The sequence below is a fragment of the Clavelina lepadiformis genome, chromosome 5, assembly GCF_947623445.1.
Source record: "Clavelina lepadiformis chromosome 5, kaClaLepa1.1, whole genome shotgun sequence".
Lineage (NCBI taxonomy): Eukaryota > Metazoa > Chordata > Ascidiacea > Aplousobranchia > Clavelinidae > Clavelina > Clavelina lepadiformis.
In genome coordinates, this window is record NC_135244.1 from 14835148 (window position 1) to 15116635 (window position 281488).

Genomic DNA, 281488 nt, shown 5'->3' on the forward strand with positions numbered 1-281488 from the left:
CGTAGACGTTCCTGTAAATACTAACGTAATATAATGAGGACACTATACGTTATTACGCAATTTAATGGGCCAAACTCCCATCGGTTGAAACTTTCGTGATTTCAATGGGTTGAATCGTCCCGGTTTGAATCGCCCGGGGTTTAATTGTTCGTGGGTTCAATCAATCAGGCATTTTTTTCGTTAAAAATCAACCCAGTTGTTACTAACACGCGGCAATGGACGGGAAAAAAGTGACAAAACTCTAAAAGGCTTACAATGTGCTAAAAAATAATTAAGGTAATTATTGCTGGTTAGAACTAGCACCGCCACTAAACCAATAATTAGTTAAATCCACAAAAAGATATGTTGAAAAAAAGCGAAATTAAGCAGACGAACAGGTGGTGTGTTCAACTAACAGGTAAATGAAAATTGCTTCAATGCTGTACATCAGTGGATGGGAAAAGAAAACCCACCTGGGCAAGAGTCGAGTTCTCGTGACCATATCAATAAAGAAGGGCGTTGTTGATTAGCCCGAGTTTGTACAGCAAAAATGTACACCAACGATAATCTTTAGAAGATATGATGACAATACTGCTCGTTGCAAGATGGAATTTTCTGTGGTACATCGACAGTGATGTACGGAAAAAGATGCCGATGCTGTCCGATAAATGGTAGTGTTGAAAGGAAACCCTTTTATTCCGAAGCTGAAGACTCGAGTGGTGGTGAAGTTTCAATCCAGTAACTGGTTCCAGTCTTTAATCTTGAAAGTCTGTAAAATACAGTCTGTGATAATTGCTGTGAATATCCAAAATAGTTATGAAGTGAATGTTGAAAACTTACAAGTTACTTAATAAACAAACAGACTGACGTCTAATTTTCGAAGTCCGATTCAAAGTTTTCCTGTACCATCATCTTATGAAAGTGCTTTATCAAGAAGTAAAGGTTGAATCGTCCGTGGGTTGAATAGACCTGGAACCGTTTCTTGCAGTCCCAAAGCCCGAGCGTGTGCAATTGCGTGTGGTTGCAATTCCGTTTGAGTGCAATTCCTTGTGGGTGCAATTCCATGTGGGTACATTTCGGTTTGGAGGCGGGGAAGTGATCCATTTATGACCTGCAAGCCAGGCTTCTAATTCAGAAGCCTGGGTCGGGATTACAGAGGTCATGGGTTCTGTAGATTGAAGCCTGGCTCGAGATTACAGAGGTCATGGGTTCTGTAGATTGAAGCTACAGAGGTCATGGGTTCTGTAGATTGAAGCCTGGCTCGAGATTACAGAGGTCATGGCTCGTATAAAATGAAGCCTGGGTCGGGATTACAGAGGTCATGGGTTCTGTAGTTGAAGCCTGGGTCGGGATTACAGAAGTCGTGGGTTCTGTAGATTGAAGCTACAGAAGTCGTGGGTTCTGTAGATTGAAGCCTGGGTCGGGATTACAGAAGTCGTGGGTTCTGTAGATTGAAGCCTGGGTCGGGATTACAGAGGTCATGGGTTCTGTAGATTGAAGCCTGGGTCGGGATTACAGAGGTCATGGCTCGTATAAAATGAAGCCTGGGTCGGGATTACAGAGGTCATGGGTTCTGTAGTTGAAGCCTGGGTCGGGATTACAGAAGTCGTGGGTTCTGTAGATTGAAGCTACAGAAGTCGTGGGTTCTGTAGATTGAAGCCTGGGTCGGGATTACAGAAGTCGTGGGTTCTGTAGATTGAAGCCTGGGTCGGGATTACAGAGGTCATGGGTTCTGTAGATTGAAGCCTGGGTCGGGATTACAGAGGTCATGGCTCGTATAAAATGAAGCCTGGCTCGAGATTACAGAGGTCATGGGTTCTGTAGATTGAAGCCTGGGTCGAGATTACAGAGGTCATGGCTCGTATAAAATGAAGCCTGGGTCGGGATTACAGAGGTCATGGGTTCTGTAGATTGAAGCCTGGGTCGGGATTACAGAAGTCATGGCTCGTATAAAATGAAGCCTGGGACGACATTACAGAAGTCATGGCCGGTATAAATTGAAGCCTGAGTATAGATTGGAAGGGTCATGCCTCGTATGAATCGAAGCCTGGGTCGAGATTACAGAGTTCATGGGTTCTGTAGATTGAAGCCTGGTTCGAGATTGGAAGGGTCATGGCTCATATAAAATGAAGCCTGGGTCGACATTACAGAAGTCATGGCTCGTATAAAATGAAGCCTGGGTCGGGATTACAGAGGTCATGGGTTCTGTAGTTGAAGCCTGGGTCGGGATTACAGAAGTCGTGGGTTCTGTAGATTGAAGCTACAGAAGTCATGGGTTCTGTAGATTGAAGCCTGGGTCGGGATTACAGAAGTCGTGGGTTCTGTAGATTGAAGCCTGGGTCGGGATTACAGAGGTCATGGGTTCTGTAGATTGAAGCCTGGGTCGGGATTACAGAGGTCATGGGCTCTGTAGATTGAAGCCTGGGTCGAGATTACAGAGGTCATGGGTTCTGTAGATTGAAGCCTGGGTCGATATCAGAAAAGGGTAAATAGGTTGAATCAGAAGGCAGGAAGGTTAGCCCAGTCGAGCTCTTTTGCTTTTTTTTAGAACTAGGCTAGCAGAATGCGGAAGCTGATTAATGTTAAAGAAATTACTGTGTCAGTGTGTAGGCCTATTGAATTATTTTAAGTCATGTGTTTTGACTGCATTGAAAGTTAGGCTAGGCCTGTATCAGGTTAAATTTATTATTAAGCAATCGTAAAAAGGAATATTATAGGTTGTAGCTTATAGTAGTCTACCAGTACATACTGGTAAAGTAAAGTATAGTAGTCTACCAGTACATACCAGTACATAAATAAACAAATATTTATCATAAAATTCAAAACTATTAAACAATCCGATTTTAAATAGATGGAGTTAAAAGAGAATTTCTCTTCAGTGTTTTGGGGCAAGAAAGAAGAGATTTTTGAAAAAATTGAAAGCTCACATGGAAAAAATTGTTTTTTATGCAATCTAGAAATATATGAAAATTTTCATTCTTCCAATGAGAACATTTCGAATCATTTTCTAAAAAAGCATTTCAAATTCGCGGTGGAATTTGAAGTAAAAGGTAGAAAGGGTAAGTGTTCAAGTATTACTAAATTTCAAATTGTGTTGATAATGTTAAGTTGGGCATTGTTAGATTATAAAATTATATGTTTGTATTTGTTAAGGTTTTTCTCTTCCTTGCCGCAAGCAAGAATGCCTAGACAGAAAAAGTGAAACCAGCCTTTTTAGGCATGACCTCTTTATTGTCGATCAAACCTTTAGTAAAAAAAGCTGTGAACTTTCCAGTCATAGGCTACATAGCCTAACCCATGACTTCTGTAATGTCGACCCAGGCTTCATTTTATATGAGCCATGACCCTTCCAATCTCGAACCAGGCTTCAATCTACAGAACCCATGAACTCTGTAATCTCGACCCAGGCTTCGATTCATACGAGGCATGACCCTTCCAATCTATACTCAGGCTTCAATTTATACCGGCCATGACTTCTGTAATGTCGTCCCAGGCTTCATTTTATACGAGCCATGACTTCTGTAATCCCGACCCAGGCTTCAATCTACAGAACCCATGACCTCTGTAATCCCGACCCAGGCTTCATTTTATACGAGCCATGACCTCTGTAATCTCGACCCAGGCTTCAATCTACAGAACCCATGACCTCTGTAATCTCGAGCCAGGCTTCATTTTATACGAGCCATGACCTCTGTAATCCCGACCCAGGCTTCAATCTACAGAACCCATGACCTCTGTAATCCCGACCCAGGCTTCAATCTACAGAACCCACGACTTCTGTAATCCCGACCCAGGCTTCAATCTACAGAACCCACGACTTCTGTAGCTTCAATCTACAGAACCCACGACTTCTGTAATCCCGACCCAGGCTTCAACTACAGAACCCATGACCTCTGTAATCCCGACCCAGGCTTCATTTTATACGAGCCATGACCTCTGTAATCTCGAGCCAGGCTTCAATCTACAGAACCCACGACTTCTGTAGCTTCAATCTACAGAACCCATGACCTCTGTAATCTCGAGCCAGGCTTCAATCTACAGAACCCATGACCTCTGTAATCCCGACCCAGGCTTCTGAATTAGAAGCCTGGCTTGCAGGTCATAAATGGATCACTTCCCCTATTGTCGGTTTGGGTGCAATTAAGGGGTCTAGCATACAAGTGCACAACCAGATGACGTCATAATTTGAGTAGCTGAGGTCTAGAAAACAAAAGCATCCTGCGGTTGTGCACTTATTTTCTAGACCCCAATTAAGTTGGGTGCAATTACGTTAGGTGCAATCAGTATGGAAGCAAAGAACAGTCCGAAAACTGGCAATATAAAAAATGATCCTGTAGGGCGTAGGCTATGTATCCCTCGACCTCTAGGCCTATTGGCTATAGCTGGTGCCCGAGCCTGCGAGCATAGAAACAATCGTCGAGTTGAAATGGTGCAAAGACACTCCAGCTAGACTAACTCAGTCGGAGCCGGAGGATAAGAATTATGATACCATACCAAAAAGTGCAAAGTAGATGACTGATTTGTATACAATAGTAGACCCAACTCAACTATAGCCTATATAAATGTGACATCATTTGGTTACAAGTGCACTTGTGCACTGGACCAATTAGACCTAAATGCCTAATCACTGTATTCGTTTGTTTTAAGTCCTGAACTTACTACAATTTCAGAAGTTAGGTTAACAAGTGCAATTGTATTGAAACTGAGTGGCCTAAGAGCTGGAAACTGCCAAAATTTATAGCTGCAATGCTAAATCGTATACGGAAGACGTTCCGAGATACAGAGGTAATTTAATTAATAGAGGCAGTTAGCCTACTAAGCTGGGTTTACTCCATTCAAGAGATTAAAATTGCAAAACATGACCAGAAAATCAAACCAATTTTAACACAAGTATTATATTACCTGTTGGACTTCAGCAGCCTATTGGTTGCAGTAAAATGCTTAATTATGTAAATTCTGAATCAGATCAGATCTGAATCAGGTTTATGTTTTCAGTTTTTATATCTAACATGAACTATCAGGCTTCACTTTTTTTTAGCATCAGTCTCCTGGACAACATCGACAGCCATCTAATTCCCAGCGACGTGAGAATGAAAGCAGCCCTGAGCACACGGTTTTTAATAACTTTTTTTTAGATTATACAGTTCCTTATACATTCAACATCTATATAATATAGCATTTTTTCAGAGATAATATTTTGAATGTGCTTTAATTCTTGCAGGGATTTATATGCCCTATTTGTATGGTCAACCAAAAATCAGCCGAGGAGTTACAGAGACATTTTGATGTTGCTCATTCAACTCCAGATCAGCCTGACTCTACTTTAAAGCCACAAACAAATGGTTATTAATATGCTAATGTCTTTGCAGCTGAATAATTTGTTTGTACTCGGTATTGTTTTAAAGTACAGGTACTTGTGAGCAGAACTGTTTTTATAAGACTTTGATGACATGTTTCAGTTTTATTTTGTATACAACAACATTTGTACTTAACTAAATAATTATTTGTTTGGGCAGATGTTATAAGTGACAGTACACATGTGCAGGAGCACTCTCCACAGCACATAAAAACGGAAGCCTCTCCTCCAAGAAGCAATGGCATTGGTGGTGTGAATAATGCAGAGGAAACAGGAAATGAAAACTATGCTACATCCACTAGGTAGTAGTATGTGTGAATGAATTCTACGTATTTTGGTTGGGATTTCAGTTTTTGTGTGGTCATTTAAACAAAACTATTATATAGTAACAGCAACAATCCAACTCTGGTAGCTGAAATAGAAGACCTGCAGGCATCACTCAAAGAAGAAAAGTGGTACACCTCAGAACTAAAGAAGGAAATAGCATCAATACAAAATGAAAAAGTCAATATTTCAGCTGGTAATATCAATTTGATGCTGTCAGATTTTTGTTTTTTTACATGAAAAACATAATGCAAGGGAAAAAGTAGAGCTGCAACTGTGAGCATTTTACATGACTGATAGTGATATAATACGTTAAAAATTAGTAAAATACGTTAAGAATTAAGATATATTAGTAACAAGAACCAGTTCTCGTTACTTCATTTACAAGTGTGAATTATAAATAGGCCTTACATGCTGCATGTTATTGCAAAATATATTATAAATTTTTCCAGATTATGAAACTTTACAAGCACAATTGCAAATTGCTACAGCAACAAATGAAGAGCTTGCTAGACAAAAGGAACTATTAGAGAAGAAAGCTATGAACTTGGCTCAAACTATTGCAGGTACAGGATAATATCAAATTGAAGGAAACAATGGAATTTATATTTTATATTCCAGTCGTTGTATAACTTCTCACATTTTTTTTGCCCTGATTAAGCTAATTTGCAAGAGTTAAAGTAACGTTCGATGGCAAATAAAGTTAATTTACGCAAGAAAACATATTTTTCTCTGTCAGTACAGCTGGCGAGAAAATTGTAAACTGAAGAAAACAATTTTTTATTTCTTTTTTTCTAATGCATCTTTCAAAAAGAATTTTGATGTTAAAAACACAGTAATACACAATGTGACAATAACAATCATATTCTGCCATTTGGTAAACAGTTGATATTGCAGGTGTTAAAGCAGAGAATGATGAATTGGAAAGCCAGAAAGTAGCGGTGGAAGAAAGATGCCAGAACCAAAGTATTGAACTTGAAAAGGCAGCTGCTTGGGTTAGAGACCTTGAATCTCAACTGGTATGAGAAAATATGATCATGTTTTAAATAACGAACATTGTGATGTTTCTTATTCTAATGAATGAGGAGTAAGTACTGGTACTTAATATAAGGTGTGTCTTTATGTTGCAAATTTAGTTAAAATTTTTGCAGCCACCAGGCCACACAGTTGAATCTATTGTGAAGGAAAAGGTACCTGGTTATCATACAGTATTGTTGATGCTTATGGCTAAACACTTGGTTTTGCCATATTTTTTTTGTTTTTGCAAAGCCTTAATTTAGCCATTTTCATATTATAGATTGTGCACGAGGTATTCACATTTCGTAAGAGCTTTATGAGAGCAATCTGTAATAATCACTTTACAAAGTTTGCATTTTGTAAATTGCATTAAATTTATTTTATGATTTTTTGGAAATGGGATGTTAATTGGTATTCAGACATGTTAACCTAATTATTGATGATTTCATGTAAAGTTGATCAGATTTGATTTGTTTATTTAACTGCAGTTTTCTAGCATTTGTGTGACTGTCGAATCTGTTGGATTTAGTCTGTGAGTCTAACAGTATGTTATAATAACAAGTGGTATGGGTGAAGTTCAGGAAACATTTTTAAGCTCTTGATTGATGCGTATTAATGGTTAAGAACTGATTACATATGGTATAAGCAGCTGATTCAGCTTACCGTTCTTCTAAATACCCAGTGGTCAGAACTACCCATCATGCGGTGCCGCTAGTGTTTCACAGTGTTCAAACGTTGTAAGTACTAGCACATCACATATAGAAACTGTACTGTTTTGGTACAGCTTGTACAAGTACTTCTGACTTACAATGTTTATGTCATCTTCCAAATGGTTCTTTTTACAATATTTGCAGTTTATTTATAATGATATTCAGTTTAAGAGTTCAGAACTGTACTTCTATACAACAGTGTACAGCTACTAAACGTTCCAACATATTATATGTCCAACAACAGTATGTTATCATATAATGAAAGATGCAACGAGACAAATGCTTGCAAGTAATATTTGATATATGATACTGTATTTGATATATCATACTGTATCCATCAAGCAGCACAATTTTTTTGTGCAATTTCTCATCTGCAAAATATAGATTTGCGACCCTTTTTTACACTTTGAATACAATAGCTCTTCACTATTGTAATGTGATACGATCATTTAAAAGCAATGTTATTTAAAGAATGGAATGGCATTAATAATAATTCTCAAACTTAGTGCATGTTGTTGGTTCATATACTGGATGATCTTAAATCAAATGACTGTCCCTCCATAGAGTACATGCATTACGCACAGTATATATATACAATATTCTATGCAGTATCACCGGGATATAAATTCATATATTCTCTATAACGTTGATATTCTAGATAACGATGATATAGATATTTTCTATCTATAAAATGTTACATTCTCTAAAGGTTAATCTTATTTATGTCTTGTAATTATTGTGAGGCTTCGGAGTTCTGAGTCTGACATTTAAAAAATCATTGCAGAAGCAGCAAATTGATAAAATGTTGTTGACTTCTTTAGTTAAGTAGCAACATATTTAGAGCAATCTGTTTTTATATTTATTTTATTGAGCCTGTAAATTTTTTAAGTTGATTTTTTATCTTCAAGTAAAATACTGTGAGATATTTTTTTTCTGAAGTTCTTAATCCATGACTGACCCTATCCAACACAAATTATCAAGGAATGAATTTCCTCCTATCTAATTTATTGAATAGTAGTTTTTTATCTCATAAAATTTAGGCCTACTGTTTGAAACTTACCATACTGCATACTTACAAAGGAAGTCTTGAAACTAACCTTCCATAACTGTAACTTAAACTCTGGTTAATCCGAAGTGATAATTACGACTTGGATGTGAATTGTGTTCAAATGGTGTGTCCATAAACTAAAAGGGAAGAATTACTGCTAATGAATTGGGTGTAAGATGTGTAGTGTGCAATTTGTGCATATTTAACTTAATGTGTGTTGGCATGACATTAACATGGTCCTAAAGGTCAAATATCTTTTAAAAAAGACGGAAAATGTGCTTGACATTAATACAGGAGCGGTCACTGGACTGTATTGTCTTTGGCTTGTATGAGTGCTTTTGTTGCATACTGTATATTGTTTGTTAAATGCTGTATCATTTGTGTGATTTTTTTTTTTAATTTTTAAATCTCTCTCTTAAAGATACTTTGGTGACAAAACAGTTCTGATTAACAAGATTTCACTGTAATAAGATTTGGAATGTCATAGAATATTTTTAATTTCAATATGCATGAAGCAAATTCGAGTATATCAGTAAAGAATTTTTATAATTTTGACCTGATAATTAAGCATGTGATTTCTGTATTAATTGTGTGTTTTCAAATATTCTAGCAAAGTTGTAATACTAAGTATATAAGGTGTATAGTGCAATGAAGTAATCTTTATTAGGTCTACCTATCCCAGCATTGCATAACACTCGACGTGTTTGCTCTCATAATTTATGCTGGTATTTTGAACCTGCAGTTGCAACGTCCTGGAGTAGATGATGTGATGGTTCTCAAAAAAGAACTAGTCTCTGTTCAGACTTTGATGGATCAGATGACCCAGGAAAGTGAGAAAAAGAGCAAAGAAGTTGAAAATGATCGCCAACATCTTCAGAATCTTCTTGATGAAGCTAAGCAACAAGCAGAGGTTGTGCAAAGGGAGTTTGATCTATTCAGAGTGAGTTCCTACCTCTTTTCTCACTATTTTGATATGTTTTTAAACACGATCTTACCACTTTAATGTTTTAGGCTGAAAATGCGAGGCTAAAAGTAGAGAATAAGCAGACTGCTGCTGAAAAGGATGAATCAACAAAATTGCTGCAACAGGAAAAGGATGACTTAAACAAGTTATATTCACAAAAAGAAAACACGAAACAAGTAACTAGACTGCTTCAATGGTAAAGATATCCAGTTGTTGTTCAGTGATTTTTAACATCTAGTTGGTTGCAGGAGGAGATTGTGAATCTACTGTCATCACTGGAAAAGGAGCAAGGTTACTCACACTCGCTGAGCTATGAAATAAATCAACTACAAGAGGAAAAGTCATTATTAAAAAATGATGTTGCCAGGTTTAAAAAAACTGTTTTATTGTCAGTATATCCTGCATTGCTAGGATGAAGTATTGTAGTATTGATATTTTGCATTCAAAGATAATTTACCCATGGCGAACACTGTTTAACAGAGCACTCCTGGGAATGGCAAAACCTGCTATAATAAGTGATTTTTCTTTCATGCGATGAGAGCTCTTTTTCACTATGAAAGTTAGTGTGTAAAAGGAAAGTCGCACAAGTAAAGAGATTTACTGAACATTCCTGCTACTATTCAGTGTTCAAGAAAAAACAATTGGTCAAATTTTGACTATTGAATTTGCTTTTGGTTGTGTGATCAGGCTTCAACAGCAGGTTGCACTTTTCGAGCTAAACCGGTGTCGCCTTGTGTCAAGTTGCTCTAATAAGTGATGGGCCTGTTTGAGTAAGCAAAAAATTTATAATGCGAAAATCATCACTTCTTCCATAACAGCCGAAACTGCTGTAATGAGTGCTTTGCTCTACCACTGTATTGCGTGGTTATATGAACTGATGCTCTATCAAGCAGGTTTTGCTATCTTGTAATATATTTAGTAAAAATGTGTTGTAATGTGCCAAAGAATGTTGTCAAAGAGTATGTGAACAATTTTTTACATGTTAGGCTTTCTGAAGAGCTTGAGAATTCTAAGAAGTTGTGTGAAGATGAGCAAAGCCGATTTAGTCATCTTAACAATGAATATCTGTTGATTGAAGCTGCTAAATCAGATGCAGAAGCTAAATTACTTGAATCTACCAAAAAGATTGAAAAGTATGATAAAACAAAATTTACTTATTAAAATATTTCGTAGGTTTCAAGCAAAACGTATTTTGTAATGTTCACTTTTTTATTATGTTAGAAATGTTAAATAAAGTGGTTTTAATAAGATCTCGTACATCATTGTTTGTTTTATGAGAAGGCTCTGTGAGGAATATGAAAGGGCAATTACCGAGAAGGAAGCTCGATTGGACGCAGTGTACATGGAAAAAGATGAATTGGAATCACAGCTTAATGAAAACAAAGCTACTGTTGAACATATGAAACAGGAAAAAAATAACTTGGAACGAAGATTTGACGAAATAAAGTATGTGAAAATGAGGTTTTAAATTCTGTTATGTCTATGGATGCAATATCATTAACTCGTATCGTTAACTCAACTAAAGTGAGTGGCATGTGCAAACACACGTTGGTGTTAAATCAAACAATAGTTGTCAGTAAGTAATGCAAAGAAGGATTTTTTCAATAATGTTTAGTGGTTAAGCAATTAGTGGTGTAACAATAAACCAAGGTTTTGCAATGATTATGACCTACACTCTGGCAATGATGACATCACTATGTTAAGATGATATGCATGACACTGGTGTTTGGATCAAGTATGGATAGAATGTATGTTGGCGACAAGAAAAAGGAACATTCATTAAAGCATGCTTAAGTCCTTAACAAGAATAGCTTACTTAAATAAGCATAAAGTGAGGGGCAAGTCCAGTGGTTGTCAGTAAATATACTGGTGAAACGATTTGTGTATTAATATGTAGTGGCTAAGCAGTTATTGCCATAAATAAGTGGCAAAAAATTCAAATTGATTGTTTAAACATAACGAGCATGGCAATTCTTATTACGTCATGAATAGAACGTTTCCTGTGACAGGCAAGTAAAGACAATAAGACATTATTAAAAATCCTTTCATGAGTATATTTACTGACAACTACTCTTCGATTTAAGACCAACTTGTTTTGGAACTTCCCCCTCACTAACTTAAATTACATTGGCTGTAGCTGTAGTTGTACTGGTAATGAAGGTAGATGCCAAGCTACAGTTGACTGATTTCTGTCTTGGTTGTTGGCGCTAGCCTAGCCTGGTTCCAGTAACTGTCGTAAGGACATGACTATTTCACTAGTGCATGTACTTTCACCTGGGACATTTCCATGCTGGAAATACACATCATCTGCAACTAATTGCGTTTCTGTTGAATCGTTTTTCCATCCAAAAACTTTGACACCCTACCACTCTGCAGCTGTATTTGCATCAAACGCCAAGCATGTTGATTTAACACTGTGATGTCATAATAACCGTCACCATCATTAGTAGCAAATTTGCCACACATGTTCGGCAATTATAGTATACTTACTGACAACTAATTCTTCTCTTAAGACTCTTGACTTGTTTTTGAACTTGCCTTTCACCTTAAAATTTCAGATAATTTAATGTAACCTAAAATTGATCCCCAACAAAATGTCTAATTAGTAATATTATGTATATAGCAACTTCACATACCATACACAAACTTTGGATAACTCAAATTATTTCAATGTTATCTTCAATTTTGAGTTGGGTACTGTGGTTATATTGGTTTTATAGTTTGATCTGAAATATTAATGTCAAAATTTAAATTTTTCCAAAGGCTAGTAGTCAATATACTTTTATGGTTACAGAGCAATGAGCAAGCAAGTCGAGTCAGAGAGCAGTTCGGTTCAGCATGATCTTCATTTTGAGATAGCCCAATTAAAAATGAAATTAGAAACATTTGAAGCTGACAATATTCAAGTAATTGCTGTAAAGTCTTTGCTCGATTGATTGTTGTATGTTTATAAGCATTTGTTTCATAATATGCCAACATGATCGTACTTATTAGTACACAAGTTATGTATATGGTAGTGAATTAAATCTCTTGGGGCTATAATTTTTTTTGTGAATTTTTTACTAGCTATTGGGGGGAAAAAAAACACTGGAAGATAATGTGGAGAAAATGAAAAATGACCACAATGATGAGAGGAATAATATTCAAAGCAAGGTGTTGGAGTTGCAGCAGGAGTTAGTTGTGCTAAAAATGCAGGTATTGATTTTTTAAATGACTCCAAAGTTCTAGCATTTCTTCTGATTGAAACTGATATCTGACCCAAGCTCGTTTGTTTCTAGAGTAACCAAATTAATGAACAAAAGAATCAAATGGAAAGAAATCTGATTGAAGCTCATTCAAAGCTTGAAGATGCACGTAAAACATTTGAGGAAACTCAAGAAAAAAATCATGTATTAAATACCAATTTTGCTGTGAAATCACAGGAAATGGAATCATTGAAGGTATTTTTGCAGAAGTAGTGGGCAGAAAATTATTATTTTTAAACCAAACAAAAGACAAAATGATTTATTTTAGGAAAAATTAATCATGGCTTCCAACAAACTTGATGAGGAAATTGCAAGACGGGAATCATCAACAGAGGAAGCGGCTAAGTAAGATTTGCTTTTGTGGATGAATAATCACTATTTGCATATACTGTATATTGTTATGTAAGCTGGTAATTGCAAAGCTTGTACATTGTACAGGCTTGAAGATTAAACCTTTTTGTTGTATCATTAGTTCATTACACATCACAATGTTTCCCCAGATTACGAGAAGAACGAACTGTCCTAATGGCACAGATGGAAGCTGGTGAGGGTGAAGCTGTTGCAAGAGCACAAATTGCTGAGGAAAATGATTCTTTAAGAATGCAGAAAGAAGAAGCTCTGCAAAAACTACGAAGTGAATCAAGGTGTATTTTTTATTGTGCCTGGTTTTTCAAAAGTTAAAACATTTTGTACACCTGAAATGGAGTTTTCTAAATACTGCCATAGTTAGCAAAATTGGATAACAATAGGTGTTTCGTTATATTTCCAACAGAAATCTGTTTTCCTTTTTTTACGTATATAATCTTGCACTCTTCAGTGAACATGAACTCGCCATGCAAAGTATAAATGCAAAGTTAGCAGAAGTAAACGCAAGTTTGGTGTCAATTCAAGAAAAATATGAATCTTCCCAACAATTGGTTATAAAAATTAAAGATGATCTCACAGCTGAAAAAGAAAAAAGCATGCAGTTGGAGGCTGATTTCAAAGTAAATTAAAGTAGATTTTGGCCATAAATAATTAAATAAGCAATAAAAATGAATGAAAATTAGATTAGATATTAAAATATAAATAAGTAATTGTGTAAATAGTCATGATAAAGGTAGAAGATTTAAATATCAAAATTGTTCTATTTTTCATTTTCATAAGAGTGGACTTTATTATTAACGTGTTTTGGTAATTAATGTTTGTGGATAGGTCAAGGCAGAGCTCTTATTGACAACGCAAGCTGCTAGCGCCACTCAGCGAGCTGATATGGAAAGTCACTTAAACTCTGTCAAGTGGTCTCTTGAGGAAAAGACCAAAGAACTGGAGAAACGAAATGCTGATCTGACATCTTTGCAGAGTGCAATGGATGATCTCAAGGTAAGAATTACTTTCATACAGCAGTACATGCTTTATTTAATTTTTATGGAGTTATGATTTTGTTTGGTTATATGCATTTGCTGTTCATGCATCACTTTTTTTCGTACTTACGTATTTTCATCCTTGATTAGACTCAAGTGAATCAGCAGAGACAGGATTATCATTTGGAGCTTGCTAACTTGAAGAGCAACTTCGATAAGATGGAAAGAGAAAAGCAGGATGCCCATGAAGATGTATCAAGACTCAGGATTGATCTGGAAGACGCTAAGCGAGCTCATCAGGAAGACAATGAAAGAAGAAATGAAGCAATGAAAGCTACAGAAACTAAACATGCAGAAAAGTAAGTTGTACTCAACTTATGTAGAGAATGTTACAAATTCTGTGTTAATTCGTTGCGTTTTTTTCTGAACAAAAATCTTACTGGTTTCTTACTACTTTTTAAAAATTTAAAATATTTCCAAAATTAGCTTTGTTTTTACAGTTTCTATATTTTTAAGATTTTTTTGCTTTTCTCATACAGAATTGCAAGCTTGAACTCAATTTTAAAGGATGTTAAAGATGATTTACAGGTTAAGACAAAAGAACATTCAGAGCAAATATCAATGCGAGAAGCTATTGAAAAAAACCTTGATGAAGTTAGTATGACTGCATATAGTTTGATGTGATCTATTGCTCTTTCAAAATGCTGCTAAAAAGCTCCAATACCATTTTGTCCAATACAGTCGACTCCGCTTAATTCGGACACTTTGGTTCCGCTCAATTTTGGCCGAATTAAGCGGAGAAACGGCTTTGTCCGAATTAAGCGGAAAATCAGTTGTTCGTTTCATGGTCATTCGTAAAGGCAGAAAACGCATTTAAAATACTGTACTGTTGCGTAATAAATGAATTGCAGCTGCGCTATACTGCAGTAATTGGCACTGATCACATAAAACGTCTTCGTTTACTTTAGTGAGCAATTTCACTTTTTGTGCTAAACTTTTCTGTACCATTCTGTTCTACAAGATGGACGCAATTGTACCGAAGTAAAAGCGACTATGAAGCTGACATGGCCTTATATGAGTTCATTGTCGATTGTTACTGCATCGATCGTCATTGTTTCACCATAATCACTCATAATGCAATCGCATCTTGTGTTAAAACGAACGAAGTACTGTTTATTGTGTCATAAACTCATAACCTAACAATGGAATTGCGAACCTGTGTCCGAATTAAGCGGAGAATTGTCCGAATTAACGGGAGTTTTTTACGTTCAATTTTTACTTTTGTTCCGTTCCCGAGCATTTTGGCCGAATAAAGCGGTTGTCCGGGTTATCCGGTGTCCGAATTAAGCGGATTCGACTACTTACAACCTATGTACCACTCATAAATTACGCTATGAAACGAAAAATTTTATGATAATTATATAAATACTAAACTACTCGGTATTTTGACTTAATACAGACAAAGAAACAAGCGGCAAATCTAGAAGAAACATGCAACACCACCAAACTTGAACTTGACGAAATTTTAGAAGAGTTAACCAAAGTCAAAGAAGCATTTGAAGCCTCCCAACTTGCTCATCAAAATGAGGTGGAAGAACGAAAAAAGGAGAGCTCACAATTTGAAGAGCGGCAAAAAGATTTGGAAGTAAAGATGAATCGAGACTCTGATCAATACAATGAAGAAATCAATAAGTTAAAAGAAGAAGCAAAGGTAACTATATCATCCAGGACATATGGGCTTGTTATCTTTTGTGGTAAAGGATTTAAATTATTTCTTACCAGTATATTTTTGAATGTATTGCTTCCTTATTATGATTAAAGCAATAAGTTAGTTTATATTGGTAAGAGATGTTTTTTGATTGGATTAGTTTGAATAAAATTAAGATTTGCGAGAATCTGATTTAAAACGTTTCACTCTAGCTGCATGTTTTAGAACCAGGCAAACGTTTTGGAAAATGAGCGCCTGCTTAAAACCAAGTCAGAAGAAGCTCTAAAGTCTGCTGAATCTTGCATATTATCTCATCAGGAGGATATTTCTGCCAAAGAAAAATTACTGAATAAGATGCGATCAGAAAGAAATGAAATTGAACAGCGGTAAACGAAATGATACTTCGTTAGCTGCTTTTTTGTGTAAGTGATTTTCGGAAGTTTTTAATTTTTTTTAACTTCCAGGTTGAACTCTGAGATTTCAGATCACCATCAGAAAATTGTGATGCTGGAAGAAAGTCTCGTTTTAAGTCGTAGTGAAACGGAAAAGAAGGTGTCTGAAGTAAATCAGAAATCTGAGGTGGCAAGATCTACCCAAGATGAATTAGATGTAAGTCATGCAATATGTTATAGCTACAATGGAACCATCATTTTGTCCATTCTTACAGATCTTTTGAAAGGGGCCAGTTTCCTCACATTTTGGTTTTATTTTATTTTTAACTCTTTTTCAGCCTGTTTTGAAAATCTTGTTTAGTTTATTATGTTTTCAAGTCACTCAATGTAAACATTTGTAATATTATATTCCTTCCTTGGTTTTTTTGCTTCGCCGTTGTCTATTTTAGATAGTTGTATGTGACAAGTTAAAAGTTATTTCTTTGTGTTCACTTTTTCAGAGAGTTAAATCAGAGCTCGAGAGCATGACCACCCATCTGACAGAAACTGAAGTTGACCTTGAAAACTCCAAAACAGAGTTGAATGAAGTTAGGCTAATATCTCAACAACTGAAAAATAGTAAAACAGACTTGGAAGAGAAAAGTGCAGTTCTTGAAAGAGTCAACGAAGATCACATTAAAAAGATCAATGACATGGAGGTATTGGCAATTTATACGTGACTACATGACTAACCAAAATAGTACTTTTCTACGAACTATATACGAGTAACCTCTTTCTGGGCGTTGTAAACGTTGCAGATAAAAAAGAGGCATATTTTTGTCTGACATGAGTTTTGCAATTAGGTTGGTCAACACTCGCTCAATCAGTGCCTGTTACTAAAGGTTAATGTTGTAACTTGTTATTACTAGGAACAACTTTCAAGCAGCTGTGAAGACAATGTAAAACTAAATGGTGATATTACAAATATTAAAGAGAAGCTCAGACTAACTGAAGATGAGGCCATGTCAAGAAAAATTGAATGGGATGAAAAATCTAGTGAATTTGAAACTGAAGTAATATTTTTAAACAAAATTGCACAATATCATTTAAAAAGTTGCAGGTGTGCGATTCCTGAATTTTTTTATTGTACCAGTGTACCTATTTAGGTAAGGGTGTTGCAAGAAAGCTTGAAATCAATGAAAACTGACTTGGATGCAGAAAAACATCAAAGACAAGAAGATAATTTCCGAAAAGAGGATGAAATGAAAAGATTACTGGAAGAATGGAGCTCTCAAGAATCTTTATGGACAAGTGAAAAGTACCTTTGTAGTTGATTCATTGCATTCTATTCCATACTCTATATGCACTTTGAAGTGGTCAACAACAAAACGATTTTGAAGTAGATGCCAAGTTTTATTTTGTTACTGTTTATAGGGATGCATTCCTTGAAAAAGTTGATTCCTTAGAAGCGGCACAAAGCTTATTACTGGGCCATAAAGTGGAGCTTCAGAAGTCGATTAACGCGCTTCAAACTTCTCTGGAAAACGAGAAGAAAACAGCTTTTGAAGCTCAAGAGAAAGCAAAGGCGAATTCCAATCTACAAGAACTTAAGATCACCGATTTAAAAACGCAAATAGTAAGTGGAAATAACTTCTGTTTTTTCTAATTCTTAGTATGTCTGTTAATTGCAAAACATCACATTTTTGTGAATAATAAATATGGTGTAGCCCTCTACCATAGTTGGGTTAGCAGCCGCTTGTCAGAGAAAGAGAAACTATATAACCGCTTTGCTTTGTTGAAACTTAATTTTATCTTACGTCGAAATCGTTTTAATTGGTGCCACTTTTGCCCAAGGCGATTAAGTTGTAGATGAATTTAGATTTTTAGTATGATGACGTGTGTAATACGCTGTTTAGCTATTTAAGTTTTTAAATAAAATAATAATGAAATCATAAGTGGAGAAATGGTCACCATCGATAACTATGATCAAATGAAGTTATTGTCAAAACATCTTTCTCATATCCGGGAGTCTAACCAGAAGAACCAACGATATATGTTTCCTTTATCAACAATCCAAGCTTCGGCGTGTTGTTATAGCAGAAAACCGTTTGGTTTATTTAGGAAAAGAAGAACAACGAATTAGAAGAAAGTGCGGCTGAAAAGGTTGTAAGTGAATCAAGGTTACAACTTGAAATTGGTGCTCTCACGGAAAATTTGAACAGCACAAGATCTGAATGGGTTGCAACTACTCAGCGTGTTGATGCTACAACCAGGGAAAATGATGACTTAAGAGGACAACTTGTCGTTCTCAACGTAAGTTTTTGTGAAATTTTGTCAAGTTCCAAAATAAGCCAGGTGCACTACATTTACTTGATATTGCTTTTTATGAAAAGTTAGGTCGAACAACTGCAATTCAGATGCAACTTGGTATTAAAGCGGTTGAAGACCAGTAATTATTTTTCTTTTAAACCTCAATAGGCGACAGTGCAAAACAATGCAGACGAACGTCGGACGCTGTTGGAAAGATGTCTGAATGCTGAACAACAAGTCGAGCAAATGACCAGTCGGTTTAACGAACTTCGCCGAAAATTGGACGACGCTCACTCCGCCATGCACGAACTTGGAAGGGAAAATCAGGCGTTGCAGGTAGTTGTAAAAGCGACTTCACATTATTTTGGTGCAAATGAAATTACATATTGTTGTAAGTCATATATCACCATCTACTTAACACGCAAACTAAACTGTGAACAGGTCAAACACACAACGACTATATCGAGGCAATGGGCCGATGATAAAAATATCAACCAATGCAAGGCTTGTAGTCGTAACTTTTCTCTTACTGTACGAAAACATCATTGTCGGCATTGCGGTGATATCTTCTGTGCGGAGTGTTCCTCCCGCAACGCAACCGTGGCTTCGTCCAAGAATCCTGTTCGTGTCTGCGAAAGGTGCTACGACGACCTGCTGGTCGCCGGTTAAATGTACGCCGGTCCGCTAGTGTGCTATGGAAAGCCATTCTAAACCAAGTCAAGGTCTTACACATAAACAAAGTCAACTCGGCAGTTCAGTGGGGAAGTTCTTTAACTTTCAGCTGAATGAATCAGTTATATTACTTCGAGATATCCGAAGTAGGTTAAGTTGGCGACAAATAACCTAGATTCGCAAATAACCCTAATACCCCTGGTTTCACCTTGGCTAGCCAACTAGGTTATCATAAAGATCATAACCTTTTTGGACTCCCTGCTTATTTTAGTTGCTTTAAATTCTTCATTTTTCTTTCTTCCATTGGTGTACATGAATTTTTATCACCCCTTCAGTTACAGGGTTGCGACTACCACGACTCAGGTTCTTAAATAGCGTTATACACTGGAGTCCACTTCAAAGTCTTACGGTGAAGAGACATTTAATTATGGAACGCAAAATTAACGCTCGACTTTTCAAGCCTATATCAACCCACTATTATATTTGCATTGTAGTGGGTGCGTTTTCAAGCAATTTGGATATAGTTAATGACGTGGGAACCAGAAAAACACTTCGAATTAATCGAAATTTTGAGTTAAAACTTGTATTTATAGTTGGTTACATGTATTACATGCATTTCAATTTGGTTTGCGTTGTCTTGGCCAAAGTCCAGAAAGAATGGATATTTAAAATTACCATGTTGGGTTTTGCATGCGTGGCCGCCATGAATGAAGACATAATTTTTTGTTTTGCGCAAGATCTTTGCTTTTTGTCCAGATTGGCTTTCCATGGCCCTACACTTCGAAAGTAGTGTTTGTATAGTACATGTAAAATCACTTTAAATTTTCATTTGCAGTTTCGCCAAAGTACTCTTCGAATAGGCATGTTTTACCGTCACTTTGCTTAACTTTCATAAAATCTACTTCTTAATATACACCCAACTAACAACGCACCTGAAATGCACTGATCGTATATGCTTCATGTTTTGTTGTATCACACATCCATCTAAATTATATATAGTACTGATATGTACTCTATTGAATGTCCCTAACGTGTTAGAGTCTAACACGTTGAAGATTGCTTGGCTTGCCTATTACCTGTTCGTGTATACAAATCCTGAGACATTTAAGCGAGAATCCATGTTTTATATTTTTTGATAGTTTTATTGATATTTTGCATGGTGTTCTATTGGTTTCTAAACACACCGACAGTTCTTTCGTCGATTTCAAGTTCGCTTTGCTTCTCCAGGAAGCCAATTGAAACCAAAATGTGCATTTAGTGGAGTCTTAATGTTGATTGTCCCAGCTTTGCGAGTTACCAGTACCGCCGTGTGCAATATTGTGTGTAATTTTTGTTGTCAATCGTATGTATTCATCTATTTAATTTGCAGTCATTCTTATACATTTTGATTTGGCGTGACTCATCAATAAATGCATTATCTTTCTTACATTTAGATTACTGTTTACTTTTGAGAACAAATTTCAGCTGCTATGCTAGGCTAGTTGATATGACGAAAGTTTGAAGAGCGCAGTTGCATTTAGTTGGGGTTAAAATAGTGGTACAGTTTAAAAGTCTTTGCTGACCTGTTGGAGAAATTAAAAAAATCTCTGTCTCGAAAGAAATGACCTGGGTAGTACTCTAAAAATTATCAATTTAAAAAAATTATGTGTCAGAAGTGGGATTCGAACCCACGCCTCCATTCGGAGACCAGAACACCCAATCACCGCGAAGCGGCGAAGAACTAGTCGTTCTTGAGTCTGGCGCCTTAGACCACTCGGCCATCCTGACTTGCTTTAACCGATGTTGTGATTGGCATTATATTACGTTTTGTCGTTTATTTCACATCTGTTATTTCGCCGCAGTTATTTTTCTGAGTTATATTTAATCTTTTGGAGAATGCGTTTTGTAGATACTGTGATTTTTACAAATACAGATCAATTTATGTGTAAGTTGCAAAATATGAAAAACTAAAATTATGTGTTTTGTAATTTAGGTTTGTTGGCCTTGCTGACGCTGACAAGTTTTACCTCATTTTTTCATTCTATAGTAAAGACTATAGAGTCTGTATTGTTGTAATGTACGTTTTTGCCTTCCAGGCCTTGCCACATTTGCCTGACTTATTTGTGGCAAATATCATCTTTATTCCTTGTATGTTTGCGACCACCTGCGTCAGCACATTTAAGACGAAAAATAAAATGAATGAATAAATGAACTGTATACGCTTATTTGCAGTGTTTTCCAGTTTGTAAAAATTTAAAGCTTTTAAAAAACGTGGTGTGACAGTACGCTGTAATAACCGATAAATTTGATGTTATGAGATACCCTTAACAATACTGTATATACTAAAATATACGCACACCTTTTATTCACCACACTTCAAACACCAAGCTTTTGGCTAGGAGCAAATGAACTCACACATCTTAAAACTATCGTGCTGGCGTTCAATGGAGTGTAACGTTTCTGACGTAATGTCGACGTGTAGCAAATATCACGTGACCCGGTGTGGTTCCTGGCTCTATTTCATTTCATTTTCTTCAAGCGTTCTGTGCTTAAATGTAGTTCCGATTATATTTTGCGCGAAATAGCATTGTCAGTTGATTTTTGTGTTTAATATTTAGGAACAGGGTATCTCAGCTTAAGGTAATACTGTAGTTAAAGTTAAGAAAAGCTTCTACATTGTGCTTGTTGACTTGTATCGTCAATATATATTCCTGTACTGCTTCACCAGTTCAAGAAGCAACAACATTTTGACATTACTTTAAATTCCGCTATTTGATCAAGGTGATTCCGTAAAAGATCGTTCACCATGGGTGGTAAGTAAGAAAATGTGGTGTAGTGTTCAATTTTTAACTGAGAATAATACAGTTAAGCTAATTTTTGTGAAACTTTGTGTCTCTCCACTAATGATTTCTTGTCGAAAACTGCAATACTTTCCAGTTTGGTAATATTTGATTTTGTGAGCATGAAAGTAAAAGATGTATAGTTGGGGTTGAATATTTCTTGTCTTGGTTTTATTGAAAGTGACTTCAGTGATATTATCCATTTATCATATTTTTTATACATGTTTACAAAGACCAGACCAGTGTTTGTGTAGTATGTTTATTTCACAATATTTTATAACTTGCTTGACTAATATCGGTTTAATTTGTAGTGAAGTTTTTGGAGATAATCAGGCCGTTTTGTGCAGTTTTACCTGAAATTGAGAAACCACAAAGAAAGGTTGGTGTGTAAAAATAAATGTACCAATACCAGTTGGTCAGTTGTTACATTACATATTTTAAGTTTACATGTTTTTATTACAAAGCACTTAACTTTAACTCTGTGGTGGTGTTCGGCCATCGTGGATACTGTGGCAAACACACATATAAGACATAGGCTAGCAATGTTCATGTTGATTTATCATAAACAAGTAGGAAAATTTTATTTGTTTGAATGTCAGTTTACGATGTAAATAAATAAACAAAAAACAAGTTCCAGTGCCTCCAGTCACACTAAAGTTTGTGTCTCTACCCGCACAGTTTCTTCTCAGAAACTGTAAATACTTTCCAGTCTCGGTGTATGATAATTACACCAAATATTTATTCTTTAACATTTTGAGTTGAACTTGATGGGGATGATGTCAGGTTAGATAAAATTGATGAAGATGAAGAAAGAAATTGCTTTATTAAATATAAGCAAATATGACAATAATTTACGTATGCGGATATCAAATAGTGAACTTTTATTTTTTGTTTATAGCTGTCATTCAATTACCGATTCTTAAACTAATTAAGTTCTTTCTTTTAGATTCAATTTCGTGAAAAAGTATTATGGACTGCGATTACATTATTCATCTTTTTAGTTTGCTGTCAGGTAAGTAAAGTTTCATGCTCTAATATTATGTAAAAATACTTGTTTGGATAATTCGTCTCACACACTCTAGTTTTATAACTTTTTTGTTTATTAACATATATTAGATTCCCTTGTTTGGCATCATGTCAAGTGATTCAGCTGATCCTTTTTATTGGATGAGAGTAATTATGGCATCCAACAGAGGAACGCTCATGGAACTTGGTATCACACCAATCGTTACATCTGGTCTTATAATGCAGCTCCTGGCTGGTGCCAAGCTTATTGAAGTTGGTGATACTCCAAAAGACAGGTATACTTTTAAAATATTCCAGGTGCATTACTTGGAAAGTCAAGTTTTGAGTAGTTTTGTAGAATTGAGTTGATTCTTATTTCAACATTAACACAGGTAGCAATGTCAAAATTTACTGCTTGTTTCAAGCAAACAGGCACAGTATCATAGTTTTGTGGGCATTATACAAATTAAGCGTGTATGCTTAACTAGAGAAATGCAAAAATTTTGAACTTGCGTGAGTGACTCGCCTATTTCTATTTTACCTAATCTTGTTTAACAAAAACTGGCAATAATTTCCATAAATTGTTGGCCACTAGTAAAAAATTGGTGTACGACTGTACGTTGTTTTATCCAGCTTAATACAAACCATTTAAGCAAAACGTTTCACTTTGGAAATGGCTTACCATTTTTGAACTTAAATAGTTCCAAAAATCAGAATTTTTTTGCAGATTGTATCATGACAATATTACCTAGCATAATTGGACTGTAACTGACAAAATGACACAAAATATAAAATGTAAACAATTTTTTAAAGAAAACGGTGCGATTGTGATGCAGCACTGCATTTAATGTTAATAGGATAATTGAAAGTAGTTGTATAAAGTAAGATTTCACACCCAGCTTTTCTGTCGTGGTAGTCCGGTATCTACGGTACAGTATGTTTTTAAGTTAATTTCAAGTCTAAAACAGGCCTATTTGAATTTAAATTTTTTTAATCTATATCTAATTAGGCTACCTTGGTCCAGCAACTCTTAACCTCATCCATTATTAAGGCAAAATAATCATGTGGTTCATTTGTTTGTTGTAGGCTTATATACAATAGGCCTACTCCAGTAGACTACAGCCTGTGTTTGAATGGTTTTCATTGAAAACTAACTTCATTTGCCATCAAATTGCTGGACAAAGCATTTTTCGCACATGCGCTTCATTGCTTCGCCTTACTTAAGTACCTTTGCTTCGCCTTAAAAACAGCTTTTAAAATTTGTGAATTAGAGGAATCCCCATATTTGGAAATCTAGGTTTTTTAAGCTTCGCAGACCCAAAGAATTTCAAAACCTGACACCTATGATATCACTTGGCTGTTTTCAACTCAAAGCTTGGATAACTTGATCTATCAACTATTTTCAGTTGAACATCATGTTGATAAATTGAACATCATATTCACAAAAATTAATGATCTCAATCTACAAATGGTGCTATATTTACTTTGAATGTAATTTTGTAGAGCCCTGTTCAATGGAGCGCAAAAATTGTTCGGTATGGCAATTGCTGTTGGTCAAGCTGTTGTCTATGTGATGACTGGAATGTATGGTGAGCCATCTGACATGGGTGCTGGAATCTGTCTTCTGATTATCATTCAGGTAATCTCAGCTACTTATACCTTACAAATAAAAAATGCACTCCATTTTTATTGTCTTTCATTTTGCAGTTGTTTGTGGCCAGTTTGATTGTTTTGTTGCTTGATGAGCTTCTGCAGAAAGGATATGGTCTGGGGTCTGGTATTTCACTTTTTATTGCCACCAATATTTGTGAAACAATTGTGTGGAAATCATTCAGCCCAGCCACGGTTAACACTGGAAAAGGTATAAGCATAACATAATTTGCACTGTGGAAAATCCTCTACTATATTTTAGCTGATAGCAGAATATTGGAATGATTAACTTTTTTAAAAGAAAAGAATTTGCTTATCTCGACAGGTACTGAGTTTGAAGGTGCAATTATTGCTCTCTTCCACCTGCTTGCCACTAGATCTGACAAAGTTCGAGCCCTCCATGAAGCTTTCTATCGTCAGAATCTTCCGAACCTGCTTAATTTGATGGCTACCATCTTTGTCTTTGCTGTCGTCATCTACTTCCAGGTACTTGTCATTTGTATATTTAACGTGAACTTACTAATGGTGGAGTGTTTTACCTTGAATTAACTTGAAACAACATTTGACCACCAGGGTTTCCGTGTTGATTTGCCAATAAAATCTGCTCGCTACAGAGGACAACAAAGCAGTTATCCAATCAAGCTCTTTTACACTTCCAACATCCCAATCATTTTGCAATCTGCTCTTGTTTCCAACTTGTATGTAATATCCCAAATGCTTGCACTTCGATTCCGTGGAAATTTCTTGATCAGCCTGCTCGGTGTCTGGGCGGTGAGCAACAAGACCTGCACCAATAGATTAGATTTGTTTAGAAATTTTTCTTGATGTTCATCTTTCATAGGATGTTGAAGGTGGAGGCCCTGCTCGTTCTTATCCTATTGGTGGTCTTTGTTATTACTTATCACCACCAGAATCGTTTACTGGCATGCTCCATGACCCAATCCATGCAATTATTTATGTGATATTTATGCTGGGATCGTGTGCATTCTTTTCAAAGGTGATTATCGGTTATAAATACTAGAAATGCTGAAATAGAAATGAAATACTGCTTATCATCCTGCTTGACCATCAACGGAAGTAAATATTTGCTTTTTTCCAACTACATGAAAAAACATGCGACTAAACAATAAAATTTCTTTTTAGACTTGGATTGAAGTGTCTGGGTCTGCTGCCAAAGATGTCGCTAAGCAGTTGAAGGAGCAGCAGATGGTGATGCGTGGTCATCGTGAAAAATCAATGATTCATGAACTTAACAGGTAACATATTTTTGTAAACGAATTAGTTATTGAGGTGTTTTGTTTGTCTGATGTGTCGTAATTTTAACAGATACATACCAACTGCAGCAGCCTTCGGAGGTCTTTGCATCGGGGCACTTTCAGTTATGGCTGATTTCATTGGTGCAATCGGCTCTGGCACCGGGATCTTATTGGCTGTCACTATCATCTACCAATATTTTGAAATATTTGTCAAAGAGCAAGCTGAAGTTGGAGGCATGAGCACACTGCTCTTTTAAGCAAAAAACAGATCTCATTTCTGACTATTGCACATGCTTTATAGAGCAATGTGCATACCAAAGGTGGATTTTTCCACATACTATCGATATTTTTATTGACGTTTGTAAAGATGCCATCAACGGTGTTTATTGGTAAGGTTTAGAAGTTGACCAAATTCAAAAGGACCTTTTGCAATGAGAATAAAATCTGTAATGCTGTTGCCATTAGTTGTTGAAAAGTTTAAATTATACCTTGAGGGTGGGCCAAGTGCTGTATGCTTTACTGTATTGCATACAATTAAAGTATTTTAAGTTTGGTTTTATAATATCTAACTTGTATTTATTGCTGTTAGCTAATACTACGTGAAAATGGTGTTTGAGGCAAGTTATTGTTGATAATGAATTATATTTGCGAGTGATCCATAATTTCATGCAAGTTGTGTTGGTGTGTAGATTATTTGGTTTGGTACACTCATGGCAACCTTGATTTGTGAAAGTCCTTGTGCAATTGCGGCAGCTACTAACTGCCTTAATTGTAAATGTACTATTTGAACATTTTGGAATAAAATGAAGACCAACAAGATTGGAAAATAATTTCACACTGTTAAGAGGTGGTCATAGAAATAGTTTCATAGTATTTCATTAATCACCAAACGTACATAATTTGTATGTATTTTTGTTCACAGACAAACTGAAATAGTTCAAAACCTAAATAAACAAAGCTAAACACATGCGACGCCGTGAAACTTGACCTACTAATTGTAACATTGTTGGGTTTCAGACTACACAAATGTCAAAATAACATCACCATTAATTATTGGTAGAATAAATTTCATTTGTGAATCAAAGTATGTAACATGCTACACGAAATTTATAAAATATCTAAATAATCAAAATTTCAGTGAATATAAGTATAGAAAACAATTGAACTTACTAATAGAAAACACAAATAATACATATTAAACATGATTCAAAGGTAATACAACACAGGGCCTGATGCATGAGTTTAAACTACAAATAAACTATTTTCCAAGCTCATTTGCCATACTAATCCGGGGGTTCAGACATTACACTTGGACAAATGGATGGATAAATAATACAGCAAGTATTACAGTGAGACCACCGGTTCGGCGACTGAAGTGTAATGTAATAAAAGTTTGTGTATTCATCATAGATAATATTAAATTGATTACTTGCTATAATGCATTATTTGCAAATTGTGTTTCATATTTTCCATTAAGTCAACATCTACTTCAGTTACGCTTGAAAGAACTTGATTTTGAAAAACCAATGTATAAAAGCCTATTTTTAAGCAGGGTTACAATTGCACGCAGTCTACGAAAAGTATAAAAACAGAAATAACTGCTATACAAACATATTTAATGAACCGTACCCACAACACTTCATTGGAACATCTATGTAGCATAAATAATAAATGCAGGTGAGCTGAAAGACATTATTATACAAAACTTCTTCACAAGTCCTTATTTATTAACTTTGCATAAAAAGTATCATAAGTAAAAGTAAATCCAAATTTCAGGGCACCAAATTTAGCCAAGAGCAGCGACAATAAGAATGGATTGAAGTGGTACACAGCAAAATTGCTACCATGGCTTTGTGGGGGCTCTTCTCGAATGTACTTCCTGCACTCGGTGGCTGTCATCCTGTAAATATAACTACCAAAATGTTACGTCAGTCACTGGGTATACAAACTCAAATAACAATCAATGTTTGAAGTTTAAACATTTTTATTAATTAAGATCTAAAAAGCAAAGCATTTTTATACATCGTCTTCATAATCATCTTCTGTTTCTTCCTCTTCACTTCCCCAATCCCCTTCATCATCCTCATCCTCTTCGTCCTCCTCCTCATCAACATCATCGTCATCTTCTGATTCAACTTCAGTTCTGTTGCACCATAAAATGTTTTTAAATTAATGTACTAATGGTGTAATGTAGTTAGTTGAAATTGATTCATAATCCAATTCGTAATTATTTTGCCTCTTTTTCGCTTTCCCTTTTGCACGAGGTTTCGGTGTTGGCAGCCCGGATTGTTGTGTTTCATCAGAAAGAGTGATATCACCCAGATTTTTGGCCACATCCATTCTTTTTTGCATGGATGATTGTGGTCGTAAAGTGTTCCGAAACATCTAATTAATGGCCAAAGTGAAAATGCATATAAACCTTTATTACAACACAAACTGCACTTTAATGCTCTGGTTGCAGCTCCAGCAATATGAAACGAACAAACCTCTATGTGTTCTTCTTCATCTAGATTTATAAATTCACTGTAAGCCGTAGTATACACTTCAAGGGCTTTTGCATGAAACAGCATTTCAATCTTTACAAACTCTGACAAAATGTTCTGCATTAAGAGAAAAAAACAAGACAATTACGCATTATTTGCAGCAGAAGAAATTTGCGATTTCTGCGCAAATGTAAGATCTTTGATGCAATGGCTACTGACTTTATTTACTTACACAAAATATACAGGAAAATATAATGTCCATCAACTATACAACCTTTAAATCTTGGATCTTTTTTACTTCAAATCTATCAACAGTTTCCTCCAGAGTACGCGTAGTTCTAGCAACATCAAGTGTTCTCTTTTGCAATTCTGCTTCGGCTAAAGTCTTTAATAAAGTAAGGTTCAAACGTATGTTACTAACATATGGTATATGTTATGCTACAGGTAACATGTGAGTGGTGTGATCCTAATGATTGTAAAAACTTAAATAAAAGAATTTCAAATGCATAGTTGATAAATAAATTATAAAAAAACATACGTAACAAAACAACAGTCTATTTGTAAAAAAAGTTGTGGTGGCTTACAATAGCATGACGGTCACTTGGTGATTTGTGGTGAACATTTTCAACTCTTTGTTGTTGTTTAAGCTCCCGATTTCTTGCCTTAAAGGATTTGTTTAGATCATCCTGCAAACAATAAAATGTAAAAACAGTTAACATACACCAAAATTAAAAAATCGAAAACAAGAACAAGAAAATAAAAAAAAAATCTATCAAACACACACTGCATTTTCTTTTTCAGCCAAGTAATAACAAAAGAATAGCTTCAATTGAATAGAAAAAACCCGTACTTGAGTATGCTTGCACTCAGAACCATATGTTGAAAGTGGATCAACTACTTTTCTTTCCAATCTTTCAAGCTGCACATACGATAGATAAGTTTGGCATCAGATATTATTAAGGAATATACAATAAGAGTATCAAATCCCATGGTGGTACAGTAGTTTTTAAATTACCAAAAAGCTAACAAAGCACATTAAATTAAATGTACAATAAAGTTACCTATCTTCCATCAAACATGGATGTGGGACTGATATATATACATTAAAGACTACACTCTAAAATTCCAGAAAATATACATTAATTGTAGGCGAAAATAAATCCTGAATATAAGTTAAAACCATCCAACCAGCGACTCACGAAGCTCCTTCAAGTGGCCAGCAAAAAAATTCCAATTTTTTACAAAATTCTGGTCAATCAAATATAACATAAATATGCATGATAAGCAAATTGAAAAGAGGTACTGAGACAAGCGAGACACCAATTCGGCTTGTAAAAGCTGGGTCTTGGTAAGCTAACAGCATGAGGAGATTGATATTGTTTTAGCAACGGTATTAAGTTAACTACCCATTGCCGTTATATTATCAAAGGCTGTGATTATGCTAATAAAACTCTTACGAAATTCTAAGCTAAAGTTAATTTTTTGCAACTAATTTAATAGTCGTGACCAAACATCAGACATATTACTAGTAATTAAACTAAACACAAAAAAATTCTCGCGATATTTTGTGCTCTTGTCAAATATCTGTTGTGTTTTGCATGTGATCTGTATAAATTAATTACTATCAGCCCACAATTCAAACAAATGTTCGATGTATTTTTGCTGAAAATTCCTAAAAATTTTTATAACCATCCACTGACATGTATTAGTATTGGTACTAGTAAATAAACCAAATCGAGCAAAAAAATGGTGGAGATAAATTGTTCGGGGATGGAAAAATGTTATGGATTTGTAATGACTCATAACACTCCAAATGGCACAGACTAGTAGTTGTTGTAATAGTGGATACAAATGATAATTATTAAGTGACAATGATGGAACAAAACTCGCAGCCATTATGACATTCGGCAGACTGGCTGGTCCACACTGTGCGAGGGGTTGAGCTTGCCAAATGTATGATAATTGATAAATATTTGTCAAAAATTTGAATGCAGCTTTGGAAAAGTGACTACATATTAAAATGCAACATAGCCGGGTACTCTATTTATAATTAAACTAACTTCTGCTTGTCTGTAGTCTTGAATTGCTGAAATGTGCTCAGCAAATTTTGTTAAACTTTTATTTAGAGGTCCAGTTTCAACATTTGCATAATCAAGGCAAGTCTACAAGAGATAAATAACATTAAGGTCATATCATAAATTAGCACACAGAAACTATATTCTCAGTCACTACAGTTATTGCAATGCAATTATTGCATCCTTCCTGTCTCACTACTGCTGTTGTTAGAATTTATATGATGAATTATTATAACTTATTTCATTACTTTTATAAATAATATTAGTACATCGCGATATATACATTAATTTTTAAAAACTAATAAAAGCATAGCATACGGCTATACAGACACCACATACCTTTGCAAGTGCGTCATATTTATCACGCAGCCGACCAGTTTTGCGACATATACCACCCATTTCATTGCACATTAGGCCAAAATATTTCTGCACTTTTTGCACAGATTCTTCCATAAACTTGGATTGAGCTTCCCTTTAAAATAATCGTACGACGATGAAATTTTACAAAATCCATGGAAAAACTCCAGTGGAAGTAGGGTTACGAACATTATAAGAATATTGTATTGTGGAATGTATAATGTATTGTAAGATATACATCTGTTATCTGAGTCAAGTATACTATAAGTAAGGGAAGTACAAAGTCAAACACAAATGTATGCATGAATATTGACCATTTTTGTTATTCCCACAAATTCAAATCTATCTTGCAATTTTAGCAGACTTGGCAAATGTTTTAATAGTTGGCACAGAGTAAGAAATCAACAGTAAAATATTTAAGGTTCTGATTGCATGATGGATCCATAACGACAGTGAATTTTGAGTGATTTTAAACAAATGAAAAACAGACAGAACTTTTTCAATCACCAACAAGGTGACAAGTTTAAACATGACTCTTCTGCTTACTGAAGTAGATTGATTACCGATAAGTGAAATATTTCTAAAATGCAAAAATGAATTGATGAAGTAGGCCTACCTCGCTCTAGCTTCTGGTGTAAGTGGTCCTCTGGAAAAGTTCATTCTAAGTGAAGTAGATTTAACGCAAATAAATTTTACGGAAGTAACTTTGGTATTTATGAACAGAATCCCCTATAAAAACTCAATCTAATGAAAACAATCGAAACTTTTTTAAATCGGTTCGAAAGCTGGGTCCTTGTCAAATTATATGATTTACAGTTGATCATTTTTTTCAAACCTTTTCAAGCCATGAATACAAAAAATTAGTGTCATTTTTTTATAGATCGTTTTTATTGTTCCAAATAAACTTTAAATTACAAATTTATCATATTTTGTGACCACATGTAAGAGTTTTTGTTGATGCATTTTAAGATCTGCACAATAAAAGTAAAAGCCTTTCAACTTTTCACAGCATTAAATATGTTTTTCCACTGCTGACTTTTCTACTAGCAAAATTATTCAAAAATGATAAAGGCATAATTCACTAAATTTTAGAATGATCGTCCCACTAGGACAGTGGTGCCTTGAGGTGTATAGTGCGTGTCAGCTCTGAAACAACTATCACGTTTAAGGGAATAAAGACAAAACATTAGTACAGACAATATTTCATGTTCCCTGGATGCCAGTTTGTTTATTACTCAGTGGATAGTGCCCTGCAGTAATTCAGCTGCGCATGAACGGTAGAAAGCATGACAGAAACATAAGTATGACTTAGCACTGAATTAAAATAAACAAACAATGCGAGTTAAGTTGTTTGAATGTAGATTTCTCTTTTTCTTTCTTTGTGCTGGCGATATTTATTCTTGCTATAATACATTTATTTGACAGGGAGTGTGCACCATAATTACTGTGATTGTTAATCCTGTTGATCAGCAGCTCACTTTTTCAAGTCTCCTTTATTGATACGACAACGTTTTTACAACTTCAAGAACAACTTTTAGCTTGGTACTCTAATTTTTTGAGCCTTTTCATGAAGTAAATACAGCAAGGTAAAATTGAGGCTTCAGTGCACGCTGTCACAACAAAAACTGTGTCTCTATATGCACAGTCAATAGTTTATGCCACACTATTAAATTATTAAAACATTAAATTATTTTCCAACGTAATGTCTATTTAAAAAAACGGAGCTGGTTCTAAAGCAGTTGGCTCTCCTGCTTATCTGTGTCACTGCCTCTGTCACCAGATAAAACTAAAGGGATTTTCACTGTTTTTGCAATCTTTGTATGCATATTTCTTGTGACATATTTTGACACGATTCTATTACGCCACACCATTAAGGCTGAAGCTGATATTTACGCCATTGGCTTAACAATATATGCTCCTTTGCCACACCAGAGATCTCCAGCATATATACTTTCCATATGTAAGGTCCTGGTGAGTGGTGAACAGTTTCAAATTTGGGCAATGGCACAAATTAAAATAAAAAAAACAAAAAGGTTGGGAAGGGCTATTTGCACAAAAAACAAGCTCGGTAAACCGGGACTCGAGCAGTGAAAAATCACGGCACAGTTTAAGTCTTGAAACATGCAATAAAATACTGAAATATTACTATAGTATAACTGTCTGATTCGTGACGGCATAGGCCATCCTATAATCATACAAAATTTTAAGCATTATATATCATGATGTAAATTCATAAAATCATATTAATTGCAGTATTTTAAGCAAATATTTTCCAAACAAGAGATTTTTCCGAACTACAAGCTGTGACATGAGAGCCGCAATTCACTTAATTGGGACCCATATGGGCTAGTTCAATATTATACAGTATTTAAGCTGCAAGCTTGATTCAGGTTTAGCCGAGTACCATAGACGGTACTTATTAAGCTACAAGATTTTTTACCACTGCACGTTTCGCTGTTTGTAATACACTGGACCATTCCGTTTTATCGCTTATTATCGCACACTTAAACTAAGTATGTCTAGTAAGCTATTTGAGACTGACCTACAGATTATTGTGCTGACTGATGACATAAGCTAAGGCAGTAAGATAAAACAAACCCCAGCTGGCCTATAATTTTGCCCTATTCAAGAGTAAGCAAGGTGATTCGATTTCTAATCAAGCTTGGAGTCTTCTAACAAGAAAAGAGTAAAAAAGTAAAAAAAGCTTGGAATGACACCAGGGGTAACCTAAATATTTAACAGTAAAATCAGTCAAGCGTACCTGTCACATAGAAATACTGTAATTTTGTTGCCAGTGCATGTGGGTGGTGTGCAGAAAGTCAGAAGTTTTTTAAACGCCATGTCAACGGACCCCGTTTATTACATGACATAATGCCTTTGTATTTTCTTTTTAGCACTGTTACACAAAATTAATTTTAACGTATTTTCAGCTCTTTTCCAAAACTCAGATCAACACAATAATCTCAGGGTGGTATAAAATTTTGTAAAGCTATACATGTTTAACTCTGTTTTAATGACATTTTTGATTAAATGTGACTACCAACAAATTTATGAAAATGTTAAATCTAGATTTTGCGATGAATTTTTGTGGACTTGACCGGGGTACCGACTAAACAGGATATTGTGAGCAGTCATGACCGATCAAAATATTTGTGGTAGACAGGATTGCGTGTAATGAAAATCCATACAGGTTGGACGAGACTAAACAATTTTATTCTTGCAGCAACACTTTTAAGAAGGCGAAGTACTGTTTTATGGCACAAGATCATCGAAGGATAAAATATTTTCATGTTAAAAATGCCCTTGTAAGTAAATGATAGGTGATAATGTGCTAATTGTCGTTATTTGCCTTATTCCTACGGAATTCTCGTGAAGATCTGATGATGATATTATTATGTTATTTGTGTTTTATTTCGTTTGCTTAACAATAAACGCTGTACTATATTTTGGCCGTGTCTTGTATACGCAAAACATTATTACATCCGAATTACGTCACTCGTACTACCGCGCTCAACGCTATTAGTTCTGGCATAGTCAGTCTGACATGGACAGCCTGGTATTAACAGTCTACCGACTGCAGCTTTATTCTGTGCTCTGAGGAACAGTAACCGTTTCGTCGAGAACCAATAATAAATAATTTTCAAGACATTGACAGTTTGGTTTTGGTACTGTGATGCTTGACTAGGTTATCAGGGGTTAATGAACACGCTATCAATGGAGTCAGATTAGAGAACAATCGATCAAGCAAAAATTAACAGCTTTCAACACCAACAACACGCCAAAGCAGTTTGCACACTGGTGATCTCAAGAACAGCACCTTAGCCATTTATGAGATGTTGTGCTAATTGTCATAAAATGCTCTTATCCCTACGGAATTCTTGTGCAGATCTGATGTCATTATCCAGTGTGCAAGCTAAGCGTGTTGTTGGGGTTGAGGGCTGTTGTTAATAATTGCTTGATCGATTGTTCGCTAATCTGACTCCATTGATAGCGCGTTCATTAACCCCTGATAACCTAGTTATGCATCACAGTAACAAAACGAAACTGTCAATGTCTTGAATAATTATTTATTATTGGTATTCAACGAAACGGTTGCTGTTTCCAGATCACGGAATAAAGCTGCATTAGACTGTAAATAACAGACTGTGATTTCTTGACTGACAATATCAGAACTCACACATTGAGGGCTGGAGTACGCATGACGTAATTCGGAAGTAATCAAAACCGGGTCGCGTATATTAAACATGACCAAAATATACCACAGCACTTGTTGTTAAACACACGAAATAGAACACTATTAATATTGTAGTATCATCAGATCTGCACGAAAATTCCGAAGCAATAAGGGCTAATTATGGCAATTAGCACAATATTCACAACGAACAGCTGCACAGAAGACGAAAGCGTTTTTGAGTGAACTTCTTGCTTCTGGAAACACCCAATTAAGTCAAAGAAACTATGACGAACGATCATCCAACGACAAAATCAAATGTCGCTAAAAAAATGGACAATACCTCCCACACCTCAGAAAGTGGTCAGGAGCAAATAGATGAGCGACTGGGACATCCCGACATCCTTCGCGAGATGGAAACGTTCCTCCGGCCCCAGACCTTTCTGACTCTGATCACGAAAAACCAGACGGTGACTCAATTGAACTCATTAGTGACGGAATGCACGATTCCCGTAGCATTGACGAGGAAGCGAGCAGTTCTCCAAACAACTCAGGTGGACAGGAACGCCGTATTTCCAAAACCGTAAGCTTTCGTTCAAATTCTTACAATTCTACCCCTCAAAATAGTGCACCTAAACCAATTTTACAATCCGGCGTTAAGCTCTTATCCCCTAGCTTTTGTTTTAAACATTTATTTGTACAAGACAAAATCACTAATAGCTATGAGACAGGTCAAACAAAATTATAGCTTTTTAGGATGAACCGATTTGGTTCAGACCGATGTCCAAGTTCTTGTTTCTGCTTATTGCCGTATCATAATCGTTGGTTAAATTGTCGTTTGTTTAACCGTCTTGGGTCAATCGTCCGTGGTTGAATCGACCGATCTTATGACCGATGAATCTTATTTGCATTAATCAGCACTACTTAACTGTCTTTCTATTGTTAGGAGATACAGCATGGGTTAACATTAACACCAAAGACGTGCAAATTCAATGTACTGCTTAATTAAATCATGGTAATGCTTGGGCGGTGTTACAGTTTTATCCATAAAGAAGTGACTATTTAGTACGGCTGAACGGTGAACAGGCCTGCGTAGCTGCGCTCTGCAAGCGTTCTCTTGGACCGTGTCTGATTTTAGCTCTAGTTTTGTTGCAGCATAGCCTGAACTTAATTGGCGTTCACCACTGATGTTGGTCTTGACTGGCTGGAAGAAAAGTGTGCTGCGGTCACACTTACGTTGGTTTGTGACAGCGCCAAGGCTAATATCGAAATTGCGCGTGTTTTTTCTGATAAAAATTTTCATACTACTTGCGTTAGCAATGGTCGCGATGGCAATGTCAAATTTAAAATTGCTTGATCGTGTTTGAAACTTTTCCTCTAATAGGAGAAAGATATCGTCTTCATAATGTAGCAGACAAGCAAGAACAAATAACGAAGATAGAAGCATTTTTGGATGAAATCTTGGGTAAGCATATGAGACATATCTTGTATCACAACTTAATTTAAGAGCTTAAGATTGAATTCGGGTAAAGTTTCGTATCTTTCCTGAGGATGGAACATGAAATATTTCTGTAAATTTTGATAAGCATTTCGGAATAAAATAGAAAATATCGTTTAATTGTTGCTTGCTCATGTCCCTGTTCATTTTTTCTAAAGTAATTTGCAACAAGTTTCGACCAATCTGCAAGTGATCGCAAAGAGTTAGCAGAATGATTTCTGACCTGATTAAAGCAGTCAACCAGTCATCGAGCACTTGATAACGTTGGGCCCGTCCTAAACTGATCGGCAAAGATCAATCAATCGATTACCACAAACAATTGTCGCCGGCAGCAGGATATCGCGAGTGATAGCCTACTGCCCTACTAAGAACAGTTTGTAGTCCAGTATCGACAACCGTTAGCCTCTTTGATCGACTACAACCACTACGACCAGTTGCATACCGAGTCGAAAATATGGTGAGCAGGAGGTCTATGTAAGTCGTATAATCTAGTGTAGGGTGTCCTACCTTTTTGGTCAAAGGGCCACATGCGATTTGCGAATGATTGCGCGGGCCACTTGAGTGTTTACTGCTAATTTCTAATTAAAACTCACGCACCAAAATTGTAATGTTAGAAATACGTATTATCCTCTTTTACAATTATAAGAACAATAAACATACCAAGATATAGTAAAGTCAACAAAGATTTTACTACAGGTCAACATTTCAATGTGAAGTTTAGCGCTGTTTTTCTCTAACAAGTTTGGCAATATTCGGTGAGATGGACGATGTAGCAATGGGAAGCGAGTTTTCCATATGGCTGTCAGAAAGTAGTAAACAAACAATAATTTCTCGGAATGTAAGTTCGCCATAAAATACGTAGGCGATTCAGTTGATAACTTATAAGTCATTTTGAAAAATACTGCGCGGGCCACTCAGAACATTCCGGCCGCGGGCAACGGGTTGGACACCCTTGAACTATAAGTGTGACTAATGTCTTAAAAGAGAAACCTGACCTTTTTCAGAGAGTACAGGGAACAGCGAACACTATGAACAGTCAGCCAATACCCTGAGAACTTAAAGTTTAAAACAAACAAGTAATCAAAAAGATCAACTTAAATTTTGTTTGTAAGGTTACTGTAATTTGTGTTAAATTATGCTTTAATAATGTGTTTATAATTTGGGTTTGGTGACCGTGCTGACGCTAATATCTTTTTTACATTCTCTGATTGGTTCGTAGTGCACGTTTTTGGCCTCGAGACCTTGTCACATTTTCCCGTCCAATTTGTGGAAATTATTGTCGATAACTACTAATATGTTTGCGACGACCTGCGTCAGCACAATTTTTTCGTCCTCTTCATTGAAGACGAAAAATAAAAATGAATGAATTTGTAATGAAATGGTTGTATGTCGTACCTTATCCTGTAAGGGCGACCACTTCAATACAATGTTTGTCTGTTGAATGTTTATTGTCCTCGATGATAAATGAGCCTCAAGGTCGTTGTTCTGCTTTTCTTAATCTTTGAATTAATTGTACACCTTGACAACTGTATATTCTGATTATATTGAAGCTTCTTTGCACGATTACATTTAAATAAAACATTGACACAGCAGCTACAGCACAAGGCTGCTGTAGCTGCCAATATGTTGCAGTTATTAACTTAACACACGAATTGATTGAATGACTCACGTATTATAGGCATGCACAATCGTTATGTCACGTTTCATGAAAGCGATTTCCGTAAACAAAAAGTATAATATCTCCTTATCGTTTTCTGGTTCATCCGCTCTCCTTGCACGTTAGCATTCCGGTGATGTCATAATTGCAGTAGCAGTTTCATAATAGCGTGGTTCCAACCGCTACAGGCCTAATTACTCCAATAGCTACCTTTAAAAACGTGCTTTGTTGAAAAAATCGTCCACGTCTGTGATAAGGTGAGCGTAAGTCACTTAGCAAAATCGGTACTATCAAAAGAATAGCCTACATTACTGAATGTTGTAGACTACAGAACTAAACCGCTATAAAAAAAATTCGATTCAAAATTGATGTAACCTAATCCGAGATATCGATCCGCCATTTTAAGCAATTCAAATAAAATGTGATTTTTCAAAATTATTTTCGTTTGTCTCACTCTCAAGTGGTGGTTTTAAATTCGACCAAACCTCAGGGCTTCTTTGAGTCATTTTCTAGAGTTCAGTGGAGATCAAGACGCACACCTTGCAAGTATAAAGTAGGATTTTTTGGTGTAGTGAATATCTATCTCCGTCTGAGTATATAAGCATTGGAGTTTTTAGACCTTCAACGCAATCATTATCTTCGGACACAGGTTCGCAATTCCTATAGTTAGGTTATGACACAATAAACAGTGCTTCGTCCGTTTTAACACGCAATTGCATTATGAGTGATTATGGTGAAACAATGACGATCGATGCAGTAACAATCGACAATGAACTCATATAAGGCCGTGCCAGCTTCATAGTCGCTTTTACTTCGGTACAATTGCGTCCATCTTGTAAAACAGAATGGTACAGAAAAGTTTTGCAGAAAAAGTGAAATTGCTCACTAAAGTAAACGAAGAAAAAAATAAAGACGCTTTCTTGACAGTTAGGCAGTTAGCTGGGTTGGTGGGGATATCAAAATACAGTATACAGATATACGGCATTTGTTGAATCGTTTGGTATCGAAATACTGTACAATACAACTAACCTGAAGGTATAACTCTTGTGCTTTTTGTGCGATCAGTGCCAATTACTGCAGTATAGCGCAGCTGCAATTCATTTATTACGCAACACAACAGTATTTTAAATGCGTTGTCTGCCTTTACGCATGACCATGAAACGAACAATTAATTTTCCGCTTAATTCGGACAAAGCCGTTTCTCCGCTTAATTCGACCAAAAGTGAGCGGAACCAAAGTGTCCGAATTAAGCGGAGTCGACTGTATTTTCACAAATAAAATAAAACTTTTAATGTTTTGATATGGGGATTTCCCATAGTTGATCACCAATTTTCTGACACAGTTTTCACAATTGCACGTTTCCAGACAGGTTTAGGCAAAGGATGTCCGACCTTTTATTATAGTGGGCCACATTGTCACTTGAAATAATTCAATGGGCCGCAGAACCCATTAAATTTCCACTAGGGTACCCAAGTATTAAACTCGTGCTTTAATTCTTCCGAGTATTATAGTTATATACAATCCTGTTGCTCCCATACTAGGCTATACTATTACTGTGCCCCTAAAAGCTGATTGGTTCATGGTACACATTTTAATTAAGCTAAGATTCAAAGTTCAAAATACTACTTTGGCAATCAAGCAATTTGGCAATTAAGTGGGTTGTAAACCTTATTACCTACCTGACTACTGGAAAGTTTGCTTTCAGTGCGCCAGATGAATGCGCAAAAAATGATATGCCAAAAATTTGCTCCAATTCAACGTGATACTTTTGATATAGAGTATAGAGCAAAACGGCAAATCTGCATTTGCTATGTCAAAGAATTGGTGCAGAAGTAAACTTACTGCAATGGAGAAATCCGCCGATCATACAAACTTTCCAGTATGGAGTTTGCTTCCAATGCGCCACAATTTGTAGAGCCAAAATTGGCACCACGCTAACTTTATACATATACTATAGAATATAGGGCAACACGGTTATTCTGTGCAGGAAAACTGGCACAGAAGCCAACTGTATATGCTGAAGAAAACTTGGCGTTTGGTTGTAATTAATTATTGATTGTTCATTAATCTGACTCCGTTGATATGAATGTTCGTTCCTGATACAAGACCAGAAAATTGCACGGCGTTTGTTGGTGAACATTCGAAATAGAACACTAATAACATTACAGTATCATCAGATCTGCATAAGAATTTCATAGGAATAAAGTCTAATTATGACAATTAGTATACAGTCTAGCCCTTGGGCTTCTGAAAAAAAGTATGCTCGCAGTAGAAATACATGTGACAGCACTATAAGTATCATGTAAAATAGTATGTTTCTGTGTATAGATTACTAATGGTTTCTCTGAATTGTGAAAGTGTAGGTATTATAGGTATGTTAAAGATAGAAGTAAAACTTCAAAAAGTATATCATCATGAATTTCATTTAAGAGTAACAAAAGGAATCGAATATTTTTTGGGTGGACTGAGATGTTGCTCGTTTCCTGAATGGTTTGTCACTAGTTGCAAATGTGACCTAGTTAGTTTAAGGTGAAGATTGCTTGGCGAGCTACATCTTTAAAAGAGTTGTAGGTGGTTTCATTGTGGGCCGACGCTCTTTCAAGAAGGCTTTGTTGTCCACTTGCTTGCATGGTGTTCTCAATGGAGAGAAGTAGAGAGTCTCATAAATGTGGTTTATAGATTCTGCAAGCCAAGTTTGTCAACAGAACAATGACCTGTTCTTCCACATTGCCCAACATGCAAAAATATGTTTTCGCTCCTCGAAATTGTTTTATAACAATCTTAGGATGAAGCGTTTTCTCGTATTTATGCCTATAATAGCTGCCATTTTATGGTGTAAACTCTGACACTTTTGAAACGCCATATTCACCCGTTTTGTTGGGCCCTTTTCAGCAATTTCTATAGTTCCTACATCCGCCTATTAGCCTGCATATGTTTTCTTATTGCTGTTCAGACGACAAGTTGTCGCGAACGAGGAAGTGGGACAAACAAAAATACTAAAAACGAAAAAAGGCATGTGACCCAGAAAAATCGCTTCTTGAGGGGGACTAATATAAGTTAAAAGTAGAAAATTAATTACGGTTTAAAAAAACAAAAATTAAAAGAAAAGTAGGTCTGAATAAAGAAAGAAAGTTTGAAAGTAAAGCAAGAGTATCGGATACTGTATGATTTCTACGGTATAATGCGTTGCTTTTTAAGTATGTCGCCTTCTCGGAACCTGATGCCCCTTGATGAATCCAGAATATCCAGATGGCTGATACGCCACTGCTTATAGAGTAGTTTAAATTGGGAAAATCAGTGCTGATCTATGTGCACTGTAGGCTATAAAAGATGTCTCAACGCAAGATGTGTAGATTGAACACGGCTTGCTGGAAATCAGGTTGACTCGTTGGCAGGGTATGTGATACTCCTAATTACAGATCTTGGATCATCAACATAGTCTTCGTCATCTCCTTCAAAATCTGAACTACACTAAGCTGCAGCCATTGATGTCACTGAATTAAATGGTGTTGACACATGAGTGGTAATATTCTACTGCAGCTTACATATAGTAAAGCAAAAGTAAAGGCTCTCCGGCCGATTTGACTTTTTCGATTTGAATTTGTCGCCAACGCACTGCTTTATTTAAGATCACCAGTGTGCCAACTCAACTGCACATACACTGGTTGATAGAACTTACTAGAAGAGATGCTTTCACTATCACTGCAAAAACTGGAATGCACTCAGAGCGAACACATCGTGCACTGTGGTAACAGTTTATGGAATCCAGAAGTAATAGAAATGAGACGCCTATACTAAACAGGCCCAAAATATGGCACAACGTTTTTTGGTAAACATACAAAATAGAAAGCTAATAACATTACGATATCATCACATCTTCACACATGAAAAAAAAATTATCTCTTTGCACGCATGATTTCTCTTCGAAAACTGCCATGTTTTCCTGTCGGGCATGGAAAGCTACAGTAATCCTATGTTACACACTCTTTGTTCTTTACGATCCAGATTAAAAACTTCCTGTTTTGAATGGGAAATCCCTATACAACCAGATGAAACAATATCCATTATATGCACAAATAATTTTAATCCTCCTTGAACTTGGCAAACTTTACAATCTGGGCTACAACTACAACATTGTGAAAGCGCTGGTTTTATTGATATAGACAGAGTAATTGAAAAAGATACATAACAGTATCATAAATCCTATACATATATGCCACAGAAAAGTAAATGGCTTAAATCAGTTTAGCATTGATATGTAATTTTAGGCTATTTTATTGTTTCATGCATTAATTTGCATATATTTTTGTGAGAAATTGTATTTGTTTACCTGTGAATCATAGTTTCTCAAACGAAACGGCTTTACAGGAAATAGATTCACTCACCGACTTCTTGTTGATGTTACAATAGCAGCATCTACTATAATGAAATTTGTACTTTTAATCATGTTAATTCACTGATTTTCACATTGAGACTTCATGAGTTTTAGCTTATACACTGTATTTGGACTGTATATATAGAATTGATGCATTATTTCAAGCTATTGATTAAAAACATTAACATTTAAATCAGGATGGGATGCTGCCTATTTATGTTATGTAAATTTCTTCCTGTATGAAAAATTGACAATCAACATTGCAATGTTTGTTTTGTTAAGAAGCACCTTTAGCTGTCATTAGTGCCACTAATGTACTCTGGTTACCTGTTGTGGCAAATAGGTATTGCAAGAAAGTTTAAGAAATCTTTTTGCAAATTGTGTTTTTGCGTAGCTAGAGCTTAGAGCAGATTATAATATTGCTTTTTACATCTGCAAGCAGATTTACCGAATGCTGAATTGGTGGCACAATAAATTATTTTATCATTTAATATTATTGTAGTTAATATATATGCTAAAATTATGTAAAATGTCCATGTAAATTAAATTGCCAATTCCCCACAAAAATGTGCCTTTAGTTATCGACTTGTTTTGCTTAATATCCAATTAACACAAGAATTAAGTTAATATGAATGGTGTGTTCACTATTGTACTTTTGTGTAAATGCATTTTTTTTTCTTTATCAGCATTAAACCGTGTGTCATTATTTGTAATGTTATATAGCTCAACATGGCAAATGAAATTGCAGATAAAAAGAAGCACATTGTCATTGTTGGTGGAGGCCCTGTAAGTTGGTTCATTTAGAATTAATGTTTATAACAGCTATGGAGCATTATGTACAAGCATACCTTTGCAAATTTCGTTACGATTGTGACTATAAGTCATTATTGCAGATAAAGTTGTATGATGTGTGAATTGCTTTGATTTCAAGTTATACATTTGTTTATGCAACAGAACAATTATTTCCTGATAGTTGTGATATGTTTTGATTGATGTGTTTAACCCATTGACCTAATTTTACGTCACTATGACATCACATTATTTAAAAACTGCTATTAAACTACAGCTGTTTCTAGAGCACACATTATTAAGCCATGGCCAACTTCACACCACCAAAATTACTTTTTTAGCTTTAATAGTTGATAAAAACAATCTTTTGTTGAAGTAAATATTCTATTTGACTGCCTTGTAGTGATTTTTAGAAGCAAATCAAAGTTCAATTTTTTTAACTTTTTGTCACGATTTCATGGAATGACCCTGCATAAGCTGTGATGCGATAGAGATAATTTTTGAGCAATTGTAAATGCATGCTGTGATATTTTTATATGCAGGTTGGCGCATTAAATGCCTGCTATCTTTCAAGACGTGGCTTTAAAGTGGACTTGTACGAAGGCAGAAATGGTTTGTCTTTTGTGTCAGTGTGAGCCTTGTCATGACACCACTAGGGAACAAAGAGTGTTCTCGTGTAGTTTGTAAATTAGATGTGTTTGTAGGTATCTTCTTAGAAAATTATTTGTATCTGTAAAAACTAACATTTTAAGTTGAATTATTATGTAAACATCTTCTTTTAATACAGATATAAGACAAGAGGAGAATGCCACAGGAAGAAGTATTAATCTTGCTTTGTCCTGTAGAGGTATAGCTGCCTTAAACCATGTTGGCTTGGATAAAAGGGTAGGTTATATTCCAAGAAAACGTTTTGTAACACTAGAAGAGCAAAGTGCGTCAATTGATGCATTTGAGGTGTTCAATTTATTGTATTTATTCTATTTATTGCCAAACTTCAACAACTTTTACCAAAACTTATTGCGAGAAGTAATTTCTGTAACTCTAAATTTCTGTGACTTTTGGGAGTTTTATAATTAATTTATTTTATAATTTAACATAGCATCAAATTTAACATCACAATTGCAACTTTGTAAACAAAAGAAAACCCTATAAAAACTGCTAAGCCTTGTAATAAAATTGCAACTCCAAAGTACCAAAACAGAACCATAGTTTCATGAAACATTCCAGGCTGCAATATATGCGCGAGAAGCATTATACAACGCTTTTCAGGGTGCGTTGATTGAATACAATCAACAACTTGGCGATATAATCTTTGTAAAATATGGTGATGTTCTACTGATAGGTAAAATAATCTTTTCTTTTTATGACAACTGGTTAGTTTTTGTTTTCCTTTTTAATCAATGCTTAATTTTTTTGATCATCTGTACTTGTGTTGTATGCATGTGATTTCAATATAAAGCACTTCATTTTATTAAGGTAATGGCACTTGGAATTCCAATGAAGGCGAGAATGATACATCTTCCCAATGGGGAATTGTATTCTGTACCATATGGGAAGACAGGACAGGTGCATATTTTCCAACAGAAACTACAAAACCACTATGAATTGAAGTCATTATGGTTTAATGTTGTCTTTGTTGTGGCTTATTATACCATTATTTTTCAGCATTTGCTCTCTATAGATCGCTTGCAATTAAACAAGGACCTTCTGACAGGTATCAATTAATTGACCAGCATTCCTTCAGAAAAAAACTGTATATTTTGTATTTAATAATAGTTATTGCATAGTATTGTTAAAGAAGTAGTTTAAGATTTATTTCAATGTGTTTTATTAGTTGCTTCCTCTCAGCCAAATGTATCAATCCACTTCAACACAAAATTAATCAACTGTGACATAAAGAAGGCCAAAGCTACATTTTCCAAGTAACTGGCACATTTTGATGGAAAATTGTAACAGCAAATAGCAAATTTGTTAGTTTGTGTAAATAAGCTCACAACAATCATGGACTTAAATTTCTGTAGAATTTTCACGCCCTGAGGCAATTTGTTTTACTTGGTGTTTGGTCTAAAATTTAAGTAATGTGAATTGTGTTTTTCAAAAAAAAATTTTTTACAAAATATATAAGTGTACAATGAGCACTTGCTAGGTAATGTGTTTATGTTAAAGATTGATCATATGTTCGATTTGGCTGACTTTCATGTTTTTGTCTGTTAATTATACTCTTTTTTGTAAGTTTAATATCTGTAATCTGTGATACATAACAAGAAATTATCTTTAGAAAAGATGGCACTGAAATTAGAACAACTTCTGACGCAATATTTGGCTGTGATGGTGCCTTTTCCGCTGTCAGGCGGCAAATGCAACGAGGTGTTTTTAACTACAGTCAGGAATACATTCAACATGGCTACAAAGAACTAACAATACCATCCACAAAGAACGGAGAGGTTTGTTGTTTAAACAATGACTTACATAACTGGTTAACGCAACAAAACATTTAATGCCATTGCCTGCTTAATCACGTGTATGTTGCTTCTGCTTCTAAATTAATATCAGTTGAGCAATTTTGTTTTAGTTTGCTATGGCAACAAATTACTTACATATTTGGCCAAGACACGAATTTATGATGATTGGATTGCCTAATCAGGTAAAGTTTTCACTGCTATATTTTTGTCTCATAACAGTATTAATAACATTTTAAAACTCAACCGCAGTCTTTCATGTTTTAGGACAAGTCATTCACAGTTACACTGTTCATGCCATTCACAAAATTTAATGCCCTGACAAAAGGGGATGAAGTAGTGGAATTTTTCAAAGAAGTTTTTCCTGACAGCTTGCCTTTAATCGGAGAGTAAGTGTTGCCTTTAATGTCTTGCTTATTAAAAACCTTCGTAGCTAAGTATAAAACTGTAGCAAGAATTAATGCTGTCTTTTACTGTTTTATGCTGTAAAAATTCTTGAACTGTATATATAATGTTTTGTTCAGGGAATTGCTTCGTGAAGATTTTTTTAAGTTGCCTGCCTTAAGTCTCGTAAGTGTCAAGGTAAGATGTAGTTCAAAATAATAAAAGGTAATCGTGTTTACAATATATTTTTTTTCAATTCATAACCATGCTGTTATTAACGTATAAGATAGACTGTACACTGTACAGTGTACAGACTGTATGGTAACAAGTACCCGAATTTGGATTCTACTACACAAAACACACCCTTTTTCTTAATTGTCAACTTTTTATAGTGCTCACCATATCACTGTGGTAATACTGTTGTTCTCTTTGGTGATGCTGCACATGCTGTTGTACCATTCTTCGGACAAGGCTTGAATGGGGTACAATGTTTGATTGCAATGTTTATGTATAATTGCTATCTGGTACTAGAAGTGCTGTGTGTATAGCGAGCTGCTTTATTAGATCTACCATTAAGTCATTATTTTTTGTAGAGCCTTGAAGACGTTTTGGTCTTTGATGGAATCATGGAAGAGCATGAAAATGATTTTGGTAAGAAAATAATTGCAGGCAACTGTACGGGCAAGGATAATTTCAATAACATTTCTCTTTTACAGATAAAGTACTCCCAGAATACACAAAAGTTAGATGTAAAGATGGCCAGGCTCTTGCTGATTTGTCAAAGCAAAACTACATTGAAGTAACTACTTGACATTTGCACTTGTTGAAATTGAAAACCCTTAAGATTGAAATGAACCATACTGCCAATATTACTCAGGATTTAGGAGAACATTTTTATTGATGTAGTTAAGGGTACAATAAAGGAAAACTGCAATCACTGCAATAAATATTGCTTGTTGCCTGACGTTTATATAAATTTAGAACTTTTTGATGTTATTTTCAGATGAGATCTAGTGTGGTGTCCTTGTGGTTTCTTTTCCGGAAAAAAGTTGATAATATTCTCACAACCGTGCTTCCATCTATGTTTGTCCCCAAATACAGTATGGTGAGTTTGCTTGTTTTGTACATTGAAGATGTATGTTGATAAATCATAAATCGTTTCGTTTTAGCTCAATGCAGACAAAAAGTGGAATCTTGTTCACTTGAATTTGCTAACCGAGACTGGATTGCATACAAAGCAATAGGAAAAATTCGAGACTGGAAAAATATGAATATACTCAGACATAACTTAACAAAACACTACCTTGACGAAATGTCCATGGTTGGTCAATGCAGCCCAGCATGATTCAACCCACTGACAATTAAACCTAGGAAGTTTAAGTGATCTGTGTTGAGTCGTCCTTGGGTTGAATCGACCTGGAACCCAAAAAGCATGCATCCGTAATACTGCAGTACTGTACATATGGTTAGGTTTTGACGAAAGTTGTCTGGGCAGTACCCATTTTCGTTTTTCACATATTCGGCAACTTTCCAACTGCAGGAAAGTTTGGTTATTCGCTTTAACTTTTAATTGTTAAACTTTATGGAATATTTTGAACCTATTTGGTAATACTTTTTTGTATCTTATCATAATTATCTCACCCAGGTTGCTTTCACTCGTACACCCTACCACCAGGTGATCTTGCAGTCAAAGCGTAATGACAAGGTAGGTTGAGTAATATGCTAAATTTCAACTATTTTTAAGTCATGCTCCTTGTGAAATATGGTAACTGATATTAGTTGAGACATATTAACCATGATCATGGAGTACTAAATAAAATAATGTACAGTATATTACTATATATATATAAATAATTTTTGTACACTACAATGACAACAAGTGTATTTTTAAATGATATCTTTATAGCCCAGGTCGGCCTTGCCAAGCGCAGGGCCCCATGCCGATTTTTAGTAATTCAATGTAAAACGAATAATAATCTTAACCAAATACCAACTTTTGCTAATCAGCTTCCATCAAAGCTTTGCTTCGTGATATATTTTCATCAAAACATCACCAGAACAAATTGAGAAATAACACTGTGATTTGTGCAAAATAAAAGCTGAATTGTTATTTTTGTTTCGGTCGAAAGCAGCGCGGGGCCCAACGCAGTCGCATCGCTTGCATTGGCCTAAGGCCGGCGCTGTCTATGGCCAAGGTAAGTAAATATATTCACGTTCTCTGCTGTCCTTTGCGACTGAGGGTGTACCGAATCATGCTTTTTTGAATTCGGTACGAAACCAAGTTTTTCAAAAATGTAGCCGAATTATTTCGGCCGTAATCATGCAATCTACTGTCGCAAGTATTTATATGGCAAAGGTGAACGTAACATTACTTATACACCGCGGCTTATATGATTAAAGAAATACAATGGTTGAATGAAAGCACATACTGTAGTCTGTACATAGTTGTGATTATAACCACGGAAAGGTATGTAAATGATATGTATTACTTTGATTTTCTGTTACGTGCAACAATAATCATATACGCTGTTACAGTTTTCTTTTCGTGAAGGAATTTTCATGCCGTTTTTTAAGAATATCTTATAATTCCGTTTTAATCAATATTATCAGCTGTAAAATATGCACAATATTCTGCAGATATAGGCTATCAATGGTGTTAAGAATTTCTAAAAAATTTTCCCGATTGGGTTTTATGCCGAAGCAGAAGTATAGTTCTCAATCAGGGGATTGAGTCCGCACGAAATAATTTTTCGATCTATTAATCGCATTCAGGCTAACGTGTTATTATTGTCATGCTGGCTTATTCTTTTCTTTAATTGCGGTAAATTTTCTGCTTTTTTAGCTTTATTTGGTGTTAAACATTTAATCATTGCGACACGTTTCTTAATCATTATCGAAATGGTAAGAATCGTTCAGCAGGTCATTTGTTGAATAAATTTTAACCGCAGATACCCGCTGAACGAATCGCGTATTTTTGCCTATGCTATGATTAACCTATTACACAGGAACTATCAGCGCACAAATCAAGATTTATCGACATTTTCGGACAATTTTAGAGCTTGAATTAAATTAGACAATAAAATTTAAATAAATCTATGAAATCACCAAGACGTTTTTGCTGAGATTCTCAATACAGAGTTTGGATTATTCCAGCGTTGGAATTATGGTAGATACTAGATACCCGAACACACATCCACGCCAATGTGTTAATAATTACTGGTATAATAGTTCGCACTTCATGAAATGAAAATGTTCATATCTTAAGCTAGCTAAGCTCGTTGAAATATATTTAAAACGTTCGCTAGAAATTTGTATAAAATACTGTTATCATCATCTGAAACCTGTCAGCTGCAGTAAAGGCTGGTTTAGGTATCAATGTTGTATCTTTTTGTTTAGATCATCAATACTGCGCTGCTCGTGTTCGCTCTTCTTATGCTTGGAGCATGCTTGTGTCTTTTCATCTCATATAAAGATGGCAGTGTTACTGATTCCAAAACTGAGCTGTGAGTTTTTGCAATCCTGTATTGTTGCGTCAGAAAGACTATGATTGCTGATTAAACATCATGAACTGCTGCAATAATAATATACTTAGTATTAAATTAAATTACTGTGGGTGTCACGTTTGCTTTATTAAATGTTTTGCATAACAGTTTGCTGTATATTTTGTACGTGCAATTATATTTCATGATATGCAACTTGGCTGTATTATGTTATTACTTATACAGTTACACTGTATATACATTTATTAATCATGAAGGGTGAATAAACAGTATGTGGGCATCTGACTGTCAACGCATAAAACAAAAATTGCAGGGTTGACTTAGCCTTTTAATGTTGTTTGCTAATAGATACCGTTGTTGTTAATAACAACAGATAAATATTTATGTATTGCCCTAAATCCTTTACGTGTTACAGTAAAGTAATCTCGCACTCCGTCATTTGTCAGAGGCACTTAAGTATTTGGCGCTTTGTGGCAGCTCCGTTTAAATATTTTGGATTCTTTAGAAGAAGTCAATTATTGAATTTCGCCATGTAAGTTAACAAACGTACAATACTTCAGTGGTGCGCTCATAGAAGACGTAGATTAACTTGTTAAAAGAACTTCACTCTATAGTTCTAGGGTGCTGTTATATCTAAAACTGTGGCTAGAGATTGCAACGAATATACATTTAAGAGAAGCCGTTAATTTGAAATTCTGTTCACGTTTTAACACAAGATAATTAAGGAAGCCATATCCTGAAAAATCGCCGTTTTACAAGTTCGTTGCAAGAATTCGTTCTCACCAAGTCAAACTGTGTTTAGAACTGATTTTCTAACTCTCTTGCAATTACGCTTTGTCTCCGTCTACGAAGTATTTGAAAAGAATTGTATCTCTTTCAGCAACACCTAGTTTTTTAACAGTCAACTCAGGTGTAGTGTTCGTATTGACTACGTTTACAATATCGGGTTATTATCCCAGACAGTCGAATTAATGAAACAATTGGAAATTAATATGTGTTTATCTAACCAATGTTCAAGTCATTCTTTGGACAAATTCTTTCGACACTAATTCTTTCGACACTAATCAGCAACAATCATGCCTTAAAGTGAGATTCGTCAGTATCGAAGAATAGCCGTGATACAGCATCAAACTTCACAGTCCCATCTCGCTCAACTAAAGGAATATCAGACGCAAAGCTAGCATGTTATATAGATGGATGTTATTGCAATATGTCAAGTAGTGCAGTACACACCTCGAAGTGTCACAATATATCGCTTCTCTAAACTGCTTGCAAACAATTTATAACGGCTTCGCTTCGTCTTGCTTATATGCTTATTCATTCATTATATTTTTCGTCTTCAATGTGGAAAATCATTGCGAGAAAACACGAAAAATTGTGCTGACGCAGATGGTCGCAAACATATTAGCAGTTTATGACAATAATTTCCACAAATTGGACAGGCAATTGTAACAATGTCTCGAAGACAAAAACGTGCATTATGGACCAACAAGAGAATGTAAAAAAGTTATTAGCGTAAGCACGGTCACCAAACCCAAATTACAAAACAGATTTAATATAAAACAAAAGTTGCACTGATAATTTGCAAGGACATAAGGATTGTGTCACCGTCAAGATAGAACCGACCTTGTGTGTCTGGATGGAAGAAGAAAAACCCGCTAAAATGAACTTCATCCATGGGACCGGAGTCTCGTTCAGGTGACCTGTGTACACGATAAGAATCTTTTACACAGGTCAGTTGTGAGAGGAAGTAGAAGATGGTCAGCTACGTCACTCATATTCAGCCAGATAGTTTAATCAGTTTGTTTGAATGTGCATACTTCGACAGTGATGTAAGTACCAGGAAGAGATGAACATATCTGATGCCCGGTTGGATATTGGAGCAAGTAATCTTGAAAATCCATTTTTCACTGTTGGGTATTCTTTGCCAAGGTATGAATAATTCTCTTGTTTCAATCCAAAATGTTTCTGTTTGTGTTCTAAGAAACAATATTTACTACGCAGGAGAGAGTACTGGACTTTAATTTCAAAACAGCGGTAATTTAGCGAACAATCCACAAAAAGAAAAAAATAGAAGTAGGGTGGCGTAAAGTGGGCTTGTGACGATTACGTCACGAGTCACGAGTTGTTTTGAGCTGTTTGGAATTTAATTTAGAATCCTATAATTCAGTTGTTTATCAAATTTGCGTTTTCCTTAATGACGTCAGATAATTTCCTCGCTTGAACTGGTGTGTCACATATAAATACTGATGTAATGTTTTCAATCTTCCCTTTTCGTGTGATCGATTTCACTGGTTACTACAGCGCTATGTAACATTCAGCAAGCTTTGCCCGAAGGCGAAAGCCTTTGTGTTATAATAAATAAAATGGGACTTTATTATTTAGCAATTTATATAGACAGAAATTAAACAAATAGCAGAAGCAAACCGTTCGAGAAATGACAACCATCTCATCGAGTCAGAAGAAAAACTATCTATCAATTCAACCATCAGCGAATTATTAAATGTCATAAATTGGTGCCCGATCAGTTCGAAATTGCTGAGTTAGTTGCATATTGAGCGAGAAAGACTGTTACCAGCTATCTATGAAGTTTTGATGATCAAGTTTCAACAGCAAGATCAGCCAACTACGAACGCTAGTCAACGAGGAAGCTTTCCAGACATTCTATTTCCAATATAAGCAACGAGATTAATTCGGAAAATACAGAACTAATGACATTGATACCTGGTTGATGTGATGAAGTTTTGATCGCCTAACCAACGTGTTATACATCTCCAAGAGCATGAGCGAACTATTGTATATATTTTTTTACGCATCAAGAAACAAAGTCCACTGGACATCGCCACACGGCGCATCTCTCTACCGCAAACAAGGCTTGCTACAGCCGCGGAACGACACACGCAGACGTGATCGCTCATTTTTTTTACCTTCGACACGCAAAGGAAACGCGACACTTCTGTAAGCTTATGTCTCATGTTTTGTATTTCAAGTGAAACGGTGTATCGATATTTGTTATATTTACCGAGCTCTGTCATTGTACTGTACTAAATTCTTGTTTTAATAACTGTGATGAATATTATAACCACAGACATAATTTTGTCGAGTAAAGGTTGCCTTCAATTTCATTTCAGGCAAGCTTTACTCTGGGTAGGAAGGCTATGTGACGATTACGTCACGAGTCACGAGTTGTTTTGAGCTGTTTGGAATTTAATTTAGAATCCTATAATTCAGTTGTTTATCAAATTTGCGTTTTCCTTAATGACGTCAGATAATTTCCTCGCTTGAACTGGTGTGTCACATATAAATACTGATGTAATGTTTTCAATCTTCCCTTTTCGTGTGATCGATTTCACTGGTTACTACAGCGCTATGTAACATTCAGTAAGCTTTGCCCGAAGGCAAAAGCCTTTGTGTTATAATAAATAAAATGGGAACTTTATAAGTTAGTAATTTGTATAGACAGGATCAAGCAACTAACAGCATAGTCACGCAAATTTGAGAAATGAGAACTCATCAATCGAAGCAGAAGCAAAACAAGTCACCAACCATCAATCGTCCTCGCTCATATTCAAACAATTACCGCCAGCATATGCGGTCTTTATGACAGACATGTTCCCTGTGTAATACCTCACACGAGTAGTGCACAAGCGAACTATTAAATGTCATAGGCTAACACACAAAATCGATTTGTCATAGATACGCAAAGTGCAATAGACAGCAAAAACAATCGTGTAAAAAAACACACTCACAAGTCACAATAATGTGAACAAAACGGAGAAAAAAGTGCAAGTTAATAAACTTATGAGAATGTGAACGTAAATAAGTGTTTATTAGTAAGATCTGACCACAATGATTACAAATGCTATTTCTAGTATTTATCTAGGGCTAGGCTATGCATTAAAAAAGTCGTCATAACAACAGAGTAAATTTTGTTGCCTAAATTTATGGATCAAAGTACTCGTGTTTAGGCAAAACAAACTCTCAATTGGCAACAGTGTACTATTATTTCTTTGTGATTTGTTATCCTGTACTAACCAGAAAAGCTGTGTATGTTATTATGGGTTGACGACCAAAGTGACTCGTTATTATTGCTATAACCCCGCCTAATTTGGACCTTCATCTGTCTAGTATACAAATTGCTGTTTCATGATATTGTTCCAGTCTTTAGTGGAGTTGGAATATAATATGATATCAGTAAAATGAACATTTATATGAACAAAATTTGTCGAGTTAAATGCAAGTTTAATAATATCAGAATTCTAGCTACAGAAGATTTCACAACCGATAGGTACGATACTCATCGAATATTTCCAGAATAACTCAAGCTATAACCACGTAACCATGAACTATAAGTGCAACTCAAAACCAACTGAAGTACTCCAATAGGTTACAACATTTGATTACTACAACCAACTACATTTGGTTATACTTTTATAATGGGTAAATGGGGATTTGAAATCAGCAATATGACAAACAACAGAAGCACGGGGAGCTGACATGAGTGATATGATACTCAACAGCTGATCACTGTAGGTGCATTGGGGAATTGAAACAAGCTTTTCTCAAAAAACATATTCATAAGTGCAATCACAAGCTGGAAAACACATTACAAAAAATGGTGGAATATTGTTGGAAAAAGCCATCCAAACCACTGCAAATCATATCCCGTTTGACGTGCCCTTGAACTAGGCCTATGTTTTATCCCCGACCTGGCCGAATTCAACGAACGAACGAGACAGCGCGCCATCAAATCGGAAATCTCGGTCTAGATAACTAGATTATATGTACTTACAAGTGGCGCATAAGTGTTTGGTACATTGTGGCAACTGCGTTTGAACATTACTAATTTTGTGTTTAATCACTGATTTCACCAAAAAAGTTACCAAATGGTCAGTAGACCTACTTTACTTAGCGCCAATTCTTTTACGAGCTAAATTTCTGCGAAGTGTAGTTTACCGTTCACATCATAATTTTTGTACGCTAACGCTAACGCTAACGCTAACGCTAACGCTAACGCTAACGCTAACGCTAACGCTAACGCTAACGTTTTCCGATACAAAATTTTCAGCAAAGATTTACAATCGATTTTTGATTTTTTTGTGCTTTTGTAAAATTGTTGATTGCTATAGTAATGAAACTATATTTTTAGCACAGCCACACACAAACACACAATAGTTTTGGGCGTTATACGAACGTTCTTTTATCTGAAGCTTGTAGAATCCTATGCAGTTATGCTGCCGCGCTGTCGCTACTTACTTCGTATTCCCGAAATATCATTTTCCCAAGGTGTAATGTGTAATGGTATGTCTATGATGTGCCATGTGGGTTTTGCTTTTTGGTTATGCCCAGCGCTCTCACTTTTAGGGATTTAGTTCCAAATTGGAACTTTTAGCCCCTTTTAGGGACAAGTTTAGGGATTTTGATGATCTAGGGATTTTTGGGGATTTTTGAAATTGTTGATAGGTAGTCCTATAAAGTACTTATTCAGACTTCACTTTTAGCATGTAAACAAGGTTAATTTGTTTGTCATTTGTATATATAGGTCTATATATGTACCCCTACTAGCCATCTTTGAGGTAATGTGATAAGTAGGGCGATTATTTTTTGACTTGTCAAAAAAAGTTAAAAATTTGTCAAATTTACAGCGTTAGGTCAAAAATTGTCGAAATTGTTTAAAAAGTCAAAATTTTTTACCAAGTCAAAGTCATTGTCGTGGTGTCATAGAGGTTGAACTGTAGGTGAACTTGTCATTTTACATTGTACACCTTGTAGCCTAGGCCTACTTTATACTGTTGTAAATGGCCCATTGTCTACTTACATATTAGTTTAGAGCAGTGGTTCCCAAACTTTTTCAGCTTGTGGCACACTAGAAAAATTAGAAAACGCTCGCGGCACACTTACAAGAGAAGAAATGTTGCTTTAAAAAATTACCCTGCTCTATATCGACAATGCCATAGTTGGTTTCATCGTCACATGTTCTTATTTCTCAGCTATTGAAGCAGCTAGAAAGCTTTTAAGTCGCATATGCTTGTTTGCATGCCTTATTTTAAATATTTATACAGTTCTTTTCCAAAATTCCAAAGAGATTCGCGGCACACCTGAGAATCTGTGGCGGCACACTAGTTTGCCGGGGCACACAGTTTGGGAATCACTGGTTTAGAGTGTTGAGACAAATGTATTGAACAGTTTTTGCTGTGTCTTAGTTGCAGTGTTTTTGGCAGTGATTTGTAATTAGCTTATTTCCCTTTTCAGAATAGGCTAGGTCTGTGTTCAGATTTTTGACCTTCTTTACTATAATGAATTTTAACTTTTTGTACAATAATGCGTAATTGAGTAATACGTCAAAATTTGTCAAAAAAAGTTTTTAATGTCAAAATTTTCAATTTTTAGGTCAAAAACTTTCGTTTTTTTAAGTCAAAAAATAATTGCCGTAATGATAACATACAAGTATAACGCACTAATTAAATTATTTATGGTTTAGGGATTTTTCATGCCATCTAGGGATTTTTTGGCATAGCTTTAGGGATTTTCTGGTTTTCATTTGTGAGAGCCCTGGTTATGCCTGCAGTCCAGCCCAGGACTAAGCCTAGCCTTTAGCCTAGTGTGTGAGTTGTTGGTGCTTCAATGTGAATGGGCCATGTCACGTCTGCAGTTTGTAGAAAACGAAAGCTTTCCTGTGGCCATTTGTTTTCACCGGTTACAGAACTACCAAAACGCAAATTAGGTGAACGGCTGCCGCGTGGTTGCCGAAATCAGAAAACGCTAATTTGTTAGATAGGCTAATAAAGTAGCGTGTGTGTTGTACGATATAAGCTAGCAAGAAATTGGTTGGTGGGAAGTCTGAAAATGTGGCAGCTGCACGCACGAGATTCATCAAAGTGTATGCCAAATTTTCTTTATTTCCACGCCGATTTATAATTAACAAACAATGATAATGAGGTTGTTTACATGGCAAATTACAATCAATAAACAAAGAATTGGGGCTTCGGCTTCTTCTTCACACCATCACACAAAGTTGTTGTGTATGCACGCTCAACTTCTCAGCGAAAACTGTCATACTCTCCGGTGGGGGACCGGCTGTTATTTAGATTTAGGGTTACTGTACCAGACTGCAGAGTATGGTAAGAGCACACCGAAGATTTTTTTTTAAAACAATTTACACCAGGGCAAACCGGTGACTGCAAAAACAAAAACGGAAAGAGGAGACAGTAACTCTTGCTACAACTTGTACTACAAAATTAGTGTTTAAAATCGGTAGCATATCTCCAAACAAACAAAATAAAGGGGAAACACTTTTTTTTATCCCCAATTTCTATCGTATAGACTTCACCTTGCCTGCGTAAACACCGAGCAGTTTTTGGCCACAAGTTACAGTGCACACCGGGATTTTGCTTCTGCACATAGGAGATTTCAACAAAAGCTGACATACTCTGCACTCCGAGTACCGTATTGGCACTTGGCAAAGGCATTGTCAGCCAGTTATCGAATTTCGAAAATCCTACTTTAGTAAACAGCTAGCCATTTGAATAATTCGTTTTTTCTTACTTCGGTAAACGGTGGCCGATGAAGTAGACACTTATTTTACTGGTGCCCTTTACCAAAGTAGGAAAATAGGAATTTGGTGAACAGCAATTATAACGCTAGTCAGTGAATAGAAATGTATGCTATTTTCAACTAAGAGCCACATACTAATTTTCCAAAGTGTAACTATACTATAACTAATCCCTTCTGACCCAAAGTCCCACTTCTATTGATTAAATTACTAAACTAGCCTGTAAATTGAAATAAACGTTATTTTTCAACTAAAAATCACATTCTTTTCCAAAGTCCAAATTAATTTAAAACTAATTCCGACCAAATCTCTCACCTCTGATTACTAGGCCTGAATTAAATCAAAAATAATTTGGAAATTGTCGACCCACTTTGATTCCTTTTCAAATTGCAAACGTTCTAGGCATCAGATTTTAACGATTTTGTTTAGGTAAATATCATATGAATTTCTTAACACAAATAAAGAAAAAATATTGAAAACATGTTGCCTAGTTCGTATTTTACAGTATTTTGAGTTCCACATAATGATGGACTTATTATTAGAACATTACTATTTTAACTTTGTGTGGCCGACACTGCACACAAATTTTGAATCGTTTATTACTTGAAAACTATATGTCGTAAACTGATCGGATTTTTACAGGTTAGTAGCAAAAACGTCTGGCTTCCTGTATACATCATAATTGTAAAACTAAAGAAAGTGCATTAAGTGTAAATTAAGTATTTCTACAAGCGATATATTTCTAGAAGTTTTTCTTTTAACGCTGCGCTCTCACTGTGCTTAACTGCCTAAAAAACCTGTTGATCAGGAGAAAAGAACAGTTAGCCGAGTTAGTTTTATGTGAATAATTAAATGAAAATGATACGCTTAAAAGCTCTTCATGGTGGCAGCAGAGAGCAAAATTATGAAAATATGACAATATCTCAAAAATTACAAAACTTTATAAAACAAACATGGACAGATAGCTTAACATTTTTTAGGAAAAGTCACCAAATTTCAAGTTTCTTCAGCAATCAGTGCAACTACAGTCGAATCCGGTTAATTGCATAGTCAATATGCGTTTATGCGAAAGTGCAAATTCCACTTATTTTCTTACTTGACGTGCGAAGCTGGTCACGTGTAAAGACGTTAACACGCAAAACACTAACGTTTATGGTGTATTGCGATCATCCATTCATTCAAGCACGCAAAAGATGAAAACATGTTTACTTGCATTTGTGTTTTTAAACGAACCAATGTGGCCATGTCCGCCCCTTCAAACTGTAGTAGTTGGCGAATTGTATGAAGTAGGCCTACATGCAGAATTTCTTTATTTTTTGGTGTTGTCACAGCGATTGCGTCAGCAGAGCTTTCTTTATTGTTGTCGTCTTTTTCAACTTGTTTGTTTCGTAAAAATTCTTCACATATTACGGCATCATCTTAACTCAACGCTTTCTTTACGCAACGCTTAACTGAAACTAAAACAGTGCGAATGTTAATGTGTGCGTATTGACAGCCATGTGTTAATGCTTAAATTGAGCATTGTTGGTTTCATTGTTTCGTAACAAAGCGCAGTACAAGTCACAAAGCTTGCGCATTGCATGTGCGCTCCCAGTGCGCGTTGTTTTCAATTTTATCTTTTAAAAAATTTTGAATAATCGAATAAATCACCTTCATTTTTATTCAATTAAGCGGATTATGCAATAAACCGTTATGCGATAAACCGAAGTATTATCTTTACAAATGGTAGGCTATGGTTTGGGACTTGCGCCCTTTATGCGATAAAACGAATTATGCGATTATCCAGAATACAATTAACCGGATTTGACTGTATACACCATGTTTTTCTGTAACTGTCTATAGGGTCTATTTAGGTCTATAGATAGGGTTAAACAATAGTATTATCCAGATATCAGTCACATGGGCAACCTCATTGTGCAGTGAAGACCAATCATTAAAATACTATGGGTGCCCAGTGGGCATTCATTCTGCTCAATGTTGGACCCCCAATTCAAAATTTGGTTGCCATGGCACTGAGACATCCATCAATATCCAAAACTGATTTAGTTAAGATTGTGGTAACTTACAAGGTATGAAACGTTTAGAATCGAAATTCTAGATTTGCCATCTTTTTTCTAGAAACCAGTAGGATTCTACTTTGGCATCGTTATGTTCTGTTACAATATATGTATTCATTTACATTATTCTGTTTGTATATACTGTATATTGTTTTGTGTGTAATATTGTAACAATTACTTATTGACTATAAAGCAATACAAAGGTTTTAGTGATATCTCAACTGTCAACATTTGTATACTCCTATTGGCTATGTTTTACAGCAATACTTCCAATTGCTAAGACAGTGTAATATGCTAGTTAGAAAATTGTTATTACCTGGCTGCAGTTGCTGATAAGGTAAGGAATGTTTCATTTATGTTTAGTTCATAGTTCGCCGCTTACCAGTATATGTCATTTATTCCGCAAATATGTTTTTGCTATATTTTGAATAGGTTCTTGTGTATTAATTTGTTTTCATTTCAAGGGTCAAAGGCAATGCTGGTAAATCACTCACTATGTAAAAATCATTTTTTGACCAAAAACGAAAACCAGAGATAAGTTAGTGTTAAAAAGACATTATTTCAAAGCAGGCTTCATATAATCTGAGATACACTGTGGTCGGTGTCATAGTTGGTAAAATGTGGAGTGCCGATTTTTAGGCTACGTAATGAAAAAATACCAAGGGCAGATGATACCTACATTATTAAGTGTGATTATGATAATGCATTCATTGGCATATTCCCTTTCAACTCTCTCTTTGAGTTGTGATTATTTGTTTTGTAATGTTGATTATTTATCGTGTTTTTTGTTTGAGTACAGATGTAAGTTTTGCATGAATGCAATTCCAACCAGCAAAAGATATTTGTTAGGTAAAGTTACTGGCTCAGTGGTGCACGATGACATATTATATATTTTGTTAATTATTTAAAAAACAAGCCAATTTCAACTGAGCTTCTATAAAAAGAGAAACTTGGTATCATGTTAAATCGATTTGTAGCATCACTAACGCAAGCAATTACAAGCAAGTGATGTTTAAGCATAAGGGGGTGTCTGATATGCCATTACATACAGTATAGAGGTACGAGCCTGTAATGAATTTAATTTGGGTGGGAAAGTGATGTGCAGTAGTTATATGCAGAATGTTTGGCAGTATTTTGTCCAGTGCATTTGGAAACAACAATAATAACAGACAGCAGTAAAGATGAGAAAGAAAAAAATGTCAAGCAAGTTAAAGCAACTGTGTTCACACAAGACTTTTTGTCAGAGGCGCTTGGTACACAATAATAGTGAGTATGGTTGCTTTGCATAATATTGTTTTTGTTTTGTTCGTTGAGTATAATTTATGCAGCACATGATGCATGTAGTTTAGTGTAGACCTTAAATTTATTTCACAGTGTCTTTGTAGTTATGTCCTATCCTTGTTTTCGGAAAAGAAATGAAATGTTCTGAGAATTTATGCATAGCCAGCCTAAATCATGTGTGATAAATTGTGTAATGAGTACAGCATGTAGCAGTAAAGTGTATGTTGGTAGTTTTTTTTTTATACATAATGGTAGACTACCAATTACGCTTGTAAGTTAGTGCTAAGACGTCTGCAGTAGGTTATCATTAAAAATTACACCAGGTATGTTTCAATTTTAAAAGTATAAAAAATCAATGTTGTCGATTACGGTAAATACTTAAGGTTTTCAGCTTTGACCTGTTAAGTATTGAATGTGTCTATTCATTCCACTTCCATGTTGTCATTAGCATAGTACATTTCAGAATGTCAAATCAAATGTGAAAATTTGTTCTAAATATATGTGTACAGTGAGACCTCGTTAATCCGGACCCCGATGAACCGGAATCCCCGCTATCCGACACAAAACTGCCGGGAACGGATTTCTTCCTATGCATTTTACCCCTTTAATCCGGAAACCCCGCTGTCCGTCTCCGACACAAAAGTTTTGGAACAAATGTGCTAAATCAATAGCAATAAAATTCGATAAACCGGATTATTAACAGTTAAGCGAAAATGATTCACGATTGTCCTAATACACTATGTACACTGGGTAGTTAGTTGACGAAACAATAGCCGATTATCTACGCATAATAACGTTGCGGTCTTTATTGATTCAAAAGTACAGTACTACACAGCATTGCGCTTTGTAAAAAAATTTAGAAACGAAAAAATAAATTGTTCATCAACAGTAACAAACAACGCTTCCGCGGTCGCAAAAAAATACGTACAGTAGGCTACATCGGTTGAGTCCGGCGATCTATTGAAGACATACTGCTGCAACTCAATCGTGCTATCAACTTTTGATATATTAGAAAGAACAACAAAGATTAGAAACAGGTCAAAGAAAGTTCAAGACTGCTGGTCCCGCCGGAATGCTTCGCCATGCAAGAGCAGTTTTCAAACCGATTTGCGGCCGCATGTTCGTCACTTCTGGCTTAGAGCATTCGTCTTTAATACGGTGGTTCTGGGGTTCGACACTGGGTCGGATCATACAATAAATATAATTTTATTTTAGTTGCTGTCCAGCCAGAAACTCGGTACTTAGAATTGGAGTAAGGTGCACACTGCGTTTTGAACACGGTACTGCATTTGCAAGATTGATTGATTTTTTACTTTCCGATAATCCGGATACCCTGATAAACCGACATTTTTTGACGAAACGAAGTGGTCCGGATTAACGAGGTCTCACTGTATATATATATATATATATAATGTTTTAATCATAAAATAGGGTAGAACCCCAGAAAGTCTACCATCCATGGGATCGTTACCAAATGGTGGTATTAGCCGTTAATGGGATGGTCTTGGATGTGGATTTCACACCAGAGCATGACATCATACGAGTATATAATACTGCACGTGTTTTGCGATCCTGTTTTTTATAAGTAATAATTCAATTTGTATTACATGTCGTTACGTAAAATGCCTCATAAATGCTATAAATGATTATCTAATTCTGACAACATTGGTTGAACAAGTTTTTGATCAATACTTGTTTTAATGCAACAGTTAAAATTTCACTTATAATGCCTAATAAGCACAATTTTTTACTTGGTTGAAAGTTCATTTAACTTTGTCTCATGTGACTCATTATTGTCTTTCTGCAATTACAATGAGAAATATTGAAAAAGAAGAAGTTTTCACAGCAGATTCATTCACAGTATGAATATGAAATTACCTAACGGCTAACCTATGTTTGGGCACACATAAGTAATGGCTAGAAGACAGTCCTACACGTTATCGCAGTGAAGCTGCAGTTGGATGGCTTTTGGTTACAATTTAACAGTCATTACGTAACCTCTTTTAGATTTTTACAAAATAGAAGACTAATGGTCATATTAGGCTAGGTTCAGTTAGTGGTTTCGTTCAAGCTATATGGTGGTTGTAGCCTGGATGTGTAAGAGAAACAGAAATCAGAAATCAGAATGCTATACATTGCAATAGAAAATATTTCGTATCGTGTTTAAGTGGTCATAATACTGGGGTTGTCTTTACACGAGATTTTACTGTTTTCCAAATGAAAGGTTACAGTCACTAGCACTGAAAGTGGCTGTGCGGAGTTTTTTTGTTTTTAAGCAATGCATCAGTGGGAATGAAGTTAATCTTTTCCAGCATATTAGATACATTTGTTTTACTTTCCTTTGTCTGGACAAAACAAAAGCTTGACATAAGGTGGTATTATTAGTTGTAACCGGTAAAAATTTCCAATATGTTTAAAACACAACCAGTGAACCAGCCGAAAAATTGTAATACAAGATCGATTATGCTTTCAACATCCGCATTTAATAGACGAATGAATTAATCGTATAGTTAATTGCCAAAATGTATTTGCATTAAATTAAATTTTTGAAAACGTCATATTCAAAAAATGCTTAGCTTGATGACAATCAATACGATTAACTCGTATTGTTTGTACCAGAATATTCTAGTAAGGACATTCTCAATTTAAAGTCTTTGTACTTGTACTCTACTGCGATCAAACTTAATTGAAATATTTGTATTTGTACCTTTGGCCACATACATATAAAAACCATCAATTCAAATCTATGTGTTGCTGTAGCTTATATTATTTACATTGAAATTTTAGACCTTCAGTTTAATGGTGCTCAGCTTAATTCATTTATTGAGCCGTACCTGATTTATGAGGAAAAAGAACACTATTTTGTCAACAATATGAGTAGGTCACCACCTCCAAGCTCTCGATCATGGTATCCTCCACCAGGTTAGTGTCTTAAACTCTCATGTTTTTACACATCCAATAATTGCACGTGCTATTGTATGTAACAAAATATGATGTTTTTATCCAATAAATAGAAACGTCCTTTTTTTGGATTTTAGTAAAAAATGATAGTCTAGTTTTTGATGGCTTAGCTCAGGTAAGAACAGCAGTTTTTTTTATAAAGGTTAAGGTTAAGTTATGTGAAACCACACATATATATTATCACCGTGTAACACGATTTTTGTTCCTGGGTTCTAATTGATATTTCCTGATCTCTCTCACCTAGAAACTTCCAAAAATCAATATAGTTCATTCCAAACATTGATTTTGTGGTTAGGAGAGTAATTTTTTGAATTTGCTGGTATGTGCAATATTGTGCATGGTTATACTGATTTACCCTATAGGAAATGGATATTTACCAAACTGTCTTTGATCGCTGTAAGTCCATTTTTAATCGCTTGGCATCGACTAAGAAGTTATATTCTATCAATGTATTTACTAAATATTCTGACGCGTTAGTCGTAGGCTATCGATTGCTTTTTCGCAAAGCAAATTACAGCCAACTTTTGGCTATTTTTCTGTCTGGCAAAGGGTTAATTCTGAGTTTGCATAATAACAGGCAACGAATTAGAATTTTTGTTATTAAAATCAAATCACAAAGCACAGGCATTTGGTACATGGAAATTTGCACATAAATGTATTAACTGTATCCGAATCAATACCATCATTAAATGTTAAATGCAAAACTAAATAAATATTTCAGGTTAAAACAGTTCAAGTATAAAATCAGTTAAAAATGGGATGTTTTGCGAGAATTTCTTTTGTACTCTACATCACTTTCCCGCATCAAGGCCCAGACATAATCTCCCATCATGCTTTCATTATATTGCCCTTGGTATCTCCTTTCAAAATCTTTTATGTCTTGATGGAATCGCTCCCCTTGTTCTTCTGAATAAGCTCCCATATTGTCTTCAAACTCGTCCAAGTGAGCATCAAGCATATGTACTTTCATGGACATTCTGCACCCCATGTTTCCATACGACTTTACCAAATTGGCAACGAGTTCGGCATAGTTATCTTCCTTGTTATTGCCCAAGAACCCATTCACCACATCTGCAAAGCTATCCCAAGCCTTCTTTTCAACATCATTAAGCATTTGGATAAAATCATTCGACTTGAGAATCTTTTTAATTTGTGGGCCAATAAATACACCAGCTTTTACTTTAGCTTCTGATAGTTCAGGAAACAAGTTCTTGAGAAACTGGAATGCGTCACCACCTTTATCCAATGCTTTCACAAATTGCTTTATAAGCCCAAGTTTTATGTGAAGGGGAGGCATAAGCACTTTGTTTGGGTTAATCAACCGAGTTTGCTTTACGTTTTTCTCTCCAACAACAAATTCGTTTCGTTTTGGCCATATTTGCTTTTTGTAGTGTTCTGTGGTAGCCCTACTATCCCAAAGGCAAAGGTGGAAAGGATACTTGGTGAACCCCCCTTGCATACCCATCAAAAACGCTACCATTTTAAAGTCCCCAATTACTTCCCAGTTATATTGATCGTACTTTATTCTATACAACACCTCAAAAATCAACCCTGCAAACAGAAGTATCTATAAAATGGCAAATATTGCAGAGTATATTAACATTTAAAAGTGATTAACATCCATCTTGGATGCTCTTTAGCCATATCTTTGATATCTTTTCTCAAAAATATTGCGATTTTAGAATTTCAGTCTCTAAACCACAAAAACAAAGTTTATATGAAATAAAGTTGATTTTCGACACTTACTTGTCCTAAGCAATAGGGAAAAATCGATTAGAACCTGGGAACAAAAAAATTTTTTTTTTGTTACATTGTGTTATATGTCTGTACATATGACCTTTAGTGATTGTCAGCCTCAGCTCAGGAACATAACCGGGCGTGCGGTGTGACATCATATTGCATTATCTCATCACATAACTTGCCCATGCACAAAGCAGATCGTGTGAAGTTTTGCGATCACTAGGGCCCGCAAAAGTCAATAAAGTCAAAAATTTTTAAGGACCTCGTCTGACCACGAATCAAAGAATAAAGTTGTTTTCAGCACCTAGGGGATTGTTTCTAAGAAGTTTATAGGTCAAAATAAAGTCAAAATTTACAATAAAGTCAAAATTTTCAATAAAGTCAAAATTTGTCAAATTATGGCTTTTGACAAAGATTTTGTGTTTCTTGAGAGTAATTTTTGTAAAAATCCTCGTGGAAGCATTGTAAATCAGGAACTGCGACACAATTAAACCATATTAACCCATAAAAGCAGGAAATAAGTCACAATGCCCACTTGGATCAGCAGTAACTTTTATCGCAAATTGTCCATTGTTTATTCATTGTTACGTTTTTAAATAATTCTTATAAAACACTTCCTCTTCATAAACGTGGTCTTTTCGAAGATCAACAGTTTGGATTTTAGGAATAGCCTACTGACATTCTGTAATACAAAAATGCCTAAGCAAGCTAAATTGTCTTCAGCAAAAGTTAGACAGATTTGTCGAGATTTTTCTGGTGAATTTAATGCAACTCCCGGGGGTGATTTAAGGTGCAATTTTTGCGAGGTTTATAGTGAAGTGCGATAAAAAGTATTTTGTTGAAAGCCACAGGAAAAGTAAACGCCATCAAAATATTACGTTTGGGTCTGAAATCGACAAAATATTATGTTTGGGTAACTGGAGGAAGAACTGTGGCCTCTACAAATAAGCAATTTCGTTAGGTCAAAATAAAGTCAAAATTTGATAAAAATAAAGTCAAAAAATTTTTTTTTAGGTCAAAATAAAAATGGCCCTAGCGATCACTGATGATAGATGATTTTGTCTGCAATTTAGTCACTTTAATTGCAATGTATATGATTGGCATTTATCGTGCACAGAAAGTCTTTAGGGGGATTTAAAGATTTGACTTTCAAGACCTTAGTCAAGGTCTGCGATCTACATGAGTTATGTATATTAAGGTTAATGTACTTTTAACTATAGGATCTACTGTTGGACCAGCCCCGATGCCATCATCGTCTGATAGAAGATCTCCAGGTTGTGTATAATAGCACTTTAGTGTAGTTGCTTACAGCCGCCCCTTTCCTTTACAGTAAACTGAATCGCTAATAAAAAAGTTATGAGTGAGCAAATCTTCCCTTTTGCTCTTTGTAGGCACTCCTGCTGCGTTGGTCTCAAGTTTCAAATTAATTTTTTTTAGTCAATCATATTTATCGTTTTTATTTATCATGTTTAACACAGGATATGACAGACCTCCACCAGAATGGTACAGATGGTATGAACAGTACAGAAATCGGAGCCCACCCCGAGGTGGCTCTCCTCATGCTGGACACAGTCCTAAACGTAGCAGCTCACCACGAAGAGGTTATTCTCCATCAAGGCCACCGAGTGCTCATTCCGAAAGAACTTCATCACAGAGAATGCCTTCTCCACACATTGATCGACATGGTAACAGCAGAAGATCTCCAAGTCCAAGACAGGAAAGACCACCAAGTCCGCGTGGTGATCGGTCTGGAAGGCCGTCAAGCCCAACACGTGGTTCAAGTCCTCGAAGAGACAGACCACCTAGTCCCAGGAGAGATAGACCACTAAGTCCCAGAAGAGACAGACCACCGAGTCCACGAAGGGATAGACCTCCAAGTCCAAGAAGAGACAGACCCAGAAGTCCCTATTATGGGTGGAAACCTCCTAGGTCTCCTCCTCGCTCATACCCTGCTCCAGACTGGGGAAGACGCAGCAGGAGTCCCCCACCACATTGGGCTAGGAGAAGCCCTCCTAGATATGGACCGCTAAGAGGAAGAAGCCCCCCAAGATCATGGGGTCCTCCTTCGGAGTGGGATCGATATCGAGGTCCACCTCCCCCTCGATCCCCACCAAGATGGGGCCCATCAGGTCCTCCAACTGCTCCTTACTGGGATCGGCGGTGGCCTGAACCCCCTCCTTCACAAGTCATTGGTACATTAATATTTCTTTTTAGATGTTTTTCTTTTACAAATTTTATGATCTTGCTAATGTCATGAGCTAACACAAGTGCACGACTAAGACTAAATCAGTAAATATTGGCTACCAATAGTCAACTAATATTTCGTTGCTGTCAGAAATAGAAGGTTTAAGTGTTTGAACCATTTCTATAAACTTTCAGGCCCATCATTTTCCTCAAGGACCCATGCACCTCCTGCTCAAAGATCATCATCGAGAAAAGGTTCATCTAAGTCAATGTGAAAACTGAAAATACTGAAATGTTTTAATTTTCTAAAAGAATGTAAATGCAAATAACTATCATATCTCTCAGTTTTCATTTGCACAGAAAAATGTATTTTACCACAAAATGCATGATCGGTTTCTGCTCAAGAAATGTTTCTGTGTCTGAAATGATAATAATTAATTTTTTTAACGCTGTGAAATCAGTTTCAATTGTTGGTCTTAGCTAAGGTTGTCAACCGAGATTAAGAGTATCCCCAACTTCAAATAGATTTGTTAAAATATGAACAAATGTAGTTAAAGGCTAACTGCCATAAAACCAGGTTTTGTGTGTTACTTCACTAAACTTATTATATTAATACAGCATCTCCTGGTCCGGTCCCAGAGCCTTTTAAACCTGATTTGAACAAGGTAAGGACCTTGTCAAACATTCTTTAAATGTTTTCTACTTTCTGTTTTCTCGATGTAACATAAATACATTGTGTATTAATGCAGGCTGATGAGAATATAGTGCCACCTGGTGATGAAAAAGATGAAGAAATTGATAGTTTTGATCTTCCTGACTATGACCCAGATGTTCCACTTGGTAAAATATTTATTTAATAAAATACAAATTTTTGTTTAAGTAAGTGTTAACAGCACAAAAGTTGTACATGTTTATTTTAACACTTGGTTTCCTAACATTCTAGGAAAGTTTCCACTATTGTATAGAATAGATGGTATGTAATTGTTCGATATAAAATGAAATTTATGTTGTATTTGATGTTTACATATAGTGCTTTTTCAATGACGCCTTACAAACACATTTAGGTCAGAAATACGTGATTGCTGTTTCTGGATTTTTCTGCAAAATTTGCCACAAGTTCTACAACTCTGAGTCATCAGCAAAAATTACCCACTGCAAATCCAGGAATCATTACGATAAATTTTCTGTCAGTATAGAATTCAGATGCAAATTTGCTTTACATTGAATTCAATTTTAAACTGTGCTTGAATGCTGTCAAATATTATAGATTCAATATATTTTGCTTCGTTTGTAGAAATGGCTTGCAGATAAACAAGTTGCATCACTTGTTCAAAAACGTTCAGCAACATCAAACTCATCTGGTCAAGAAAACAAAGATGATGATGAACCTCCATCTAAGCAGGCCAGACTATGTAGTTCGGAAACTGAAAAGGTTGAAAGTCAACAATCTGGTAAGTAACTGTTTATTGAATAAGTCCCTACAGGGATGTCTTCCATAAAAAAGCAGTAGAGAAAATGAATTAATCAAACGTTTTTTTTGGGAATACTTTATTTCTGTCAAATTAATGCAATGTCAACAAAGCTGACAAAACAAATCTCTTGTTTTTTTCTGGGAAAAAATGTAACTAAGTTTTATTTAATACCCTGAAAACGGCTAATTAGCAGCTAAAACGTTTTCAGTGTTCACTGTTGCAACATGGCCACACTTATAGCATAAACCTTTCAAAGCTCTACCAATGATAAGTCATGCTCATGCTAGCATTTAACTGTATTCATTAACAAAGACATAGGTAACATCTGCTGAGTTATTGTGTGCAGGTATGTATGACCCTTCCCAGCCAACTACAGCTGATGTGTCTATGAAAGAGGAATCAGTGAATGGCATGGAAAATAACCAGTCCCAGTTGGATACAACAACAGACAAAACCATAGAAGTGGAGGTAAACAGTTGTCATAAATTCAGTAAAATCATTTTGTTTTCCTTAGTTTGTTTAAGAACATGTTGAAAGAATTTTTTGTTGTTTGACTTCTAGGAAACAGATGATGTCTCAGATAAGCAAGGTAATTTGAGCCAGACCAGTGAATACAACTCCGATAGTGAAACACTTATAACCAATGAAACAAAGAAAGACAATGATGGTAACGATTGTTACATAATTTCCTGATTGTCATTATGATCAATTGTAATTAATTAATCTTGCAAACCGTTAACTTCATAAATTGCTTTTTAGGTTTTATTGAGGCGACGTTGTACAATTTACGAAAGATGAAGGTCAATCAGCTGAAAGCAAATCTTGAAAAACGTGGTTTAAAATCGACGGGATTGAAAACCTTGCTTTTAAAACGGTTGGAGAAAGTAAGTTGCTCATCGATATATGTCATGGTTCATATTTACCAAACAATTCTACTAACAGTCACTGCTATTTAGTATTTAATTGCAAGTGTTTGGTAGTATATTGCTCATTTTGTACTATTTAACTGGATCGTGAAGTATTGGAGTTGTGTCAGTTTAAGTTTATGTTTTGCCCTTGTGTATTGTTTCTTCTGTGAAGAAATTGATCAAGAAACTTGCTAAGTAGCTGCTGCATTGTGTTACCCGTGAAAAGATTGACTGGGGATGTGGCTATGCAGCATATATCACTTTACTGGAACTTATCAACAATAAACTAATATTCCTGTCATAATTTCATTATAAATTTTTCGACATGTTTTCCATTTATGGCAGGTGCTCTTGGAGGAACAAGCCGAACAGTCGGAGCAGAATAAAGAGGAAGAGCAAAAACAAAATGAGAATCAAGAGACAGGTGGTGGTGGGTAGTGTTTTGCCTCTCAGATTTTTACTCTTGTCAGGATTGAAGAAAGATAGATCAGGCAAAGCTCATAAGTTTTTTTTATACAAATACTGTCAGGCCACTAGGTCATCTGTTTGAGAAGTTTGTTTGAAACATTTGACTCACATAAGGGAATGGCACTTTTGGTGTGCAACAATGACTTTTCTTACCCATTGTATGTTGTACTAACTGCAGAGAGTGAGTATCATGGTTACATCGAAATGTACATTAGATGCTGTGATTGTTTTGCAGGAAAGTTGATAATGTTATTCTTAAAAACTTCAGAAAAATTTGCAGAAATCACAAAAATAAGACATGTGATTAACTTTTGGTGTACCAATCTTCATGAAAAGATAAACAATGAATACCAGTTTGTTATTATTGTGGCAAGAGTTATTGAATTAGTATAAGATAACCAGCAGATAATGGCAGACCCTACATTTGTTTTTTTTTGATGCACACTTGAGAAGTGCCTTCACCTTATTTTGGCCAAATTGCAAACACTTTCATAACAGATGAAAAGAATGAGTGTTCAGGAAAGCACAAATGCATTAGCATTATCAAAGTTGGCAAAGACACATATCACAACACTTAATCTTTTAACAGCTCGAAGAATAAATGTCAAGAACCTTGTCTAGACTACAAGCAATAGGTGACTCGCAATTTTCCGAAATAAACAGCAAGTTATTTTGGGTGCAAGAGTGTAACTGATAGTAGGGTAGTGTTTTGTTGAGATCCATAGTGTAATTCTGACAATTGTAATTAGGTATATCAGGTTACTACATGTCAATAAACATGGATCTCTTATCTAAAAACATTTAGCAAATCCTAAATAACCATAGTACCATACGTATTATGATTACACCCATATTGAATTTTTTATACCAGTTGCATAAAAGTGACCATAACTTGACCACTTCAAAATGAACAAAGCCAATTAAGTCGCGGCAGCACTAAAATGTGAAATTTATCGCATTTCTAATTAAAAAAAGGCTGATTTCAACAGATGTTGCGGTGGAGCAGGAGGACGCTAATTGCAAGCAATATATACTGAAATTGCTAGAATCTGATGTTGAACCCAATAATAGAAAACGTCAATGGTTGACTGAAAAGGAACTGGAAAAAGAACTCCTTCAGGTTCGTAGTAAAATGTTTTCCAAATCTTTTCTACTTGGGTTGCAACGAAAATGCATAGGTTGCTTGGACCACATGGCTTATAGAAACGAAAATTTCATGAACCAAGCACTCGAGGTTGTTCTTGTCTTAACGCCAATGCCAGAATAGTCGGAATCCGGCGATAAGAAATCTTTTTGTTGATTACTTCAATGCTATTACCCAAAGTTATTACAGTACATACCACATTGACATTTTAAAATATATTTTGAATAGTTGGATGGTGTACAAGAGGTAAATGGTGCCATGAGCGAACGCAAACGAGTATTCAACGGTCGAAGAACTAATGTGGATTGGACAATTAAAGTGCTTTACAAAGGAAGTCTTCCTGAAGATGGTCTTGAATTCTGGCTGCCCTCACATCAGCAATTGGCATTTAATGCTGTGCTCAATGAAAAAAAATAGCATATCACAAACTATTCAACACTGCCAGCTTTGAAAAAACACATTTATTTGAATTTAATGTACCTGCTTGAATATTAATGAATCAAGCCATTTATGGTGGTCTTGTTTTAGCTTGCATATATTTTTGAAGGCAATCTTTTGGTTACATTTTACTAACGGAGATGAAATTTTTTAATCTACGAGTAATTTTAAATTCAACGTTAGTAGCATTATTTTTGGACAAGCATCATTCATGCCTGGCTGCAATCCCTTAATTATAGAAATGGACAATCATTTAATTGACCATTTACCTGGTCTGTAATTACATTTGATTGACTATCGTCATATCCTCCCAAATTACAGGTTAACACGCCTAAAGAATAAATCATAGCAAGTGCATGATATGCTAGTTTTTAATAGGTCTAAAGGCAAGTGAACAGTGATAAATATACACCTGTATGCACTACAGGATAACAAGAGCTAGTTTTGATTAATATATTTGTTCATAGTACGCATTTCATATATGAAGATGTAATAAAATCCAGAATATACACAATAATTGAACTATCCACAAACATACAGTATTGTGGAGAAGCTGATATAATTCATTACAATTTCAGGTCCATCACTTTTAAGTGGAAAAAGAAAGTTCAATTATGTTCCTTTTTGTCACAGAAACAACCAAGTGTTCATGAGAATCATTCAAAATCACAGTACATAGTATACTTACATTGCTAGAATTAATGTCACTGCTAAAAATATTTAACAACACTAACACTACACATCTCAACTCTCAAAGAAACAATTATTGTAGCTACATCCAAGCACAATGTAGCGTTAAACACAAATGCTAGGCTACATAACATGACAATTCTCTTTAACAAGCAAATGTACACAATTTTGAAAAACTTGCAATTAGCGTCACTATACAGTAACTCAAACATAAGTTAATGTTACAGTATAATGAGCGTAACATGATATGCTATAAATCTGGAAAAGTATGATAGTTCCAACAAAAATGTCTACAAAATAACTTTGTCATAAACGACAGCAAAGTGTGTATGTTATTGATTAACAGTGCAAAAAATATATAGTTAAATCATGAATGAAAATTCAAACAAAGCAGAAGAGTTTATCCAAACATTTGTGTATGACACGCCTATTAGTACACAAAGGAAATACCCAGTTTATCAAAACACATAGGTAGGTTAACAAAGGCTGCATTTACTGAAGAAGTACGAGCAGAAACACTTGAAGTAAGAATATTGCGAAGACTGAACAAAAACGGATTGAAATGATAAAGTATCTTACTTGAGCTCAGAAAAATTAACAACACATTATGGTCCCAAATAGGGTATATGTAAATAATTTAAGAAATTTCCTGGCGAGGCCAAAACAGCATAATATCCCATTATTTTGTTTATGTATAGTCATTGTAAAATTTATTTCAGTGAAGAACTCTCTCCATTAGAACCATTTGATTGTTGTTCAAGGTGTCCACATGTATTTTTGCCATCAAATTTATTCATATTTGGTTGACTGTGATTATTCCTATTGGAGATAGCCTGGAGTTTTATGTCATGGTGTTGAACTGCATCTGGCACTACCACATTGTCGAGTGGCACTAGGTCGGCAAGTTTGTGCAAGGATGAAACTAGTTTAAGCTTTCTGCTAAACTTTGAACTTATAAATGGTCGAAAGAACCCTAGAAAGAGTCGAATATACCACGATGGATGGACTACAACTAACTGTTTCAAATTCTTTCGCAAACGGCGGTGAATCATCTGGTAGCATTTTTTCAGCCACTTCAGAGCAGGAAAATTTTTTCGGTGGCAACCACCGTTAAAAAATATTATCATATAATCTTCAGCAACCAAAAGTTCCAGGGTACTAACAATATAAAGGAAGAGATTATCCATAATGTATTGGTACTCTGTCTGTTCTGCACTTGGTAGATAACATGCAGAAAAGACAACAATAGCATTGAGCCCTTCGCCATAATAACCGCCATGAGAAAGGACCTGTCTGTAGGGTGATACTGCGCTTAAATCCAGTTTATAGTTTTGCTCACCAATAACAACAGTTTTCCAAATAGAAGGGTTGTGGTTAATGGTTACAGGTTCTTCAGTAGATGGTTGAATAACGGGAGTGTCATTGTCCCATTCTAGATCTACTCCAGAATTACATTGAGGAGAAGATGGTACGGAGGAGGGCATATCACTTGGTGTCAACAATTCTTCAGGTGTAGCAATCCCATCCAAGTCTGATTCAGACAAGTCTCCTTCACTAACCCTGGCATTTTCATTAGACAAGTCAACTGGTAACTTTCTTCTTGTTGTAGCTGCTTTGTTAAAAAACTCAGGATCTTCCTGAGTTTGAATTCTTTGAAAGCTACGTCCCGGTTGTCCAGATAAAGCTACCAAGTCATCTTCCTCCCATTGATCTTCAAATGTTATATCTCCGGAAGTGTTTGAGTCAGCAAAAGATTCACCATTTTCGACAAAAGCACTATCATCAGTAGCTTTATCCATAATTAATAAATATACTGATTCTACATTATCTTTTGGCCATGGATATACAGCTTCAAAGTAAATGGAAATTAATATTTACTACAAACTCGTCAGACATAAATTTCATTTTGCTTAACTTGAACTCTACAAATAACTTTAACAGTCCAGATGAATCACCTAACAAAAGCAAGTAATTCTAACTCAAAGTTCCTTTTTAAGATTGATTTGATGAATGATTAACTTGACATGTTTTTGTGGTTCCCAAAACATAAAAATGCCCAATATCTCAAAATTCAGCAAAATCTCAATGTGTGCAGGTGCCACACTTTCCACTACCAAGGGCGACAGAAATAGTATATATGCTGGTGGTTTAGGGTTCAAATCCTGTTAATGTTGGGGTATTTTTTTAAATTTATTTTTCAGGCAATTTAGCCATGAAAGATGAAGATTTGAGTCTGAAACTGAGTGGATTAGATTTGACACCTACTCCGCCTTGGCCTGAATGGAAAGGAGTTAATTAAGGTGTAATAGCCGAGAAAAGAAGTTCTGACGTATTTCCACCGGTAATAATTCCTCAATAGGTTACTCGATCCCAATATGGGAGTGCAAAAATAAAGGAGACTCTAAATTCCTCCCTTGGTGATCACTGTTCTAAGACTTAGCCTACCACCTCACGAAAGTATATGTATAGGCTAGGTTAAACGTCAACACACTACACAACGTTTGCCAACCTCAGCAAAACGGGCTGTCCAGCTCAAAGTCTTTATATTAACCTCTACGAAGTGACTATTTCGCCGTATGTAGGACACGTAGCCTGTTGTTAAAGATAGGCGATTAGGTTAGGAAAACGGGTATGCAAAAATTTTATTTTAGCTATTTAAGTTTTTATTGAAGGTAGATTTAGGTTAGGTCTACGTTAACAAAAACACGCAATTCTTTCTGGGGAAATAGTGGCAGTCTATAACCTCTATGGTCTATTCCAACGGTTCCCAAACTTTTTTGAGCGCGACTCAAATCCGAGTTTGGTGAACATCTCGTGTCCCAAGCTTCAAATAGCATGTTTTAACACGAAAAAATAACAATTGTATGGATGATTTTTAGCTAAGTTCGTTTGCAATGTCAACAGTCTATGCTATTTCCAGGTCCTACGCTACAGACAGACACAGACAAGCAGTGGTAATTTGACCCACTCACTATGGAACAATGTATATTATTACAAACATAGATTTGCATCGCCTAGGCACGACCCATTTTTGACCTTCGTGACGCATCTCTGGGAACCACTGGTCTATTCTATGCTGGGGATTTTTATGGTCTTTGGTCCAGCTAGTTATAGATATTTTATATATAGGATGTCTATGGCTATAATTCAGCTAGCTGCCGCATGCGCAATAGTTTAGTGGCCGTGCTGGTTGTTACCAGCAATTATTACCTTGATTATTTTTTGCGAACGTTTTAAGCCTTTTCGGATTTGCCACCTTTTCCCGTTAATTTGCGCATGTTAATAACAACTAGCTTGATATTTTTCGTGTCCCGCCCGCGCTCTTGACGAAAAATATGATTGACTAGGTCCTTCATTAATTCTATTTTTCGTCTTCAGTGTGGGGGACGAAGAATTGCACTGATGCAGGTGGTCGCAAAAATATTAACAGATATGATGATATTTACCACAAATTAGACGGGAAAATGTCGCAAGGCCTCGAGGGCAAAAACGTGCGTTTCGGTAGTAGGCCTATTAAGTGTGGTGACATTCCGCCGGTGAAATTCCTTCGTTTACACTAGTTTGCTTTGCGCTTAATCACGCCTCCTTAATTGCCTTAATTGCTTCTCCGCCTTATATGTGCTGGTCCCATCGATAGAACGTCATTCCAGTAGTAAGCGCAGTGTCGGTGGGTCGGCTGTTCAATAGTATGAGTTCAGATATATATAAGTGTTATATATCTTTCATGTTTTGCCTAACTGATTCTATTTGTTTTTAGGACTGTTCGGTTTTGTTTTAATAAAACCTAAGTTACTTGAATTAGTGTTTGAGTTTCGAGGTCATAACATTAAGTGAATGCAAGAATATTTTTTTAACGTCAGCACGGTCACCAAATCTAAACTACAAAAAACATAATTTAAACACATAAATATAAAAGAAAAGTTAAGCTGATAGTTTCGTAGGACATAAGCGTTGTGTTACCGTCGAGATGGAACCGACCCGTGTCTCTAGATGAAAGACGAAATATCTAGCTTAAATGAACTCCATTCAAGGGACCGGAGTCCCGTTCAGGTCGCCTGTGGATTGAAGCCTAAAGGCTTAAAACATGCAAGAATAATGAAACCAAATGAAAAAGTTGAATAAAGGTTAACACGACCACTAAACTCAACATACAATAAATACGTTAAAAAATGACAGCGGCAAAACAATGCTCACAAATAGGCCTACATGTAACAAGTTATATTAAGTTGGATACTGAGACAGTGTGGTAACTAGGCTACAAATAAGCTGATAAAACAGACTTGTAAAATTAATGTGTTAATAACAGTTAATGACACTGACATGGTAATCAGAAGAACGACTGTTATAGTAGTACAGCAGCCTACTGTTTTCAAATAACATCCTGTTATTTTTTACTGCTCAGTAATTGTAAAACTGCTGTTGGTAGTGTATAACTCTAGACTGCTGTTCATGACTTAATGAACAACAGACCGCGATTGCTTGAGTAGCACCCTGCTGCTAGTTGCCGCAAAAAGCTAAGCTTGTTTAAATCAAGGGTGTTTAAGGTAGGTAAATATAACTTCAACTATTCTCGCCAACACAATCAATCTTTCAATATATTCTTTTCTAAAAAACCAGTTTACACTTTTCTCAGAAAAAATCGACATTAACTGCTCACCTTGCTGAAAAACTAAACTGTTACTGACAAAGTCACGAAGAGCAACCGGGTGTTACTGTGCTAATTGTCATAATTAGTCCTTATTCCTACGGAATTCTCATGCAGATCTGATGATATTATAATGTTATCAGCGCTTTATTTAGTGTGTTTAACAACAAGCGCTGTACTATATTTTGGCCGTGTCTAGTATAGGCCTACAAGACCCTGTTTTGATTACTTCCGAATTACGTCATTCGTACTACAGCGCTTAACGCGTCAGTTCTGATATGGACCGTTTGTTAGTTTTAGTCTACCGAATGCAGTTTTATTCTGTGCTCTGGAAACAGTAACCGTTTCGTTGAGAACCAATACTAAATAATTATTCAAGACATTGACAGTTTGGTTTTGGCACTGTGATGCTTAACTGGCTATCAGGGGTTAATTAATGCGCTATCAATGGAGTCAGATTAGCGAACAAACGATCAAGCAATAATTATATATAATGTAATGGTTCCAGGTCGATTCAACCCATGGACGATTCAACCCCGGACGATTCAACCCACGGACGATTCAACCCAGGACGATTCAACCCAGGACGATTCAACCCAGGACGATTCAACCCACACGGACGATTCAACCCGCGGACGATTCAACCCGCGGACCTTTCAACCCGCGGACGATTCAACCCCGGACGATTCAACCCGCGGACGATTCAACCCACGGACGATTCAACCTAGGACGATTCAACCCACGGACCTTTCACGTACTATTGGCTTAGGTTATCACCAAGTTACTTTGTAGCCAATATTATGTAAGCTAAATAAAGCTAATATATAGGCCTAAGCTAATATAAAGCTTTTTGTTTTTCCTTTTTTTTCTTTTACCACTTCTTGTTAGCATTGGTTGTACATCAAAACACTTATTGTTTTCTGCTTTCCAGTAAAACCTTGAATATTGTTATTTTGCCCTATACAGTACTTTGCGTACATTTCTGTCTACGCCTGCTATTATTTTTTGTATTTACCCGTGTAGATCGGTTATTAATTATTATATAAAATGTTCTCCTTTTAGCATTAAGTTAACATTTTTGAAGTTTTTGAAAAGACAAAATGCTTTCGACCCACGTACGTAAATGTGTGTATTTATTTTTTTGCATGTAACTTACACAAATTACAGATATTTTTATAGTTATATAAAATTTATATAAAATTACAAGTTTAATAGATTTTGACCTAAAAGAAACAATTGACTTTATATTGGCCTAATAACTTCTATACATACTACACGTCGCACAAGACTGAAATTTGTTTTGTGATAGCATTCTGAGCAGGTTAAAAAAAATTGACCATATTGACTTTTTTTGCGTGCAATCTTCATTCCAATCAACAAACAGTTGTTTCTAAGGTTTGAATTTTAATCAACGTGTAGGCTTTATTTATTTTTCGCTAAGCAGGCCTACTAGCTACAACACGGTACATAAACTTGTTTTTATTTCAACACAAGATGTGTATTGGTATAGTGGTAAAAGCGGCATCCGTGCCTGATAACGAACTGCGTAGACGTTTTTGTAAATGGGTTAAATCGCCCGTGGGTTGAATCGTCCTGGGTTGAATGGTCCGCGGGTTGAATCGTCCGTGGGTTGAATCGTCCGCGGGTTGAATCGTCCGGGGTTGAATCGTCCGGGGTTGAATCGTCCGTGGGTTGAATCGTCCGCGGGTTGAATCGTCCGCGGGTTGAATGGTCCGCGGGTTGAATCGTCCGTGGGTTGAATCGTCCGCGGGTTGAATGGTCCGCGGGTTGAATCGTCCGTGGGTTGAATCGTCCGGGGTTGAATCGTCCGTGGGTTGAATCGTCCGACCACCCAGTAATAAATAACAACATTTCACAGCCCCAACAATACGCCCAGTTAGCATATTACATCACAAACAGAAGTATGTCAGTCACTGAGCAGCAAGCAACAGCATGGTGCTATAGGAAAACAGTATACTGCAGCACCCGTTCTTTTGGTTACGGCAATGTTCCCTCTAAGCTGCGCGCGTGCGCAAATGCGCACTGCTGACACGGTCTCTGCGCACAGAAAATCTGTGCTGCGCACAAGAAAAGAAATCCAAGCTGAATTGAAAATAAAATAAACGCATAATAATGGCTACAGTGCGCACGTGGCACGTCTGATGTTGCTCACAGTGGCCCAAGGGACCGCTCAGGGAATTAGTATGTTTGCTCAGACTCGTGAAAAATTAGAGGGAACATTGGTTACGACCCCGCCTCCGCATGCAGCCCCAAGTTTAATAGAAATGACAAGTTATGCGGACGCTCGTTGTCACGTGATTACTGTAAACAAAAAAGTCAGAATTATTTCGGACCAAATAATGGTTCCAAATGTATTCTGTCAATTTTGTGCGGGCCAATTAGGTAGTTTTAGAATAAACTACTTGTAATGAAAAGTGGTATAATGGTACCTTAGCCTGTAAGGTTTGCCCGCTTCCTTACAAAGTCTGTTTCCTTGTGTATATCTTAACAGTGAACTTTGATAGACTTCAGCAATAATGACACAGGAATGATAACTGTATAATCTGATTATATTTGAAGCTTCTTTGAACGAATACATCAAGATAGAACATTGTAACAGCAACAGCATAAAGACATGTTGCGGCGTTGAACGTAAAAACCAAAAGGACTGAATGAATCAAAATGCACGCACAAGGGAACAATCGATTACGTCACGCAGTGTTATGCTTCACTGATTCCATAGATGAGAATTCTATGTCGTACACAATTTTATATTACATTAAGTGATATATTTATCACATACTCATATCAGTTGTTTTTAGTATTCTATAACGATAGACGTTATTTGTTGTTATTCTCGTCCCCGGGGTACCTCTAAATGCTTTGGGATCCCTGGTTTTTCTAGGTTCATTGGTTTTCCTAGGCTCATCGGCCATTTATCTGGATTCAAGTATAACTTATTTAGTTTACATACAATTTCAAGCATATTACTATAGAAGACTACGCAACACTGTTCAATGTAGCCTATGTTTTTGTTTACAGTGATATTTTTACTCCCATAACATTGCATGGTCCTAGGCAAGCCTTAGGTACTACAATTATTTTTTGCTTATCTTTTGTTTGCCTACATTTCTTCCGAAGTATTTTTTTCCTTTGGGCCAAAGAAAGTCAGTTAGTTTAATTCGTTTGCGCTGCATGTGGTGAACCTTACAAAGTGATTGTACCACTGGCGGCGTTTATTTAACAGCAAACAGCGGGTAACGACAGTATGTTTGAATACAAGGCTAAGTCTAAGTTGGTTTGAGATTCGAGATCTGCAGTAGTTCACTTATGTTCTCCAGTAACAGGATCCAGTGCTGAGAGATGATAATATCATATCATTTTCCTATTTAGGCTTTCATATTGCAATTTTTAAGAGAACTAAACTAGGTCTATACCCTCTTTCAGACGGTTTGAAAAGTTCTACAAAAGATAATAGGGGTATATAGGCCTAGTCATGGTTGCCATCGGTCTGGACTCAAAAATAAGGACGATTAGGAAACAAAAGAAGAATACTACCATAAACAGTGCACAGCAGAAGAAGGCAATCAATGTTTCCAAAAAAAATTTTGGTCCAACATGGTATACTAAAGGTGTCAAAATGCTGAAAAGACCAAAATAGGAACCTCTGCCCTGAAAATAAGACATAAATAAGGACGTTTCTTAGAAAGAATGAAAAAGTATTTTCTAAGATACAGACCTTCAAAATAAGGGTAAATCTAGAAATAAGGACGGTATGGCAACCCTGCCTATAGTGTAGATGTGCACGACCAGATGTCGCAACAATTTGAGCAGCTTAGGTCTAGTATGCAAAGGCATCCTGTGGTTGTGCACTTGTATACTAGACCCAGATAATACAGGCTACGCGGTTGCTAGGCTATTTTTTGTATTTTGGCTATAATATTTATGCTAGGCTTAAGTCTAAGTCTGGTGTAGAAAACAAGAAAATGCAGAAGAGTCTTGAAAGTGTTTTGTTAACTTCAGAAACTTACATTGTTTTTCAGTTAATTTTTGGTCGCTTGAAATAGGCTATCACAACTTGATAACGGTTGGTACCAAATATTTATAACAAAGATGGCATCAATACTGGTAAGTTTAAATCCTTAAGCTATTGTTTTGGTTCGTCTAGGTTATTTCTTTTTTTATACTGGTAGCTTAGACTACCAGTTATTCACATTCATGTTTTTATGCCTTGCACATTGTATGCGAGTTATGGGTTATGTGTCTGTAAATTATTGTAAAATCTTCAAATGCTATTAGCATCTTATGATGGCTTTCTACTTCCAGAAAGGTTTTATGTATGTATATAGTAATTATGTAGTAAGTATCATATATATTTTTATATTTTGTTCATTGCACTTTAACAAGTAATTGAATAAGTCTGTGGATTTCTGTTTCATTCAGTTATCACGATAGACAAGATATACGTACAGTTGTACTTTGTACCCAAACTGCAGGGTATGCCCATTTTTAGCAAGATATTGGATGCACCAAACAAGCAAAAATGACAAATACGGTGCGCAAAAATGCTCTGATGCAATAGTAGTGCACAGCTAGGTGCACGATTGCACAGTGATGTAAATAATTTGACAGATTTTATCTTTAAATCCATTGACATTTAAGTGTACAGAAGTTCTTTCCAAATTGTTAAATGCAAAATAACGTACCTTAAGTGCGCCACTGAAGCTTATGAAAAGAAGTATTGAGTCATAGTGGAAAGTGTGGCACCTGCACGCATGAGGTTCATCAACGTAAACGCCAGACTTTATCTTCACGCCGATATTTAATAGAGTCATTTCATTATAATAGGAATAAAAATTTCATCTTTTGGAACCACCCTATTTTTTATATGCTTAAATGATTCTATTCTAGTTTTTAAGATGATAGGTGTAAATTTAACGAAAATCAGATTAGCAGTTTTCGAGTTATGGGCAAAAACTGTTTTGCTCAGTGGGTGGATTCAAATGATGTGAGCAACAAACAGACTGTAATATCTCGAGATCCGCTCATTATATTTGGATAATTTTTTGATCTACCCCCATGTTTTCAGGGGTGGGCCTTCTATTTATCCACACGAAAATGAGCTACAACCTTTTCTTTTTGAGATACAAATTTTTGACTGCTTAACTTTAAACGACAATAAAAAGTCTTGTTATTTAACTTTGTGGTTCCAAAACAACTTCTTTTTAGTATTTGCAGTTTTAATTATTATTTATCACATTTCAAAAGCTGCTTTAAAATAACTTGTTACGGATACGATATCGCTTGCTTTCAATAACTACTTATAACATCTTAGCTACTTGACACCCTCAGTTTCAACTCTTTAATATTACAAGCTACATTCGGTAAAAAATGCATCAGGTGTTGTTTTTTGAAATGAACAAATTGTATAAATTTGACATTGTTGATATTAGAAAAGCATAATTTCGTCCAAAGGATGTAGTTGCAGGAATTTCAAAGACAAGAAGTATCGTTGAAATGTCCATAACACATCTGTCTTCTCTCTGAGGAGAGAAGAAAAAGTGCCAAGGCTTACAAGGATACGTAAAGTTTCCAGTTATTTCTAACTCGAAAACCGCTAATCCGATTTTTGTCAAATTTTCACCATTCATCTTAGAAAATTGAATAGACTCATTTAAAATGGGGTGGTTCCAACCAACGTTCATATTATAATGAATTGATCCAATACATAAACAAAGAAGAACTGTTTGTTTGAATGCCAATTTGTAATTAAATAAACAAAGAATTGAGGCTTCAGTGCACGTCATCACGCAAACATTTATGTCTCTGCACGCACGATTTCTCATTGAAAACTGCTGTACTTTCCAGTCGGGGTATTGAGTGTGTCTATGCCACTCTGCAGTCTGGCTTTATACATATATCACTACTCTACCTGGTATTAATACACATATATATATCATTGGGCTATCGTAATAATACCGTCTTTCGACTTGCATGTCTGAATTTAAATGCAATATATTTTACTATAAATATGGGCAATTCAGAATACCGAATTCGGAGGACACACATTCTAAACTATTCAAATCCAAAATGCCAATTGAAACCGAATAATAAGATTCGGTTTTAAAAGTATGAGAGCGCAATCGAGCAAGTGAAAAACTTTTTGCTTTGATTGTGTTTTTGTTGTAAATAATAAATTGTTCTTGTTTTGCTGTTTGGTAATTTGCTAGAATAAAAAAATTCAGAATAGGATTCGGTAATCTGGTGTCAAACCTGAATTTGGTTTAGGTATTCAGAATAAGTCTAGAATAGTAAATTATTCTGAATTGCCCATCCCTAACTTCAAAGGCATTAACTGGCAAAATGTTATATAACAGGAGGATCCAACCCTTGAACGCCAATTCAAAGGTCACAGAGATACCATTACGAGCTGTGATTTTAATCCAAACATGAAGCAATTAGGTATATAACTTATATATATATATATATATATATAGCTTTAGATTATAACTGTAAACTGATATTAAATCAATTACAGTTTACTTTTTACAAATAAGAAATAAAACAAGATTTGTTGGGAATTTAAGCTTGAAAGTAGACTTTGTGCTAAACTTTTTTTTAAGATGATTTTTATAGGCATCTGTTTTATCATTTTTATATCACTGCAAACTGTTTACGAATACAGTACAATAGATATTAATTTCACTTATTTCAGTTGTAATGGTGACAAATATTTTTATAGCCACCGGCTCAATGGATTCTTGCTTAATGGTGTGGAATTTCAAACCAAATATGCGCTCATATAGATTTGTTGGACACAAGGTGCTGGAAAAAATTGTGCTATGCATTTTTATTTCCTTCTGTGTTACTTTCAACGGCTTTAACTTGTCGTAATCATTTTAGTGTAATTCTATTCATTTGTGATTTTACATGCATATGGTTATGTTACCATTCATTTTTATCTGTCTATGTGGATTTTTCATCAAACATCTGCTCAATGATGTAGTAATTAGAATGTTCAGAACTTAGTAACGCAACATTATCTCGACCAAGCTCAGAAAAAGCATTAACGGCTCGTACACCAGAAAGTATACATGCTTAAACTCAATAGCCCACGGTAAAGTAGTGAGGAATCACCACGATATGTCATATGACAAACTGTCCTCAATTATGTTCAAATAAATGAATATATACACCATCTCATTTAAAACAACACTGGTGAGTTGCTTCATTGCTTTAAAAATTTCTCGTATAAAGAAGAATCACATTATTCCAGATTTCATTACTTCGAAAGTCTCACCATTCGACACAGTGAACTGATAACAAAGTAGTTTGGATTAACAGGATCCCACTGTATATTAAATTTATGTTTTTTTCTTCAGGATGCAGTATTGTCTGTTCAATTTTCACCATCAGGACATTTAGTGGCTTCTGCTTCCAGAGATAAGACAGTGAGACTCTGGATTCCAAGCGTGTAAGTAAACTACTTCATATCTTTGTTATTGTTTATAGAAATTATCTAATTGAAACAAAAAATCTCCACCATACAGCAAAGGAGAATCTACTGTTTTCAAAGCTCACACAGCAACTGTTCGAAGTGTAAATTTCTCAAGTGATGGTGTGAATCTTCTCACAGCGTCTGATGACAAAACAATCAAACTGTGGTCTGTTCATCGGCAAAAATTTCAGTTTTCTCTTACTCAGCATATGAATTGGGTTAGATGTGCAAGGTAAGTACCCATACAACTGTACAGTTTTAATGATCATTGATTACTTGGAATTTTATGTGAATCTGTATTTTATTGACGCTTTTTGGTTTTAAAGGTTTTCTCCTGACAACCGCCTAATTGTTTCTGGAAGCGATGATAAAACTGTAAAGTTATGGGACAGGTAATTCTTAATTTACATCACTTGCTTTGGAAAACTTATTGATTAATTGGTTTGGTTTACTTCTATGACAAGCACGTTTTTATTTATAGAATGAATGCTGTTTATGTAGAACACATTTTTCCGATTGTCCACTTTACATTACCATCTTAAAGATGACCAAAAATTTGTCTGGGCCATTTTTTGGTTATTATGACCAAATTTACTCAAAAAATATAGCGGCAATGCTGGTGGCTAAACCTTAATATAATTTTGAAAATTTTTTGATTGCAATATGCTGATGTGGTTTATGCATTGTAGTACAGTATCACGTAATAGATTCATTCCATTTATAATCAACCAGGCCCTGTAACCACTAGTCATAGATTTTGATGGTTTGGATATATGTTGTAGAGCTTCAAAAAATTTGAAATTAAAAAAAAAATTTTAAACAGCATAAGCCGTTTTCGAGTGATTGCGATTTGAAATTTCCACCACTTGAGGGATATAAAAAGTCCCTAAAACATCTCCTTCTTGTAATAAATTAGGGTTTTTAAATGAAGATCAGAGGTCAAGTTGATGATACCATTACGAAAACAGTAATAATCTCCAAAACAAAATTTTTGAAGTTTTTTGTAGTATAGTTCAGGTATTTTCATATTTTCCAAAAATGGTGAACTTATTTTTTGAGCTTAAAGAGAAAAATGAGTTCATGACCATGGGTGACAATTGAAGGGAAACTGACTTATAAATGGAGAGCTTTGCGGTCTTAGAAAGCTCACACTTTATGACAAACGAATGTTGAAACTCACGCATGACTGCACTTGCTCTACTAATTCGGCTGTCTAATTCACTCGTAAATCGCACTCCCAGATACTTGAACTTCTCTTGCTGTTTCAGTGGTTCTCCGAACACTTGCAGTAAGCACTGATCAGGGATTCTTGTGAGGCACGTTTGGTATACTGCTAAGCGAAGTGTTACCCGTCATTAAACAATTTTAAATATAACAAAATATAACAACTCTCTCTTGCGTGCATTGTGCTTCCTTATAAGACTCTTGAAAGTTATTGTAGAAATAGTTCAAATCCAAAGCCGTGCTTATCTTTCCAATTTCTTGCATGTTTGGTATTTCGTTTGAAAAATCTTAACGTTTTCATTTGTAGAAATAGCAAGGAATGTGTACATACCTTCTTCCAGCACGGCGGGTTTATAAATCATGCAGAGTTCCATCCAAGTGGGACATGTATTGCTGCTGCTGGCACTGATGCCACTGTAAAAATTTGGGACATAAGAACTAACAAGCTACTTCAGCATTATCAAGGTCAATGTTTAGCATTCTCAGCAAATAATCCAATTAAAGCAGTTGTAGAATAGCTGTTGGTTTTCAAGGCTCCTAAACTAGAGAAATGTGTGTAAAGGAAAGTTTACATCTAAATTGTTTGTAGTCCACAACGGTCCTGTTAATCAGCTTACCTTTCACCCCACTGGCAACTACTTGATCACTGCTTCCAATGATTGCACGTTAAAGATCTTGGATCTGCTTGAAGGACGTCTTTTCTTCACATTACATGGGCATCAGGCACGTTAATGAGATTGTGAACAGTGGTTGAGACATGCATACTGTGCGCAGTTATTGAAAGTCTTACTCATGTCTAAGTCTTCGCTATATTGCGCGACTGACATTGATTATTTTTATAGGAACCAGTCACTGCAACAAATTTCTCAAGGAATGGTGAATTCTTTGCATCAGGTGGCGCTGATGAGCAGGTAAGAAATGACTGTTCACTCCACAAATACAGAAAAAATAAAGTGTTTAAATAGTTGTTCGGCTGTTAATAATCTCATTTTGCTCGGCATGCTTCAAGTTTCTACCTATGGTAACTCGGATTATATAGCTTGGGAGTCGTATTAAAATATGTTTCTACAATAACTCTATTTTGACGTCAAGTGAAAATCGTAAAACGTGATACACGTTTGTCTCCGTTATTACTATAAACAGAATCAATAATAAGATAAACAACAACAAAATAATAGTATAATAACCGAAGTCAATAGGTCTAACTGTTCAATATCTACTTCCTAAGGTTATCGTTTGGAAAACCAATTTTGATCAAGTTGATGTCACCGAGCGCTTGACGGCCCAATCGCACCAACAAAACTTCCCGCAAAAATCAGTTGAAGAAGTGATTCCAGAACCGGCCCCAAAACCTATTTTGACAAACGGGTACGGCCGCACGGTGACCCCTACTACACGGAGAAAAGTTGACATGAGGAGTGAGCCCCGTAACGTACCTGGTTCTGCGCCTACCGACTTAGTTGACGTTGGTCCTGCCTTATTCTCTGAACCAACTGTAAGTTCAAGATTAGAATGCATGGCCAATTAAATAGCGTTAGTTAAAAAATTTTCAATCTTTTATATTATCGATATAGTTGTTTCTTGGCATATTCCTATTCTGCAAAACGTGCGCCGGGTTAATTTCAAATTTAAAAGGAAGGCATCCAATACAGCCTCCACTTTCGTTTTCAGAATCGATTAGAAGGCCCGCGATTAACCCCAGCTGACCAAGCCTCTCGGGCACGCCGCCAATTGGCAGACCGGTCTCAGCACCTAACCCCGACCAGGGACGCTCCCAACAGCCAGAACGTGACCGCAGACCCAGATATGTCCAGGTTTGCCACCAGCATAACTGCGCCGCTAGAAGAACGCAGCATCCCACCAAAACTCGCTCAGACTCTTGAACAAATTGTTGGTCAACTGGATATGCTAACACAGGTGAGTTAACGGCTTAAATTGTTGAACTTGATGATTGGGGTTTATCAGGTTGAATGGAATGGGTAACAAGTAAGTACATTGCCGTGCTACAGGTTTTCTTGGATCGAAATGTTTTTTATATGTTTTGCACAAAACGTTTTTGGTGGTCGCTTATCCAACAAAATGACTGGACGGAAATTTAAGATCTTAACCTTGATGTAAATAAACTTTCTGTCTATTTTTGTGTTGGTCTTGGCTCTTTTATATAAAGGTATAATGGTGTATATGTCACAGTATATGTGTAGAACGTGTACCCCTTCTGAGCCAGTTGTAAAAATAATTACAGCTGGTTTTCAACGGACATGGGCGATCGTCGTCCGACGCTTTCACGCATTTCGTTATTTTCTTTAGATACAATTAAGGAAAATTAATATTTTAATGAAATAGGATTAGGCTTTAATAAGCTGCGGAAGAACGTTAGTAAATAGCATGCATGCTTAATTTACTTAAACTCGTGCTGACATTTAGCATTTCTTTCTTATATGCCAAAAACGTCTTCAAACTGGCGCAGACCGCTTTTAACCGGAATTAGTTGAAGCACGATTCATGCAACAAAGCAACGCATGCTTGTATTTAAAATGCTCATTGCAGAGTAGAAATTTGTCTTTTCCGGTCATAGCGGTTATTGTGACTGATAAACTGCGCACGTTCTTGGGTAGTTCTTGCTATCACCAACAGAAAATTTGCCTTAAATGCAAATAATTTAAATATAATTTTTTAGTTTTAAGTTTTAAGCATTGTGTGTATGGTAGTAAGATCATGTGGAAACGAACAAAACGTGACAAAATCATAACTATGCACATACACTCGACAATAAGGAGTTTATTTTTTATTTAAGGAATTTCGAAATTCTTGTTGGTGTGTTTTGTCGCTGAATGTGTTGACACATTTTACCTTACTTTCTACCCTGACATTCTACCTTTAGTGCTGTACTTTACCAAGTATTTTTTCTGTATGTGGGCTATGTGGTATTTAAAACAATTCATACTGAATTAAATTCTTGTAACACGGTTCAATGCCAGTTAAATTTCTGCTCACGCTGTATCAAAAAGAAATCTTTTTGTCTGTCGTCTCTATTGACGTCATTTATCAACTGAGGAAACATTTAAAGTAAACTTTTATTTGTCAGACCATGTCCATTCTGGAACAGCGCGTCAGCATGACCGAGGATAAGCTGAAGGAGTGTTTGGGGAACCAACAGAGAATACCTCCTCAAGACAGGTCGACTGATTAAATCCTTTTGCGATGAACAATACTGCATTGAGTGCTGGTGTGCTGCTGATTTTTTCCATCAAAGCATCTGCCCGATACGTGATATGTCGGGTTTGTTTTGCAACTTGGACTTCTGTCAAATGACGTGAAACTCAGCGTTGTACCATACGGTATTAGACACTCTTCTCTATGGTGATACGTTCACTTTTTTGTGCTCGGATGTCGTTGCTCAGGCTAGCCTTTGTATTCCTCTGGCTGGCCTTAGCATTTAAGTTTCGCTCGCCGTTTTCCACTTGGTGGTTTCGGCAAAATATTGTCTAAATTAGACAACCCAAAACTTTCTCTCCAAAGCGTTTGTGTTGGTTGAAAACATAAGCTATATGTCATTATTTCCTTGTTAAGTTATCGAATACAATTTACCAAAAAGTGACAAAGTTGGATACATGAAAAATGACTTACAATTTGGTGACTTTTTAGACAATACTTTTCTAATAAGTTAAATGATTTCCTTAAACGTTGCTGTGTGGTGCTTTTTAATCTTCAATGTGCATTTTTCGCTATGCTGGCTTTGACACTGGAACTACATTAACTTCGCTGCTATTTGTAATATATTTCTGTTTAGTACTTAATTTTAACTTTTTATAGTACGTTGTCTCCGGTGTTTCATATTTCGCTTTGTCCAAACTATAACGTTTAGTGTGCACTCGATTTGTTTTATATTGTTCATATCATAAGTCAATGTCAGTAGCTCGATTTTATATCTGTAGAAAGTTGATAATAAAACAGATATTTTTGTAACTTAGAAAAGGATCAGTGTGCCCGTTTTGTTCAATACTTTGACCAACAAAAAAGCGTATGTTTTAGCTTTCTTTTATTACTTCTTATGGTAATTGTTTATTTTATATCCAGCAGATTTGTTAAACCGGGGTGTCACGAAAATCGCTTTTCCTTGAAACTAGACCCACCTTCTTGAATCACCTAAATATTTGGGATTTCAAAATCGTGTCGAATTAAACACGCAGGTACAAGTTATACGCTCAGTAAAGAGATCGGATGATATTACGCGAGCTATAATGTTTACTTTTTCTATAAGCGATTGTATGAATTCGTTCTGGAATGTTCGCTTGCATAAGTTTTGTTAACGTCCGGTTATGGACAAACGTGCGTTGTCACATTTCTGTAAAGCGCTATAAAGAATGCCATCAATTTTTTTTTAACTGGCGCCATCACCTTATCAAACGTTTTGTACCCTGCACAAATAAGCTGACTTGTTTTCTCCAGCAATACGTGACATACGGCCATAAATTTAATACACTGTTACCACATTGTAACTTTATTTCAAGATAACGCATAATAGTGCATGTTGCGTATACAGTGGAAGCCTTTTTTGCTTAACCGACTAAAATTAGAGTGCAGTAATGCGCCAGCCATCGCCATCAAATCTCGTTTATTGCGTTTCTCCCGCGGCTGCTATCTGTCTGACCTAACAACTAGCCATGTGTGTTATTACCTAAAATAGATTGTTACGCCCACCGGCTTGTACAATGCAGTCGCGATCCTACATTGTGACGACACCGGCCAACCTACGCTGTAAGACAATCGGCGAATAAAATAGTTTCTGACGCAGACCTCGGTTCCGGATTTGTGAATGACGAGATTTTTGCAGCGAGCCACGCCTGTTACAAGTTCACCAGAGTGCAAAGTTGTGATTCGTGCAGCATAATGTTACCACATGTGTTGCAAGGTTGTAAGTTGCTAGTCTGCCTTATTAATAAACAAGCCATACCTTGTGTGATGCAGAGGGACGGTTTTAGTTGTATTGTTTGTTTGCTTTGTTTATTTTTTGCTGTTAACTGTGCGTAGCCTAAGTTACGATGCTAATCGTTACAGTAAAATAAATTATAAATCAAACATCTCTGATTATAGAATTGAGAATCGTACGATTTGATGATTGGTTTTCAATGTTATGGACCAACGTTATACGCCTATAATTTTTTTGTTTAAACCATAACTAGTACATTTAAGCTGTACACAAACGAATTTCAAATGGAGTTTGAAACAATAACAAAGCTTATAGTTATCCCCAACGTACAACACAAACTTACAGCAATGAGATAAAGTTGTGGTTCAAAAGTTCATGTTGTTTGATATTTTAAGGTTTTGCGACAGCATCCTTGTCCTTACATTGAACCCAAAATTTTAAGGACGCCACTAACAACGTGGCAACTCATGCATACATATATGGTTTAAAGATTGCAAATGGTTTCTAGTGTTTGTTGCACTTCAACCTTTTTTGCCTTCCTGAGGCATTTAATAGATTAAAGTTTTAAAGCCGACATACACCTAGAAAAGTATTGTGATTAGTTCAGAAAGTTTCTGACGTTTAAGGAAGCATTGGAGAAAATTGCTGTAAATAATTTCGGGAACGTTTTTTATGAAACCTTGCTGTGCCGCTGTGCTGCTTGCCGCATGTTTTTACACGCTGTCTCCAAACTCCGTATTGTTCCATGTATTGTTTCTATATATCGTCCCATAGCGCAGTTGGATCCTATAGAAAGAGTTTTCACATGCAGGGAAATCGATAACCAAACGTTTCATACGCGTGATATGACGTTTTCACGAAACAGGAGGTATTTCGTTGATTTTACATTTCACGCATTTCTGTATGTAAATGTAAGGTTTAGAAAGCACACGAAAACAAAAGTTTATTGTCATTTCACGCCATGTTTTGACCAAACAATTATGAAAAATTGAGTTGTTGCTGCACATTCACTTTTGAAACATAGACAGCTTTTAATGATCTTTGGCCAATACTAATATAATTTATATCGTAATGAAACTGATAGATTGTGAGCGAAGTGCATGTTTTGCAAAAAGAAACCTTAACGGTTATGATGTGTAATTATAAGGGATGTCTGATACCTTCGAGTTAAAATTTGGGACAAGGCGTAAAGAACAAGCCAAGAAACGCCAATTTCACCACAAAATTAGGTTATGGCTAAGGCGAGACAAGTGTCTATGATTCATTGTATATCTTGTCGCTATATACCACTCATCTGTTGATCTTATTCTAAATTTAGCCAACTTGAAGCTATTGTCATCCTGAAGATTTTGTCCGGTATTTTTCATATTATACTGTAATTCGCTTATTTTGTAAGTATAACTAATGTCTGGAGTCTAGACCCATAGCTGCCCACGCAATTTGTGTATGGACGATTCGATAATTACAAATAACCACTAAGTGATGATAAAGAGCAAAAAAAGAAGCATTCCCACTGTAGCTAAATTGGCTTTTGGTATGGTTCTTCTTCAACAAGAAAGCTTCTTTACTTTAGTTTGAGAAGTCCCTTACTTCAAAATCATTTCCTGAATCATAGCAGTATCAGGTAATACATGCATTGGTTCTGACTAAAATTAACTAAAACATTCTAGTGGTACAGTCGATTTGCCATTGCAGTACTTCTAGGAGCTTTTTATTTCTTACGCTTGGTCACAGTAAATATGATAAAAATATTTTAGAGTTTCTTGACGTATCAAGCTACGAGCTAGTTTTAACTTTATTTGTTTTAAACAAAAATACACCGTAATATAACGAATTCGATCGTTAAGTATAATTAAATTGTATCAATAAAATATAAAAGTGTATGTATATATGAACATGTGCGTACGTCAGCAAGGCAATATGAAAGAGAAAATTTAGAAAACGGGAAGGGTCATAGGAAATGCTTGCGGTCGTTGTTACTTCTACTACCAATAAAGTTTTAGTTACAAGTCTGTGTATACAGAGGAGTTGTATACAACTTCTACTAGCAAACCTACTCCGCAAACATAACTAGTTTGGGTTGTTGAGCGATCAAATAGTTAGAGGCCTATCAGCCTGCGTCCAAACGCTAATAAATGCTGCGTTCCGCAAATACTGAGATACTAGGGTAGGGCAGTGTGTGTTGACAACTTTTTTCAGTGGTTCGATCTGCAAAAGCAACGAACTTACAAGATACTTCCGGAACCCCTCCGTGAGTAGTTAAGTAGTTTTCCTTTGAGGACATTCGCGAAAACCAACCACTCTTATCTCTACGTTTCTGCACTCTTTGGTTTATTTCCATTGCCGCTGGGCAAGCTTGTCATTGTTTGAGCCTTTTTTCTCTTCCTGACGTGAAGCCGCGCAAAACAAATAAAAGAAACAAAAGACGTGTTTCTTTTATTTTATCTGTCTAGAGCGCTTATTCAGTGCGCTGCGAAGAGCGAGCAAACAAAACCGTGCGCGAACCGCCGTTTCATTCAGAAATGTGATTGCTTTGGTCGAGGTGGTTGGTTGTGAAAGGACATTAAAACTGTGTTTTTTAGTTGGAAGATAAGTCGGTTGAACAATGAAATATGGCAGGTTAACGTTACACAATGTATTTTATCACTGATTTTTGTATTTTAGATATCTGTTGCAATATAAGTGCAAATAATTAACGCAAAGTTGCTACGCTTTTGTCGACTTTCAAGAAAAACTTCTGTTAAACCTAACTCTTGACAAGTATTTACTGCTGTAACGATGAAAATTTCCATGGACTCGATCAACTACATTAGCATTGATGACCTACGCGACAACCTTTACCGCGAAGAAGATGTCCTACTCTTAGACTGCCGTTCAAACGACGAATACAGGAATGGACATATTGGTGGCTCGCACAATATCGTGCTTCCCCAACTCATGATGAGACGCCTCAAGGCCAACAAGCTTTCGCTGAAAAGCTTGGTGCCACCAAACTTCAGGCAAGAAAAGGAGGCCTTTTTGAAGAAGTGCATGACATACCAAGTGGTCCTGTACGACAGCTTTACCACTGACTTGAACAACAACGATACCTCAATGCTAGGCCTACTTTACAACAGAATGAAGAACGAAAACTGCACTGTAGTGGTGTTAAAAGGTGAGAGCAGATACCAGCATTAAAGGATTACTTAGTGTTGGGTAATTGATAACACTTAACAATAATAATTTCGGTCGCGTTGGCAAGTTTGTGTTAGGAAACGGATGTGACATACCACACGTAGAAGTATCCACGAGCTATTACGCTCATAATATTATAACATGATGTTTTGACGCGATGGCGCACACGCTTTGTTTCTTGGTGCATAGCTGGGTGTTATTTTAATATCTTTCATCGTCCGTTTCTAATCAAAATGGGAAATTAGCAGTCTGCACGTGACATGACTTGCTAGAAATTCGGAATTTTTAAATGCGTCGTCTTTCAATATTGCACAATGATGTCAATTGGCGTAAAAGCGTCAAGAATGTTTCACGTTTTACTCGAAAAAGGTAATCGGAGCGGTAGACAATATTTTACAATCTTGAAAGTGTCATAATAAACCTATCAATGTTAAAAGTAGTTTTGTCAACTTCGGTTTCAGCGCGGCGTAAAGTATTTTATCGTTTTGTGCCTGAAGCTCAGCGTTGTAAGAGCCCTTTCCCTGCGTTCCGGTGATTCATCGCCTAACAGCGAGTCATTTTCTCTTTACTTTTGTTCCGGCCATGTTTACATAGATTTACGATCGACGGGTGCTCTGTCAAGCCTTCTCACGCGAGCTCGCTACGGTCCACTACATTTTGTACAAAGATTTTGGCTCCGAAACGGTAATATACACCCCTCGCGGTTTTAAGAAATTTGCTGTACGGTTCGCTGAATTACACGGTTTAATAAACACAGCTTAAAGACCGTGTCCCTTGGCAGTTTAGGGGATAATAAGTGTGAAGCTTGCACACTTATTCAGTGTATTTGGCAATGGTGTATCGCTTTTTCGAACAATGGAAGCCTTTACGTTGGCAAAGGTCAATAATAAAAATCGACTGGCTTTTGGGATAATTAAATTCCCTCATTTCACGCAGGAAATCGGACAGCTGTTCCATCCTGCTCTGATAATAATTGACTGCGCTTTGGTTTTCCATTTCGTTCACACCGGAAAATGGGTCTGTGAGTAATCTTAGTGCGATAACCAAGGCATGGTAAACACTTGTCAACGTGGCGCGAATGCCACCTAAAATTAAACGATTGTCTCAGACAAAATTCCAGCCCTGCCAGCAAATGACTGCGGAAAGCAATCGGAATCTGTATAGCGCTTACAGCAAGTTATCTCACTCACTCAGCGAGGAGATTACGGTTAAATTGGTCCCATGTTGTGTTAACGCTGCTCTCTAACGGAGGTTCAAATTTCACCACAAAGACAACTGATATAGATTCGAGGCATATTCGTGCGTTATTCGCGTAGCTGGTAAACAAGCCGTCAGCGATAACGCGGGCGTTGTCATCACCCAGGAAATACGGTTTTCGCAAATTGACCTCAGACTCGTACGCGTAGACATACTGTATAACAGTGACGATAGTTTTTTGTATCGAGCCGTGCAAGTTATTTACCTCTTTGCCCTGTTGTCACTAGAACATATTTTGACGTTTTTTTTTCATGTTTAGGAGGATATTCCAAATTTGAAGCTGTACATCCCGACTTCTGTGTGAAAGTAGGAAGCGCCCTATCAAGTGATGCAGATGATGAAGATGGCGGAAGCGATGAGTCCGCGGCTTCTTCTCCACGAGGAGGCAGATGCTCTCCGGTTTCTCCTCTCAACCTGGCACCTTCTATTCTCGGACTTGGCGCCCTCCGCATCTCATGCGACAACAACAACGAAGAGGAGGAATCGGACAACATAGACTTCCGTCTTCCGCGAAGCCGCCAGAACAACGCTTCTTGTGATAACCATCGTCATCATATTACCTGCGGTCGTCATGGTGATCGATTCAACAGCGAAGGCGAGTCAGATGATCCCAACAGCGCCACCAGCCTTTCTTCCTCCGAGAGCCTTGCTTCCTTGTCTCTTAAACCGGTTCCGGCCCAATGTTCGTGCTGCTCCTGTGGAAAGTCGACCCGTGTTCCTCCGCCAAATATGACCTGCCCATCGCCTTCAGTTTATGGAGGCCCTGTGGGACCTGCTGAGATTTTGCCCAGACTCTTTTTGGGGTGCGCCAAAGATGCTTCAAGCGCCGAAACCCTTGCTCGTTTCAACATAACCTACATCTTGAACGTAACGCCCAACCTCCCAAATGTCTTTGAATCCGACAGCTCTTACAAGTATAAGCAGATCCCAATCACCGATCACTGGAGCCAGAACTTGTCTCAATTCTTTCCGGAGGCCATTTCCTTTATCGGTAAGTGTCATTTTCTTAATAAGTGTTGAAACTAAGTATATATTTCAGTGTAACGACGGGCTCCATCGTTAAGTTGTTTATCAGATTTTGTGAAATTTGTGGTTCGACGGGTTTTACGCTTTTAAACCGACGGGATAATTGCTTGCTGGTGTACAATTATAATCTTTCTTGGCGTCGAATATTCGCAAAACTTCTGTGTCTACGTCACCACATCAAGTCGCACATGTGCGTTGATGATTGTGGCCGAACAATGATCGCGCTTGTGACGACATGATAAGGCAGTCGTTTCGCCTCATTCGATTCGATCAACGTTTTGATTTTAGCTTTTAATTCTCAATTCAAGAGATGGTGAACAATAACACCGCCAAAAGTTTTCCGTGACAACGTCGATAATGAAAAAGGTAATAGAAAAGAACTGAAGTCCGATGAAAGGAAGTGAAAAGCGCCGATTACGTTGTATTTTTTCATAACAACGCCTCGAGATACACTGCTTTCTTTGCCGTAATTAAACTAGTAAAAAGGCCTGACACAAAGACGTTGCGGAACTAGTTTTACGTTACGAAATTTCCGTGCTTGTCTAAGTTCCAGTCACCTCAGCCAAGTAACTCGAGCGTGAATAGTCACTCCCTATTTTCGTGCTTTTTTGCGCGGGACGTGACATAAAATAGCAGTTAACGGTTGTAAGTTTTAAATGACTAAGAAAACTCGGTTTTGTTCCATCATATGACTAATACGCGTCACCGCCGTTGCGCTGGACTGTTTCTGTTTAATTCGGCTTGAGCGCAAGGGAGAATTTCAGCTCTTCAAATATTAACTTAGAAATCGGCCAAAATATGTTATCAACCGATTATGGAGACTTTGATTAAAACACCAACTACGGGCGTTGTTGATCAAAATTCAGTAATAATACACCGCGAAGATCGTCATTATTAATATGTATAACTCGAACATAATATTTCTTCCGATAATTAAAATAGTTTTCAAATAGTCGCAGTTGTCGACACCGTCATTTATGTACTTGAATTGATCGCTGGGGAATTTCATACGCTACTTCGATAATAACTTTGGTTCTTAATCCGGTTCACTTGGCGAAACCACGTGGCGATTTTGATTGAATCTGTCGATTTACCTTCTCTGTTTTGTGTCGTGTCTAACCGTTCCTGACGCGGATTTGAAGCCAAGCTATGCTAGTTGTTAACAGTGTCTGTATTAAAACAGAGTTTGATTATGGTTTTTAGCCCTAAATCGTTTAAACGGTGGAAAAACAATAGACTCCTTGTTCGATTTTGCTGTGGTAGCCTCTTTGAGTGACGGGGACCAATTTGGCGCACAGATTAAGTTATGCGTAAATCTAGGTTGTTGTTTATACGCTTCGAGGCTCGTGACATTAATTCCTTCTTAATAACTTTCAAGCCCTGTGGGCCGTATTGCGTCAGTAAGATTTGGTTCGTTTTCAATATGTGTCCATTTAGAGACTGAACTATTACGTTCTGTCTTGCCTCCCAAAGGATTATAAGGCCACGAACTACGCGGGATGCATTCACTCAAACGAACATCAACTTCCGTGCTATTTTAGATCTTAGTATTGCGTCATATCACTTTCATTGCATTACGCCGTTGCAACTGGTCAATCCCTAATTACATAAGCCTTTTTACCAAACCTTCACGCCTAGAAATTTCTAGAAGAGCTATTATGAGAATTTTAAAAACTGTGCCCTAAAAATAGCCCGTTTGTGTTTTCGGCTCCTTAGACTACTGCCCTTTGAATGCTTTGTTAAAATTTCTTTCTTTTTTTTTTCAGTTGTTGTCAAACATGCAGTGCACGCTTTCAACAGCTATTTAATGGTAGATTTTGCTAGAATCTAGGCAGATGTGTAGTTTTTTCAAGTGCAAACAATAGGCTGATATGTTTGGGCTAGAAACGGCAGCCATTGATTTTTAGTTTGAAATCGAAGCGTTGTCAATTAGTTTCTCACGACTATTGTTCCTAAGTTTCTCCGGATTGGTGAAACTAACAACAAACAAAGCTCACGCAACCTTTTTTGCTAAAACGCCGCCATTCAGACTGGCTCGAAATGGAGCTGTTTCCCGAACTGCCAAATATGAGCATTGTACGATGTCATACGCCGAAGATTAGGAAACATTGCTCAGTTATGCATTTGTGTTATCGCTCTTGACAAAAAAGTTAAAAAGGCCAGATGCATTTCGAAGAAGGGCGTGCTAAAATTGGAACATATTTGCATTATCACGACTTCCAAGCGTTTTTGAACAATGCAAAGAGCCCATACATGAAATATCGTCATGCGCATAGCTAGGCGGAAGTTCATGGCAATAGATGCTTATCGTCTTTTGTGCCCCCGGTAATTTATAGTTTTAACAACATAAAATACGCGTATAGCAAAGACAGCTTTACAGCCTGACATCGCGTGAGACTGAACTCAAATGCTCGTCGCTCGCAGCTATTTTTTGCTCAACTTGAATGATCGGTTCTTTTTTGAAACGCAAGTGCTGTGACAGTATATGCACGAGACTTATAAACAAGTTTTGTCTAATAACGGTGCGTTACGCGATCCAGACCGGTGTTTATTTCCGTTGGGAATTAGACTACGTCAGTGTCTCGCTTTACTTACAAAGAAAACAATTTTGGCTTAAATGAAGTGTTTTTCGTCCGATGGAGCCTGATGCAGTGCACTAAATAAGCAGTTTTTATTTTTTCAACCACATTTAAAATTTCTTGATCTGTTCTATGTTATTTACGTGGACCTTTTGTTTTCACAGACGAAGCAAGGTCGAAAAACTGCGGGGTTCTTGTCCATTGCTTAGCTGGCATTAGTCGATCAGTGACTGTTACCGTCGCCTACTTGATGCAAAAACTTAAATGGTCGTTAAACGACGCTTACGACTTCGTTAAACAACGAAAGAACAACGTTTCACCCAACTTCAACTTCATGGGACAGCTGCTTGACTTCGAAAAGACCCTCGGGCTCGGCGATTACTCTTCGCCGGACGACGGGACCGTTTCATCGGCCAACAGCTCATCGTCACCATCTCCGCCTACTTTGTTTTTTACTTCTCCGCCGCCTCCAACTCCCACCCTGACTCTTCCGATCAGGAAGAAGAGTGCTAAAAAGGAGCGAACCGCTTTTATTCTGCCTACTCCAGTTGCGTAATCAGGAACTGTACGAAGGTCTTAAGGGCCAAGATTCCAAACGCCTGACAAGCGACGTAGATAAAGTGGTCGTATTGGGTGACAAGTTTAGAAGTAACCCCTTCGGCTTGTTATTAGGGAAAAGAGAACTGCGTTCCTAATTCAAAGGGGCTGTCAAATTTAGCTTATACACGAACTTTGTTGCTGATCCGAGCTGTAGTGCATTCAACGGCAACCTGGTGATACTTCCACGTGTAATGGAATTGAACACGCACTAATGTTCCACATTTAAGCTGAAATAACTTTTCCAAGGCCTTGTGCTCTGGTATGTGTATACCATCTAGTTAGTTATTAATTGTTTTACAACGAGCGACTTTTCGTAATATATTGTAGACGAACAAATTGTCGCAGATACGACATATGGATAGAATGAATTTATACCATAAAATGAATTTCACGTTTTGTTGACTTTTCGACTCTACAAAGTTATTTTTGTTGTGTTTCACGAGTCGAGTGCTGAAGTTTTTGCGCATTTTACTTTAAACGTGTACCGTGCTGACCTTATCAAATGGCTGTGAAATTTTGCGTTGCCTTATCGCTGCAATTCCCTCGAACAATAAATTATTCAATTGAAACACACGTTTTGTGGTATATAGAGACAGGATGTTGTAGAAACAGAAAAGCTTGTAATCGCTTCGTGGTGGAAAGTTTTTAGAAATTTCTTAATCAGATTTCCAATGAAATTTGTGGCCATTCCGCGGACTTTCGAACTCCCAGACTGCTGCGCAAATCAGAGAAAAGCTGTCCTTTAAAAAGCGCTTAAAACTATGTGATATATAATCCGATTAAGTTCATTAATCCTTTCTAAGTTTACGATACAACATGAAGCAAACTGGTAAAGGTGGAACTAAGTTCGCTATGACAGCCAGGTTGGCTACAGTTTTGCCTTCAGGATATGACCGCGCTGTAAATAGGAGATAGAACGGAGACAAACAGCATTATTAATCGCTGCTGGATATCCGTGTATGACAGGGCCATTTGTCATTATTATTTGATCAGATTTAATGAGAAATGGTTACGTGACTTGGTCGCCCACTCGACGTAATGTTCAACAGAATGTTTTTCTTCAAAAAACAACGATAACGGTTTTACGTTTCAAATTACCGATGTTTTGTGATAATTATTATTCTATATATTTGTACAAAAGTGCGGGTCGTTTAATCTGTTACTTTTACGTGAGCTGAACAAAGCCTTTGGTGTGATAGTATATGCGAACATTAAATCATGATCAAGTCTAAATAATAACAGTTAACTGGGACCAACCTATATGTAGCTTATAAACGTTACGCCCAACATTAAAAGCTGCCTTTGTTTTACATGGTCGTAAAACCAATCCAGCCTCGTTAAAAAATAACATGCGATTATACAAACACGCTTATACATTAATGTGGGCTATAAACGACCATTACAAAAACCAATATATTTAGAAAGTCCGTTAGTTTAATTACAAAGAAACCCTTTCATCTTAGGTACACCCCGCATTTCATATTGTATCCTCCCATCGACTTCGTGATAAAATTTTGATGAGTTCATTACACGCAACTCTTTGAAGACGCTATATACAACGTAAACTGTGAGAGCGTATGTTGTTGATGATGGCTTCGCTGTTATGAAACATACTTAAGTAATCTTCAAATTACGTAGTCTTCTAATCTTTACTGATGTATCGACATCCTCCTTGACGCATCGGAACGCAACAGAAAACAACGACAATATGACGCTATTGAACACGTAAATGAAAATAAGTCACTCTTTCGTCATTTTTCTTAAACCTGCTGCCTTGAAAACATCTACGAAAAAGCTGTTTGAATAAAATATACAACCGTTTAGCTGAGTGAATAATGTTTTTGTACAAAATCTAAATTTTTTGTTTTCCAAAAAAGAAAACAGATGATATAATTTCTGGCAGCAAGGCTTTTTCGACACTGGAAATTATAGCAAACAAACCGCATATCTCCCATCAGTTAATTCCTTATGTACTGTATATGAGTTGTTTTATGTCGATAATGTGTGACCGCTTGTAAATCAAGGCATTGCGAGGTTATGTTTAATTAAACTACGAAGTACAGCGGAAAAAGTGTTGACCACGAAACCGAAGCTATGATGTTACTTTTTTTATTTAACTCATAAACCATGCATTGCAAACAACTGAATCAGCAACGGCACTCCAGTGTCGAGAACTACTTCTTATAATGCTAACACCGCGATGTGGTCGAATTAAACGAGTTACAACATGGCAAATCAAATAAAGACCTCCTTTACGTTGAGTTGGAAAACTACAGCCTTGTTCCGCTCTTTAATTTCACCAGGAAAAACGTGACAGAGAGTATTTAGTTTTCCATGTCCTGCTTTAATCAACCACTTTAATTAATTCACAGCTATGCTTTGAGGGCGACTTTCCTCGCCTTAAATGTACACACTGTTGTAGAACGCAAGTATGTAATGCTTGGTTTATTATAAGTGGTATTGCATTAAATACTGGTCTCAACTTGTCGGATATTTCATAAAGAATTAGCAGACATAAAATTTTAGCACCGTCGCCAACTAACGTGCTTTAAGATGAGATACAGTAACAATTTAGCAAATTAACGCTTGTACTTAAGTTCACCCTGTACTTTATAATAGTCATTTTATATAAAACGGTTTATTTCTTCATCATTTTACATTACGTCAATTAATTTGTCCATGTTTTGCCTTGTCATTGCTCTCCTATGGTGAGTAAAAGAGTCTGTTGGTAATTAAATCGTGTGTTAAGTGAATCCTGTTGAATATCCTGATGAATTTTGTTTATTCCAGGATAAATATAACGATGATATATTTTTGTATAATTACAACAACAAAGTGTTTGCCAATTGGTAAAATGACAACATGACATCATTTTTCAAAAATGGCATAATCGCATCGCAAACTGCGGCACACGCCTGGCCTGGCAGGCTTTTGTATTTTTCAAGATTCATAAAGTTTTCAGGAAATTTTAATATTGTTAATCTTTTCCGGTTTAGTTGGAACCAAAAATGTCGGTTGCCCGGCAACCAGGGTTTTTTTTAAGGTTTGGTTTGGGTGACCGCTAAGTAGTTTTAAGAGACCGCAAGTATTTCATTTAAATACCAAAAAATAGCCTGTAGTTGCAAGTCCAAATTTTGGGAAACCGCTGGAGAAATTTGGGGGACCGAAACGGTCCCCCAAAACACCTTAAAAAAAACACTGCCGGCAACCACAAATTTTTCGGAAAATTCGACGTAATCTGTTTTCTTTGTTTATGTCAACGAACTTGGCATGATAGATTTAAAGTAAACGCATCCACTAATATATACAGAACGATTGTATATATGAGCGCATACGCGCGAGATCCGTTCTCATTTCTTTACGAATTATTTTTACAGCTCATGGCATTTAAACAATTTTCTTTAAGTTGGTGTGTCTAAATGAAAAACTAACTGTCAGTTTTAAGCTATATAGCAGAATTTTATTTTATGTAATGAATTCTTGGGCTTGCTTCATACAGTCGTTTCGACTACTTTCTTTCTAAAAAATAAATCACTTTGTCAACTTCGAAAGGAAAAAAACTTGTTAACTTTACATTATAAAACGCGTTTTCAAACTCGAAGAAAGCAATACGAAATATATCTATATCGTTCTTAATTAGACAAAATATCCTTAAGAAATATTATTGAATAGATTGCGAAATATGGTTAGATATTATCAGCTTGTTTAATATTGGTATCCACATTCTTGACATGTGTCATACAACAGTTATACGGGAATTCATACATCCGCTTCCGTCGAAAAACGGTCGAGACATATTTTATACTGATTATAAATATGCTACGAATATACCGTGACCTTGTGTCGCCAGAGGGGCCGTAGGTAATTTTATCTGTCCTTTTTATTCAACATATCATAAACAAATAGCAATGACAGTGGGGTGCCAGTATTGGATTGCCGGTTAATCAGGCATACCATTGCTCTCCTCGCGTGACAAGACCAAATGCTCTTGTTGAAGTTCAAAAGCTGTAGACCTTATCCATTGCAATAACACCACATGTCCGCCGGCTATTTACATAATCGCCTGATGACGAAGCATAAAGAATGATTTGGTGCCACAGCTAAAGTAACTCTAATTGGATAATAGCATTTCACGTGTTTTATTCACGCGCGTGTGTGTGTGTATGTCTGTACGTGTAACCATGAAAATATTCTTCCTCGACCGTTGACAACAAACACTGGAGAAGTGATTAAACGCTCAGTCATCTATGTCCGCCAACGGAGATTTTTGTTTCATAAATTGCTCAACTGATAAAACTTTTCGAAGAAAAGATAAACCTGTATAGTGCACAAGAAAAAGGATTTTATTTAAAAAGAAATTTGCTTTTTTCTGTGGTCGGCTTCTTCATTTTTTGAAACATGTAACGTCGGTTCTTATTCGATTAGACTTCTGAGATCACGCCATAATTTATTCATACCATTTTTGGAGATAGCGAAAAAATTTGTAATGGTTACGTAAATTTGCAGTCATGACGTCTGTTATACCTTCAAGATTATAGCTTATAAAGCGATGGAAATATGCAGGTTGAAAATTTAAAGATGAAATCCTTTTTAATATTTCTTTTTGCGAGAGATTTTTAATCTTTTTGCTGATTAATAGAAGAATTATTCGGGATGTTACGTTAATTTCCTTGGTTTAAGATACAAACAAAAAAGCATATCCATTCTAGGTCATCACCTAGCCACTGACGTCATTGTATTTCCATGACAACATGTTTTTTCCGCCTTTGATTGGCCTACATTTTAAGCAGAAAAGGACTGGAATTATTTTTACGTAACCATAGTCATGTCATAAAAAAACAGCTCAAGGTTCCTCAACGCCTTATTGTGCAAGGAAGTGTTTAGGTTTACTATTTGTACACTTGTAAATTTGTTTTCGTAATCTTGCTATGACCTTACAGCAATTACAATAACCAAAGGTTCTTTCCTACAAAGCTTATCTTCATCAACGCAAAATCTGAACTTTTTTAGCATGTAGCTTTCTTTTTTCTTGGTCGTGAACTTTTGATGGCAATATATTTTATATTACCATGTCAAAGCTGCTGTGATGCCGTGGTGTCGTGATGTTGAGAAGAGATTACAAAAATAGGCGTTAACCCTGAAGTGCTGATGTATAGGGTTTAAAAACAAAATACTATCTCAGAATTTGCAAATCATGAAAAAAATATAAAGCAATCGATTGTGTTGTGAATATTTTCAAATAAGGAATAATACGCACACTTTCACTTTTTGCCCGTGTTTATCGACAAAACGAAAACCCTAGATAAGAATGTTACAAAACGTTCAATCCATAGCTACGGGATAGTAAGAGGTATTATAATGGTGGACAGTCATGAAATAAGTTCCCGTGACAGCCATTATTCTGCTCTTGATACCAAACTTTGATAAGAAACCGAGATCCTCCACTTCTGTAAACATCGGTGAAATTTTCGTTACTTGACGACCTTTCCCCAAGCATTTTATGACGATGATAATTATCGGGGATCAACTTGTGAATCAACCTTTTCAGCAGCTGTTATTCTTCCATGTGGCTTTCAGCAAAAAAATGTTGTATATAGTTTTTCGCATGGATTTCAAAACAATTTTCGAATGCAGTGGTCGCACTTTTACTTGCATATCTGTCAATAAGTAATTTTTGCATAAATGTTTTTAAAACCCTTGCCATAAAAAGTTTTCTCAAATTTGGACAAAACATTATAAAAACCTTTTTACAAAATATGCGAATTACAAATAGGCTATAAACTACTTTTAATTATAAGCCCACGACTATTAGGAGCAAAAATAACAAGAGTTCATGAATTTGGTTAATTTTTATGCCTTATTTATTGGGTTACATATTGCTTAAATATACTTTTTTGTATTGAATGAATGTTTATTTATTTTTGACTGATGTTTTAAATATAGAGAAATATGACGTTTAAAATGTTTTCCAAGAATTTTGTGAAACGCAACTTGAAATTTTGGAAGCTTTGCGAAAACTTTAAAATATACTGTACTTTGATATAAAAGCAAGATGGTCGGACTACTTGGCAAAATTTACACACCTGAACAACTTGTTTTTTTTTTGAAAAAATGCTAGGCTATAATATGTAGATTTTTGAGTGATCTTTTGATGTATAGAGAAATCTTTGGTCGTTTGGCAAACTGATGTGCACTGATACAGCTAATCAGTATAGTTTCTAAAAGGTTTCTATAGCTAGTAGAATGGAGGGCGTTTTTTCTTTTGGTAAGAATGTTTATAAGTTTGGATCAAATTTTGTTGATAAGGACTCTAAAATGCCTGCCCTTTATTATGCGATTGGCTTTTTTAGATAATGGCTAATATCCCGTCTGTTGCGTGAGAGCTATCGGAAAAAGCGATCTGTTCTAACACGCGATTGACCTATTATTTTCAATAGTATAAACACTTCGTGCAGTACGTGATGGCAGAAGCCACTAGAACTAGACTAGTGACTAGAATACTAGATGAATCCACGACTTCAATCCATTCGAGTACTGTGCGAAGCCAGCGTTTTTTTAATACGTATGTTTATAAAATTGACATCGATTGAGTTTGCTATAACTTCAACACCGATGCGAGTGAAAATAAAAAAGATTATTAGATTGAAGTGGCTCGGTTCTCCCTAACGTAACCTCTATAATGATAATGACCGCGTTCAAACATATACGCTTGCACGATCTTGTACTTGATGTGAGTTTAATCCGAAATTTATGAGTTGCTTGTTTGTTTTGTGAATGATGAAAAGTTTCTTGCATACGGGGGAATTTCTGTGACGAAATGAAAATGAGTGATTTCATCTTGTAAACGTATATGCCCATCATACGTAAGCATACATCAAAAAGCGGGAAACTGACATATCCTTCTTCTAACATCGGTTACGTTATAGTGAATCATTATTATTGTTGAACATCAACTATACGCTTTTTCCGAAAATTATGATAATTGCATGTTGTGTGATTTGTAACATCATCTAAAAACTTCGGGCTTTTCGCAGCCTGGGGCTTGCTAAATGCTTGTATATATAACAACCATTGACTACAAGGTGGTAAATGAGTTTTTAATTTTGCTTGCCGGTCGATGCACTACAGATATAATCGAAAAAACACTTACAAATTTTCCAAAAAATCCATAAAAACATGCATCCCAAGATTGGTTTATTATTTTAAGGTGAGGTATTCCGGTTGGTTATGATGCATTGATGTGTTGGGAAATTCCTGTATTCAGTGGCTCCCACGCCGGTTGTGAAAATGTAATTGGATGTGTGTTTAAACTTTAAACATCAACCTTTACAAACGACAGGCATTTTGTATCAGCCCATGCAGTACATAACGTCAAACAGAGTAAGAGATAATGCTGAGTTCTTTCAACTTAGCTTTGCAACACCAATAAAATGAACAAATATATTTACATTATGCTTTTCTTTAACATATACTTATATATTTATTGTATTTCATTTATATCACTCTTTGAAATTCAGCATAAAAAGTCTCGGCCATTTAGCTATACAAAAATGTTTCTAAGGGGCTGATATTAGCAGATTACGTTTCTGCATTCCTTCCTGTTGGTAAGAGCATGAATACCAATTAGATTAATTTATAACCAATTTGGGTTTATCATAATTGACAGTTAAGAGATCCTTCCTACCCAGCAACAGTAAGTTTACTTCTTACACAAGTGCATATATGGTAGCATGTGCCTTTACCGTGTAATGTTTGTTGATGAATTCAACCTAACGTTGATATATTTCCGTAAGCCGCTTAGACACGATCGTGGCCCACTTTCGTCATTGTGCGCTGAAAGAGCAGGCAAGATTTTTCACCAGTTTCATGGTTAATTTACTTTATAATTTCATCGCCGGTCTGACAAGTGCACACAAACACTAGACTGATTCGGCATTCTCGAGAAAAAATGCCACGCTTTATTACTTATGAGTCATTGCACAAGTTTCAAACTGTTTTTTTTATTTTAAAGAATGGATTTATGATTTAATTTTCAAACCTAAAAAACAGTGATAGCAAGTATCAAAAGTACTGGTTCTTGACATCTCGTTCAATGTTACGACTATGTAGAAAGTATGCCTCTTTTAAACATGGTTATCAGTTCTATGTCAATTCGCTTCTTCTTCGTGTATTTTTGGTTATATTGCCGCTGTTGTTTACCGCAAGAATACTCAACATTGCTATTTATATCTTCCATTCCCGAGTTTGACGGAAGTGACGATTAACTTCCTTTTTTCACGTGTTGCCGGTTTTTAACGCGTTTAATTTTACAAAAAGAAGTGACAGGTAGCGTAAACAAAGTAATGATACAATACATGATATACGTTAACTCCATAGGCACGCAGCGTCAACATAATGTGTACAACAAATTGCAAAAAGGGTTTGGCCTGCGTAACAACAACCACTCCACAGCTTCCACGTGATAATTAGGAGACGAAATTCCATTCTGGATCGGTTAGAACAGCCACTTTTAAACCTATTTTAACGATTTTGGCGATTTATTTTTAACGAACTTATTTGCATAAGGAAAGTCGCGGCTTATATGTTGGTTGAATGCATAGGCGTAGAATGATAAACTTCGAAGTTTAGACGATGTTTGCAGCTCAGAAGGCGCCTATACCAGTCGCAAACTCCAACTGCGTCAACAACTTGGAATTCATAACATTTCTTTCAATGGATCTCCTACTGCTATATGACGTCATGACGTATGCAGTAGATTGCGAGCAAGTTACGTCACAGGAAATCCAAAAATAGTCTTCACAGAGTTCGCCTCCACGACTACTGTTATCATCTCTCTTTAATAAAAAGAGTTTAAGAAATAAACATTGCATAAAGCTATAGCTGAGGTGTAGAATGAACCAACCAATCGGCATTCGACTGATGACAGCCAAGAATCGATTCTCCTATAGGTAAAAGTCTTCATTTTAGTCGTGATAAGAAAAATCCGCATATATACGTCGTTTAAACTCCAACGTAGTTTTTCAAAGTCTTTCAGAAACATGTGCCTCATTACATCATGTCGAACCATATATAAAATGGTATAATTGAGTTTAATTGCGTGGCATAAACAGATCAATCTTTGACTTCCCCCTTAATTAAGGAAATATAAAAAGACATTGGGCTAGTTTTTCTGCTGCTCAATTGATGGTTAATATTTTAAATAACCGAGTAATCTGGTTAAGTGTTGGGTAATGCGGATGACCAAAGTCCCAGGCCCTTCCGTAGTAAACGATAAGACGTGTTTTTTGCAGCAGTTTATTATTATCAATATAGCTTACAACAGGGCTGAAAAATATTGGGGGAATTCAAGATCAACTTAGTATTATAAGTTATAACCTCGTCGTTCTCACGCTTTTGCGATATTGTCAGAGTGCGGCCTAATACAAATAGTAGGTTGCCCTGTCTTAGCTGGTGTTTCCAGATTACCTTATTTTTAGCCTATTTCGAATAGGTGTCTCGATTTTCTTCCCCCCTGCCGAGTCACGCAAGCAATAACACGCTATACCGACATGGCTTTGTGAAAATAAATGGTTCTTTATTTGGCACACGCGATGGTACAAACAAAAAGGTCAACGTATTAAGTCTAACCCCTTGGGATTCCAAAGACGTACAGTATTGTTCAATATAGTTTCAAATAACTTTCCTGGTGTTCCACACTGAACTGGCAATTTCTCACACGTAAGGTCAATGTTTTGAGAATCTCTTATTCTAATAATACTAGAAAAACATTAGATTTACTCATGTGTACTCGAAAGAAACTCTTTTCCGGTTTTGGGAAATAAAATATTCACATGATGATTATTCTTCGCATTCTTAACGAAAATTTCTTTTGTTGCTATATATAATTAATCCACAGGTGAAGGTTGGGGAAACACACAGTATTGTAAGGTGTAGGATCGACCGTACATTTTCAAAAGCGTGTAAGGTTTATAATGGATCTTTACAATTTTGCGCAACAAGCACAGTAAAGGAGCTGAAAAGTATCCTAAGATTGGCTCGTCCAATGAGATTTTGACTTCAACGAGTTGGTATTACGTGTGACGTCACTGGAACTAGAAAAACAACTTAGATCGTTCAGGCAAGGTTTGGTTTGTTTTGCGTCATAATTTAATTTGTTAAAGCTCACACCTCAAACGTCAGGCATTATTTCTCCATGGAATTAGTCACTGTTGCACTGAAGCGATAACTCCAATTGTTACCAAGCTTGTCTTGTTGCAAGTTGAGCTTCTTTCATTTGATCAGAGACTTACTAGGCTTACTTTCCAAGCATCGATGCGCGAAAGTTCAGGCAACCATTGACGTCACAATAGCCATAATGAATAGGATGACGTACCTAACTACCTATACACGATTAGGAGTTGAACTTTCAAAACACGGTTGCTCTTTCAAAATCAAATAAAGCAACCTGCTTTTTTAAAGTTTGTGTCAAGCTTAATCTTTGCAAAATACCTTGCCGCGGGTAACTATAACATCATCCTTTTAAAAGTTGACCTACCTTTGTTACTTCAAAACAAGATATTTAAACAAAATCAAAACAAACGCTTTAAGATGTCTATTAAATAGAAAGAAAGATACGTTTCTAATAGGGCGATTTTCTCCTATAAAACGCCTTAATTCAATTGAGCTTCCGTATTCGATTGAACATGAAATGTGTGGGAAATTATTCGGCGAGGCACAGAGGGTGTTTCTGTAGAAATTTCTCCATTGAAAAAATTAACTGCTGGTTTTCGCAACAGAACAGGATATGCCGGAGCCAAATTTGATTTTTTAATTTCCCATTGCGCCCAATTAGTTTACGTCATTGTTGTTTGTTTGTCTGCCAAGCTTTGAAAAATATTATAACATCGTAGTATTTGGTACTATAAAAGACTCACGTTTAAATCCATTAAATAAAATTTAATAGCGCAAAACATGACATATGTAAGCAGATGAATAGCATTAAAAATGTAAAGCAAAGTAGCTTATAATATCCAAAAACGGGTTTACTTTATTGAATAGCGTAATCGCTATTTTTAAACTGCGCGGTGTTGATTTTACTCGGCAAAAACGATTGATTATAGTTTTTGAAGGCTTATTCATTTGTAATTGTTGAAGTTAAGTGGGCGGAGAAAGTCTGGTTGGATTTTAGTCAAACATTATCTAGCCCAAGCCGAAAACCGTCAAATTCGTTTGCTTTATGATTTTATAAAGCTTTAGGCCAAGAATAAAAGTTCTTTATTCGATAAATACGAGCCAAACGAGCACTATAAAATGTCTTGGAACAACGGTTGCCGCCATCCAGCATGTCCGTTTTGCTTTTATAAACATTGTATTGTCTTTCCATAGATATTGATATTGCCTTTCCAACACAAATTGATAAAAAGACAACCACAGTAAAATGAAATAACAGCGTATCACCACATCCTGTGATTTTTAGTGCTCATATGAATCACTATACAAATGCTCATACCTATAGCATTTGCATTAAACACCCTTAAAAATAATACGTTATTGACATAGCTTGATTCATCATCCACTGCGAAGGAGTCACTTTCAGCAGGAAATTTCTAAGGTTCATATAGCAGGCCTTTCTGTTAAAATTTTATGTTTTGTTTTTTGAAAAATCTAAGGTGTTTGTGTGTGCAACATTCTGATCTAAGGTTAATGCAAAATGATTTTCTCAAGTGAGTTAGCAATTTACTGCTCATTCGCACCAGTTTTCACGTAGACCTACATCGCCACCTACCAGTGACTCTAAAACTATTTAGGAAAAAGAGCAATGAAAATGATAGTATAATATTGTTATTTTAAAGCTGACTCATAAGTTAAAGAATACAAAAATCGGTGGCGCAGACAAATTGCCTACGAATTAGACCAGTAGGGTATTATCCAATGGTCAGACCTAACATTCAGATGCGATTTTGAATTAAGAAACATTACGCCGTGGTGAAATGTAATTCGTTTGTTTGTCTGTTTCCTTTCATTTAGAATTCTGACAAGAAGGTCAACGTAAAAAGATGAGATTCATAAACTAACAGCAAATCTGCGGTGATGAATCATCTAAATTCTAAACTGTGATGTCAAGACAACTAAACCGTGATTTCAAGAATCCAGCTTAAGTATCATAGTGCCTAATAGCGACTATTATTATATTCTCATCGCTACGCTGAGTAGCGGTAACGTGCTACTTACAAACTTTGTTTTTGCTCAACTCGTTTAGTTCCCTGATAACCTGTTTTTATTCATTCCACTTTTTTGCGTTCTTCAGGCACATATGTCAGCTTTCCAAAAATTTCGTTAATCTAAAGTTTAAGCTGAAACTTAATGAACTACAATTTCAGTGTCATAGAATCAACAAATCACCAACCTTGCCTGACGGTTCCATGTCAACTCAACCGCGGTTCACTTAACCATGAAAAACAATTAACAAAATTATGTACTAACACCGACGTATGCAACTGTTGCATGATACATAAGTGTCTTAGTCAGGTCTGTAGCTCCTTCCATGGTGAACCGCCACATCAGAGTCACTCTTGAGCGTTGGTTTATATATTTACATTTCAAAACTGTACACAAAAAACGCGTTGACTTGTGATAATAACTCGCAGTAAATTGGATAACACTAACAGTTTCAACTTTAAGGATCTACTCGCGACACAAAACGCAAACTGCCTGATGTTTTGAAAAACACTCCAGAAGGAAACAACAGAAATTCGATACAATTACTGGAGGAAGCCAGCAGCATTTTTGGTCCACGCAAAAATGCAACAAAAACTAATCACAATAATACAAAAGTACAAAACGAAAAACGAGTAAATCATGTACGAAATAAACCATTTAAGTAGGAAATAGAATGGAAAAGAAATAAAAACACAGGAAAAAACACAGGAAAAGAAATAAAAACAAACAAAACTGACCAATCGACAAACGACACAAAATAATGCGCAAACACAAAAACAAAAATGTCGAAATCCAACAATTGCCCAAACACAAATTAAAAAAAAATTTAAAAATAAATATAGCAACAATAAAGTCACATTTATTACACAGCTCTCCGAAAAACTTTCACCAGTTACTACAAAATAAAAGCGATCGCTGGACAGTTATAGCAAGAAAGACGACTCAACCCAGGACGATCAAACGCTTTAACTAACTCTGAACTTTCCGATTGAGCTCTTAACCGCATAAAAATATACCAGCAATATATCTCAGTAAATCATAAAAAACCATTGCAGGCAATATTAATGATTAAGATACAAAGAATTTCCACAACAAAATAAGCAGAAAATAATGTTTATAAATAATCGCCACCTCTAGCACGACAGGCTGTTTTTTCTGTCTTTCGTTTATCTATTGTTTCTTTGACAAAGCAAATCTTTGTGATCGTCCTCGTTTCTGCAAAGCAAAATTACATTCACTTGTATTAAGTTACGTTAATGTTAAATCATAATAACTAATTAATTACATCTGAAACCGTGAAGCGTGAGCACGTAACACTGTCTTTACTCATTGTTTGAGTGTGTAAGCACGCAAAGTTTTGTGTGTAGCATACTCCGTACAAATAATGTGGTCAAATTACAAAAGGGATCTCCTGCTACAACTCCTTATTTTTCAAAACTTCTTATTACTGTCAATGAAGCAGTGCTGCAGCCAAGTCATTTTTTAAGACTCGAGTCAAATGAAATCATTTGGGAAGTTGACTTAAGTCAAGTCGAGTGAAATTACTAATTGGATCAAGTCAAGTCAAGTCAAGTCAAGTCAAGTCAAGTCAAGTCAAGTCAAGTCAAGTCAAGTCAAGTCAAGTCAAGTCAAATCATTTCAAGCATTGACTCGAGTCAAGTCAAGTAACATAAAAATGTGACTCGAGTCAAGTGATTGACTCAAGTTATTACAACACTGCCATCAAGGACGATACAACGTCACGCTAAACACATTTGAGAGAACTTCCAACTAAGGAAATACTCACACATTTCAGGCAAACTAAGCGTAGTCCACATTTCATATAAACAACAGGATTATTCTGCAATAAAATAAAAATCGAATGGTCGCGAGAAGTTTTAGTTAAATCATATGAGCGAATGGGTTCCACGACATATGACCGCGGGAAAATGACCGCGAACAAACTCACCGGGGACAACTGAACGTGACGTAAATTGACCGCGAACAAACTGACTGTGATGTAAATTGACCGCGAACAAACTAACCGGGAACAGACTTACCGGAATGAAAATTGACCGGGAGGTAAATTGACCGTGCAAGTGCTGAATTATTGTGTTTAAGTTGATGGTAGTATATGATATGTAAAGTAAATATTTGTTTGTAACTATTTCCTTTGTTTTTAACAAAATTTTTTTTTATTTCAATACACATTGAAACATTTATTGAAACTAACAGAAATATTTCCGGAAATACGATAAATACGAGTAACAACATTAAAAGACGTTCACTGCAAAACACATATGACACTACATAATAAGGGCACTAAAATTTACACAAACTGTTATTTGACAAATAAGGAAGTTTATTGCGCAAATTTATATTTATATTTATATATTATAATTACGGATTTATAGCCTCAGGATATTGCTAGAAAAATAACTACCCAACATAGGCCATTAGGCTAATGTACTTGCGACATTTGCAGACGCAAAGACTACGGGCAAACGATGGTGTGGTAACCTTTTCAAGAGGTTGTCAACTACGAACTTGCGATGAAGCTGGTCTGGATCAACAATGCGCCACAACAAGGTTGCTTGTTAACGATTAGGCTATTCTGCATTTGGATAAATGCAGGTGTGTGTTACGTAATAAAGTAGGCCTACTTGATGCTAAACGTTTCTAGCTAGCAATAAAATTTAAATGCTTTTTTATTTCAGTTCTGGGGAGACCTGTTCAAAATGCTGTAAAGGAAGACTATGCAACAGATTTAACAATGCGTCAACAGCATTTTCTCAAGTTCATCTCAGCCTATTCTTGCTTACTCTTGTGAGCGGAATTTTACCAATGATAATGATTTAATTCATGAGAATCATCTTTTAACTTGGTGTTGCTATAGCAACATGCTCCTGCATGTTGCTATACCGAGCTTGCTGCTTATTGTTGTTATAATAACAACACGCAATTAAAATTGGAAACACGGTAATTGTCTCCGTCTTCCTTTCATAACTAACGTCTTACACAGTTTTAATTAAAAGCCTGTTTTATACAGACAAAGGCAATGCGGTTGACATTTTTGTGATGTAAACCGAAATCAAACATACTAAAGGAACCGGGTACATATATACATTATCTATAAACCTATATTCCGGACCGAAATAATCCAATTAGGTACACAAGAAATATTATCATAGCATCGCAAAATTTAAAACTGTGAGAAACTCTGAGAAATTCTAATATGTCACGGTTTGCAAAATCTTCAACGATGGTTTGAAGTCGCGCATCCAGATCCTTGTATTTTCTCCTTTTGGCAGGAGGCCCTTGGGCACAGAGCGCCTCAATCTTGTTTTTGTTTATGTTCTGCAATTTCCTCAAAGCTTCTATAAATTTCCAAATGGTTGGGTGTTGCATTGATAACATCTTGTTTATTAGATTGTGGTAACCTTCAACTTTGTTGTTGGTTCTGGCGTCGGGTACGAGTCAGGTATTTCTAAATCTGTGCAGTTCCGTGGATTTGCAGGTGCTGCAGCAGTCCTAAGTCGTGTTCGTTGTATTGTTCTTTTCAGATTTTTTTCCACAATATGCGCTCTGACGGCACCTGGCAATCCCACTGTCGCGTCAGATATGATATTTGCTGGTGTGGACGTATCGTTAGCGTTGCCAGCGCGTTCCTTGACGACCGTAAGTAGTTTGGCCACTTGAACATGTCTCTCTTCTTGTAGGTAACTGTGTTCGTGCAACTCTTTCGTGACTAAGCCATCTACAGTATGGAGACGAGCCTTACAAGAACTCTTGTAGTAATTGCTGCATCTCCAGAATGTAGTTTTCCCGTCTGAACTTTGTCCATCTCTCCAGAAAATGTAATGGTTGTAAACTAATTTTTTCTTACCTCTCTCTGAGATTACTTCTGCCATTTTCAGACCTTAAAAATCAGTTTTATACTAAAAGTGTCGGCATCTAGTCTGCAAAAGTATCTCAATCACGTGGCTAGGCATTACACCGGGTTTACTGGCAACTCACTTAAACAACACAAAGTCGTAAATCTACAAAACAAGATCACTTGATTCCTGTCTGTTCAATCTGCTGATTCTGCTCATCTGCTGTCTCACTCTCCAGTCTCCACCTGCTGGGCTTCTCCAACTCTTTTTGCAATTTACAATTATTAGTATAACCATAACCAAGACTTAAAACTAGGGGAGTCCTGACGTACAGCTTCAATCTGACAATTTACTTAACTAAAGTGTCCATTGTTATTGCAATGAGTCCATTGTTACAACATGAGATAGGCTACAACGCATTGTTTCATAATCTCATCAAACAACTCGTCTAGACCGGGAAAATGCATGTAACAATAGGAAATCTATGAATAAAGGTGAAAAACCCGTAGGGTCACCCTACACCCTACAAGGGGCCAAAAAACTCTACGAGTGGCAACCTTGACTGCAATACACATACTAAATTGGATAGTGACTAGATAGCGACCAGATAGTGAATTAGAATTTTGACCTTTTGACGGCCAATTTGTCGCCGGTTAATTTGATCGCCGGCCAATTTATCGACGGTTAATTTCATCGCCGGCCAATTTACGTCACGGTTAATTTGATCGCCGGCCAATTTGTTGCCGGTCAGTTGTCCACTACCAGTTGTCGCCGGTGAGTTTGTTCACGGTCACTTCTCGTGATCCCCTGTAAACTTGTTTTCTGGATAAGGACCACGAATGGTGAAAAACCATCCTGTGCTTCGAGCTGGTCAGATCAATAATTATAATATAATCAATTGTTTTACTTGGGCCTAAAATTTAAGTCAACATTTACAAAAACATTTGGTGCATGGAATCTAATCAAATTTTCGGTTTAGTTAGCATGATAAATCTTAATCTTCTGAGAACTTGATAAACATTTAATATAATTTATATTTTGCAAAAAATTTTTGCGTGGTTGTTAGTTAGCATTTGCCTGTGTAAATTTAGTGGTTATTAAAGTAAAGTTAATTTATCAAAGCAATAAATAGGTATATATTGGTTGATGATTAAAATATTAGGGAAACTCGTTTTTATCAAGATGTTTGTTGAGTACTAGCACTGATGCGTTTTATTAACCGCCCTAAAGCAAAATCATGACCAAGCATTAGACTTAGAGGAACGAAGGAGTTGGCTTGGTAATGACAGTATTAGTGTAAACGTTTATAGGCCTAAGTTTGAAGTTAATAAACTGTTACATTTTGTGTTCAAAAGCTAGGGGTATGACAATGCGATATTGCCAAAAAGTGCAATGAGTAGTACAGAATGTTGAGACTGAACTGTTTTACTTTGTTTCGGAAATGTAAAGAAAATAATAACTGAATAAAGTGAAGTTTGTCGAGAGTAGAGTGTACGAAATTTTGCCAAAAATGTATACTTTTTAAATTTATTTTTAAAGTAATTTTATTGAGTTTTTGCAGGTAATAATAATAATAATATAAATAAGTTGGCAGGAAATTTTTGCATTCAAGCACGAAAACCAGCTGGCACCTGAGTGATTAGCAGCCTATGAGTGCACTGTTAGATATTTTGCGCACCTAAGATCTTGACCAAAAAATCAAAAAGCCAGTTTAGCCTATGCTAAACTCTGCAGTTAGGGTGAAAAGTGTGGCAGCTGGTTACAGGAGATTCTTCAACGTGCACTGCATTCTTCATACCAATTTACAATAAACAAACAAAAAAAGCAGTTTGTTTGAACGCCAATTTATAATTAATAAACAAAGAATTGAGGCTTCAGTGCATGCAATCACGCCAAACTTTGCCTCTTTTGCGCGCATAATTTCTCGCTGAAAAATAATGTAATTTCCCGTTGGGTTTACCGACAGAATTTTATTAGTTCCACTGCATCAAACACATAAGAAACTGAATTTTAACTATAGGCCTATAGGATGAGCCCATAGTGGAAAGTGTGGCACCTGCACACATGTGATTCACCAACATATACACCAAATACTCATTATGCCGAATTATAATAAATATAGAAAAACCGGTTATTTGAATGCCAATTTATAGTAAATAAACAAAGAGTCGAGGCTACAGTGCACATCAACATGCCTAGCCTAGCCCCGCAGTTTTCCATGAGAAATAGTGCGTTCCAACATGCAAGTTTTCGGGTAATATAAATGTTATCTTTTTTTGCTTTTAGAAACATAATTATAGAAAAATGTTTATGACAAGGTCTGAATACGATCGAGGTGTCAACACTTTTTCACCGGAGGGAAGAATCTTTCAAGTAGAATATGCGATTGAAGCAATTAAATTGGGTTCTACCGCTATGGGTATACAGACATCAGAGGGAGTCGTCCTAGCTGTTGAAAAAAGAATCACTTCGCCGTTAATTGAACCTGCTAGTATTGAAAAAATATTTGAAATTGATAGGCATGTCGGTATGTATTGTTTTTAACCGTCCTTTTACTAATTATATAACTTTTCTATTTTGTGTAATATTTTAATTTAAATGTATTTAAATTTGAAAAAGATACGCAGTTTTAATGCCAAGATAGTTTCTTGCTTACTTGTGATTTTTTTGGAATATACTAGAGACCTAAGTTTACACATATTGTAAAAATTAAATTCATTTTTATTATTTTAGGCTGTGCCATGAGTGGGTTAATAGCTGACTCTAAAACTATGATAGACAAGGCAAGGGTTGAAGCCCAGGTATGGAAATTTTATCTCTAAAGTTCAAGCTTACAGCTTAAGTGGATGAAGTATTCTTATGTAATTATTTTTATGGTTGTTAGAATCATTGGTTTACTTATGATGAAAGAATGAATGTTGAGAGCATCACGAAATCAGTTTCAAATCTTGCACTTCAGTTTGGAGAAGAAGATTCTGAACCAGGTGCAATGGTAAGTATTTACAGCTCATGACAGTTTTTGAAGCGCAAAGGATATGAGTAGCACATTACTGTTGACACGTTTAGCATAATTTAATTTTAGTGTATTAAATAAAAAGCTCTATGTAGTATTTAACTTACAAGATGCTTCACAGTTTCTTACATTTTTCAAACAATTTTATCATTTATCAGTTTCACTCGATTCCAACCTGTTTTCCTGTATTTGTCGTGTTTATTGCTTTATATATGTTTATACGATGTTTTTTGACAAACAGAGTCGTCCATTTGGCGTTGCATTGTTATTTGCTGGTTACGATGAAAAAGGACCACAATTGTTTCACTTGGATCCGTCTGGGACATTTGTTAACTGCTTGGCCAAAGCTATAGGATCTGCATCAGAAGGTGCCCAGACTTCACTTGAAGAACAATATCATAAGGTGATCAATCAGTTTGACTTTTTTCTTTATGCAATATTCCCAATGGTCTAATAATATGACTCACATTACAATTCTTTAATAATAAGGTACCGCATGTCCAGTAATGTTATTTGTTAAGCGTACTTCTAATTTTTAAAATTTTCTTGCATTTTTTTCGAAAGTCAATGACTTTAAAAGAAGCTACAAAGTGTGTCCTGGGAATCCTAAAACAGGTGATGGAAGAGAAATTAACAGCGACCAATGTTGAAGTTGCAAGTGTCACCAAAGAGGAGAATTATCACATGTTTTCTAAAGCAGAAATTGAGGAGTATATGAAAGACTTGTAGAGACTGCTTGATTGCTACAACTTTTGTGGTTGTAGCTTATCATATAGTGACCTTTATTCAATTATGCTTACAGAATATGACTTCTCCTGATTACAGTAAAAATGTTCCACTTTCTGGCATTTTCTTTACCTTTACCAAATTGACGTGTAAAGCTCACTTCCGTGGTGTAGTGGACATTGAAAAGATTTACTGAAAAAAACATTCAAATTCAGTTATTGAACTGAAGTATGGATTTTGTATCAGCAAAAAGATATGCTGGGCAAATACATTTTTGTCTTAGATAGGATTAATTTGTCCATTGGTTAATAATCGCTTAAAATTGTTTTTGAACGTTGTTTATGTCATATTGTTTTGTTGTTGAAGCAATGTGGGCAACTATATCTATGTAGTAATTGCTGCTAATATTCTGATACAAACAACATGTACGTCGTGGCAGGATAAACCGTTTATCTTCCTCAATGCGTGTAACAAGCTTAACTGAACTACTTATGTGTTATTGCCAGGCATAGCACGATTAGGTCTGTTTAACTGCCATGAACAATGAACCTGATGTTAGTGACGAATTGAAAGTACTGGCATCGATTTATTGCAAGGATGGTGAATTCTTGCTGGATGAGGAAAGCTATGGCCTTGGGGAACTCTCGTTTACAGTGAATCTTGAAGATGTTGGAAAAATGATTTCTTTTTCCTGCCAACTGAACAAAGACTACCCAACATCTTTGCCAATTCTGCACGTTTCTAGACCTACGTTAAAACGGAGTGAATTTGAATCTTTTCGGAAAGACCTCACCGCGTTTTTGGAAACCAATTCACTTATTAACCAACCCATGTTAACTGAACTTATTGAGTGGGTGAGACGTCATGTGGCTAACTATGAAACTTCTTCTCATCAACTTGCTGCAGAAATGAAGCAGTTGCCTACTGCTTCGACTCACCTGTTGCAACTGGATCATATGCGCTCGAAGTCCAAGTATATTTCTTTACTTCGTACTTGGGCAAAAGACCTTAACCTAACCGGAGGGGTTCTTTTTATACATAATATGATATTTATTCTACTTCATGGTCAGAAATGTTATGTTAAAAAGTTTATCATGCAATTGCGAACACAAAAGGTCGACGTTGATTCTTCTGGTAGACCGTGTAAAGAAAGAATGCTGAAAGTAATTGGAGAGTTTTCTGGTCTTCCGTGCTCGGTTTCTCAGTTTGAAGTAATACATTTTCAGACCGATGAAACGTTTAAGTTATATTTTAAAAAGGCCGGGCTTAGTATGGTATTTTTGAACATTTTAGAACCTTTCGTCGGAAAGGGTTGATTACGTCGTCTATAGCTTTGTGTTAGTGCGGCTTTTTCTTGTTTGTTTATGCCAAAGCATGTTTTTATGTCAATAATAATGAAACATTTCAAAATTGGGGTAAGTTCAAAAAGGACTGAATATGTCTAGTAAAAGAATTAACATATTCGTTTTTGCAAAATTCAATAGTAATTGTCAAACTATAACTGACTAAACAGGTTGTACAAAACAACCGATAACCAGCTTTACGCCGTTTCCCTTTTCAATGATCAATATGGAGGCTATTTTAGATCCAAACAATGTCCCCTGGTGGTTACTCTACAGCAGCCACTGCAACTTTATGCATCTGATGTAAGAATAATGTTTTGGACAGACTTCCAGAGTCTAGAAAGACTACTTCAATGCTGCTGTACATTGAAATCTCTTCGAGCTGAAGCAAAAGGTCCAGTACATGCGAACATGTTATAGTTTTGTTTGCTCCTGCAGCACAGCTAGATATGAGCTAACATGACCGCATCAGTACTGTGCATTACTACCTACGACAACAGATTGTATGATATTGACTTAATTGTAGCTTATATTAAATAATCACCTTTTTCTTTTGTGAGATCGCCAAATCATTCCATGACGAAAGTTTTAAAATTCTATGAGCTTTCACTGCATGGATCGCATTTATGTTAATATTTCTTTTATTTTCATGGTGTGGTCACAGTTAAAAAAATCTATACCACAAGTTCAAGCTAAATGAAGAAGGGTGCTGGGCAATAGCTGAATTGGTCGATTTCAGTGAAGAAAGCAAAGGCATTTAATTTACCACAAAGTTTTGAACCTAGCCGGAATCTTATAGCCTACATGTCACATTTAAAACCAACAGAGCTAACAACCAATTGTGTAAGTGAGTAGTAACGTCAAATTTTTTGAATTTAGCCCGATCCAAGAGCTCTTCGCTTCTCGGAAATATGGTCTTACCGTTTGTTTAAAAAATATATAACTTATAGCCTATTTGTTGAAATGGTAAAAATAAAGATGATGACGTTTGCTCATCAAAAAGGAAAGCATAGTTACATGACATAACATTCATTTTGCATGACATAACATTTCTATAAATTTACGTTTGGGGGGAAAACGAAAAAGATATTGAGAAATGCAAACTTTCGCAAAGTTTGATATTACCAAACGAGGTTAAATAACAAAACCGTTTTGTTGGGTCGCGTGTGACTACATGATAATTACAAGCCAGTTAATTCTTTCGTTTAAAAACAAACGAAATTATTGTTTTGGACACTGGCATATGTTTAGATTTAACCAATTTCATTTACATCAAGCGAAAATAAAATTCATCAAATATCGTATAAATACTCGTTATTTCCCTCGTCAGCCGTATGTGGAATGTAGCCTTCGAGACACGCTATAAAAATAGACACCTCTGAATTAAGTTCAAGCGCATGGCTGTGTAATGTCAACCAAAATAGCAGGGGCTGTCGACAGAGATGGTCTGTTGAATGGGCTGTATTTTTGAAGAGTTACCACGGTCCAACAATCTCTATAATACGATGTTTTCGTTTTCATCGGCGTAGGTAACTTCTTGTTGGTTTGTGTCTTGTTGGCACCGTTCAATGAACGGCTTGAGCAAGCACATTAGTGCGGAAAACATCAACAATGCTCCGGAAAAACGAAACGACCAATTGTACGAGCCGGTTACATCATAGATTAAACCTAGAGCAAAACATTAATTCATTATGCATTTAGATTTTAATCTTACGATCTGATACTGCTGCAAGGAAGTAGGCTATCAATATTTAATCACCTATAAAAATTTGTATCTGAAGAAATAGAAAAATTTAAGTTAAAATATTCTTGGATGTAAACGTATGAACCAACGCCATAAGAGAAAACCATCAAGATAGCCCACTGAAATAATCGACTGCTACGTAGATTTGAACTAACTTATAGTATGGGACTCACCCGCCAGCATAGGACCTAGAGCAATTCCTATTCCTTCTTCCAAAAGCATCCAGCTGAGAGCATCCACGAAGTGATCTTTTCCCAACGTCACTGCTACGCTGGCTTTTATCATTCCGTACCCGTTGCTTGAAAGGCCAAAAATTACCGCAAAGGCAAACAATCCGTAAACGTCAGACCAGAAGGAACTCAAAAATGTGGCAAGGCCACAGGTCATCTGCAAAATCAATTTGGATTATACCACATACAAATTGAACACAATGGCGTGACCACACCGCATAGGGCTGAAGGCTCATCTAGCCATCCGGGACGTCCAAAAGAAACACAACATCTGCCAAATGCTCTGTACGCAGTTGCAAAAGCTTATAAACTCGAACATCATAGCCTACAAATTTGATAATAAATCAGCACAAATTTCGTTGCGAGAATGACCGAAGAGATACTGTATAGGGTACCCAAAAGTAGTTACGCTGTCTATGTGTGAAAACGAAAAAGATAGTATAGATTCTATTATGAAAACATGCCTAAGACACGAGCGGAATAAAATGTAGCTGCTTTATAGAACAATGTTTCATCTAAGGCTAGGTTAACATGTACTGCACGTAGCTGCCGTCTTTTGCCTTGATACCTGTATCGCACAATAGCACCAGAGTGGGTGAATTCGAAGGTAATTGCCAAGTATCCCAGTCAGAGGCCTACCAACAATTCCAGCTAAACCAATTGCAGAAGACAGCTTTGCGGCAGTGTTTTCATCTAGATTGCACAGCCTAAAATTTGAAATTTTGCTATTTTGAATATCAATTCATTAAGATGTAACCTGTTCTCTTGAAATTGCACCCCTGTGAAGTTGACATATTTATTCTTGTTGATAGACTTAATTTGGTTAATAAATCATTATGCTCATTTGTACAGTTAGCGTGAGTACAATACCACGACTTTCCGATGTGGCTTATCATCCCATAAATTATGTTTCACATTAATTTTAAGATACAAACATTAAGTTTTCAATGCTTCCGCAGTCGTTCTGTGTTCTATAATACAACTAGGTTACCTTTATTACGCAACAAGGGTGAGATCGCTGCAATGCGTGATGACTGCGGCTACATTAATTAATTATTTCATATACTCTTTTATAAGAACTTTTAGGCTGAGGCTTTTAGTAATTTGGTATTTTATTTCTAAAGTTTACTTAGGCATGATTACTCTTGAGTAAAAGTTTCTGAGGGAGTGTTTTAATTCATGAAGCCATAAACGTGCTTTAAATGGGGACGCGTTTTTAAACCAAAAATACAATAATGTTATCACTCCTTTTAAAGTCAAAATTGCCAGCGTAATTCCATTAAAGCAATGAATTTTCGCATTTTTTCCTTACTTAAATAAATAAGGTCTTAGTTTAATTATCAATCAAACTAATGTCGCACTGAAAATTACGACAATGTTAAAATAGAATGTGTAAGTTGTCGTTTGTATACCAATGGCTAGACTTTCCAAAGTTTCTGAAAAAAACTAAAGATACCTTGGTACTTTATTATGAAAGGTCTCTTGTAAAAAATCAGTGTATTGTGAGTAGGAGCGAAGTTTCGACTACCACTCATACGTATAGGACAAAGCCAATTTGTAGTACTGTGTAGCATTTGAGTTAAGTCTCACCTCCCTCGGTCTACAATGTGCACATAAGGTATGAAGGTAGCCAGCCAAGACACGATATCAGATAGAATGAGAAGCATGAACATAGGATTCTGCCACAGTCGAAAAGAACGTCTTAAGAAACCCAGCCCCTCTGTGAAAATAGTGAACGGTAAATCAGAGATGGAAACGGGTCTAATGTATGCGGCTTGAACCAGACATTTGTCTTTAAAGCCTAGTTTAAAGTTACCAAACTATAAAACTAAAAGTTACCAAATGAGTTAACGATGAAAAGTATAGGCGCAAAAAATAGACAAAAACATGATAACACAATTCATGAAATCAAAAATGATCAATTGTTATCGAAGAATTGGTGGCTGGCTTGAAATGAAAGAACGCTTTACCCTTAATACTCTACAACGCTATACAGTAAAGTAAAAATATTTTATTTAGGCCAGAAAATTTTCAGAAGCCGACCAGACTTCCATTTAGGTGTTGATTGTTACCTCATTATGAACTCATCGAAGGAATGATTTGTTATGCACAGGCTTTTTTAAGATTTAATTTTGGCGACCGCTAAAAAGCTTTAAGAGATCGCAGTTATGTTACTTAAGTATATAAAATTAACTATAACAAATTGCTAAAACAGATTATTTATTATTCAGTGCATATTTTACAAAACGTCTTTCTGCGGTGTAAAATTTGTCGCTGGACATCGGTTAAACCAAACGACAATTCACCGATAATGAATTTTTAATCAGCGGCTTGCAAGTTTACCGAAATCTAAACTATTTTACGTTAAAATCAGCACCATCCCAGGCAATGTATTCCTTTCAAATAGAAAATTGGTTTATAACACGTTTTCGAAAAAAAATTCAGCAATGCCTAGCTAAAAATTTTAAGCCAAACGTCATAAAAAATGCGCCTTATACGCCGGCATATCTACTGTAATTGCTAATTTTCTGTAGTTGCAGGAGAACAATTTCTGAGAGACCGTTGGATAAATTCAAAAGACCGTTTCGATCTATCAAAACGCTTTAAAAACACTGGTTATGCATGTAAATAAAGCAATAGCATACTCTGCTTTCTTCTGCGTTCGCTGGTAGTATGGTTTGTAGTATCCATGTCGCCAGACTGTGCTTCATATTTTTCGTTGCCTTTTACTTGTTCGTCGTTGAAACTATCTTGCATTTGTTTTTGCTGTATATTCTCACTTTTGGACCACATATTAAAAGGATGGTTTGCAATTTCGTTACCGCGAATAAAAAACATGCTTGTCAAGCACCCATGAAAACACACAGCGCCAGCTAACAACAACGAACCCTGTAATTTCAACATTTGAATAATAGCTGGATATGCTTATTGCTTATATCACAGCAGCAGGTACTGTACAGTCTATTGAAACTATGTTATACCTGCCACTGATAAAGGTTTTGCAGGAATTGTTGTAGAAGTGAAAATCCGAAAGTTCCTAGGCACAATCCACCACCTATAACACCTTCTGCTAGCAGTCTATCGTGCAAAAAGTAATCGTTGATAATGCCGCAGCTTGCAAATGCCAAAAATCCAGTCCCGAAACCTACGAAGAGATAAAATGTTTGCTATGCAATATCGTACTTATGCTGTGCAAAAAAAGTGCAACGAAAAAGATGTTGACGTGATATAGACTTTAGTATCCAGTTAGAAATAGAACTAACATGACGACTTACATCAGAATAAAAGTGATATACTGTATACCATACAGCCATAAAACAAAACCTATTAGTACGCCAGACTTACTAAAATCTGTGTTAACCAACGGATTGAACTGAATGTATAACAAAGTAGTTTTATAGCAACCCTGCTACAAGACCAAACGAAAGCACAACCTGCTACAAGACCAAACGAAAAGCACAACGTCAGGACACTGTCAGCAAATGAACTGATAATCATCCCTAAAGCCATAAGAAAGCCACCAATGATCCCAATCTTTCTGAAACCGAGTTTTCCAGCAAGGAATCCATATACCGGACCTGCAATTGATCATGTTAAAGGCTTGAAATATACTTTTCGTTTTATAACATTTACACCAACCCGAAATACATCCTATTGAAACCGGCAAAGCTCCAGCGAAAGAAACGTAACTAGCAGGCGATTCAAAGTAAGTCATCCAGCCTTTATATAATACCCCAACCGAATACAGCAAACCCCAACTCAAGCCCATATTTATAAACGAGCAGCCTAATATAATCCATCTATATTTGCTACTCTCCGGATTCATGATGCAAATCTTATCAGTATTGCATATGCATCTCCTCGAATGCCTAACTAGGCCTATCGGTATTGTATACGCCTCCTCTACAAGTTTTCGTCGTCGTTCAGCAGGATATTCCACTTACAACAAAACAGTAGGATTCATAAAATAGGCTACTAGTTAATTAACATTAACAATGTAATTAAAGCAAACACTTTCGGGAAGCTGCAGAAGTGTTATACGGTAGCCATTGAATATCGTGTTTATCAGTTTAGATTTATCCACATCAAATAACGCACAATTATTATTTATTTCTCGAAATTTTTTAAGATTTGTATTATATTATCGATGTTTTAGCAACTGTACCCCTGTTGTGGTGTTAGCAGTATATGTATGCTAATGCTTAGTTTAGCTTACTTACATCGATGCTAACTCAAAAAAATTGTTAAACAAACTAAAAACAGAAAAACGACAGATCCCTTGGCTAAATACGTAAAATTAAACTATTTACAAATGTCATTCGCAACGCAGCTTCCTTAGAGGTCTTCCCTGTTATTTTGTCACCTGTAACAATCAGGTTGGCCTGCCCTAAAGCTGTTAGCTAGCTAGATAGCACCCCGTTTCATGCACACTGCGCGCAAGGAATCGCTTACTAAGGACTGCTATACAAGGTTTGCAGTAACGTTGTAGAAGGCATGTATGCGTCATGCGTCAAACCCTGGTCGTTATTGAATAAACGCTTCTGTTTCCTATGTTTTCTCTTTTATTAACTCGAATTAAAAGTGTAAGGCTTGCAGGTTTTTAGCAAATATCCGTTTAGTAATTTTTTATACATAGCCTACGTAACAATTTCACGACGAGCTTGATATTCTCATTCTTGGCTGACATCATATTGTCAAAAAAAACAGGTTAAACTCTCTTCATTGTAACCTTATTGTAACGAAAACATTTTAAAAACCATCAAGAAACATAAACGATGACTCGATGAGATATGATACGAACTGTTTTCTTTTTAGCGAAAAGGAACAACTGAGCTACTTAACTGTTTTCATGTAAATGTAATCCCATTTATACACAAAAACCTTTCAAAATCGATGAGTCGTGCACGTGGCATTAAACAAAAGAGAACCACTGAACTGAAACCTATTCGCTTATTAATTATTTGTCATTTTCAGCACAGTATGCGTTTTTCCTTTAAAGTTACCTACTTCTGTGCCCTTGTGAGTATACAATTATATGCAGTGGTTTTTATGTCAACAGTTTTTTCATTCAGTAAACCTTGTTACGTACATGTTATAACTTGAGAGAGTAGAATTAGATCAGTTATCAGTGAAGCAGAGTGAAGAACGACAGCCTGCGCTCAAATAAGTAGGTTTAGGCCTACCTGACAGGCGGTAGCATAACTGCAAGCAGTGAGTAAAAAGACAAGACACAAAACTCGCGTGGCAACATGTTAGCGTCAACAAGTGGAAAAGTAAAAACAATGGCCATTTAAAAAGGATTGTACTGCACTGTACTTTAAGAGTATATTTTACAATGTACAGTATACTAGGCCTACCATACGTCCTCTTTTAGGAGGATTTGTCCTCTTTTTTCAAGAAAAGTGAATGGTCCTCCAAGGACGCTCAAAAGTGACCAAATGTCCTCTTTTTTCGCATTTCGAGTTAGTTGCTTATACTTTCAACAAAACTTTTAGGCGAGACGTTGTATTTATTTCCAAAAAATTACTGTAGCCATGAAACATGATGAATTGCTGGTTTAAAAAATGTTTTCCAACAAATTGCCCTACCAGCCCTACCTTCTTGATTGTTATTGCAAACATTGTTCGACGTTCTCTGTAACATTTGGGCCTTTTAACATGCCAGGATCTGTCGCAATTTCTCTGGCACGAGTTCGAACTTAACAGACCGTAACGAAAGTACCGCTAGTCGTCTCGACAAGTTCGTGGTTTTACATGCGCGCATGTTGTGTTAAGTTCAAACTTGCGCCAGAAAAATTGCAACAGAACCTCACATGTAAAAAGGCCCATTAATAAAGCAAAGGTGTGAGTTTTGTAGGCCTAGCCTACTATTAGTGTTACTTAGGGCTACCATATATCCTCTTTTCTAAAGAAAAAAGAATTGTGCTCAAAGTATAGCCTACTGAAAAATGTCAAAATGTCCTCTTTTTTGCATTTTTCGCTTTTTTGCTTATATTTTCAACACAATTATATTTTTATGTGACTTTTTGGCATGAGGCCTAAGTCAAGTCAAATGACTTTTCAGCGACAGCAAGAGGTCTAATCATTTTTCTGGTTCCACGACAATTAACCGTGGGAAATTGACCGCGAACAAACTCACCGGGGACAACTGACCGGGGAACAACTGACGGTGACGTAAACTTACCTAGAACCGACTGACCTTAAATCATATAATTTGAATAAAAAACAATGCTAATTTGCGTAAAAAATAAAAATAAAATGCGTAGCGGTTGATTTGTGTCGCCGGCCAATTTGTTGCCGGTCAGTTGACCACGACCGATTGTCGCCGGTGAATTTGTTCACGGTCAATTGACGTGATCCCCATTTTTCTTATCATTGTTTTGATTTAGACAACCATAAAAGCTAAATAAAGCTAAGCAATAACGCCAAAGAAATATACTGTGTTTTCTGATGAACTGCGGCAAAAGTATCCTTGTTTCAGAAAAGGACGTAATGATTTTGAAGCTGAATGCATTACTTGTGCATATGCGTATAGTTATCTAAAAACATCTGATAAATCCTTTAAACGTAAAACTCTATTTGCATTGTACTAGCTGGCGAAATTGTCCTCATTTTAGGCGATGAAAATATGGTAGGGCTACAGTATACGATATAATCTGTAATGAAATGGTTGTTTGTCGTACCTTAACCTGTAAGGGCGACCACTTCAATACAATGCTTGTAAGTTGAATTGTTTATTATCCTCGATGATGAATGAGCCTCAAGGTCGTTGTTCTGCTTTTCTTAATCTTAGAATTAATTGTTCACCTCGACAACCGTATATTCTGATTATATTGAAGCTTCTTTGAACGAATACATCAAGATAAAACATTGTCACAGCAACAGCATAAAGACATGTTGCGGCGTTGAACGCAATAGCAAGAAGAGACAGATAAGTGATAAGTGATAACTCGTACTGCACGCACAATAACCGGGAAGCAATCGATTACGTCACGCAGTGTTATGCTTCGCTGATTCGATAGATGAGAATTCTATGTCGTACACAATCTTATATTACATTAATTCATAATATTATCACAAATCATCACCATTCGTTGCTTATCATGGAGAGGGTTAATACATCTACCAATGTTTGAAATGTTACTAATTTGGTGGAACTTAATCGGGGCTCATTGCGTTTGCATTATATCCACAATTGCGTTATGCCGAGATTTGACTGTATGTATGCTATTATTCCACGTTGTCAATTGTAAGTGAATAAGTTCGTCTTCTGTGTAGACTGAGCTAGCTTTTGATTTTATCAGCAGAAAAGGTTTCATAAAGTTTAAGGCAATAAATAAATCTTCCTGCAGACAACAAAACTTATGGCGACTTAGGGCAAGACCGACATTCAAAGGTGAAAAAGTCAAATTCCCCAGGATAGTAAACATTAAACTTATTCAGTTTTTACGACAGTGACAGCACTCGTACTGACCTTAGTCGTTACCCAGGGAACTGTAAATTGATTGAATTACGTAATTGGAATCTGGTAGTGTTGCAAAATTTTGTATGGAGCAAGGGCCGATGAAAGGGTTACCGATATAAGGATGTATATTATAAAACAATTTTTTATATTCTGGGATAGAACTTTTTCGATTTCAGAATTTCAAATCCTGTGTTAGAACAGTTGTAAAACCAAAAAATCCAAGCCTTTTATATACGCCATTTACCTAATATAGTATTTAATGTTCATGTCTATATACGAGTATGAAACGGAACTCACATTGACTGATGTGTGAATTGAGATAGTGCTTGATTCTGCATTATGACCTGAGTACCGTGTTCCTTTGCATATTACGTGAACAAAAAAAATGGGCTATTTATACCAATAAAAACGTTTGCTAAATAAAGAAAACTGGTTCTTGAACGTAGGATTTAGAAACAATGCAAAAGCTAGATGCTTATCTAACAGTAAATGGTAAATTGTGTGAAGAACAATTTGAATCAACATTTGAGTTGGGTTAGGGTTATAGGTTGTGTGTCTTGCAAATATAGGCTTATTGCAATTTTCGATTTAAAGTGAGGGGCAAGTCAAAAAAAAGTTGTGTGAACTTGCTGGGGAGAGAATTTTTGATAATATGTAGTGGTTAAGCAGTAATTGCCAAAATCGTATCACAAATTTGGTCTATATAATGACGGCGGGCGGAAATTATGACGTCATAATGTAAAAACATGTTTGCTGACAGAGTTAGTACTAGGTATGGTAATCTAGCTAACGCGTTTTTGATGAACTACGTCTCTCTGGGCAAGTGATTAGTAACAGGTAATGTTTATTTTCAGCAAAGGAATTTTACAGATGACAGTACATAAACTGGTAAAGCATTGTTGTTTTTACCGCAGTTACCGGACTTGGCTGGAGCCAGCAGCCAAGACTGAACTGTATTGTAGGTTAGCAATACTAGCATCTACATTCTACATTAACCAGCACAAGTACACCCACGGTACGCTAGCTTAGGGTTATTTAAGGCAAAATGTTCCTGTTATACACTTAAGTACGCTATAATTATTTCTATTATTCTTTGCTTGACTTCCACAGGAAACAGTCTATTAATACTTGATCCAAATAGCTGAGTCGTCCTTATTGTTTCTTTTATTGTGACGAAATAAGAACCGCGATTTCCTTCATAATTAAGCGAAAATTTGATATTTTTGCACTTATTTATGGCAGCAATTGCTTAACCACTACATATTACAGTAGTACAAATTCTCTCACCAGTATATTTACTGACAACTATTCTTTGATTTAAGGCCAACTTATTTTTGGACTTGCCCTTCATTTTAAGCTTGAAAAAAGTTTTGCAAATACAATACAATTCTGCGAGTTTGACAGACGTTGCCGTTTCATATTACGTGTCAAAAACAGGCTGCAACAATCTTCACTTTAATCTTAGTTAATTCAATTCATATGTAGGCGATGTCCTTATTGATGTTGAATGATCTTCTTTTCACATTTTTCCGCCAAAGGTTTCAAGAAACATATCAAGGCGGACAAAACAAGCAAAGATCCAGAAAAGCGAAACGACCAACTGTAAGACTGTGTGGCGTCATAAATAAAACCTGTTTACACAAGCATGCCGTGTAATTGATTCGGTTTTAACTTAATTTAAGTTATTACACGCAATGCTATACATTTCATCGATGTTACGTATGATAACTAGGTTAATACATTTGGTTACGACAAAGTTATCAAACCGGCCAACACTGGACCCAATATAATGCCAATTCCTTCTTCGAGTAACATCCAGCTGAAAGCATCCACAAAACAATCTTTTCCCAACATCAAAGCCACGCTGGCCTTTATCATTCCGTATCCATTGCTGAGAAAACCAAACATTGCAGCAAATATGAATAAACCGTAAGTGTTAGACCAGAAGGAGCTGAAAAATGTGGCAAAACCACAGGACATCTGCAATTCAAACAAAACTCATTAGCATACACTAATAAATTCCAGTATAAGCTACCAAAAGCTCTTTGTTATTAAAGTTTAGTTCGTTTGGCATACGTACGATATTACAACTGTGTCAGAAGTTATAATCAAATCCATGAACAATACTGTGGCCTATGGTTTTACTTTTTGGCATTTCTTATGCATGGAGTTAGGTTACCTGTATAACGACGTAGCACCATAGAGGATAGATTTGAAAATAACTGCCGATTACTCCTGTCAAAGGCCTGCCAACAAAGCCAGCAACACCGACGGTAGAAGACAACCATGCAGAAGTGTCCTCACTCAGGTTGCTCAGTCTTGATTTGAAATAACAAGAAATGTTTGTGCATGAAGCTTTTGCAAGCTTCTTGGTTGGGGTAGTATCGATCATAGAAAACTTTAAGGAAAAGGTTACCAAGGATAGCGAGTAAGCCCAAGCCAATGTGTGTAAAATTTTCAAAAACTTAAATCACCATTTAAGCTTGAACTTACTTCCCTCTTTTGACAAGATGCACATAGGGCACATATATAGCGGTCCACGATAAGAAGTCAGATATAAGCAACATCCAAAAAACTGGACTTGAAAACAATTGCAAAGAACGGCTGGCAAAGTTGTTCTCTGTAGAAGAAATGTAGTTTGATGGACAAACTTAGATATCAGCAATGAAAAATTGGATTTAAACAAAACATCTACTATTTCTTGTCGTTTCTCGTAGAAGTTTGTTTGTTTTATCCAAGCAGGAGGCTTTTTCTTCAACCGGACTGCTTTGAAACTCTGTTTTCTTATCATTGATTTCTTTGTGATTATGTTTTGGAAGTTTGTACTTTGGCATATCGTTTTCGGGCCAGAAGTTAAACGGATGTGTTTTTATCTTTATTCCAGGTATAAAACACATGCAAACCACACAAGCATTGAAGCAGACACCTCCAGTAATAAGCAGCGCCCCCTAAAATATATGGTGCAAAGGAACTTGCATAACGTATTTACATAGTCCTCATAGGTTTATAGTACATACATAGTTACATACATACATATAATATTGTACATAGTTTGCATAGGTAATGAAGTTTTGCTGCTTTTAATGATTAATCAACTGTGATAATACTCATTGTGTTAAAAATAGGCTTAACATTACCATCATTATTTCTTACTCGCCATTGGTAGTTATTTAATAACTGTTGTTGTAAAACGGAAAACAAAAAGTTTCCGAAACACAATCCAGCTCCCATAAATCCTTCTGCTAGCAATCTGTGACGTACAAAATAATCATTGATGATCGCCGAGGTAGAAAATGCCACCATTCCTGCTCCAAAGCCTGTAAGAACAATGATGTCGTGGTTTATGAATACTGACGTGGCGATACTTCCGTTACTAAACGTTTTCTTCCCCTAATAATATTTTGTCATAAACAAGACAGATGGGTTACGGCGCATGTCAATATTACAGTATAAGAGTTTGCAATCCAAGTATATGATCATTTATTAGTTTGTTGAAGCATTACCTGTAAATTTATAACTATTTTAATTACTTTTGTGGGATATTTTTAAAATTTTGATTTTTTTTTCTCAATGGATTAACATTGAATTAGATGAAAATGAGCACATTGTCTCCTTTTTAGGATTTTAGGATCTACAGTTGGCATAGCACGTTCACTCAATCCAATAGCATTGAAAACATAGAAAATCACTTTTTATTAGAAACTGCTATTCAGAATGCTGGCAATACTATTGCAGTACAGTTGCTTACCCGTTATAGCACCAAACGTAAAACACAGTGTTTGGACACTCTCTGCGAATGAACTGATAATCCATCCCGAAGCCATAATAAACCCTCCCATTATTCCACATTTTCGGAAGCCAAACTTTCCGCCCAAAAATCCGTACAATGGTCCTGAAATAAAGATGAGTTATCGTGTTTTCAAAATTCCATGGTTGTGAACAACATCAGCCTAACTTTGGTACTAATCAAAACCTGTTATACAGCCTATTGACACCGGCAAAGCTCCAGCCAAAGAAACGTAACTAGCTGGTGAGTTAAAATAAGATATCCAGACTTTGTAGAGAACACCAACTGAATAAAGCAGGCCCCAAGTCAAGGCTAAATTTACAAAGGCTCCTGCTAGAATAATCCATCTGTATTTACAAGTTTCTGCTTCCATTTTGCAGACAAGCTCTCTTGCATTTAAGGTTACTCGATGTATTGATTAATTATTTTGTACTATAAGCAAATAGTTTTATACAAATATCAATATACGCATATCTTGCTAACATAGCAGTTTTCCCTTTGCAGGTTAGAGAAACAAGGACAGTTCAATTTTGATCACGTATCGCCAGAACGGAAATTATAAGCATAAACAAAACAACGAATTCTGCTTGCGTAACGAAATACACCTCACGAACTACAGGCCTGAGGTGGGGAGAGTGCGGCCTTCTGGGCTAACGCGGTGTTTTCAAGGAGTTTGTATGGGCTACTTAGTTTTAGCTTTATCAAAAGTATTTTATTTTTGGCTGCTACATTTTACTTATCTTAACTTGGGGAACCTGCTATGACTATTATCTATTGATCCATCCTAAAATCAACAATGCTGTAACCAACTATCGTATTATTATTTTCTGATGACATCCTCGTTGTATACTATAGTCATTAAATGTTAATAAACAAGCTTATATAGTATTTTGGTTGTTGCAACCAACTGAGACCAATTAAGTCAACTGAAATGCAGCCGTCGAGTGTCGACTGATAAAAGTTTCCTAAACTACGCTATAGCCGTAGTAAACAGTAGGCTTGGAATTCTTTTTGGCAGTATTGACATGGTATATCAATCAGATTCTTTCACGAATTAATCTATTGTAGTTTGCTTCTAAAATTTACAGTTCTTTTCGTTTATTCCCGATATTCGCCGGTCGCCTGCATTCTCTCATAACTTCTTTTGTCTTATGCAAATCTTTCTTACATGCATAGTAGTGCAGAAGTGCAGAAGTAATGTATTTTTATGCGAGACTACGATAGCGAAAGGGTTTAATACAAAATGATTGGCATTTCATTTTCTCATTTCCGCACTTCCGTAGATAAGCGTTATATATCTGATAGCGCTGGAGCACCACATGTCCTATGTTATAGAGTGTGTATTTGTGGTAGGGCGTAACCATGCAGTTTCAATCAACTGCATTTTGCTTGTGTTTGTAAATACAGTATATTATTGTGGGTGGCCACGGCATTGCACCCACGAGATTTGTCCCAGCACGGCATTGCACCCAATGTGATTAAACCTGCATGAGATTGCATCCACACGGAATCAGAGGCGTACCTGGGGTTTTAGTGCCCGGGACAAGAGACAACATTTGTTCCCCCACTTGTCAAAATAAATGAGATAAACGAACACCGAAGCAGTGAACTATAATGGAATTTGCTTAATCTCCACATTTGACCACTCCGTCGCCCTACCAAAAAGTGCGAAGCGCAACTTATGAAATCTAATATTTATTTGAACAATGGTAGCTGACAATTTATAGTGTATACAATTTAGAAATGCTGTATAGAACGATTTTTATGCTGTGTATCCATAGAGATAGTATAAATACGATTTATAAACGATACAGTGTTTGTTATATATATTATGTTATAAGCGTATGTTCTTATGGATTACAGAACTCGTTTTTGCAGTCCCAAAATCGAAACGAGTGCGATTGCGTGTAGATGCAATACCGTTTGGGTGCAATTCCGTATGGGTGCAATTCCTTATGGGTGCAATTCTTTATGCAATTCCTTATTCCTTTGCAATTCCTTGCAAAACTGTATGTTGTTAACATGTAGCGGCGTATTTAAGGTTGCTTTGGGGGAAGTCAAAAAGCTTTAAAAACTGGTTTTAAAATTTCCAAGCTTTCATCCCCCGCCCAAAAATTTTGTGTTTTTGCGCCTCAAATACCGCTTTAAAACGCCCTAAACCAGTGGTTCTCAAAGTGGGCGCTGGCTACTAAATGGGCGATTGGGGGGCGCTGATAATAAATTGGGCAGTAACAAAAACAGTGCCAAAGTAAACATTTGCGCTGTTTGTATAATAGTTTTATGCTTCGATTTACTTATTTTACTTTCCTGTGTTCGGTTGCATAGTCTGAGAATTTTCGGTTAACCTTAAAATAAAATACATTTATTAGTCTCACTATTCTTATTGTTACGTCAATACGTAGACTAATTCGAAAAGTATTGTGTTATAATAATCTTGCATTTTTTCTCGCATGTTGCATATGCCAAAGGGTATTTAAGCCACGAGGAAGTTACTGTGATTGTGAATAGCAATATTCTTAGATTTTAGTTAGTGAGCCGGTACCTAGGTATAGTTATTTTATTCAGTCATTAGAGTGCTAAATAATGAGTTCAGCCAAACGAAAACGCAAGCAATACAGTTCAAGTTATCTCCAGTATGGATTTATTCCACCCCCAAATTCCGACTCACAGCCGATGTGTTTGCTGTGCTCTAAAGTGTTTTCTAATGAGGCGATGAAGCCGTCCGGACTTTCCGAGCATTTAACGAAAATTCACCCAGATAAAGTAGGCATAGAGTGCAACATTTTTTCAAATGCTCTGGGACAATTTCAAAAAATGGAAAACTGTTGGCACGATGTTTTCAAACCTCTCCCATACAAGTAATGATGGATTACGTGCGTCTTCCAATTTGTCTTTGATTTGATGCTTGCAAGAAAAGGCAAGCCGCATACGATCGGCGAAAAATTGATCTTGCCATCAGTGAAGGAAGGTTTGCACACCGTTTTGCATCACAAGGCCTCTTCTACAGTTATTAAATCTATTCCTCTGATTAACAATACTGTACAGAGACAGGTGGATGAGATGGCTACCGATATAGAAGATACAGACCTGCTCAAAAATATATTTTATTTAAATATATTTAAATAATTCCTCGAGAATAATTTATTTTTCTGTTTTTTCGATCAGAATTATTTATTTTTCATTCTTTTCTTTCAGAATTATTTATTCGGCTAGCTTCAAAATAATTCATTTTACTTAAGTTACGGTATTAAGTTAATTTAAGTTAACCATGTCATCAAAACGACTCAATATCATCAATGTCAATGTCATCAAAACGACTCACTCCTTCTAACTTTGAGTCGCAATTGTTTCTACATGCAAACAAACAACTGTGGGGAGTCAGTGAGGTCAACAAGATAATGAATGTAGTTGGTAATGACGACGATGAATAAATCATGTTGTAGAAAATAATTTGTTTAGTGAAGAATAATTTATTGTCAAACACTGAACGAATTATTTATTCTTTGAAAGCTTCGATGTAAATTATTTATTTCAATAAAAGCTTCAATGGAAATAATCTATTTCGAGAAAAGAAAAAGTGGAATAAATATAAATATTATTTTGAGCACTCCTGTAGAAGATAGCTTATGCAGCATCATCAGGAATACATAATTCAGTTTACTACTGGATGAGTCAACTTTGCCAGGAAATGAGTCTCTATTACATGGGTATGTTCGTTTTGTGAATGATGAAGTTTTACAGGAAGAGTTGGCAATCGCTTTAACACTGGATTCAGATACCCGGGGTGAGACAGTACTTCAAGAAGTTAAAACATATTTCGAAAAAAAAAAACAATTCCACTTACCAATGTCATAGCGTATGCAACTGACGGCGCCCCATCTATGATGGGCCGTTACCGTGGCTTCATGGCATTCCTAAAAGCAGCGAATCCAAACGTGCTTACAATTCATTGTGTGATTCATCGGCAGCATTTGGTGGCCAAGAATATCAGTGGTCGTCTTAACCTCTCATTGAAGACTGTCATCAAGGCAGTAAATAAGATTAAAGCTCATGCGCTTAACACACGCTTGTTTAAGCAATTGTGTAAAGAGATATTCGAGGCCTTTGATGGCTTACATCTACACACGGAAGTAAGATGGTTCTCCAAGGCAATCTGCTTTGCACGATTTTACACACTGATAGATACTGTTGTGGAATTCTTAGAAAGCTGTGACCCTGGCCTTGCCAAAAAAATTATTGCTATAAAAAATGATATTGCATACTTGTCAGATATATTTTCCAAATTTAACGAATTGAACCTATCCCTTCAGGGCAACGAGGTAAACCTAATCAAGGTAAAATCAGCACTGTGTGGATTCAAAAATAAGCTTGCGTTGTATGGGCGAAATGTAGCTAGACGCGAATTCTTCCAGTTTTCCAGCTTGCAACAACTTGTTATCAGCGACAAAGGTATTTCTAATGTTGATGTTGAGACATACAGCAAGCATATTCAGGAATTGCATGAAGACATGGAAGTTCGGTTTCAGGATGTATTACAATTGGAGATTCCTGACTGAATAATCGACCCATTCATTGATATTTCCGCGCAAGAGATTCTTGCAGAGGAACTTATAACCTTGCAAAATGATTTTGAACTCAAACCAAAATTCCGTATCTCGTATCAATCATTTTGGCTGCAACGCGAAATTAAAGTTAAATATCCTCACGTGTGGGATCGGGTAAAAAATTTTTTGATTGCATTTTCCAGCTCATACGTAGTAGAGCGTGCGTTCAATGCCGTCACAATGCTTTTGGACAACAAAAGAAACCGCCTGGACATAGTGACACGGGGAGATTTATGACTGTTTTTAACTAAAATGGAACCAGATATCAAGAAACTTATGAAATTGCACAAAGCTCATCCTTCACACTAGAGATTAGAATTAAACAAACATTAATTAGCAGTTGTAATTCATGTTAATTTGTATGTTACACATTTGCACACGTTTCGTCTTTAAATAAAGGTGGTGAGTCAAATGTAACAAATTCAAATTGAATGTATGAATGAGAATTCAAATGTAACAAAATGTTTATGATGTAACAAAAGCTGTGTTTGACTTGAATGGTGGATGGTGTAATAATGCTTGCTATCTAGTTTTGATGGCAGGAGCTAGGCTTGTAAACGTTCAATTTATTTGCTTATCGATGTAGTATTGTAGTTAAAAGAAAAGCGATTACGCGTTTCGAAAGAGGAATGTCCTGCCGTGTCAGAAATGTTTTAGTTGTCAAAATTGACCCATCGTAGCCTACGTCGAGTAATTGTAAAAATTTCAGGCTAATTTTAGTGCTGGTTTTGAAAGCGTGCATGTGTTTTTTTCCTCGCTTCTCCAATAAATAGTAAATTCGTTGTTACTTTTTTGTTGAATGGGCGTTTGATAGTCAGTAAAATGTCCAGGGGAGCACTATCGGAAAAAAGTTTGGGAAACACTGCCCTAAACGAAAATATTTTCACATCAAAATGGACGATACAGCAGCCAAATTATAGTTTTGACTTTTGAGACGCCGTATACATCGATTTTGAAACGCCGTAAGCCCGCTTATTAATTAACCTTATACGTTTTTATGTGCAGGTTGTAGCTGATACGTAGTCGCAAAAAACGAAATGCAATAAACGAAGAAGACCGAAAACTTATAAAGGCTTGTGGTTTAAAAACGTTAGGTTCGTGAGGGGGTTTGGCCCAATACTCCCTCTCTAAATACTCTAGTGTTAGCATAAAATAGCATTTAGGAGGGTAAATGACAAACTCCCTGAAAATATTTTAAGATTTTGCCTTTTTTCTGAACGGCATTTTCACACCAATCTGCTGAAATATGTTTGCCACAAAAATATTTACAAGATAGGCCTACCTGTACCACTCAATAGTAGGCTACACCAAAGTAGTGGCATCAACAAAATTTTAATGCTTTCTTGACCAAAAATATTTTAACAAAAAAATGTGGACATAACTCTCAACGAAGTATTGTATTGGGTAGGGACTGTAGCCGTACTCACTTCAAAATGAGTTTTGTAATGGCATTACCGTTCAACATTCTCTTTGAAAAACGTGGGTAACCTTATTTTGCTTTTACAAGTCGATTAAACAGTGAACAGCTCCGTATCAACAACTACAGGATCAATTTGCATTGTTAGAAGCAAGCTTTTTAGAAACTTTTTCTCGATGCTTGATAACCAGAACGACAAGCAATCTATGGTGTTTCACGATCAGCCAATTATGTTCTTGAGTTTGGTCATAGTTTTATAACAATGCTGTCTAAAACTTTCGTGTCATGACTTAATATACAGTATTGCAGTGGCTATTATAACAATATGATATGGTCGATGAAGAGTCGAAAATCAAAAAAGCAGTGAACCAAAAGACGGCTATGTCCCAATTATGGTTCCCTCCGTAAATACGTTAGTCTTAACAAGTTCTTTTTGGATCATCGTTGTGTGCAGCCGGTTTTTAATCAGTTTTAGTTTAAAAAACAAACATTTTTCATTGCGGTTTCAAACTATTAAAACGAAATAAACATGCAATGCGATTTAGACGTTGGGAAAATTAAAGTTTAAATTTAGGCAAAACTTAAAATTTGATGAATATTTTTGCATTATACATCAGTTTATTTTTGCTCATTTGTGACACTATGTAGCTTTATCGATAATGTAAAAGATTATGCGGCGATCCGTGACGTTCGAAAAATATCCAATCAGAGTTGGCCAAATCTCAATGCGGGCTACTCAATGCAACGTAGCTCTTTCTCTGACAGGATAAGAAACGCAGCATCAGCAGTGAAGCAAAGGGCTACGCTAACATGTCACGTATAGGGTTAGTTCGGATATGAATAATATTTATTAACCTGATATTTGTATTTTAGCTAATCAGAAAATAAACTGTAAGAACAGAGTAACCTTTTTATCTTAAATTCTAGTACGGTAGCTTAGCTTAAACACAGTGAAAACTCCTAAGGGTGACGTTATTTCCTTAAAGTTATTTCACATTTTCTTGTTAACCAAACCAAAATTGTGTTTAGTAGCTGTGCTAACTAATTTGGGTACATTATTTTTCCACGTTTTAAGTCTTTGGGCTTGGCTGCTTTTCTTCACTCATTCTTTGGGGTCTAGTATACAAGTGCACAACCAGATGACGTCAAGACAGGCTAAGCCTAATGGTTATAGCATTTTGTTTTTCGTTGCTCCCACAGACAAAGACGACATAGTAATAGAATAAACTGAAGCCAACTAAAATGTACCGGTAAATGTGAAACATTTGGGTGCAGAAGCACAGTCGTCAAAATTTCGGTGCTTCAGTTACCATGTTTACCACTATGGTAGCCTTACAGAGCAAATTTTCTGTAACATTTTGTAGAGAATATAGAAAAAAAAGTTGTGAATTAGGTCTATGTTTTAATTACATTCAAAAAAGGGTTAATCTAATCACTATTTTGGTCTTTAAACTGCCCGTATTTGACAAGAGAACTCAATTCAAAACTTGCCAAAAGATATAAAAACCCTAAAAATAATAATTTTTCATCCAGTTAACGAACAAAATTTTATCTGTATATCTAATATCATATGTAGCTAAAATAGCCTCAGTTATAAACCAATATCCAGATAGTCCAGTCCTGTACTTTGGTAAAACTGATAACTATGTTACGTTGGTTTTATGGGTGTTGCAGCCATGCTAGCCCTGAATTTGTTGTGATCTTGACAAATTACTATTTAGGGCAAAATAAAACGTTAATTTCATGATTTGGTTCATGATTACAACCCTGAATAAGTTTTTCACAGGTTTTTCTAATTAAACAAGGTTGCCTATGAACTTATTTCAAGCCAAAGCTCGTATTAGCCATTCTCGGTCAAGAAAACAACCCAATTGGATTTTACTGCTACGTTTTGAATGTAGTCATACAACATTGAAGATTTGAAACAAGCACAACAAACAAATGAATGTGCAATGTGTGCGCTGAAAGTCATCGCTTGACTGCATGTCAAGCCGAAGATTTCTTTGCAATCTGGTTGTGCATGTAACAAATAAAACAAGTTTTTTAACTTCAAGTTGCCTCTTGTACGAAAGTTGCTTGGTTTCCCGAAAAAGATCTCTACATTTTGTTCTAAAAATCAAATATTATGTATATGCATCAGCATTTAAAGCTATTGCGATCCTGTACTTTTAAGTTTGCAAATGAAATAACCTATAGTTTTTTGTTAGAAAAAATTCAATGGAATTAAGTCTTTAGGTTACGTCAGTCGTATGTAGTTAAAGTGTAGCAGGGAAACTATTGTGTTACTAAATAGGTAAAATTGTTTTACAGGTTATTTCTGCATGGTATCAAATGCAAAATAATGTATTACAAGTATACTAGACCCTCGCTGCCCAAATTGTGATGTAATTTGGATCAGCACTTCAGTATTAGACCCAGATCATACACCCTTAACTGAACAGTTTTGTATAAAATATTGTACCTGCCATTGTTAGTCCCCGTTTAAGGTGTGAAGCTTATGCCATTTTATTTAATGTTAATTTTCGTTACAGGTATCAAGATTCTCAAATTGAAATTTATTTACAATATATATTTTTGAAAGTTGTTTAGCAAAGTAGACCATAGAAATGAGTTTTTACTTCAAGGTTCTGTGTTCTTCTTTTGTGCTGGCTTTGGTACATTTTCCTTGCACTGTTCATAGTGCCAACGATGATTGTGAAGGTGAAGGCTTTTCTATTTGCAACATGTTTGTGTAGTCATTTGTTAATAACAATCAGACGAACTTCATTTTATTTTTGCAGTGTGCATTGGGTTTTTGACAAAGTTCCAAAAACTTGTCGATGATGAAAATGTTGAAGGTGAACCTGACATTCGAAAGCGACTAAAGGAAGTGTGCAATGAAGCTCGAGGAAAGGAAAACAGATTTGTAAGATGTGTGGTTAACACTTAGATTTATTGGGGTATAACCTGCACCTGAGGTTTAGATTCAGTTAGTTTACATAAGATTCACATTAGGCCAACATTTTTTTTGAACACAAAATTGATATTGATTAAAGAAAATATTCCATTATAATCGCCAAGATTCCTGCATTTTTTTACACTTTGATTAGATACTTAAAAGGAGATTATTTTGTACTGGTGTTCTTATAGCCCCCAACATGTGTCTGATATAAGGCCTTTTTTATTTCCATGACAATATGTTAAAATATCATTGTATTTTCAGTGTTATTACATAGGAGGAACAGATGATGCTGCTACTGGTTTAATTCAGGAAGTTTCAAAACCATGTAGCTATCACATGCCGCCTGAAAAAATTTGTTCAAAGCTGAAAAAGAAAGACTCTCAGATTTGTGAATTGCGTTATGGTAAGTTCAGCTCAATTTTTAAGTAGCACATTATGTGTTGAATGGATTTTTATCGGCTTGTCCGAAACAAAGTTTGTTATTTTTTTAATCGGGTAGCCGCTTCTGTAAAAGTACAGCTACACCATTAAAAAGTTGTAATTACAGTAATGTACTTCAGCGCATACTCAGTACATTACAAAATATAGTTGCTTGACTTTACATGTATTTGCGCAAATGAAATTGTGTATAGTGGTAACTGGTAACTGGTAACTGGGTAGACCTGGGTATAATTTGCATTGAACCATAATAAACACATGTTTATGTTTTGTGTTTCACAAATGCAGAATGCTGAAAGCAATAGCAATACTTTAGTCAGTTTTACATGTTCCAAACTTTTGAGGTTAATAATTCAAACACTTTTAGGAAAGTGTAAGATTAGTTTTCTTGTAACATGTAGTTACAATGCTTTGTAACATTTTAGACAAGAAGATTGACTGGAAATCAGTGAACTTCAATAAAATGCGTGTCAAGCAATTGAAAAAGATTCTGGAAGAATGGGGTGAATCGTGTAAAGGATGTATTGAAAAATCTGAATATATTAAACGCATTAAAGACCTTTTGCCTAAATATGTACCCAAAGAAGAACTATGAGTGGTTGTAGGTATTGCTGAACCAACATTTTATTTTGAAAAGCTTCATAAATATGCCATCCTTACACCTATGTAGTAATATTTTGTTGCTTTATTGCTGTTAGGAAATTTCATCTGGCCTTGAATTACAGATGTTTACTGCGTATCCCCTATAAAGGCTGACACTGCAGTAAGACTATATTTTGTTGAGAATGCAATATTTTCTATGTTTAAATATATTCTTGAAATCTTACAGCCTGATTTTATTTTTCTAATCGGACATCTAGAAAATATAACCTGCCTAAATCAACTTCAAAGGAAAAAAATCGTGACAGAAATCGTGTATGGCGTGTGTGAACGAAAACAGGCTGCGATCAATCCAAATTATTCTACAGTTGGGTTAATAAACTAGTATAATAAACAAGGCATTTTTACACAAAACGTTTTGTCAGGATATTTGCGAGTGCAAAACAAAAACAAAACAAGTCGTTTACGTAGAAACATAATTTAGCACAACGTACTTTCATAATGTATACTGTAAAGTAGATACGTTGCAAAACAACATCAAGTTTTTACAATTTCAACCAGATTGAAATACTGCTACCCTAAAGGTTGAGGTAGACATCAGGTTCGAATTTGCCTCGTGCAAGAATAAATTCGAATGCAAATAAAATCAATGAAATGCAATCCTTTGTCGCGAAACATTTATATCAGTGATATAGCTTAACATAAGTAGTTGTAAATTTTAAAAAATCGCGAATGTTTAAAATGTTAAGTCTTTCAATGGCATTCGGTGTAATTTGCTTATTGAGTTTTCTTTACCATTTGGTAAAAGCGCCAGCTTTCTGCAGAAAAGGCCAACTCTAAGAATACGTAACACAAAAATAAATATAGTAGGCTATAATGTTTGCGGTTTTGCCGAAATATTGAAGTACGGTCAATATGGGTTAATCAAAGCATATTCATCGTCGGCTTTCAATTTTGTTTCATGAAATTTCAAATAGAACTGTCGACTGTGACGGTTCTGTAACATGCGAAGACCTGCATTTTCGGGAGGAATTGTTCGATGTTATATCCTTTCTGCTATCACATACCGCATAAACCTTCATACCTTGGCTGAATGTTTCTTCACACTGGTAACCCAGTTTTTTTAACGCTGAAGACATCGTCTTGATTTCTATGACTGTAGAACTAGCTAAAATAATCTTCATTATATTCCCGGATAAAGCACGCTCCCAGTACAACTGTATCAGTTAATATCGATGTAGTGGTCTAATAATGATCAACTAAAAGGCCAAAAGGACACATATTGTTTTACTTCGTGCTTTGCCTTCGAGCTCAAACAAGCTATACAAACAAAATTTCCATCAAATATTTTTTTATGTAAATAATGAACAGAATGGCTTGTGAAAAACATAATAGATAACTAAAACCGGAACCGTAGCCTATTTCAAAATTCTTGTTTTAATCAAGGTTTTGAGCGATTTATCCAGTAAACTCAAGTTGTAACAGAAGCCATACAGATACAGCGGAAACAAGTTTTTCAATATGTGGTTAATCAATGAGTGAAGGGACAGGTCAGTTTTATACTGGTCAATTTCATGATACTTTTGTCGGTTGCACTTTTTATAAAAATAACCTTTAATGACAACTGACCAACTTCAACCACCAGTATAATAATGACAAGGAAATTTTCATCTAACCGTATATATAGTTATTGCGTTGTGTGTGGCGCTATATTTTTTTAATGGGATCACCTGTGACCAACGGCCTGTAGTTCTTATTTGACGTGGATTGTTTGTTGCAAACGCCAATAGTTTTTCTCGCCACAAGCACAAACTTTATATTCAATTTTATATATTTGAAATATAAGCCCAAGTTTATATTCACATCATTTAAAATTCATCCATATCATTTAGGATGATTTTCAGACAACTAGTTAATAACGAATGTGTTCCAAAACGAAATATCCCATCTGAATGTTGTATGAGAAACTATGTGAAAAAATTTTTTACAGTCTTCAAACATCATCATTATTCATTTACTTTATTATATGCTAAAAATTATAACGAAGGCCTACATAACGTAGGTAGGCAATATGTATGTAATAAGTTATAACGTAAGTAAATATCAAAAAGTATTTCCAAAAAATCATCATTATTTGGGAAGCACTTTTTAATGGATATGGAAACATATCTGACAAACTGACAACATCATTTTTAGTGACTTAGCAGAATGTTACTCTATAAAAATATACTTGTTGTCAAATGCTCATCGGACTGAGATTTACAACGCATGCCCCTATCCTGCGCTATAATTAATTATGAATGTGAGCTGGGGTTGGACCGACTGGACTCCTCAAATTCAAAGACCATAGAAATCTCTAGAAACAGAGTTTATGGCAAGACTTCGCACAAAGCCTTTTTACATGAGCGAGCTTACTCGCATCCGGTTGAATCAGCGAAGCGTATCATGTGTGGGTAAAACTTTTGCTCACTAAGATGCTTGTTGACATGAGTTAATTTCTGGTGAGTTGGGAGGCGTGTGAAATGTTAGTACTGGGATCTGGGATCTCAAATGGAATGGAGTTAATAAAGAAGCCTGACATTATCAGCAAGGACTCTTTTTATAATAAAGCCAAGTTTTAGATTTATGATAACAACATGCGCAATAGTGAATAAGCTAACTTACAATGCGATAGCAAGACAATGGAGGCATATGTTGGTCGCGTGAGTTACTTTGACAAGGTGTAGTGTTGTTTGGGCTTATGTATAAATTCCCAATATTGATAGTCTATTTTTAGAAACCAAGGAGGTTAATAATATTTCGTGATATTGCCTTAAAATGTCCGAACTTGCCGCTGACCTTGTCCATCCATTTCGTTTACGTTTTTTCGAATAAACTTGAACAAGGCAGTAACGACATTTGCTCCTGTTTAGTGATCTTGCTGAACAGTTCCAAAATTAGGCAACATAATACAAAAAAAAAACTAACTAAATAAAAGTGATGTGTATATATCTATTGCAACTAGTATAGAGATTATAGCTTGGTAGCCTGGGCTACGAAGCAGACGCAGCACCTTGTCAATTGCGCCAATTAGGTCTGCAATTACAAAATAAATAGAAAAGGATCATACAAAAAGATGTCTAGCCTCAAGCGTTTCCTCGCATCTCTTTTCACGTGATTGCTTATGTCTGCTGGTTAGCTTGCAGGTATAAACCACTACGCCTGCTTGTAATGGACATAATACAGATATGGTCTACAAGAAACTTACAGAGACTTGATGTTGCGTTTCTATTTGCTTCCATGATATTTTATAAAAATCAGTGAAATAAAATTGTTCTCTGCTATACAGTAGACTCATTTTTATGAGAACTTGAATGATGAAAGTTATTGTTGCTGGATATCCCAAAACTGGAACCAAATCTATGGTTTTAGCATTGACTATATTAGGTTATAAAGTGTATGATTTTGTTGAACACTTTCATTATCACCGTGAAGATTGGAATAAAATTTTAACTTCTGGTGGTACAACAGAAGATTTTAAGCGTATGTACGAAAATGTTGATGCTGTTACGGACGGTCCACCTTATTATTTCTGGGAAGAAATTTCCAAAGCATTTCCTGATGCAAAGGTAAATTAACAAAATATCGGATATAGGTCTGGTGGTAGAAATTATCTCCATCCTATTATTATGTATGTTTGCTGTTCTTGTTACAATAAGTTAAGCTTGGCACAAACAGTTAAACCTCATTTAACAGCAATAAAACTTCGTTAAACACGCACGCTTGCAACGTAGAACCATATTTTACTACATGCAACAGTTTCGAGATCTTGCGATAGATTCCGAGATGTGTGAGAAAGAACAACTGACCATAACGTCTTAATTGTCTTTTTTAATTTAGTTGAGGATTAGAGGTCTGTAAAATTCTGCAAAATGTCGGATTTTCTAAAATTTGTGTAAGCCTATATATTTTCTCTGATCATTATGTCTTGAGACAATAAATATTCCATCTGTGCCCAGCTCGCCATATATTACTAAATCGATGGTTGCTTAGGCTTAGAAGTATTACACGTGAGGGTGTCGTTATTTGATGGCGGTAACGTTGTCAGCTTGTTGTGATTATATAAAGCATTTCTATAATTTCGTTATATTCTATGTGATGTTTACATAACCGCCTTATTTTTCGTAAAGATAATCTTAACAATCCGAAATGAAGATTCTTGGTACAAAAGCTTTTCTGACCAATTTGACATGTTCCGAAAGAAATTCATTTACCAGATTATGCAGGTTTTGTCTCCAACAGGTTGGAAGTATTTCCGATTTTGTCAAAATTATGGTGAGATTGCAGGATTCAATCAGTTGCTTTAACTTAAAACAATAGCTTTATTAAATCAACATTAAACGTTTTTGAAGTGGTAAGTTTAACGGAAGCTTAGCTTATTTATGATATGGACATTTGACATTAATGTTATACTGCAAATTAGCCAGACTATTGTTTGGTTGGGAAATGACCAGTCCATTCTGTATTTACAAACCAAACAAGATGACCGCTCAGAAGCAGTTTCGACAACATCAAGCTTACTGTTTGCAGGTACAATTCTATGGTTATAACATTCTGAATAGTTTGCAACGATCAAATTTCTTTCTTTACTTCAAAGAATTATTCAGCTTTAAGTTATAACATAGCAATCTGTACATACTTAAATTATACAGCTCCTGCGAGGTACTGATTTAATCAACAGCCTAAAACTGAAGGCCCATACCGTATCATCTTGATTCTAGGCCTGGGCAACAGCACTTCTTTAGCAACGGTCGTTGTAGCGAGGAAACTATACTTTTCAAAAAAAAAACAACTGCACTATATGAAAGCTTACTAAACTATGTATTTTTCAATAGCGATTGGTAACGCGCCATTTTCTTGGCATCATAAAGGGAAATAAGACAATCAACGGTGAAAAGCATAACTTTTTCTTGATTTGTTTATATGGTTTTTGCAGAAACATGAAAACGATTTACGCGTATGCCCAACTTACTTATGTTCCAATTTTTTGGAATCAAGATAGTCCATGGAGTGAATTATGCATTATGAATTATTATGAATTGTGCTTCGTTTTCGTCGGGTGAATCAATGAATTCTTCGCAGGAGCTATACGACAATAGTTATAAAACATTTCTTTTTGCACAATCATTTTTCTCACAACTTTTCCCTTTCAGAACGCACCAAAGGATAGACTTTTAGTATATGACGTAAAACAAGGTTGGGAAACGCTGTGCAAGTTTCTTGGGAAAGAAATTCCGAATGTGAGATTTCCTCATAAAAATGTACGAGGATCAATATTGGATGAGAAAATGGCCAGCGATCCAATGGCACTACAAATTCAGTTCGAAATGAAGATTTCACTTTCAATATTATTAACAATAATTGTTGGGCTCGTAGCGGCATTAATTGTGCGCTTGGCGTGATGTCATTATTGCGTCATCTTTTGTTGAAAGCGCTCCTTCAAATGTGACGCAGCTCTTCAAACTGCTGACTGAAAATTTGAATACCTTGCATTTCTTTTACATACAATGAAGGCCTATATAAACAATAATAGATGGCCTATACGTATTTTACTGCGAATTAGGGTTCTGCGGAATCCATCCTGTGTTCGACAAAATATGCTTTCTTCTTTACTACAACTTATATTTTTCACCCATAAGCCTTGAGTTACTGTATTAAACGCACCTTTGCCATGTCCTGCAACTATGCCCAATTGAACAGTTAACAGGAAATTTGCGTAACTCGTTAAGTTTCCCGTGGTGCGGTAATGTTTTACAACTGCCTTCTGTGCCCGCGAGTATTGTTTACAGCCTTGTACAGTAATATGTGACGTTTACCTAATTTTGTTTTTATACCAAAAAATAAGTAAATTAACAAAAATAAATGAAAATTAATGCTGCAAAAGATTTCCGATCAGTTCAACTTTTCTCAAAACTTTCATTTAACAATACTATGCCGATTTTGTCATCAACCGTATGAATGTTTGTTGGAAATTTTTTCAAAACTGTTGGAGAAAATAGCAAAAAAAATGAACTTATACTTAAAGTTTTATCATAGCAAAAAGCTATGATACGTCTTTTAACCCACACCCGAATAGATTCGCCGAATATCGCCTTTATGGAAGATTCGGGCGAACACGAATACCAACAATGGCGAACCCGAATACAATATTACTTATAAATTTATTGACTTTTGTTAAAAATGATGATCTAATTTCCCAACAAAGCTAAAATAGAGTCAGCAGTACTTACGATAAAAGTCGTTTTCCTAACGAATTTTCTTTTTCAATCGTTTTTTTTAAACACTATTTTTGGAAAGAAAGCGATTTGTTTATCGATTACTTCATTTTAGAAGCAAGACAACTTTTGGATGAAATTTTATTGTTTGGTTCTAATGCGAATAGATTCGGGATTCGTTCGTGTCGACCTTCATAATATCCCGAATAATCTTCCTCACGGCACATCCCTAATAGGAACTGTGGCCAACAGGGAAATTCCTCTTTGCGTCCACAGTCCTCTTATAATCATTTTAAAAATATGTGGTTATAACAATAAAACTTTTAGCATGGGAAGCGCTGTCAGTTAAAAGCTGTAGGTGTCTTTTCCATACGGCCTACTTCTCCTTCAAATGCAGGAGAAAGAGTTACAAAATCTACTTTATTACATGCATTTTTGAATATACACTACACAATCTTAGACATATAGTTTATAAAACTGCAAAGGTTTATTTTGCTACTTTCATTTGCTACTTGATTATATTTTCTTACAAATATGCTGTAAATTCTTCAAGCAGTGATCAGCAATATTTATAAATAAATGGCTTTTTGGTCAAGGAAACAAACAAACGGGATAGATCATTACTGTGTATATGCATAAGTTTCTACACACAACAATAACTTAGACTGGACATTGTCGGAATCGCAATTAACGTGAGTAGACCAGTGTGAAACTGGTTTCCGGTTACCGCAGTCATGCCTTTATAGACGAGTTATACGGAGCCTTATGTAACATTTTGTTATCCTTCCACAAAACTGCAAGCAATTGGGGAAAATACCTTAGGTCTTAGATTGTTATTGTAATTGAAACACAGAAAGCGATTGCGCAAAGTGTTATGGCGGTTTTGTGTTTCATGATGAAACTCTCATCACCTTTTTATTTTACATCAGCACTTCCCTCGTGTTTCGTCATATCTTACGTAACTGATAATGGTAAACCGTTAACACGATATTCATTTTAGAATATATATGTATGTTTATATGATAATAAAATTTATAGCAGGGAAATCGCTGTCAGCAAACACCATGTAATTTATAGTTTGAAAATACAGTATATCTTTTCTGTTATTCTTTATCTTTACATTCATAAGATAAATTGCAAGTAGGACATTCTGAATAAACACAAACCTGCAAATATGATCAAGCTTGCAAAAGTTTATACTTATGTGAATATATGGTTATGTTTCTTAATAAAAAATGAATTCTTTAATATTAGGTGCATTGAGTAAAGGAATCGAAATATGTAAGTAAATGGCATTTGGGTCGAAGTGACATATACACACAGCATTGGTATTTACCGCAACCATAGCTCTTACATAGCAATAACCTATCTATATACCAACGCTCAACCTGCAGGCTTTTGTTTGTATTGATATAAAATGGCACTTGCATTTCAATAAATCGTGAATGTGTTCACCGTGATTTTGTGCCTACTTATTAGTTATACTTATTCAAAACATAAATTTGGTTACCTATTATGATGCGGCTCTTTATTCAGTCATTGATTAGCAGATGAAGTTGATTACATGCAATATTCACATAATTATTAATTTCATTTTTGGTAGATAGAGATATTTTTCGATATTAAATAAGCATCTAAATAAGTAACTACACATATAGGCCTAGGCAACTGGTAGCTTCACGCCGGTACAATATAAACGCAATGACGAAAAATAAACGATAACAAGAATTTTACTAAGAAGTTAAAGTTTTTATTTGTTTGTCAGTCTTCTCTCAGCTTTAGATGGTTCTTGCGCTGGTGATTTTGGCGGGCTGCACTTTCGGGTGGCAAAGTTTGTTATAAAATCGGCTTTGTTGGCGCATATCGCATAAATTTTCTCATCATAATTTTCTCTGTACATAGCTTCACATTTGAACCCAAGGTTTTTCAAAGCAAAAGACATTGCTTTAGTCTCAGCAACAGAAGAACTAGCTAAAACAATCTTCATTGTAAATGTACCATGGAATGTGATTAGCTTTTCGGAGGAACACCACTTAAAATCCTTACGTCGTACACAGTTGCGGTCAAGGCTATAGTCCTAATAGGCCTACATTACTTTATATGGCACGTTGCTATTGGCGCTTTGCAAGAATAAACATAAATAATCATTAATTATGATAGTATTAACGGTTTTCTAAATTGCATTTGACAGGCAACAAAGACTTCAAAATTAAAATGCTTGTTTAGTTATCTTTACGTTTTTCTTATCAATGATCAATAAATCATATAGGCCTAAGCTGCCATAGTCGACCTTAACTGCAACATAAATGTTGCTTTGTATACAATTATTTTTTTCTTACACTGTGACGTCCGCTCACTTTCAACTACTAATAATATCCGTAAATAGCCTGCAAGCTCCCACTTATTGCGTCGTTTGAAAGCTCCATAAATAGTTATGCATTACTTTTTTCTTTTTCTTTTCGTTTCCCCTGGTAAAATGCCTTTTTGGCAGAGACACAAGTGGCTTGGTTCGGGATTTACTGATGCAAAAGTAAAGTCTCACTGTTTGAGTGACACTTTCATTTCCTGACTCGATCAATTTCAAAACTTGCCGAATCCCATCCTCTGTCTTTTAATAAACGGTTTGACAACCAAAAGCTGTTAACCAAAAGTTATTTGTCTGTATAGAGCTAAACAATAGCGACGAAATATATAAGCTTAGCTACTCTTTCGCTCAGAATAGCCTACTACAAAAAAATAAGAACTATAGCATTTACCAAAATATCAAAATTGTAATTTGCAAATCATAATTCATCTATAAGTTTATATATAAACATGCCTTAAAAATCTTCTAAAAATTGATTTATAATTTGCCTAACGCGTGTTTAAAGTGGAACAGATGTTTAGCCGATTAATTTACATAGAAAAACGTGACAGCAACTTGGTTTATCAGAACAAAAATAAGACATTACGGATATGACTAACTCAATTTTTGCCAACCATATAAGGGTATAAAATCAAGCTACGTTAGTTTTGGGGCGAGTTTACGTTAGCCTGTATTAACGTTTATTGTAACTTCCAATTCTATCTTACTTAGTATCAGAATTATTTTGAAAACCAAGTCCTAGATTGTTTCAATTGCCGTTGTCCGTTACATGCATTGAAGAAAATACTGAGATTCAAACATGACTTTAGGGATATGTATTGTAGGCTGTATAGCCTACTCATATTGACAGATATACAAAATCCAGGCTACTTGATAATAACCAAATTAGCCTACAGCAGGTCAGGTATTTCTTAGGTCAAATTATATTCCAAAACTAGGAACGTATGTTTAAGATTGCTTATTTTTAAATGGTGCTAGGACGCTAGGTGGTTTGAGCACCGTTCCCCCAGCCTGAATATTGGGGCCTTCAAAACATCTACCATTTAATAAATCAAACAATATAAAGTATTTAAAAGAAATATCTATATAGGCAGCGTTTATTTTACCGGCTGCCGGCTACCGAATTTGGAAAAATGACTAGTATTTCGGTATTTTCGGTATAAATCGGTATTTTCTTACTTCGATAAACGGCGGCCGGCGAACTAGTGCCTTATTTTACCGGCCGCCGTTTACCAATCTAAGAAAATATAAATACAGTAAACACCAATTACGTTAGTCTTTGAATTTAAATGTATGTTAATTTTCAACTTTAGACGACATACTAATTTTTCCAAAGTGTAAATTAACCTAAACCTATAATTCTCTCTGAACCAAACTCCCATTTCTCGAAATTAAATTGCTGAGCTCGGCTACGAATTGAAATAAACGCTATTTTTCAATAAAAAATAACAATTTTTTCCAAAGTGTAAATTAAAACTAATCTACTCCGATCCAAACTTTCCCCTGTCATGACTAAATTACATCAGACATAAATTTGGACAAAAAGTTAAACATTAGCAAGAATCGAACCCGAGACCTCCAGCATACGACCCCCATAGTTAATTACTATGGCACCGCATTGCTTTCTTATCCTCGTCCATAATTAGACTCATAATGCCTTCAGCGAAAATCTGTCGGTCACCGAATTGTGATTCAGAAACTTCGGTGTAGAGACACCAGTGAAATATCTATTTAAATATTTATAGAAACATAAACAGAAACGTCGATTAATGTAATACCGTAAAAACCACCGAATATCTAAATAACAACAAGTCAATCAAGATATAAAAAAATTACACTATGAGTCGATGACTAGTGAGAAGTTAAAATAGAGACGTCGCAGACAAGAAACCAGCTCTCCGCAGACTATCTTGTGCAGTGCAAATACAACGTTAGTTTAAGCCTAACATCATTGTGAGTAAACATGATGAACATAGCTGTATAGGAATAAAAAGGGCTAATTTGAAAACAAAACAAAAAAATAGCTGTGATTAGAAAATTTTTAAAATGTTGGTGGTTTACACTAAAACCGGTTTTATTATTCTATGGTTGCACCATCAAAATTAAATCACATGATATTGACATGGGTTTAAACTGAACCATTGTGAATATGTTATTCAAGACGTGGAAGTTTCCACCGATCTTAGATTCTTTGCTCAATTGATGTGGTCTTGACTCGGGTTGTCAGGTTGTGGATCTAGGCCTACTGGTTTACCTTGATGTTGACTTAGAAACTACTTTCTGGGTTTGGTTTCTATACTAAGCTACCATCTTATAGCACAATTCTATTATTGCTATCTTGCATATTTTAAGACTTTGGCTTTGCCAGTTTTTCCTGCTTATTAATTGGGTTTCTAGTACAGGGGTTCTCAACTTTTTTTAACCAGGTTATAGCACACCAAAACATTGTCGATTCTACCGCGGCACAACGGCTTACTATGCCTACGATATAAGCTTTTTACAAACTTTTCGACCGATACCACTACATTGAAAAACTATAAACGATAGGCCTAGATGTCGCTTCAAGTCAGCTTTATTTTGATCAATGCATACCAGTAAAATCATTTATTGTTACTGCAAAGTTAAGGGTATGCCTGCTTTTGTGCGCAAATAGTCTTGATTCGAGGCTTAAAACCAGACAAGCACACCCTTAGTTACTGCTTGACAGCATTAAGTTCTGATATTTGTTTGTTCTTGATCAGCATCAGTGAAGAAAATGCCGATCCACACAAGTAAGTTGTAGCAAATGGTAATATAATGCGGCACACTTGCGACCATCTGGCGGCAAACCTGCAACCCTCTGGCCGCAAATAGTTTGTGAGCATGTGTTTTGTTATGCTATAACTACAGTGGTTAGCATCCTAATTTTCACTCCGCACAGCAGTTAATGGCGAAAAATAAACAATATGCTAAAGGCTATTCAGTGGACACTGCGGTTACCTTTTTCTTGGTTGGATTTCAGGGTCTAGGTTAGTGTAGAAATGCCCAAACAGAGGATGTATCTGTACATTAGACCCAAAAATTTTGTATGGAGAGACAGAAGTTTTGGTGTGCAATAAGGCTTTTTTGCTTTAATACCAGTACTTCATAATAAATTAGCTTACACATTACGAGTAGGTTTTATACCTTGAGTTTTTTGTGTTCACTATGCTTCAAACCCGGACTGCAGAGTTTGGCTGTTTTCAGCAAGATCTTGGTAGGGGTGCACAATACAGAATATCGAATCTTAGAGATTCGAATCTCAATGTATTCGAATCTTATTTGCAGTTTATTTTCGGATATCAGGATTCGAAATTAAATCTGTTAAATGAACAGTGTGCAACGTTAAACAAATGTAAAGTTGATATTTTCCGTCTTGCGCACTGCCTTTTTTCTTCATAGACTGTTTGTTCCAAGCGCCTATTTTCTTCCTTCATAGGGTTCACGCAGTTATCAGAACTGCAGACACGCAGTGCGTTCCCGTACGAGTAAATAATTTGTCCTGCCTAGATTTTAGTTTAATCATCCGTAACGCAAAACAATGAAGCCAACAAAAAGCTGAAGTTTGCACGCGCTGCATGTGTGTGCGGGCGAATGATTCATTATGTGTGCTGTGCAGTGCAGTCGCGCGCGCATTGATTCACTCACCAACCATGCGCTTGAGATTCGTAAACAAGTAAGCAGTAGACTGTATGTAAGTGTAGAGGAATAAGGTAATCTATTAATTATCACTGCATCATGTCGACTGGTTGTGGGCGAAAAAAAAGTTTCAGCGTGTGGGAACATTTTTGTAAGCCAGATGAAAAGAATAGCGTGGTTTGTCGCCATTGCAAGGCAATTTTATCATATTGCAACATTACTGGCAGTCTGTTGAAGCACTTGAAGAAAAAGCATGTGTTCTTAAATATCAGCGGAATTGAAGGCAGTCTCTCTGCAAGCGCAAATAACAACGCCAGTAGGAATTACAACAGTCCAAGGACTCGTGGAAGAATTGTTACCTCTAAAGGTGGCCAGTGACTTTATTGAAGGAGATAAATATGTGACAACTGCAGCCATTATACCATTAATTAAAGGGCTGTTGAGTAACTACTCAAGCTCCTTCTCTACAAGCAGTGCTAGTGTGCATATTTCTGCATTTAGACAAAAGATTAAATCTGCTATAGAGTGCAGATTTGACTTTGCTGTTGCATCTGATGATGTTCCATATCCATCTTTATTTGATATGGCAACATGGCTTCACCCAGCATACAAAGAAAAGTATTTTAAACCGCATCATGCTACAAGGGTTCGCCTGCATTTAATTAATTAATTAATTAATCAGAAATGATTTCTGACACAACCATAGCAGTGATAGCACCACCCCATAATCCCATTCCTGTTGGCGACAGCACCACCAGTTTTGTTTCCATGATGGAAAATTTGTTTAATTTAGGAATGGAGGTGCAACAAAGCAACCAAGAAGATGCAGATGATGAGGGAGCTGACATTGACACTATTGTAACTAATGAGGTTTCAGCCTACCTAAAAGATAACTCCAATAAAACAGACGTGTTAGAGTATTGAAACTTAAAAAAAAGAATTCCCTATGTTGTACAATATTTGCCAGAAATACCTTTCGCTGCCAGCATCATCTGCAGCATCAGAAAGGTGCTTCTCCAGCGCAGGGCTAACTGCAACCGTCCTGAGATCTCGACTTACCGAAAGTCACTTAGAAGCACTGAATATCCTACATTGCAACAAGCAGCTTCTTGATTAATTCTATGATTCGATGTGTAAATGTGTTACCTCCGAAAAGTATGGTATTAAGACTGTTGGTAGTGCAGGTGGCAAGAACTACACGGCTCTATGCTTTAATATGAATCGTATGATGCTTGATTTAGCATATGTTATACTGTTTGTCATGTAATACTAATACAATTCAAAATAATGTACAAATATTTTTGCTTTTTGTTCGTTATTATTTGGAAAAAATTGCCGCGTAATTTCAGAATAGATTCGAAATTCTGGATTCGAAATTAAGTATTCTAGAATAGCCAGGTATTCTGTATTGTGCATCCCTAGATCTTGGGTGTGTCAAACAACCAGAAACGACAAGTAAAGTGCCCAAAAATGCTCAAACACAATGGAAATGTGTACTTAGGCGCGCAATTACACAGTGATGTACCCAGTTTGACTTAGTCAATCTTTAAACCAATTGAAAATTGAGTGCTCGGGAGTTATGTCCTAGTCATTAAGTGAAAAATAGCGCATTTTACGTGCGGCACTGAAGCTCAGCATGAAAAGCAATGTTGAGTACGCTTATGCTAAACTGGCTGGCTTCCAAATGCAACTGGAAAGTTTGCAAAGATGCAGATTTTGCGTGATGGCACGCACTGAAGCCTCAATTTTTTATTTATTTCCAATTGGTGTTCAAAAACCAGCTTTTATTTGTTTATGGCAGCGTCTATTTTACTGGCTGCCAGTTATGCAGTTAGTATTTTCTTACTTCGCTAAACAGTGGCTGGTAACGTTTATTTTTCCGCCCGCGATTTACTGTAGAAAGGATTTGTACCAAAATGTAATGGTTAAGCAGTTATTGCCATTAATAAGTGACGAAAGACACAAATTCATCGTTTAATTATGATTTAGATCAGTGATTCCTAACCGCGGCTCCAAGCTAGCCTTCTTGCGGCTCTCATTGACCCCTGAAAATAACACAAAAAATATAAAAAACCTATTTATAATAATTAAGGCGATTATTTTTCGACTTGTCATTAATAGTCAAAAATTGGTCAAAATTTATAGTGTTAGGTAAAATTTGTTTACAGAGTCAAAATTGTTTACTAACTTTTCATTTTACATCTTACAGTTACGCCTTGTAGCCTACTTTATACTGTTGTGTATAGCCCATTGTCTACTTATTGTGAATTATAAACCATTAAGTGAAATAATTAGGTTGATATGGTGTGATGCTCAACATACCTCAAAACGTGTAAAATTTCTGGTAGGTCCTATAAAACAGACTGAGGAAAGCAGTTATTGCTGCTATAAAACTGTGATAGGATAATCAGATTTTCAACATTGAAGAATGAATTTATTACATTCATTTCTGTAGTAGGCTTTGTTGGCTGTGTCAACTATAACATGAAAATTATGATTTGAAGTTTATGGTTGGTCTCATATGCTGTTTAACGTGCTCGGAAGCACTGAAAAAGCTAAATTAGCACTAGCTAAAGCTCATTCGATTCAAACCAGTAAAACTTTCATTCATATACTAATAATTTATGCTAAATGGGTTGACTACGTATGGCTTGCTTATAAAATGGCTACATGTTTAAAGGTCAAATCGTGCTCATCAGTGGTAGTGCTTTGTTGTTTTGTCAACTATCAGTAGAATGTTTAAAATCTGCTTGTTAATGTCAAGACCAGGTAATTATGCAGTTTCTACACGTATGTTATTGTCCTGAAGTCAAAGTAAAGAATGCAGAGACCTGAATAGCTTATGGCAGGCATAATAGGGTAGTAGAAGTGTCGAGCTATATCACAAATTAAACTTGAGTCCTAATTGTGTGAATGTGAGGGTTAAGTTTCTAAAAGATCTTTGCTTTATGGATATTTTCACAAAAATAATTGAACTTTTGTTTTCATAGTCTCTTTTTTTCAGAAAGGTTAAGCAGGATAACCTTGCTGACTTGTAATTAGAAGTGACCTGCTTCACTTTTGAAAACAATCCCATATTTGCTCATGGACACACCAGCTGCAAGTACCCCTCCATCTGTGCCTTTGAGTACAAAAGTATCAAGGGTATATCAAGCTTGGCTGGACAAGACAGTGCCCTTCTTGATACCACGATGGGTTTCCACATTTCTGCTGTATATAATATACTTTGTCAGAGTATTTCTGTTAAAGGTATGGGCTTGATGTTTTACCTTTCAATTTTTATGCAGTCAAAGCTCATAAGTGGACCAATTAAAATAGTTTGATTTATCTGAAGTTAATAAAATTTGCAGCAAATAGCCTATATGTTAAAACAAGACTTGGTGATCAAATATTTGTCTGATCTTCAAAAAGCTATAACTTTTATGATTTTATTTTTGTCATGAATTGAATTTGGTAAATATGGGTTACTGAAAGATACCATATGGGTGTAGGAGCCCTGATTTTTGAAAAATTACACTTATGCTGAAACTTCATAAAATTCAGCAAAAGTACATATATTTATATATCTCAAACTCCTGTTCCTAGTTGATCCATATATTATAGAAGGCACAAAAATTTTAGGCAATTTCTGCATATTTTTAATCATTTTCTTGGCCTGTTTTAGCTACATTCTGCATGTGTTGTGGAACTTTTATGCATGCCATCTGCAAATGTATGTAATCCTCAAGCCAAAGAACAACACCATTGGCATTAATTAGCCTCTCATTGATCCAAGTGTTTGTAAAATACTATGTTTATAAAATATCCCAATTTAATATATAAAGTAGGGATGTGCTGCAACGAGTATAAAATTTATGCACAGATATTAAGTTTTTGTTGTATTCTGATGAATACAGTGCGAGAAAGGGAGTTGGCAAAGATAGCAGATACGGGTTCTCACGAATATCAAAATCTATTATCCGCATTCTCATGATTCTGAATGTTGTTCAGTTTGACACACCCGTAGTATTAATTAGTATGCTAAAGAATCATATTTTCATGCTAACATATATCATAAAAAATATTGCACTTGATTTCGAAATGAGCAAGAGATCAAATACCTAACGTGCATGCTGACAGTAAATCAAACTGCAATAATAATCATTAAGAATGAATCAAGCTTGGCTGTTAGTGGAAAATCAGCGAACAAAGTAGCCTTGTGTGAATTTGGTTTTACTTGTCCACGATTAACACCTAATCAGTTTTGATACAATAGGTCCTAATTATCACAGGCCAACTAAAAAAAAGTTTTTCAAAAGGCAGGAAATGTTAGATCGATTTAGGGGTATATTGAGTCCGAAAATGCCATTACTTTTGCTGAATTGGCTCTAGTTTTAGAGATAGTGCTTCTTCCTACATATGCCATGAAAAGTTAGAAGTGTATGCTAGTTAGTAACATAGGTTAATAAAAACTGAAGCCATGTGGAGCAGCTATTTAGTTTTGCCCAAATGTTGAGTTGTCTAGCCCAAATTTCCCGCTTGGGAGGTTAATAAGGCCTTAGTTAGGTTTATTTCAACTCCTATCAAGCACTAACATAAGCTATATGGCGCACTGATAAGACAATAGTTAGTTTTATCCTTTTTTATCTATGGGTCTACTTGAATACAAACTAGAAGAAGGGAGGTTATTCATGTGTGTGTGCTACTTCACAACGAAATAAGTTTGCCTGTGTTCAATTGGCCACTCAGTCGTTTAAAAGGAATACTACCAAAGTGTAAAGATGGTCCTGAAGAAACTTTCTTATACTGAGCATAACTGGGATATATATGTTGATTTGAAATTGGTCCACTGTTTTTTAGGACCACATGGTGTCTACACCAAGTATCCCTGCTTTATTTGTTACTGCAATAGTCGGGCCACTGATCAACGTTGGATTAAAAAGGAATGGGCCATACGTCAATGCATGGAGATAAATATATTGTAAATGAACCTTTGGTCAGTCGTGATCGCATCATTTTACCCCCATTGCACATCAAATTGGGTTTGATGAAACAATTTGGCAAGGCCTTAGATAAAGATGATGCTTGTTTTGATTACCTGTGCAAAGTATTTCTTGGTCTTCTTGGAAAAGCTGAAAGCAGGAATTTTTGATGGGCCACAAAAACAAAAATTAATTAAAGATCAAGTATTTCCATCACATATGACTGAAGTTGAGAAGGTAGTATCTCGTAGAAATGATGCTTACGAACTTTCAAGCTCTTGGATCAAGGATGAGCATAAAAGTTCACTATATATTCAGTCACTTGAATCCCTTCCCTGAAAACCTCGGAATAATGAGGGAGGAGCAAGGTGAAAGGTTTCACTAAGATATCAAGTTAATGGAAGAGAGGTATCAAGGTAGATGAGATATTCACATGATGGCAGATTACTGCTGGTGCCTAATGCGAAGAGCCTGTCCAAGAAGACTTCAAGCTAATATGAGTAAATAACTAGAGTTCATCTAAGAACTTCACTAATGCACACCCTGAGATGGATATATTTCTTTGTAAAGTGTTTTACTTTGAATACTTCGTGGTAAATGAAAAAACTGATTGCTTGTTCATTTCGTCTGTTTTTACAAATTGACATCTTTCTTGTGTAGGCTTCGGCATACTTGGTTTGTTATTACCAGATTACTGCTATTTATTGTTCACTCCAAGCAAGTTTTGATGTGGAATTGGAAGCTTAGTCTCACAAATTGCAATATGTTAGAAGAATCTGATGAAAATACGAATAAATAGGGCATTTTTTGTGTTAAATATATGGAAAAGAATAGATTTATGAATCTCATTGTGTCTTTAACTTCTGCTCATTCTTGTGGTTTTAGTGCAGACAGACTTACTACAACATTTAATATAGGCTGTTCCTTAAGACAAAATGCAACGTAGCGAATTTACAAAAAGAAATGATTACTCAAAATCCTCCATGGCGCAAAATCATAGAAACGTTAGTTTACCCAGTTTAACGGCTTCTAAATTAACTAAATTCTTAATTTTTAAAATATACATACCGGTATGGAATTTCTGTTCCACTAGAAAACTTGTATAGGCAATAGTTATTTTTATATATGATTTTGGTTAAATATGTATATTTTTAATAGAATTTAATCGATTTAAAACTTTGGTTGTATGATCAATTGATTATTGTCAGTTGTTACTGATATACAGTACAGCTACACGGTTGAAATTGTTAAGTTACCACTTTAGAATGGATGATTAACTAAAGGTAAAGACACAACAAAACATTGTATTTAATTGCAGGGTTGGTACATAGTCACATATGCATTGGCCATCTACCATCTCAATCTTTTTATTGCCTTTCTATCTCCAAAAGTAGATCCATCTGTTTATGGAGATGATTCAGATGGTATGCAATATTTTTCTATTGTAATTTTTTCTATTTTATTTTTTTATTTGCAATATTTTTCAAATGTGCTTGTTTTGTTTCACTTGTTTTTGAGCTTGTATATATACCTTTTTCTGACACTGTACGATATGCTATTTTTTTTTGGTAGATGAAGGGCCGAAATTGCCTACCAACAGCACCGAAGAATTTCGGCCATTTATAAGGAGGCTTCCAGAATTTAAGTTTTGGTACTCAGCAACAAAAGCCATTTTAATAGCTACTTTCTGCACGTTTTTCGATGCATTTAATGTTCCAGTATTCTGGCCTATTTTGGTCATGTACTTCATGATTTTGTTTGGTGTTACAATGAAAAGACAGATAAAGGTAAGCTGGATTTCTCAGCAGATATTTCTACCAGCAGTAGTACAAATTTGAGATATACTTAATAATACTTGCTTTGACTGAATTCTTTGATTTTTGATTATGTATGATGCTTAACATTCCAGCTTCTAACAATATTTCTTTGCAGCATATGATCAAATATCGTTACCTTCCCTTCACACATGGCAAGACAAAGTATAAAGGCAAGGAAGATACTGGGACCGTGGTTGGGTCTTAATGTGAATCTTTTTCTCGCTGCAATATTTATTCTGTATTAAAGCTAGATAGATAGATTTAAGACATTTCAAGCACTTTGATAGATCAATTTATATATGTGGTGCATGACGCTAATGATTGCTACATGACATGTCTTTGTTTTGATCAACATATTACCAGGTTCTGGGCATGTTGCAGCAGTAAGAATTGTGTTTTTGGCCTGGAAACTGTTTTGTCTGCGTAAAGTAATCTGCTAAACGTGATCATTTTTGTGCAAAGAGTATGTATGATTGTATTTCTATTCTGTTGTTGTGCAAGTTTAATTTTACCCTTGAAATTCACTTAAAGTTTGAATGCTGCTCCTGTCAACAGATATTGTGTATACTCTTTTGAAAAATAAGGGTAAGATATAGTTTGCATTGTATATAATAGGTAAAATGATACAATAAACAATTCGTTTATTTTAAACTGGTATAGATTAAGTGCTTTCAGGTTGTATCACAGTAACAATACTGCTCAATGTACTTCACAACTCAGTTTATAAAAAAGCCACAGCAAACCCAGAAAGACTAGCGCAGAAATACGCAGAGTAACACAATTATAGTGATCAGAATAATAAATGGGAGCCAAGTTTTTAGAAAGCCTCCAATACTGCAAAAAAACGGTTGTCAGCATCATGATCTTAATGTAAATAATAACTTTCTCAGTGTAACTTAAAATAACTTGTACCTGACATATTTGCCATGAACAAGCATAAGGAACCAAACTTTGATCATGTTCCAATTTGTTGCACGATTGTACTGCATTATGTTTAATGCCAGGGCAACATGTGAATGGCAGTTGTCGCAACATAAGTTATGCTAAAACAAAAATATTTATTATGTAAATGAGCCTATAAGGAGTAGAGTTTTATCTAAGACCAAGTTTAACAAATTATTTAGAGCACATAAACCTCCAAACAGAATTATAATGTGCAGAGTGTTTTAAATATTACCATATGATGCTTGTACTCTTCTGAAGCTTCATGCACAGCTTGATCCCACGTAGAGTAAGCAACATTTTTTGGATTTAACTGCCAGTATTTTGTTGGTTTTCCAAATGCCATGTCATCTTCTGATACAAAGTAAGGTCCAGCGAAATCACGAATAACTCCTGCCGTAGTAGCAATGCCCATGTGTCCAATAATGGGAAGGATCCACCTTTAACAATTAACAAATTTATGTCCGACAGTTGTAGAAAATGTTATGTGGAACAGAAATTTTGGGATGAATGGTCAATTGGCAATCTATATATAACTGCACATAAAACGTTTAAAAACGTTTTGAAAAATAATAGGTCTAAAATTGTCATTAATCATACTGCAGATTTGAAGTTTTGAGTCCCCATGGTATGCAAGCATACGGTTGGCTTATGCACCAATACAGAATTGCTGCATATTATAAGCATTAAGTTAGCACGGCACAACTATGAGCATCATATTTATTGCATATTTATCCGGCACACTAAAATTCAACCTTCTAATAAACTTTTTACAAAATACACATGTTAAAAAATGGAAACAAGTTTTAATTGAAAATAATACAACACCATCCTTACGTTATCATAGGAAGTGGAGTCCATACTATGCACGTAGGAAACCTATTAATATCAGAACGGACTTCTGTGCTTTTGTTAGGAGCCATTTCCATAAGTGCCAGTCATTAATCACGATATATATTAGTTACCAGTTGTATTCTGATGTCATAAATTTTTTGGTTAAGTGTTAAGCCAGACTGAAAAGTGTGGTATTTTTCAACTAAGTCATACATGCAGACACACAATTTTTGGCGTTTCAAAATGCACTGAAGCCTCAACTCTTTGTTTACATATTATAAATTGGTGGGTCAACACACCACAACATTAGGATCTAATACACAATTGCACAACCACAGGATTGTATACCAGAACCCAGCTACTCAAATTGTGGTAATACTCAAAAAAGCTAGGTTACTGTATAATGTCTTTATATGCACGGCTATGAACAACTATGTTGATTGTTATTTACAACAGCTCACAACAGTATCACCGTATTTGCAGCCTTGCTAACATGACGACTGCACCTAGACATTGGCCTATTTCTGTGTTCCTTTAAGAATTGCTTGCACACAATTGAGTGCTGTTGTTAAATAGCACCCTGCTAATCATAATATAAGCAATAGCAGTTTAGTTTTGCAATGAAATGAGTGGCCGAAAAGAAAAAGAATAAATGTAAAGATCGGCTGTGAGGGTCCGGATGGCGTAATTTATGTTCACGTATTCAACACCAGTAAGCTATCCAGTCCACTGCAGCAACCAATAGCAGAGTTCTACTCCCCAATCACAAACTACTTACTATTCATTGCGTCATCAACAGCAACTTGTCTATTACTGAGCAGTAAACAATAACAGGGTTCTATTTGAAAACAGCAGGTTGTTGTACAAGAATATACAACAACCTATTCTTCTGATTACGACCATGCGTCTCTAAAATCAGTAACTGCATGACGTCATCTTTACAAAGGTGCTATGCCGATCAGTAACCACATGACGTCACCAACTGCAAGGTGCTACTGAAAAATAGCAGGTTGCAATTGGTGACGTCAAGACAAAATTTTAGTTGTGCTCAGTTAAAACTGTTATTGGTCATTCTGGCAGAAGGACTTATCTAAATACCGATGGAGGACTAAGAGCGTTAAGGGAACTCTAGTAAGATTAATATCATTAAGAGGATCTTAGACGGGATATGCAGGGTTGCCATACCGTCCTTATTTTGAAGGTCTGTGTCTTAGAAATAATTATTGTCCTTATTTCTAAGAAATGTACTTATTTTCACTTGCGTCCCTAAGCCTATTTAAAAGACTTATTTGTCTTACATTTATAGAGCGGAGTGTTCCGTATTGGGCATTTCGATATACAGTAGAATTCGCCTATAGTGACTTTGGCTATAGTGACACTTCGCCTATAGTGACACCTGTTGTAAAGTCCCGTTTGCAAACCATATATTTTGCATAGAAATGACTTCGGCTATAGGCCTAGTGACTTTGTGTATAAGAACACTTTGCTTACAGTGACACCACATTTCTGTCCCTTGGGCTAAAAAATTTCCGTATAAGGACACTCGTTAGTTTGTGATGCAATAATATATACTTTATCCATACGAAAGCAAGATGATAGAAAAGGTTTATGAGCAGGCCTCATAATTGTGATGTAATAAAAGCGTAGGCTACTGTGGCTGCTCGGCTAGTTCCAGGGTTTTGTTCTTGTGAGTTGTGATCTCAGTTCTCTCCACATAAGCCAGGTTGATTGTCATTGTATAGTTTGTCGATCAAGCATCTAGCCCTTTGAGGAAAACAATGTAAAATACCTCGTATATAACGGACGAATTTCGCTGGTCCCGACTGATCCGTTATATGCGAGTTCTACTGTAGTCATCTGCGGCCATTTTACCTTGACTTCGTCTATAGTGACACTTCGCTTATAGTGATACTTTTTCCGCGGTCTCTTCCGGTGTCACTATAGGCAAATTCTACTGTACTCAAGCGCGTCATTTAGAAACAAAGATAGGAACAGTCTTAGTGAAAGGACAGTAAGTCCATCCTGCGAACAAAAGTACACTTATACAAGATCTGTGATGGACAGTGTCCTTTTTTTGATACATCGATACATGCAATCTGAAATAATTCAATATCCGCAAAATCAAAATTATCATCATAAAGTTTGTGAGATGTATCAACATAGAGACACCGTATATAGCAGGGGTGGCCAAATTGCGGCTCTCGAGCCGCATGCGGCTCTTTGAGCCTTTGATTGCGGCTCTTTAATGAATTAGCATTGTTGAATTAGACTTGCATTTTCCCGGTCTAGACGAGCTGTTTGATCAGATTATGAAACAATGCGTTCTATCACACGTATTAACAATGGACTCATTGTTAGTAATAATCAAATTACCTTCCAAAAAGTACATTATTGTACAGAAGTGTGCTAAGTTGTACACTGGAGTTAAGTAAACTGTCAGATTGAAGCTGTACGTCAGGGTTGACCTAGTTTTAAGTCTTGGTTACGGTTATACTAATCATTGTAAATTGCAAAAAGAGTTGGTGAAGCCCAGGTGGAGACTCATAGTATTACCACGCAGCACTAATGTTTATCAATAGCTACACTTCGTTGTAAGTGAATAAACTCATGTTTTTTATTGTTTTGGGTTGTGGCTCTTTTAAAGCTCGAATTTGTTATATGCGGCTCGAGCATGAAGCAGGTCTGGCCGCCCCTGCTATATAGACTCCAACTGAATTTTATACTTGTCAAAAAGATCTAAGCAGTCCAAGTGAACCTACATACTTTGGAAGCACCCCATTACAACAGTGCTACACACATATCACATGCTACCGATATTATTTGTGTTTAGAAAGATTGTACTGAAATAAGTTACATAAGGCTGAAATTCCTGAGTTAGATTATGAAATCAAAGCCTGACCTTGCCAATCTTAATTTTGCTGAACCTCCATCTGTAATGGATGCCACCATTCAAGGTTATTTGCAAGCCATTAGCAGTAAGTACAAATGAAGCAAACATTTGTAATTGACTTTATTCAAAGCAAACACTTTTGTTTACTTAAACATTGACCTTTATTTGCAAAATTCCAAAATAGCACCCAGCTTCTAATTAGCAAATTTTAGTTATGCATATTTTATCATTTTTTTCAACTTTACGGTTATTTTTGTCATGGTTATAATGACGTAATAACTACAATAACGTATCTGGACCGGAAAATTTAAATTCTAAAATCCTGTGTTGACGAGTATTCACCTATTTACTGCTACAAACATTGATTTAGCCTGGTCTGGCTGTGAATCCAAAATGTATTTGTGGTTCGTGCATATATAAATATATAGTATATAATTCTTTTTAAATGTATCTGTCACTTGTGTTGGGTAGTTGTTATCGTAATGTGCTTATTAGTTTTTCAAGACAATGGCCCAAACCAACTGCCAGATGAATTGGAACAATTTTTACTTCATGTGGCAAAGACTGGTGATGTGCTGTAAGTGTTATAGTAGACATAATTGTGCATGTGACGTAAATATAAATGTTGCATTTTTTGTTTCTATGTGAACTTATAATAAACAAATTAAGTTTGGTTTGTTGGTTGGTTTGTATTAAGCAACAGAGAGTTCAAATTTTAGTTCATGCTAATTGTAATTTTTTGCCTCTATAACTTCTTATTGACAACTATATTTTTAGTCTTGGTTACGGCTAATCGAGTGCTAAACTCTATTTAGATTCTGTTCATTAAGGATTTTTTGTTTTACGCAGAACTTATGTAGTAAAACTGTAAGTTTTAAAATTCAGATCTTCCATGGGCTCATCGTGGGAAAAAATTCAAAAAATATTTGTCATGAAAATGAAACATGTCATAGATGAGTTTTATGAAACAAATCCTTACGTGGCTGGCAAAGTTAACTCAAATTGTGAAAATGATGAATTCTCAGAAATGCGGGAAAGACTTGTAACTTTGGTGCATGGATTTGACAGGCATGATGAAAATTATTCAGATTTTAGCAGTTTAAGTGAAATGATTGTTAAACAAATTTATTTTTGGTGTAATTTGCAGTTTGATATAACTATTGTAAAAATATTTCACATATTTTTCCAGCCCCCCTTTTACTTTTCAACGTCTTTGTGAATTACTAACCAACCCAAAGAAAAACTACACCAAGTGTGAAAAGTTTATGAGAGCAGTGGAAAAGAATTTAATGGTGGTCAGTTCATGGAATTATCCATCAAGGTATGCTCAACTAATTTTCCAGTGATTTCCTTTCTAAGAGGGTAACTCTGTCGCAATATATTTTTCTTGCAGAAATAGTACAGTTCATTATGTAAATCCCAGTTTGATAATTACATATAATTAAACTTTTGCATAGGCGGAGTTCTGAAGGAGTTGAACAAGTCAATGGTGGATTCGATGTTCGATCCAACTATGGTTCCCATGAAAGGTTCAGCATAATGTGTAACTTTTATCTTTATTTTCAAATGATCAAAAGTTCTCTGTTAGTACTATGTAATGCAGTGATGAAAGTTAAATTTTGGCATCTTCCTTTCACTGTTGAAGGTCTCTTAGCGGGGAGTGGGCATCCCTACCTCACTCACCCATACCATTATCCTCTCCTGCTGCTCCATACTTTCCAGCTGCTACAAAGAGCATTCAAGTATTGTTTAAGGAGGAAAATACCAAAAGTAATGATGAAGATGCTGATACCTCCGACAACGCAACAGAAAATTCTGATGAAAAACCCTATACTGAAAATGGCACTGTTTCATCAGTTGCAGCTAATCAGGACGAAAATCAGTCAAGTAGCAATAAGAAGAGTTTGGCTGATTATAACTGTGAACTGAAAGATGACAATAAAGCAGATGATGGTTCGCAAAGCGAAGGAGCTAACTATGCTGATTTTGTGTCAAGTAATACTGGCGAAACCGTTACTACCACGCTGGGGACTTTTACGTCTATTGCTACGAATGAAAGTGGTGATAGTATTCTAACACTGACTGATATCAAACATTCAAGTGATGAGAAAAAAGAACCTTTGCCAGGTATACCATGATCTGTGAGATTGACCTTGTGTCGTATTTATCTCATGTATCAACAATTAAAAACCTCTCTTTCATAGGAGTGGATACCTTGATTAAATGCTCAAGCACAGAAACCATTTCTACAGAGAAAATAGAGGTAACTATGTCTACTCTGTCTATTTACTTTATTGAAATGGTTTTCGTTTTTCAAGGGTTGGTATTTTGACGCATTAATAATACACTAGAGTAGAAACCCGGTTTAATGTGCACCTCACTATCATAACTGCTTAAATGTGATCCATAATATCTTTTTTGTAGTGCAATGTTTAGCATTCTGTTCCACTAACGCAATCACGCACGCAGTGTTGTACAAACTAACTAGTTCTGCAAGTGATCATTAATCATCAGTTCAATGTTTTGTGTAGTACATTTATCTTGAGACATTTTCATTGCTTGGAATTTGTTGCAACAGCACAAACTCTAGACACAATGCCTAGTTACTCAGCATCACCATACCAGTGTTTAGCATGTTGGTGCACTGGCAATCCTGCGAGTATTGTAAACATCGGTAACAATAGCAGCAACATTAGTAACACTGGATATTTAGAGGAATCCTACTTCCATATATATTTTTACTTTGAAGTTTTCGCACAATCCATTTCTGTATGCAGAACCCAAAGAACCTCAATATTGACTACCAAGCTGGAGATTTTGGCGCTGAAGAAAGTACTGGTATCACAGCATCTAGTCGTTCACCGAAGAGAAAACTATCCAGTGAAGAAATCCCCATGGAAATTGGGAGTCCAACAAAGAGGGCCAAGTATAGTGACGATGAAGATACAAACATGGAATCTGCTGAACACAGCTGAATTATCAAAACATGTTGCTCTGTATGAAGTAAGTAGCGCATCACTACAATAATAGACTAAACGTTCTTCATTGGTAAAATGTCACATTGCCTGCTCTGCTACACAACATCCTGCTTTTGTAGTGATGCGCACAACACACAACATCCTTTGTAATGCTTCAGAAGGTGTCATTCATACGTTGTGTGTTCCAGTGTAACGTTGTGATTGCCATAGAGTTTTTATACATTCAAAAATAGCGGCCCTTGATCTAGCCAAAATCCAGATTTGATTTATTTTGATAGTAAATAGACCTCATACTTGTCCATTGTTTTATATTAATCCTGCGGTGCAATCATTCACATATACAGCGATTGGAGATGGCCAAGGTAGAATTTCAAAAACATAGGTATTGAATCTAAAGTTCTAAACTGTGTAGTTTTGCGAATCCTGGGATTCGAAAATCTTTTGTTACGTATCAGACCACTTACGTCTTTCTCCTTCATGCAAGAACGAACGAAATACGCATGTACGTGTATGAACTTCTGACGATAAACATTTTTCTCGTTTATGGTTTCAACATAGTTCATGTGCACCTTCTTAGGCTGTGCTTATTGTTGCAGGTGGGTAAATAACGGAAAAGTTCGGTTGCGGTGACGTAGCGGCATGACGTTGATTAAATTTTATTATCATGTACTAGATACATGGCCAAGGCGTGATTGATCTTGTATAACGTCGACAATGTTTTTGTCTAGACCCCAAGCTATCAGTGGGCTACTTGGTATTGTCATTATCTATTTCACACGTAACAACTAACTTTGCCACGTTACGTCAAGCTCACGTTTTGCACAGATAAAAAGAGGAAAAAGAAAAAACATGTGACGTACCAGTATGAAAATAGACAGTTGTAGCACAGACAACCAAACCAATTATGCCGAAAAAAGATTAATTCGTTTCCGCTGATGTATTATTAAAAAACTAAGCATTTGTAACAACACTTCGATGCCATGCATACGATCAAAAGACATGTTCGTAGAATGAATACACAAGTGCCAAAACAGTAGAAATACTTTTTGTTTTTATTTATTCTATGTAAAGTCGCAACTCCCAACCTTTTGGTCAGAAGACAAGTTGCGAATGTGTCATCAAAGAAACATTTAGTTGGTTTCATAATTTTGTGGAAATAAGCATACATGATAGAAAGCATATAGAAATACATGTGTTGAGTGTTCAGGGCATTTATAGTGCTTAAACGGAGGCAATTAACAAAGTTGATGTCTACAAAAGCGTATTTTAATTACGCCGTCCGTCGCTAAATTTCTTGGGCAAATAGCCCAACAGCGTTGCTTCTTTCGAAGTATTGTAGTATGTAACAATTCTGCACAGTAGAAATAGGTATGGCTTATAAACCCACTGCTGCTTCTTAGGACTTGCATTTACCGCTTCAGAAGTGGCCTTATATTTCTTCAGCACTTTCGGGGTTTTCAAACAACATAGTTAAATAAAAGTGCCGCTGAGTGCTGGATAGTTCAGGACTTAAGATTGTTTTACTTGCATTAAATTGCATTTTGTTGACATTGTTGCAACTCATTAGATATGAAACGTTTAGATTCGAAATTCTAGAATTACTATATCTATTCTAGAAATCATTAGGATTCTACTTTGGCCATCCCTAACAGCGACATTTGCCTGGGTGCATAAACAATAGTTTGAATTTGAGATGAAGTATTTTTGCTCTTTTGAAATTCTAGTATATCTCAGTGGCACTGCATTATAAGCAGATATGATTATTTGATGAACTAAAAAACCAAAAATTTCTCAACACTACTTGAAGCCATTGCACTTTACACATCGCACGTTTCCAGTTTTTTAATTTAAATAAAATTCATTGTTTTTGAAAAAATGATTTAGAAGACGCTTAATAAATCAACCAAACCAGGTGAAAAATTGAAAAGGCATCAGAAACAAATAGTAAATACGCCCAGTGACCTGATATAGAAGTAAGACTTCTGAAACTTGACGCTGGCCAGCAAAATCTTATTTAAATATGGTTAGTGTTGGAATTCCAGGATCAAATTTGGGAAATGAGAATATTGGAAACGGGGTGCAACATAAGAAAAACACCTATAAACGAAGACTTTACGACGTTTAGACTATTTACGATTTGTCATACGTCGGTATGTAGCGATATTCTAGATAATCGTAACGTAATTATAAACGTTACATATAATTCTATCCAACTTATTTCTGGCATTTTTGCACCTACTATAGAACATGTTGCATATCGAATTTTCACTACTTTTTTCACAAATGTATAAACCGCTTGTAACTTGTGACAGCTTGGGTTGTGACTTGAGTCTAGTTTAACGAAATTTCCAGGTCAACACAAGTCAAGTCAGGCTTTTTAAACCACAAAACACATGTCAGGTCTTTGCAAAAACCTGACTTTCCAGAGTAACTTTCTATCTCTGGCAGGTGGGAAGAACAGGTGGAGGAGCATGCTGGTAAGGCTAAGGCTGCTGTGTCATAGGCAGCTGTAAGCCCTCCTCGACATCTCCGATCATCGTTCGTTAGCATGTGTGTTATTGTGCTGTAACTACAACGGTTAGCATCGCAACTTTCTCAACGCACAGTTAATGGCAAAAAAATAACAATACAATCTTGGATCATAAGAATGACCTGATCTACGGTTGATCGCCCATTCCGAAAGCATGCCCGTGGTCGATCAACGATCCAGTGTTCGAGGATTTTGAGTGAAACACACAAGAGAGATATTAAGTCAGGGCTCTTCAACTTTTTCCCACTCGTGCACCTTTCAACTGTGATGTTTGGATTTCATGCACCCTGATGATTGAAATACCTTAATAAACACACAGAAGACTTTTTTTTTATCTGTTTCTTAAACGTATATTAAAACCATCAACTCTGCATAAAGGTTCTTGCACAAGCACCTTCAAATGACAATTAACTAGGATTGAAAAAAAGTAGCGATTAACAACTGTAAACTAAAACAGGTCCATACCTTTTTGTTTTAATCCATTGGTTGCAATCCCCATGATTGAATGAAAACAAATAGTGAACAGGGTTAGCGCAGAAAAAAATGAGTATGGTTAACTAAGTAAATAGGCCTAAGGCTAATGAAAAAAAAATAAACAAATAAAATTTATCATGACTCAATGACTTTTCTGCTGTTGCAAATTTTCCACCAATAAGTCATAGCGAGGAATTAGTTCCGTTTCAAGTGCTTCTCGCATTAAATGGCAGATTTTCTGGATTGAGTTTCTTGTCTTGCTTTTTATTTTACTTAAGCTTGAAAACCCACTTTCACACAAGTTTGTTGAGGGTATGTGAACCAGTAGGGGAAGAGTTTGAGGAGTTAGGCTTGTAAGTGCTCGATTTCTTCACTTATCACTGTAGCTGAAAGAAAGGCGATTAAACAGTTGGAGAGAGGAATGTCTTGCCGTGTTATAAATACTTCAATCGGGCCCGGGAAAAGTTAATTATTCGGGATCGAATAATTAATTTCCGTCCTGCTATGGTAGTAGAAACCAAACTTGAAGGTACGCATGTATGGGGCCTAGAAAAATAAAAACCATAGTATTCAAAACAGTGACTAAAGTGAACTAAAACATAACAGCAACAAAGGAATCAAGACAAGCGCTGAAGAGATAAAAATTTTCATATGCTGAAAACCGTAATCTATAACGAAAGATGCTCCTCTGGTGATAGAATTCGTTTTTATGTCCCAACGTTTCGCAGACTTATGCGCGCGGGAAATCAGGGCAGATTGTAATAATACAGTAAAAAATGTTTCCTTCTATTGTAATCTGCTCTAACGAAACTCTCTCGTATGGATCTGCAATTAAATCACAAGAGGAGCATTTTTTGTTGTTAAAATTATGCCTAATGACAAACATAGTATTTTTAAACGTTATCAATGTTACTATGACAACTTAGTAAATGTTTGGGGTATTCCCCTTGTATCACAATCAGAAGACCATATAATCAACAGAGAAGAGGTTAACTAAATCTTGCAGTAAGAACTGGTTGGTCACTCACCCCACTGACTCAGCCAGTTTTTGTGTTAAATTAACAACTGTAAAAAATAGCTTCTCCAACACAATTTTTTCCGGTGGAATAGTGGAAGTCAAAATAAAAATAACCAGAAACCCCATACTGAAATGGACTCCTAGTTTATGACGACTTTTTATTAAAGATTATGATAAGACATATGCTATAAGAAAAAGGGAAATAATAAATAATAGTTGCAATAAACCAGTTAGAAAGGGGTGTATCAAAAACAAACAAGGCCCTACAGGCTATGGCTTGGACAATTGACTATTGTAGTCATAGATATTCATCAAGACTAACATGTGACATGTACCCGAGATGTCAGCTGTTCGTCTAAACACTAAAGCATGTCTATATCTGGTTTAATTTTTATGAAATTTTTGTTGGACGTTAATCTAAACAGTGGCTGCGATACTGCAAGTTTATTAAAGGTATTCGGTGGACTCTTGACCCTTATTGATCATGACGTCAATTCATGACAATGAACCTGATTCAACTGTCTATGAAACGAGGGTGTCATACCTAATGCTCCTTGAAGAAAAGCAACGAGCATTAAGCAAAAAGGCTTTGTTACACAGGTTAGAACCACCATAAAGAGTAAAATGATTTAGCGTATCTTTATTTGTATGGCTCATGTAAGGTGATATAAAATATTGTGCCAACTTGTGTTTCAGACATAAATTTTAATTGATGGTCTATTAATCTCACTTTGATGATTTGTGTTTTCATTAACCACGGATAGACTAGTTGAGCATCACAGTATGTTAACCAAGTAGACAGTGTTGTTTAATATAGTTGTATTATTGGTTCATATAAAAAATGATTAACTGCTTCCAGAAACATTCCAAGAGATGCTTTCAATATCACTGTAAAATTAAACACAACATTGAGCAAAACGCATTGTGCGTTGTGGTGAGCGGTTTACGTAATCTAGAACAGTGCTCTTCAACAGGGGTTCCGCGAGTTTCCAGGGTTCCGCGAGGGTTCCTCGTTTATTTAGGGAAATTGATTTCTTGCTTCAGTATTTTGATGCGTCATTCCGATTTTTTTCAGATCACTGTACCGCATTCATACTCCAAGTAGGCCAGTTTGTTAAACAAGAAGTTGAGTGCAGTCAACAACCCAATAAAACATTGATATAATTGTTGCGTCACTTGCTGTTAACAAGAACGTTATTGTTGCATCACAGTCATAGGATGTTGCCGATGTACAGATCACAAAAGTACAAGCAGACTGAGTAGAGAGTACAGACTTGTGTAATAACGAAATATTTTATTTTCTGACCAAGCAATTTGTAACTTCTAAACTTTTGTTAGTGGGGTTCCGTGACAAACGCGAAAGTACATGAGGGGTTCCGCGTTGACAAAAAGGTTGAAGAGCACTGATCTAGAAGCAATAGAAAATGAAGCGTGTACTAAAACAAGATCCAAAATATAGCATATGTAAAAGCAATCAAAAATATCTTTAACAAGTTGATTTATGATTAAATCAATCTTACTGTGCCCTTCATTATATATAATTTAAATTGGTAATCTTTTGTGGAAAGCATGGCATGGGCACAGCTAAAATATCTTGCTTATTGTATACATTTGTATACGTATTGTATACGTCTTCATACTGGTATTGTTTACTTTTCGCCATTGGCTGTCTGGAAGAAAGAGAATGATGCTTACCTTGTTACAGCATAATAGGCCTCAGGGGTGCTCAAAATAATATTTATATTTATTCCACTTTTTCTTTTCTCGAAATAGATTATTTCCATTGAAGCTTTCAAAGAATAAATAATTCGTTCAGTGTTTGACAATAAATTATTCTTCACTAAACAAATTATTTTCTACAACATGATTTATTCATCGTCGTCATTACCAACTACATTCATTATCTTGTTGACCTCACTGACTCCCCACAGTTGTTTGTTTGCATGTAGAAACAATTGCGACTCAAAGTTAGAAGGAGTGAGTCGTTTTGATGACATTGACATTGATGATATTGAGTCGTTTTGATGACATGGTTAACTTAAATTAACTTAATACCGTAACTTAAGTAAAATGAATTATTTTGAAGCTAGCCGAATAAATAATTCTGAAAGAAAAGAATGAAAAATAAATAATTCTGATCGAAAAAACAGAAAAATAAATTATTCTCGAGGAATTATTTAAATATATTTAAATAAAATATATTTTTGAGCAGGTCTGATAGGCCTATAACAAGAAATATGGTCACAAACAATTGACAAACAGGGTAAAAGTGGGAAATCCCTGAGAGCTTAAAATATGCAAGAAGATTACAGTGGTGCTATAGCTCTGATATAACTATATGCTATAACTTTGATTACAGCTGCAGCGGTGCTATAATTTTGGTAGGTTAGCATGGACACTAAACCTGAAAAGTGTTTATGTCAACAGAAATAATTAACTAAAAACAACCTGCCCTTTTCAGGTTGTGCAGATGATTTGCTAACAAAAAACCACTGTATAAGCGTATCTGTAGTACATAACTATTTTACCTACATAAAATAGGGGGGTCCATCAATGGTAGTTTGCAATTCATAAATGCTCTGTCTCCTTTGTCCAATTGGGAGTTCATTTCGTTTTACAAGAATGTTTAAAGGAATTTATAGCCTACGTATATTTATTCCTTAACATGGAATTTATAGATTGGTATTTATATCGAAGCTTTCTTCAGAACTTTCAGACAAAAGAAAACTTGGAGAATATTATGAGGAATTATTTGAAAAACTTGAGGTAAGTTATCTTTAGAATGCAAAAACAGTTCGTTCATATTTGGTAATACACAGAGCCAATATGTTGATGTAGTTTCAAAATTTTTTTAACTCGGATTTTGTTTAGAATGAACATAAAGCGGAAGGGGTTTCAGGCATACTTCTTATTTATCCTGGTTATGTAGTCCATCTGATCGAGACGTCGAGTGACATTTTATACGATATTCTTCGTGATCTTGACCAGTTGGCCAGTAAAAACAGCCCATTAATGACAGAACCTAAAATATTAACAATCAGTCATGATGTTCCCACCAGGTAACCTAGTAGTATAATTTAGTATGCATGCCTATATCAAAGTGAATAAGAAACGAATAGTTTGCAACCTTTAGATTGTACCAACAGTGGAGCTTCAGAATTTTGAATATCAGTTCAGGACGTGATGAATACGAGGTACATGCAATAACAATAGTAACAGATTTCCATTTATTCCATAATTTGTGATGTAAATGATGGCATCTGCATCATGTTTAAACTTTCTTTAGTCATTTAGCTTTTCCCAAAATACAGAATTATTTGAAATAGTTTTGCATATAATTTTTCCGTTGTTTAAAATGTCAAAAGCATCACTGTAATATTGCAGTATCATATCAGTATTTCTAGAGAAAATTCTGGACACTAAAATGATAAAGTTTTATCTAAGTAACAAATATTGCTATCAGTGTCAACTAAAAGCCCATCATAACAAAAACATTTAGTCATTTCTAAAACAAAATTTGATATGATGTTATTCATCAATAGTATGATGTATTAAATAGGCACTTCCCGACTAATTTTCATTCCAAACGGCCAATCAAATGTTGGACTTGTTTATTAGACCAGGGTTAGCAACCACCAGGCCGCAGCCCAGTGCCAGTTCGTGAGAAATTTTTACTGGGCTGCGCGGAAACAATATATCAGTACAGAAAGAATGTTTTATAAGTGTGGGGCCCATTGCCAACAAAATTCAGGTGAACAACCTTAATCATCATAATTGGTTCTGTAGTCGTAACAATGGACATTGTTTTTGGTAATGTGTGGTCTAGTTTTTTACTAGAAGCTGATTGAGGCATTGAAGTCATGATCAATCAATCAATCAATCAGTGTCATGGGGACTGATGAATTGTAATAAATTTGTATGTCCCAAACATTTCTTATTTTTTGAGAACCTATCCGCAAAATAATACCTGATATAAGCGAGTCCATAGTGTGAAAAAGGTTACCGACCCCTGTATTAGACAATAATTTAAATGTAGAGTACACTACTTCACTGTTGCATTTGATGTCAGTGCATGACCACCAAACACACCTACATCATAAATGTAACAAACAGTGTTCTTACTCGAAACCAATAAAAACAAAAATTTCTGTTGCAATTTGTGACTGCTTAAAATGATCATCAAACCGCTCAAGCTTATATTTGCAACATTAGGCCACCAACTTGCCAGGGAACTAGAGTTTGTGAAGCTTATTATGATGGAATATGTGCTTGCTAAGCCTTTTTTCCAAAAACGATGTTTTCAAAATGCATTGTATTTTTGTACGTATAATATGTATAGGTTTGCATGTCGGGGAATGCCTATATTATTTCTCACTGTGTGTAGGTAATTACACTTTTGCAGCTACCTTGGTTATTACTGTAATAACAATCCTTTCTTATATTGACTGCTTAAATAAATTTTTACTGACATATGGCGTTGGTTTTAGGGAAAGGAAGGTGTTAATGAATTAGTTGTTGAAACAGTGACACTGTTACTTAAGCTTGGTGTATACATTTTGAAGACACCAAAACTCAACGTAAGTTCATCTTTTTGGTGTAACTAATTAATAATCTATATGCTACCAATAATTGCCACGACTGCTCAATCCTAGCTATTATATACTATTAGCAAGTGTAAACCTCAATTAACGTACAGTACAAAATTTTCAGGTGAAAGACAACTTGCATGAAAGTGTTCCAGAATTACTGATCCCACAGGACCAAATTGGATATTTACTACAGCGACCGGAACTAGATTCTCCGGCCATGTTTCTGAAGACATTTGACAACCCAGTTGATACTGTGCTTGATAGTGAGCTAGTATGGCCAGTGGCAGAAAATATTGCAGTTGATATGAAGTAACTGAACGCCAAACAATGCTTTTTGAAATAGTATCGCACTGGTCACGCCTTAAGTACGAATACATTTTAAGCTAATATGTTTAAAAATACAAATATTTATTTTCATACCGTAATTTTCATGTAAAATTTATTGCAGAAAAGGCCGAAATTGAAAATTTTTATTTAGTCAAAGTTCATATTATATTGACAACTACATGCCATATTAAATACTGTACGAGTATTTACCTATTTCTTAACGATTAGCTCACAAATTTTAGTACATTTCGCTTTTTCCTCATCAAAACTTTCTGCACATTTACAATCATTAGTGTAAACGTTACAACATACACTAAAATAATAATCCAGGGTACAAGTGGATTGTAAAACAAATCTTGCTAATTTAAAGAAGAATGTATATTTTGTCTTATGGCCATCCACAATAACTAGCATCCAGTTAGACTTAGACTGAATTCATTCATGGCAGCGTTGCAAAGGTATGGATGGCAAAATAACAGAAGTTGCAAGCCATGAACAGGTAAGTGCGATGACATAAAATCCCTGCACACTGCTGGGTCCGACAAGTAATAGATAATTACAACTCCCCACATTCTGATACAACAATAGGAAGTTTAGGACGATTATTTGCTCCAACCGGCACGTTTTCTATCCTTCGAACTACAAGCAGACCGTCTGTAACTTTTCCTGCAATGTGGGGAAAGGCAAGCAATTAGTTACCATCAATAAAAAACATAATTATATATACACAGACTTTAAATCTATGTATAGATATTATAACAATTAATAAATCATACCAAACACAACATGCTTTCCATCCAGAAAATCACACTTTGCACATGTGATAAAAAATTGGCAACCGTTCGTGTCTTTTCCACTATTTGCCTAAAAACAATCACGCTAACCAATCTATTGTTGAAATATTCTTAAAATGACATTTGAAGTAGGTTAAACATTTCCTGGTAAAATATCTGCAATGAAAGATTGGAAAATGGCAGATACCCGGTCATACCATAGAGAGAAGTCCAGCTCCTGTGTGGTGCATTTTAAAATTTTCATCTTCAAACTTTCCACCATATATACTCGTCAACCCGGTTCCATTGCTCTAAAAAGTTCAATTCTTAAAATTAAAAAAACTATTAATTCTTTATTGTATAAAACACATTTACATAAAAAATTTTCAGCTAAATGTACAGGAATTTTATGCAGATTTATTAAATTAACACCTTGTACATACTTGCACAAAGTCTCCACCTTGAATCATAAAATCTTTTATAACTCTGTGAAATGATGCTCCTTTGTATCCTATTGGAATACCATCCCGCCTGTGAATAAAAAATGCTTTTAGTTATCTTGCATTGTAAAATTTATCGAGGTGAACAATAAGCAAAAAATTTTTAATGCAAACATTTTCTGACAAACCTGTGCTCTCCTGTGCAAAATTTTCTGAAGTTTTCGGCAGTTTTTGGAACAATATCAGCAAACAACTCTATCTTGATGCGACCAATTTCCTAAAATTACGTTAGTTATATTAGCCACAAGCATTTCCTCAAATGCAAAAATGAAATTAACCATATTTTGTTGCTTGTGGGTAAAGTTTTTAAAAATTTACTAAAAAATGCACTTTATGAAAACCAATAAAATAACTGCTACATAACAGCACAATTGTTTATTTATTAACAAACATGTGAATAAAAACCACTGAAAGTTGGTTTGTTTATTGTGATCTCCCAAGATAATTGGATAAGCAAAAATATCAAAGCCAAATGTTCATGTCTAAGCTTTGATTGATCAATATTTACAACCAGTCTTTTTGTGCTATCCTCGGCTTTCAAAACAGAGTTATGCAAGCATTTTTAATGTACACAATGTACATATGAGTCATGAAATAATTATTTATATAATCTATAAGCATGTCATTTACAAACATTGCACATTAGCAAACTGTATTAAGAAAAGTAGTACATATTATATGTATCTGCAATTGTTTGTATAGATAGACAGGTAATGGTTGGATGTTTACAAGTCGAAATGTGCCGGTATTCAATAAACGATATAACTCTATTAGATAAAATATATATGTGTAAAAGGTAACATTTAACCCAAAATATTGCATGAAACATACAATATTTCTCAGTAAAGTTAAGTGTTAATAAATTATTAGCTTTCTCTGTTTAGTAATATTGGCATTGTACTGCTATACTGTCAAACTTCACTAATTTCGACAACTTTATATTAATTATTAAAAAATGTCAGTTTAGCGAGTTGTCCAGATAATCGAAATGGAAAGAATATCATAGTTAAATCAAGTTACATAAGATAGCAGGCATTTAGGATTACACTAGATCAAGACACAAAAAAGAACTGTAGCCTATTGAAGATACAACATCTAAAATGAAAAATTAAAGAAAGATAGAAATCTGGACAATGACTGTGCTTAAAACAAACTTTGATGAGTGACAAGCATGAAAAATTTACATATAAACATGTAACATTCCGGTTTGTAGGATTTGAATAAATCAGGTCGGACTATATTGCGGAAAAAACTATTATTTACAATTACGATAAACTTTTGTACCGATACATTATAACATGGCAAAAGTATATAAATTCTATTACATACCTGCCCACCAACAGTTATATCCATAAACACCACAGGATTACCAGTATCAGAAGCTGCCATAGTACTGCAGTAATCAGAAATTTTCAAGTGAAGTGAGTTTTGGATTTTTAACTAAATGTTATCCTGCAAAAGATGCAAGAACAACAGTAGAAATCTGAAATTACCACCGTGACAATGCCTAAGACAGCTGAAAAAATTTGGCGTGTAGAGCAAACTACATCAATCAATACCACAACCAATTATTACACTACAGTATGTTTAGTTCACAATTGAAAAATTGGAAACATAATCTGAGGACATTTTTATTACTCATGTGTGCACAACAGCCAACAATTAAGAAAATAATTATCAGTATCTTGATTATGAGTCTAGTCAGTGAATCGACTCAAGTCTCATTCAAATCATTCTTTACAAAGACTTGACTTAACTCAAGTCTTATATGTGAAATGATTTGACTTGAGTCTTAGGCGATACAAAACTTGACTTGTGACTCATGTTTGAGGACTTGGTTACGACTCTGATAATTATGCAATAACTAATACTTGCATTTGCTGAATATATTCTGAGTGACTTAAACAAACATGGAAGTCTGGTTAGCAGGGCTTGTAACCATTGTTATTGGTAAATAAATCTTATATATTTGAGCTGTTCATATTGTCCCAAGCTTGCATTGTGCACAAACATGGGCTAAGGTTTCTCTTTCAACTTTGGTGGCATTAAACCAGTGTCAGACATACACAGTTACACACGATATATTGACAGCCATATTGTTTTAATTACATAAAAATAATTATAAATTTTTATACAGAATCTCCCTATAATCAAGTGTGGATATGATGATCTAAATAACAGTGTTTTACGAAAAGATAATTCAGCAAAGTTCTCAAATCAATTAGAATGCTTTAAATTTTCAAAAATTTATGTTTCACCCTAAAAAGCATCATCAGTTTTTGTAACGGACAATACAGCAGTAAAATTAACTATCATTTAAGTAACAAAATTTAAAATTATTGACAATTTGAAATATAATTAACAAAATTACTGCGAAATGAAAAATGTTTTAAGTTTAATATTGGCATATAATGTAATTTGCCGGCTACTCTAATTGCCGTTTAGATTAGCATAGCCTCTTTCTTATATACGATCTGGGTAGCAAGATTTTTTTGATCGCTTATATGTAACAATGGAAATTGTGGGCCCACTTTGATTCTTAGTTGAACGCCACGCTTTCGGGGAATTGCATTGCAAAAATATCGCTCAGGTGGATAGCATATGAAATTCTATACAAAGCAAATAAAAAAATTGTAAAAGTGTTGCCTAGTTTTTATTTAGAGCGTTTTGAACCCTTTGCATTGGTTTTGTTTCATGAGGCCACGTTATATGATTAGTGTAGTATGCGACGGGAAATACGAAAGAGTTTGCTGGTATCTGCAGCGCATGCTATATATATAATAATTCTATTCAGATTACTGCTAGTGTATTATTTTGAACTTTGTTTGAAATGCATGTCAAAATTACTTTGAAATGCATGTCAAGTACACAACCACAGGATGCCTTTGTACGCTAGACCCCAGCTTCTCAAATTGTGACGTTATCTGGTTGTACACTTATATACTAGACCAGGGGTCGGCAACCTACGGCCCGCGGGCCGGATCCGGCCCGCCATGCGAAATCGTCCGGCCCGAGACATATTAATTAGTTATCACAAGAATACGGCCCGCCGTGTCTTATTGAGTTTCAAACTGTAGTGTTAGCATTTAGCAATTATAGTATTAATGAAAATTCCGGCCCGCCAAAGAGTTGTACGCTCGACATTTGGCCCGTGACTAGCAAAAGGTTGCCGACCCCTGATTTAAGGGTAAGATATTCGCGTTTCAGAAAAGCTGTCCCGGCAGTTACGGCCCGCCAGTATATTTTATTTTATCAAATTGGCCCGCGGCTCAAAAAGGTTGCCGACCCCTGTACTAGACCCTCCCTCAATCAATTCCATTTCCACATCGGTTTGGCTCGGCTACCCTGTGACCAGACCGCCACACGCATCGCGTCAGGGTGATTTCCCTAATTCAAAACGATGCGGTTTTTCAAACCGACATCGGACATTGTGATCAATCAAATGACTGTACAAGAATATACGCAAGTTGAACCCAACCATACCTATAAAACATGGTAATGAGCCGTTTGACCAGGTAGAAGTCTTCTTGCAACCCACCTTAAGCTTAACGCACGAAGATTTCTTCTGAACATGTTCACCGATTTTCAATGTAATTTGTCACGTGTATGATAGGCTTAACCTTAGCAGAAATTACGATTACAGCGGACAAGTTCTAGTCCTGAATTTAGGGCCATAGGATGTGAATAAATTGTTAAGCTGTTCCTGGGACACAGCAATGGCCCTAATTTATTTTCTTCACAGAAAGCCTGTGACAGTAAAAATAATAGCGAATGTTAGTTTAATTTCTTCTGCAATCTGCATTACTTATCAGTAGGGCAAGTTTTTGTTGCACTAAAAACGTGAGAAAGTTGCACTTAATTTTAACAAAAGTTGCAGTAAAAAGTTGCATTTATGCACAAGTTTTTAAAAGCATTAGGGTATGAGATACTCGAAAGGATCCGTTGTATAACCCAACAGTTTAAGATTTGCAGGGTGTCTGCTTGTTCCGTTTCTTTCTTCGCTATACAATCGATCATGCATACATTTATATGTTCTTTAGGTTTGAAACCTCATGACAGCATTTCGCTGTCAGCTCCTGTAGAGCTGTCAAATTTGGTACTTTCCCATTTCACGGACGGCCTGGCGAGACCGCCGAAAATAACATTTTTTGCCGGTACGCAGCAAGAAAATAACGCAATGCGGAAATAATTTTCCGCAAAAAGCCAAACAGCAAAGCGTTAACCCACCCCTCCCCTCCCCCCAAAACAAGTCAAATACCACACCCCAACCCCCCTAGGTCTGCAACTAACTAAGCTATCTCAACAACAATTGACCTCGAAAGACTAGACACAACCTGTTTCCGTTTGTGCGGGCTTGGCCAAAAGCCAAGTCATACTTTCACTTCTAATTTAGTTCGGGCACTGTCGTGCTTGGCTGGGGTTGTTGAACTTCTAGCTTGCAAGCCAAGTGTTGCGTCATAGATAACATTGAGATGCAGCTAATCCATCACATAGCTTTTGTTATGCAAAGCAAAGAGAATAGAAACATACTAGAAATAGTTTTATAGCATGTTTTTTAAGTCACTCCTTTACATTTTGCGCAATACTTGATAAAAGTTGCAGTAAAAAGTTGCATGAAAAATAGAAAAAAGTTGCAATATAAAATTCCTACAAACAGCTTAAAACATCATAATACATAAATTCTGAGTATTTAGGAAGCTGTAAAAAAAAGTTGCAAAAACTTGCCCTACTTATCAGTGTACTGATTTTTTTCCAAAAAACATTACTTCAATCAAGTGTAATTTACCTCCCAGAACCGGCTTCATTACCGTCGCGGGGTAATTACCCCCATCACTGCTTATAACTAGAGATCGACCGATACGTTTTTTTTTCAATGTCGAAACCGATTAATTATTTAATAGTCAAAGAAGCCGATAACCAATGTTAATTTGTAGTAAAACGGAAAGTGTTGACGTCAGAATTTTGAACAATAGAAACTAACACTTTTTAAAAATACATTTATATACCAGTACTTATCAAACAGCTTGCGTTTCAAAAGCATGTGGTGCTTGTGGCCATTTTGGCAAAATGTTACACTATCAACACATTACAGTAAAGGAATATAATTTTGAAGTTAAACAGCTGTGCATGCAAAACTTTCACTGCTGGTGAGCTGCCTAGTCTTGCCTTGGCACTGTGTATAACTGGGACAATGGAGCACCGGAGACATAGGGAGAAACCGTTTGCGGAGTGAGCCAAATTATCCAGTTTTATCCAAGCTATAAATCAAAATGCAAAATATCAGCGCCGATTATTATAACTCACAGGCGATAATCAGCTAGTCCTTACTTAAAAACTTTCTGGTAAATAGTTTGTTGATATATTACATTGAACAGTACCGTATTGGGCGTTTAATAGATTATTATGCCACCTTGCAATCTTTCTTTTTTATACAACAAATCAAACACACATGATACTACTTACAAACATGGTATTTACATATATACAAAGTCACTATAAAGTGATTTGGCAGTATTCAGCAAGCCCAAACATAAGTATTTACAAAAGAATAAACAGATCACATAAAGCAGCAGGTTACAAAAACAAGATCGCATCAATTTTCACAACAAAAATAAAAATGTACAGCAGCAAAAACAACAAGCTTTTCTACAAAAACTGTATATACACAATATTATACTGTGCAACAGTATTTTTGGCAGTGAGTAGTAGCCGTGGCCCAAAACAGACTTTCAGACAAAAATAAACATACTTACAAGATATGTACAAAGGCAAATTAAGCACAACTTAGCAAATTGATAAACACTACACTTTCCGTACAAGTGTCTCAACCAAAACTAACTTTGTTGTCATTTTTTTCTTTATGTTGTAAATGGTGCACTATCTTTACATTTAACAGTACATAAAATTTGACGATAAGGCAAAGACATCATAATACAAACCATATTTGCTTATTTTACAATGAATCAATTAGTTAATTGAAAAACCATAGTTAAGTGGGATCATTGTACACAAAATACTTTTTTTACATCCAATTTATAAGCAATGATACAGCAATTTTAGCAATAGCGCTTATATAAATTGTGACATGATACACCATTCATTTAATACGATAAAGCATTTTTCGTTGCATTCTATGTTGGATTTCTCCTCTTCTCATCATTAACTGCAACACTTTGTAAATTTTTCTTTCTTCATACTTCTGCTTCACAAAATCTTGAACAATTGCAAATTCAGAAACTTGAGAACCCACAACAAATCGCCTTTTGATTTGTCGTTCAATTCGACTAAGCTCCTCTTGATCAGATGTGGATGTAAACCCTTCTACTCCAGACAGGTTTCCAGTCATGGCTGCATCCAACGTAGAGACCTGAAACAAACGAAGTGCCTCATCTACTTCTGCTTCACCAGCAAATGCTTGGAGTTTCATTTTAGCCAGAGACTCTGCTATTCTGACAATCGCCTCCAACTGTCTAACAGTAATAGGAATTGAAGTTTTCTTTTCTGCTTCTCTTTCATGATTTCTTGCTCCAGATCTCATGAGGACATATCGATTTTGGAGCTTGTCACACGCAGCTTCAGAAAGCCTTGGACCACAACGGCTGCGACAATAAGCTATGTATTTCGTAAGTGTTAAAATGTCAATCTCGCCACTAGTGGTGTCCGGTGCTGAAGTCACATTAGCTGCCATATGCACACCCATGACATGCTTTGCAAGTGTAATGTCCCTGGACTGGTCATGCTCATCTTTAACAATGAAAATCATATCAAAACGGGACAAAATCGTTGGCATAAAATCAATGTTTTGTTCGCCCTTTGTATCATCCCAGCGGCCAAATACTGAGTTGGCAGCCGCCAAAACAGAGCATCTGGAGTTTAAGGTTGTTGTTATACCCGCTTTGGCAATTGAAATTGTTTGCTGCTCCATAGCTTCATGGATAGCAACCCTGTCATCCTCTCTCATCTTATCAAACTCATCGATACAAACTACACCACCATCTGCAAGAACCATTGCACCACCTTCCATAACAAAGTTCCTTGATGACGGATCTCTCATCACAGCCGCTGTCAAACCAGCTGCACTGCTGCCTTTTCCAGATGTGTAAACACCTATAGGAGAAACCTGCTCAACAAATTTTAAAAGCTGTGATTTAGCAGTTCCAGGATCTCCCAATAACAAAATATTTATGTCACCTCGACGTGTAAGGCCATCTGGAAGCCGTTTTCGAGAACCTCCAAAAAGCAAACAAGAAATAGCTTTCTTTATATCAAGACTTCCAAAGATCGAAGGAGCGATAGATTTTCCTATTGTATCACAAATGTTTGGAGATGTAGCCAATCGTCTTATGTTTTCTTCATCCTCCTGAGTGAAAGTAATTCCCATTGACCTTCCGGGTCCACCAGTTTCCACCTCCACACCAAGAACTCTTACATAAGGAGAACGAATTCCTGCACCTATTCTGCTTTTCTTTTCCCTCCCTCTGACAGTAACCCCTTTTGCTGCTCGTCTTATGGCATAAATTCCAATAACAGTTACTCTATTACCAGGTACTATTCGATCACAAAGATAACGATCAATGTATAACTGCAAATGACGTGGCATTTCACCCATGGGCACAGCATCTGGCGCTTCTTGAAGTTTCAAAGTCTGGAAATCCACACAAGTGCATTTATCAGGCAGAATAAAATATGGGTCCATTGGACAGGGTTCACGACCCTGTGCCTCAGTAGTACATTTTCGAGGCAAGGTGTACCCTTCCAATCCTGGACGAACCTGAATATTTGGCACAACGGAACGACATGAACGACACATGAGAGAGATTTTGGTTGCTTTTGAACGAACTGATGATGCTGAAACTGCAATACCAGGAACTTTTACCAACTTTGACATCATTGAGGCTTTTAGGTTTCGAACGGAAATACACCTGGCCGACGATTTAAACATAATTTGAATGTCTTGGACACTTCCTTCATTTTCAGGCCTGGGCCGTGTTACTTCATCAGCAATCTCTTTTGCTGCCTGCTCAAACAGTGTTAGATACTCTGCTGGACGGTGATATATGTAATCAGCTAATTCATCATCATATGATGCCAGGTGGCCCAGATCAACTTCAAGCCAATATTCTCCAAGGTTGTAGCGACGCTTTAATTGATCTCTGTATAAATACGATACACCAGTTGATGTTGAAGATACACAAAACTCCCTTAAAAAGTCTCGAAACTTCTTTTTTATGGCTGTTCTTTGAGCTTGTGCATTATCAGTTTGTTCATCTCCCCCAAAATTATCACTGAAGAAAATACCAGGATCATCAAAGCCTGACATAGCCATTTTTCAACCAATTTTGTGTGTAAACCAAGGTTCAAGTATCAACTAATAACTATGCCAACCTTATTACCAAAATATGTACATCTCATCATACTGCATTTGCAAAATCAATTTGTTAAAATTCCAATGCAAAGATCAATCTAATATTGCAACCAACGATAAAATTTCACTTAAATAAAAAACTGACTAAAATTTAAATTCTAATAGATACAGTATATAACAGCGAAGCATGTGATGTAAAAGGCATAAGAGTTTGTGTCTAAAGTTTGAGTTTATCTACAGTGCTTGTAAAAGTAGATATTATTCTTGTATTATCACTGCTAGCCTACTGATTTAAACTTTTTTCTAAATTCAAAAAAAAAAACTTCTATTACGTGCAGTTAAAGCAAAGCAAACTTTATGCATTTTATGTTGTTATTATGCTTCGCTGACCACACATGGTAACATCATATCAAACAAGAATTTAAAGAGTTAAAATATTCTTAAGTATAAGCGGTCGAAAATTTCGTGCAACACAAAAAATTGCTGGCAGTAACTCATAAAAAATATTTTATATTTTTATCTTCCACTGTTGACCAAAGTTCAAATCAAACCTGATAGAGTTTAACCTACCAACAACAGGTAAAATAACAATAATTGATACTGGTCCAATGGATGCCGTATTTCTGTGCAACAGCAGCTTTGATGAAAATACACCTACTTAAAAGAACAAAAAATAGCCTAGTGATCTATTCTACGGGGTTCGGTTTAGGGACATGCACCTCAAGAAAGTGTAATTTATACATAACGTTAGCAATGGTGCTGAAAGTATTAATTTTTTGGGTTTAATGGAACAACTTAATTTATTGAAATCAACTGCTGAAGTGCTAAACTGGCTAAGAATTGTTCAAATCTTAAAATTTTGAATATAGCCTATGATGGTAGGCATATATAAATATGTTGATTGGCCACTTTATAGTACAGATTGGAAAGTTTGCTGGTTTAATGCAGAAATCCACAGCGCAACAAGCTCAAAAGAAAACGACTAGCCTATATACACAAATCCTGCAGATTCACGTTTTCATGTGGGAGTGCAGAAGTACTAAGAGACCTGAAAAAAGCATGTCTGAGCAACTTTGTTTTTTTTGCGAGTCATTTGTGCAAGTAAGGTTTTTCTTAGTCAGTAGTAGGGTTAGTTCGGATATCAATAATTTTTACTATCCGGATAACGGATATATCCGTATATTTGGAATTTATCTAACCGGTTAACCGGTTAGATAACTGCTAAGTGAAACAATCGATTTCACGAGGTTTGCATGAAAAATGGATTGTAAAATCATTACACAGTTTTATTGCAGATCTACGCACACGCGCAGTACGAGCGAACACGAGAAAAATCACGCAAATTTAATGTTCACTGCTTCTGCAACGCCCTCCTTATAAAGCACAATGCATCATTCAATCATTCATTATGCTTTCTTTGTGACGTGATACTAAATTTCACTCGTGCATTTTACGAGTACCGTAGTTGAAAGTATAAGACAGGGGTGGACAAACTGCGGCTCTCCGGCATGTTTTTTGTGGCTCTTCTAGTCGAATCGTAAAATTTCAAAGAAATTGTATAGGCTACCAAGACTACCGTTTATGAACGTTTCTCTCTTTTTCTTTTCCTTATTTAGGCCAGCATTCATGACAAGTTGTTAATTATTCAAATTTAATGATATTTTTCGATTGAGGAATGCAGATATGGAAAAATTAAACGATATAACTATTTATGACGTCATAAGTTCTTATGACTTGGCTCGTCAGTAAAAATTTAACAACCAAAGCGGCTCTCGGGTTCAAAAAGGTTGCCCACCCCTGGTATAAGACAATAGAAGTGTGAAAAAAGGTTTAATTGCGCTCAGCGGGAGTCAGCCTCTACGTAACAAAGAATGTTCAAACTTATTAAAAAGTGTAAAACGCATTAGCAACGATACTCTTTTAACCGGTTAACCGGCAGATTTATATCCGGATATCAGATAGAAAAAAACCCTGCGGTTAACCGGTTAACCGCTATCCGGATAATCCAACCCTAGTCAGTAGTGCACTGCTTCGGACATTTTCCTTCAAGTTCTTGTTTTCCTTTTTAATTTACATTTCTTACACACTTCAATAGGCTGCTTTACTTTACATAAGTCTACCCTTGTGTTTCCAACTTTGTTCAGTACCTTACTATACACTACGCTTATCAGCTTGCAAAAAATTTTTTATCAAATTTTATTCATCGGCCAATATACTCCTATAAAAAATTAACTTTGTTGTGCTTCCGGAAAAGAACACGCCAACTCCTATTGAGTGTCAGATGAAGCCTCATCATTGTGTTCAGAAAACCTGATCGGCCACAAAGCATTAGTATGATAATTTAATGTTTTTCCTCTGAGAAAAGTTTTTGTACAACTTAAACCCGGTGATGATTCCTCGTCACATCTTTCGACTGTCACACATATTTTATTTTGTTCTTCTGATTTTTTTTATAATATTGCCTGAATTTAGAACTATCCACCAGTTCCACTGCACAGGAGCAAGTGTCATTAATGTCTTACTCAAGGGCATTACAACGGTATAGTGCCACTGGGTATCAAACACGGAACTTAAGCCGTTTTTTTTGTGAGGCCAGTGCTCAAACCACTCTGCTACCAAGATTCTCTGTTTATTTATTATAACAAGGACTTGAAAAATCAGCTGTTTTTTGTTTATTACAAATTTCTCTCAAGAAAAAAACCGGCGGAACGTTGTCGTTGTTCAGCGTCCAACTGCCGCTTTCCACTACAGCACTTTGACGCGCTGTTACCGGCATCTATTTATACTATGATATCTGACAAATGTTGTGCTGTTTAGCATACATTAACCTACAAACTTACAGATCAACAAATATTGCAACCTGGACGACTAGGCTATACCAGGTTAAATGTTCAATGAATTTACATCTAAACGTTCTTCCAGCTTAGGCTAACCTTTCACTTTAACCCAGTCTTTATTGGCTTGGTGTCCTTTTCATAACAATTGCACAAAAAATACAATGATAAAACATCACGCATTTGACGAAATCCGAGTAGAAACTTTGACGTGAAGACTGTAACGTCTTGACTGGTCAAAAAAGTCAACCTCGCAAACCACAACAGTCCAACATGCACCACGGTACCATTATCAAGCTTTCCCGCCAAATCTCTATTTGCCAATCTCCTATTTACAGATTCCCGCTTTTTTAAATGACGTAAAGCAAAGAGATCTGCAAAGAAGATGAGAATATTGAAAGGAAAAAATATAATTTGTCTACGAAAAAAACTTTAAACAAAAATTGTTATGTTATTTTTGGTTATCAGTACCTATAAAATATAAGTGATTAACAAAAATAAATTAACATTGTAGAAAATATTGTAAATTATTGTTAAACGTTACTTGTTAAACTGTTCGTTTCCTTCATCTTATTTAGTGTTACCGGTAAGTTAGAAATGGAAAACGAAAGGTTTTTGCGATTGGCGCCAATACGGCGGAGTCAATACAGCAGAGATAATAGGATTGGTGAATTTAGGTCTACTCCGAAAAAATATGAAAGCACCCATCCCCACTTTTACTAAAACTTCCAAATTAGGTGTCCATCAAACAAGTTTTTACAAAAAAAAAGAAACAAAGCGTAAAAGCTTGTGATGAAACCACAAGACAAGGCGACATCCGCCAGTGTTTGCCAGCCTATCCAGAGATTGCCGAGTGTGTAGGCTACATCTATATTTTGAACTCCTGCTTCCGCTAAGGTCAAATATGCAAACTCCGACCGGACTACTCTCTGGCGACCAACTCTGTGTTAGGTTAAACTGTATCAAACATCAAGGCATCAACAACATTGCTAGGTGGCCTAAAATCTAGACCAAAATTTATAAATTATCCTAATTCTACGTTCACCTGCTGCTGAATCGGACGGTAAGCAAGTCATCAAATTTGACTGGTTTGAATCGATTTTTGTTAGTTCGACTTTGATTAAACAATATTTCTTCCCAAATTTTTGTGGTTTTTGTACATAAAAATTTCAAATTTAGTTTATAGAGACAGTGACTTAGTGATTTTTCAAAGACTTTACTTGACTCTGTTTCGAGCTCCTTTCTAGAAGTAGGTAGGCAAAAATAATAAGACATAAAAGACTTGACTTGACTGACTCGAATCAATACTTGAAATAAGCTCACTTTACTCGAGTCGATTGTATTTTATGATGCTATGCTTTATAGCATTGACGCAGCCTACAACAAATCTATGTTCAGTGGTCCAATCACATCAGAGTGGAACTAACTTGAAACGATTTTGTTTGTCTACAAACGCATTTTCAATATGTCATTATTGTAGGCCTAATATTAGGGTACGTGACAACGTAATTTGATTTCTGCAGTCGTAGGCTATGATCAAAATATTATTGATTAGACATCAGCTTAATTTGAACTCGGCGTCTGAGCAAGAGTTGCGTTTAAATTTTATTTCTGAGTCTTATACTTGCAGAGTAAAACTGTGCTCAGCTTCAGATAAATGTTATGAAATAATTTTTAAAGGTTCGGCGCTCTACATGTTTGGCATAGCCTAGACCAGGGGTGTTCAAATGATTTCTGCCATGATTCACCACAGCCAAACCTGACAACATAATGATCCACTAAATACGAATAGCAAACATATTGGACATGCGTAAATTTTTATGGTGCTTTATTTATGTAAACGTACCCTACATTGTAGGGCCTACAACATATTAATAACTTTGTCAAAGTCAAAAGTGAAGTGTGCTTCAGCACACACAAAAAGTTGAAAAGATCCGGATCGAGATCCGCCATTTGAACGCCCCCGGGCTAGACAAAGACTTCTCAAACTATGGATCGCGATTCCGTTTGGGACGAATAAAACGCAAATGCTTAGTGTGATGTGAAAGTCTTTAAAAAGATTGCAAGAATGCTAAGATCAACTTAACTTTCCTTGTTGTTCAATTCTTTCATTCATAATTACGTTTCTCTAGTTTTTTTTTATTCCGCAGCTTACGTAACGTTTTTTCCTAATATAAGCCGCCCAAAAACAAGCCAGTACAACATTCTTTTTTCCCGACATCGGACAAAACGTAAAAATAAAACCTCTTGTGGTTTCATAAGTTTAATAACCAACGCTATTAGTGAACAAAGAAGTTTACATTGTCGTATGTTAGCGAAGTAAACAGGTCACATCGTTTATTGTGAAAAACAAATTGAACTATAACTGCTACTGTTCCCGGCATAGAGAATCGTGTGCAGTAGCTGTAATAGATTATGCGAATAAACCGTTACGTCTAGCAAATGTTTCGCATGCACTATATAAGAGCTCTGCAGTTTACTATGCAATGGGGCCGCTAAAATGTTATTATCAGTTTCAGCAAAACATAGTGCGATCGATTGTGTAAATTTTAGTACAGAAAAGCGTAAACGTACGAAAGCAATTTGAGTCTACTAACGATACAAATCATTCACATATCGTGGGATGTGAAATTAGCACCAAAAACTACGAAATGATGTGTTGCTTTGCAATGTACCGGAATATTATGTTTTGTGATTGTGTAGACTGCGTTTTCGTTAGCCTTATGTGGTGGTGACCAATTCACAATGTCATGAAATGGAACCAAGGTGGTCAACAAATGGCCTATCTGCCATCAATATATACAATACATGGGACATTGCATACAAAAACGAAATCATGAATAAAGCAAGGATTGGCGAATGGGTTAAACAAAATCCCACTGGGTAAAACGATACGCGTGCGCTTTAAATGAAGAATGTCAGAAGAATATAAACAAGATAACAGAAATCGTTGGCATATTGCAATCAAAACAAAAAAGCGTAAAAAATACGAGTGCCTTCATACTGCAAGTCATTAACAAGAATGTTAGGCTTTGTGTTTGACATGGCATGAGGAGACCATGGCTTGCTTAAACATGTTATTCATGGAGAGATAAAACTTGTAAGGATTAGTAACACTGGCCTTGGGATAATATTATGAAAAAAAAAACTTGAGAGATTTCTGAAAAGTTTCACAAGAGCATTGGGGAGACATCAAGCTTTCCTTAGCTTTTCCTTCATTTTAACAAATTCTGGTCTTTCCTGTTCTTCAGTTTCTTTTAGTTCGACCTAAAATAGAAGTGCATATGGTAATACTGCTAAGAGGTTTTGAAATAAAAATATCCAAAGAGTCTGCAGCAGGACTGTACAAAGTGTGGCCCGCATGAAGGGTTTCGTGGCTCTCGACCAGTCTCACAATTAGAGTTACTGTATATGAATTTGAAAACTATTCATGTGAAAAGGCTGGTTAGTTTAATCTGGTTTCTCAGATTGAACTGTAAGAAAGATAATTTAATATTTAAATTATTTATGAAAACTGGCATGTGCATACTTCTTCTGCTTCCTTCTTCCTCCTCTCAAGTATTAATTCAAACTCTGATTTCATTGGAGACTTCTTTGTTTGCTCCTGTAAGTGCTCACGTTGTCTTTCTTGAAAAACTTTGCTGAGCTCGGACTTTTGATTTAAAACGTCAATGCCACTGTAAACAAAATATCTGATGAGTGATGATACTCAAAAGGTAATTTAAATTTACGATCTCATAGACCAGTTTGTTGAACAAATAACATACAGTGTAACCTAAATTTCCACTACAACTATTTTCTACATTGGTTAAGGTCATATTGCTGACCAAATACAGGCAGCTATCACTATGGGCAAGTGTGAACACGCACAATAACGTTTGTTTGTACACACAGTGACAAGTATGCATGGTATGAACAAACAAAACACCAACCTGTAAACATTGAAGATGATAAGTAAGTTTAACACATGTTCAATACAACCATTCAAATGTGATGCGTAACAATAAAAACAGCGTACTTTCAAAAAAATAAAAACAAAGTTTTGTATGAAACACATAGTATAGCAAAACTAAATTTATTGCCTAATTCAGGGATAATCTCATGATTTCAATGGCAGCAATGTTTTTAATAAGCTATTATCATATAAATCTGCAGTTGAGCTCCAGATCCTGTGGATATATTGTGTTCATGGTTAATCCCTACCACAAAGCAAGAATGTGTAAAACTAGAACAATTCAAATACAGTAGCAGAATTTCCCATTAAATGGAAAATCATCATCTACAACAACAATGTAAATTAGCTGCTCCACATCACAACTAATTTACATTTGAAGATGGTTCATTTGACTGCTCAAAATAGAACTGGAAAGATTAATATGTTTAATTTTGGGAGTTAATTTTGTCAATTGTTAGCAAAACTAATGCTTGAAAAAACCACAAATCTTTCAGGAAAACAGTTTAAGAAACTTAATAATTTTACCAGGATTGATTTTATTCTTTAATTTTTTGCAAGCTTTAAATACCTTGTGATAGCTTTATTTTTAGAAGTAATAAACAGTAAAAACATTTGTTGCAAAACATCTGCCACTGTTAACCACACCAGTAGTAAACAAAGTTTCAATAATCTGCTGACATTTATGCATCAAGAAGTAAATTTAATATTGGACTAAAATACGATCCAGAGACTTATGGTTGCTATCACCATTGGTGTGCGGAAATGCGTGGTCTCATCCCTGAGATAGTTTGCCTAAGCATTGCTTGAAATAAATCAGAATCTGCAGAGTACAATGTTTCCGTGTGCTCAGGTATTATTTGATATCAAAATCTTCCAAAATGAAGAAAACAAGCGAAGAAACCACTGACCAACCATAATGTAAACTTATTCAACTTACAGCTTATTATTAAGCTTAAGTTCTTGTTGCATGACACGATGATTTCTTGACTCCAAGACAGGATTGGGAAGCTTTTTTGGTTGTATTAACAGATGGTCATCGTTAGCTGGTCGAAAGGCATTGCTGTAATCTGTCGGAGGCTTAGTGGGATAACCTTAATAAAAACAATTAAAAAATTTGTAAAAATGATGTAAGTTTAGAAAAAATAAAAATCAGAAAATATAATTGACAAAAGTTAAACAATTTTTATGTAATAAGATACATGATATTACAAAAGATGCCCGTGATACCAGTAGTCAAACACTTACAGTAAGCTATGAAACAATGAAATGAGCAATTTAAAAACTGAACCAGAATAAAACAAACCCTACAAAAACCATGCTTCAACTATGAATCACTGAAGCACTGCTGAAGTTGGTGTGGTGTAGCTTATAAAAAGTGTGGTAAACACGTAAGCAATAGCTTCCTGTGTTACAGCACAGGCTTTCAAAAACAATAGCACCCAATGAATTGATCGAGACGCAGTGTGGTGGTAATCAATTCCTTTAATGCTTGTTTATGTGCGCAAGTGGAACTAAAAGATTGATACAGGTTGTTGGGCTCAACTGGAATACTGGTATCACCACTAGTTAACACAAAACACTTTTTTTACTTCTACTTAAATATATAAATGTCAATTTATTGGGTCTAGTTAACTTATGCACCACAATATCTAAATCAAATACTGAAATACTACATGTCAAAAATTATTCCCCTTCATGCTAGCAAAAGTGACCTTATTCATTTCTTTTAATTACCGGTTTAGTATATAATGTCACATGATAAATGCATAGAACATAAATAAGATTTGTCACACATAATATCCTACGCACTGGTGGCAAATACAGTTTCCGCTTCTGATTTCGGTGTATGATCCATGCAAAACTAAAAATAATAAAAAATGTTAAAAATTGATTTTAAACAACTAAAATATAATATTTGCACTGCACTTAAAATTGTATTAATCAATAAAATCACATCCCGCATGTATAATAAAAATAACATTTCCAATTACATATGTTGAAGGTTTTTTTGTTTAAAACGAAAGCTCGGGTATCACCAATCAGCTGTCAACATATGGGTTAACAAACAAAATAAAGTATATGATATTGGAATTTTTTATCTAAACAATACACATATATATACAGATGTTCCATATATATGATATTTGTATAATTTATAAGAAAGTCCCACAAAAAACTTTGGCCTACAAAAAATTATACAAAATTTTCTGAACAGATTTTATTTACAAAAGCACTATGTTTAATATCTAGTAGCGTGTAAAAGCATGCATTAGTAAGCACACCAGACACCCTTGTGTATAAGCCACACTCTAGTCGGGGTACTCCATGGTACAAAACATGCCACATACAGTATTCATAAGAAAATGGATTATAAACTTATATGTGACCCAGGTTCTATTTAAAAAAATAATATTATATGTAGCATGCCTTGTAGATTTTGTATGTATGTGACATGGTCCAGCATCCAGATAACCATTTGGTTTCAATATTACAAATATACCAAATAAAGTATCAAACAAAAATTCTGTTCTGTTTTTAAACATTTATGCATATTTTATGATATATATATAGGTTAGTGCGAAAATGTTTATGTGCTAAAGTCACCACTTAAATTTTTAAATATCATATATGTATATATACATGCTGGTTTAATTTATTTAAAAAAATTAAACTCCCCATTACCACAGGAACTAAAGAACATGTTATCACATATATATAAGTTTTGAAAACAACACTTTAATCTATATTGACCACACACTTAATGAAAATTGGCACATGTACCATGAGATGTAAGTAGCTACTAATACTTAATCAAAGCAATTTATCACAACTATAAAAGTGCAAAAAAAGATAGTTCATAAAACTAGAAGTTCAATATTACATTTTGTGGTAAATTTAGTCACTAATTAGTTTGGGAAGTTGGATTGTCCACTTTTACCACTAACTGCTGCACTATATATTTAAATAACTATGCAATATTTTCAGATAAACATACATATTTTTTTCATGTATTGGTACATATAATGCAACAAATAAAATGTTCAGCACATTTTGTTCATACTCGTGAGGTTATATGAATCCTATATGTCTTTTGTTGAAGCCCTGTAAAAGCATGTTTATCACCCTACTATGTTTGAAGAGTTCATAAGCTACTAATTTGAACAAAAAGAAATGCCTCTTTAAAAAAGACATATATATATATATATATATATAAAAATATAGATAATTTAGACAGTTCTCTTGAAACTGGGTACATGCACGTTTGCACAATATGTATGTGAAAATTATATCCATAAGCTGGCTTCTCAATTGAAAAAAACTTTTGTTGTGATAACAACTAAAAATTAGTCTTGAAAGATAATAATTGCAGCTAAAACATTTAAAAAAGGTTAGCACTTGCAAAACAAATTATATATGGCTACAACACTATGGTTACCATTATTATGTATGTCATATATTATGCTTTATTCTAATTAATATAATTTAAGAAGTATTAATATAAAATTTATATAATATAAAAAAGTGTTTATACATGTACCTATCAAAATTACACATAAAATGTATTAATGCTGCAGTCACTTACTTGTGAATGATATATGTAAATAATGGACTTCTTACAAGCAGAAAGCACCAAATCAAACAAAAATGAAAATGGATTTATATATGTTTATCATTTATACAGAATATTTGTGATTAAAATCAAGTTAAGCACCTTCATGAGTAAGACAAGTATGAAGTGAAAACCTTTCACTACAATAATTTAACAATGTAATTCACACTGGAAAGTACGGCAGTTTTCAACGAGAAATCGTGTATGCAAACACACAAATTTGGCATGATGGCGTGAACCTAAGCCTCAATTCTTTGTTTATTTGTTATAAATTAGCTTTCAAACAACCAACTTTTCTTTGATTTCTTATCAGAAATCAATGTGAAGATTAAAAATTTAAAAATATATATATATATAAAAAATGCAGTCAACACCACTGAGTTAAATTAAATTGTAAATAAATTTTGGGTTAAGTATAAAAATGCATCCTCTGGTTACAGGGTTATGCACTTCTACACTAGACCCCAAATCTAAACTTTATTAGACCCTCCACTTCGTGTGACACTCAACATGCAAAAATAAGCCAATGACCTCTCGTAACTGCACAAGAAACTTTGCAATCAAAAACTGACGATAATCAAAAAAGATATATGTCTATGATAGCCTTGTGATAAATAAATAAATATCATATTGCGCCATACACAGACAAACTGTCATGTGTAACCGCAGTCTGGTAGTTGCACCAATTGGCCATATCTTTGAACCGTCTTCATAGACGACCAACCAGCCATAAGGTTAAAACTGCTGGCAATATCCTGGTGAAAGCTATGTTACCCAGGTCGCCCACTTCCTCCAAACTAAATTACCTCAAAATGCGTCAGCGCTTCTAAGCGTAATCATACGACTGATTCCAAATACAAAATAGATAGGCGCTACTGAAGTTGTACAATACATGAGGTACTTCAAGCTGTTGCATCGATGTGACTGAATACAGCGTTCACCACAACACAGCTCTTAACCTGCCCACTTGATTGGACTGTTATCTCTTATCGGGTAATGTAAGGACCATTGCTGACATGAAAGATCACTCAATATTGTGGTGGCAAAAAAATTCTCGACCAATGCTTTCATTACCTTTGTTTCAGCTCATGCGGCTGCGTCATGGAAACGCTTTGTTGAGTAAACGACCTTTTTATAAACTCGCATTGAGTCACATTTCGCGTACGCTCAAACGAAGCCTTCTTTTGATTAATGGATGAAAGAAATGAAACCCAGTCTGCGCGTTTTCACATTTAACCATATTTAGCAATATCGAAGAGAAAACGTCTTGCTAGCAGGCAGAGAGCGGCGCTAAAAAGGAAACAGCCGTAATTTTAAATTCGTCAATTTCGCCCTTTGTAAGAACACTTTCAACACATCCTATATTTTGAGCTCTTTACACGTATAATTTTATGTTAACTGTTTTTACGTATTATTTCGTGCAACGATGTTTACATCTATAACTTATAATTACGCCCTCGCGGTGCTCGCCCACTTACAAAAGGCATTTATACGGTACGTGATTTCACACGCAGTGCGATTTATCCTCCAGTGATGTTATAGAAATACACGTCTACACAATCAGAAAATGCATGGAACTGCATCCTTTATTTTAAGAAAAGGAAAGGACAAAGGCATGGTTGAAAATCTGAGGAACGTCGAAGTTTAGCAACATAATGAATAATTTCAAATGGCTGAAACCACAAGCAATGAAACACTACAAAAAATGCTCATTCTAATTATGCTGAGAGTGCAGTTAACCAAGCAACTGTTTGATCGTCTCACTGCAAAAAGATAATTTGCAAAAGAAAGCAATAAATAATGCACGAAGTTAAACTGTTGGCAATGAAAGATGATGCAATTCATGCCAATCTGCATGACACCGCACTTGATGAAAACAAGCTTCATCTTAAGTTCAATAGCTTCTACGAAAATGTCCTGTGAGAAAATCCGCTTAGACTTAGCCCGTCTGAGCATATTACGTTGAACTATATTTACGAGTTTTTGAAAATATAGGCTAATTTGCACCAAATCCTCAAGTAATTGAACAAAGTCGATTGATTTGAAGTAAGCTACTGAATCGTGTATGTCTAAACACTAAAAAGAAAAATTGTATTGAATTTGATGAGTATGAATGTATGAGTGGCGTAATTTGTCAAAGTGCGAAAGCTGATAATTGCTGTCTTATAGGGAAGGCATTGCAAGGTAATGGCACAAAATCACCTTCTTTGGGCATATTAGCCAGCAATCAGAATTATCACATCGTAAATACGACAAATGTCATAATTTTGAAATACAGTCCGTATTTCGTACGAATGCTGTTGATACTGCGTTCGTTCAAATTTGCTTTGGCTACTTTAGAAATGACGTAGCGCTTAGGCACATAAACGCCTTATTTATTCACTGAAATATTTTTCTTCTTCTGGGAAAGTACAATACAAGAAACCTAAAGCAGATCTCATTAATCAATTAATTTAAGTTTACAGGAAATCTGCATAACTGGACAAATAACAAAACAAGTGCTTTTGCTTTATTTTTGTTGTAGAATACAGTCATATTCTTATTCGTAAACGAAATAACAAATCTTGTATTTTTTACCGTACAACTGTGAACTGCTTAAACTGCCCATAACCTATATGCGTAAGAAATGAATTTTCAAGCATGTCATTATCATATCAATAAAAATTTAGAGCTGTTTTAACATAGCCAGTTAAACGTATAATGACATTTGAAAGCATGTGCATAGCGGAAACATGGTGTAGGTATTACCAAAATATTAAGCAGAATAACGACAATTTCCAACGTTTGACAAGCGTCTCATAAAAAAGTTAATGACTCTTTGCGCATTCCTCTCAATATAAAGTTTTAAGATTGCATGGCACTGTCCAGTAAACATTGCCTACGGGAAAATTATAATTGGTAGGCTTCCAAACCGATAAACAATCCATGGCTTGCAACCTTCTAGAAAAATAACTTTCATGTAGACGATCCTAACGCTTGGCATCCACATAACTAAAGAAAATTGCAGATTAATTGCTAAAACTAAATTTAAATCGCAGCACAGAGACAAGATGGTGAAGTATTATTATTTTGACATACATGGTGCTAGCCGGAAGTTTGCTAATTGTTATAAAATCGAATCTGATTATGTGTTTCACTCATAATTAATGGAAATAACATTACAACGCATAAAAATCAAGGTTTAGTGAGAGCAAGCAGTGTGAAATCATTTTTTTATCGTGAAGTTAGCAACCGCAAGAAAAGAAAAAAAAACAGGTTGAAAAGAAACAGTGTAACAATATCACACTTGTGAAAATTACGTTAAGATACACGTGCATCTGAAATTTTCGAACTTCAGATGCAAAGAGTTCCCACAAGCGGACGGTAAAAAGGCAATAATTTTTTATCTTTTTCAAAGTTATAGTTAATCTTTTAATCAACTTCGGCGATAAATCAACAAAGCATGGGTAGTTTCTACAAAATTTTCCAACTACACAGTACTGATTTTTGAATGAAGTATTTATAATTATGTAGAAAAGTTCATCTACAATTCTATATTTAAGGGCAGTGATAATGAGGTTCAACAACACAAAAAATGCAATCGACGTAAACTACATCTTGTTCGTTTAGTGCATACGTCTCAAACTCCCGGACCGCGGGCCACATACGGCCCTCTTTACAATAAAACTCGGCCCGCAATGTTATTTTATACAGTGAACTATTTCCGGCCCACGAGATCATTGTACAGTATAACTTACTTTTTTCAAGCAAGAAACAAGATTATGACAAATCGCACAATACACTAGCACAGCAGTTGCCCCACCATACGATAGAATAAATAGATTTAGTCTATCGCTTGTAACCTAGGCTGCAACAGAAGAATATTTAAAAATAGCCCAGTCAAAACTGCTCTTATTCAGCAGCCTCAGTTTAATTTTCGCAAGTCTAATAGTACGGCACCTTTCAACATGGCCAAACTTTCTAATGCAATTTCTAATCGATCTACTTTGTGCTCATATTTGAGAGCAGCTTCTTTAAACATCCAACAATGCAGCTCAGACTTGATAAAATATTTTTCAATTCATGTTGTTCCAACTGATTGCGCGGCCTAATTTCCGCGAAATACACTGGTTTTCCCAAAGCCTTGTTTTCAATAATAAGCCTACTTCGTGGTAGGTAAGCTTTTATTCTATTTCTTGGTAGGATATATTATTGAGTGCGACCTATTTTTACTTTTTTTCGTCAATATTTTTTGGACTTGTATTCGAAGAAGAATAATACATCGAGCTTTAAACATCAAAAACTTGGTGTTGTTTCGCTGCCTGTTCCAATTCATGTACTCGTGTCGGGAAACGTTCAATCAGTTATCATCCTTACGGCCCGCGGGGTTAAGTAAGTTTTGAGATTTGGCCCCTGGTGCGATTGAGTTTGACACCCCTGGTTTAGTGCAAGAATCTGCTGTATAAACGCCACAATAAGAATGGTGTAAAAGGATTTTGTAAATTCTGTAAGAATGGCGCTAAAGGATTCCATGAGGTTTTGTGACTACATGTTTATGTCATTATTTTTGTTTTTTTATAAATTTCATATTGTATTAAATAAAAGAACTATTTATAACTTTTGAATTCTAGTACTACGTTTATGTTTTTTTCCTATAAGCTTATAAGAACATAAATTTTCACGCTTAAAATATTTGTTTGTAATCTATTATAACTTAGTATCGGTTAAAATACCTCGGACTCTCGGTCAGGAAAGATGACTAACAAACCGAACTTGTTACCTCAAAACGTACGTCAATGTAAGTTATATCAGACCAGTCAGTTATTGTTCGATAGAAAAGTGTATTTCGCCATAAATGGCACCATAAGTTATAAGATAGTAAGACATTGATAAAATTTACATTTCTTTACAGTGTTTTTAGACTAATTGTAAATCAGTCTTAATGAAGAGGCAAAACTTTGCTATAAACTTCATAGAAAGAAACGGAAAACACAAATCGAAGAAAAAATTAGATTCCCAAACATAAGGGTAGAAAAATAAAAGAGTCTCTAAAACCATCAACTCTCCATCTTTTCCTGAATAAAAACAGTTTCTTGAGGACAAAGGCCCGCGTATTCCAGAGTCATTCCACTTGGCATCGACGATATTAACCTCCGAGGAAAGTTGGTCAACAATTCGTAGCAAGACAGATCATAATTCTTCAGGGCAACCACATACGTAAAGTCCTGAAAGTAAACAATGTCAAAAAGATATAAATTCTTATTCTTTTCTTGAAACAGAATTTACCACGAAAATACAATAGGTATGACAAAAAAACGCTGCAAAATAGAAACAAATTCCAATTAGACGGTATTTGATTGCTGCTTCAGATTTAGAACAACCCCCAAGAAGTCAATTTACGCCAAAAAAATATTAAAGTAGCATTCGGTAGCACATGCTTACAACCTGAATTGTGTCGGATGCATTCATTGTAATCATCTGCCTTGAACCATCGGGAAACCTGAGCATAATCTTACACTTTCCCGAAACCGGTGCTTCGTCACGTGAAGTTCCATTATGCAGAATAAGCGAGCTGCATCCTTCATGCGTAAGGTCAATGCGATCTTCATGTATTGATGAATTTATTGAGTGTTTGAAATATTTTGAAGAAGGTTGAAAATGATTCAGATCCGATTTCTCACTTGGCCGCTTTTTAGGAAATATTTTAACGAGTTTTCTTTTTGTTTGGTTTTCCCCGTTTTCACTTACTGGACGATCAGGGTCATCGATCGGCGAGCACCGACAATCTAGTTTTCTCGTAGACGCGCGGAGAGTGTTACCGGATGTTAATTTATCTTTTTTCGGAGTGTCCTCATCCGTTGAAGATTGCGTCAAGAGGTACGCAGTATCTTCATCCACCGAGCCATCGTTCCTTCCTCTTGTTTCTTTCAAAGACATCGCGATGGCGGCAGCAATTTGTGAATCTTCGGTTTCGTCCAAAATACTATGCTGAGAAAAAGGAGTTGTGATTAATTGAGTGAATATTTTATTAGACAGAGCGTTACGATATGAGTATATTTTCTAATGGATCCCAAAGCGTGGTCCGGGGAACTCTATAGGGGTCTACAAGAATATTTCAAAGGTTCCAGCCAGGTTGTTGCATTACGACAAGTAAAGTTGACAAACTTGGGCGTTATAGTGTGTTGTTTGGATATACTGTACAAATAAAATCATTTTCCACATACAGTACTTAGTTTTACCCTACGTTGTAGATACACTGGTGCAAATAACATGCCTATTTATAGACGATAGTTAATTATTAATAATTTATTAATACAAAAGTTAGTTTGCAAAATACTTAAAAGTGGAAGCATGCAGTATCAGTTAATGATTTTCAACGCTTACCTTAAAAGAATAAACAGAAGGAAGTATGCATAAGCTATGCTTTCTCATATTAAATGCACTTACTTACCGTTTTGTTTTAATGACAAATTAATAAAGGTAACTGCAGTGTTAAATAAACAGGTTTTATATGGTAGACATAAAATTTAATGTACTATCGTAAAACATAAATATTTTGTAGCAGCACCTAAAATAAATAGTTCCACAGCCGAAAAGGACCGAAAACCACGATACAAATTTATGTTCGATAGATGGTACGTGATAGTTGTTTGTGGCTACGGAAACTGGGTTAAATTTTTCGTGCAATATTTTCAACTTTGGTTTATACCTTAATTTGGTTTTAATTCTATTTAGTTCATAGCTTAATATTAATTTTAGATTATAAATTCAAATGTAATCACAGGTAATCAAACTAATAAAAAGCCTCTGAAGTCAAACATATAATCTAATCTATACTTTGGCAACTTCTAAAATGTGGTAAAACGCTTTCTGGGTATACTTGTAAAAACTATACATTATACATCCAGTAAAGTTACGAAATATGTGTGGTCAAAGTTCAGGAGTTCACAGAAGCGACACTATATTAAGTAAAATGCATTGGCCGTGGTGTCTAAAATTAACCAACGGCAAGTTCATCCTCAGTGGAAAAAAATGCGGTTGCGTAACCACGAAAACGAATTTTACGTAATCCCAAAAAGTAGAGTTGGCCTGAGGCCAAAATAACCAGAACCGACATAAAACAATCAAAGTTGACTTCACGACCACATCAGCTCGGGTGTGGCTCACATTGTACGTACAAACAGGTGACTATGATTTATATTTCAACCACCCGATTTAGCCTATATCTAACATCCGTTTGGCAAGAATGGTCAGTGATAATATAATAAACCCATCCAAAAAGCTAACAAAAAAATTATAATTTCAAATCTAACTTTAGGTGGCGTAAGCAAGCAACACATCTGTTTAGTGTCAACTTAAATATACTACCAATATGTAGGTGAATCAGCTGAATTTCACAGTAAAAATTCGTCTAAGCAGCGATAAATCAGCGTTTTTACACAGCAAAACATTTTCGCTAAGTTATTATTCCAGGGTAAAACGGTAACATATGTAGGCCTACTGGCCATTTCTTGTATTGTTTCCATGACCTAGGCAAGGAATATACAATATTATGAAATTGGATTAAATTCATACATTCAAGTGCTAATGACCCATTAGCTGTGTTGAAATTATTTTCATTTTTTGGCATTGAGAAGAAAACCTATGAACTATGTGGCAGACACTATAGATTGCTCAGATCAGACATATACCTTCACCGGTCTTTTTCCATTCAATGCTGGATTTAATGATTCATGCTCGTCCAAAAAGGATTTCACTGAAACAAGTACAACAAAATTGTCTTAGGATAACCTAGATTGCAGCAACACATACTTTATATATACAAACATCTTCTGACATACTACGCATTTACCGGGTCATTACGTGAAATTAGACACGGCAATATGATCAACAATCGGGTAATTAGGCAAATTACGTCATTAATGACAACTTCCTTGTTGTCCTGGTTGTTCAATTAATTATTATACAGTTTCTAAACAAATTACCTGACGCAATGAAGCTTTCGGACGTAGTTTCAGACCAAGTCGTCAGGCAGCCGCCAGTGCGAGGATCAATGACGGCGATGTAAGGCCAGTTCGACACGCTGTAGAACATCATGAACTTTTCGCCTTCTAGGCTATCACTTCGAACCTTAAGAAAGATTTTGGCTTTCTTTTTGTCATTTTCTTTATGCATGACGTTACCGTCTACTTACTTGCCAGAATACAAAGTGCTTCTTCACCAACGACTTCACATTCTTGTTACTCCAGACGTCTCTGTTGAGAGCCTGGCAGGCGAACTCTTTGACATTATGGATATTGACCATGACCCATTTGTGCAAATTCACGCCTTCGTCACGTGCCTGGTGAGTAAAAAACAGTTTCCCTGAAAACCTTAACTTGTTGTTAACTTGCAAATGATGTTCTTCTGACGAAAATGCTGAGAAAAGCTTGGTATTATTTATAGAATTGCACAAAGCTTTTTAAAACTTTAATGTTTGTCTGATTTAATAAACACATCAAAGGCTATTGAAAATTTTAGGGGAGCAGTTTGGATAAAAAATGAATTTTATACCTAAGCCAGCCAAATTTTTCATGTTAACGAGTAAGATAAACCAATTTGGGTTATTCAATGGATAGAAAGTTGTTATAAAAGCAAAGTTAGACAATTACATAAGATTTATTTATGCAAACCAAACTCACATCTTTTCATTTATTCAAATCTAATCACGAAAAATTTATCCAAAATTAAAACTTTAGAAATGCACATTTTCAAGAATAACTACAGATCCTTACACATTTGAATATCATCCAAACGTTTTGGCTTCCTGCCGATATTGTAGCCTATCTATTCTATAATCATGTTGACATTTTGAGCATTTCTTTAGGGACAAAACGACATGTATATTAAGTAAAAACAACTTAGACAATATTTGATGCACCAGAGTAGGCATTCACCAGAGAAGATCTTAGTTGGTAAACTTTATCATATAAACATTTTCAAGCATTACTGCATTTTTAGTACTGCACTTGTTAATATTGTATTTAAACATCAACAATCTTAGCCCGTGTGGGCTGTTTATCATAGCCCGGGGATAATACTTCTCTCATAACATGCTACCAAACGACAACGAAAGGTCATGTTACGTAACTTTCAGACTACAATTTCTACAACATGATGCAGCAAAAATCTTGATCAATGTACATCTCGTTTACAACAAACATTACAGCATATAGCAACATACATCTAAAAAAATACATGTAAATATCTTAATGTTAACCACTTTAGCAAGATGTTTTGCGAACAGTCAATTTCAAAATACTGTTGCTAGAAGTAGTTTGAAAGATACAGATACATAATATTAATTGTAGCGATGAGGAAAGCACATTCTTTTATTTTGATTAATAAATTATTTATTTTATTAAAGTTAACTTGATTTATATAATAAAATGAAATCATGGTATCAACATTTTGATAATTTAAAAACTCCTAATATAAAATAAACCAATACATATTTCTAGTGCAAAGGTTTATACATATGCAGCTAGCTTTAAAGTTTCAATGAACGATTTAGTATGAAAATCACGTTTAATATATCAAAACCTTCAATGACTGTTAGGTACCAGTGCAAAAAAGTTTTTAAAAGCATACAACAAAACAGTTTTTATTCCTTCAAATTATTACCGATTGAAATGATCCTCTGTGGATCATATCCATGGGAAGTCGGAAAAGATCTCCGAGTTTCTTCCTCTGTTTGCTGTCTTCAAGTTCCTCTGCACAAGGTTTCATAAAAAAACTCATGAAAATACTGCTTATAACATAACAAACACAACAAGATACTGTGGCATGTGACGAAAAAGGGTTTGCTGACCAAAAACAATAATTGATATCACATACCATTTTATAATTGGAGTGAACACTTTATGGGATGGTGTTTAAGTCTTTCCAATGTGATTGCTTACAATGGAAAAACTATTATCATAGCAATGCATGACCATTATATTTTAATTAATACCTTTTTGAGTTTGGTTATAACCTTTTAAGTGATTCAAATGGAAAAGAACATAAAATAGTCAATCATTGCAGTTTACAGATGTATCATACAAAAATATAATCTCATAAGTTTAACCCATGTTAATTGTTATTTTATAAATTGTAAATAAATAAATTTTATAATTTATAAATTGGTAATAAACTAACTGAAATGAATAGATAACTGTGACTTATACTAACAGATATGCTGACATACAGAAAGATGCCTTGTTGCTATACCATTACAGGCAGCAATGTTTGGGACATCAAAACACAAGATCACCAGTATATCTTGTCTTTTTAATAATATCATGTTAAGCGATTTAACTTCTTTTCCATAACAACGCCATGCAAGAGTAGTATACAATACAACTGCTAACATACAACACAAGCATGTAGTCAACTGTTAACCTACACTTTCAAGACATATTGCACAAAGTTTTGCTTGAAAAAGACTTAACAAAAGCAACAACCAGAAATGGAAGTGAAAAAGTAAGTCAAACTAACCACCATTTTTATCTTGAAAACCGTCAAAGACAGACTTGGCTTGTCTGGGATTGTGTGTCCAGTGCAGTGGGTAACTTTCAACATCCACTAAGACATCTGAAAAAGTATTTATTTTAAAGTACATCTAATAAAATTTAAAAAGTCTTTACACAATAAACAATTATTACCTTGTTTTTGTGGGATGGGCTCTCTAACTCCACTACTATCTGAGGATTGTGAAAAAAAAACACCAAAACTATAAAAAACTGCACGCAATTGGACCATTTACACAAAAAATAATTATAATAATCAGTTAAGTTAATCAAAACAAACTGCCTTAAATAAGAACTGTGGCAAGAAAAGAACAATTCTGCGATACTTGAACAAGTTTACTAAACAACAAATCTCCAACTTTAGCAAAAAATAAACACACTTGTGTCTTTGGTTGATGGGTCAACATTGCCTCCATCTAAGAATGTTGTAACTGCAGACTGCAGGTTATTAGAGCATGCCTCAAGGAAATGACAAGCTGTGTTCTGATTGCTACCTGCAAATTACATCAAACTCGCATAAAAATTTCCAAGGTATTCATGAAAAACAAAAAGGTCAAAGGTTTCCCACACTTGAACTTGAGTCTTGGGTAAACAAGGAGTTAAGGTTCTCACTCTAAATCAATAAACAAGGTAAGTATCACAACGTTTATCGCCGGACTGAGGAAAGTCTTTGTGCGACTTAAACTAGATGATCATTCCCCACTGCTTGAGCCCTGGATACTGAGCTGGTCTTTTGCGCAAGTAGATACACATTTTTCGATAATCATACAAAAAACACAATCACCTGTTATTGCAATGAACTCGTTGACCAAAGGATGCAAATTTTCTGACATAGTTGCTAACCAGAATGGACAAAAGGAAGGAAAAGTAGGTTATGTAACTTGTTGAAACTTAAGAATTTGATGTAAATTCATCAATATCCTTAAAGGCAAACTGAAAATCTGTAATCAACTCATTTTCTATCCAGTTACTACTTCCAGTATCTAAAGTCCCCAGGAATAAGAACTGGTAATAAACAAGATAGAAGTCACCAGCTGGTAGCAGACTGACAGAAGTAAGATAAAATTGAAATATGGCAGCGCTCGGCATACTAAACGTATCAAAGCCTGATAAGACACGCTACAAAGGTTTTCAAATGATCCGTTTAACCGTTTAAGCCCTATACATGAGCTTGGGCACAGCAGCATCAGCTTCGGGACGTTACCACACTAACATTATAACGCAAGAGCAAGGAGTAGGTCTGTATCGAACTGTGTTGTATGGAACCGATAATAGCCTAATAGGCTATAGCCTAGTATCAGTGTACTGGTCTAACGCACAGCAATAACGTAAGAACACCATGCATAAACTAGGCTACTGAACCCAAAGTCTTACTTTTGACATAACTTCTCGGGATTTCTATCCTAGTCTTTGACCAAACCAACGCTGTAAGCGACATCATCCCATAAATTCATGGAGATTAATTTTTCACAGTTTCGAGCACTTGCTTGGGTACAGCGCATAACATAAGTGTTATATCATAGACAACGGTTATATAACAGCTTGTGTTCAGGTTCAAACATTCCCCATGGTTTGCGATATTAACCACAAGGTGGTAATAAAACGCGCTGCCTTCGCCTTACGAAACATTGAAAATATCGGCGTCTGACTTTCTTTCATTTTCGCCATTAATTAAGTTACTCAAAACCTAGTCTTTGGCTTTATCTTTTCAATACTAGTTAATTTGCGATAATTTTTCATAGAAAGGCTACAAAAATCATATAGTTCCTTCATACCAAACGTTGAAAAGTACGAAAATTCAGAAACGAGGTTTGCTGTGCAAAATCACTCACTCAGGCTGTCATATAGGCTACGCAATCGACAAATTCTATTGTATTGTTTATTTTTCGAAATGTAGACAATGCACTGACTATACTTCACGTATCCCATGAATTTTGAAGAAACTGAGGCAAGACTACAACAAGATAACAGAAAATCTGTCAGAATATGCTTGGAATCTGTAACTATAGTGCTTTAACGATTAAGTATTATATTCTGGTTGGCATCAATTCGAGCAAAATCGTTTCTCCAGTTAAAGTACAACTTGTAATCAAATAAGAGTAAGAATACGCATTATAAACTTTTACCAGTTTATCGGTACAATTTTATGTATCAGTATACAAGTTAAAGTGGCTGAATACATAGTATGATTTCGGTACGATTTTGCTGTCGTACGTAGATAGATGCGATTTTTTTCGTACAAAAGCCATCGGATTACCTTGTAGACCTACACATAATACGATTTTGCCTTTCGTACGTAAAAATCAAATATGGTTGATTTTATTGGACACCATCGTACGAGTTGTTTGTGGTTGGAAATAGCTTGGTGCTTGTCGTTAGTTCAGGGGTGGACTGGCCCACTCGGAAGCCGGGAAATTTTGTGGTGGGCAACGGTGCTTGTTGGCCCTGCGTTTACGATTGTTGTACGTTTTATTTACTAAAACTTATTACAACTAACAAATAGGACACTCGGGACCGGGAAATGGACCCTCTAAGGGAGAAGTCGTAGGCTATGTCATGACTGTTACAATAAATGTTTTGATGGGCAAGGTAGCAACCGAAAGTTCTGAAAAGAACACCAACGATACTGCATTCTGGTTGGTCTAAACAGGTTTTTTGAAGCCCTACGTCCGACAAAATCATAGATTTTAGTTAAAATCTAAGTCTTTGACGCCTGCTTTACAACATACTCACCCTGGCTACGGCCTTGTTAGACTATGCAGATCAAGTAGCATATAGATTTGTATCACGAAATGATTGCCGACGGCTCCTTTTAACTATAGCGTTCGTAAATATAGTTTTCGAAAACAATTGAATTCGAATCTTTGTAAATATTTCGTTGTCTTCTGACAAGAACACCTCTTTTCTGGGGGGAAAATTTATGTCAAACAAAACGGCTGCAAAATTTTCAGCAAGCTTCAGCGGCCTGCTCGAGCAAAGAGTCTTTTCTACTCTTTGATTGATAGTTAAACCCAATTTATGGCAGTATAGGCTCTGGGTATCATCACAAATATCTGGGACACTCTCTGAGAAAGAAATATTGGCACGATTCAGAGTACTAAGTAATAGGTAAGACTCTGGAAAAATCGGCCAGTGAAAGAAATATAAGAAAAAAACAATTTTTGAACTTAAAAGACTGGACGATTTTACAGTAAGAACTAAATAACATCAAGAAAGGCGTGACAAGTGGTAATAGTACCACAGTATATCATCCAAAGTGTGATTCGAAGCACTTACAGTAATTTCATTTGAAGCAGACTAGGCTACAGTAATTTTCCATGCCTAGTAATCCATTTGTAATCACTATATCAAATTAATGAAACAATTTTCTTCAGTAATGAACAATTTTCACGTAACTTGCGCATTACAGATATGTACCAAGTATATAATCGCGGTGATTCGTGTGAAATGCTTTAAATTGAGAAATACAACTAAAATAAAATATTTGTAACTTAACATGATCACGTAAATCGCAACATCGTTCGTACCAAATTCATATGCAATATGCTAAACTGACACAAAGGCATATTATACCTCTTTCATGAATACCGGAAATATGAAATGCAAATATGTTCATGATTACTCATACAGGACAAAATTCAAAATACTTTTACAACAATACCACAGAATAGTCCAATGATAAAGTGTGGAACGTTAGCTCAAATATTGTACAAATAGAATGACTTTTTATGGAGAATTTCCAGAAGTTGCTGGATTGCCCTGGCGGACTACTTATGACCTCAAATCATTTTGAAGCAGCAAGCAAAAAGGGCATCGATTTTTGACTAGATGTAGCAATCTTACTTCACAGTATGTAAAACAGCATATAAATCTTAGTGAGTTTAACAGAAACAAAACGTACACAAAAACATTAAGCAAGCATCCAACATAATAGACTTTTACACTGCATAACATATTCATTTGGTTAAACAATGTTTCTGAACGTAGCTTAATATTTATATTTAATTATAAATATAGTACATTTGGAATATATGAGGGGTCATATGCGACATTCTACGTACAGTTATGACAATTATCAAATTGATTCTTTATTGAAGGATATCCAATATGCATACAATATTAAAAACATAATACCTATGAAGAAAATTGTTTTATCATTGCTTTGCTATTGAAGTAGTATTTGAACTCTTAAATCTAAAAATACATTTGTGTATATTGATAACCGTATTTCGTGTCAAATATGCATAATTGCACTGAAAACAAGGACTAAGAATGAAAGAAATTAAAAATCTATAAACAGGAATCTGTTCCAAACAAAAAATAGAACATCATAAATACACAAGACAATATCTCAAATAGCTGCTTCAAGCGAAAGTTGATTTCATCAACTTTAAAATGCTCCCATTAAAATGCCTGGCAATATTAGCTTTTAAATATTTCTCAGGATTAAAGATATAGTAGTAAGAGAGGTTTTGTTATGGTTTACATTAATTAACAGTATTCAGCAATACAACAAGGACAAAAGAACTTACTGCATAACTATAAAATAGACAAAAAGAAAACGCTTCGAAGATAACACTACGATACTACATGCCAATGACACAAAAATAAAATACATTTTATTAATATGACGCCAAAAGGCTGCATTAGTAAGTTATGTCAGGAAATGTGAGATCAACAGTTAACATCACAGAGCTTGGGAAGTATTCTCTTAAACTCTCATCTTGTATCTCCAGAAAACGCAGGCGGCTTCATGTAAGCATTGGAGCCATGGTTAGGGTTATCATGACTTTCATTTCCTATATCATCGTAAGATGGAGCATTCGGTCCTGCATTTGTAAGATGTTTTAAATACAATCCTATAACATTTGGTGAGCACAAAAAATCATCTCTGATTCAGAAAAATCATTAACAACTGATAATATTAAAAAAATTATTCACTACAAATACACATTTACACAGAAATGAATTTAAGATTATATAATTTTATTTCTTTATAAATGGCTAGTCTTAGACAGCCTATTAAAACGTAGTAAATTTTTAGTTGTGACACTATTAGTTTAACCTTTACATTTCCTGCAATTGGGAGTTATTTTATTGTTGCTTGAAATATTTCATATCCGAATTTATGTGAACCAATTATAAGCTAATGAATGTTTACAACAACCCATGAAAATCTTTTGGTTTAAGTCAAATGATAAAAGTTACTGATATATGGTTTCCACTAACTCGAAAACTTGAATAAAATATTAACCTAGTAAATTCATCAGATTCGGTTTATTACACAACTCAAAACTTTTAAAACACTTTTCTTACCAAAAGTAATGTTGTATTCTCCACCTCTGTCTTTGTACATTTGGAATAACAATGCAATTGAAACAGGTTTTAGAATAAGATTCGCAATTGCCATTCCTGAAAATAATAGTATTACTAGTAGTGCAAAAAGGTAAATATCTTGCTAAAACAAATCTTGTTAAAATAAAGTAAAATAAGAATGCCTCGATGTAAGTAGCACCGAACTAATTATAATCTTCATCAATATCTATTACACCAATAATATTGCGCCATTCTATTCTGTAAATATCAGGATCCCCAGCCACTGGGCGATTTGCTGGCCTAGCCACAAATGTTTGAATATGCCGTGAACATTTTGGTTGAACATTGGACAATAAAAATGGGAGTAAGAATAATTGCATACAAACCTAGAAAAGTACTCAAGCAATCCTGGACATAATAATCCAACAAGAATCTTCGTTGTTGGTTTAAAGCAGAAATGTACATTAACGTACAGAATGTACAGAAAATACATCAAATACAGACATAGGCGCCGAAGTTTACAAAATGTAGGGCGGAAAAGTTAATGGGTTCAGATGTTTGGGAATTCCCCGTGTCAAGGATTGTTGTAAAAACACAAAATAAGATAAAATATACTTCTAATCAACGTTATTTGCGACAACAGCCATGCTTCAAGTTTTTGTTTTTTATAAAATTTCTAGACTTGTCGGTTATGCTAACCTACCACTTATAGCACAATTGTATTTCTATTCATGTCTTAGTGCAGGGGTGGGCAAATTTGTTCAATGAAAGAGTCACTTGCGGAAAAATATAAACACCAGCGAGCCGCAAAATCAGTAATGATTGTCAATTTGGTTATTATACTATTAGTAGTCATTTTGGGATATTACTTTTTAACTAAAAGACCCATAAAAACATGTTGGTGATGTGCATTTTGACAACCTTTGCCATAGAGTATAGAATCTATACCTGAAAACAATGTCGGAATCGATGTCTAATGTTACGTCATAAACGAAATCCTGGCCTAAATAAAGAAAAACTACACAGAAACTTTCATAAACGGTACTCTTGGTAGCCTTTACATTTTTTGGAATTTTACGATTCGACTAGAAGAGCCACAAAAAACATGCCGGAGAGCCGCAGTTTGCCCACGTCTGTCTTAGTGCTTTGTCACTTTTTTCTGCCGACGGATCGCTGGGAGCATGTTCTTTGTTCTACCATACATCCTACTTTTAGTTCTGTGAAGTTTACGGCAAAAAATGAACGACATTCTTATACGCATTATTCAATCATTATCTATTATTTATTTATTGTTCGTTTTTTATTTTATTCGCATCAAAAAAACGAAACAGATCTGACAAAATTAGCAGCAACGATTACTGAATATACTTCTATTTGACACATAATCAAGAACGTTAAAATTTTCAACCCTGCAGTAAAGTATCTCGTCTGTGATTTTTAGCACCCTCTTCTAGTTTTGCACTCGCTATTCTCTTTAAACTCTTCGCATGCGTCGTCCCAAGGTTATTTTTGGTCATTATGTTTGTCTGTACAGACGTAACACCAGAGATGGGAAAACACTTCCAACAAAAGCATATAGTCATATACAGTCGAATCCGGTTAATTGCATAGTAAATTTGCCAAGCCTTTTTATGCGATTAAACGAATTATGCGTTTATGCGAAAGTGCAAATTCCACTTATTTTCTTACTTAACGTGCGAAGATGGTCACGTGTAAAGACGTCAACACGCAAAACACTAACGTTTATTGTGTATTGCGATCATCCATTCATTCAAGCACGCAAAAGATGAAAACATGCTTTCTTGCATTTGTGTTTTTAAACGAACAAATGTGGCCATGACCGCCCCTTCAAACTGTAGTCGTTGGCGAATTGTATGAAGTACATGCAGAACTTCTTTATTTTTTGGTGTTGTCACAGCGATTGCGTCAGCAGAGCTTTCTTTATTGTTGTTGTCTTTTTCAACTTGTTTGTTTCGTAAAACTTCTTCACATATTACGGCATCGCAACGCTTTCTTTTCGCAACGCTTAAATGAAACTAAAACAATTCGCATGTTAATGTGTGCGTATTGACAGCCACGTGTTAATGCTTAAATTGAGCATCGTTGGTTTGATTGTTTCGCAACAAAGGGCATTACAAGTCACAAAGCTTACGCATTGCGTGTGCGCTCCCAGTGCGCGTTGTTTTCAATTTTATCTTTTAAAAACTTTTGAATAATCGAATAAATCACCTTCATTTTTATTCAACTAAGCGGATTATGCAATAAACCATTATGCGATAAACCGAAGTATTATCTTTACAAATGATAGACTATGGTTTGGGACTTGCGCCCTTTATGCGATAAAACGAATTATGCGATTATCCAGAATGTAATTAACCGGATTTGACTGTATAACCTTTTGAACGTAAAATCGCTATTATTTGTTAAAAAAATCCAGGGCGGAAAAATCCGCCCTGTCCGCCCAAGTTAGGCGCTCGTGAATACAGAAATGTAGCACATTTTTCTCACAACCTGTTTGTTACCATTAAATGTTTAAACAATATGATAATACCTGTTTGATGTATACGACATGACAGCAATGTGATATAAGACAAGCGCGAATAAACATTATTAATTCTTCCAGGCATTGTTTGGTTTATATAAAAGCAAGGGTAAAAAAGAAATACTCTTCTTGTTAAAAGTGTTTTAACTGTGGCAATAGACCAAACTAGCTTGAGTAATCACAAAATGAATAAACAAAGTAACGAGAATTACAACATTCATTATGTGCTGGGATGTTTCCTGGCAGTAACCAATTGTTAAGCACTTCACTAAAATGTAACTGTAAACGTGTTTTATATTTTTTACAACTATAGTCTGTCCTAGCTATTCTGAAATGTTAAAAATCCTACACAAAGAAATGATTACACCTAATAAAATTTCTTGAGCTAAGTAGTGCTACTTGAGAAATGCGATTGAAGAGACAAATAGTGGCAATTAGCTGGAACATGTCATTTGAACTAGGAGCGAGTCAAATTATGCAGTACTTTGCAGAACCTAAACTGGGAACAGTGTAGAAGTGTGTGTACAATGCAAACCCAAAGGAAGGAGAACCAGTAAAAAAAACTTTGCAAAACCTTAACTGGACATATTTAAACCATATTCAATTGGGATTCAACTCTCAGACCGTTTTACTCTACGATTTGTACAGGCAATTGTGACCATACAATGCCTCTCTGGGCGTATGGGGCAATAAACTACTTTGTTCTGGTAGTCCTTCATGTGGTTCTATTTCATCAAAAGTTGGTCACAAAGTACGTTGCCTAAAGGCATTTTATTAGGTCAGGGGAAGATGGACAAAAATACACTTTAATTGTTAATTTATTAGCCTTTGTCTTCTACAAAATAGAAAGTTTACCAACTTTCAATTTTTATTTATGGTAAATAAAAATCTTTTACATATACGGGGTGTGCCAGAAAAACCTACCACATTTGAAATTGTTACTGTACCAAAGCTGTTGCAGTCTGACAGGAGGTTGAATTGAAATTTTGCAGCAAAGGACTTACCATTTGTGTTTCAGGTTTTAGTTTTTATAAGTAAATAATGTTTTGTGCAAATTTTTAAAATTTTGTATCTGTATGTAAAATGGCCTGGAATGGCGAACACCGTGCATTTATTGTGGAAGATTTCGTTAGAAATGGGTAATCTGTAACTAGAACGCTAAGAAATTTTAAGACTCATTTCAAACTAAACCGTAACGATCCTGGTCCCAATCGAAAATCTGTAATGCTCTGGGTCAAACATTTCAGAGCTATGGGTTCAGCACTAATTCGAAAACCACCTGGAAGGCCTCGAGGGGAGCCACCTACATCTCAAGGGCGCCACCTACAGGATGTAATCATTAAAACATAATTACATCAAATGGTAACCTTTTGACTTTGAGATGAGACAATAAATGTTTTGATTGCTTATAAATTTTATCTCTTTTTCCTAGTTTGAAATGTGGTAGGTTTTTCTGGCCCACCCTGTATAAGATTATTATATTGCCATGGACATAACACAAGAAAAACTATTTCTTTCTACATAATACATGATTTTTTGGCCTGCACGACATTGGTTTATAGTATAGAAAATGTTGCTGCTGCAAATTAAAGCATAGCTGGATAATATAAAAAATGGCAGAAAGGTTACCTCCACCAAACTTGTAATATCCTGAAGCTTGTTCAGGACGAAAATGAACCGCTAGGTCGACAATGTCCACCAATATAGAAATGATCAGCATCACCATGAACTAAAAACCATCCGTATGAATATGATAACATGCTACAGTAGTAATTAATTGCACACGTGTACTCCTATTGTAGTAACTAGTAAGCATAATAACTTGCTTCAGAAATCTTACCAAGAATATAGCATCAACAGACTGCCTATCTGCAATAGCCCAGACTCCAACAGCAAGAACAGCTATGTTACACCATATGTATGGACCCGAACCAAAAATTGTACCCCTGTTAAAAGCATAAATTCAATTTGTAGGAAAACTGTGGCTTTAACAAAGATAAATGTATTTCCACAATTGAAAACACTTTCTAAACTGCCATGAAACCAACTTTATTACAGTAGAACTGAAACAAGTAAAAAAAGATTTAAAACAAAGTTAGTATGATTTCTAACTTCAAAATTAACTGAAATTGATTTGATACGCATATGAAAACTGCAATTTATTTTTACTTATTGCAATCAAGCAAGAGTAAATAGAAAGCGTCACAAGGTTTTACACTCTCCAACAAAACTACGGCTCATTGGCCAAACATTATCACTTGACCTCTCTTTACAACATCACTGACTGAGTATTGTGAGTAACTGTGATATGAATGCCATCTGTGTCACATCTATGTCATCTATGCTTAGGCTATACTGCATTTGCAAGTTAGGAGATGAAGTCCAACATTTAATATGGTCAAAGTGTGTTAACTACAACTACAAATAGAAACTAGCAACTACTACTCACCAGACGAATAAAAACCAATGTATCAAAACAACGGCCTGCAAAGATAAATGATGTAAGAAAAAATTTTGTCACTGAGATAAAGAATAGAAAACAAATTTCACAACTTGTATATATACAGTTGTTATGCATAATTTAATCATCTCTAACTAAATAAAATGTCATATTTACTAATTAAGCTACCTTTAAAGAAATGGATGGCATTGCTGTGTTGTATGTTGTTGTAAACTAAAGAAGACTAGCCTTTGCACAATTTAAATTCATACAAACATATTTAAATCTACTAATTTAGTGCACAACCTTAAATCTAAACGAAACAGCGAATAAATCTTAGGCAGGTTTGGTTTTGACACAAAAATTGGTAAATCTGAGAAACTCCTTTAATTTTATCAATGTGTCAAATAAATCAAGCAAACAAACGATCAAAGCCATGTGATTAAAGAGATGATTCAATTGATAGGTATATAGTAGGGGTGCACCAGATTGTTTTTGGATTTGATCAGAAACCAAATTTTTTGAAAAAGGAACTAAATTATTTTGACCAAATCATACAATTAAGTATTGCAAGTACTGTATATACATTAGTATCGTAAAAGTAAACAAAGCAGTGTCTAAAAACCGTGGCTTATATAATTAAGGAAATACCATAGTTAAAGTGTTGTATGCTTAGTTTTAAGTTCCAGTAGAAAGGTACATAATTGAAATACTTCGATTTCCTGTTATGCTCAACAACAATGTTATCAATTTTTGTTGTAGTTTTCCTGTAACGAAGGAATGCTCTTGTAGGCTTTTAAAAGTATCAAACATATTTTGATTTCAGCCGATTACCCAATTTAGCCAAATTAGTTTGGTCTGAATTTCGGTGCACCTCTAGTATATAGCAACTAATAAGTGTACTAACAAAATTATTTTGAAATAATGGTTCAACCACACTTTGCATTTTATAACACTTTAGAATAATTGTTATTTCATGTATATGCCATGTCACTTAACATAGATATACCAAATAAAACACGAGAAAATGAAGCAAACAAAGCACACACATGCAAAAACAAAACAACTAACTGCCTTTACTGATATTCTTGTGCGTACTTTAAAAATTGCACAATTTTGTACAAACATTCAAAACACTATTATTTACAACTTATAGCTATTACCCTGCAGTGATACCACCTCCAACATATTCCATACGCTGCAAAGGTGAAATAAAAGCTAACCAGTCTGATGCATGAGTGGGTAGAAGACCCATGCTGTTACATTTATATACAGCAAGCGCAAGAGCTAAACAGTTACCCAGGAAGTACACAAAAGTTTGCATCACATACTGATTTGAGAGTTTTAGGACACGCATTGTGGCCTTTATGCCCATCAAAGCTTGGATAGGGCGAAAAAACATCATTCCAACCATCATAATTGGAAATATTGATATAGTGTTCCCAGCCATATACATTATGAAAATGTTCATAGGTAAACCTTTAATTGGGGCCAAAGCTGTATCCCAAGACCGTTTATTAACAACATTTGAATGTCCTTCATCTTCAGATTTTGACTTGATTGCAGTGGAAGATGAAACAATCGTTAAATAACCAGGTGGACTTGGCAATTCATGCACCGAAACCTGATCTTTCTTCAGCTTTAAATCAATAGCCCATTTGTCTTTGCGACTTTTGCTACCACGATTCTGGACACTTGAATTGTGCATCTTCACCAGATAAGCAAAATATGTTTTTTCGAAGCAGACAGTCTGCTAAATGCCTTTATACAGTAATTCTAAAATAAAAAGAGCTGTTTAAGTATCAGAAAACCTTGAAATTGTGTAGCGTACAGATAGACAGCAATGAAAATCATCTTGGTCATATCATATGCCTACCCCAACCCTGGATTATCAATAAGCCAGCAAGTAATTTGTAACTAATCCAGTAAGCAGATTACAAACACTTAACTCCAAGTCACAAGTGCAATGAACCATTCATAACAAAACGAAACACTGAAAAAATATTTGGTGGCATCTAGGAATTTTTTTCCTAGCAGCATATTGGGTTGGGAGTTCACCAATTGTGCATTCACATTTAAAAAAAAAACTGTATTCTGGAGCCCATTTTGTAAGTACACAACCATGATATAATGACATCACAACTTGCCATTAAAGGTTAGTTTGATTGGATATGCAGAGGTGCACTTTATGACATTGTGTGTCTTTCCTCATTAGATCCATAGTTAGACAAAAACCATCATGTAGGCATAAGAGTAGGTGTATGCAAGACTAGAAAGTTTGCAAACTGCAGGAGATTTAAAATACACACTTCAGTACTTGTTTGCACTTTTCATTCAACTTTTTGAGTTTACTTTGTTCTTAACTTTAGAATCCACCACCTAGATAAGAGCTAAAATTGTATCTCACCTACAATCTTGTTGTTCAGATAAGTCTATTCAATAGGATTGGCTATTTTGTCAAATTTCTAAGTTCACAAGCAAAAGTAAAATGTTAGACATTATAACACTTAGACAAAATAACAGCTCCACAAATATTTTGAATAAATAATGGAAAAACAGCAACAACAACCTCAATCCTGTGGTTCTAAACCAGTGATAAATGGAATGTTTTCAGAGGTCTTGATGGGTTTACAGGCGCTCACTATATTTGCATTTGAAGGATAGACTGATACGTTTAATTTTTGACAATGAGGGTAAATATTGTACACATCACAGGTGCTGATTGATATCGATACATCACCAATTGTTTTATTGTAGCCAATTTGCACTCAAATAAACTTACTAATTATGATAAAATAGCTATTTAAAGTATATGTTAGTCCATACGCATCATCAAGTTACCACTTAAATTAGCCTGTACCGGATGAGGTGGTGAAACACTGGTGTACATGTATGTTGGCCACTATACTTAACTTTTTAGTTGTGGCTACTATAATAAATAAGTGTTGGACCACATGCAGTCATACGTGCCCAAGGCGGATGGGTAGGGCGGCATTTTCCGCTCTAGGGTTTTCTTGTTACAATTGCAAAGCGATTACCGTAGCATGAAACATTTATCGACTATACTATTGTTTTGTTTGCACCGGAGACGTTGCCTTTGTTTAAAATTACAATGACACTTACAACACTGCACTTAAAAACAGGATGCGAGAGATGTCGATGGCAAGTTTTGTGCGAAAAATTTCTCTAGTTAGTTTTAGTGTATAACTTGCACCCGACTTGGCAGTCGCATCTGCTGAGCACTGTTATCAATCAATGTCATGCAACGAATTTCCTGCATTTAATTCGTGACAATATTGATAACAAAGGAACTGTTATCGTTATTGTTTCGCAATGTTAATAATAGGAATTTGAAAATGAATTCAACTATTGCCTTTACTTCATAAACCACAAGACACACACATTTTTGTCATTCTGCAAACTAGACTCTTAAAACCTTATGAGCAAGATGAATTTCAAGAAGCGATTTAAGCTAAACAAAATGCTAAGCAAACGTCTATAAGGGCGTATTTTGGGCACTAATCTCTGCCAGAGACTGAAGTTTCTACCTCAGAAAGTACTGTGGGTACTGTATCTGATACCAGCAACGGTAACCTTTGTAGTTGTCGTAATATCTGCGAAAACCTTGCAGTACAACAAAGGAGAAAAGTTTCTCAAGATGTTGGAGAAAGCTATGTGTCTCGATTGGTGACACAACATCCTTGGATTAAGTACGATCAAGAAAAAAACGTAGCTGTGTGCTCAGTCTATCAGTGGTCTTGTGATTCAAATTGGGTTACAACAGATATTATAGCTGCTTTAAAACACAAGCATCCAGTTTGGATTAACAGCTACAGTGACTGGAGACACGTTAAAGGTGTGGCTAAAATGCATAGCAAAAGTCTTGTGCCAATACGAAACTATAGTTAGACCATTAAGGACAGATCGCAAAGTTGGTTTCGACAAAGACCACTACTACCATCCAGTGTAATAGAAAAGCACTTGATGCAATTTTCCATTCTGTGCAATTTCTCACCCGTCAAGGCTTGGTGCTTCGCGAGCACAATGACCAAAATTCAAACTTAGTGCAGATGTTAAAACCTTTCAGAAGATATAGCTCAGATGTGGCATTCTGGTTAAAAAAATTACTAAAGATATCATGGACGAGCACAAAAACAACTGATATAAATCATTTATTGCAATGTAAAAAAATTTCGTATAACAAATTTATACTTCAAATGGTGGTCCATCAAAGTTTGAAATGAGGTGTAGCCTGGTGTGGTATATGATTTAAAACAGGTTTTCTCAACCGAGGGCCATTAGAAGATGCCGCACTGGTGAGCCATAGTGTAGTAGTACTAGTAGGGAAAGACGAGGCAAAGCGGGGCACAAGTTTCTAACGTTTTTTATACTTACCATATTTAAATTTGCGGCGCAAAGGCTATTGCACATGCAGTAGTGAAGTAAAAAATGTTTTGCAATCAATGTTTTTTATTGATGAGCAGGGGGCCACGAACCATAAAAGGTTGAGAACTACTAGTTTAAAACAAGTTTCAAGACAACTCCCTTAGATTTAGACATTTAATGGCGAAATGTAAACAACAAAATTTATAACGAGCAAAATTACATATTAAATTGAAAAATAAAACACTAATAATTCAGAATGGCATCCCAAGCAGATCCACTAAACTCGAATGCTAGCCTATTTGTAAGAAAGTGCTGGCAGACCAGCAGTAAAACTCAAGGAAGTGGCCATTTCAGTATAGTCCTTAATCATAAGTAGGTGACGTAGCCCTTTGCAAAGGTGTTAAAGATAGACGGTGAAGTTAGGAGAGTGAAAATGAGCAATTCAATAAGTTAACTCTAGCTATTAAGGGTTTAATTGGAGTAAAATTTACATTAGAATATAAATTTAGACCTATAGCATAGATTAATATGTTAGGCTGTAACTTAGGTTAAAAAGATTACAAGAAACAGTGAAAAATGGCTTTAAATTCTCTGACTTTTACCCAGCTGCAAAGTTTGGCTTGCACTGAAAACGTGCGACAACGGTGCTCCCGATCTAAAGTTTCCTGTTTTAGGGGGAGAAATCCCCCACCCAACAAAATGAAATAATAGCCATTAGGCTACATGCGCAATTAATTTTATTGGAACTTATTTCTAGTTAATTTCTTAGTGTACAAAAACCCAAAAAACTTCCTTGTTACCATTTGGCGTGATTTGTAAATGACGAATCATGTGCTTTGACGTCATGTTCCGCACGTGATTGACGTGAAGCGGATCACTAGAGACTCAATTTTAATTAAATTTGATATTTTTCTAGCTGCCAAGCCGTGCTTACTTTTTCGTATGCCGTTTGTTCATAAACTAATAACTTTTGATAATCGTCACAAAACGATTGCTGCTGGCAGCAAATAACAAATCTAAGCTTTGGCGCTTTTTCCCGTTCGTTATTTGAAAAGAAGCATATTTTTTGGTGGCTGTACACAATATCCCTCATCCGTTTACGTACGAAAAACGGATTCGCATATTTATGTACGTAAATGTACAATTTGCTTGTGCTCTGACAAAATTTAGCGACACTCTGCCGTTACCCACGATCAATGGCGACAAATTCACGATAGGCCAACGATATTCACAAAATTAACTTAAAGAAAAGCACAAACGGCAAAAATGGTGTTCTGACAAATTTGGTCAATAAATGTAGCTATAAGCAAAATTAATTTGTGGTCAAGGAGAGATGTAGATTTTTGTTGTTTGCGGAAATTTTAGTTGACTTCAATCGAGTCACAAAAAGTCAAATTATTTCAAGTTGTTATAGAATCGGTTCTTATATTTGTGAAGTAAAAACAACCTTGGAACACAATTTAAATGTGCAAAAGCATCAAAAGTGGACAAAATTGAATGTTAGGCTTTGCTTTATAATTACTTTACGAGTATTTAAAACGCCGTTTAGCCTTGATATATAGCGAAAAGTAAATCCTAAATATAACCTTTTTGGTGACTCGGTAGGCTATGTATTAACCTTATTTTCACTAGGTGTGGCTTCTCCTGCACACAGTCACAGCAAAACGTGGCGTACAGTTGTATTGTTTGCTGTAGAAACTTGAAATTCGGTGACTTTTCCTAAAAAATGTTCAGCTATCTGTCCATGTTTGTTTTATAAATATGGATTTTGTAATTTTTGAAATATTGTCATATTTTCATAATTTTGCTCCCTCCCCGCATTGAAGCGTATGGTTTTCGTTTACTCATTTACGCACCACTAACTCGACTAACTATTCTCTTGCGTTCTCTTTTCGCGGTCAGCTGGCTTTCCGCACAGCGGGGGCGCGGCGTAACAAGAAAGCCTCCATTGTTCTGGCTGCAATTCCTAACAACAAAAAAATTGGAATGTGTGAAAAAAAATTAATTCAAAGTTACGAATGTTCGTGACCATGTTGTTTATTGTAGTTTCGCTGTAGTGGTTTTACCACTGTAATTTTCGCTCAGTACAGTAACAATTAACGGAAAAATTTTGTTAATTTGTGTATTTTTTTGTTTAAAAAAATTCCGCCTTTTGGATTAGCTGGCTTTGCTAAGTATTAACCTTTAATCGTCAAGACAGAGCACCACCGCAGTTAGCATCTTGCACGTTTTTTAATTAGATAATTTCATACAAGCCAATAAAAGACAGTGTAAAGTACCAGCATGAAGCCTAGCCTGCAGAAGCTTATATTGTCGGCTCGATGGAGGAGTAATTCACGCTCTTAGTATGCATTAATGCGTCTTATGTTATATATCCAATGATGCTACCTACTAAGTGTAATGCCTATAGTTACCGGTTTCGGGATTACTTATTCAGTTACTTATTCGCAGTTCAAATGGTTTACCCGTAAAATTACTTGCTATTTATTATAACAACGACGATATAAAAATAAAATCATAAAAATTAAGGTAAATTCAAATAAATTTATGCCAGTTTAATTAAAATCATTTAAATTTTAAAATCATGCTGATTTAAAAATTTTTTTTTTAAATTGAAACCAATTTTAGAAAAATTAATTTATATGAAACCAGAAAGCCTATACATAAGCTAGCCCAGGGTTTCTCAACCGGGGGCCATGGAGGCGTTCTACGGGAGGGGGGCACGAGCAAATGTTTCACTAATGAGCTTTAGTGTAGTAGTAAGTTAGTAGTAGGGGAAGACAAGGCAAAGCGAGACACAAGTTTCTTACATTTTTGTGCCTGTGCCTGCTGTGCAAAATTAGCGGCATGAAGGCTACTTCTGCACACGCAGTAGTGAAGAAATAAGTGTTTTGCAATCAACAATCTAAATTTTTTGTTGATGAGCAGGGGGCACGGATTTCGAGGTTCACTGTAAGGGGTCACGAACCATGAGAGGTTGAGAACCATTGGGCTAGCCTATAATGTTCGCAATAGTTAAAATATATTCAAAAAATGTTGGTTGGGAAGTAAAACTCTAGCATCTAGTACGGAATTTAACTAAAATGCTTAAATGGATAAATTCATATCCATAGTATTTCAAATACTCCAATTATAGGCTATATTCCTATGTTATTTTAATTCATAAAACTGGGCAATGATTTCTCATCACTCGAGCCCCCAGCTTTTTTCTGTAAGTATATCCAGCCTGATTTTTTGTGATATTTTAAGCATGTGCTAAGCGTAATAACCAGCAACCATGTTTATTCACACGCGCACAGCTTAATATAATTTAGGTATATAATACAGTATATAGTCTTTTTCCGTTTATGCAATGGCACATAGACTAGGGTCAATCGGCCCTATTGCGGCCACGGCGCTTTTGCGGCCGGTAAATTTTTTTCTGAAATTACCGAAAAATTTTACAACGAAAAATAATTTTTTTTAAATTAGCCTCATCTAATATTCCTAACAAACAACTCCAGCAAATTTCAGGAAGTTACTCCAAGTAAAACGTTTGTTATTACCCTTAGAACGTGACTACCTCAAACAGAGACCAGAACGATATGAAAAACAGCCAAAATTTTTTTTTCACTCTGCAAACTAAACTGCTGTTTCTCCCGCAAATGTTGCTCTTTTTTCATTCTTTTTTCGCACACGAGTAGCTGTATCCTTCTTCTGTGTATGTACAAAATTTTAGGTGTCTATGTGTATTTTTTCAATGTTTTTTTTTTTATTTTTCTGTGTTTCATCACAATTACAAAACAACCCCCTAAATGCGGACAGCATAACGTGGTCATTCTAGTTTATCAAATGCTTTGTTTGCACGTGATTATTTGCTTACTTTGGTCTACTTGCGCAATATGGAGTTACCAAGTAAGAAACCAAGGAACTCTTACGATCAAGTAATGCTAAATGCAGCTCTTTCAGCTATTTGCTAAAGTGGAAAAGAGGTCCGGTTGAACCGTCATGGGTAGCTTGTGATTTCTGGGACCATACCAAATGCACCAACCTCAATATCGAGGTTAATGAAATTGAAAACGTGCAGTGGTATTGTGATATGTTTGTGTGAAAATGGTGCTGATAAAATTTTTCGGTTCTTTTTTCATTAGCATCGACTCTCAAGTGGTATTTTCTTGAATTGTTTCTTGTCGCATGAAATAAACAAATACATTATCAGAAAACATGTTGTACCATAAAGTTTTAACATGTAGGCTACACGAGTATAAGCTTGCCGCCTTATTCCTTTGGAATTTTTCTTGTACTCGATGCAGGCTAAGCGTAATGACTCACTTTTTATTTTGCATTACACTGTAAACGTACGATAATCGTTACGGTTAAGTTACGCTTATACTTATAGGATATGTGAGGTATACTAAAAACGTTTAAAACTTGACCGGTCCATTATACAAACGCAAAAGTAAAAACGAATCGTAGTGGTTGCGCATCGTTTTACACCAACCAAGTTACCTGAATATTCTTCTCCCTTATTCTTACAATATTTATACATACATCTATTTATTATGCAGTTATTCGATGAATCAATGAATAAAAAAAATTTATTTTGCATTGCTTGTAACTCCAATGTTCTTCTTCAGTCTTGCACACAACAAACGGCAATAGTGTAAAAGGCTAAATTCTTCATAAAAATACGTCCGCAAAAGCAGGGAAATGCGGACGCATTTATGGAGATGTGTGGCCGCATTTGCAAGGAGTGTCCGCAATTACCCGGAAAAAGTAGTCTTGGAAGAAATCGTTTTGCTCCGTTTTTGCATCAACAGAAAATAATATAAAATTATAGTAAAAAAGTAGATTAAATTCTGCACAATATGGTGAATAAATTTTTTCGCTAGCCCCAGGCAAACGTATTTAACATGAGATTTAAATCGCAAAGAAAAAATGTGGCCGCAATACCGTCGATAGACCCTATATCTAGGCTATCTGCCAATTATTTTTACATCATTTCGTTTTTTACGCTAACACATCCTTACTTTCTTTGTGCGTTTGATATTTTGCGTATATTAATTATAGATTAGGTCATAGACACCTTAAACACCTCTATTTAAGGTGTCTATGGATTAGGTACATTTGTAGCGGCCTGGGTGGTATTTTTTAATACCATCATTTCTTGCAAAAGTGTTATCTACTTATTGATTGAAGTTTATGAATTTGTTTTTTGGCAAACACTTCAACTGTCGTTTGATATTTGGAAACTTGCTCTTAATAACTTCGTGTGAACACTGCTTCTATTATGTTCCCAAGTTGTTTTTCAGCATCTGTGCTAATAAGAAGTCTTTATTGGAAATGCCCGCTTCTTAACTTTAACACTGATTAATTATTTAACTATATCTCAATGTGTCAACTTTAGCTATATGTATTTCACATTGTCAAAATATTGTTTCGCCCGTTGCACATGCTACGACTCACAGCTTTTTTCATGTCGAACATTTTAACTCCCATCGCTCTCACGTTATATTAGCTCGCACTTCTACCAGCGAGCGGACTTAGTCGAGTCTGAACTGAACGAACTGTCTGAACTAGTCATGGTGATTGCAACTCATGTGTTAGACATCTTATAAGAATTAGTATTACTTATGTTCTTGGTTATTTGTAATATTGAGAAAGTGTACAGCACCTACAAAAATAAATTTCTTTTAAGCTATTTCTGTTGTAATGTTAAAACCTTTCGGCTGACAAAAGGTTAGGTTAAAGTATTCTAATCGCACGCAAAAATAAAGTCAGATAATTTAACAGATAAATTAAATTAAGTGAACGCACCCTCATAAATTAAGATAAGTGAAAGTGTTCTTCACATTAAACCAAACTTGAGCCTTAAAAATGCAGGCTGCTAAGCATAACCCAGCTTCTATATATCTCCTAACTTTATATAATTGTAAGAAATATGTCAACCCTGTGTAAGTTCCAATGAACATAGGCTACATATTTTTTTTGTGTTTTTTTATTTTTTTTTATTGTATTGGAACTGTTAACGGAGCAAGCATCGTTAATACTTTGCCCAGATTCACGTTTTAGATAAGTAACTGAATAAGTTACCATAGAACCGGTTACTAATTTTAGGCCTGTTGGTACTTGACTGGGGTTGAACATGAAACCATCCCCTACATTGTCTGCCTAATGATCGTTTGTATAGCCTATATGGAATATTAAGATGATGCACTGCTCACTATATTGTTCATATATGATGATGTTGTGTATGTTTGTTAATGTTAGGTTATACGGAGTTGTTTGTACTTCATCACAATTAGACTAAGCAGAAACGTGGCAAAACATTGCTCTATAAGCATATTTATGTATTGGTAAGACTAAATGTTTTCATCAAGCGAAAACTCGCATATTGCGAAAATATCGCCCGCATAACCTCTGTCGATATTGAACATTCCAACTTGGTGCGCGGGCGCTTCTGGTTTTATTGGAAGATAAATGCCCATGCGGTTGTTGTTGACATGTTGAGAAGGATAGCTTGGAAACCAGCTGGCATAGCCGCGTCTTCCATTGCGCAATTGGACTTGGTTATCCTAAGGAAAGTTAAATGGTTAACATTTTCCAATACAAAGATGGATGTTTTTTGCATTATACTATTAATTTTGAAATATTCTAGTTATCTAGTTGCTGGTTCGTTCAATGTAGTAAAGGCAGCAATGGCGGAATCTTTCTGGGATGGGCTCACTGACATAGTTATTTGAGAGGTTGGTTCCAAATGGCCTCTGCCCATGGAAACAGCCAGAATTACACAGTATTTTGCGCTTTTACGGCTTTAAAACCGCTTCAAAACACCTCGAAATGAAAGGTTTTGTTAAATTTGTAACGCAGAGCTGGACAACCGCTCTTCTGAAAAGAGCGTAGTTTCTGCTCTCGCTAATCAATGAAAAAAGACTCGTGGTTTCACTCTTCTATGAACAAAAGAGTGAGTTCTTTTTGCCGCTCACGTTTAGTTTTTCCCATTTTGTGGGTTCACAGCTTTCATTGTGCAAAACAAAGAGCGACGAGCAAATAACCCTCAAAAAGGAGCGCATTCGTGCTCACCTCTTTTTGTTAGTGGGCTACAGTAGTTACTAGGCTTAGTTTAAGACGTGCGTATTCCAATATAGTGGCGAGCGGAAGTGCGACATCATTAGTAATGTATGAATATAGTGTACTAATTTAGCTTTAATTTGTGATTCAAAACTACCAGGATCATGTGGTTTTCTGCATGTCTATCAAATTTTAAACGTTTGGTTTTTAGAAGTATATTGGCCAGGCCCTTCCAGTAAAAACGTTGGGGGCATGTAGGCCCACCCGGTCCCCATGTTTGTATAAGTCAACCTATTTGAGTATAGGTTACCCATTTTTAACGTCTCCTTTATACTTCACATTTTATTACAGCATGTACATAGGCTACAGTAGCATCAGGCATGCCTTGCAGTGCAATGCAAAAATAAAGGTGAAAAATAAAAACCTGATATGTGGAGCTCAACCAAATCCGCATGAAATCTCTTTCTTTGTTGTCTATGTCAATGCTAAACATTCTCTTGGTGTAGGTCACAACAGCATTATAGGAATCTTCAGTTGGAAGTTGCGCAAGAACACCTCCATGAAATATGCACATTCGCTCAGCTTCGTCGTAAGATAGTTTTACACCAACTCGACGGGGAAGTTTATAACAAATTCTGTCCACAATTACTCCTCCAGAACATTTCAGTTGATCTAAAATGATCAAAAGTCAGTTTCAATGCTACATCAAATGTTAGCACCGGACTATAGAAGAAACATTTTCCTAAAAACGCTTTTATCATGACGAAGACATGTAGGCCTAAGCAAAGCGTTTATGAAAAATAAACTCTAGTTTGCATGGGTTTCTTACTTACGATATTTATAGTTACAACAACTTCATCATGTCGCGCTTGTATTTACCGAATGCCAAGTTCAAAAACTTTGGAATTTTGTATAATTGACATAAAAATATGTATCTCGGAGCTAAACGATTTGTGCTTTTTGCGCTGTTATAACTCGTGTGATTTTGGTAGCATGGGTTTATCTAGGCAAATGGCAATAGTTCTATTTGAAAGATTAAGCACACTTTGTAAAATTTGAAACAAATTAGATGACCTATTTTAATAGTATCCCGTTTCAAGTATAGCTTGCTGTTTGAAGAAGACGCTAGTTTCTCCAAAATTAAACTAACAAAATAAGGTTTCTTGTATTTCAATTATTTTATCGATTGCCGTAAAATATCTTACATCTCTGCACAACTGATGACGTTGCGTGGGACAAGGAAAAGGATTTTTTCTTTTGTGGTGTTATAATTAAACACATAGCAAAAGCTTATTTCCAATTCGAACGTTTATGAAGTTGAGATAATCTTGTTTTTTAGCTTGTTACTGAAAGTAATGGAGTAAAAATTTCAAAGTGATGATCTGATGTAATTGTGTTTGATATCTAATCGGATTAACTATATGACCTTGGACAGAAAAACTACAGTATATTCGAACAGTCAACAAAAAATCAAGTGATTTAGAGTTTGCCACGAATAGCGTCCGTTAACAAATAAGTTGAGTAACAAAAGGCCCAACTCGATCAAATAGGTATAGTTTTGAACTTTGAGAAAATCAAGCATATACTGAACAATAATAGCGCCAAGGCTGCAGCAATAAACGTATAAAGACTATAAACATTCTTGTTATACAAACCTTTAATATTTTGTAATTCCTGCTGAAGTTGCTCATTAATCATTCCGACAATTCCTGGTGGACCCATTGGACCTGGTGGGCCCTAAAATATTCTCAAATATCACTAAGATCATGTGTTTGGTTTAATTTTGAAGTCACTATTATCCAAACTTAAGTACCGATAACAATGAACAAAAAAACCTATATTATGCAGTTACACACTTGAAATCCTCTTGGACCTCGCTTGCCAGCTTTTATAACATCATTGCAATCACCTTTTGGAAGCTCGTCAGCACTCTCGCTTTCAGAAGACTCAAACACATTTTCAACGTGCTTGCAAATGAGATGTTGACTGCTTGCATGTGCACAATGTGTCAACAAAATATAACCACAGAAAAACGTGAATGCATTCATTATTATTAGTGTTTGTTATTATGACTTAAAAAATCTAGTTATAATGTTGGTATGTTAAATAATAATAGATTAGTTTTGCAGAAAAACATAAATAGGCAATAGGCTATACCTGATTTTTTAAACTGTTATTAGATCGCATTTTTTACTACATATAAACTCGGCTTAGTGAACAAACTGTTTAAGGCGTCGAAGCTAATGAGAAAAGTATTTAGGCTTTTTTAAATGATTATATAGATCACTGCGCTAGATACAGCTAACCAAATGGCAGCAGAGTTATTATCTGCCTCTTAACATTGTAACAAATCATTGTGGTGGTAAACAGCGTACTACTCTGAATCCTCGGACTTGAAAACTTCCAACACCTGCACAGATTTCAGCTTTATTCTTGTCAGGTCCATTGTACTATATACAATAAGTTTCTGTCGGTCGTTTGACAAGCTCTATGCGTGAAAAATTCGAATTCACTCTAAATTGCGAAACTTTACTTGTTACAGGAATGTAAATACTGCATGTGAGTGTAGTTAGGCATTAATGATTATTTGAGTTTATACCTGAGTTAAGCCTGACCTTTATAATTTTCCTAAATTTTTAAGATAGTACAGTATATATTTTCAGTTCTCATAACTGTAGCAAACAGCACATAGGCCTCACATCGTTTTGCTCTACCTGCGCAAATAGACATGACATACGGTCTTTTTATTTACCCTAAAGCAATACTTCTTGAATTGGTATACTTCTCATGCTTGACTCTTTTTGAAAATGCGTTGGTAAAGTTAAGTTCGACACGATTCAAATTTTTTTTCGGAAATGTATGACATAGCAACGGGCCACATTAAATTATTTTTCAGTATTCTTTATGAAATTATAGGTCACCAAAACAAGAACGAGAAAAAAACATGACCAAGTTTGGTTTGAAGGATAGGAAACGAGACTTTTTGCGACGGCCCTTGTATTAGTTTGACGTCATTTGCAATCAACCTTGACGCAGATCTGACAAGCTATTGCATGATTTTCGCTTTTCGCATGATTTTCGAAAAGAAAAACAAGCGTACTAGCTTGATAACGCATATGTTATATTTCTGCACTTACAACTAAAAAATGTTTTCAAGCCGTGTAGCCTAGTTTGAACTTGATTCTGTTCAGCTAAACAATACGTCATTGTAACACGCAGTCATGTCCATTATTTAGCACAACTACTGACTTCTAAAGCGCAAACATTCGGCTGCTCTTTTGCAATTCGCGACGTGAACAAGTTTGCTTTATATAATCAAAAGTTGTCTTTATCTGTGTTTTTCAACTTTTCTAATTTCTGTTTTCTTGGTGAAACGTGAAGAGCGGTAAGCGCTTCGATATCGTCTAAGGTCATTTGCCAACACTTACATAGCGCAGAAACAAATGTTTCGATGACAACATTATCAGCGTATCTCAACCCAAAAACGTTCCAAAGACAGATAAGACATCAAGCACCTTATACTTATATGCGCATGAAGTGGATGTTTCAGAATGGATGAGATTTATATAAGTTCCCTGTACGCATCCACTAAAATATATTATAAAAACGTTACTAGAAAAACGCTCCTCAGCACATCGTTAAAACAAAAGCGCAACATTTTTACAAACATGACTAAATTTGGGGTTAGGTGCATCAAAAGTACAAAACAACTGTGTTTGTGAGTAAGTTTGACGTTTTTTCACGTCAATCGCATCCTCTCTGACAAAATAAATTCCATCAACAACAACGTTATGACGCAGACTGGTGACAAACTATAATTTCTATATGATGTGAGTTTTACTGTAGATTTTAAGAACTTAACTAAGTTGTTTATTTTCCTGCTGTTGTCTTTTCCTAACTTCGTAATCATGCAGATTCAGATGACAGAAAATGGGCTACTGAATTCTAGTCGTTGAACGGGTTGTTACAATCAGTAAATAAATATGCTGTACCTATACTTTAAATAAATTTTCATTTAAACGTCAAAAACACGGATTTACCAAATTGCGTATTGCGAATCAAATTGTTGTTTTTGGGTCTGCGTCCGACATTCTATCATCACAACTATGAGTTCCAACCAAATTTCCATCCATGCACTGTACAAGTAAATATGAGAGTACCCATTTCTAGTCGCTTTTAAGCAATTTTGCAAGCATAAAAAGCAAAATGTTTTGCGCTTTGCACATTTTGGAAAGGGTGAACGAGTAGGGGCGTTTCAGAGCTAGCTTTCAAACATTTTGCCCTTCTCTTCAATGCAATTCGAAATATAAACTTACGCCACTGCCTGTTAACCTGATTGTCACAAGCACGGTGGGCGATATTCTCCGAGAAATAAATTTTACATCTATCACTCAAGATTTGACGATTCGATGAGCAAAAAAAGGATTTTTTGCCGAGAACTTAGAGCCAGGGAAGTCAAAGTTTATTTTGTTTTCATGTAATCACAATATCTACCTGGAGCAGTGACGGTATACACTTAGCATTAGCAATAGCCAATAGGTTTAATCTCTTTATTTATAGTCAAGTGTGGCACTAGAGTCCGTTTATTGCCTCTTATATTTCGAGCCTTCAGTTGCAAGGTTATACGAATGTCTTCAATTCTTATGGAACTATTATTTTAGTTTTTGCCCAACATGGTTTTGCTCTACCTGCGCAAATACAAAAGACGTACGGTCTTTTTATTTACCCTAAAGCAATACTTCTTGAATTGGTATACTTCTCATGCTTGACTCTTTTTGAAAATGCGTTGGTAAAGTTAAGTTTGACACGATTCAAATTTTTTTTTGCGGAAATGTATGACAAGGCAACAGGCCACATTACATTATTTTTCAGTATTCCTTATGAAATTATAGGTCACTAAAACAAGAACGAAAAAAAACATGACCAAGTTTGGTTTGAAGGATTGGAAACGAGAATTTTTGCGACGGCCCTTGTATTAGTTTGACGTCATTCGCAATCAACCTTGACGCAGATCGGACAAGCTATTGCATGATTTTCGCTTTTCACACGTGAAGCAGCATCAGGCCATCAGACATAAAACAACAAGTTCTTTGTGCACCTGGACAGCTTATTCAGCAGGTGTACAGCTGTACTGTTTAATGAATTTCTAAATTTCTTCCATAAGCCGCTATTATGACAAATACATAACTTGAATACAGTCCTCAGCGTATTTTAACCAATGAAAACCTTATAATTATAACCAGTAACATACATATAGAACATCCACCGTTATAATTGTTACTGCAGTAATAGGGGAGCGAATTGCTAGAAAAATGTTAATCTTGTTGTCCTTGCAGTTATATTAGTGCAGAAGGCGTCATTTCAAATAAGAAGTGTAATATTTGGGTACGGGCCATAACTATATAAAGCGTGCAGTAACAAAACTTTGCTTCTGGTGATACAAAAAGGTCAAACCGTTATACCCATAAGCGCATGTGCTAAGACACTTGACTATTATAATTTGTGCAAATTAAAATCAACATACCCCGATTTTACAGTAGTTTTTCATGCACTGTAGTCATGTTTAAAATTAAAAAACAAAAACATGTAACAAAGATTGTTAAAATCACTAAGATTGAAATGTATCAAGAATTTTATCTTGTCAAGTTATCAAAAAATGTGATGATAAAATTGAATTAAGCGTTTAGAGAAAATTGACAAAGGGGGATAGCTGTGTGACTGGGATTGATATTGAACATGCCAATATTCCTCAAAAGGTGTGATGGTAAAATTGGAACTTCCATGGCCATTTGTACGTGACCACTTGTCGAACGTGGATATCCTGGATACCAAGCAACAAATCCTCGTTTACCGTTTCGCATCATTACAACTCCGTTCTAAAAAATAAAGTCGACCACGTGTAACACAAGGATGAATTTACAAACAATCAGACAGCATTTAAAGAAAACTCCGTCAATGCTCCTACACAGTGTATAAACTTTACAAAAAAAAATATGTACGAATACGGAGACGTTAGCTTCAGTCTGCTGCTTACATCATTTTCTGAACCCAACCAACATTGAACATATGTTCGTTCGGGATTGTCTAAGTCGATCATCCACGCTTTCTTGATGTAGTCAAACAAAATGCTGTAGGTCCCTCCATCGGGAATTTCTGCAAGTTGACCACCGTGAAATGAACAGAGCGATTCAGCTTCGCTATATCCTGTTCTTTTTCCGGCCCGGTAAAGAAGCCGGTAACATGTTTCACCGACAATGATCCCATCAAAGCATTCTAAGCCATCTGTACATACAGTATATACAAAAACGATACTTTATGTTTACTGACGCAAAAAAAAGCATTTCTCTTGTAGACATGCCCATTACTGTAATACAAACTATCCATAAAAAAGACTGTAGTAGTAAACCCATACTGTAGTAGTAAACCCATACTGTAGTAGTAAACCCATACTGTAGTAGTAAAATATTATATAATAAAAAAATACATTGGAAAAAATTTTGAATGAAAAACTTACTATTCTCATCTTGGCATCTTTTCCACTTGTCACCATCAACGTGAACAAAAACAGTTATTAAAAGCAGTGTAAGAACATTAGTGTTCAAATGGATCATTTTGTTTTGTAAAGTGTTACAAGTGTTACAACACACATACAGGATTACTGAAAAGAAAAACAAGCGTACTAGCTTGATAACGCATATGTTATATTTCTGCACTTACAACTAAAAAATGTTTTCAAGCCGTGTAGCCTAGTAGCCTAGTTTGAACTTGATTCTGTTCAGCTAAACAATACGTCATTGTAACACAGTCATGTCCATTATTTAGCACAACTACTGACTTCTAAAGCGCAAACATTCGGCTGCTCTTTTACAATTCGCGACGTGAACAAGTTTGCTTTATATAAGCAAAAGTTGTCTTTATCTGTGTTTTTCAACTTTTCTAATTTCTGTTTTCGTGGTGAAACGTGAAGAGCGGTAAGCGCTTCGATATCGTCTAAGGTCATTTGCCAACACTTACATAGCGCAGAAACAAATGTTTACAAACGATAATCGCACGTGGTGATTGCTTTCTCTTCCATGCCAAAAACTAAATTATAATGCAATGCAGATTAACTTTACGATGATATATGACGTGCGTTATCTTGTTGTATACGGGCAGAACTGGCGAAACAATAAACGTCACCTTGCTGATTACACTTGGCAAAGCTAATCTGCTACACGGCCTTTCAAAGCGGAATCGGTTGGTAGCAAAATACATTACAAATAATCCTTCTATTTTTATCCCCATTATTGGTATGGTACCGTCGATGACAACATTATCAGCGTATCTCAACCTAAAAACGTTCCAAAGACAGATAAGACATCAAGCACCTTATACTTATATGCGCATGAAGTGGATGTTTCAGAATGGATGAGATTTATATAAGTTCCCTGTACGCATCCACTAAAATATATTATAAAAACGTTACTAGAAAAACTCTCCTCAGCACATCGTTAAAACAAAAGCGCAACATTTTTACAAACATGACTAAATTTGGGGTTAGGTGCATCAAAAGTACAAAACAACTGTGTTTGTGAGTAAGTTTGACGTTTTTTCACGTCAATCAATCGCCATGCGAAATCGTCCGGCCCGAGACATATTAATTAGTTATCACAAGAATACGGCCCGCCGTGTCTTATTGAGTTTCAAACTGTAGTGTTAGCATTTAGCAATTATAGTATTAATGAAAAATCCGGCCCGCCAAAGAGTTGTACGCTCGACATTTGGCCCGTGACTAGCAAAAGGTTGCCGACCCCTGATTTAAGGGTAAGATATTCGCGTTTCAGAAAAGCTGTCCCGGCAGTTACGGCCCGCCAGTATATTTTATTTTATCAAATTGGCCCGCGGCTCAAAAAGGTTGCCGACCCCTGATGTACTGTATGAGTTCCATCCATGTACTGTACAAGTAAATATGAGAGTACCATTTCTAGTCGCTTTTAAGCAATTTTGCAAGCATAAAAAGCAAAATTTTTTTGAACTTTGCGCACTTTGGGAGAGGTGAACGAGTGGGTGGGTTGCATGACTTAAACTCGACGATGATTCATCACTGCTCAAGGCCTGGTTACAGATTGTTACGAGCTTGTCTTTGAGCGATTTTCCATAATATTCATAAAATGATTAATCAATAAATATTTACCTAGCTATAGAAAAACAGCGAAATGGCTTCTCGTATTTTTCTCCTAAAAGAAAGAAATGAGCATATAGGTAAATATCCAAACAATTTTTGAACGGTGCGTGACCAACACGATGTGCCTATGATTAACACATTTGGTACCCTTGCGGTATGGTGGCTCAGTTTCCTTATTGATAACCACTGTATCGCACCCACGGCTATTAGCGTCAATTTGTGGGTGGTAACTCTTTTTAAATGCTTTAGAGTTGTAAAATTCTTGTAAAGCTAATCATGATTTATTCTCAGAATTTCAAATTTATTAAGTGAGTATTTATGCAAATTTTATGTTGGTCCATTCCAAGGGAACCGATATTCTAAGTTTTTGCGTTGTATGAACATCTGTCAATGATTTTACAAAGAAAACTACTCCGACTATCAGTAACGCAACTAGTTAATTTTACAAACGGATAATATAACTACGATTTGACAAAGAAATCCCCAGAAAAACAAGCAAAAAAGTTTCTCGTCCAACGACGTGCACACAATTGGGCATTAAACAAGATTCCTTCGCCTCGCTCAGACACAGGTCTCTATGAAAGCAGACAATCGCGGAATTAAGTGTTTTGGATTGTAGTTCACCTATTTTCGTTACGGTACGGAGCCGATGCATGTTTCAATGGTTGTTTTACTTTGATTTTAAAAACTGCGGTTTCTTTGGTTATACTACGTCCCTCATCATTTCATAGAAGTAAAATCAGATAAGGCTACAGTAGTTTACTAAAAACGAAAGTGTTTATGACCCACAAGACCGTCCTGCAGAAAACTGTTCATTTTTTCGAACCTCAAAGCAACTGTGTGAAATGGTGTAACCGTTAGTACAGCAACAGTGTTACCCACAACCAAAACGTGTCAAAGTAAATCAGCCAGATAATTACATTCTTATAAAACCATTTTAATTTTGTTATCACTATCGATATGTTACAGTACACAAATGAAGCAGTTTACAAAGAAATTCAAGAAAAGAGGCAGTTTATTTAGAAACGCATTAAAAGGATGATTACAAACGGAATGATTTCGAGCTTCCGTTTAGGCGTTCAATATGACAAGGATGCTGCTTGATGAATTCCTTTATCTTCTGTAAGGATGATATCCTGTATTGCCACCTCCTTGCTTTGGAGGTCCATATCCACCGCTACCACCACCAGCACTGCCGCCGCCCATTGGGTTCTGGCCCTGATTTCCATACTGATTGCTCATAGCGCCAGGCCCCATGTTATTGTAGTCTGCAAAATGATTTTGTTTAAATTACCATTGTCTCCGCGACTATTCTGAAACCTTTATTATTTCGTGAGTAGTTATCAACTTATTGTTAATCAGATTACAAACAGTGGCAAAAGTTTCGTTAAAACATTTAAGCGTTATAAATTATGTAATAAAATTGTTAAAATAACTGGAAAGATTGAACGTAACAGTAGATACCTCCAGAGCCTTTAGTAGGTCCGTATGAAGATTGATTCTGTTGATAGTTGCCGATATTCCCCATATCACCTGTAATGAAAGGAATAAGTTATACTTCATGAAACAATGTAAATAAACAAAATTCAAGCTATAAACTATAAACCTCCACTGTTGGAGTTGTTCTGCTGCATGTTGCTTTGAGGTGGGGGCTGCTGCTGCTGTTGGGGCGGCATCAAGCCACCACCCATCATTCCATAGTTTCCTGACATGTTGCCATATCCCTGCCCCATCTGTTGTTGTGGAGGTTGCTGTTGTTGTTGCATGTTGCCGTAGCCTTGTTGAGGCTGCTGTTGCATGTTACCGTAACCTTGAGGCGCCTGCATGTTGCCATAGCCATAACCTGAAGATATAAAGTAAGCAAAAATGATACAACAATCTATTTCTGCTCTTATCCTGTCATTTCTTATTCAAAAATTATTTGAAAAAAACACCTAATCAACAATAATAAAGTAAAAAATTTAAGTACTGGAAATGAACATCTTACCATAGGCCTGGTTGTTGTATTGTTGTGGGTATGCTGTTGGGAAGTTTTGGTTACCATATCCATAACCCATCTGTGGACCCATCCAGTTATTTTGTCCAGCATTCATGCCTTGCTGTTGGTAACCCATGTTCCCCCCTTGCATTGGTCCTTGGTTTCCATAACCCATGTTATAATTTTGATTTTGGTTCTGTGAACAAGCAAATATTTTTTTATGGACATAATGTTCATAGGACAGCGCACATGTCACATGACAATTTTCAAGATGACTATCATCAATATAAACAAAAAGTAATTGTAGTTTGATCTATTACCGCTTTGTCCATTTTCTCTCTAGACTCTGCTTTCTTTGCTTCAACCTAAAATTTAAAATAAACATTTAACAAAAAAATGTCTAAGTGATAAATGAAAATTTAAAGCTACAGGTGTATAATATAATTGTTACAAATTTATGAATTAATAAAGATATAAATGTACTTACAGTACTGCAGTAATGTTATAGGTATAGCATAGCACAATCCATTAAAGATAGTACATTGATAAATGGTATGTAAATGTAAGAGTATAATGATATGAAATGTAGAGATATTGCGGTATTTTAAAAGATATTTATCGCATAGAAATATATTTTAGTATGGTTATGTATTATTTACTATGACGTTATAGTTCAAACTTTATACAAGTAGAGCTTAGGTTTTAATTTAAGTAAACTTTTCCTTAGTTTAGCTTTAGCACTACACTTACTACTATTAACAATCATGAGTACTTATGAAACAAAAGAAATTCTGGCAAAGATCTATGGCACTAGCATTACATTATTGTCATGAAGCAAGTTCAAACATTTAGGTGGATAGTTACAGTTAGGTTAGAGCAACTTATTTATATTTCTAGACTACTAAATGCCTATTGTTATTTGATATAGCAATATTTTAGGGGAAAACATTTTCATGGCTACTCCTATATAATTGTTGTATATGTTACATAAAATTATAATGCATTAATATCAAATAAAACAAACGATAGTTTATATAATGCTTAAACGACGGCAATGGCAAAAATACTGTTGAAGTGCCTACAAAGCTCAACATTATTTTGTTTCCTACAACGCATGAGATCTGTGTAAAAATGATGTGTAACGTGAAGATCTGAACAAAAGCCCAGAAACTGTACAGGAGTTTTGGACTTAAAAAGGATGTGTATTAGCATTATGCTTGTTTGTGATTATGTGCATATTCATTAGGAGAAACATGAAAGGAAGTAAGAAGATTAAAAACATGAAGAAACCGAACTCTTTTGTCTTTGATGACATGATAATGTTTGGCACACGCTTGATCTACTGATGATTCATCCTCAAATGTCACGAAACCAAATCCTGAGCAAAATTAATTACTTAACAAACAGATCACCTTCATTAAACGACTCCCTCATGGAGCCATCCAGGAAAGTTACAACAACAGATAACTAGATTATAATGTTAGTTGTCATATTTTCCACAACAGTTCTGAATTCAAATACATTATCTGTATTCTGTATATTATAAACCGAAATTGAATTATGCATTGAACATAACTACTCAATATTGCAGTATCATATTACAACATCATAGGAATAACTGTAAAATGAACAATTGCTTGTATTTTAAAACTAAACAATTAAAAATAAAAAGAAGTCAATACTGTAGTTATATCATTTTTAAGTAATATAAGTACCCAAAAAGCATGCGCATAAAAAATGCAGTAAGGATGGGTGTTTCAATGCAAATTTGCAAAATCAAAACAAAATGTCATCATCATAGATTACAATGTATATACTTTTAAACTTTAGTATGAAAAGTTTAAAATAAATATTCAACAATAAATTTTTCTGCAAAGCAAAGGCAATATGTAAAACACCCAGCACCCACCCTTGATAAATTCATAAAATCTACACCAACAAAATATAACATTGCCTAAAGTAAGTTACCTTTGTGTGGTCTTGTTGGATCTTGCTTATTCACGACAAAGACAACTTCCACAACCTAAAAAACAAGATTATTTTCAAAATTTAGAACCTCTGCAATACAGACAAGAAATAGACTCTTTTATACAGATCACCAACTAAACACAACAAAAACCCAACTCACCGTCCCATATCTTTGAAAATAACCTTTCACATCATTCTCAGATGCCTCCATCGAAATGCCACCAATAAAAATCTTATGACCTTTTGTATACTGAGTTGCTGTTTGCTTCTTTTGTTGTTGAATATGACGGGGTGTACATGGCTTGGGATCAACCTAATACAAGCAAAGAATTAATGCAAACATTGCCAAAAAAGTGACAAATATACCATAGACCAGGGGTGGCCAAACTGCGGCTCTCGAGCCGCATGCGGCTCTTTGAGCCTTTGATTGCGGCTCTTTAATGAATTTGCGTTGATGAATTAGACATGCATTTTCCCGGTCTAGACGAGTTGTTTGATTAGATTATGAAACAATGCGTTCTATCACACGTAGTAACAATGGACTCATTGTTAGTAATAATCAAATTACACTCCAAAAAGTACGTTATTGTACAGAAGTGTGCTAACTTATACACTGTAGTTACGTAAACTGTCAGATTGAAGCTGTACGTCAGGGCTGACCTAGTTTTAAGTCTTGGTTACGGTTATAATAATAATTGCAAAAAGAGTTGGTGAAGCCCAGTTGGAGACTCATAGTCATAGTATCACCACGCAACACTAATGTTAATCAATAGCTACACTTTTTTGTGAGTGAATAAATTCGTGTTTTTTATTGTGTTTTTGTTGTGGCTCTTTTAAAACTGGAATATGTTATATGCGGCTCGAGCATGAAGCAGGTCTGGCCACCCCTGCCATAGACCAACTACTTAATCAAGTTGTTCAATTGTGTTTACATAGTTAAAAGTCAATGCACAAAATTAAGGCCAAATCCTTTTTGAACATTTGTGCATAATTTATCAAAAAATTTCATATACTGGTTTCAGCATCATACTGTATATCATTTGCAAGCACTGCCTTCTACCTAAAAATCAAGTCGCAGAAAGTTGGCTTATGCACCAATTATCTGGCGTGTATATTAATATACATAAAATTTACGCTATAACTTATATCATAAAGATTACATTAGCATAAGAATGCAAATTTTGGTATTAGATTTATTGGTGTATTTATTCGGTGCACAGAAAGCAAACTTTCTCTGTATGTTGCATGGAAAAGTTGCTTCGAAAACAAATAATATAAACCAGCAATTCCGTGTACATAGCCTCGACTGAAAGTATGGCAGTTTTAAACAGGAAATTGTGCGTGCAAAGACTCAAATTCTGACATTATGGCATGCTTCGTAGCCTCAATTATTTGTTTATTTATGTATTATAACTTGGCGTGAAGATAAAAAAGTTTGGTGTGCATGTTGATGGATCTTTTACATGCAGCTGCCATATTTCCCCTATGGCATATCCTTCATACAACTATACAAGGTATGAAACGCAGCCTGCAGAGCATATTGAAAATATCTGCTTAATAAACTTAGGGTCGGGTAGCCAGTTTATAAAAAAACATGCTATGCTGCTGATTCAAACCTAAATATAACAAGTTACACTCAATGTACAACAACAAAATTTGTACCATCCCATGCAGAATTTTATCTTACATAGCATACTTTTAAACTACACCATTTAGTCTTAACTTTTTTGCAGTAGACTAAGTTTTTCTTTGAATGGAACAAGTCTACGCAATTTCCGTCAGTGTACGAAAACAAAATTTTTCTGTTTCATTCCAGTTTTGCTGTTTTTTGATTGGATGATTTTTTAACACAGACATCAGATGTTTTCAATACTAAATTTTTGATTAATAAATCCAACCTTTTTCTGCGAAATTTTTCTTCAAGCACCACCTGAAAATTTCAGGTCAAGTTAAACAAATTATTTCAGTCATGCAGTGAAGACAATCTCTCTGATACGTTGCATCCGCGAAAACGAGTGGTATGCCAGGAAGTTGCACAGGTCTGTTACTTTAAACCGGCTAAACACCATAACGGCATCTAGTCTAAGTTTGATTGGAAATAATTACGAATCGATAGAAGGTGGAAGCTGACTAGTCAAGCATGCTTTCTTTGCCTATTTTCTTACTGAGAATGAAGATGTATTTTCCATGGAAAAGATCGTCACATGCTTCAATTATTTCTCAATGCACAGGTAATTACAATAGGGAGGTAAATGCGCTTGTTAAATGTTTTATTTAATATATTCAATTTACATCAGTATAAATATATTTTTAAACATATCCAAAACCTTGGCTTACTTCTATATAGAAATCGAGTAATGTAATTTTCTATCGATAACAATGCATTTTACTTTAGTAGGCTTAGATCTTTTTCATAAATGAATTAATGTGCAAGTGTGCGAAAAAAGGACTACATAGAGTTTGTTGTTGCTTGTATCTTTCGTGAGATACAGTAGAATCTGCTTAATATGACGACGGATAATATGACCAACCGCTTTATGTGACCATTTTATTGTGGTCCCGAATTTAGCCATATAAAACTCTGTTTACTATGACCAGTGTTTGGATATTACGACCACTTTTTCAGATTTTTCTATCAATTTTTCATGTCAATTATGCAACTTGAAAGTGACAATTGTGCCACTTGTCTTCCCAATTCACCTACTGACGTTTATTTTAATGTTACAGCTTAACGTCAATGAAATAAATGATGAATTTGACATATTGTGTCATTTTATGCCTAACTGTATTGATCCTGGTGTGGTTAAACAGTACTGCAGCAGTTTCGGTTATTGTGACCTTTTGGATATTATGACCAAAATGGTCTGGTGTCAAGGTGGTCCTAATAAACGGAGTCTACTGTATTACAGTTGGACATAGAAATTGAAACTGGGTACTTTCGTAGACTGGCTACTCGAACCTATAGTTTATAGGTTAAACAATAAGATTATATTTAGCTTACCGGTTTGCTATCAATAGTGTGTGGTTTGTTGTTCAAGACAGTTGTGACACAAGATGGATCAGAATATGTTACAAAACCAAAACCTCTTGAAAAACCAGTTTCTTTATCTTTCATCAAAACGCAATCTTTCACTTCACCGAAGGATTCAAAATATGAACGCAAAGTTTCTTCAGTTGTTTGACGATGCAGTCCTCCAACAAACAATTTTCTGAGTTCAGAAATAGCTATTAGTACTGTACTTTCAAACAAAACATATTTCAATTCAGAACAAGTTAACGAAAAATTATAACTTATTGACTGAGCAAGGATATGGCAGCTGCCAAAGATTTTTCAATTCGACCATATCAATCTGTCGATGGTATTTTATCCAGATGCAGCAATATTTGTTTGAAAAATACAACAAATTACCCAGCTTCGTCTTTATCAGATGCCATGATGCTTGGTTCTGTTCAAAAAATTCTCCCTGTCGTTTTGGTTCAGAAAGTTTAAACGTAACGCTTGATTCCACTATAGACAACTACGGACGTAGAAGTAGAGCACCAGCCAGAGCAAGCAAAGCCTAAAAGAATCGATTTACAAGAATCAAAATGGCCGTTTACGTTTTTGGCTGTGGAATTGTGTCACGTGATGTTAGCATAGACATCGTAAAAATTACACTATTAGGAAATGACTGCTAAATGCCAACTGCCTGCATCAGTTAAATATAAGCAGAAGTGATGTATGTTATCAAAGCACTTTTAATTACTTTCGGCATAAAAAATCTACTAACTCACGTCCATTTGTTCTTGCAAAAAACCGTTCTGCTTTTATATTAGCGAAAAGTCTATGTTTGTAAACAGGTAATCTTAATCAAATAGAAAGAGCTTGGTAATACAGAACCGGTAATGATATTTTGTTAGATTTCAGTATTTTCCTCCAACTTTCCATATCATTTTGTTTATAACTTAAGTGATGAATAAATAATAGTAATGCTTACATTTCTATGTATTTTTAATGCTCCTGAGAAAAGTCAAGTTCGACGGTCCGAAAATGGTGCTAATTTACCATTTTTAGGTCCAAAATATCCGTTTAGTAATAGGCCTTTACAAATTTCGGGCATTAGCGGGTGATACATCCAGTGGTGGGATTCAGCCGGTTCGTGCGAACCGGTTGTTAACAAGCGTATGTATAGGACTGTGTTATATCGGCCCCGGGTCAATATGGCATGTTGCAAGTGAGAGAACCGGAAGTTAAAATATTTGAATCCCACCACTGGATACATCTTTAACTATGACCAATCAAGTGCGTCACCGCCAACGATAGTCCACAACGAACACAAACTGTGATACAAATAATTCGAGTTAAGTCCAGTATGTCAACGACGCCATGTAAAATATGCTTTATATATTTTTCTGTGAGTAGATATTAGTGTATTGCACACGAAACGTACCAGTACCACCACAAATAAATCGAAAATAATTATAGCAAAGAAACTAAATTAACAACTGAATAGTTTTATAACAAGTGTAGCTGGGCAAACAAATACGTTGTAGAAATAACAATTTGACTGCAGAATACAAACAATTCCACAATACAATATAGCGTGGCAATGTATTCAGTTTAATTAAAATTGATCAAGCAAAAGAAAAGATTGGTTGGCATTTTTACCATTCGAATTAGATGGTGTTCGAGCCTTACACTTTTTTTAACTTATTGAGGTAATCAACGTAAAACTGTCTATCAACATGGTATCTATGAAAAACCGTATCTTCGTAGATTTTCAGAGACTGCGGGTTAATTTTGTCCGGAATTGAATAAAGATTTTCGGAATAATGAACTGGTCTGGAAAAAAATAATTAGTAGCAACGCAATTTGATAATGTAAAAGTTTGAGTTGCTTGAACTTACTCATAATAATCTTCAAATCCAAGATATCGTTCGTACTTATCACGATCTTGAGGAGAGGTCGTGTTCTCCAAATCGATGCCATACATTACCTTTGTTGAAAAATCCTGTCAATAAAACGGTTAATTTAACTGAAAATATTCAACAACCAGTGCCAGCAAGTCTTGATAAATGTAAAAACCTTCAATGTTGGAGTGCGCAACCATGGCATGGTGGCATATAGCTTGCTATAATTGACCAAATCATCACTGTTCAAAGAATCGCGTTTTGAAGGCCATTCGTCTTCCTCTGAATCGCTGGACTCATTAGAACTTCCAGTTGGAGAAGTTGGCGGTTGCTTATGTCTACATTGCAATATCGATTAGGGGTGCGCATTACGCAGATTGATTAGTTAAAATTGAAAAAATATTTTCCTTAATTCGAAGATAAATGTTGCAATGTCTAACGATATTTCAGTATATTAGCAGCGAGCTGACTGGATTTAAGTAAATCAGTTGCAATATCGACTTTGTGGTTAGCATAAAAACAATTTACAAAATTCAATATAACGGTGTTTAGATTATTACGGATCTAACTTGAGCTCTTGCCAGTTCTCACTTCTGATTGTAAATGGACTGGGATTTGTATAACCAGCTGAAATAGACCTAGAGTGTAGCAAATTGGTAATTTTTTACACATTGTCATTATAAACAATTCCGGCAAACACCGAGCAAATGGGCAAGTAAATCTAATTCAGAAAAACAACTCAGCTTCATTGTAACATGAAACAAAAGTACCTTGACAATGTGTTTGTAATACCAAGAGCAAAACAGTCATCAAACACTGTGAGTTTAGACGGGTTGTACAGATCAGCATACCAATCTACACATTCATCGCAGTGATCTTCACTAAAATCCCTTAAATCATGACAAAGTTTGGCAGCTGGCTCAGAGTAACAATCCTCTATGCTTTCACCTAATCCAAATATGAAATACGAATTACACACTCAAATATCTGAGAAAGTTGACAAACAGCATGGAAACTACAACTCATTTCATGTAACTACATAATGCAATGCATTGCAGTTAAATGATACAGAAATTTATGTTTGTTAAAAATTAACTGCCTCAGTTCAAATTTATGGAATTATATTGGCAGTACACTTAAATATATTATCAAAAACACACTGCCTCTTAGACATATTAATCAAAAAATTTAGTTATGCATTACATAATTGTGAAGGAAGAGGCAAGCTCCTTAAAACAGCTGGATTCCACCACTGCGTGTAACTTAGACATGAGAAAGACTGAAGGACCTGCAGGTCATGGTTATGGAGGTAGTGGTCAGTGGAAATTTCCCAAAGAGGTTCCTGGTTTTTACTGGGACGAAAAACTCCCAAAAACAAATTGATGGCTGACTAAATTTGAAAATGTATTAGTAGCAGGTTAAAATTTTTAGTAAACTTCAGAAACTTTTCCAATGTTGGTGCATTTATTTACAATTATCATGAAATGTTTTTAAAAACAAACAGAAAAACACATTGCACCTGTTTATCAGCATCAGAAAAAGTGTTCGTGTAGTATCGAGATAAAGTGGTCACAATGTCACGAGAATGGGAAGCCCATGGTGCTACTGTGCGACGATAGGACTGAATCGTGTGAACCAACTGTGAACCTCCATACTGAAGAGCTATAATATCTCCATGCGCTTCATACATCTCCTCAAAAAGTCTACAAGGGACAACAATTCCATCATATTAGTCAACTCAGCACAAGGCTGAGACTCTGATATTTCACACCACAACTAGCATTTACCGAAATCAAAGATATTGACAGACATAACTAGTTTACCTGGTAACATCTGTATCAAATTCCAAAGTTGGCTGATCCAACACACCGAGAGAAAAGAGCTGATAAGCAAGTGCACATTTACCAGCAACAAACTGAGCTGAATTTGTTCGATCCAAACAATCAACACAGTTTGTACGAAGCACACCAGTCTGTATGTGATAACCGCCTAGCCTTGAACCACCAACAGCTTTCCATCTGGTGAAAAAAGTTCTAACTTTTAGTCACAAGAATATCTCAATTTGAATTTTAAAACGTAGTTATACCTTGCATCTTTGTTAAGTGTTTCAGAAAACAGATCAGGTTTAGACTGGAAAAATCCAGTGTGTTGAAGAGACTGTTCACCAAGTGACGCAAGTTTCAACAAAACATTTGATTTGGCTCCTCGAGCCAAGTGGGCCATGTCAAATGCATGATACTGGAAGACAATGCAGAACCAAATAACTAAAAACTGAAACTTGTTTACTTTTAGATTTTATTATGTATAATAAATCACATAAAATATGTGCTACATGAATCTGGGTTACATGATAACTGGTAGAACTATGATATCTTCATTCACTCATAAAGAAGACAAACACGTTTCACCACAAACGCTTGCAGCATTATTTGTCAGAAAAACACTTCCTGGATTTATATTTTATGCAAGTGAAATAACAGGTTACTGTTATTACAAAATTTTTAAACATGCTCATGTTGTTTACTAATATCGAAATTAAAACCCTACAGCCAAAACAGAGAACATTTGTGAGTTTTTGAATGTCCTTGACAGACAATGAATTTATTACAGAAAGGGAGGTAGCCCTAATAACTAGCAAAAAAATTAACTCAAATGCAAGTAATTACATATTACGTATACAGTATTACAAAATGCACAAAAATATACACCCAGCTATAGTCACAAGCAAGAAATAAAAATCTAACACCTCATGAGGTATTATACCAAGAATGATGCAAAACTGGGAAAAGTTGAAAAAGCCCACCTTAATTTGTTGTTCAGTTTTCAGAAACTGGTTGAGGTACTCCACGGCACATTTGTACTCATGACCAAGAACTGATTCACGAAATCTTCTTTCACGTTTCTATTCATATTTTACCAAAAACAAGCATTGTAGACTTGATAAAACGTTACCTTAGGTAACATACAAGGATGTAATAAAGAAAAAAACAAGAAGGTGACAACAGTAATGGCACATTCAATATTTATTGCAAGTCCATTGAAACACTTCATAATTAGGTTGTTACTGACCCTAACTAAATTTAAAACAACAATTGGTGAGCCAAATCTTTCCATCATTTGACTAAAGTGATGTGCCGTTGCCTGGGCATATGGGTTATCAGTTGTTACTGTAAAATGAAATCACAAAATTAAAAATGTTAGCAAGAAAAGTTTGAAATCCACAAAATTTGCTGAATAAATGTTTTCTGGTATTATTGTATCATTGATATAATCTAAATATTAAAAGCATGTAACAAAATATTTATCAAATATACCGTTATTTGTTATTATACTTTACAGGCATAAACTAAATGTTCTTATTTGGCTTTCAGCTTTTCAATAACGATCATAAATGCAAACATTTTATCCTTTCTTAAAAAATATGTTGAAAATGACTTTAGTTCCTCTTTTATTAACACAATGTAGTATAATGGTACTATAGATAAACTAAACATGTAGAAATTGGTCAAAGAGGGAAATTGAAGTTAAACTTGACCTACTATTAATCGGTGGCTTTGATGGAACCACATTTGCTGATATATCCTGCTGCCAATGTATTGGTACACTGCCTCTATGTTGCACATAGGATGTCAATGGTGTCAGGTGAATGGAGGAGGTAGAAGCACAATAAACTATTTGTTCTGTTTCCACTTCATTTGCCACATCACCCTTTCATTGGCAACAGATCGTATTGGTTTAATCATATTTGTTGAGTTAGCCAATGTACAATTTTGAAAACACTATAAATTAGTTAGCTGCATATTCAAGTTCATATAAGTCTGTGGAAAATTGCTGAAGTATAATATATACGATTTTTACAACACTGCTAAGTAAAAGTGCATATCCCATTCGTAAATATGTTTAGAGTAACATGCTGTATTTATGAAATCCTAACATGTTTACAACGGCCATTTTATATAAATAGTTTTAATCTAAACTTACGTTTATATTGCAACCTCTTTTCATAAACCGAGTCCCGGCATAATTACTTGACCTTCGGCCGATTAATGTTACATAAATTGGCTGACCATAAATACTTACACCTTCGTAGAGAACATTAAGGAACAAAACCTTTAGCATTACTATTACACATATGACCTATGGTCATATATGATACTGTACCAAGCAGTAAGTTATATTTTTATTTATTAATGTAATCTATCTTCAATGAAGTAGGTCACTTTCAATTACAGTTTACTTATTTTAGCTATGAAATTACCCACTACAACAATATTATTTCTTGTACTAATCACAAAACCTTGTATTTAAAGGATACAGCTTTGGCAAACATGTCCATGTATGATTGGCAAAATCCACGTGGAACTGACATTGCAAGAGGAGAAGCCTTTTAACAAAGACTTATTCCAAACAAAGCGTTCGCATGGTTGCAATGATTTTCCTTTCCTACATGTTCTAAACAGAAGGTGTGTTGTAAAAAACTGATACGTTAACACTTTCGTAACTCAGCATTATGGGATGTAAAGACAACTCAAAACTTGACAAGGTCAAGGTACTGCAAACACTATAAAAATATTTAGTGGTTTCATACAATGCTTGCATTACTGTTGTTTGGACATGTAGGCTATTTTTATTTGCAATATGTAGGCCTACAATTCTACAAACCATCTGTAAAATTCATTACATTTTGTCTGACACCAAATTTTACTCAAATCATAAACCACATCTCTCAAAGTTAAAAAAGCTGTCATACCTTGCTTTGAGATGGCACGGCTTCTGTTTGTCATTTAAATTCTTTTTGATCATTATTAGATTGTGCTGCAAAGTATTTGTCAAATCATAACTGTAGCTGAAGTAGAAATTGCTAGAAAGATCCACAGTTTGAAATATCTTCAAGTACCTGAAAATTTAAAGAAATATTTTTTAAAAATTAAAAACTAAATTATAATATTGAATTTTTTAAACATAATCCATTTAATTCTTTCAATAGAACTTGACATTTGCCTTAAACAAAGCATTTAACATCGTAGATGCACAATGTGCAACGCAAATATGCATCCATAGAAATCCCAAGCTCATGCAGAATCCGTACAAAATTAACGAAGTGAAATAATAAGTGAATGTAAGGTCTTTGATTGCAAAATTATCCTTTTACCAACTATCACACAATTTAATTTTCATCTTTTCACAAAAATCATAAATTCAGTTACTAACTCTTTTGGTGGTAAGGTGGGTATAGCTTGCCCTGCACAAATTTTGTCACCGAGGTCATAGTTTTTGATTGCCCAAATGAAAGTTAGTAAATATGCCTGAAAATGACTGCTAAAGAGCATGGAACAAGACAATTAGCAAGTATCAAAAGTAAGAGCATGTTGGGAAACATATATTTGGTTTGGTAGTGGCTGCAATGTCAGTACTTACTTATATTTTGTTTTCAATGTAAATAAATTGAAAATAATCGACGAACGAATAATCGCTTGCATAAAATAAGATTGCTTGGTATATATCATGGTATGTGAATTTAATGATAGGTTCATTGAAGTAGCAGCATCAAATAGTGATCAAAATACTATAGACTGGGAGTTGAAAGGTAGCGGATTTGGTTCAAAATTGTGTTGTGTGTAGTGACAAATAGTGAATATAAAGCGAATACAAGTTCTGTGTATAACTGCGAAACATGTGCAAGGCTAACTGGGCTACATCCTGATGAAAGCTTCAAAAAGTATCACATCAAAAAACAATATAACTGATTACTCTGATTAGCCTATTTTATTTGCAAAACGTTTTTGCGTGTACTTCACTTTAGTTGGTAGTGATAGTTACATGACAATGATATTTTGTTTGAAACATTATGAATTTCTATTGTAATAGGGTCCTCATAGTCATGAAATAAAATTATTAACAAAAATACTGTTTTTGACCAGAAATATGAAGTTAAATTACTTCATTTACAAAAAAAGGATCAAATTAAATAGTAATGAATAAATAAATAAAGGTAAAGGCACAAACAGCATAAATACATATTAAACTGAACTGTTATTTTAGTACAACCAGCGACAGCAACTAGGGGAAAAAATATCAAACCGTAAAGGGTTAATGTGAGCAAAGAATACAAAGATTTACCGAGGTTCATCAGGATCATTTTTAGCACTATCACTATTTGGGATGTAAACCATAGCTGTGTCTTCAATTTTGTAAATGCTGTGTCCACTAATTTCAGCCACTTTGGACTGCTTTGTGATAAGGATCATGTAGTAACCTTCCACAAACCGAACAAACCCTGAATAAAAAAAAAGTCTAGCAATTATATTATAACGGGTATTTTTGTAGTCAAATTCAAACTTTTTTTAAGTGAGAGGCAAGTCCAAAAACAAGTCGGCCATAAATCATAGAAAAGTTGTGAGTAACTATACTGGTGAAAATATTTGTACTAATATGTAGTGGATGTAGAGGCAGTCAAGTAAATAGTAATAGTTATAGCGTATCTAAATTTATAAGAGGAACATTTTGTGTTAATTAAGCCTAAACTAGCTTACCGTTTGGCATTGGTGTATTTTACTGCTTAATGTAGGTGCTAACCTACAATACGGTTCAGTCTTAGCTATAGCGTCTAAGCTAGTCTTGTATCGATAACTGCGGTAAAAAGAAAAAAGCTTAAATACCCGTTCATGTATTGTCAATTGTGACATTTCTATTCTGAAAATAAATATTACCTATAAATACTCACTAAACTATGAAGACGTATTCGAAAAAAAGTGCGTTAGCTAGCTTACCCCAATACCCCAGTCAAGCATATTGTTTTTACATTGTGACATCGTAATGACTGCCCTCTCCATCATAATATATTTACAGATAACTACTCTTTGATTTAAGGTCAACTTGTTTCTGGACTTGCCCCTCACTTTAATAATAAAACAATCAGTATGTCTTGCACAGCATGTTTTTCAAATGAAAGTAATTTGTTACTTTAGAAACAACTAGATGTTTTAACAGGTTTGTGCTTGTTTTCTGAAACATTCCCATTCATACGATGATCATATAAAATAAATGAATCAATATCTAAAAAACAAACCAACAATTCCATGAGCTTTATTTTTTTCTGAAAACCCTCTTTTTTTCCCAGTACTGCTAGTGTTTCCCAAATGAAGCTTCTCTAAAGTCATGGACATTTGTACAGCAGTATAGTCGATCTGAGAATAGAAGCTTTTTCTCAAATTTGCAAACGATACATAAATATCAGGGTTTCGAGAAAAATATCAATTACCCCATCTTCTATGATTACCAATTCCCAAGGATCTGTTCGATCAATTTTCAAGATCCGGAAAGTTGTCTCAGAAATGTTCGATCCAACAATGTAGTATCTCTAGGATTAAAGTTTTAACACATCAAATGAGCAGTATTCAACTACATTCATAAACAGTTAAAAAGGGTGTATTATAAAAGGATGTAATTTTTGCTCAACTATTTAAAACTGTTCGTAAGCAAACAAAAATTCAAATTGTAAAAACTACAATAACTAAAATTTTCAATTGTATATTGCTATAAAACATACATTATGTATAACTATTTATTACAAGCGTTAAGACATAATTTTGTTGTGGTACAAAGTAACTTGTTATACCCAGAATCTGGTAACAGCTTATAAATAAAAACTGGCATACTTACTGAATGTGCTTCATACACCTTGAGTTTTTGAATCCATTTAATTTTAAAGCAATTGAAATGAACAAAGTCTAAGCTATTATTATCCATTTCAAAACTATACGATTGACTGGCTACTGGCAGAACGGCATCAGATGGCATAAAGGATATTAAGTTCACATCCTAGATATTTTCGCAAAACTTTCTGGATTCAAGTTAATCAGCAATTTAGTAGCTATTTAATAACAACTAAACAGATTAACTTGTCATCCAAAACTAGGCTATAGCTTTTGGACTCAAAACAAATTAGCCTACTGTAGAGCTTTTTGTGGTCTTCTTTGCACAGTGCAATGCTAATGAACGAAATTATTGCAATAAACGTAATTAACATTTGTTTGGAGTCCCAAGCCAAGACTCAGCAGTGGCAAAATGGAGACGTACTTATCTTAGCTTTTTAGGTGGAAAAAGCCTTACCGGCATTTCTAGCATCGGTTTACCCATGTTGCGTTTTCCAAATAAAACACATAAGCTATTCAAAAGGTTATGTGTTTTTGTATTAACTTTGGTTATAAAGATGCAGTCAAAATAAGTAAAAATGTTTTAAACAGGGAGTTCCCCTATAATATTTTATACTTTTGTGACAATTTAGTGTTTGCACGATTTCACGTGTTATGCTCTAACACAAACCTCATTTATTACCTTTCTTCGGGTACTTTTTGCGCTTTTCATTCACTGACATACTTTATTCATTATAGTATACAGTGTACAGTATGTAACTACTGTATATTGTAGGCTACGTCTCATGCGTAAGTAACAAAGACAAGATCCCTTGTTTAGAGGTATAAATTTCTTCCACTTTTACTGCAATAACCTTTACCAGGAGAGTAGAACCTTACAAACTAATAGTATAATACAAGCAACACGACGAGCGGTACAGCTAGGACAACGTACGAGTGGACCCGGAGACGCGGGCCAAAAGATTTCACTTTGCTGGCCGTAGCTTGCCGAGGCCGGGTGTAATGTATGCGAGTTTATTTACGAAAACAAAAGGCATCATAATTAATTATTTTAGTTAAATTAATTATTTGGTATAGGTTTCATGATTGAGAAAACGACTCTCCTCTTTTCACAATATTTTTATTGCCTGTAACTTTTGATCCAGTGACCATCGAGTACAGATTTATGACTCAAATAATGTGGAATGTTTACCTTTTTATCTATATTAGAAGTACTTGTAAGCATAGCGTTATCATAAATAATGTTATTAATTTATTAAAAAAAAATTTGGGTTAAATGCATATTGTATAAGCTCAATGTTGGCAGTACAATAGTAATTTTTATCAAATAATATTAACTTGTAGACAATAAATACACTATTTGTTTAAAAAATTTTGTGTCGGCTACTAGCTTATCATATTGCAGGCAATGTGCTGATTAATGTTTTTTGGTGTTATTCTTCTATCTTCTATGGCAAACTACACGTGGTGAAAAGGATGGTTTGCTGGTTTCATGTGTTGATTTGTCATGAAGGCATTTGAATCTTAGGCTACTTACTAAGTCGGCTCGGTAGCCTAGTGATTAAGACGCAGCAAAGCGGTCCTTTTTTCCGGGTTCGAAACCCACTGGTGCTATTGTCGCAGGCGTAATGGTCTTGAGGAAGGTCATTAATGATCATTACCGACACTTGCATCTGTTCAATGGTCCTTTTAGAGTCTAAAATTAGTATTAAGTCATTTGATATTGCGTTAATACCTACTTAAAATTTAACCAACATGTAGGCTACTTAATAACTAATTTACCAGATGTTTCGAAGTAGCCTACTTTTTGTGTGAACTTGTGTCAAAAACATTTCATTCCTCCCAAAACATTTAATCCTAAACCCCAACATCAATTTAATCAATCGATCATGCAGATAGCTGTAGAATAACTTAGTTGCTAATAATATTAATATATTATTAATATATTAATAATATTTTAGTAATTTTGTATATAGGCAAACAAAAACGGATTTCTTTAATTCACCATCAATGTGACAAATTCAGTAACTTAGATTCAGATCCGAATAGGCCAGGGATGTCCAACCTGCGGCCCACATGAGATTTTTGTGCGGCCCGCTAGTTATTTTCACTCCAAGTAGTAAAATGTACCAGTTAAAATGTTAAATGTTGAAATGTACCAGTCAGCTCTTTATGTACCCATTTTTCTTGAAATTTAATAGGTTCTACGGCCCATTGAATTATTTCAAGTGACAATGCGGCCCACTTTAATAAAAGGTTGGACATGCCTGGAATAGGCATAGGGGAGACCGGGGTTAGTTGGAAAACGGGGTTAGTTGAAAAATCGCTGTTTTAGTACTCCCCGAACATCTTTGTAAATCTTTACTGCCGCTTAATGATTTACGACGATGTTATCTATTCGCCATGTTAATTTTATTGGTCTCAGAGCAGAAGCATAAGAGTGGTACACGTTTTTCTGTTTTTTACACTTTGAACTAAAATTCGAGCTTGTTGGTAAATATAGTGTAACATAGTGCTCTAAAGAGATAAGTGAAAGTTCATTAGTCTATATTGACCATAGGTGCCATGATACCAGAAAAGGCAGAGGCAATTAAATTACCTGGTTTAGTGGCTACATAAAAAGTAAGTTTTCTCTCCCATGTGCATACGGGGTTAGTTGGAAAATTTTGAATGGGGTTAGTTGGAATATGTAAAACCATATGTGTAAAAATTTCTTTTATTAATGCTTGATGGAATTCATATCTTTTACTTATACAGCCTCGTACAGTTAAGTTGGAACTTGTTATTTGATACAGATCGATAAATATCTACACTTTTTAATTGAAAGTATGCGCGAGTATAAACGCAAAACTCAACGTGGATCTACTCCAAAGTATGTAATGGAAAAGGCAGTGAAACAGGTGTTAATACGAACGCTGTCAGCAGAAATTTGTCTTCCCTGTTGACTTGTCGGGCTACAATCCACAATAGATTGATTGACATTCAAAGAACAGACACTTTTGAATACTGTATATAACAAATCGATATATTTTCCAACTAACCCCGTGTGGTTTTCCAACAAACCCCGGCTTCGGGGTTAGTTGAAAAATGTGACTGATGTCTGAAAAATTAAAGTTTGTGCGTAAACCTGTAATAATTTCTGGTCAATCTTTTGTAATAAGTTGTAGATCAGCGTAGTCATTATGCCAGACTAGATAAAGGTTTCGAAGATCATTCTGAATTTTGATAGTTTAAATTTTCCTAAAATTTTTTCCAACTAACCCCGGTCTCCCCTAAATATCAAAACCTATTATTGATAGGCATATTCCTACGAGTGCAAAATTTTTCTTACTTGACACGAAGTTTCATTATTACTGCATTATCTTAGGCCTACTTAAGTTAAACCTCGAAACTTAAATTTTCTATAAAGTATCTTCAAGTATTTTTTGCCAGAATGTTGTTCCTTTTTGTTGCGGAAAAGTTTTGCCTTGCATCGCATTGATGTTTAAAATTATAATTACAAATACGACAATGTGTTTTATGTTGGAGGATATGCGGCTGCAACCCAGTCAGCCACCCCCTTAATCTACCACTGATTTAATCATGCCATACTTACCGAACATAAAGCAATGAAAGTGCTGTCTTAATTTAAACAATTGGCTACAGAAGGTAGGTGTTGGTCAGCCTAAAGTTCGTACGTATGTTCTCTATATTTGAATTTTATTGCAGCGTTCAAGTAAAAGTCTGAAATTGGAATGAACAGAAAAGGGACAAGACAAAAGTAAACGCTGAGGCAGTATATTTTTTCTCCTTTACTGCAAATATGAGAGCGTCACCTAGCGGCGAAAATCAATTCTTTCAACGGCCGCTACACTTATTCGTATGAGCCGCTTACCCGAAGTAGATGTCTGGGCATGACCCGAGCAACCACTGCGACGTGCTGTTATCCAAAAATCGCAAAGTCATGTGTTTCATGAGTAGCAGGGTAGATAGAGCAATCTAATATAACATGGTATTCGGTTTGCTCTTCTGCGCCACACTCGCAAATCTCACCATTTGCCTCCAGCCATTATACAGAATTGAGCAAAGGTGATTTCTGTTTTGGTTTTAGGTAAACTGAGAAACTCCGTAAGAAAATTTTCTTTTCTTGTACAAAAGTAGTCCATTTGGGAAAGTAACGTTGAAAAAAAAAACTGCAGCATGGAAAAAAGCCAACCAAGAAAAAGTGACAGTAATTATTGTAACATGACATCTAGGCATACCATGCCATTCAGATAACAAAAATTAACCAACGTTATATGCGTATGCAATAAGCATGCCCAAATGTACACTTTTTTATAACTTTGCATTATAAATTCGTTTACAAAGAAAACAAGTTTATTCCCTGGGCCTCATCTTGTCATTGACCAGGTTATAATGTAAGCTACTATAAGTGGTGACATTATATGACGAAAAGTTTAAAAACGAAACAACGAAAAGCGATAAAAACAAGAAGATTGCAAGAATAAACTAAGTTTCGCATTCTAATGAATAGTTGCTTGTTACAACAATGATCGGATGAAATTTGGTTTTGGCATTAAGAAATTTCATTCTTAAACGATGAAACATAGAAGAGTTGTTTTTTTTCTTGGTCTTTAAATCTTCCATCTTGTTTGAAATGGAGCTCGTGGAGCCATCACCACAAACATGTTGGCTTTTTAGATCATTTTTCCCATGATTGGGTGAGGTTGGTTTGGAACTGGTCACTGAAATCAGACACCTGGCTGCAGCCAGTCACCTCGGTCAGCGGCGAATTGTTGGATCCGCTAGCAACATAAAAGAGCGTCGAGTCACTCTCTTGACGACGTGCGTTGGGAGTGTCCACACCACTCATTGTCTCGGTACGTTCTTCCTCCCAAACATCAACATATACAGCGGTGCTTGCTTGCAGTGGTTGCAAACAACCGCCACTCTAGCTCTATCCGCTAGCAACATACAAGAGTGCTGTGTCACGCACTCTCTTGACAATGTGAGTTGGTTGGGTTGACTCGACTCATCTTCTCGGTACGTTTTTCATTCCAAACCTCAACGCATACAGCGGTGCTTGCAGTGGTTGCAAACAAACGCTGCTCATATACGCAAAATCAGACAGGGATTTAGAACGCGCCGGGAAATGAGCGAGCTCTCCCAGTTCAGATTGCCGAGAAAGATCGTCGACACTCTTTGTCAATCTTAGATTGACGGAACTCTGCAGGCACTGAACCCTTCACCTAATTAGCAGACCGGCGAAAATACGCAGAGAACAGTTTTGGTTGAAAGATTATGCTCATTAATTATATTGTGTCTCTATAAAATGTAATGATGTAGTTCATTTCCGCGCACATAGGCCTAGCATACATCACGCTATATAATGTGCTTGTGTTTTTTTGTTGAGTATATTTCCGTACTTAAACAAAAGGGGATGCTGATATGATAGACCTTAGCCCATTCAAAAAAATTAGCCTATAGGCTAATTTCATAGATGGAAAGCTGCCGAAAAATATTTCCATTAGAACACAAAACAGCTAGAGCCGCTGAAAGCAAAATATGAGAAACACATGTTTCAAACCTTTTCCTTTTCCGGGTGGGTTTCTGGTACTTTTCCATTCAACTAAACCAGCGCACGACATTACAACAAAATGTGACAGGGTAGGCTATTGTAAAAACAGAGAAAGTTTCAAGAAGTATATTTGCATTCATCAGCTAGCCTGTGAAACAATTTTAGTCATTAATGATATTTTCTGTGACATGAAACATGTCGTCATTTTAATGAGCTAATGTTTTACAAAATTCAAAATCCTTATTGTGGAAAATACAGAACAAAAGATTTCTTTATTGGCAATTATAACAAAAAGATCAAAATATCGTGAGAATCAGTATTAGTGGTATAGGCTAAAAGAATTTCTTGTCTGTCCGAGCCTGACTATCGCTAAAATGTTGGGTGTGTATAGCCTACCGGGATAATCATGTAGATAATGGTTAATCGATTTCTGTCAATGAAGTTAGAAGAGAACGACCAAGCTATGTCTATACTTTTAACTAACTTATCTTAATTTAAAATCTATCGTATACTCCTAAATGTCCAGGTTATGCAGCCATCAAAAACTAAAAAAGTGTCAGCGAGGAGACAAAAAAAGCGGTAGCCTTACAAGAAAATGACCATAAAAAGAATTGAGAGTGACTATTTCACCTCACGTAGCCTGTAGTTATAGATGCGGTTAGGTGTGGAGAAAAGCCATGCGAAAAGTTGGTTTTAGCTATTTAAGGGTTTATTGGAGTTGTAGATTTAGAATAAAAGTAAAATTTCAGTTAGGTTAAGGTTGCTATGTTACAACATTTAAGTTAGGTTTACAAACAACTGTGAAAAATAGTTTAAAACGAGCGATTTTTCCCGGTAAAATAGTGGCAACCTAAAGGTTATCTCTTATACATCTTTTTTCTATAAAGACTTTTGTCAAGCCTGAAATCTTCTTAAACATTGTTAAGTGTGAAATAACTTCTAGTAATGTAGGCTTACGTATGCAGCAGGTAGATTTTTATTGCGGTTGATTTTAGATGTCAGAGTAAATTTGATTTTCAAAACTGTTTTGAAGAGAAAAGGCTAGAATAGCAATGCAATAGCAATAGCAACATTTTATTGATATTCAAATTATTTGGTTTAAGAATTTTGTTAATTAGCGATGATTATTAGGACTTTCAAGTATTTTGTAATAACTTCCGACTTTTTAGGATAGGATGCATATGAAAATTTGGGAAAAAAAATTAGTATAACTTTCTTAGCTTTGTTTACGTAGGCATAGACATTGTTTGAGTGTTGGTTGTAAAGTCCGCATCAGAAAAATGTAATTTTAAATCTCTAAAAAATTACTAATTAAAATATTTTATAATCTTAAATGCTTAAAAAGTTTCAAAAATCAACGTAAATTTAAAACTCCTATTTTAAAACCTTATTCATCTCTTTATCTATTATTCACACCCCCCCCCCCCCCTCCCCGGAGGAATAAAGCGGAGTTCGTGGGAATGCATATAGTTAATTTTGCATTGGGCCTTACATTGGTTACTTTCGAATGCAGATATAATAAGGCCGAAAATGTTTTTATTTCCCATATTATTCAAAAACCGTTTTACGAATAAACCTGAAAATAAGGGTAATAATAAATAAACCTCAGTTTTAACCGTAAACCTATCCCATATTAAATGGCCAATTTTGGGTCACATATCACTTGGCAATTCTGGAGGTTAGAGCGTTAAAAAAATAGTGGTCCTTGTTTGCTGCTGATATACTTTGCAAATAATGTTTTCTTCCCACGTATCTATGCACCAACTGATACATTAATCCAAGAAATTATGTAAAAGATTAATTGTTAATTATTTTCAACCACAGGCAACAACAGGACATAATATATTCAGAATGAGGATTTGTGCTTTATTTTTCCTTGGCATAGCTGTCATGTTAGTCGGTACCAGCGCACATCAAACCCTAATTTGCAAGCAAATACGAAATACAGTTGGACTTTCAGAAGAGGGCAGTTTTGGCGAATTTTTTGGACATAACTACAATAATGGATTTGTTAGTAATGGAAAATTTAAGTTCTACTCTGTCTCAATAATATTTAACAATATCTGAGTTACAATAAAATAATGACCAAAGAACGTTATAAGCTAGTGCAAATTATACGTTTCGCATAATTTCTCTACTTTTTATATTCAGGTTTCGCTACAAACAGTGGAAATGTTTTAGGTTAAACTTCAACAAGAATTAAGCTTTATCAAAGGTAAGCCACTTCAAAGCTGGAACAATATTGTTCATATAATACAGTTGCATAAGTGCCTCTTTTCCAGACATCAAGAACAAAAAGAACAAAGTATAATATATACAGACGCTTTTAGCCGAAAATCGTACATAAGCTATAGGCCTACATGCAGCTGTGGGCAGTCGGTATTTTGAAAGTACCGTTGGCAGCGGTACCAGTACTTGGCAAAAATGTACCGACGGTTCCGATATTCGATACTATTTGAAAAAGTAGTTCGGTACTTTGTTGGTACACGGTACCGGTATTTCTTGTGTCAAAGGTGCTGCTGCAAATGCAATGTTTGCCGCTATTATGCCCCCGGTAAAGGTTACTCCAGGTCAAAACATATGTGACCTTAATTGCTTGCAATTTTACTTAACATTTTTAGATTAAAAAGAGCAACAGATACTAAAATTCTTATTAAGGATTAATTAACATTTAATTTGGAAAATATATTTGTTAAAATTTTAAAATAATCACGTGAAAAGTACCGAGTACCGGGACCGACTGAAATTTCTTGAAAAAAGTAATTCGGTACCGGTATTGGTACTGAAAAAGTACCGCGGCACAGTAATTCGGTACTATAGTACTGCGGTACTGCCCACCCATGCCTATATATAGGCCTTTCAATTTTGGTTAATATCCAGCAAAAAACATTTATTGGCGTACAATTTGTTTAGAGATAAATTGTCATCGAATTATATTGAGTTATAATTTGGGACGTTTCGTCACCTGAATTCGGCATCGACTCAAAAAAGGAAGTATGATAGTTTAGTAAGAGTTCCAGCATGCAAAGGCTTAGATAGGCTATATAGCCTATTATGTGACCTATACGGCAGCAATAGTTTGGATTATCGTATTGTAGCATTTTTAAAACCAAAAAATGCAATAATTAGCTTATATAGGCATATTACAGATACTATTATCATGTCTTGACTAAAAGATAAACTCGCGTTTTTGGCAATTTCCAGATCAACTGAAATGTTCTGGAGGAGTTATTGTGGAGAGAACTTGTTATAAACTTCCCCGCCGAGTTGGTGTAAAACTATCTTACGACGAAGCTGAGCGAATGTGCATATTCCATGGAGGTGTTCTTGCGCAACTTCCAACAGGAGAGTCCTATAATGCTGTTGTGACCTACACCAAGAGAATGTTAACATTGACAGCATAGACAACAAAGAAAGAGATTTTGTTCAAATATGGTTGAATTCTGTTTGCCAGGTATCCATGCTTTCGTCCAGAATGTTTATTAATTTGTACGTATATTTGTAATATACGTATATAATCCAATCGTAAAATATCAAGTTTTTCAGGACAATAAAGTTTTTTTACGTAACGGTGAGCGCGGTTATGCCTCCTGGTATCCAAGACAACCGGCCCAGCTTGTTGGCCACAGTCGCATGGGTCTTCACGTTCCAATAAAACCCGAAGCTTTTCCTCACCAAGTTGGAATGTTCAACGTCAACCGAGAATATACTGGAGCAAACTTCGCACTGTGCGAATTTAGCCTTGATTGAAATATTTCTAGTTAATTGAAATAATTTAGCTATGATACGCGTGTCAATGGCATACTAAGCATTTGAAACTCCTAACAAGATTATCTATGATATTTATTCCAATTGAACTTTTGATTTTCTTTAAGGTGTATCCTGTTTTGAAACATTTTAAATTCATAACCCAAGTCCGAAATGCTACACTCAAAATTCATAAATTCTTCACAAATAGTTAGCTTAAGTTTTGTGGATAATTAATTTGCTTTGCAACTTTGATAAAACGATAAATGCAAGAATACAGATAACACATTCTACTGTACTGTATTGTCTTATTAAATTGTTACATAAACAGTTACCTATACCTGCGATAACGTTGAATTATGATGACCTGTTTAACGCAACTCACAGTGTGACGTCAGAAAAAAATCAAGTCAAATGCACTTGACTTGACTCGAGTCACAGTTTAAAATGATTCCACTTGACTCGAGTCAGAAAAAGATGACTCAGTCACAATATTGGCTCACACACAAACTTTGGTTGCATTGAGCTTGTAGCCAACGTTTTTATTCACATGCATAGGTCTATAAGCTATACTTAAACGCATAATGTGGTAAATATATTTCCATTGGTTAAAAGAAACATTTCACAGAGGATATTGGATACGCAATTTTATTCTGTTATTGAAAACTGGCAAAATGGGATCGCCACATGTCCGGCGTTAATATTAAACATTCCGACGTGTGAAGATGTATGAGCTGGCTTCAGCGCTACTTCGATGGCCATTCTGTTATGACCTGATGTCGATCCTGGGTAGCGTGGGTACCAAGACGTAAAACCTAGCTGGCCACTTCGCAACACGACAGCGTTTCCCTAAAATTGAAAATATCGTGCATTTATAAGATCGACCAAAGCTTTTGAAAACTGCATAGAAATTTTGTTGTTGTTTCCGAGAAAAGTTTTCAAATCTTAAGAAACAGGAAGATTTAGACCGACGACAGTTTGTGAGTTTGCTATGGGGCAAATTTGATGCAGGTCTTACTACTAAGTTCAAATTTAAACAAAGGTGATTTTTTAACTAAAATACATTGAATGTAGCTTAGTTTACTATGCACAATAAAAAGCACTCTCTGTTTAATTCCATTTAAAAAAATTTGGAGGCATGCAGAAAGTGTTCTTATTCTTATGCACTGTACCTGGTATGTGGAACCCATCCAAACTTGAACAAAATTTCGAGCTTTGTTGTCAACGTCTAAGCTCCAAGTGTTCCTGACATAAGCGTTAATTGAATTATATGCTTCTTCCGAGTCAACTTCAGCCAGCGAGCCGCCATGAAAGGCGCACAGATTGCTTGCATCAACATAGTTAATGCGAACTCCAACACGATAAAGTAGGCGGTAGCACTTGTCATCAATCACAACTCCATCGAAGCATGTCAGTTTTTCTACAAAAAGTTTTGCTACCATTTTTACATATGACTCTGAATACGAATGATGTAAATACTTGGCGTTCTTATATGCGTGTAGTCTAGATGCATGCATAACTTGAATTTAATATAGGCCTAAAAGAGCTCCGAGTGTAAAAACTAGACTACCATAGAGTATAGCTTTGGCATTTTCAAAGCTGGATGCACGTTTTCTGATTAAATTATTAAAGCACAGATACACAAGAACGATAGTAGCCTAACAAATGTAACAGATAAATGACAACTTCAAAACTCTGTTGTAAAATACCAGTATAGAGCGTACTTTTAAAAATTTCCAGCTCTTGGCGAAGTTTATTGTTAATTTCCTCATAGCTTGGGATATTAGGCGGTCCGGGCGGTCCAGGAGGTCCCTGCGAAGTTATAACACTTAAAAAACCAACAAATGTTTCTCTCAAAGCACTTTGGGCTACAGTATTTGTATGCTGCATAAACGATTACCATATGTATAAATTGAAACATACCAAATTGAAACGTGTAGATTGTGGCCAATAAATATACAAAAAAGCAAAATGCTCAAAACTTCGTAGTATTTAACTTATACAGTATAGTTGCCATAGGGCTGAAATCTGCATGTAATATTAGGCCTACCATATTTTCATCGCCTAAAAAGAGGACAAAGAGGACCAGCTAGCACAATGCAAATAGAGACTTACGTTTAAAGAATTTATCACATGTTTTTGGATAACTATACACATATGCACAAGTAATGCATTCAGCTTCAAAATCATTACGTCCTTTTCTGAAACAAGGATACTTTTGCCGCAGTTCATCAGAAAACACAGTATATTTCTTTGGCGTTATTGCTTAGCTTTATTTAGCTTTTATGGTTGTCTAAATCAAAACAATGATAACAAAAATGGTTAGACCTCATGCTGTCGCCGAAATGTCACTTGACTTAGGCCTCATGCCAAAAAGTCGGGATCACGTCAATTCACCGTGAACAAATTCACCGGCGACAATTGGTCGTGGTCAACTGACCGGCAACAAATTGGCCGGCGACACAAATCAAACGCTACGCATTTTATTTTTATTTTTTACGCATATTAGCATTGTTGTTGATTCAAATTATATGATTAAAGTAATAATATGATTTAAGGTCAGTTGGTTCTAGGTAAATTTACGTCACGGTCAGTTGTCCCCCGGTCAGTTTGTTCGCGGTCAATTACCCACGGTTAATTATCGTGGAACCCAAAAAGTCACATAAAAATATAATTGTGTTGAAAATATAAGCAAGAAAGCACAAAATGCAAAAAAGAGGACATTTTGACATTTTTCAGTAGGCTATACTTTGAGCACAATTCATTTTTCTTTAGAAAAGAGGATATATGGTAGCCCTAAGTAACACTAATAGTATAGGCTAGGCCTACAAAACTCACACCTTTGCTTTATTAATGGGCCTTGTTACATGTGAGGTTCTGTTGCAATTTTTCTGGCGCAAGTTTGAACTTAACAGACCCCAAGTTTGAACTTAACTCAACATGCGCGCATGTAAAACCACGAACTTGTCGAGACGACTAGCGGTACTTTCTTTACGGTCTGTTAAGTTCGAACTCGTGCCAGAAAAATTGCGACAGATCATCGCATGTTAAAAGGCCCAAATGTTACAGAGAACGTCGAACAATGTTTGCAATAACAATCAAGAAGGTAGGGCTGGTAGGGCAATTTGTTGGAAAACATTTTTTAAACCAGCAATTCATCATGTTTCATGACTACAGTAATTTTTTGGAAATAACTACAACGTCTCGCCTAAAAGTTTTGTTGAAAATATAAGCAACTAACTCGAAATGCGAAAAAAGAGGACATTTGGGCATTTTTGAGCGTCCTCGGAGGACCATTCACTTTTCTTGAAAAAAGAGGACAAATCCTCCTAAAAGAGGACGTATGGTAGGCCTATGTAATATGCTGAGTCATACTTGCTCTCCTCGTGGACCTCGTTTTCCTGGCTGAGCAGCGGTGGTGCAGTCGCAATTTGTATCGACAAGATTTTGCTGCTGACCAGAACTTGCATCAAATACTTCACCAACCGTCTTGCAAATGAGGTGTTGGCCGCTTGCTTCGATCAAGCGTGGTGTCAAAACAAAACACAAAATAACCAGGTATATACTAATCATATTGCAAGAATTTTTTCAAGCTACTGAATTAGAATGAAGAAAAACAAACACCGGCGTTCAAAAAGGTAAACGTTTTTTTCCTTAAGCGGATGTTTACCTTCATGGCGTGACCATTAGCAGGGCACGCGTGAAAATGCGACTGGTTCTACAGTTTGTATGCAGCAGATTTTACTCGTATGAAATTACATTTTCCATTTTTCAAGCCGGTGGTATGGTGAAATATTTGCCATAGCCTATAATAATTACAGCGAACTTTGCGTATAGGCCATATATCATACATATAACTAATTACTTAAAAGGTATCAAATAGGATATAATTTCCATTATGTGATGAAAAGGGATGACATACCTTGCACCCTGGCAGATATTCAATAAAGAACACTGAGAACACCAACACAAAGCTATGGCGTAACCACCCGAATATTTAGGTTTGGGGAAGGGGTCGGGTGTGCAGAGCTTATTAATGCAGATGCAGAGCTTATCTGACTTAACTTATGTTATGTTAATTTAATTTACCTATTGAATTATCTGACTTTATTGTTGCGTGCGGTTAGAATACTCTAACCTCTTTTCAGCCGAAAGCTTTTAATATTACAACAGATATAGTTTACAAGAAAAGGTTTTTATTGTTGGTGCTGTACACTTTCTCAATAATACGCATAATCAAAAACATAGTAATACCACTGCTTATAAAATGTCTATTGAGTTGCGAACACCATTACTAGCGTAGTAAGCTCATCTGACTCTCTCTGTGTCTCTCCGTCTGTCTCTGTCTCTGCTCGCTGGTAGAAGTGCGAGCTTATAAAACGTGAAGCAATGGGAGTAAAAATGCTCCACAAGAAAAAGGCAGCATTTCAGAACATGTTCAGCGAGGAAAACAATGTGTTGGCAATGGGAGTTACATGCAGTTGAAGTTGACACGTAGATAAATTATAATTATCAGTATAAAGTTTAAGAAGCGGGCATTTCCAATAAAGACTTCTTATCAGCACAGCTGCTGGAAACAACCTGGGAACGTACTAAAGGGAGTGTTCACACGAAGATATTCAGAGTAAGTTTCCAAATATCAAACGACAGTTGAAGTGTTATCAAAAAACAAGTTCATAAACTTCAATCAATAACAAGAAAACACTTTTCCAAGAAATGATGTAATGGTATTAAAAATGCCACCCAGGCCGCTACAGGTGAAATACTTTGTAAAGTAACAATTCCACCGTTTTTACGAGACGGGGTTATAGTCTCTGAGCCACGTTGGTAGCACATTTGAAACGTGAATATGGCGCATCTTGCGTACGACCACAATCTGAGGTAAATATTTCTCAACTAATGGCTGACAGTGATCAATGGACATCGCCTTATACGCAAGAAATTTAATAAACAATTGTGTGGATTGATGTTCAGTATTTTCTTTTATAAAGTAACCTTATATACTCCATTGTCACGCGCAATTACGTTTCAACATGTCCCAGTTTTGGTGTCAATACTTTATATAAATTTTAATGATCGTATGTCAATGTCGAAAGACTGGATTAAAAGATTAGATTAGATTAGAGATTAGAAAGTAGATGTAGGTTAAGTTTAGTTTACTAAGTTAAAAATTTATTTGGGTTAACAAGAAACTGAAAGAATAGCTTCGAAGGCACGATTTTGTCCGGTGAATTAGTGGCAGCCATCGTTAAAATACAATTCTAGATGCTGAGATGGAGGAGCTGCAATTAATTAGTTATGAATATGATTTAACAATTGGTCGTGTTAGGCGGAGTTCAATCAATTGTGTTATGCCAACTTTGTTGCGGAAGCGGGTTTGGATCCCGGTGTGGTCGCGTTGGTGAAACAGGCTGTTTTACTTGGCAATGGAGGATATTACTTGGCGCGTTAAAGTGGTCGTAAAACGGGGTGGTCGTTAACCTAGATTCCACTGTATATCAGAGAATCCTACTTCATTGCCACCACCACATTTGCCATTTCGTATAAATGTTATACAAATTTTTGACCTCATTTTGCATCTCCTATGGCTGTGCCCGGGTTTAGCCTGGCTACGTCTCTGAACTCAGTGTATATTTTCGGACATAACCACTTTATATTTTCTGCTTAATTTTAAACACGATGCGCATTTGCATACTTTAAGCAAACAAATAAACTTTTCACAGATTTAGTCTGGTTTAAAAAATTTAAATGTTATTCCATTAACTGCGTATATTAATTCTAAAATTTTCAGTCTGGCGGTGTGCGGGCGTGATTTGAAGTTTCATTGCGATGGATACAAAAACAGCAATTAAATTAGATTAAAATCACAATACTTGTTTGTACAGGAATTGTTATTTTACCACGTCATAACATGTTAACTGCGGTAACATTTGTCGACAAATCGTAGCCTACGGCTATCTAACTGATGTATATCTAGGTTTAAATCAATTTCATGAAGCTTTGGAAAAATAAGGCTTAACCAAGTAAACTTATCGCATCCTTACTCGAGAAAACTAGCCTAGCCTATATTCCCAATAAATGTCTACTTTAGCCTAGAACAGCGTGGTCCAACTTCTTTACATCGCGGGCCAAAATCAGAAAATTTTTTTTTCTTGCGGGCCAATGTTTTTAAATTAGAACTGAAGAAATGTGAAATTACAACTGAAGAACAATGTGACATTGATATTAGAACTGAAATTAGAACCGAAAAAAGTTCTCTTGTTTCATTAAAACTGAAATTAGAATAGTTCAAAATTTAGCTATTAAATGCTGATCAATGTGACATCTGCGGTCGAGGTTCTTCCTCGACAATAGCGACTATCAAAGCTGACTATCAGTTCGCGGGCCAAAAAATTGGTGCTCGCGGGCCAACTTTGGCCCGCGGGCCTGCAGTTGGACCACGCTGGCCTAGAACAACTATACTAACAACTTTCCGCGTATATTCAGGAGCCACATAGCTAATATAGACTACTATGCTGTTCGTACAAAGAACACGAATATATAGGCTATTATTTATTTGTAAGCAGTTCGTGCGTATAGTTTTGTTCGGCAAGTTTTATATCAATTCTTTCCACGAGTTACAAACATTTTGTTTGTAATGTTTTTAATGACAAAATCTTCTCTAGCGTAAGTTCTGCCATACTATTCAAAGGAATTTTTTTTATTGAAACGATCTTAAACAAAAACCATTCCTACCTTATTGTATGCTCGCATTTGTGGCAAAAGTAGGCTGTAGCCCACAGATTTGTTGGTATTCGTGGTGCTTTCAAAGTTTACATATGATAATGGTTAGTTTCGATGCACAATATTAAACGCCTTGATTGCAGTGCCCTATTCTACTAGGGCGACTAGGCACTAGTTATAAGTCAGTAACTCCATGGTTTGACAAGATTAGCCTATAGTAACATACAGGCTAGAAGAATTGTAGCATTCACCACCCTGTCCGCTAGATAACGGCAGGACACCACGATTATTTACCCAAAGAACCATTGTTTTTTCTCTTTATTCCTTGTACGCATTTGGAGTCAATCATCTTTCAGACAAAGAGGCTTACAGACGCTCCTTTGAGACGTCTCTCCGCGTTAAGTTATGCTTGTGCTTCACCACATGTAATTTGCCAATAAAATGATATCAGGTTCAGGAACAGCTCAACAGCATATATATATATAGCGTAATGTTTTCGTTGCGCTATAGAATTATAGGCTACGTTAAAAATATAAAATGTCCCAAAGATGGTTATCCGAAGAAGTATATTTTCTCGTAAAGTTATAGTTGAACAATATCTGCTAAAACCCTCACGTTTCTTCGATTCTTTTATAATTGAAAAATAAAATTCAGAAACTCAATTTTTGATACGTTTTCTCAACCACTCAAGCTTTTCGTCTAATATGATCGGGTTTGGGTGCCTAAGCACTTATGGCAAAACTTTAACCACGATTGGTTTTAAGCGCTTGTAAATTTTTACGCAGATTTGGGCGAATTGAAGAACATTTTCGGAAAATTCTCAAATATTTAGACAAATATAAGACATCCATACGAATCTTTGTAAATTTCATTTGTACCGAAGACCACAGTAGGCCTATAGCCAGGGTTGCCATCGGTCTGGACTCAAAAATAAGGACGAACAGGAAGCAAAAGAAGAATACTAGCTTAAGCAGTGCACAACAGGAGAAGGCAAGAAATGTTTCAAAAATGAAAAAACGAGATACTATTTGCATGTTCTCAATTTTTGTATCTCTTTAGTACAAAATGCGCAAAATACGAACCCTCTGCCCTAAAAATAAGACGAAAACAAGGACGCAAGTTAAAATAAAGACATTTCTGAGAAAAAAGGACAAAATTATTTTCTAAGACACGGACCTTCAAAATAAGGACAAATCTTAGAAATAAGGACGGTATGGCAACCCTGCCTATAGCACAATGACAATAACGAAACTTCGTGTTCGTAAGAAAAGGAGAAGAGCATAGTAGGGTATGAGGCCCCAGGTTACAAATTCTCTGGATCTGGCATTCGCCAAGGATTTATTAACAAATCATTCTGCTAAGTCATGTGTCGGATATTATGTCACAACGGAAGAAAAAAATGTTACAACGATGGCTTTCTTACCGCTCTGCCACATGAGTCTCCAACATCCGTTTATTTTTTAGGGCATGTTACCCCAGGCTCCTTATATAAATTAAAATTAAAATTGTTAAGTAACATGCGACCTCGTGACATTATATATCTTGTCTTCCATCATCCAACCACGAAACTATGGCTGTACAAAAATTCTGTTGTGAAGTGAAACGTGATGTTGATGTTTCTCATCTCTTGCACTGAGCATGCGGACTGATAGTTACCCTTGCTTGTTACCTGTTCGTCTGCAGTTGATTTGGTGGTGGTGGTGGTGGTGTTGGTATCAAATGATAATTTTTGTCCTCGCACTGAGGAAGGTTGTTACACGACTTAAACTCGGCAATGATTCGGCTACACGTTGCTCAAACCCGGTCACCGAACTATAGGCGTACCCTTGGTGCAAATTTCGATAGACGCATACGTTTTTTATTTGTCTGCCACTAGCCTATTTCACCGGAAAAAATTCGTACGTTTAAAGCTATAAATGTTACCCTAGCATAAATGCCACAACATAGTAACCAAAACCAACCCTAAATCTACCTTGTTAAACTAAACCTGGGTCAAGTATATACACTATGCAAGTGCACAAATACAGGATGCCTTTGTATGGTAGACCCCAGCTACTCTAATTGTGACGTTATCTGGTTGTTTATTTTTATAGCCTACTAGACTCCTAAATCTAACTTTAATTAAACTCTAAATAGCTTAAATCGGCTCTTTGCATACCCATTCTCTTAACCTACCTGCCTATCTATGACAACAGACTGTGTGAACTGAATACAGTAAAATAGGCACTCTCCAAATTAAATGCTGATGCTTACAGTTTGCATCCTATTTCGTATCTATCTTTTATTTCTTTTCATTTTAAAAAGTATTGGAGTTTTAAAGTAATAAAAGGTATTAGGCCTATTTCGTTCAAAGCTGTATTTATGGGGATTGAGTGAAACAATTTAATTTTATGAAAACGATAATTAAGCTTATTTTGCTTGGCGTGTGTTCACTCGATCTGTTCTCGTAGATAGGATCATTTACCATTGCTGTGTTTGATGTCCGCATGAAAATATTTCAATTATGGCTGCCACTATTTCATCGGAATAAATCTTTGTTTAAAGCTATTTAGTGGTTTCTTGTTAACCTAACTTAAATGTTATAACATAGCAACCTAAACCTAATCTAGATCTTCCTTGTAATATAAATCTAATTTCAGTTAAAATCTAAATTGCTTAAATCGATTTTTTGCATAACCATTCTTCTAACCAATTGCGCCTATCCTAACAACAGGCTGCGTGACCTACATATGGAGAAATAGTCACTTTCATCAATTGCGTCAAGCAGTTTTAGTCGTCAACTATGGACTGGATGGTCATATTCGAAAAATATTGTTGTGCTAATTTTCCAAACAAAAAAAAATTACGACTTACGCATATTCGAAATTCTCTAAGTTTTGTATGAAGAAGCATTTACACATTTCGTTTATCGAATCTAAGCAATCGGTAACAATGTTACGATTACGGTTTTACGTCGTTTGAAGGTAACATTGAGAGTCATTTTTGCAATTACTGATCCGCAAATCTTGACATGCTCTGCTTTGAGCATGAGGTTAAGTTACTTACGTGACTTTATGATGGAACGTGAAGACATAACATGACGTCATGATACCCGAATTATTTCCTAAGCTGGCGCCAATGCTCTGAGCACCATAACTGTTTCAGCTAATGCTGATAAAATTTTGTAACGATTTTTTTTACGCTAAAACAACGCAATATCTAATAGTTATAAAATAATTGTGATTCGAAATGAATTTCTGATAAGAAACGAGATGTGTGCTTGCATTTACGCATATGACACAAAGGCGCACATTAGCAGACCTGAGCAATAGAGCACTGCAGTTTTAATTATGTTTGCACTCATGTAGAAGTCATAGCAATAGCTTTGGGTGAAAATTTGCCCCCAAAATATTTGAATTATACCACAATAAAAACAGTATTATCTCTTATTTTGTTACCAACCCCCTTTGATTATTTCTGGTTGCGCCACTAGCTGTATGGCATGAGACAGAAAAAGAGATCTGCTCACAGACTACCCTACCAGGCGCATGTTGCTGCGGATTAATGAAAACATGTACCAGGGCACTGAAGATGTGAAAGAACAAAATGCTTTTTTTGGGCCTATATGTACACCTGAATAAATGATAACGTTTTGTATACATTATTTTACAGTTCAATTCAACTTCATAACTTGCTTTATTGCGATGTTTTTCCTTGTATTTTTGTACGTTTTCTCTTGATTGATAGGCGTACTTTTGTTTAATTTGCTTATTTTGGTCTTGTTTTTTTTTAGATTTGCTTGATTGTTTTAATCAAATGATATGGCATCATTGACCGCGATACTACAGTGCTATAATGCTGAATTAGTGTACCGCGATACTTTTTAAAGTGATTACTTCTCACTTTTGAGAAGTATATTTCTCAAAACTTCATTTTAGTTAAACCTTAATATCAAATTTAGCGTTTTTTTTTTAATCTACAAATATCTAATAAACTCATATGAGTTCATATCTTTTTTGACTGACCCCTGTACAAAAAATACCGGCACTGGCAAAGTAACAAACTAGTTTTTTGAAATAGTACCGAATGCTGGAGCCATTAGTACACTTTTTGATATAAGTACTGATGCCGTTACTGACGGTACTTTCGAAATACCGACTGCCCACCTCTGGTTAGCATATGTACTTGGCCATTGCTAATTCCGAGGTGTGCGTCATTTTATGAAATCATATTTTCTGACTGCATTAAGCAAACCCTAGTGGATGTTGTGGAGGTGTCGTATCGTGGCGATTGCAATGTCAATGTCTGTATTACAATTAATAGATCCAGGTAAGAAACTTAACAGATGTATACTGAGTAATGATGTATAGCTCTCATGCTAGGTAGTTGTCGACCTTGTTTAGTGGCAACAGTGAACAAATTTTTTAAATTATCAGTGCAAACAAATAATTGAACAGTGTGCAATGTCTGAATTAGCTCCCAAACAGATGCTTGTGTGGTGTGGTGAGGAGGCATCACTGAGTGGGGTAATCTCATAATAAACAGTTGTAAATTCTACACAAATTGTAAATTCTTGTTTCTTTCAGTTTATGTTTTTGTTGAAAATACCAGCTTGTGTGAATTTTTTTTTCTGGCATTGAGGTAATTTTGCATTACTGTTTGTCCGAGGAATAATACTGTAGTTATGTTTAGACGAATGAATGTATACAATATCTTTTATCACTAAAAAGTTGGGTTATGTCTGCTGTTGAAATTGTTGAACCAGTTAAAGAAAATGCTGAAGAAATTGATTTGAAACCTGTTGAAGAGGCAGTTGAAAACGTAGAGCAGGAAGCAAAGAAAAAGAAGAAAAAAAAGAAAAAGAAGAAGAAACCAGGTTTGAGATGCACCACTCGTGTGGACTAGAATTTTTGCTGGACAAGTAGTAAACTTGCACAAAGTTATGTAAAATGTGTAAGTGTTAAATGACATGACTGTATGCACAGAAATGCATCCACTAGTGATTGTTAAACTCTTAAAGCTTAAGAGATATGAGTCAAGGCATCTACTTCTGAAACGATATGGCTAGTGGCAAAAAGTTTCTTGAATTAAGTTTCAACTTCAAGTGACCAAGTTCAAATTAATTCTGTCTATGTCAGTTGCAAAATATTTGTGACTTAAAGCTGGTAATTTGTACACCACACCACGCTTAATTTACATAAAAGCTCATCTTACAGTATGTTTCAGCTGTCTTCATTTAGCCCAGGTACATGCTTGTACTTGTGTTAGTATGTCTCAAATGGCCAATTATGACATCATAATTGGCATGTTCGTTTCCAACTGCATAAAGATATACTTTGGAGTTTGAATTACCTTACGCGATACTTGAAAAATCCCAACTTTTAGTTAGGAATTGGGCTACATAAAATCAATCTTATTTTCCAAGATTGATATGTTGTTAATGATTATAAAAGCTTATTGATGCTAACTAAACTTTCTGGAGCAGCGTTGCCCCAATCCCCCTTTCACCCTGCAGCAGGTGCCTTTGTATTCATGAGTTAATGTTTCCTTTAACTGCTGTTTATTGTTTCAACTGAGGTTTCCTTTTAAACATAATCTGTTCTTGTGTTTGAAGATTCTGCAAATAGTAATGAAGCCAGTGAAAATGTGGAAGCTGGTACGAATGATGCTGAGACTGTAAATGGAGAGGTGGAAGCTGCGGAAGGTATTTGCTATAAATTATGAATAGTATGATAGATGAGTCAAATGTACTACATTTACTCACTTTAATTTATTGTGGAAATTTTTTGTGACATGCCCTGATGTATGTTCACCTGGCACATGATGCACTATATTGGTTTAATTTCGAAATACTGTACCACTAACATGTACTAAACTAACAAAAACAAATTTTAACAATTAGCTTTAATTTATTAGATAGCTCACGTAATTCTTAATAAGTTTTGGTGGAAAACTGTGGAAATTGGCACATAAAATAACTTTTTAGAAAAGCATTTTAACATTAATTATCAAACATACATAGACTTATCTGTGTTCGATACGTTTTGAAGGTGAGGCTGAAGGTGAAGCAACAACTACTGCAGTCAAGAAGAAGAAGAAGAAAAAGAAGAAAGGTGTAAAACAGCAAACCGATCCACCTACGATTCCAATGTCCGAGTTGTTTGCTAACCATGTGTATCCACATGGTCAAGAAGTGGAATATCCCCCAGATAAAGATGGGTATATACTAAACTATGTGCCATGTTATAGTTTTATTGCCGGCATTGTGGTATTGTTTGAGTCATAGGCAGTTTGCTTGTCTCCGTGAGCGTTTTCTTTTTAAACCAGGAAAACGTATTTGGACATTTTAGCTTAGATCAGATCATATTTTGCTCAATTTTAAAACTAATTTTACAGTCGAAGTGCAGTGTGGAGGATGACATCTGAAGAGAAAAAAGCTTTAAATACAAGCTATGAGGAAACGTGGAATGACTTTCGACAAGCTGCAGAGGCTCATCGTCAAGTTCGTAAATACGTTCAAGGTTATATAAAACCAGGCTTGACCATGATTGACATATGGTGAGTTGTACAGTATTTAATTCTTGTTGACAAAAAAGTGAAGTTGAATAGTCGTGGTGCCTGTGAAGTTAAATAGTTCTTTCAACTTGCAGCGAACGACTGGAACAAGCATCAAGGAGCTTAATAAATGAAAACAAACTTGAAGCAGGACTGGCATTCCCCACAGGTTTTATTGCTTTGTTTTTTATTAACTGATTTGTATAATTTATAATTATTATAATGTTTATTATTCTACCTTCAAAACATAGCTCACATAGTAACTGAACAACCAGCTGAATATTACCTAATTGTATTTAAATAAGTTAACTATCACGCCATAGCTGTACAATAGTGAATACATACAACAAAAGCCTAGCAAAGTAAAAAAATCTAGACTAATTCTTTTTTCTGTGTAATAAGGGTGTTCTTTGAATAACTGTGCCGCTCATTACACACCAAATGCTGGAGACAAAACTGTTCTACAATATGATGATGTTTGCAAAATTGATTTTGGAACGCACATTAATGGTAATACTTACCTCTTTGTTGGTATAAGCACTCTGCTTTAGAACAGCGGTTCTTAAACGTTTTGAGATGAGCAATTGACATTGACATTGACAACGCCAAAAAAACTTGTGCCCAATCCTATTGCAAAACATTAAACAGAACAGAGATTAATTTGTACATAATTTTTTATGAATGAAAAGGATGTAGCTGCTTTGTGGAAACTAAATATTTGGCAACCGACAGCAAATGACTGTCCGGCGTAGTTGTGACAGCATGTTTAGTCATAAATCATAGAGAGTTTGTCATTTCTTGCTCACTCCTCATCAACCTCAGGGAGACGCACCTACCAGTTTAAGAGTCACTGCTTTAGTTATACAAAGTGCGACCATTTGAGTTATCCAGTACTTTCAGAGGTTTGTGTTGGTCGCTCACACTTCAGTGTGAATCTACTCGAGTCTTACTTTGATAAAGGTATATATGATTGGTTACTGCTAATTAATTAGATTGAGGTTGTTTCATTTCTTTTCAGGAAGAATTATTGACTCTGCCTTCACAGTTAGTTTTAATCCTAAATACGATCGCCTGTTGGAAGCAGTCAGAGATGCAACAAACACAGGAATAAAAACTGCCGGTTTGAAATTTGTGAAATTTTTTTAATAACTTTGGATAACTGCAAATAACATTTCAACCATATTACTGTTTTGTGTCTCAATTTCCACCTTGACAAACTCAAACAAAGACACAAATCAAACAAGGCAGAAAAATGATGGTATATAATTTCTGTCTCATTTTGTTGTTTTACAGGTATTGATGTTCGTTTGTGTGATATTGGAGAGATTATTCAAGAGACGATGGAGTCTTATGAGGTTGAAATCGATGGCAAGACATACCAGGGTGGGCAGACACAATTTGTTGTAACTTAGTTATGGAATGTCATTCATCAATGTAATGCAATTGTAGATATTCTAAGCTGGTCAGCTTTCTGTGGGTTAAATCTGAACATACTAGTATCAAAATGTTTCTATGTTGCGTGTTAAAAAGCGGTGTGTACTTTTAAGCATGTTTTTTACTGCCTTTGGACAACACAAGCTGATTAGTGATAATTTTCATTTTAGTACGTGCTATTAGGAATCTTAGTGGCCACTCTATTGGCCAGTACAGGATACATGCTGGAAAAACTGTGCCCATTGTGAAAGGAGGAGATCAAACAAGAATGGAGGTATGCTGCTCATGACGTTTAACATTTTATTTTATCTCTGATGGCTCATATTTTTGAAGGGTTTGTGTTCTGCTAGTATGTGAAGTCAATGTCATCAAAATTATGATTGTTTGCTGTGTAGGAAGGAGAAGTTTTTGCAATTGAAACCTTTGGAAGTACTGGAAAGGGAATTGTTCATGATGATATGGATTGTTCCCATTATATGAAGAACTTTGATTTAGCCAACTCACATGTCAATTTAAGGTAACAGTATAATAGGTTTTTTGTCAATTTTTAATGGTACAATTTACCAGTTAAACTTTTTTAACACTTTTCAGGTTGCCAAGAGCAAAACGCCTACTTCATTTAATCACAGAAAACTTTGGTACGTTGGCATTTTGTCGTCGGTGGATTGACCGTCTTGGTGAAACCAAATACCTGATGGCACTGAAGAATTTGTGCGATTCTGGTGTGGTTGATGCTTACCCTCCATTATGTGATATCAGAGGCTGTTACACTGCCCAATTTGAGCACACAATTATTCTCAGGCCGGATTGCAAAGAGGTTGTAAGTCGTGGTGATGACTATTAGCTTTCGTGCATGTTAGCCAGTCAAACTGAAATGAAATTCAAGACCTGTGAAATATATAAATTGTAATCAGTTATTGTGTTTGAATGCACCAAGCTGACCTTTTGCTTTTTTGTAGTTGGCGTCACTTTCGTTTATGCAGGTTTGTGTGAAACTGAAAAAACAATCTTCAGTTTATAAAAATTCCCATCGTTTTTTTAATTTACTTGAGAACACATTTGTTTATCGTGGGTTTTAGTATAACTTATTTTTAAACTGGCTTCCATGTTTTACCTGGATGAATTTAGTTTGCAAAAGAAAGTGTTTTTGTGCATCATTTCATTAAGCCTGTACAGTATTTTGATCATAA

General features: G+C 35.6%; 32 protein-coding genes, 1 long non-coding RNA gene and 1 other non-coding gene across 52 annotated transcripts in view; 16 read left to right on the top strand and 18 right to left on the bottom strand.

The window, feature by feature from the left end:
- Positions 1 to 4622: 4622 nt before the first annotated feature.
- Positions 4623 to 20473, top strand: LOC143459349 (uncharacterized). 4 transcript variants are annotated; one of them, XM_076956453.1, is made up of 32 exons: positions 4623 to 4764; positions 5018 to 5092; positions 5201 to 5321; positions 5496 to 5640; positions 5722 to 5855; positions 6112 to 6225; positions 6557 to 6678; positions 6811 to 6849; positions 9177 to 9374; positions 9446 to 9574; positions 9647 to 9765; positions 10385 to 10531; positions 10680 to 10844; positions 12193 to 12304; positions 12465 to 12593; positions 12677 to 12838; positions 12912 to 12988; positions 13144 to 13287; positions 13461 to 13629; positions 13838 to 14005; positions 14137 to 14345; positions 14526 to 14640; positions 15446 to 15697; positions 15920 to 16080; positions 16159 to 16303; positions 16587 to 16784; positions 16995 to 17138; positions 17232 to 17383; positions 17500 to 17701; positions 18187 to 18378; positions 18544 to 18711; positions 18817 to 20473. In XM_076956453.1, exons 1-32 carry the CDS (start codon positions 4726 to 4728, stop codon positions 19042 to 19044), a joined length of 4674 nt encoding a protein of 1557 aa, XP_076812568.1. In that variant the 5' UTR covers positions 4623 to 4725; the 3' UTR covers positions 19045 to 20473. The 4 variants fall into 4 exon arrangements, with proteins under 4 accessions (XP_076812568.1, XP_076812569.1, XP_076812570.1 ...); XM_076956454.1 differs by having other exon boundaries at positions 5496 to 5637; XM_076956455.1 differs by having other exon boundaries at positions 5496 to 5637; positions 5728 to 5855.
- A 220-nt stretch (positions 20474 to 20693) lies between these two features.
- On the bottom strand, positions 20694 to 20814 carry Trnal-caa (transfer RNA leucine (anticodon CAA)). Its single transcript has 2 exons — positions 20777 to 20814; positions 20694 to 20739 (listed from the first exon to the last, which is right to left on the bottom strand). It is a non-coding gene; the product is annotated as a tRNA-Leu (tRNA).
- Positions 20815 to 21625: 811 nt separating this feature from the next.
- Positions 21626 to 26596, top strand: LOC143459205 (protein transport protein Sec61 subunit alpha). The gene is made up of 11 exons (XM_076956247.1): positions 21626 to 21839; positions 22178 to 22245; positions 22813 to 22878; positions 22983 to 23167; positions 24375 to 24510; positions 24579 to 24732; positions 24847 to 25007; positions 25095 to 25292; positions 25363 to 25518; positions 25665 to 25777; positions 25848 to 26596. Exons 1-11 carry the CDS (start codon positions 21833 to 21835, stop codon positions 26032 to 26034), a joined length of 1431 nt encoding a protein of 476 aa, XP_076812362.1. The 5' UTR covers positions 21626 to 21832; the 3' UTR covers positions 26035 to 26596.
- Positions 26597 to 26669: 73 nt separating this feature from the next.
- Positions 26670 to 31466, bottom strand: LOC143459206 (CBY1-interacting BAR domain-containing protein 1-A-like). Its single transcript, XM_076956248.1, has 10 exons — positions 31309 to 31466; positions 30675 to 30807; positions 30321 to 30422; positions 29111 to 29179; positions 28845 to 28946; positions 28535 to 28645; positions 28264 to 28377; positions 28014 to 28162; positions 27800 to 27920; positions 26670 to 27677 (listed from the first exon to the last, which is right to left on the bottom strand). Exons 1-10 carry the CDS (start codon positions 31350 to 31352, stop codon positions 27618 to 27620), a joined length of 1005 nt encoding a protein of 334 aa, XP_076812363.1. The 5' UTR covers positions 31353 to 31466; the 3' UTR covers positions 26670 to 27617.
- Positions 31467 to 34404: 2938 nt separating this feature from the next.
- LOC143461007 (uncharacterized) lies at positions 34405 to 37803 on the top strand. The gene is made up of 3 exons (XM_076958738.1): positions 34405 to 35446; positions 36248 to 36328; positions 36520 to 37803. The coding sequence occupies exons 1-2, from the start codon at positions 35151 to 35153 to the stop codon at positions 36267 to 36269; spliced, it is 318 nt and encodes a 105-aa protein (XP_076814853.1). The 5' UTR covers positions 34405 to 35150; the 3' UTR covers positions 36270 to 36328; positions 36520 to 37803.
- A 1589-nt stretch (positions 37804 to 39392) lies between these two features.
- On the top strand, positions 39393 to 52967 carry LOC143461006 (kynurenine 3-monooxygenase-like). Of its 3 annotated transcripts, none has more exons than XR_013117980.1 (17): positions 39393 to 43179; positions 43725 to 43794; positions 43970 to 44067; positions 44659 to 44748; positions 44848 to 44896; positions 45017 to 45104; positions 45461 to 45626; positions 45755 to 45826; positions 45909 to 46030; positions 46166 to 46223; positions 46418 to 46507; positions 46619 to 46676; positions 46742 to 46824; positions 47029 to 47130; positions 47671 to 47730; positions 49422 to 51457; positions 51530 to 52967. XR_013117980.1 is itself a non-coding variant. In XM_076958737.1 (16 exons), the coding sequence occupies exons 1-16, from the start codon at positions 43123 to 43125 to the stop codon at positions 49530 to 49532; spliced, it is 1374 nt and encodes a 457-aa protein (XP_076814852.1). In that variant the 5' UTR covers positions 39393 to 43122; the 3' UTR covers positions 49533 to 52967. The 3 variants fall into 3 exon arrangements, 1 of the variants encoding a protein (XP_076814852.1); XR_013117979.1 differs by having other exon boundaries at positions 49422 to 51258; positions 51354 to 52967; XM_076958737.1 differs by having other exon boundaries at positions 49422 to 52967.
- A 6346-nt stretch (positions 52968 to 59313) lies between these two features.
- Positions 59314 to 72087, top strand: LOC143460478 (uncharacterized). 4 transcript variants are annotated; one of them, XM_076957980.1, is made up of 15 exons: positions 59314 to 59471; positions 63203 to 63337; positions 66337 to 66390; positions 66595 to 67308; positions 67496 to 67555; positions 67919 to 67965; positions 68050 to 68140; positions 68365 to 68486; positions 68595 to 68751; positions 69119 to 69240; positions 69334 to 69439; positions 69532 to 69656; positions 70026 to 70110; positions 71138 to 71268; positions 71521 to 72087. In XM_076957980.1, the coding sequence occupies exons 2-15, from the start codon at positions 63289 to 63291 to the stop codon at positions 71707 to 71709; spliced, it is 2052 nt and encodes a 683-aa protein (XP_076814095.1). In that variant the 5' UTR covers positions 59314 to 59471; positions 63203 to 63288; the 3' UTR covers positions 71710 to 72087. The 4 variants fall into 4 exon arrangements, 3 of the variants coding, with proteins under 3 accessions (XP_076814095.1, XP_076814094.1, XP_076814093.1); XM_076957979.1 differs by lacking the exon at positions 59314 to 59471 and adding an exon at positions 60234 to 60400 and having other exon boundaries at positions 70026 to 70104; XM_076957978.1 differs by lacking the exon at positions 59314 to 59471 and adding an exon at positions 60246 to 60400.
- LOC143460481 (protein prune homolog 2-like) lies at positions 72086 to 77227 on the bottom strand. Its single transcript, XM_076957982.1, has one exon. The coding sequence runs from the start codon at positions 74217 to 74219 to the stop codon at positions 73131 to 73133; it is 1089 nt and encodes a 362-aa protein (XP_076814097.1). The 5' UTR covers positions 74220 to 77227; the 3' UTR covers positions 72086 to 73130.
- A 3860-nt stretch (positions 77228 to 81087) lies between these two features.
- Positions 81088 to 89762, top strand: LOC143460479 (uncharacterized). Its single transcript, XM_076957981.1, has 12 exons — positions 81088 to 81193; positions 83443 to 83527; positions 83808 to 83887; positions 84448 to 84539; positions 84616 to 84795; positions 84890 to 84955; positions 86095 to 86252; positions 86377 to 86510; positions 86630 to 86698; positions 87016 to 87282; positions 87459 to 87704; positions 88873 to 89762. The coding sequence occupies exons 1-12, from the start codon at positions 81179 to 81181 to the stop codon at positions 88975 to 88977; spliced, it is 1497 nt and encodes a 498-aa protein (XP_076814096.1). The 5' UTR covers positions 81088 to 81178; the 3' UTR covers positions 88978 to 89762.
- A 3599-nt stretch (positions 89763 to 93361) lies between these two features.
- On the top strand, positions 93362 to 99924 carry LOC143459395 (dual specificity protein phosphatase 6-like). The gene is made up of 3 exons (XM_076956536.1): positions 93362 to 93871; positions 95408 to 96139; positions 98918 to 99924. The coding sequence occupies exons 1-3, from the start codon at positions 93496 to 93498 to the stop codon at positions 99307 to 99309; spliced, it is 1500 nt and encodes a 499-aa protein (XP_076812651.1). The 5' UTR covers positions 93362 to 93495; the 3' UTR covers positions 99310 to 99924.
- Positions 99925 to 108910: 8986 nt separating this feature from the next.
- LOC143460617 (uncharacterized) lies at positions 108911 to 109755 on the bottom strand. Its single transcript, XR_013117918.1, has 2 exons — positions 109521 to 109755; positions 108911 to 109444 (listed from the first exon to the last, which is right to left on the bottom strand). It is a non-coding gene; the product is annotated as an uncharacterized LOC143460617 (long non-coding RNA).
- Positions 109756 to 117671: 7916 nt separating this feature from the next.
- On the top strand, positions 117672 to 119650 carry LOC143459095 (proteasome subunit alpha type-5-like). Its single transcript, XM_076956067.1, has 5 exons — positions 117672 to 117932; positions 118139 to 118206; positions 118290 to 118397; positions 118660 to 118821; positions 118983 to 119650. Exons 1-5 carry the CDS (start codon positions 117710 to 117712, stop codon positions 119145 to 119147), a joined length of 726 nt encoding a protein of 241 aa, XP_076812182.1. The 5' UTR covers positions 117672 to 117709; the 3' UTR covers positions 119148 to 119650.
- A 29-nt stretch (positions 119651 to 119679) lies between these two features.
- LOC143459094 (RWD domain-containing protein 3-like) lies at positions 119680 to 121484 on the top strand. Its single transcript, XM_076956066.1, has one exon. It carries the CDS (start codon positions 119681 to 119683, stop codon positions 120458 to 120460), a length of 780 nt encoding a protein of 259 aa, XP_076812181.1. The 5' UTR covers position 119680; the 3' UTR covers positions 120461 to 121484.
- Positions 121485 to 121500: 16 nt separating this feature from the next.
- On the bottom strand, positions 121501 to 129374 carry LOC143459091 (monocarboxylate transporter 2-like). Of its 2 annotated transcripts, none has more exons than XM_076956062.1 (8): positions 129144 to 129374; positions 125896 to 126039; positions 125443 to 125606; positions 125107 to 125350; positions 124052 to 124181; positions 123030 to 123168; positions 122405 to 122618; positions 121501 to 122155 (listed from the first exon to the last, which is right to left on the bottom strand). In XM_076956062.1, exons 2-8 carry the CDS (start codon positions 125969 to 125971, stop codon positions 121983 to 121985), a joined length of 1140 nt encoding a protein of 379 aa, XP_076812177.1. In that variant the 5' UTR covers positions 125972 to 126039; positions 129144 to 129374; the 3' UTR covers positions 121501 to 121982. The 2 variants fall into 2 exon arrangements, with proteins under 2 accessions (XP_076812177.1, XP_076812176.1); XM_076956061.1 differs by lacking the exon at positions 129144 to 129374 and adding an exon at positions 126101 to 127446.
- A 1697-nt stretch (positions 129375 to 131071) lies between these two features.
- Positions 131072 to 134870, bottom strand: LOC143459093 (monocarboxylate transporter 14-like). 2 transcript variants are annotated; one of them, XM_076956063.1, is made up of 8 exons: positions 133899 to 134870; positions 133674 to 133817; positions 133079 to 133242; positions 132621 to 132873; positions 132419 to 132545; positions 132105 to 132243; positions 131692 to 131905; positions 131072 to 131556 (listed from the first exon to the last, which is right to left on the bottom strand). In XM_076956063.1, exons 1-8 carry the CDS (start codon positions 134083 to 134085, stop codon positions 131420 to 131422), a joined length of 1365 nt encoding a protein of 454 aa, XP_076812178.1. In that variant the 5' UTR covers positions 134086 to 134870; the 3' UTR covers positions 131072 to 131419. The 2 variants fall into 2 exon arrangements, with proteins under 2 accessions (XP_076812178.1, XP_076812179.1); XM_076956064.1 differs by having other exon boundaries at positions 131415 to 131556; positions 131666 to 131905.
- Positions 134871 to 142234: 7364 nt separating this feature from the next.
- On the top strand, positions 142235 to 143938 carry LOC143460715 (mesencephalic astrocyte-derived neurotrophic factor-like). The gene is made up of 4 exons (XM_076958323.1): positions 142235 to 142433; positions 142514 to 142638; positions 142936 to 143077; positions 143538 to 143938. The coding sequence occupies exons 1-4, from the start codon at positions 142340 to 142342 to the stop codon at positions 143705 to 143707; spliced, it is 531 nt and encodes a 176-aa protein (XP_076814438.1). The 5' UTR covers positions 142235 to 142339; the 3' UTR covers positions 143708 to 143938.
- Positions 143939 to 146656: 2718 nt separating this feature from the next.
- Positions 146657 to 149701, top strand: LOC143460706 (uncharacterized). The gene is made up of 4 exons (XM_076958310.1): positions 146657 to 147320; positions 147882 to 148026; positions 148175 to 148281; positions 148905 to 149701. The coding sequence occupies exons 1-4, from the start codon at positions 147066 to 147068 to the stop codon at positions 149151 to 149153; spliced, it is 756 nt and encodes a 251-aa protein (XP_076814425.1). The 5' UTR covers positions 146657 to 147065; the 3' UTR covers positions 149154 to 149701.
- An 8173-nt stretch (positions 149702 to 157874) lies between these two features.
- On the bottom strand, positions 157875 to 165040 carry LOC143459483 (transmembrane protein 222-like). 2 transcript variants are annotated; one of them, XM_076956668.1, is made up of 4 exons: positions 164546 to 165040; positions 163944 to 164148; positions 163679 to 163809; positions 157875 to 158033 (listed from the first exon to the last, which is right to left on the bottom strand). In XM_076956668.1, exons 1-4 carry the CDS (start codon positions 164635 to 164637, stop codon positions 158024 to 158026), a joined length of 438 nt encoding a protein of 145 aa, XP_076812783.1. In that variant the 5' UTR covers positions 164638 to 165040; the 3' UTR covers positions 157875 to 158023. The 2 variants fall into 2 exon arrangements, with proteins under 2 accessions (XP_076812783.1, XP_076812782.1); XM_076956667.1 differs by lacking the exon at positions 157875 to 158033 and adding an exon at positions 163391 to 163600 and having other exon boundaries at positions 164546 to 165038.
- On the top strand, positions 158947 to 163417 carry LOC143459482 (protein RER1-like). Its single transcript, XM_076956666.1, has 4 exons — positions 158947 to 159237; positions 162268 to 162373; positions 162522 to 162736; positions 162882 to 163417. Exons 1-4 carry the CDS (start codon positions 159073 to 159075, stop codon positions 162969 to 162971), a joined length of 576 nt encoding a protein of 191 aa, XP_076812781.1. The 5' UTR covers positions 158947 to 159072; the 3' UTR covers positions 162972 to 163417.
- Positions 165041 to 167299: 2259 nt separating the features above from the next.
- On the top strand, positions 167300 to 173268 carry LOC143460269 (uncharacterized). 5 transcript variants are annotated; one of them, XR_013117856.1, is made up of 10 exons: positions 167300 to 167517; positions 167928 to 168009; positions 168318 to 168500; positions 168622 to 168753; positions 168890 to 168961; positions 169078 to 169559; positions 169637 to 169695; positions 170210 to 170435; positions 172439 to 172560; positions 172859 to 173268. XR_013117856.1 is itself a non-coding variant. In XM_076957717.1 (9 exons), exons 1-8 carry the CDS (start codon positions 167424 to 167426, stop codon positions 170405 to 170407), a joined length of 1302 nt encoding a protein of 433 aa, XP_076813832.1. In that variant the 5' UTR covers positions 167300 to 167423; the 3' UTR covers positions 170408 to 170435; positions 172859 to 173268. The 5 variants fall into 5 exon arrangements, 3 of the variants coding, with proteins under 3 accessions (XP_076813832.1, XP_076813831.1, XP_076813830.1); XR_013117857.1 differs by having other exon boundaries at positions 172453 to 172560; XM_076957717.1 differs by lacking the exon at positions 172439 to 172560.
- A 932-nt stretch (positions 173269 to 174200) lies between these two features.
- Positions 174201 to 179438, top strand: LOC143460273 (testis-expressed protein 47-like). The gene is made up of 6 exons (XM_076957721.1): positions 174201 to 175032; positions 177111 to 177198; positions 177304 to 177491; positions 177566 to 177626; positions 178920 to 179009; positions 179143 to 179438. Exons 1-6 carry the CDS (start codon positions 174917 to 174919, stop codon positions 179332 to 179334), a joined length of 735 nt encoding a protein of 244 aa, XP_076813836.1. The 5' UTR covers positions 174201 to 174916; the 3' UTR covers positions 179335 to 179438.
- Positions 179439 to 179476: 38 nt separating this feature from the next.
- Positions 179477 to 182154, bottom strand: LOC143460276 (peptidyl-prolyl cis-trans isomerase H-like). Its single transcript, XM_076957724.1, has 6 exons — positions 181951 to 182154; positions 180750 to 180838; positions 180565 to 180652; positions 180340 to 180432; positions 180125 to 180212; positions 179477 to 180014 (listed from the first exon to the last, which is right to left on the bottom strand). Exons 1-6 carry the CDS (start codon positions 182008 to 182010, stop codon positions 179905 to 179907), a joined length of 528 nt encoding a protein of 175 aa, XP_076813839.1. The 5' UTR covers positions 182011 to 182154; the 3' UTR covers positions 179477 to 179904.
- Positions 182155 to 186074: 3920 nt separating this feature from the next.
- Positions 186075 to 189171, bottom strand: LOC143460267 (DNA replication licensing factor mcm5-A-like). Its single transcript, XM_076957711.1, has one exon. It carries the CDS (start codon positions 188945 to 188947, stop codon positions 186719 to 186721), a length of 2229 nt encoding a protein of 742 aa, XP_076813826.1. The 5' UTR covers positions 188948 to 189171; the 3' UTR covers positions 186075 to 186718.
- Positions 189172 to 194067: 4896 nt separating this feature from the next.
- Positions 194068 to 200473, bottom strand: LOC143460278 (protein FAM107B-like). The gene is made up of 5 exons (XM_076957726.1): positions 199359 to 200473; positions 197585 to 197636; positions 196713 to 196866; positions 195350 to 195497; positions 194068 to 195087 (listed from the first exon to the last, which is right to left on the bottom strand). Exons 2-5 carry the CDS (start codon positions 197628 to 197630, stop codon positions 195013 to 195015), a joined length of 423 nt encoding a protein of 140 aa, XP_076813841.1. The 5' UTR covers positions 197631 to 197636; positions 199359 to 200473; the 3' UTR covers positions 194068 to 195012.
- A 3712-nt stretch (positions 200474 to 204185) lies between these two features.
- LOC143460268 (UBX domain-containing protein 7-like) lies at positions 204186 to 211441 on the bottom strand. 3 transcript variants are annotated; one of them, XM_076957713.1, is made up of 10 exons: positions 211289 to 211441; positions 210295 to 210408; positions 210050 to 210088; positions 209886 to 209978; positions 209028 to 209116; positions 207559 to 207705; positions 207350 to 207494; positions 207056 to 207120; positions 204810 to 205352; positions 204186 to 204589 (listed from the first exon to the last, which is right to left on the bottom strand). In XM_076957713.1, exons 1-10 carry the CDS (start codon positions 211353 to 211355, stop codon positions 204422 to 204424), a joined length of 1470 nt encoding a protein of 489 aa, XP_076813828.1. In that variant the 5' UTR covers positions 211356 to 211441; the 3' UTR covers positions 204186 to 204421. The 3 variants fall into 3 exon arrangements, with proteins under 3 accessions (XP_076813828.1, XP_076813827.1, XP_076813829.1); XM_076957712.1 differs by having other exon boundaries at positions 209883 to 209978; XM_076957714.1 differs by lacking the exon at positions 211289 to 211441 and adding an exon at positions 210699 to 211282 and having other exon boundaries at positions 209883 to 209978.
- Positions 211442 to 213266: 1825 nt separating this feature from the next.
- Positions 213267 to 220527, bottom strand: LOC143460277 (type-1 angiotensin II receptor-associated protein-like). Its single transcript, XM_076957725.1, has 6 exons — positions 220402 to 220527; positions 220222 to 220256; positions 219613 to 219718; positions 219402 to 219501; positions 215231 to 215326; positions 213267 to 214743 (listed from the first exon to the last, which is right to left on the bottom strand). The coding sequence occupies exons 1-6, from the start codon at positions 220420 to 220422 to the stop codon at positions 214634 to 214636; spliced, it is 468 nt and encodes a 155-aa protein (XP_076813840.1). The 5' UTR covers positions 220423 to 220527; the 3' UTR covers positions 213267 to 214633.
- Positions 220525 to 221998, bottom strand: LOC143460274 (ER membrane protein complex subunit 4-like). The gene has a single exon (XM_076957722.1). It carries the CDS (start codon positions 221918 to 221920, stop codon positions 221372 to 221374), a length of 549 nt encoding a protein of 182 aa, XP_076813837.1. The 5' UTR covers positions 221921 to 221998; the 3' UTR covers positions 220525 to 221371.
- Positions 221999 to 230910: 8912 nt separating this feature from the next.
- LOC143460272 (uncharacterized) lies at positions 230911 to 233750 on the bottom strand. Its single transcript, XM_076957719.1, has 4 exons — positions 233505 to 233750; positions 233304 to 233385; positions 232073 to 232320; positions 230911 to 231152 (listed from the first exon to the last, which is right to left on the bottom strand). The coding sequence occupies exons 1-4, from the start codon at positions 233694 to 233696 to the stop codon at positions 230940 to 230942; spliced, it is 735 nt and encodes a 244-aa protein (XP_076813834.1). The 5' UTR covers positions 233697 to 233750; the 3' UTR covers positions 230911 to 230939.
- Positions 233751 to 237130: 3380 nt separating this feature from the next.
- On the bottom strand, positions 237131 to 238339 carry LOC143460275 (uncharacterized). The gene is made up of 3 exons (XM_076957723.1): positions 238163 to 238339; positions 237683 to 237930; positions 237131 to 237524 (listed from the first exon to the last, which is right to left on the bottom strand). Exons 1-3 carry the CDS (start codon positions 238257 to 238259, stop codon positions 237324 to 237326), a joined length of 546 nt encoding a protein of 181 aa, XP_076813838.1. The 5' UTR covers positions 238260 to 238339; the 3' UTR covers positions 237131 to 237323.
- Positions 238340 to 240728: 2389 nt separating this feature from the next.
- Positions 240729 to 247328, bottom strand: LOC143460271 (uncharacterized). The gene is made up of 10 exons (XM_076957718.1): positions 247168 to 247328; positions 246760 to 246967; positions 243919 to 244071; positions 243759 to 243813; positions 243086 to 243168; positions 242111 to 242155; positions 241800 to 241986; positions 241419 to 241655; positions 241277 to 241345; positions 240729 to 241080 (listed from the first exon to the last, which is right to left on the bottom strand). Exons 1-10 carry the CDS (start codon positions 247191 to 247193, stop codon positions 240926 to 240928), a joined length of 1218 nt encoding a protein of 405 aa, XP_076813833.1. The 5' UTR covers positions 247194 to 247328; the 3' UTR covers positions 240729 to 240925.
- A 315-nt stretch (positions 247329 to 247643) lies between these two features.
- Positions 247644 to 256864, bottom strand: LOC143460264 (polyphosphoinositide phosphatase-like). 2 transcript variants are annotated; one of them, XM_076957706.1, is made up of 19 exons: positions 256311 to 256864; positions 255910 to 256008; positions 255718 to 255835; positions 254769 to 254925; positions 253399 to 253545; positions 252964 to 253100; positions 252630 to 252730; positions 252188 to 252356; positions 251718 to 251815; positions 251452 to 251550; positions 250735 to 250886; positions 250472 to 250666; positions 250168 to 250351; positions 249852 to 250038; positions 249419 to 249596; positions 249209 to 249286; positions 248824 to 248986; positions 248646 to 248749; positions 247644 to 248580 (listed from the first exon to the last, which is right to left on the bottom strand). In XM_076957706.1, exons 1-19 carry the CDS (start codon positions 256446 to 256448, stop codon positions 248433 to 248435), a joined length of 2652 nt encoding a protein of 883 aa, XP_076813821.1. In that variant the 5' UTR covers positions 256449 to 256864; the 3' UTR covers positions 247644 to 248432. The 2 variants fall into 2 exon arrangements, with proteins under 2 accessions (XP_076813821.1, XP_076813822.1); XM_076957707.1 differs by having other exon boundaries at positions 247647 to 248580; positions 249218 to 249286; positions 256311 to 256862.
- A 6835-nt stretch (positions 256865 to 263699) lies between these two features.
- LOC143460400 (uncharacterized) lies at positions 263700 to 265880 on the top strand. Its single transcript, XM_076957890.1, has 4 exons — positions 263700 to 263870; positions 264042 to 264075; positions 265065 to 265314; positions 265407 to 265880. Exons 1-3 carry the CDS (start codon positions 263712 to 263714, stop codon positions 265262 to 265264), a joined length of 393 nt encoding a protein of 130 aa, XP_076814005.1. The 5' UTR covers positions 263700 to 263711; the 3' UTR covers positions 265265 to 265314; positions 265407 to 265880.
- A 212-nt stretch (positions 265881 to 266092) lies between these two features.
- On the bottom strand, positions 266093 to 269220 carry LOC143459942 (uncharacterized). Its single transcript, XM_076957262.1, has 4 exons — positions 268983 to 269220; positions 267332 to 267419; positions 266780 to 267027; positions 266093 to 266456 (listed from the first exon to the last, which is right to left on the bottom strand). The coding sequence occupies exons 1-4, from the start codon at positions 269178 to 269180 to the stop codon at positions 266256 to 266258; spliced, it is 735 nt and encodes a 244-aa protein (XP_076813377.1). The 5' UTR covers positions 269181 to 269220; the 3' UTR covers positions 266093 to 266255.
- A 7761-nt stretch (positions 269221 to 276981) lies between these two features.
- Positions 276982 to 281488, top strand: part of LOC143459954 (methionine aminopeptidase 2-like) — a 4558-nt gene continuing 51 nt past the window's right edge. The window contains exons 1-11 of the mRNA XM_076957274.1: positions 276982 to 277185; positions 277924 to 278013; positions 278360 to 278528; positions 278706 to 278867; positions 278960 to 279033; positions 279267 to 279374; positions 279883 to 279984; positions 280158 to 280247; positions 280469 to 280572; positions 280694 to 280815; positions 280890 to 281488. The exon at positions 280890 to 281488 is cut by the window's right edge and continues 51 nt beyond it. Of these exons, the coding sequence (XP_076813389.1) occupies positions 277047 to 277185; positions 277924 to 278013; positions 278360 to 278528; positions 278706 to 278867; positions 278960 to 279033; positions 279267 to 279374; positions 279883 to 279984; positions 280158 to 280247; positions 280469 to 280572; positions 280694 to 280815; positions 280890 to 281142 (1413 nt within the window). The 5' untranslated portion in view covers positions 276982 to 277046 and the 3' untranslated portion in view covers positions 281143 to 281488. The remainder of the gene's footprint in view (positions 277186 to 277923; positions 278014 to 278359; positions 278529 to 278705; positions 278868 to 278959; positions 279034 to 279266; positions 279375 to 279882; positions 279985 to 280157; positions 280248 to 280468; positions 280573 to 280693; positions 280816 to 280889) is intronic.

Bases quoted from the DNA above. Each gene is read 5' to 3' on its own strand.
- LOC143459483 (XM_076956667.1), bottom strand. From the start codon at position 164,637: ATGGAAATGGCTCCTAACAAAAGCACAGAAGTCCGTTCTGATATTAAT. The intron at 163,810-163,943 runs GTAATATTTAAA...TTTTTGTTTTAG, and splicing joins AAGAGTACAAGCATCATATG to CATAACTTATGTTGCGACAA. The intron at 163,601-163,678 runs GTACAAGTTATT...GTTTTTTTGCAG, and splicing joins GTTCATGGCAAATATGTCAG to TATTGGAGGCTTTCTAAAAA.
- LOC143460268 (XM_076957712.1), bottom strand. From the start codon at position 211,355: ATGATGTCGCTTACAGCGTTGGTTTGGTCAAAGACTAGGATAGAAATC. The intron at 209,979-210,049 runs GTAATAATTGTT...ATACTTTTTCAG, and splicing joins GCCCATCCCACAAAAACAAG to ATGTCTTAGTGGATGTTGAA. The intron at 207,706-209,027 runs GTAATAATTTGA...TTTACTCACCAG, and splicing joins ACAGAGGATCATTTCAATCG to GCACGTGACGAAGGCGTGAA.
- LOC143460271 (XM_076957718.1), bottom strand. From the start codon at position 247,193: ATGGCATCTGATAAAGACGAAGCTGG. The intron at 242,156-243,085 runs GTTCGGTTTCTT...TTTAAATTTTAG, and splicing joins ATGTCATCAAAGACAAAAGA to GTTGAAGCAAAGAAAGCAGA. The intron at 241,656-241,799 runs GTAAGATGTTCA...TTATATCTTCAG, and splicing joins ATACAACAACCAGGCCTATG to GTTATGGCTATGGCAACATG.
- LOC143460275 (XM_076957723.1), bottom strand. From the start codon at position 238,259: ATGATCCATTTGAACACTAATGTTCTTACACTGCTTTTAATAACTGTT. The intron at 237,931-238,162 runs GTAAGTTTTTCA...CTGTATGTACAG, and splicing joins AAGATGCCAAGATGAGAATA to ATGGCTTAGAATGCTTTGAT. The intron at 237,525-237,682 runs GTAAGCAGCAGA...TTTATTTTTTAG, and splicing joins GGTTGGGTTCAGAAAATGAT to AACGGAGTTGTAATGATGCG.
- LOC143460400 (XM_076957890.1), top strand. From the start codon at position 263,712: ATGAGGATTTGTGCTTTATTTTTCCTTGGCATAGCTGTCATGTTAGTC. The intron at 263,871-264,041 runs GTTAGTAATGGA...GAAATGTTTTAG, and splicing joins ATAACTACAATAATGGATTT to GTTAAACTTCAACAAGAATT. The intron at 264,076-265,064 runs GTAAGCCACTTC...GGCAATTTCCAG, and splicing joins AGAATTAAGCTTTATCAAAG to ATCAACTGAAATGTTCTGGA.
- LOC143460277 (XM_076957725.1), bottom strand. From the start codon at position 220,422: ATGCCATCCATTTCTTTAAAG. The intron at 215,327-219,401 runs GTAACCTTTCTG...TATTATTTTCAG, and splicing joins ATATTACAAGTTTGGTGGAG to GAATGGCAATTGCGAATCTT. The intron at 214,744-215,230 runs GTAAGAAAAGTG...TTACAAATGCAG, and splicing joins AGAATACAACATTACTTTTG to GACCGAATGCTCCATCTTAC.
- LOC143461006 (XM_076958737.1), top strand. From the start codon at position 43,123: ATGGCAAATGAAATTGCAGATAAAAAGAAGCACATTGTCATTGTTGGT. The intron at 44,749-44,847 runs GTGCATATTTTC...ATTATTTTTCAG, and splicing joins CATATGGGAAGACAGGACAG to CATTTGCTCTCTATAGATCG. The intron at 46,508-46,618 runs GTACAATGTTTG...TATTTTTTGTAG, and splicing joins TCGGACAAGGCTTGAATGGG to AGCCTTGAAGACGTTTTGGT.
- LOC143459093 (XM_076956063.1), bottom strand. From the start codon at position 134,085: ATGGAAGCAGAAACTTGTAAATACAGATGGATTATTCTAGCAGGAGCC. The intron at 132,874-133,078 runs GTAAGAAATAAT...CATATATTTTAG, and splicing joins TAAATAACTACCAATGGCGA to GGGGCGCTGCTTATTACTGG. The intron at 131,906-132,104 runs GTAACCTAACTC...TTTGAATTGCAG, and splicing joins GGTGCTACGTCGTTATACAG to ATGTCCTGTGGTTTTGCCAC.
- LOC143460272 (XM_076957719.1), bottom strand. From the start codon at position 233,696: ATGAATGCATTCACGTTTTTCTGTGGTTATATTTTGTTGACACATTGT. The intron at 233,386-233,504 runs GTGTGTAACTGC...AGAATATTTTAG, and splicing joins GAGGTCCAAGAGGATTTCAA to GGCCCACCAGGTCCAATGGG. The intron at 231,153-232,072 runs GTTTTTATTTTT...AACTTTCCTTAG, and splicing joins GGTTGAGCTCCACATATCAG to GATAACCAAGTCCAATTGCG.
- LOC143460278 (XM_076957726.1), bottom strand. From the start codon at position 197,630: ATGGATCATACACCGAAATCAGAAGCGGAAACTGTATTTGCCACCA. The intron at 196,867-197,584 runs GTGCGTAGGATA...GTTTTTATTAAG, and splicing joins GGAAACTGTATTTGCCACCA to GTTATCCCACTAAGCCTCCG. The intron at 195,498-196,712 runs GTAAGTTGAATA...TTTTGTTTACAG, and splicing joins CTTAAGCTTAATAATAAGCT to TGGCATTGACGTTTTAAATC.
- LOC143460479 (XM_076957981.1), top strand. The intron at 84,956-86,094 runs GTAATTCTTAAT...TTTCATTTGTAG, and splicing joins ACTGTAAAGTTATGGGACAG to AAATAGCAAGGAATGTGTAC. The intron at 87,283-87,458 runs GTAAGTTCAAGA...TTTCGTTTTCAG, and splicing joins CCTTATTCTCTGAACCAACT to AATCGATTAGAAGGCCCGCG.
- LOC143460715 (XM_076958323.1), top strand. From the start codon at position 142,340: ATGAGTTTTTACTTCAAGGTTCTGTGTTCTTCTTTTGTGCTGGCTTTG. The intron at 142,434-142,513 runs GTGAAGGCTTTT...TTATTTTTGCAG, and splicing joins TGCCAACGATGATTGTGAAG to TGTGCATTGGGTTTTTGACA. The intron at 143,078-143,537 runs GTAAGTTCAGCT...GTAACATTTTAG, and splicing joins GATTTGTGAATTGCGTTATG to ACAAGAAGATTGACTGGAAA.
- LOC143460269 (XM_076957717.1), top strand. From the start codon at position 167,424: ATGAAATCAAAGCCTGACCTTGCCAATCTTAATTTTGCTGAACCTCCA. The intron at 168,754-168,889 runs GTATGCTCAACT...ACTTTTGCATAG, and splicing joins TCATGGAATTATCCATCAAG to GCGGAGTTCTGAAGGAGTTG. The intron at 168,962-169,077 runs GTTCAGCATAAT...TCACTGTTGAAG, and splicing joins AACTATGGTTCCCATGAAAG to GTCTCTTAGCGGGGAGTGGG.
- LOC143459942 (XM_076957262.1), bottom strand. From the start codon at position 269,180: ATGATTAGTATATACCTGGTTATTTTGTGTTTTGTTTTGACACCACGC. The intron at 267,420-268,982 runs GTATGACTCAGC...ATAACTTCGCAG, and splicing joins GAGGTCCACGAGGAGAGCAA to GGACCTCCTGGACCGCCCGG. The intron at 266,457-266,779 runs GTACAGTGCATA...TTTCAATTTTAG, and splicing joins GGATGGGTTCCACATACCAG to GGAAACGCTGTCGTGTTGCG.
- LOC143459094 (XM_076956066.1), top strand. From the start codon at position 119,681: ATGAACAATGAACCTGATGTTAGTGACGAATTGAAAGTACTGGCATCG.
- LOC143461007 (XM_076958738.1), top strand. From the start codon at position 35,151: ATGACGAACGATCATCCAACGACAAAATCAAATGTCGCTAAAAAAATG. The intron at 35,447-36,247 runs GTAAGCTTTCGT...TTCCTCTAATAG, and splicing joins AACGCCGTATTTCCAAAACC to GAGAAAGATATCGTCTTCAT.
- LOC143460478 (XM_076957978.1), top strand. From the start codon at position 60,316: ATGAGAAAGAAAAAAATGTCAAGCAAGTTAAAGCAACTGTGTTCACAC. The intron at 67,309-67,495 runs GTACATTAATAT...ATAAACTTTCAG, and splicing joins CCCTCCTTCACAAGTCATTG to GCCCATCATTTTCCTCAAGG. The intron at 69,241-69,333 runs GTAAACAGTTGT...TTTGACTTCTAG, and splicing joins ACAAAACCATAGAAGTGGAG to GAAACAGATGATGTCTCAGA.
- LOC143460274 (XM_076957722.1), bottom strand. From the start codon at position 221,920: ATGCACAATTCAAGTGTCCAGAATCGTGGTAGCAAAAGTCGCAAAGAC.
- LOC143459349 (XM_076956453.1), top strand. From the start codon at position 4,726: ATGCTAAATCGTATACGGAAGACGTTCCGAGATACAGAG. The intron at 5,322-5,495 runs GTTATTAATATG...TTGTTTGGGCAG, and splicing joins TTTAAAGCCACAAACAAATG to ATGTTATAAGTGACAGTACA. The intron at 16,304-16,586 runs GTAAGTCATGCA...TCACTTTTTCAG, and splicing joins CTACCCAAGATGAATTAGAT to AGAGTTAAATCAGAGCTCGA.
- LOC143460264 (XM_076957706.1), bottom strand. From the start codon at position 256,448: ATGCCATCTGATGCCGTTCTGCCAGTAGCCAGTCAATCGTATAGTTTT. The intron at 254,926-255,717 runs GTTTGTTTTTTA...TTTTTTATTCAG, and splicing joins TAAAGCTCATGGAATTGTTG to GGTTTGTTCGGTTTGTGGAA. The intron at 250,667-250,734 runs GTATAACTACGT...TTTTTTCACCAG, and splicing joins ACACTTAACAAAGATGCAAG to ATGGAAAGCTGTTGGTGGTT.
- LOC143459091 (XM_076956061.1), bottom strand. From the start codon at position 126,287: ATGAATCCGGAGAGTAGCAAATATAGATGGATTATATTAGGCTGCTCG. The intron at 122,619-123,029 runs GTATCAAGGCAA...TTGATTTTGCAG, and splicing joins GGTGCTATTGTGCGATACAG to ATGACCTGTGGCCTTGCCAC. The intron at 122,156-122,404 runs GTGAGTCCCATA...GTTTTGCTCTAG, and splicing joins TCTAGGTCCTATGCTGGCGG to GTTTAATCTATGATGTAACC.
- LOC143460267 (XM_076957711.1), bottom strand. From the start codon at position 188,947: ATGGCTATGTCAGGCTTTGATGATCCTGGTATTTTCTTCAGTGATAAT.
- LOC143459095 (XM_076956067.1), top strand. From the start codon at position 117,710: ATGTTTATGACAAGGTCTGAATACGATCGAGGTGTCAACACTTTTTCA. The intron at 117,933-118,138 runs GTATGTATTGTT...TTATTATTTTAG, and splicing joins TGAAATTGATAGGCATGTCG to GCTGTGCCATGAGTGGGTTA. The intron at 118,398-118,659 runs GTAAGTATTTAC...TTTGACAAACAG, and splicing joins ATTCTGAACCAGGTGCAATG to AGTCGTCCATTTGGCGTTGC.
- LOC143460706 (XM_076958310.1), top strand. From the start codon at position 147,066: ATGATGAAAGTTATTGTTGCTGGATATCCCAAAACTGGAACCAAATCT. The intron at 148,027-148,174 runs GTGAGATTGCAG...ACTGCAAATTAG, and splicing joins CCGATTTTGTCAAAATTATG to CCAGACTATTGTTTGGTTGG. The intron at 148,282-148,904 runs GTACAATTCTAT...TTTCCCTTTCAG, and splicing joins ATCAAGCTTACTGTTTGCAG to AACGCACCAAAGGATAGACT.
- LOC143459482 (XM_076956666.1), top strand. From the start codon at position 159,073: ATGGACACACCAGCTGCAAGTACCCCTCCATCTGTGCCTTTGAGTACA. The intron at 159,238-162,267 runs GTATGGGCTTGA...ATTTAATTGCAG, and splicing joins TCAGAGTATTTCTGTTAAAG to GGTTGGTACATAGTCACATA. The intron at 162,737-162,881 runs GTAAGCTGGATT...ATTTCTTTGCAG, and splicing joins CAATGAAAAGACAGATAAAG to CATATGATCAAATATCGTTA.
- LOC143460481 (XM_076957982.1), bottom strand. From the start codon at position 74,219: ATGGATAAAGCTACTGATGATAGTGCTTTTGTCGAAAATGGTGAATCT.
- LOC143459395 (XM_076956536.1), top strand. From the start codon at position 93,496: ATGAAAATTTCCATGGACTCGATCAACTACATTAGCATTGATGACCTA. The intron at 93,872-95,407 runs GTGAGAGCAGAT...TTTCATGTTTAG, and splicing joins CACTGTAGTGGTGTTAAAAG to GAGGATATTCCAAATTTGAA. The intron at 96,140-98,917 runs GTAAGTGTCATT...TTGTTTTCACAG, and splicing joins GGAGGCCATTTCCTTTATCG to ACGAAGCAAGGTCGAAAAAC.
- LOC143459205 (XM_076956247.1), top strand. The intron at 24,733-24,846 runs GTATAAGCATAA...TTATCTCGACAG, and splicing joins CACGGTTAACACTGGAAAAG to GTACTGAGTTTGAAGGTGCA. The intron at 25,293-25,362 runs GTGAGCAACAAG...CATCTTTCATAG, and splicing joins GCCTGCTCGGTGTCTGGGCG to GATGTTGAAGGTGGAGGCCC.
- LOC143460276 (XM_076957724.1), bottom strand. From the start codon at position 182,010: ATGGCAGCTTCTGATACTGGTAATCCTGTGGTGTTTATGGATATAACT. The intron at 180,839-181,950 runs GTATGTAATAGA...ACGTAATTTTAG, and splicing joins ATATAACTGTTGGTGGGCAG to GAAATTGGTCGCATCAAGAT. The intron at 180,653-180,749 runs GTTTGTCAGAAA...TTTTATTCACAG, and splicing joins TTTTGCACAGGAGAGCACAG to GCGGGATGGTATTCCAATAG.
- LOC143459206 (XM_076956248.1), bottom strand. From the start codon at position 31,352: ATGAACTTTTCCAGAGGACCACTTACACCAGAAGCTAGAGCGAG. The intron at 28,947-29,110 runs GTACGGGTTTTT...TATTGTTTGCAG, and splicing joins CTGAGTGCAAGCATACTCAA to GATGATCTAAACAAATCCTT. The intron at 28,163-28,263 runs GTTTGTTCGTTT...GCCATTAATTAG, and splicing joins ATGAAGAAGAACACATAGAG to ATGTTTCGGAACACTTTACG.
- LOC143460273 (XM_076957721.1), top strand. From the start codon at position 174,917: ATGACGTCAATTCATGACAATGAACCTGATTCAACTGTCTATGAAACG. The intron at 177,199-177,303 runs GTAAGTTATCTT...GATTTTGTTTAG, and splicing joins AATTATTTGAAAAACTTGAG to AATGAACATAAAGCGGAAGG. The intron at 179,010-179,142 runs GTAAGTTCATCT...CAAAATTTTCAG, and splicing joins TGAAGACACCAAAACTCAAC to GTGAAAGACAACTTGCATGA.